The sequence below is a fragment of the Bufo gargarizans genome, chromosome 5, assembly GCF_014858855.1.
Source record: "Bufo gargarizans isolate SCDJY-AF-19 chromosome 5, ASM1485885v1, whole genome shotgun sequence".
In the NCBI taxonomy this organism is placed as follows: domain Eukaryota; kingdom Metazoa; phylum Chordata; class Amphibia; order Anura; family Bufonidae; genus Bufo; species Bufo gargarizans.
The window spans coordinates 288,186,527-288,443,774 of NC_058084.1; the positions used below are offsets into that span (position 1 = coordinate 288,186,527).

Below are 257,248 nucleotides of genomic sequence, written 5' to 3' on the forward strand. Positions count from 1 at the left end.
GACTGTTGCAGTGGTGGGTGACGTGAAGCCTCATTCTCTGCTATGACATGCAGACTAATTCTCTGCTGACATGAAGACAGATTCTCTGTTACGGGACCTCCCTCCTCTGCCTGGGTGCTGGGCCTAAATATATGCCAATGGACTGTTGCAGTGGTGGGTGACGTGAAGCCTGATTCTCTGCTATGACATGCAGACTAATTCTCTGCTGACATGAAGACAGATTCTCTGTTACGGGACCTCTCTCCTCTGCCTGTGTGTGTGCTGGGCCTAAATATATGCCAATGGACTGTTGCAGTGGTGGCTGACGTGAAGCCTCATTCTCTGCTATGACATGCAGACTAATTCTCTGCTGACATGAAGCCAGATTGTCTGTTACGGGACCTCTCTCCTCTGCCTGTGTGTGTGCTGGGCCTAAATATATGCCAATGGACTGTTGCAGTGGTGGCTGACGTGAAGCCTCATTCTCTGCTATGACATGCAGACTAATTCTCTGCTGACATGAAGACAGATTCTCTGTTACGGGACCTCCCTCCTCTGCCTGGGTGCTGGGCCTAAATATATGCCAATGGACTGTTGCAGTGGTGGCTGACGTGAAGCCTCATTCTCTGCTATGACATGCAGACTAATTCTCTGCTGACATGAAGACAGATTCTCTGTTACGGGACCTCCCTCCTCTGCCTGGGTGCTGGGCCTAAATATATGCCAATGGACTGTTGCAGTGGTGGGTGACGTGAAGCCTCATTCTCTGCTATGACATGCAGACTGATTCTCTGCTGACATGAAGCCAGATTGTCTGTTACGGGACCTCCCTCCTCTGCCTGGGTGCTGGGCCTAAATATATGCCAATGGACTGTTGCAGTGGTGGCTGACGTGAAGCCTCATTCTCTGCTATGACATGCAGACTGATTCTCTGCTGACATGAAGCCAGATTGTCTGTTACGGGACCTCTCTCCTCTGCCTGTGTGCTAGGCCTAAATATATGCCAATGGACTGTTGCAGTGGTGGCTGACGTGAAGCCTCATTCTCTGCTATGACATGCAGACTGATTCTCTGCTGACATGAAGCCAGATCGTCTGTTACGGGACCTCTCTGCTCTGCCTGTGTGCTAGGCCTAAATATATGCCAATGGACTGTTGCAGTGGTGGGTGACGTGAAGCCTCATTCTCTGCTATGACATGCAGACTGATTCTCTGCTGTCATGAAGCCAGATTGTCTGTTACGGGACCTCTCTGCTCTGCCTGTGTGCTAGGCCTAAATATATGCCAATGGACTGTTGCAGTGGTGGGTGACGTGAAGCCTCATTCTCTGCTATGACATGCAGACTGATTCTCTGCTGACATGAAGCCAGATTGTCTGTTACGGGACCTCTCTCCTCTGCCTGTGTGCTAGGCCTAAATATATGCCAATGGACTGTTGCAGTGGTGGCTGACGTGAAGCCTCATTCTCTGCTATGACATGCAGACTAATTCTCTGCTGACATGAAGCCAGATTGTCTGTTACGGGACCTCTCTCCTCTGCCTGGGTGCTGGGCCTAAATTTATGACAATGGACTGTTGCAGTGGTGGCTGACGTGAAGCCTGATTCTCTGCTATGACATGCAGACTGATTCTCTGCTGACATGAAGCCAGATCCTCTGTTACGGGACCTCTCTCCTCTGCCTGTGTGTGTGCTGGGCCTAAATATATGCCAATGGACTGTTGCAGTGGTGGCTGACGTGAAGCCTCATTCTCTGCTATGACATGCAGACTGATTCTCTGCTGACATGAAGCCAGATTCTCTGTTACGGGACCTCTCTCCTCTGCCTGTGTGTGTGCTGGGCCTAAATATATGCCAATGGACTGTTGCAGTGGTGGCTGACGTGAAGCCTCATTCTCTGCTATGACATGCAGACTAATTCTCTGCTGACATGAAGACAGATTCTCTGTTACGGGACCTCCCTCCTCTGCCTGGGTGCTGGGCCTAAATATATGCCAATGGACTGTTGCAGTGGTGGCTGACGTGAAGCCTCATTCTCTGCTATGACATGCAGACTAATTCTCTGCTGACATGAAGACAGATTCTCTGTTACGGGACCTCTCTCCTCTGCCTGGGTGCCGGGGCCTAAATATCTGAGAATGGACTGTTCCAGTGGTGGGTGACGGGAAGCCAGATTCTCTGCTATGGAACCTCTCTCCAATTGATTTTGGTTAATTTTTATTTATTTAATTTTTATTTTAATTCATTTCCCTATCCACATTTGTTTGCAGGGGATTTACCTACATGTTGCTGCCTTTTGCAGCCCTCTAGCTCTTTCCTGGGCTGTTTTACAGCCTTTTTAGTGCCGAAAAGTTCGGGTCCCCATTGACTTCAATGGGGTTCGGGTTCGGGACGAAGTTCGGATCGGGTTCGGATCCCGAACCCGAACATTTCCGGGATGTTCGGCCGAACTTCTCGAACCCGAACATCCAGGTGTTCGCTCAACTCTAGTTGCTATCAGTCAGGAATTGGCCCAGAAGTTGATTGAGAGCATGCCCAGTCGAATTGCAGAGGTCCTGAAAAAGAAGGGCCAACACTGCAAATACTGACTCGTTGCATAAATGTCATGTAATTGTCGATAAAAGCCTTTGAAACGTATGAAGTGCGTGTAATTATATTTCACTACATCACAGAAACAACTGAAACAAAGATCTAAAAGCAGTTTAGCAGCAAACTTTGTGAAAACAAATATTTGTGTCATTCTCAAAACTTTTGGCCACGATTGTACTCTTCTTCTCTGAAACCATGCTGTTCTGATGGATACAGTATATTGTTTAACATTGACTTGCTGCAATTTGCAAGGGCTTTCCTGAAAGAGAGGTTGTCTGGATGGAAGCAGATGTTGTTCTAAAACCTCCATATACTGTTCAGCGTTGATTGTCTTTCTAGATGTGTAAGCTGCCCATGCCATAAGCACTAATGCAACCCTTGCCATCAGAGATGCAGGCTTTTGAACTATACTCTAATAAAAAGCTAGATGCTCCATTACCTCTTGAGTCTGCATGACATGGTGCCGATGTTTTTTTTTTTTTTTTTTATAATTTTTTTTATATCACGTTTAGATTTATCTGACAATGGAACAATTTTCCACTTTACCTTGTTAGGATAGCTGCCCATGGCAAAAGCTGCCCATGACCTGTGAGTACAGTTGCCGCTCTACTCACCATACTGCTACCTCCATGCTTCTGCCTAGTACTCCAGGCTCTGTCTCCTTATGGCACGCGCTCTCACCTTCAGTTTCTTAACGGGACAGAGCATGACAGCATGCTTCCAAATTGTACCCCAGCCAATGGCTAGTGGTCATAGGGTATTTTAAGCACCTTTTCAAAGTAGAGGGTGCCTGAGCTTTAAGGTTCCCTGGTGACCAGAAAAGGTTTTTGAAATCTTGTTCCTATGCAATTCGCCAGCATTGTGCCTATGTCTATACTACAGTATTCATTTGTGTGTTATTGTCTGTACTCAATCATCTACCTGCCATTGAGTTCTAAACTAGTTCATTTTTTCATGAAATACAGAAATGTCTCACTTTCAACATTGTCATGCCTGGTCCTGACTGGAGTGGATAGGGTGCTGCAGTTGCAGGGAGAGCTGAGCCTCTAGGAATAATGGTAATGCCCCAATTATTCCTAAGGGCTCATTTACATATATAAAAACTTCATTTTTTAGTAATGTGTGCACATATGAACTGGGACTAACCCATATTCCTTCAGCTGCCAAGCGCACATGCCTCTGCTGAAAGATGAAATCTGCTGACAGATGCCTTTTAAAGGTTGCTAACAAAGCAGTTTCCCTGCACAGGCTTTTGCCTGCCATTAGCAAAGGGGTTGAATCAACTACTGTATGTAGATGACTCATAACATCCATTTGGTTTGCCTCTTTATACAGATGCATCCACACTTTCATGATTTCCAAACTGGAAGTTGTGTCAATTTTGTCCTGACAGCAAAACAACATAATATTGTGAGACTGTAACTAAACTCTAAATGACTGCAATACACATCACAACCACTGGGTGGTGAGCGCTCAACATTTTTCTTATTGCTCAAGCTGCTTTTTCTTCTGTCCAAAGAACAAAGAAGCTGCCCTCAGATATGAGATATTTATCAGCAGACCCAGCTAAATTTGGTCAGATCTATTGAGAATATTAAGTGTGCGAAAGTTAAGCACATGAGAATAAAGGAACACTAAATCCAGAATTCAAGCATCATGTGTGAGTTGCGTATCTAATCCTATCCTGTGTGATACTGTCACCTGAGCTTTGTATCTAATCATATCATTTGAGATACTGTCTGCTGAGACATGTATCTAATCCTATTATATGTGATACTGTCTGCTAAGCTATGTATCTAATCCTATCATGTGTGATACTGTCTGCTGAGCCATGTATCTAATACTATCCTGTGTGATACTGTGTGCTGAGTTGTGTATCTAATCCTATCATGCGTTATACTGTCTGCTGAGTTTTGTATATAATCCTATCCTGTGTGATACTGCCTGTTGATCCGTGTATCTAATCCTCTCACATGTGATACTGTCTGCTGAGCTATGTATCTAATCCAATCCTGTGTGACACTGTCTGCTAAGCTGTGTATCTAATCCTATCCTGTGTGACACTGTCTGCTAAGCTGCATATCTAATTCTATTATATGTGATACTGTCTGCTGAGCTGCATATCTAATCCTATCATGTGTGAAACTGTCTGCTGAGCTGTGAATCTAAGGCCTCATGCACACGACCGTTGTGTGCATCCGTGGCCGTTGTGCCGTTTTCCGTTTTTTTTTCGCGGACCCATTGACTTTCAATGGGTCCGTGGAAAAATCGGAAAATGCACCGTTTGGCAGCCGCATCCGTGATCCGTGTTTCCTGGCCGTGAAAAAAATATGACATGTCCTATTTTTTTCACGGCCAACGGTTCACGGACCCATTCAAGTCAATGGGTCCGTGAAAAATCACGGATGCACACAAGATTGTCATCCGTGTCCGTGATCCGTGTCCGTGATCCGTGTCCGTTTTTTCCTATCATTTCAATGGCAAACTTGACTTAGATTTTTATTTTATTTTTCATGTCCGTGGATCCTCCAAAAAACAAGGAAGACCCACGGACGAAAAAACGGTCACGGATCACGGACCTACGGACCCAGTTTTTGCGGACCTTAAAAAAAAACGGTCGTGTGCATGAGGCCTAATCCTAAGGTTTGGGAGTGGAACTAAGGGAGGTAGTAATGTTGTTAAACAGTGGCTCATTTTAAATTCCCAGCTTTCCTGTCTCTATCATTCTTAAAATTCCCTCTAGAGAGGAAGGTTTTATGTTAAGGAACAGATCTGAGCAGCAGGTCAGATGGAGGGAGAGATAAGAAGTTCCTTGCTGGGTGCAGAGAGTTTTAGGGGGTTTTAGGCAGTGCAGAAAAATAGGGGTGATAGTTGTGGGAAGCAGAAACATTGCAGTGAATATTTCATTAGTTACAATTCTGGTATAATTAGATTTTTTTGCACTTAGGAAGTTTGCATTTTGGATGAAGACTAGGGATAAGCAAATCGACTTTCGATGAAACATTCCAAGTTGATTGGCATAAAGCTTTATTTCAGTACTTTATGAAGAGAGCGTTCCGTACAGTATTAGAATGTATTGGCAATGAGCCAAAGTTATTACTTTGCAAAGTCTTGCGAGACTTTGGGTAATAACTTCATAAATTGATTTTACTGAGAAAAAAAACATTTCCCCGAACTCGGATTTGGTTCCAAGTGGTGGTAAAATGAAGTTTTATGCTAATCAACTTAGTTTTTTTTCTTGCAAAGTTGATTCACTCATCCCTAATGAAGACCAATGTCTCAGAAGAACTAAAGCCTTACTTTTACACTTCTAGGTGTGAACAATAGAGGAGGGTCTGCATTTCCATTAATCAGGGACTAATCAAAGAACAGCTGGATACAAGAGTGAATAGTTAAAGCAAATAAACAGGTAGTGATAGACGAACATCGGCCGGGATGATTCACGAACGCAATCAAATGTTTCCAAACCGCGCGTTTGCGGCGCGCCCCATTCACTTTAAAGGCAGACAAACCTGTAAAACCTTCAGGTCATATTTGCAGCCAGTAAACCCTTACTAGAAGCACACAAATAGTCCCACAACATGGACAGTGATGTACTAGAGGGGCATCCTTGGCAAAAATTCCCACAAAAAATGTATTATCAGGGTGTCATTTTTATGCGTCTTAAATTGAAACGCTAAAAAATGTGCCCTGCTGGAGCCTAAGAAAAAATTATTTTAGGCGACGGGAGTACGAGCCGCAAAAATTAGGCATTCACCTGACACAAAAGGACTTGTGATTCTGTGGCTGGAGGTGCATTAGGCGTTCACGGGATAACATTTTTACTGTACGTCAATTGCTACTGGAGTACAGGCCCCAAAAATTTGGCATTCGCTTTACTGAAAAGAACTTTGGCTGATGTGGCTGGAGGAAAAATTTGGCATTCACCTGACACAAAAGTACTTGTGAATCTGTGGCTTCAGGTACATTAGGCATTCACTGAATAAAAATGTTACTGTAGGCTACTGGAATATGGGCCCCAAAAATATGTCATTCACCGGACAGAAAAGAACTTTGGCTGATGTGGCTGGAGATACATTAGGTGCTCACTGGATAAAAATGTTACTGTAGACCACTGGAGAACAGGCCCAAAAAATTTGGCATTTACTTGACAGAAAATAACTTTGGCCAATGTGGCTGGAGGTATATTAGGCATTCACTGGTTAAAAATGTTAATATAGGCCACTGGAGTACTGGGCCCAAAAATTTGGCATTCAATGGACAGAAAAGAACTTTGGCTTATTTGGCTGGAAGTACATTAGGCATTCACTGGATAAAAATGTTACTGTAGGCCACTGGAGTACTGGCATTCACCTGACACAAAAGAACTTGTAATTCTGTGGCTGGAGGTACATTAGGCGGTCACTGGATAAAAGTTTTACTGTAGGCCACTGGAGTAGAGGCCCCAAAAATTAGGCATTCACCTGACAGAAAAGAACTAGTGATTATGTGTCTGGAAGTACATTAGGCATTCACTGGATACATTTTTTACTGTAAGCCACTGGAGTAGAAGCCCCAAAAATTTGACATTCACATGACAGAAAAGGCCTGTTATGCCGCTGTATATACATAAGACAAGGACCATTCTTTGTTCTGGGTGGTGGCGGATATGTGTGGGCTGGTGTGAGGAAATACAATTGCACGTGGTCGTTACAGGTGTTTAATTCATCCAAGATCCATGACTCATTAATTTTTAGAAATATGATGAGTCCACACTGTCGTGAGCTAGGCGAGTGCACTTATTGGTCACGATCCCCCCTGAGGCGCTGAACGTCCTTTCAGAGAAGACACTCGATAAGGGGCAAGCCAAGAGTTCCATGGCAAATTGTGCAAGCTCTGGTCATAGGTCAAGCCTGCACACCCAGTAGTCATGGGGTTCCTCTCTTCTCAGAGAGTCCACATTTGCCATTAACCTGATTTAGTCGGACACCTGTCGGTCTAGGTGTTCCCTGAGGCTGGATCCAGAGGGCGGCTGTCGATGGGTTGGTTGCAAGAATGATCTCATATCCATAGTGACTCACATATCTTCAAACCGCCCTCTTCTTGCAGATGCGGTAGAATTCGTACCTGCACTTGTTTCACTGTAGGTAGAAATTCCTCTGCCAGCACCCACAACAGCAGAATGCAGCTTCTCTCGCAGCAAGGCCTGGAAATGCTGAATTCTTCCAGCCCTTCATGATGCTGGTAACATGTCCGCCATTTTGTGTTTGTACCGGGGGTCAAAGTACATTGCCACACAATACTGGTCATTGTCCTTTATGTTTTTTTTTTACAGGTGTCCCTCTGCAGACACTGGAGCATGAAGGCCCCCATTTGCACTAAATTGGAAGCAGTGGAGCGCCCTGGCTAATGCTCATCGCCCAGGAGAATGTCATCCTCGGTCTCCTCCCCCCATCCACGGACAACACTATGGATCCCCAAAAAGTTCGCTCCTATTGATCCTCCTCCTCCCCCCAGCAACCATCCTCCTCTGACTCCTCTTCATACTCCTGCTGACTTGCCTCAGATGAAGTGGCCTCCCTGAGAATTCATTCAGTATTGTGACTTCCTCATCTTCCTGCTGCTGCTCCTCGACGGCTTGATCAATTACCATATTTTTTGCCCTATAACACGCACCAGCCCATTAGACGCACCTAAGTTTTTGAGGAAGAAAATAAGAAAAAAAAAATTGAACCAAAAAGTGTGCTTTTGGTGGGCTTTGAACTAATGGTAGCCTGTGAATGACACTATTATGGGGGTCTGTGGATGGCACTGTTATGGGGGTCTGTGGCTGACACTGTTATGAGTGTCTGTGGATGGCACTCTTATGGGGGCGTCTGTGGATGGCATGACACTGCTATGAGGGTGATCTTTGGATGACAGATAAATAGCATCTTATGTTATGTGTCATCCACAGATCCCCCCATAACAATGTCCCTGTGTATTGTGAATGGCCCCCAATACAGGGTGTGGGGGACGGCATCTACAGTAGCTTTGTAATGGCAGCGGGGCCTAGTGCAGTGCAGTCATTGTATCCCATTGCACCTGCTCACTGTACTAATCATATCTAACTGCAGGCAATGTTTAACGATAGAATATCTTCAATCCAGCAGCCTGTACTTACGACCATAGCAGGCAGGAGGCTGGGCGGTAGGGCACAGGCAGCGTAACTCACTACGTCACGTGCCTGCACCGCCTGCTTCATTCATAAAGTGGGCGGAGCAGGCACGTGACGTAGTGAGTTACACTGCCAGTGCCCGCCCCCCCAGCCTCCTGCCTGCTACGGACATAAGTACAGGCTGCCGGATTGAAGATATTCTATAGTTAAACATTGCCTGCAGTTAGATATGATTAGTACAATGAGAGGCCCAGTGCAATAGAATACAGTGATAGCCCCGCTGCCATTACAAAACAAGATGCCAGCCCCCAGCCCCTCCTCGCTCCTCGCTGATACACCTCCGACCGCGCTGTGCAGCATGCAGTCGGTGGTGTATCAGTGTAAAAGGCAGCATTTGCCCCATAAGACACACACTGCCATTTTCCCCCCACTTTTGGGGGGGGGGGGGGTGCGGCTTATAGGGCGAAAAATACGGTACTCAATGCAATGCACGCTCCAGAAAGAAGGCGTAAGGTATGATGTCACTGATGGTGCCCTGACTGCGACTGACCAGTTTAGTGATCTGATCAAACAGCCGCAGAAGTCTGCTTGCATGAGCAGACAGTTGCGCAGTAAAAATAAACCAAGCTCCCCAGACCCTGTCCTGCTGCAGAGTTTGTACAGGTAGTCATTATTGGATTGGAGCAGCCTATCAAGATTATACAAGTTGGAGTGCAAGCGCTACAAGCTTTCACAAATAAGACGTCTGACGGGCAGGTGGTGTTGCTACTTTACGTCAGCAATGCGAGCCATTGCCGTGTAAGATCTTCTAAAATGACCAGAGATTTTCCTGGCCTGCCTGAAGAAATCCTGGACCCCGCTGTATTTGCCAACGAATCTCTGCACGACTATGTTCAGGACGTTTGCCATGTACAACATGTGTGTCATTTTGCCCTTTTTCAACACGCTCAGCAGATTGGCACCATTGTTGCACACCACTTTACCAACTGTCAAATTGAGTGGGGTTAGCCACTAATCGGCCTGTGACTGCTGAGCTGAAAGCAGTGCGGGACTGGTGTGGCTCTTGGCTTCCAGGCACAACAGCCACAGCACAGCATGGCAACATCTCACCTGGGGAGCTTGGGGGGGGGCGGTAGCAGTGGAAAAGGAGGAGTCAGACGAGGAGAAGACGGAGGATGGAGTAGGAGGAGGAGAAGAAGAGGCAGGCCTGCATGCAATCCGTGGTGGTAACACCAAATCCACACGGAAACCACAAGTTACATGATTGACTGCCATCAGAAGGTTCATTCAGTGGGCAGTATGAGTTATGCACCTTCCCTGCCTGTGTTTTCTGGACCACGTGTCTGTGGTCAGATATATCTTGGCACCGACACTGTGTCAGAGATATATTCACTTACCACTGAACGTGGCCATATAGCTCTGGGATGCCCTTCTGGGAGAAATATTTCCTTCCGGGGACCTTTCATTGTGGTGTGCCAATGGCCACAAAATTTCTAAAGGCCTCTGAGACCACCAATTTATATGGCAGTAGTTGGCGGGCTGGCAGTTCCACCTACTTAATCATCCAAGGGATGAGCTTAATGTGTGTCAAAATATTATAACACAACCAATTACACAGGGGACACACATATACAATTATGACAAATTGTATTGGGTAATAAATATTACAACAAAACATAGACAATTATACTATGATTAGCAGCAGTGCAGGCAAGCGCTGCGACAAGCAGCTCGTCCACTGGACACAGGATATAAAAAATCTAAATTAAAGGGGAAATTCAAAAGATGACATGTGCCGCTGATTGCAGATAATATTGAAACAACGCCCAATAAGTGTGAAACCTCCCCCCTCTCACTGACCATATAGTAACTGCACAATTAAAAGCCAGCATGAGGCCCAAATGAACGGCACCTCAAAAAAGCCTATAGACAGTATGGAGGAACAACAGTAGTAGCAATACACACAAAATCTGCAATTATACTGAGACATTACCTAAAGTTGAGTGGAAGCACAATATGGATCAAACCCAGGTCCGGCAGCGAGCGCACCCTGGCGCACGTTTCACTCTGCTTTCTCAAGGGTGGCGTCATTGTCATCATCGTCACCTTCACCACTTCAATGTATGGTGGTGGTATCCAATAACTGGATGGCCTTAACTGTATCCCTTTCCCTGCCCACGCAATCCTTTTTTAGACCTGACATGAGCAGGAAAAATATGCAGATTGCGGTGCTAAGGACTTGCTTCGCAATTTGTGTCAGAAATATGGCTAACATAGACATATTTCTATATAATAAATGACCACCTAATTGTATTATTATTCGGGGGTAGGCCTAATATCTTTATATTATATAGATTCTAGTGTATAATACTGTGCCCTGTATTTCCCAGTAGAAAATGAGCCTTGCGGAACACAGTCCTCATCCCTGACCATCAGGACCAGTTAGCGCTCTGTCAGTACATAGCGGCCTCTCCGCCATGCTGCTCTGCTGTGTACTGGTGCTTATTCTGACACTAGGGCTGGGTTCACATCTTATTTTTGCCATCCATTTAATGGCTACCAAAAATGAATGCATTAACAGATGCCCCCGACTGATGTCATACAGTGGCATCCGTTCACCATACAGTTACTTGGTAGAAATTTTTTTTACCTTAAAGTATGCTTTTTTTTTATGGACTCTGCAGGATACAAAAACGTGGAGTGTTGCACATTTGTATACATCAATAAAAAAAACTCTAGGCTCCGGCCGGGCACATTTTTGAGAGATTCCCTTTAAGACGCAGAAAAATTGCTCCTGATTAAAATACATATTTTTTGTGGAAATTTTTGCCAATGATCCTCCTCTGGTATATCACTGTTCATGTTGTGTGACTATTTTTGTACTTCTAGTAAGTGTTTGCTGGCTGAAAATATGACCTGAAGGTTTTTCAGGTTCACCTGCCATTAAATGGTGAATGGGGCCTGCCGCGAACGCGCAGTTCACAAACATTTGATTGCGAATGCGCGTTTACGACCGTGAATCTTCCCGGCGATGTTCGTCCATCACTATATGTAATATGTTTAATTTTTTGCTTCCATGAAAAAGCTGTCCTTGAGTTTTAGTTGCATTGAATGTGCTTTGCAATTTTTATTAACTATGTCTAAAGAAGTATTTGTTGACTTTTCTAATATGTAAAAATACACACAGTACCATATTTTATATTGTATATATTGGTACATTAGATCTGTAATTTGCATGAGCAATTAGTAAAATTGAACATTTTTATTGGCTGCCCTAAAAGGTAAATACAGTGTGAATAATAGTAAGAACCATTAAACTGGAGCGTAATAGACCTTGTTAGAAAGCTAGAGTAATTCTTTTAGCACACCCTAGAGAAAGTTGAAAATGCATACTTAAGTTAAATGGGAAATAAAGGTAAATGGGGCATGAAGGAACAAAAGCTTTAGATAAAAATGAGATTTCACTTTTTTCTGTAAGAGTTTGCAGGCTCTGACAGCTGATCAGGACAATCAGAAATGATTATAGATGACATATGTACATTTTCAATTGTGTCCTTGTCCTATAATGGAACAGACTTGTCCTACAGAGGAACAGCTTTGTTAAATTTCACTAGATTTTAAACCCATTTATATTTTAACCTTCATGCATAGCACAACATCCCTCTATTTTAATGGTGCACAAGGATTGTATTGACAGAGAACAAGCTAAGCCCACTCCATACGTGGTGGCTATAGAGCACAGCTGATACCCAACTACAATGACTAAGTTTAGAGATAACTCTAGTCCCAGTTATTTCACCCCTCAGATGGTGTGGCATCTGGGCAGTTAAACAGAGAGAGGGTGCTCCTTCTTTCCTTCAAGTAGAGCCCTGAAGCAAAAGTCCAAGGCTGCAAGAGAAAGCTGCCTGTTAAGCCTTGACTGTGGCAGGACCAATGGAAACCTCATAGACTTTCACAATTTTACATATAAAAATAAACAATAAAAAAATAAACATAACTCATATCTCTGCATTCAAAATGTCCAAACTATTAAAAATGTTTATCAAGTGTGGTGAATGCAATAATGCAAAAACATAAACAAGGCCAGTTTGTCGTTTTTGGTGGTTTGCCTCTCCCCCAATAAATATTAAATAAAAAGTGGTCAACAAGTCATATGTATCCCAAAACAGTATCAATATAAACTACAGCTTGACCTACAAAAAAATAATCCCTCACATAGCTCTGAAGAATGAATTATATAAACGTTTTGGATGCCAGAATAGAATATAGTGATAGAAAGAAAAAAAACATTTTTTCAAAGGTTTTCATTTTGTTTACAGCAGTAAACCATAATAAAAGTTATATGAATTTGGTATTGCTATAATCATATTAAGCTGCAGAATAAGGTCATCATATTATTTTTAGTGAACCATCAACACTGCAAATGGTGATTTTTATTTTTATTTTTTCTAATTTCACTCCACGAGAATATTTTTCTGTTTTTTCCAATACATGGTATGATAAATAAAATAGTACCATCATATGTCTGGTAAAATAAAATTAAAAAAAGTCAGGGCTCTTTGATAGTGTTTTGGATAGTGTCTAATTAATCTATTTTTCATGGGTCCATTTGTCCATTTCAGCATTTTGATTTAATGCCAAAATTAATATAATGTCAGGTTTTATCTTAGCAACTAGAATATCATAAAAAGGCTATACTTCTGCTAGTGACATTAAAATATTCAGTTTAACTCACTAGAGCAATTCAGTACCAAATTTTCCATTCGGCATTTCCTAGGGTGACAGAAATTTGAGGGAAGCATATACCGCCCAGATTTTTTTTTATTTTTTTTTCAAGCAGCAGCCAATACTATCAACTGTTTTTTTGTACTGGCTGGTATAAATGGGTTTCTACCCTGCCCCCCATACACACTGGAATAAGGGAAGGTACTGTTTAAGCTGTTGAGACCACTGACTTATGGCTATAGGCATTATGGCATTATGGGACCCAGTCACTTCCTGGTCCTCCAGGAACTGTAATCGGCTAGGAACAGAACAGTGGTAGGACCGCTGACAGGAAAGTTTTTTATTTTTTTTAATTTTTTTTTTATGTTCCAGAGCACAGGTCTATAACATAGGAGTTGTCACTTCCAAGGCTGGACAATACCTTTAATAGCTTATAGTAAATATATATATATATATATATATATTTATATATATTGTGGGAGAGTCCCCGGAATAGTAATGGACGGACGATACTTGGCACCAGAGGTCTTGGCCTCGGTGGAGTAAGAACCGGATCATTGCGGTTACAGCGGCGAATGCTGCTGGCGCAGCGTGTCCGGGCCGGTTCTTACTGGGAACAGGTAAAGAGCTGGGGGGGGGGGTGCCTGTTCTCCACGGCCAGCCCAGGTTTTTGGTGGAGCTGGGCCTTTAAGAACCCAGCCTGCTGATGATGGGGGTGGGGTGTGTCTTGCTGTGCTGGAGATTTCCACAGACAGAGTGAGTGCTGGTGAAGGAGAGTCTGGGCGCAGCACACATTGAAGGATAGCCCTGGGACATGTGGTGCTATGAGCCGAAGGGGCTCTGGCCTGAGGGAGACAAAGGCAGGCAGCTTACATGACTGCAGAACTGCTGTGGCCTGTCCAAAACAAGGTGACTCAAATCTGCTGTGTGTTTTTCTATGGAAGGACTTTTGTTTTATGCACTATGTGGATATGCACCCGTGTGGTCTGCACATTGCCTGTTATGCCTTTGGTGTAAATAAAGTCACGGTATATCACTAAGACAGTCTGTGATTGCCTCTATACTGCCGCCGCTACCGTAGCCTACCACGAGCACATCCCCACAATTGGTGGCTTGGAGCGGGCATTCCTGCAGTGAGGCAGGCCTGAGGCAAAAGTTGTGTTGGACTGCATGTCATATATCAGGCCTGCAAGTTTTATGGTTCCTGACAAGATGGAGGAGGCTATTAAACACCTGATTCAGAGTAATTTGCAGCAGCAACAGGCGTTGCAGGCTCAGAGGGAAAGTAATGAGCTACAGCAAAAAAGACATGAGGAGGCTATGTGTGCACAGCAGCAGACGAACAATCTCCTAATGCAGCAGCTGGTAGCCATGCAAGAGTCGGTGCGAACATCCCTGCAAGGAGTTTCAACCGCAACAACCCCGACTGTGTCTACCGCCAGGGACAAAGTCCGATCCGCCCTGAGGAAAATGGGTCCGGAAGATGATATAGAGGCGTTCCTGACGGTGTTTGAAAGAACCGCGGAGCAAGAGAGGCTGCCATTGGAGCAGTGGGCCGAGGTGGTGGGTGTTGGACCCCCGCCGATCTGATATTAATGACCTACAGTATCCTGAGAATAGGTCATCAATAAAAATAACTTGGACAACCCTTTAAATTTTGCATGCTCTGCTGCTGCCAAAATGAAAAAGAAAACCAGCCAAAAATGTTTAAAAATAGTTTTCTATGAATATTTAGTTTAAAAATACCCCTTTCTCATGAAGTGTAATTTTATAGCAGTGTGTGTGAAAGCCGGAAATAAAAGGCAAGAGTAAGGATCTAAGCATTTTTCAAGGGGCAAATTTTGATGGTTAAGTAGAATGGTCAGCACATATCTAAAATGGTAAATGGTTCTAGGTGAAATGGGGCCTTGGGGCGAAAAACAATAACTCCCCCCAGACATGACACTTGCTGACTTTAACATCCCGTATTGTAAACAAATGCAAGTGGTAAAGCAACATGTACAAGTAAACATTTCTGTAATTTTTATTATTACAATAAATAAATGCAACAAAAAAAGAAATCAAATATAAAAATTTCCAAGTACCAAAGTATTTTCCCCCAAAAAACTGCCCAGTTAGATTTTTGGGGTAGGGGAAAAATGTGATATTTTTTTTCCAAATGGGGACATAACACACTACAAACAGAAACACAATGTAAACCATACCGTGAAATAGTCAAATAAAAATGTTTCCTGAAACTGGGCTCTAACAAATGGTCGGATAAATATAAGTTTGCTAATTCAAAATTAATCTATGGCATGTGAACAAACATTTCTAAAATAGTCTGAAAATAAGTAAAGTGCTCTTAAATTATATGTGCAATTACATCAACTATGACATGGGGAAAAAAGTCATCCCAGGTAAGTAAATACAACATCAACATAAGTCTGTGAAGGTTCTCATTTATCCAGGTCATGGTATATATCTGTAAAGAATAAATCAAGGCAACTGGGCATACTGTAGATTTCTTGAAAATGTTTCACTCGTTCTTCCAACGAGCTTTCTCAATTCTGAGTGACTGTACAAAAATTGGAAGAACGAGTGAAACGTTTTCAAGAAATCTGCAGTACGTCTTTACAGATAATCATCAACATAAGCTATAACAAAATTGTTTCCATCAAAATAATTAGAATGACCATATAGAAATAAATAGAATTATTATAAACAAATAATTTAACATGAATAAATAAAAAAATACTGCAACATCAAGCAAAAATAAATACTTTAAAGTGCAATGGAGAACCAACAACATTATTATCCTTTGAAATAAAGTTTTATGACTTCTTAAAAGTGAAGCTTCCTGGCTTTTGCTGAGGCAAACTCTTCTATCAATTTTGTGAAATCTAGATTTCTGCAATTGTCTTGCTCAATTGCAATCTCTGCCAGGCCATTTAGCCGATCTTGTGGCATGGAGGATCGTAAATAGTTCTAGATTAGCTTTAAACGTGAGAAGCTTCTCTCTCCGGATGCCACTGTAACTGGCACACTCAGGAGGATAAGAAAGGCCACACTGAGATTTATTTACAGGTCCAAAAGGTTTGCTCTGTATATGTGATTTAACATATTCAGGGTGGAATCAGATACGTCATCAGGCATGCTTTTTATGGCAGTAATTATTTCTAGCTTCAATTAGGATCAATGTCCCCCATTTCTTCTGAGAAGTATTTACAACAATCTTCCAGTCTTTGTTAATCTTTAGCAGCCTTCATCTCCTTTGTACTAAAGAGTAAACTGAAAAGATTGTAGAAAGTGCTTACTTGAGTAAATCTTTCTTTTATGCTTGTCAGGGCAACATCAATCAGGGGTAGAAAGAAAACTTGTTTTATATGTTCTTCTGGGGTGCAGTTCACCTCATCTATTCCCTCATAGTCAAATATTCCTCTTTTTGTTCTTTTTCTCTTGATGGGCAACACAAATTCCAAACCTATTTTGTCTCCCAAGTCTTTAGCAATGGAATGGGCTGATTCAAAACCAGTATCTCTGTATTCTTGCAAGAATTCCAGTGCTGCTTCAATTTCTTTTGTTAGGACATTCATCCCAATACTTGGACTCTGGAGGAGCTTGCTGGCATGATCAATGCGGCACAAAACATCATACCACACCACAGTGCAAAGAATGAATTGACCTGAAGATATCTCCTCGGAAAGGCTCTTAGCCTCTGCAGCTGTCACATCAATTTTCTTTGTTGTTGCATGGATGACAAGATCTTCAAGTGCAGAAACAACATCCCCTAGGTTAAAGCACAGAACCTTAAAACTATCAATCCGACACTCCCATTGAGTGTCAGAGAGGAGTTTGACAGTGAGACAAGGGCAGTTCTGCTTCAAGATAGCCCACCACTGTATCGAGGAACTAACATGAACATAGATTCTCTGTAAAACGCCAAAAAATGTGACAGAAAAGATTTGGCAGTATCCATTATTACTAAATTCAAAGTATGACTGCTGCAGGGCATAAACAATGCTTGTTTATTAATGGCCAAAATCTTTGTTTGGACACCTTGCTTCTTCCCCTTCATGTTACTGCCACTGTCATAGCTCTGACCTCTGCAGTTATCAATACTGATGTTCAGTTCATCCAGGTGTTAAAAATACATCACACAAGGTCTCCCTAGTTATTTCTTCCACAGCACGGAAACCAGCAAAGTGTTCAAAAACTGATGCTCCAACTGATAGTTCACATTTCACAATGCGAATGGTTATTGAAAGTTGTTCCACATGGCTTGTATCAGGTGTGCAGTCCATAATCACACCATAGTACTTTGCTGTACGACTTCTTTCTGCCACAGCTTGTAGTATGGTATTACCCATCTGCCTTATAAGCTCGTTTTGAATGTCCTTACTGAGGTAGTGCTGTTTAATTTTCATCTTCTGAATTTTTCTCACATGTTCATTAATAACTGAGTCATATTTAGCAAGAAGCTCCACCAAGCCAAGAAAATTACCATTGTGGGGATGATATAGTCTATCTGTACTTCCACGTAAAGCCAGATTGTGTTGCACCAAATTACAAATAATGTCTATTATCCTTGTTAGAATAGAGCACCAGTAGGTTTTTTCCAGTTCAATCTGCTGCATGTTGGCACTATCGACTGTCCTTTTTGCACACATCCCTGTGCGTAGGCTATGCTAGTCCTGCATGCACTGTTCATGAGCAGCAGAGTGCTCATGTTCTTTCAGGTATGAATGGATATTTTTCCACTTGTTAAACCCATCTTTGGATATTGTGATATCCGGTTTTCCAAATACAACGCAGCAGAAACAAAATACTTTATCTACTTTCCCAGAGTAAACAAGCCATGTACGTAGAATTTTGTCTCCATTGCCTACTTGAATGAAATAATGTTCTTTATAAAACGTCTTGGAGTTGCTGATTTGTTCTGTGGAAAGACAATGTCCATAATTTGCTAGGGGCCTCTCTTCACTAACTCCATTCTCTGGGTATCAGAGGTCACAATGCTGGGTCGTCACTTGATGTAGACATCAGTAATGTCTACATTTTCCGGTGGTAAAATAATACTCATGGAAACAACAATATTAGTGCTTTCTTCAGCAGTTTCAGTGGTGACTGGTTCACTTCCACTTTGCATCTGTGCTTCTGCAGAAGAGACTGTGTCCTTGGATCCATGACCCTAATCTTCCTCTCCCATTTCTGTGGTTGGTTGTAAAGGAGTTCCATCACTGGATGTTGAAGCTTCAACTTGATGTGATTCTCGATGTAGTTGAAAGAATGATGTTAGTTTTGGATAGGTCTCCAACTTCCTTGTTTTTTCTTCTGCTTTTTTACTTTTCTGAAAACCGTTGTGATAGGATTGCTTCATCTTGGCCTAGTAATCTTACAATATACTTAAAAATATATATATATAGTTATATACAAGTCAATTTTTATATTTAAGTATTAAAGTGAATTTAATAATACAGAATTTCAGTTTACCCTATATCACTTCAAGAGTACAGGAGGGAGACACCAGTGACTGCCTGTGGCTCCTCGCTCCTACCTGACTAGGAGTGTCACGTCAGTGATATTGATAAAACCATAAAACAGTACTGTCATCAATAAAAACAATAATAGGTTTAAACGTGGTTGGTCCACACATCTGGTTCTTCAATCAGTCTGGCGATTTAATTTGTGGACGTTCATCATAAAGAAGAAACTATATATTGTGTGGCACAGTGTATGCTATATGTGTATAACATACTGCAAATATATTTCACATGAAAAGTTACAATTACTTGGCTTGGCCCTTGGGGATCTCGAACACCACTTCAACACTTTGGCCGGGGGCTCGGTCGAGCTGATGTGTTTTAGCCTAATGAGAAAGATTTCATAATAGGGATTTGGAGAAGGGGCAGAGGGATAACAGAGCATAAAGAGGCTGGTGCTGCTACTAGGGGGTCATACCATGAGGGAGTAATAAAGCCCTCCATAATGCCCCCCCAGTAGTAATAATTCTCTGTATATTAGACAAAAAATATGCAAAAAATACCCCCTTGTAATGCCCCCAGTTGAGCTAATGTTCCCATAGTACCACCATAATGTAACTGTATAAAATACCCCTATATAGTGTGCCCAGTAAATGCCCCATAGTGCTCCTCTCCCCCTTCCTCATAGTGCCTCCATTATGTACCAGTATAAAATGCCCCTATATATTGCCCCAGTAGATGCCCTCAGTGTCTCCCATAATTTGCAAGCATAAAATACCCCTTCTTAGTGCCCCCTTAGATGACTCCATAATATTCCTCTCCCTCCTTCCCCATAGTACCCACCATAATGTGTTAAAGTATAAAATGCCACTGTACAGAACACTCCATATAACATACCCCTTCTTTGTAGCCTCAGTAGATGCCCCTATAGTGCCCACCAATAATATGCCGGCAATAAGTGCCCCCATAGTGCCACCTAATAATGTGCCAGTAAAAAGTGCCCCATAGATGCCGCCAATAATGTGCCAGTAAAATGTGCCCCCATAGATGCCCCTCCATCATATGCCAGTAAGAAGTGCCCCCATAGTGCAATCTAATAATGTACCAGTGAAAAGTGCCCCCAATGATGCCCTCCAGCCTCAATGTCCCATTTCTCCCCCTCCATGTCCCATTTCTCCCCCTCTATGTCACATTTTACCACCTGAATGTCATTCCCCCCCCTCCAGCTCCATCTATGTCACATTTCTCCCCCTCCATGTCACGTCATAACTCCCTCCTTTTTACATCACCCCTTTTGCATCACATTATTTCTCCACCCCTCCATGGCAGCACACTCCCACCCTCCATCCCCCCAAATGGCACATTTCTCCCCCTCCATGGGCCAGTGGCAGCAGTACATCTCTCCTCACCCCCAGCCCCCCAATGTCAAATTTCTCCAGCTCATGCACATCTCTCATTCTACCCCTCCCCAATAGCACAATTCTCCAGCAAATGCACATCTCTCATTCTAACTCTTTCCCCCAATAGCACATTTCTCCAGGCTAGTACGTCTCTGCTCCCGCTGGAAGGGGTGAGATCTTGTTATTTTTACCTTGGCTGTGTGTGGGCAGAAGTTGAACCACAGCAACCATGGTGTGAGGGAGGGCCCCCCTGGCAGTGGCTGGCACTCACTCCTTCTTCTTCTTCTTCTCTGGGGGCGGAGCTGGCAATGTCACAGATGCGAAGACGTGTCTGTCCGGTGGCCCGCTCCAGCAGCCACTGCTCTCTTAAAGAGGCAGCAGTGAGGGGCTCAGTGTGGCTCGCCTGGCTCAGCCTCTTTCCATTAGTCCGTCTGCTTAGCACTGTTAGCCAACCGCCACAAAAATATAGTTAATTGCGGGCCGGTGTCGGGTGATGGACTGGGGGCTCCTAAGGACTCAGGGGCCTGGGGGCAATTGCCCCCTTGCCTATATGGAAGCGTCAGCCCTGGGGCTATGCTATGGGTAGAAATCAAGGTGCTGGAGGTACTGTGAGTTCACCACTTCATGACAATGATATTCCCAAGTGGTAGTGGCTTCTCTCTACAGTGTGCTCTGCCACACTGAAAAAAATATTCAAGAATAGTTTGAGGAGACTCTGGCGGGAGGAGCATGGGAGCATCTGACGTGTGACACTAGGCTCCGCCCCCCTGCACTCTGGCCGCCGTATTACGGCCCAGATCACCTGCTCGCTGAGCCTGCCTGCTGTGCGATGGCGTTTGTGACCGCTTGAACCTGTCCTAGACACTGATGTCCAGGTTCTGATCCCTGCCTGCGGCTGCTGGGAGCTGCCTGCCGGGTGGTGAGTCGCTGCAGTGGCTGAATTGGAAGAGCGGAGAGGATCGATAGTAGAGGTGCCGGTGAGCTAAAAGTTAAACGAGTTGATGCGCATAACGCTGCACATGTGAACCAGGATGAAAAGATGGTGACTCCAGGTTTGCACAAGCCGTGCGGGTTGGTCTGCCCTCTCTTCCTATTGACCAAATCCAGCGTTCCTGTTATTACAGTTGTTAAGGGTGCCCCCTACTGTTTAACAAAATAATGCTAGAGATATTCTAAGAGGGGTGAAGACGGAAAGAAAGAAAACAGGAGTGAACATTGAGGGGTTGGAAACTGGAGTCTGGAGTATGATGGTTGTGGTGTAAAATTGAGGGGTTGAGGGAGATAAAGAGGGAAAGCAAATAACAAGAAACGGAATGGAAAAAAGAAAAAGGTAAAAAAAAAAAAAAAAAGCAGGGGGGAAGTGAAGATACTCGGCTGGTGGTTTATCACAGTGTACTACAGCCGCTTTATTAACATCTCTACTGATACTCCCAGTCTGACCTTGACTAACCCTCTGAAGAAACTCTTCTATAGGACTAAACCCTCTAATCTTTTTAACATCTCCTAACAACTAATGACTAATGCATTCAGCTTCTTTCCAGTTCCACCCTCACATTCAATAGATAAGTGGATATTCATTCTGATTCAGATCCGCAATATCATTTTTTTTAAAGTGGACACCATCTTTTTTTAACCGAACTTGTGTGACTGTCTCAGATAATAGGAAACAGTTATAATCCGGCTGTGGGTTTTGTGTTCTCGTTTTCCTTTCCCCCCTTCCCTTAGGATTTTTTATTTTTAAATTTTAGTGGTACCATATTATATCTTTTTTTCCCCGTTATTCATTACTCCCCAGGATAATTATACTTTGTAAATACAGAAGCGTAGGTGGGAGGGGGAAGGAGGGGAGGGAAGGTGAGGTAAGGGGAGTTTAAAAATGTCACCTAAGAAAAAGGAGGAACAGCGCACCCCTACTGGTGGTAGTTGTAGGAGATCAGTTAGAGAGCGGGCCCAAACAATAGGGTTTAAATACATTTTTGGTTCCAACCTCGCCAGGTGCTAGATCCCCACAAATAGAAATAAATTGCAGATGTGGGGTCCCACGGTTTGACACACGAGAATGGATCTACAGGTGGAGGGGGAGAGAGGGGAACCTCAGTGATATTTACAGAAATAGACAAAAGAATGATGAGGGACATATTTTGTACTGTCTTGAGGATGGAAAATGTAATGGGTAATATAGTGACGCAAATTGGGGCAGTGCAAATGGATGTCAGAGTAATACGGGATGAGATGGAGAAAATAAGGCAACGTTTACATGAGATGGAGAAAAGGATCCCTGTTTTGGAATATTCTGTTCAGAATTTAGAGAAGGAGGTGAAATCTTTAAAAGAGTTGAATGGTAAGTGTCACGACAATGGTCATGCTTGTGACTCCTGTATCCGCATGCTGTTGCCTGTGGTCTGGTGTTGTTGTTCAGCCACAGGTGAGGGCTGCTAGTATGTTGCCTCACTTGTGGTTGCCACTGGCAACATGCGGTTGTTTTGCAGTTTGGCAGCCTGAGCTTATGCTGGGCAGCTTGCTGCAATGTGCATGCGGTTGCACCTGGCAACCTGCCTTTATATGTGTGCACATTCCATGTTTGGTGTGCACAGGGTTTGAGTTGTGTGCACTTCCCCTTTAAGTTGATGTCTTCCCTTCCCTGGTTTTGGAAGGGATAACTTCCTTCCTTGTGTGTGTGCACTGGGTGTGTCTGATTCTGGGTGTGACTACATGGGCTATAAAGCCTCAGTTAAGACCTGATGTCTGAGGGGTACTCCAGCCTTGTAGTAAGCTGGAGGCACTCTCCTGGTCCCATATACCATCTGCCAGTGAGGGCCACCCTTGTGGTCATAAATTGTGGACCAATGTTGTTATGTGATGTTAAGTTTATGTTTATGTGATGTCTGTATTATTGCAGCTGTGGTTCTGGCTTCCTGTGTGTCTATGTGTGGACTCCAGCACTTGAGCTCAGGGATTCAGTCAGTGTGTCTGTGGCAGGTAGGGTTGGAAGTCTTTCACTCTCCTGCCATATCCATAGTCTGTTTCTGTTTATATCCCCTTGCAGCTCGGCCAGTTTAGACTCCTGTTTCTCTGCATCCAGGAGGAACAGTTGGTCTACCCAGATCCTAGTTCAGGGATCGGCGGAGTGTGAGTAGGGATCTGAGGTTCCTGAGCATGGGCCCTCCTACCTTCAAGGTTGGCTCATGCAGCTAGGAGTCAGGGTCGGATTAGGGATGCAATAGGAGGTGACCTGCTCCCTTATTCTGTTGTTCTGGCCGAGCAGCGACTAACATCACGTGGCATTGCACGGCTGAGGGTTTTCCCCGTCCTCAGCCGTGACAGTAAGGTGGAACAAAAATTAATAAATCAAGAAGATAGATCAAGAAGATCCAATATAAGATGCATAGGGATCCCAGAGCGCGCAGAGGGGGATGACTGTACTGAATTTATGGAGAAATGGATAAGGGAGAACTGTAAGGAGGGTACTCTCTCCCCGTGTCACAACCAGACAGCTGAGGAGCTCTGACAGAAGCCTTTCAGAACCTCCTCCTTGAGTTTTCTTTGTTGTGCTGTTCAGTTCCTCATCTTGTTAGCCTCTCTCAGCTGTCATGTAGTTGGACTGATTGCTTCCCTTTAAATTCCTCCCCATAATGCATTACTGGGCGGCTTATACTTCTTCCTGGAGTGTGTGTGCATGCTGATCCTATTTCCCAGTCTGCTACTAAGTTAAGTGCTGTACATTTATCTGTTATTTTCTGTTTGCTGGATCCCAGGTGACCCTGACTCCCTCCGTGTCTGGTGTAGGGAGCCGGTGGTCATGTCCCCTCACTATTGTAGGGTGTTCAGGTGTTATATAGTCGAGGTACGTGGATATGCAACCATCCACCTCTGGGATTTTTGCATAGGCTGAGCAGCCAGGGAAAGTGCCAGGTTTTGTGCAGGGGTCTCCCTCTTGGTTCCTTAGCTTTGGATCCAGTGAGTCATATATGCATGTTTCATTGTCTTGTTTCCTGTACACCGTCCGTGACATTATAAGCCGCCAAAACCATCTCAAGCATGGATCCGGTTTCACTTTTGGCTGAACGCTTCCAGGGTCTTTCATTGGAGGTAGCTGATCTCCATAAGACTTTTTCTCAGCTTCAAGTGACCGGTTCAGCTTGCGTTCATGGAGTTTGTTCTGAGCCTAAGATCTCGCTCCCGGATACATTCTCCGGGGGTAGTGAGAATTTTGTGCGTTTTAGAGAGGCTTGCAAACTCCATTTTCGCCTTCTTCCCCATTCCTCTGGTGATGAGGAACGGAGGGTGGGGATCATTATATCGCTGCTCAGGGGTAACGCTCAGTCTTGGACCTTTTCGCTGCCGGAGGGGGCACGGCCTCTCCGTTCAGTGGATGAAATCTTTTTAGCCCTGGGTCAGATATATGATGATCCGGATCGTATTGCTCTGGCTGAGTCTAGACTACGTCTATTATGCCAGGGTAAACAATCCGCAGAGATATTCTGCTCAGAATTTCGGAGATGGGCAGCTGATACTGGTTGGAATGATGCTGCACTCCGAAGTCAATTTTGCCATGGTCTTTCAGAGGGATTGAAAGATGCATTTGCCTTTCATGAGAGGCCTATTTCCTTGGACTCTCCTATGTCTCAGGCCGTTCGTATTGAGAGGCGTCTTAGAGAGAAAGGAGAGATATCTCCTTCCTGTCATACTCAGTCACAGGACAGTGCAGCGGTCTCATTCTGTGCGCAGGGGTCTCGGTCGCTGTCAGCCCCTTCTGAGCAGGAGCTCATGCAGCTGGGGTTGATTGCTTCTGACAATAGAGGATTCAGCTCGCATGGGAGGGTTTGTTTTTGTTGTGGAGGTATAAATCATTTGGCAAATTTTTGTCCCTCTAGGAGATTCAGGCAGTTTTCTGGGAGTAATAAAGCAACAAACAGGAAAAAAATCTTTTAAAAATGTTCCGTCTGTTTCTATTGGCAGGGTTGAGACGGAAATTGAAGGTTTTCCGTTTGCTTGTAGTTCCCGTTTTGTCCTGCCTGCTAGGGTGGCGCTAGAGAGCAAGATCATTTTTTGTGAGATTTTTGTGGATAGTGGAGCAGCTGTCAATCTCATTGATAATCAATTTGCAATAACTCATGGTTTCCAGGTGCACACTTTGGGAAAGGATATTCCTGTTTTTGCTATTGATTCCGCTCCACTTTCTCAGAAATCATTAAAGGGCATAGTTCACAATATCCGTTTAATTGTGAGTGATGCTCATGTTGAGGATGTGTCATGTTTCTTCCTTAGCGGTTTGCCTACTCCTCTAGTGTTGGGGCTACCCTGGCTCACTAAACATAACCCCACCATTGATTGGCAAGCGAGGCAAATAAATGGTTGGAGTGACTTTTGCAGAGAGAATTGCCTCACAACATCTGTTTCTGAGGTTGCTACTAAGACTGTACCATCTTTTCTCTCTGAATTTTCGGATGTCTTCTCTGAGAGTGGAGCCAAGCTGCCTAAATCTCGTTTATACAATCTTTCCCAACCTGAGAGGATCGCTATGCATACTTATATCTCTGAGAGTCTGAGAAAAGGACCCATACGACCCTCGAAGTTACCTGTTGCCGCAGTTTTTTTCTTTGTTAAGAAAAAAGATGGTTCTTTAAGACCTTGTCTGGATTTCAGAGAGCTGAACAGTATCACTATTCGTGACCCTTATCCACTTCCTCTGATCCCGGACCTGTTTAACCAGGTTGTTGGGGCTAAAGTATTTTCCAAATTAGATCTAAGAGGGGCATACAACCTGGTCAGGGTCAGAGAAGGAGATGAATGGAAGACGGCCTTCAATACCCCTGAGGGCCATTTTGAGAATTTGGTTATGCCTTTTGGTTTGATGAATGCCCCAGCCGTTTTTCAGCATTTTGTGAACAGCATTTTTTATCATTTGATGGGAAAATTTGTATTAGTGTATTTGGATGACATTTAGATTTTTTCTCCTGATTTCAAAACTCATAAGGAACATTTACGTCAGGTCTTGCTCATCCTGTGGGAGAATAAATTATATGCGAAACTGGAAAAATGTGTGTTTGCGGTTCCAGAAATTCAATTTCTGGGGTTTCTTCTCTCCGCTTCTGGTTTTCGCATGGACCCCGAGAAGGTCCGCACTGTGCTTGAGTGGGAGCTTCCTGAGAACCAGAAGGCGCTGATGCGTTTTTTGGGCTTTGCCAATTATTACAGGAAGTTTATTTTGAATTATTCTTCCTTTGTTAAACCACTCACTGATATGACCAGAAAGGGGGTAGATTTTTCTTCTTGGTCAGTAGAGGCGCGTAAGGCTTTTTCTAATATCAAGGAGAGTTTTGCATCTGCTCCCATCTTGGTGCAACCTGATATTTCTTTACCCTTCATAGTTGAGGTTGATGCTTCTGAGGTGGGTGTGGGGGCGGTCTTGTCTCAGGGTTCCTCTCCTGCCAAATGGCGACCATGTGCCTTTTTCTCGAAAAAACTCTCCTCCACAGAGAGAAATTACGATGTGGGAGATAGGGAATTGTTAGCCATCAAGTTGGCTTTTGAGGAATGGCGCCATTGGCTAGAGGGAGCCAGACACCCTATTACCGTATTTACTGACCATAAAAATCTGGCCTACTTGGAGTCAGCCAAGCGTCTGAACCCGAGACAGGCCAGATGGTCTTTGTTCTTTTCTAGGTTTAATTTTGTTGTCACATTCCACCCTGGAGTTAAGAATGTGAAGGCAGATGCCCTGTCACGTTGTTTTCCGGAAGGCGGGAATTTTGAAGACCCGGGTCCCATTTTGGCTGAAGGTGTGGTGGTCTCTGCTCTTTTTTCTGAATTGGAGGCAGAGGTGCAGGCAGCCCAGTCAGAGGCTCCTGATCTTTGTCCTCCTGGGAGGTTGTTTGTGCCTCTCGCTTTAAGACACAAGATTTTTAAGGAACACCACGATACGGTCCTTACTGGGCACCCGGGGGCAAGAGCCACACTGGATCTCATCGCTTGGAGATTCTGGTGGCCTGCTCTTCGTAAGTCGGTTGAGGGTTTTGTGGCAGCCTGCGAGACTTGCGCTCGTGCCAAAGTCCCTCATTCACGGCCATCAGGTCCTCTCCTTCCCTTACCCATTCCTTCCCGTCCTTGGACACATCTGTCCATGGACTTCATAACGGACCTGCCTCGTTCCTCGGGGAAGACTGTGATTCTGGTAGTGGTGGACCGTTTTAGCAAAATGGTGCATTTCATCCCTTTTTCTGGTTTGCCCAATGCTAAGACGCTGGCGCAGGCATTTATTGACCACATTGTCAAATTGCACAGTATTCCTTCAGACATAGTCTCTGATAGGGGCACGCAGTTTGTTTCCAGATTCTGGAAGGCTTTCTGTTCTCGCTTGGGGGTTCGGTTGTCATTCTCTTCTGCTTTCCACCCGCAGTCGAATGACCAGACAGAGCGCATCAATCAGAATCTGGAGACATATCTGCAATGTTTTGTGGCGGAGAATCAAGAGGATTGGTGTTCTTTTTTGTCCCTTGCTGAGTTTGCTTTAAATAACCGTCGTCAGGAGTCCTCTGATAAGTCACCATTTTTTGGTGCATATGGGTTTCATCCGCAGTTTGGGACTTTCTCCTCGTCTTTGTCATCTATTTGACAAAAGATTCAGGATAATCTAAAGAGCATGAGTGAGAGATATAAGCGTGTGGCAGATAAGAGACGTGTGCTTGGTCCGGACCTGAATGTTGGTGATCTGGTGTGGTTGTCTACCAAGAATATCAAATTGAAGGTTCCCTCCTGGAAGTTGGGTCCTAGGTTTATTGGGCTTTACAAAATCCTGTCTGTCTTGAATCCTGTTGCCTACCGTCTTGATCTTCCTCAGACTTGGAAGATCCATAATGTTTTTCATAAGTCCTTATTGAAACCTTATGGTTGATGGGAATCTTGAATTTCACGTCTCTAGGATTGTGGATTCTCATTTTGTCTGCGGTTCTCTTTAGTACCTTGTTCATTGGGAGGGTTATGGTCCTGAGGAGAGGATGTGGGTCCCAGTGACGGACATTAAGGCCGTTCGTCTCATCAGGGCTTTCAATAGGTCCCATCCTGAGAAGGTGGGCTCTGAGTGTCCGGAGTCCACTCGTAGAGGGAGGGGTACTGTCACAACCAGACAGCTGAGAAGCTCTGACAGAAGCCTTTCAGAACCTGTCATGTAGTTGGACTGATTGCTTCCCTTTAAATTCCTCCCCATAATGCATTACTGGGGGCTTATACTTCTTCCTGGAGTGTGTGTGCATGCTGATCCTATTTCCCAGTCTGCTACTAAGTTAAGTGCTGTACATTTATCTGTTATTTTCTGTTTGCTGGATCCCAGGTGACCCTGACTCCCTCCGTGTCTGGTGTAGGGAGCCGGTGGTCGTGTCCCCTCACTATTGTAGGGTGTTCAGGTGTTATATAGTCGAGGTACGTGGATATGCAACCATCCACCTCTGGGATTTTTGCATAGGCTGAGCAGCCAGGGAAAGTGCCAGGTTTTGTGCAGGGGTCTCCCTCTTGGTTCCTTAGCTTTGGATCCAGTGAGTCATATATGCATGTTGCATTGTCTTGTTTCCTGTACACCGTCCGTGACACCCCGTTGTTTGCTATTGAAAGAGCACACAGGGTTTCCACAAAAAAGAGGGTCCCAGGGGATTACCCCAGACAGATATTGGCGAAATGTCTACTTGCAAAGGACCGGGATGAAATAATATCTGATGCTAGGAACTCGGAAAAATATCAGATACAGGGCAAAAAGATAAGACTCTTTCCAGATTATTTTGCTAACACTAATGCCCGTAGAATAGAGTTTATTGTTGTTACAAAGATATTGAGGGAGGCAGGCCTAGAGTACAGCTTACTTTTCTGGCAAAATTAAGGGTGGAATATAAAGGAAGGACTGTTTTTTTTCCAGACCCCGGAGGAGGTTAGCGAGTGGGCGAATAGGGAGGGCCTTTGAGGTTGGGGGTGGTGGAGGGGAAAGGAGCTATTATGCTAAGATATGGAGTCGCCCCGACTGCTGGTCAGCAGAGGGGAGGGGCTATCTAGGGTGGGGCGGGGTATTTATGGGATGAGGGAGAGGGGACGTGGAATTTTTTTTTTTTTTTTTTCTCTCCCCCCTCTGCTAGGTGGTTAGGATTTTTTATTTATTTTTGTTGACTGTGAGAGGTTTACAAGAGATAGTAAAGAGATATGAAATCCTTGAGTGGAGGAAGAGGTTCCTGCCAACCATTATTTACCTCCAAGAGACACACTTGGATAAGGAATCTCTAAGGTCGTTGGAGAGGAGATGGATAGTGGAGGGGTACCATTCCGTATATACTACTTATTCTAGAGGGGTCTCAATTCTGATACACAATAAGATTAAATTTGAGTGTCTGGCATACGAGGCCGATGATTATGGCAGGTACCTCTTTCTATATTGCAATATAGAAGGGGTTAAAATGGTAATTGCAAATATATATATTCCACCACCATATAAGCCAGATGTTTTGTATCAATTGCATAGATTTATGTTGAATAGGCAGGAATGTATAATGATTGCGATAGGGGATTACAATGCGGTAATGGATCCACTCAGGGATAGAAAGTCTAGCAGAAGGGGAAGAATACAAAAAGTAGATTTTATTAAACTTGCCCAGGAATTTAACTGGGTTGATGTTTGGCGTTTCCAGAACCCGGATGAAACCATGTATTCCTGCTATTCCAAAACACATCAAACTTGGTCAAGAATAGATATGGTCCTGGGAAATAAAAATCTAATGTCCCAAAATAGGATTAAGATAAAATACTTGCCAATGGCCTTATCAGATCACAGTGCAGTGGTAATTGGAATTAGACCTGAATAAAAATAATGTTTTGCCACTGTTTAACTCCCATTGGTTATCGCTTATTCCAGATAAATATATTTATATATAATGGAAGAGCTAAAAAAAATAAAAATTCTGGAGAATAATGATTCCGCTAGTAGGCTAATTGTTTGGGATACTGCCATGGCATATTTAAGAGGATTGCTGTTTAAAAGGGTGAATTACTGGAAAAAAGTACTAGAGAAAGAGGTAATACACTAGAAAAAAAATTACAAGAAGCAAGAATAACATGTATAATGCATCCTACCAATTATAATAGGAAAGTATGGGAGGAAGAACAGGAAAAGTTAAAGGTATATCAACTGGATAGAAGTAGGAAAGAATTACTTTTTCAAGGGATCAGGTTAGCCTCAGATGAAGAAAAAGTTGGTAAAATTTTGGCAAGTATAATAAGAAATCAAAGAGGGAAATCCTGGATCGGGGCGATTAAAGATAAAATGGGTGAAATAATTAGTACACCAGAAGGAATTTAAGAAGTGTTCCTGAAATATTTCCAGGAACTATATAATTCTAGGGTACAATACACAAAACAAGATTTGGACCTATATCTAGACCAGATTCCTCTTAGAGAGATATCCCAGGCCCAAAAAGAATATTTAGAAAAATAAATATCGATGGCTGAAATAAATGAAGTTTTGAGGACGGTGAAACCCGAAAAAGCACCAGGATGTGATGGGCTCCTATTTGAAATTTATAAAACCTTCTCTCAGGTGTTAGTACCAAAACTAAAAACAACATTGAATGAGGCCCAAAAACTAGGTGATCTACCAGATTCCATGAAAGAGGCAATTATCACACTAATCCCAAAAAAGGGTAAAGAACAACTAGACCAATATCCCTTCTAAACACGGATGTTAACATTTTGGCAAAGGTCTTGGCTGTCGAAGGTGATTAAAGTTGTAATAAATGAAGATCAGACAGGTTTTATACCAGGTAGAACGATATACAGTACTCAAATATAAGAAGGTTGTTTCTTTTTTTTATATTGACAATTTTTTATTGTTTTTCATGTACAAAACACATACAAAATACATGCCATGAAGTACTAGATCTTAAGTACAAAAGGCCTCTAAGTGACATTGAAGAGTGAGAAATAGGCTTGCAGGGCCACATAGATCATGGGTAAATGAACATAAACAATCATGTAAAATAAAACTAACATGACAGGTATACTATGGGCAGATCAATGTGACAAGAGGTGGGGTTAACCAGCCTGTAGAGGCCCAGACTATTAACGACTATTCCACGAGTGTAGGGGTGTGGAAAGTTAGGAGAGTCAGGAGAAGCCCCTATATGACCTCCAGGGGGACCAGATCTGGAGAAAAATGTGTCTAGTACGTGCCTCCCAATGTGAGATCTCCTCCATTCTGTAGATTTGGTCCACTCTATTAACCCAGTGTTCAGTACTAGGTATCTCAGGAGATAGCCAATGGACGGGTAGTAGCAGTCTAGCTGCAGCAACCAACAGCGAAAAGAGTGAGTACTTAAAGGAACCAACTCCAATTATACCTAATGATAGCAAAACGAGATCTGGCGAGCAAATAAAGGAGGTCTGGCATATCTTATTGCACAAGGAAATTATATTGTGCCACCATGGGTTGATAAGTTCGCATGACCACCAGATGTGTAAAAAGGAGCCTCTGGCCCTATTACACCTCCAGCAGGTATCGAGGGCACCAGGACTATAAAGACACGTCTTATCTGGGGTTCTATACCATCTCATGAGAACTTTGTAACTATTCTCTTGAATGCGCACACACCTAGATAGTCTGTGGGGAGAGATCAAGATTTTGGTTATCTCAAGTGGTGATAGGGCACGATGAAGATCCTTTTCCCACAAACCAATTATAGCTGGTTTAGGTGTTGAAGGGGGGGATATCAAGTGCTTGTATATTGTAGAGATGGATTTGCGTGGATAACTCTTGCTACTTAGCAACACTTCAAACCAGCTAGACACGCTGGGGGAGGGGGTTTTCTTAGCAAGAAGGAGGGTTTCAGATTTAAGAAAATTCAAAAGAATAGGGTTGAGATTCCGCACGTCCACTACTTCGAGGAGTTCAGAGTCAGCGAGTACACTTCCATCCTGACCCAGAATCTGTGTAAAAGCTAACTCCGAGGACCTCAGAGCAATAGGGCAGCTGTCTCTCAGATCCCTGGGGGCCAAACTAATAACATCTTTTATCTGCATCATAGGGGAAGGTAGGGTCGGTGCCCCAGAGCATGACAGGAAACGCCTCCAGATTTTTAAGGTGTTACGAATGAGAGGGTTGGGAACAGAGGCTGGCGTGAGAGGTAGTTTGTCAGCCAGCAGGAGGGCCCTGATTGGGTTTGGCAGAAAGGCATTCTCCACTATAAGCCAAGATTTATGTGTCGGCATTCTAATCCAATCTATGACTCTAGAGAGTTGCACTGCCATCTGATATGTCTCCGGGTCCGGAAGCCCAATTCCACCTTTAGCCTTAGGTCTAGTCAGAGTGCTAAAAGAAATGCAGGGGTGTTTACCTTGCCAAATAAATTTGTGTATTAGCCTATTTAAGGAGGTGAAATAAGATTTAGGGATTTTGATGGGGAGCACCTGCATCAAATAGGTAAGTCTGGGCAGAATTAGAGACATAAGCAAATTTTTTCTCCCAAACCAGGAGAGGTAAGGGAAATCTAATGAATCCAACTGGGCCTGAATAGATGCTAGGAGGGGCTTATAGTTTAAACTAAACAGATCTGTTAAGTGAGGGGAAATCTTCACTCCTAGGTACGTTAGTTGTTGGGATTGCCAATTGAATAGGGAATTTGCCTGGAGGGATGACAAACATGGGGGAGAGAGACCAATATGTAGGACTTGGGATTTTGAGGGGTTTACTTTAAAATTAGATAGAGAGCCGAATAAGGTAAGTTTTGATATTATTTGGGGCATAGATCTAAGGGGATTAGTGGTCAGGGTCAATAGGTCATCTGCAAAAGCAGCCAACTTAAATTCATGTCCCCCCACCATCAAACCTCTAATCTCACCTTCCTGCCTAAGGGATTGTAATAGTGTTTCCATCACCAAGACAAATATGAGAGGCGACAATGGGCAGCCCTGCCTCGTGCCGTTTCTTATAGGAAAGCGGGAGGACATAAGGCCATTAACCGACACGGATGCTGAGGAAAGTGTATACATAGAAAACATAGCATTAATGAATTGTTCAGGTAGCTGGAATTTTAAGAGAACCTGCTTGATGTATGTCCAGTCCACTCTGTTGAATGCTTTCTCAGCATCCGTGCCAATCATGACTAGGGGCGTGGCCCTGTGGGCAGCGTAATATAAAGCATCCGATACCTTAGTGGTGTTATCCTTACCCTCCCGTCCCTTAACAAAGCCCACCTGGTCCGGGTGGATCAAACCGGGGAGCAGGTTCTGCAATCTTGTGGCCAACATCTTTGCTAAGAGCTTAAGGTCCACATTGAGCAGGGAGATGGGCCGGTAGTTGGAGCAGGAAGTGGGGTCTTTACCTTCCTTAGGTATAATAGCAATCGAGGCATTCGTCATGTCAGCGGAGAGAGAGTGACCGACCAGTGCACTATTACAAACAGGGAGCAGGTATGGTATTAAAAGCTTACCAAAGGCTGTATAGTAAGATATGGGGAGGCCGTCAGGGCCGGGGCTTTTCCCTTTAGGGGTCAATTTAATGGCAGTTTCAAGTTCTAAAGAGGAAAATGGCTTGGACAAAAGTTCCTGTTGTGATGGTGTCAGGGACGGAAGGGCAAGGGTGTCCAGAAAGGATTTAATGTTGGTCTCTCTTCCCAGAAAAGGGTTAGGTAGCTCAGAGGGTGGGAGATTATATAGATCCTCGTAGAGCAACCTAAATTGCTCCGCAATCTCTTCTGCTTTAAACAGGCAAATGCCCTGGGGGGAATTGATGCATTGCACGTATCGGGAATCTCTTCTCTGTTTTATTCGTCGCATCATGTATTTCGAGGCCTTGTTGCCATGGGCGAAGGTTTTTTGTTGAGTGGACAGAAAAAACTTGGCTGAACATTCGTTCAACAAATTCTTTAGTTGGGTTCTGAGAGAAGAGAGTTCCGACAGTTGGCTAGCAAGTAGGGATTGTTTATGGGCCTTTTCTATCAAGTGGATTTTAGCTAATATTGTAGAGAGCTGTTTTTCCGACTCTTTCTTCAGGAATGAACATAGACTAATCAATCTACCTCGAATGTATGGCTTTTGGGCATCCCAGAGAGTTAGAGGGGATATCTCAGGGGTATTGTTAATTAAAAAGTATTCCTCTAGATAGGTAGTTATTTGCGATTTATGTTTGGAATTGCCCAAAAAGGATTCATTCAACCTCCAGTTGAAGTGTCTATTAGACTTTAAGTCTGGGTGTATGGAGCAGTAAACCGGGGAGTGATCAGATAGGGTAATATCACCAATACGGGCGGAGAAGCAGAGTTGGAGCTTATCCTTGGGTATAAGGAAGTAATCAATCCTGCTATAGGAAGTGTTTGCTGAGGAGTAGAAGGAATAATCTTTTACCTAAGGGTTAAGACAGCGCCATATATCTACCAGCCCTAGGTCATATATTTTAGTGTGAAACAATTTAAGAGCTCTCATTGATATGGGGGATTTCCCTGATGAAGTATCCACAAGGGGGTTAAAAGCCAAATTGAAGTCTCCGGCTACAACTAAAAAACCCTCCCTGTGGGCCTCCACCAATGAAAGAGTGTCAATAAGCCATTTAACCTGATCCGTGTTAGGAGCGTATATGTTCACAAGTGTGAATAAGGATTGTCCCACTTGACCTCTGAGAATCAAGTATCTGCCATCTGGATCCTGCAAATGGGATTTGTATTGGAAGGGAAGATTCCTATGAAAGCCGATACTTACACCCCTCGAGGCAGCACCCCCCGCCCCACAGTGGTACCAGGTAGAGAATTTAGAGTGGGTAAGGTTAGGATATTTATCATGTATAAAGTGGGTTTCTTGGAGGAAAACCACTGAGCATTTTTCTTTATTTAGCATAGAAAAGATCTGGCATCTTTTGGAGGGGGATCTCAATCCCTTGACATTATAAGAAACCAATTTAAGATCAGACATAAGAAGGCCTGTGGGGGGTTGAGTTATGGTCTCTAAATAATATTCTAAAGAAATGCTGACCAGCCTGCATGAGGAGGGAAAGAAGGGTGCTACCTCGAGGAGAACATTCCCCTGGCCAATTCCCCTGGATGATCCAGAAACTCCTCCCACTCCGAACCAGTCCCATGTCACATACTGGAGAAACCGCTATTGGGGTTTTTGAGTACCTGTCAAAACAGTAAAGGTAAGAAACATAGAACATAACAAACAACAGAAACCAAGCACGTTTGATTAGTCCCCTGTAATAGCGGGACCGAACAATTGTAGTACCCTGAGCGGGCGGCATAGGGAGGGGGGGGAAGGTAAGTATACCTAGTAGAAGCGACTCCCTCAAAGGGACATGTAATACTGGACGTTTGATTGTAGGATTGGGAAACCCTGGGAAGAATTGTGAGGTAAGGGAGCTTATCCCTATTCAGGATTAAAGAAGTATGAGGTAGAGGAGAGGGGGTGGGGTGAGGGCGGGAGGTAGGGGGGAGACATACTGATAGCATTAGCAGGAGTATCTCTACACCACTATTCAGCAATGGAACCAATTCAGCTTACAAACAGATGGGATGAAAATCCCTACTGTCTCTTCCTCCAATACTGAGCGGAGAAAGGGCGTATTAAAATGTGATGGTAGTGCAGGCACCTTTAGCCCCACTCAGTATATAGAGCGGAATATCACCAAACAGAGTAATTAGAGATAGTAGTGTGCTACCCAAAAAAAAAAACTGTGAAATATGACCTCCATAACCTCATTTTCAAAATGAGAAATAAGGAGCAGGTTACTCATCCACCATGGATAAGCGCTTGGGAGTGGCTGAGGTGTTCCCCCTTCTGGACCTTTGGGGTTTCGGGGTATGAAGCTGTTCCCAGGGCACCACTGAAGGCAGGACAGGAAAGGTGGTCATATTCTGGATCGCGTCCCAGTTTTCAATGGGTAGAGGCGAGATCTGGAGGAGATCATAGGCTTTGTCCAAGTCATTGTAGGTGGCAACATGAATAAATCGGCCATCATGAAGAAAGGTGAGTCCGAACGGGAAAGTCCACCTATACACAATCTTGTGTTGGCGCAGGAAATCGGTGAGGGGTTTCATGGCTTTTCTTTTCCTGAGGGTCGACTGGGCTAAATCCTGGTAGATGGAGATGGAATTGCCCTCCCATTCCAGTGAATCAAAGTTCCTGGAGCTGGATAGTATGGCTTCCTTCACTGGGAAGTGCAGAAACTTACAAATCACGTCCCTGGGAGGCTCAGCCGCATGCGGTTTAGGACGGAGTGCTTTGTGTGCCCTCTCTATCAGGACTTCATGCACGGAGTCTGGGCCCAGCAGTTTAAGGCATATCTGAATGACCGTTTGCGGTATATCGACTGCTGCAATCGACTCAGGAATACCTCTGAAGCGGAGGTTGTTCCTCCTGCTCCTGTTCTCCTGATCTTCTAAGGCGGTATAAAGGGAGTTGATGTGGGTCTGGGCTACTGCCAAGCTGGAAGTCACGCCGCTCTGATGTTGAAGGATTGCGGCCTGGGTGTCTTCTAGAACTTCTACCCTCCGGCCTATGTGATGAACGTCCTCTTTTATTGAGGTAAGATCCTGGCTAAGGGGACCCAGGGCATCTGCCAGGGCTTCTTTGAGAAAAGCTCTTGAAATAGGCAGAGAGTCTGTATCGCTGGGATCATCCCCTACCTTGTCGGAACCTGTAGCTGCGGCCTGCTTGTGGCTGGAGCGAGGTGTCCCAGGCGCCATCTTGGGTTCCCTGTTCGCGGCAAGCACCGCCGCCTTTTTGATAAATTTCTCCATTTCTCCCGACTGGCTGAGGGATCGGACATGTCCTGCCTGATCAGCGGGCTTCTGGCCACCGATTTTGACCATTTTGATGTCCAGCAAGCGTAAAATAAAGAGCTGTGAGGGATATGCTTGAGGAGAGCTGCACTTCACACAACCATCCGACTCCGGTGCTAGCTCCGCCCCCCCCCCCCCCCCCCCCCCAAGAAGGTTGTTTCTTAATATTGAAGCTAATTGATCAGAAGTAGCTGGGAAAGCGGTACTTTCACTAGATGCCCAAAAGGCATTTGATTGCATTGAATGGGAGCATTTGTGGGCAGTATTAAAAAGGGTCGGTATAGGGGAGGGATTTATAAGATGGATCCAGCTAATATATCATAATCTAAGGGCTAGAGTGATGGTGGATGGGAGCTTGTCCCTGCCCCTTGCCCTTTATCGGGGCGCTAGGCAGGGATGCCCTCTCTCCCCATTACTATTTGCTATTGCAATTGAGCCCCTGGCAAGTATAATAAGAAATGATAGAGAGATTAAAGGTTTTCAATATGCGGGAGGAGAAGAAAAACTGTTAATGTATGCGGACGATATTTTATTATTTATGCACAATACTGGGGATCAGTTTAATGGAGTTATAGATATTATAGATAAGTTTGGCTTTTTTTCTGGATTAAATATTAATTGGGGGAAATCACATATGTTGATACTAGGAGATGCACAATTACAGGGAGATTTAAGGGTGCATGGGCTTGAAAAACACAAGAATTTTTAATATTTAGGTATACAAATTTCCGGAAATATAGAAGAGTATGAAAAACTAAATGTACTCCCACTAATAAAAGAACTTAGAACCAAAATACACATTTGGAAAAAATTACCAATGTCAATACAGGGCCAGGTAAATCTAATACAAATGGTTTTCCTCCAAAAAATACTCTACGTCCTGCAAAATGCCCCACTGAGGCTACCGCAGAATATTTTTAAGTTATTAGATCGCCTAATGCAGGATTTTATTTGGAAAGGCACTATCCCTAGGATAAAGAAAGAGGTGCTCCAGCTTCCAGTGAGAGAGGTTGGATTAGCTGTTCCGAATTTTTTTATTTTATTATTTAATAACACAATACGGTCACATAAAAGCTATCTTAAATGGCTTAGTGGGTAGGCAAGAAGTAAATAGATTGGGGTGGAAAGAGGAATGGAATCACTTAGAAGTGTTGGAATCAGGTGCACTGGGGAAAAATAATACAGGAAATAAAGTATTAAATTCACTGGAGTATATATGGGTGGAAATTAAAAAAATATTAGAGATTAAAGGGTTTTTGCATTTTACACCTATATGGAAAAATTTTAATTTAAAGGAACTGCAAACGATATATATATATATATATATATATATATATATATATATATATATATTCAGCCTAGGAATGTGTTCCGGACAGTGGAGCAGGATGATAAATATAAAAGGGAAAAATCTGATAGAGTGTATAAGTTTACTAACGGGGGTGAAAGAGGAGTAACAACTGCAAAAAGATATAGGATTTTGATGGAGGGAAATAAAAAACTGATTATAATACTTGCCAGGAAAAAATGGGAAAATTAACTGCAATCTTTTACAGAAGAGAAATGAAAAGACGCTCTTAGAAGTTATGCTAGGGTCTCGGATAGGGGTTCACATAAGATATCACCGTTTTTTATAGTTCATAGATTACATCAATCCCCATGGATGTTGAAAAGAATGGGCGTGAGAATCTTGGACAATAGCCCAAAATGTAGGAGAGATAATGCAGATTTAATACATTGTTTCTGGAGATGTCTTTATTTTTGTAGGTCCAAATATCAGAAGATCCAGTAACTTGTATATTAGGGGCAACCGAACATCTGAAGATAAATAAAAATATACAACTGGTTTTGAGCAAAGTGTTATTCCAAGTTAGACTCCTTATGCTTAAGAAATGGGTAAAGGTAGATCCTCCGACAGTGGGACAGTGGAGAAAAGCAGTCGATAATTTGATTAAAGAAGAACGGGTCATGGAGGGCCAAAAAAATCACAAAACGCTGATGAAGTGTGAACAAAATGGTTACTTTAGGGCTGGATAAAAATGTGTTATATTTTCTTTTTTTTCCTTCATCCCCCTCCCTCTCCCTAAGGGTGGTGGGTGGGTAATTGAAAACTTGAAAATAGTTTTGTAAGCACAGAAAATTCAGCTGTTCTGATAAATTTGAAACTGCAATTGTTTATTGTTAATATGGACTTTTCTATTGCTGAGTTGAAGTGTTTCGGGTACAAATGTACATGTTTTTTATGAAACGGAAATAAAAAGATTATATATATAAAAATATATTTATATATATTAAAAAAAAAATAATAGTTTGAGGAACATTATAAAGTGCTTTGTCAAGGCACATTTCCTTCTACTAGATTTTGCTTGCTTTAAGAAAAGAATAAAAATACACATTTGTGCCAAGCCAAACAAAAAAAAAATCTGGATCAAAGTTTTCTTGGATTCTATCTATTTCTATAGAAGTGTGGTTGTCAATCATGATCACCTATATGTAGAGTATGTCAATAAATAATAAATTAAAAAAACATATTAGTAACCTACAGCAGTGTTCCTCAACTTCAGTCCTCAGGCGCACCAGCCAGTCATGATTTGAGAATATACCACAGAATGAATACCTGTGGTAAGTCCTGCTGCATTGACAATAACAATATTGCTTGCTCAATACTAAATAAATTCTAAAAACATGACCAGCAGGTGGACTGGAGTTAAGGAACACTGACCCATATAATATGTGTTATACTTATTTATTTAGTTTTTTTTTAACAGGCGGATGATTATTTAATATAACTCCATGCTTACGAGTTCCTGTGCAGACTCTTTAACTCCCTCTTTGTTTGAACTGTTAGCATGGCAAACAGTCTCTCTTAACTTTCTCAGTCAGACCAAAGTTGAGACCAGATTGAGAAGGGGATGAGTGAATAAATTAGAGCATCATACATTATATAATCAATGCAATGTTCTTCTGTGACCATCTTTACCTAGGCCTACAAATAGAGCAATAGAACTGCCGTGTTATCCCAATTCTACAAATACTATTATAATGAGGATTACCTTGCAAATAACATCCTAGTCTAAAAATGTTTTTCTATGAATATTGATTTAGAAAAAAACACCAATTTCTGGTGGAAGTGTCCCTTTAATATGCCTATTTCCCTGACAGACTGTAATTGCACACACTTTTAAGATGCCTTTATTGTCTCAGTACAATACAATGAATATAATGCACAATACAATGAAATCTTGTTTGGAGCAATCCTAGATGGTATGAACAGAAGAACAAAGAACTGACATTTGAATTAAAGTGTTACAATAGAAAAAAAGAAACACATTACGCTAGAAAGCATTACTATTCACAGTTCACAGCATATATATAGCAAGAGCAAAGTAGGAAGTGCTTATGAATATATATATATATATATATATACAAACTAATTCAGACACCACTGCAGACAAGAGATCATATTGGGGTCACGAATGCAGAAGTCACTTTCAGTCTGTGGTAGTTTCTATCTTAGGAAGAGGCAATAGTTTCTAAGGATTTAGGAAACTGATTGCTTTAGGGTAAAAGCTGTTCTTCAGTCTAGTGGTGTGGGCATGTAGGGCTCTAAGATGCCTACCAGAGGGTAGGGGAATGAAAAGGCTGTGGCCGGGGTGAGTTGGATCCCCACAGATAATCTTTGCCCTGTTGCTGCAACCAGCAGTGAAGATGTCCTCCAGTGATGGTAACTGAGTACCAGTGATTCTTCCAGCCATTCTGATGATGCGCTTGAGGGTCTTCTTGTCCTCAGAAGAGCAGCTGGAGTACCACTCTGTAATGCAGTATGTGATAACAGATTCTATGGTGCACCTGTAAAAATTGACTAGCAGCTGTTTTGAGAGTTGTGCTTTCTCCAGACTCCTCATAAAATTAAGCCTCTAAAGGCATTTTTTTTAGTAATTTCTGTTGTGTTTTTTTATCTATTTATTTTTTAACCAAATGGAGCGAAAGTATAAGACATAAAATTCAACTTTAACAGTTATGTTATTGGTAACATGTTTGGGGAAATTCTATTAAAACTAGGAGTTTATTTGTGTATTCAATAACATTTGTTCTGGAGGTCTCCACTTTATATGATATGTTAGCAACGTGTGTTAAAAGCAGTAGCAGAATCTTCAGACTTTCAACATGTGCTTCATTAATACCATCAGTGAAATACAAGTGTCATTTAATTTCCAGCCTTAAGAAAGCATCAGAGCAGTCGCAATGTGCCGACAAACCATCATGACAATGTATGAGGGGTGAGGTTGTGGACAAAAAAGGGGTACAAAATACACATTTTGCAATTTTTTTTAACAAAACAAAGAAAATAAAAGTTGAACAAAAAATAAAAATAAAACTATTCACACAGTCAAGGACAAACTTCATTTTTGCACTTATGAATGGGTGTATGCTACTAGAGTACATGCAAGTGCCAATATATGCAATAATACTATCACACAGTGACCATGCTATTTCTATATTGATGGTCTACAGTTTTATTTTATTTAGTTGGCTAACTTATATAGCACTGATACTGAATATTCCGCTACAGACATTATCATCACTCACTGTTCCCAGCTGGTTTCAGTCTAGATTCATTATCATTATGTCTTTGAAGTGTGGGGGAAAACTGGAGCACCCAAAGAAACCCACATAAACACAGGGAGAACATACAAACTCCGTACAGATGTTGTCCTTGGTCGGATCACTGCAAACTACACAAGAGAAGGAACTGACCAGACACCACAACAGGTAGAACAGGGCATGGGTGGCAAATGAAGACTTTTAAGACTAGGGTTGAGCGAACCCTAACTGTAAAGTTTGGGTTAGTACCGAATTTTAGGATTTTTTGACCCCGGACCTGAACCCGAACATTTCAGTAAAGGTTCGGATACGGGTTCGGTGTTTCGGCGATTTCTTGGTGCTTTTTGAAAGGCTGCAGAGCAGCCAATCAACAAGTATGTAACTCTGTGCCTTTAGAAGCCATCACATCCATGCCTACTAGGGTATGGCTGTGATTGGCCAGTGAAGCATGTAACCCAGCCTCTATATAAACTGGAGTCACAAAGCGCTGCACATCACTTTGCTGTTACTAGTATAGGGAGAGGATGCTGCTTCTGTGAGGGAGAGAATAGGAAAGAAACTTTAATCAGAACTGCAATTGAACTCAGCGATCTACAGAGATTTAGTTGTGTGGGTTCAGTGCACAATCTTTTTACCCTGCCCTGAGCCCAGTGACAGAGAAAAAGAACTTTTATCCGTCTGTTAGTTAGGTGGGTGCATATGTGCTTTTGTGACATTGAAATCCAAGCTTGAAATACTGCAATAAAAATATGGGTTTAAATAAATTAAACATTTTTGGCAATATTCTACATCTGGTGCCTTTGCAGCATTATTCAGTGTGCAATTTAAGCTAGAAATACAGCTATAATTTTAAGGGTTTTAAGAACCCTTTTTGGGCTAAATACTCAATTTTACAGCCCTTGCTGCATCTGTATGTGCGAAATTCAAGCGTTATATACTGTTGCCATATTCTGTTATAAAAAAAAAACATCCTGAAAAAGGACTTAATATTGCAGCTTTTGCTGCATCTGTTATTGTTAAAACAAGCTTTAAATACTTTAATAATTTTCTGGGTTTTAAAAAACACCAATTTTTTGCAATATCCTCCATCTGGGGCCTCTGCCGCATTAGTCAGTGTGCAAATTAATCTAGAAATACAGCTATAATTTTTGGGGTTTTAAAAAAACACCCTTTTTGGGCAAAATACACAATTTTGCTGCATCTGTGCGTGTGAAATTCAAGCGTTTATATACTGCTGTCATATTCTGTTATTCAAAAAACACTAATTTGGGGCAAAATACTTAATTTGCGGCCTTGTCTGCATCTGTATGTGTGAGATACACCCTTTAGATACTGTTGTTCTATTCTGTCATTTAAAAAACACCTATTTAGCCTTCGCCGCATCTGTCATTGTGAGATACACCATTTACATACTGCTGTGCTATTCTGGTATTAAATAAACACCCATTTTGGGCAAAAACATAATTTGTTGCCTCGTCTGCATCTGTACGTGTGAGATACACCCTTTAGATACAGTTGTTCTATTCTGCTATTAAAAAAAAACACCCATTTAAGGCAAACATCTTAATTGTGCAGCCTTTGCTGCATCTGTCATTGTGAGATACACCCTTTGCATACTGCTGTGCTATTCTGGTATTAAATAAACACCCATTTTGGGCAAGAAAAATAATTTGTGGCTTGTCTGCATCTGTACGTGTGAGATACACCCTTTAGATACTGTTGTTCTATTCTGCTATAAAAAAACACCTATTTAGGGCAAAAAATAATAATTTTGCAGCCTTTGCTGCATATGTCATTGTGAGATACACGCGTTAGATACTGTTGTTCTATTCAGTTATTAAAAACAACACCCATTTTAGGCAAGATCCAAATTTGAGAAATATGAGGAGAGCATCAAATAAGGGATGTAGCCCCAGTCGTGCTGCTGCTGGTGGAGCTCCTGTTGCAGGGAGAGGGCGTGGTCGATCTGTGCCATCTACACGCACAAAAGAAACACCTTCCTCAGGTGCGAGTAGGCAACAGAACCTTCAGCAGTCAGACCTAATGCAGCTCTACGAATGGTAAAGCAAGATCAAGTACAGGCAATAGTAGATTGGGTTGCTGACAGTGCCTCCAGTTCCTTCACATTGTCTCCCACCCAGTCTCCTGCTGAAAGATCAAAGTTGGAACCTGCAGCAGATGTCCATCAGTCTTTCACCTCACCCATTTGCAAATCAGCCAAGTAGTCTGAGCCCCAAGTCATGCAGCAGTCTCTTCTGCTTTTTGATGACTCTGTTAGCAGGGGTTCCCAGGGCCATTCACCTAGTCCTGCCCCAGAAGTGGAAGCGATTGAGAGCACCGATGCCCAACCACTTATGTTTCAAGATGAGTACATTGGAGGACCATCGCAGCAAGTCTCGGATGATGACGAAACACAGGTGCCAACTACTGGGGTTTTGGAAAGTGTGCAGATCGACAAGAAAGGCAAGGGTGAAGACTAAATTACTGGCCTTTGAAATGCAGTCATTCAGTCTGGTGGAGACGGAGAGTTTTAAAAGCCTTATGGCGGTGGCTGTCCCACAGTACATCATGCCCAGCCAGCACTACTTTTCCAAGCGTGCCATCCCTTCTTTGCACAACCAAGTGGGGGACAAAATCAGGTGTGCACTGCGCAATGCCATCTGTGGCAAGGTGCACCTCACTACGGATACGTGGACCAGAAGGCACAGTCAGGGACGATATATCTCCATAACAGCACACTGGGTAAATGCAGTGGTGGCTAGGCCTGAGGCAGATAGCAGTTTGCCGCATGTCCTTCCACCACCGAGGATTGCAGGGTGCTTCAGTTTGCCTCCTGTTGCTTCCTCCTCCTACTCCGCTTCCTCATCCTCTACCAGCTCCTCATCCGGTCAGCGTAACACCTTCACCACCAACTTCAGCACAGTCAGGGATAAACAACAGCAGGCAGTTTTAAAATGTATCTGCTTGGGGGACAAACCCCACACCGCGCAGGAGCTGTGGATGGGTCTTGAACAACAGAGTGGTTGGTGCCAGTGAGCCTCAAGCCCGGCCTGGTGGTGTGCGATAATGGACAAAATCTCGGAGCAGCTCTGGGACTAGAAGGTTTGACGCACAACCCTTAATTTGGTGGTGCAGAGATTCCTTAAAAATTATCCCGATATGTCAGAGCTGCTGCATAAAGTGCGGGCCGTCTGTGCGCGCTTTCGGCGTTTTCACCCTGCTGCTGCTCGCCTGTCAGTGCTACAGCATAACTTTTGTCCTTCCCGCTCACCACCTCACATGTGACATGCCCACAAGGTGGAACTCCACCTTGCATATGCTGGCCAGACTGTGCGAGCAGCAGCAGGCGATAGTGGAGTTTCAGCTGCAGCACGCACGGGTGAGTTTCAGCTGAACAGCACCACTCCACCACCTGTGAATGGGCCTCCATGCGAGACTTGTGTTCCTTGTTGCGCTGTTTTCGAGTACTCCACCAACATGGCCAGTGCCGATAACGCAGTTCTCAGCATTACTATCCCACTTCTATGCCTCCTTGAAAAAATGCTGCTGGCGATGATGGAAGAGGATGTGGTACAGGAGGAAGAGGAAGATGGATCATTTCACAGGGTTTCCGGCCAGTCATTCACAAGTGGCTCCGAGGGTGGGTTCCTACACACAATTGTCCAGCCAGGGCACAGTTCTGGAGGATGAGGAGGTGGAGGATGATGAGGAGGAGATGGAGTATGAGGAACCATGTTCACAGCAGGGTGGCAACCAGTCCAACTCATGGCCATCACTGGTGCTTGGCTGGGGGGATACAAGGGACACAGACAATATACCTCCCACAGAGGACAGCTTTTCATTGCCTCTGGGCAGCCTGGCACATATAAGCGAATACATGCTGCAGTGTCTCCGCAATGACCGCCGAGTTGCCCACATTCTAACTTGTGCTGATTACTGGGTGGCCCTGCTGCTGGTTACAAGGACAACGTACCGTCCCTAATTCCCTCACTGGAGTGTGATCGTAAAATGCGTGAGTACACGCGCACGCTGGTAGACACGCTGCTGGTGGCATTCCCACCTGACAGTGGGGGCACAGTGGAAGCACGAGGCGAAGGCAGCGGAGGAAGAAGAGGGTCCAAACGCAGCTGGGGTACCGCCAGCACCTCAGAAGGCAGGATTAGTATGGCCAAAATTTGGAAAAGCTTTGTCAACACGCCACAACAACCAGCACCACCAGCTGATATGGAACTTCTTAGCAGGAGGCAGCATTTCACCAACATGGTGGAGCAGTATGTGTGCACACGCCTACACGTACTGAATTACGGGTCTGCCCCAGTGGTGCATCTTGGTTTTGTGCTGCCCTAGGCGAGACTAAACTCGGGCACCCCCCTAATATAAATTTGACCCACCCCTTCCTGTCAAGGCCAAACCCCTTCCTATGTAAACCCCACCCCTTCCTCTTTAGGCTCCACCCTTTCCTGATAGAGCAGTATTCTGGATCAGAAGAACGGAAAATAAATGTTGATGTGAACCTGGCCTAAGGCCTCTTTCACACATCAATCATGGACGTGTGTTGTTCATGTTCTTCACAGACTATACATGGATCAATTGACTTTAATGTTTTTCTTCACACATGTGTGGGTTTCCAATGACCATGGGTCAGTGGAAAAACAATGGAGACATGTACTATTTTGGGTCATGATGCAGAACGCTGAAGTCTATGTGTCTGTTAAAACAACTGACAGAACAAGGATGGCATGATGGCTTTTCATGGATCATTGGTAGGAGATGCTCTAGAAATCCCTTTTTCAGCCTAGCAGTGCCCATAGAAAACAGATGATACACAGTGGGCAAAACACAGACTAAAACACGGATCTTTCACTGACATCTTCATGGATAAAACACTGACTTCTTGCCAAGGACCTCATCACTGACATGGACGTATGGAAGAGGCCTTACATATATGTTCAGGGTAAATTCACAGACGGTAAAAGTGATGAAGAAATTTCTAAGCCAGAAAACCAGCTGAAGGGGGCTGATCTGGTGGCAAGCACATGAATTTCTACGAACCTCATTCAGAAATTATTTCCATGTCTGAATATACACTAAGACCTCTGTGATGACATCCGTGACAAAATGGTCAGTGGTTCATCCGTGAATACATCCATGAAGAATCCATGTGTGAAGAGGTCCGTTAAGATCTTGTGTGTGGTCCACATGTCTGTTTTTTGCCCTCCATGTTAGATTAATATTCTATGGACACCCCTAGGCTGAAAACTAATTTCCAGAGTGTCTTCACCAATGGTCAGCGAAACCTGCAGACCAAATATGAATGGATGCATAGACTAGAATGTGTGTGAGGGATCCGTAATCACTGACCAAATAGGGTATGCTTCTGTGGTGTCATCACACACTCTCGGTCCATGGAAAACCACTAAAGTCGATGGATACGTGTACATGAACATAGTACAACAGTAAGATAGTACACTGGAAGCTGCCTGTAATGTGGAGGGATCCTGGTCATGCATGATTCCTGGTGCAGTAAGGGTGAACATTTAGGGAAAATCAGAAGTGTCTGAAGAATAAAGTGACCATGGAGGCTCCAGGTATCCTGTGACCTGAGAAGGGAAAACACATGCCCTATGTCCGGGAAGCAGCCAGGCAGGAGCTGGGGTCCCATCACACTCACTCTGACTTGTTGCTTGCTTGCAGATCTGCCCCCCAGTAATCCAGCACTCAGTGAGGTGATCATGCATACAGGTCAGGAGCAGCCCCCCAGATGACAGTCCATTCTCGGGGACTCTGATTGCAGGTCCTTCTACCCAGGAAATGTATACAATACAATTCTGCAAGTTGGCAGCGGACTGGGCGACGGTAGGAGCCCGCTCTTTGGGTGGTAAGGGCACTGGATCTGGCACAGTGCTGGACACAGCCGCAGCAACTTCTCTAGAAGTGCGAGCCGCAGGAGCAGGATCCAGCCAGGGGCAGAGAACGTGATGTCAGCAGTCTCCCCGTGAGGCAGGAAGCTGTCTTTCCATAGTGAAGGAGTCTTTCAACTCCTTCACTATGCGACGCCGGCGCATAGGATCGGATTGGACAAGGGGCAAATAATTTTTTTTGCATATTTTTTTTAGCATATTGTGTAACTATCACTAAGCAAACAAGGCGTTTTGCCATTGGCAAGTGCCGCCCTAGGCAAATGCCTTGTTTGCCTTATGATAGATACACCCCTGGTCTGCCGCTTTCAACTTTTGGGTCTCCAAATTGGTGACATGGCCTGAGCTTGCCCTTTACACCTTGGAGGTGCTGGCCTGCCCTGCAGCCAGTGTATTATCTGAACGTGTGTTTAGCACGGCAGGGGGCATTATCAAACACAAGCTGTCCACAGCCAATGTGGACAAGCTGACTTTTATTAAAATGAACCAGGCATGGATCCCACATGATTTGTTTGTACCTTGTGCAGAATAGACATGCATACCAGCCTTAACCAGGCATTGTTATACTACAGCACAATTGCTCATTCTTGTATTTTTGATATTTCACACTCTTTTTGAGTGTACCCTGTGGCGAAACCAACCTCGCCACTGGATGCTGGAGAAGCCTGGTTGCCAGCCTCTTGCCCCAGGATTATGGGCCCTCTCATCAGCCCATGCTAAACTTAAACCCCATGGCGATTTGACGGTGTTTGTGGAATCTGAGCGCTGTTTGGATATATTGAGCGCTCAGATCCAAGCCAACTGGGATATGTTAAATGTCTATTTTTACTGTAATGGTTGAGACATTGTATATTTGAATATCGATTTCTGTCCTATTGTCTCCATGTGTGTATTGGCGATTTCCCTTTGTCCTGAGAGATAATTGAATTACTCCTCGGTTGTCTCCAGGACAGAAGACATTGTGTAAACTGTGTATTCTCCTGCCTCTGATAATTACATTAACCCATTGTGTACGGTAATTGTATCACAGGCAGAGGGGAGGATTTTCTATGGGAGGGTTTTACTGTATTGTACGTGTTTATTGGTTGTCTTACAAAACCCTGTGGGTGGTACTAATGTGTAACAATGTTATATAAGAACAATAAATACACATCTCTGGCTGTCCACTGTTTTACCCTCAAAATGGAGCTTGGTCTCGTTCTTGGGGGGATTCACTGTATGCTGTTAGAGACTGATTGATAGGAGTGTAAGCCGTTTGGGTGCACTTCCTATTCGTCTGCTAGCAGCTATTCGTGAGGTTCCGTTCGGAGTATGGAGAATTCCCTTGTATGCCGTAACATACCCTAAGTAAAAATAAAATAAAATTTAAACCAAAAACCAGTGTTGGCTACCTCGTCCTCCTCTAATGCTGATTCCACCTACACCGCTACGTCCAACGCTTCCTCAAACTCCTACTCCATATGGACCTTCTCTCCATAAATCAATTTTTTAATTTTTTTTTTGAAAGTATTTTATTTAATGCAATTTCACTAATTTGTCTGTTACATTTTCGGGTGAAATTCACCAATTTTTGGTTGTGATATACCACTGCTCTACCTAGTAGACAGATAAAAATATTACACTAATTTGTCTGTTACATTTTCGGGTGAAATTCACCAATTTTTGGGTGCGATATACCCCTGCTCTACCTATTAGACAGGTAAAAAAAAATCACTAATTTGTCTGTTACATTTTCGGGTGAAATTCAAATTTTTTTGTCTGTGATAGACCCCTGCTCTCCCTATTAGACAGGTTAATACATTTTTGCAAAAAATGCACCAAAATGATACGCAACTGACAATACTAGCTAATTTCCCAGGCCGATGTTAAAAGCTGAGAACTTTGCCAATATTTTCCAGTCAGGAACATATTGGAGCCCCTCATGCACCACGTCACAGTGTCTCAGCATGCATGGGGTCCTACGACTCAACTGCCCGTGGTATGTGAAAAGGGTCTGATTCAGTGCTAGAAATCAACTCACAGCCAGGCTCTCACATTCCTCCATAGTGGTATCACCAATGAACTGTGAGGTAGGATAAAGCTGTGAGCTGCACCCACAACAGACCTGACACAGAAGCCGCACCCACAACAGACCATGTGACACAGAAGCCGCACCCACAACAGACCATGTGACACAGAAGCTACCATGTGCAAAGGAATGTTACCAACAAATTAAAGTGGCACATTCCATACACATAAAAACAGAAAACTCACTGAAAAAAGTGGCCTAAACGGGTGAAAATGCTCCAAACCCAGACACTATAACGTGTCTATAACCGGATGAGCAATTCCTTTGTATGCGGTCCGCAGACAACAGCAATCCCCAGCAAAAAAATGCGTACAATGGAGGGTGCTGGGGCGGACCGCATGCACCATGAGAACATCTTACACAAAATAATACATTGTTCAGATGAGGGGTTCCGATATGTTCCTGACTGGAAGATATTGGCAAAGTTCTCAGCTTTTAACATCGGCCTGGGGAATTAGCTAGTATTGTCAGTTGCGTATCATTTTGGTGCATTTTTTACATTGATTTTTGTATGTATAGTTTTTCATGTATAGATGTTCTTGTGGTGCATGCGGTCCGCCCCGGCATCCTCTATTGTACGCATTTTCTGCTGGGGATTGCCGTTGTCTCCGGACCGCATGCAGAGGAATTGCTCACCCAGTTATAGACACGCTACAGTGTCTGGGTTTGGAGCATTTTCACCCATTTAGGCCACTTTTTTCAGTGAGTTTTTTTAGGTTAATAAATTTCACTAATTTTTCTGTTACATTTTTGGGTTGACATTTTACAATTTTTGCCGTGAATAAACCCCTGCTCTGCATAGGTGACAGGGACAAAAATTTTTTAAAATATGCTGTTCCATTGGTGGGTGACATTAACCCATTTCTGGCGATGAAAAACCCCTGCTCTGTATAGGTGACAGGGACTTAAATTTCTAAAATGCATCTTTAATTTGCACTTTCATTCGATCCTTCTGCTTTAATAACTTGTCCCACATTTCCGCTTCATCCCATTGCAGCTATTGACCTCCCTTAGATGAGGTCTCCCTTTCTCACGCTCCCTCTTTGGCGTAGAACCCTGATTCGCCAATAACCGTGAGCAACATGGTAGGCTCAGAAAAGAACATAAAAGTTGATAGAGCAGATATCCAAATGGATTGTGGACGTCACAGGGACGTACGATCAGGCAGAAGTTATCTAGAGTCAACAAAGTGGCAGCAGGGCCTCTCCTGGATAACATTTCATAATCCAAAATACCCCAGTAAGGCTACTTTCACACTTGCGTTTGATCGGATCCGTTCTGAACGGATCCGATCATATTAATGCAGACGGAGGCTCCGTTCAGTACGGATCCGTCTGCATTAATAACTTAGAAAAATTTCTAAGTTCGCAAGTAGCCTGAGCGGATCCGTTCAGACTTTCAATGTAAAGTCAATGGGGGACGGATCCGCTTGAAGATTGAGCCATATGGGCTCATCTTCAAGCGGATCCGTTCCCATTGACTTACATTGTAAGTCTGAACGGATCCGCACGCCTCCGCACGGCCAGGCGGACAGCTGAACGCTGCAAGCAGCATTCAGCTGTCCGCCTGTCTGTGCGGAGGCGAGCGGAGCGGAGGCTGAACGCCGCCAGACTGATGCAGTCTGAGCGGATCCGCTCCATTCAGACTGCATCAGGGCTGGACGGAGGCGTCTGGGTCCGCTCGTGAGCTCCTTCAAACGGAGCTCACGAACGGACCCATGAACGCTAGTGTGAAAGTAGCCTAACATTACCTATAATTTTTTATCAATCATTCCAATAACAGGGCATCTGTCCTGTATTGTTATTTATGGTCACTACCTCCCCGAGTCGGGAGTGGGTAATTGCCGCGTGCACCCTCCTTAACTTAGAAGCTTCTGCTTCAATACTTTGTCCCACATTTCCGCTAGATCACATTGATTTTTATCCATTGACCTCCCTTTGATGTAGTATCCTTTTCTCATGCTCGCTTTTTGGCGTGGAACCTTGATTCGCCGCTACCCATGATCAACATGGTAGGCGCAGAAAAGAACATCGAAAGTATATAGAGCAAATATGCAATTGGTTCGTGAACATCACGGGGACGTGCAACATGACTGATGGTTCTGCCCCCTGTAACTTCTGGGTCTCCACATGATCTGAGCTTGCCCTTTACGCCTTGGAGGTGCTGGCCTGCCCTGCAGCCAGTGTATTGTCTGAACGTGTGTTTAGCACGACTGGAGTGGGTTATCATAGGTTATATTTCCCAATGTTTTAGGGTGTACCCTAATTTTTTAAAAATAAAAATAAATTTTAAACCAAAAAGCAGTGTAGGCTACTCTCTCCTCCTCCACCTCCGCTTCCACCTACACAGCCACATCCACCGCCTCCTCAACCTCCTACTCCAGAGGTAGGCAACCTCCGGCACTCCAGCTGTTGTGAAACTACAACTCCCAGCATGCATTCTTCCTCTGCTCTTCTCAGAACTCTCACAGAAATAAATGGAGCATGCTGGGAATTGTAGTTTTACAACAGCTGGAGTGCCGAAGGTTGCTGATCCTTGTCCTACTCCATATGGACCTCGTCCTCTTAGATCAAGATTATTATTATTTTTTTTATGTATTTTATGTTATTTAAAGTAATTTCCCTATCCATATTTGTTTGCAGAGCACTTGCAATTCTCTTAACCACATTTTGATGCCATTTGCAGCCCTCTAGCCCTTCCCATTACATTTTTACAGCCATTTTAGTGCTCAAACCCTATTGAATTCAATAGGGTTTGGGTTTGGGGTCAAGTTAAGTGTCCCGAACTCAAACTTTTTTATGTGAAGTTCAGCCGAACCTGTCGAACCCTAACATCCAGGTGTCCGCTCAACTCTACTTAAGACTGTATTGATACATGTGTCCCAATAACTTAATGTAATAAGATAAATAAAGGAAAGGTTGAATGCCCTTAACCATTTAGAAAAAAAAATATAAATTTGCAATGTATATAGATATAATAACTCCATGCTTTTGTCATTATTTTTTATTTTTTTTATGTAACTGAATAACGGCACAAAATTGTCACATGATGTGAAAGTTATAATGTAAAAGGTTCAAACATAATAAGGATGCTGCTTGGGCCCACAGTTACTAATATAAATGCATAAAAAATATGACATACATTGCATCAAAAGAGGCCACAATTGTATTAAAATAAGGCACAATTTGGCATATCTACCTTATTTATGTTTTTTTTTTTTTTTTTTTTTTTGAGGGGGGTGAGGGGGCTAATGGCTTAGTAACATTTTGTACCTTGTCTAGCCAAACACTAGCTCTATCATCCAGCCCAAGCCAGTGATAATTTAGTGTATACTAGACAGCCTGTATACCATCTAAATGATTAGTAAATCTGTCTGAAAGTCTTCTGCTAAACTGTTTTAAGCAATTACAATATTCACTTTTATTTGAAAATGATTTATCTTTATTTGCCTTACATTAGGTCACTCAAAATGATTGCTCTTGTGTAAAGTTGTATTACTGTCAAGTCAAGTGCAGTCATTTGTGTTAATCATTAATGGCAAAAATTGGAGCTATTTATAAAAAAAGGTAATAACTGTAATTTTTCCAAAATACTTAATGAGTTATGACTAGCAATCAAGTGTATAAGTGCAAAGTTAAATAGTCTTATTACTGGAGGGCAACACTGAAGAACTCTTGTACTAAAATAGATGTGCCAAACTCAAAGATGCATTTGCCAATCATTGGTCTTGAATAAAATATAAATGCTCATTCTATTGTAGAAATTCAAGAAACTGACATTTTTTTGTATGTATGCTACAGTAACACACCAAAGAAGAGGATATGTGATACATAGTTTTTTTTTGAAAGGTGGAAGTGCAGGTGAAAATTTTAATATTGTGCAAAAGTCCATTTATTTCAGTAATGCAAAGTAAAAGGAATTGCATTAATGCAGCTTAAAATTTGAATTTTGTGAAAAGGTTCATTATTCTAGGCTCAAAGTGTCACACGCTAGTCAGCTAATTAATCCATACCCCCTAAGCAAAGGGGACCTGAGATTGTGACTTTGGGGCTTTCATAAACTGTAAGCCATAATTAGTGATGGACGAACATCTGGCGGTACGGTTCGCAAATGCAATCAAACGTTCAAGTTCGCAGCGGGTCCCATTCATTTTAATGGCAGGCAAACCTGAAAAAATATATTTGCAGCCAAACAATAATTACTAGAAGTGCACAAATAGTCCCACAAAATGGACAGTGACATACCAGATGTATTATTTGAATTTGCTATCTCTATTCATTATTTTTGTCAATGCGAAATATCAGCAATATAATTTTCACGTATGCGCATGCGCACACCAGTTATAATTATTTTTTCCAAAAACGTTTGTCACTGTGTGTAGCAGAGGGAACGCAGAAAAACTGCAAACAAATGCTGCAGTACCCAAATGCACTATATAGAAAGTATATTATTGGTATATAACTCCCCTGCTTCTATCAGTTTTTTTGGTTGGGCGACTGGTATAACACACCAGTTATAATAATAAAAAAAAAATTGCGTTTGTCACTCTGTGTAGCTTTAGTATCGCTGCAGAACTGCTTACCACTGCTGCACAACACAAATCCATTATAATATACTTTCTATGTTAGAAAGCATATTATTAGTGTATTACACCCCTCTACACTGCACATCTATCAATAGTACACCTATACCAAGGACTTTTGTGGACCTATTTGATAGCGTTTTTGGCCCTAACAGTCTGTCCCTGCTCCACACACAAACCTTTCCCTACACTGACAAAAGACTGAATGTAAAATGGCGGCCGGATCAGGTCTATTTATAAGGTAGGGTGTGTGTCCATGTGCTAAAACTTTTCTTTTGGCTGTCCGGTACCACCTGATGGATGTGTCATGGGTCAAAGTTCTTCACAATGTAAAAGAATATGGCGAGTGCGAATATCGACATATGTTTGCATGTTAGGCAAATCGCTAACGAGCAAAGTTCGCCGTAAACCGTCTCCCGGGCGAACCGCAAGGCCATCACTAGCCATAATCCAAATTATAACAAATAAAGTCTTGACATATCTCTCTTTGCATGTAATGAGTCTATCTCATATATTAGTTTCACCTTTTAAGTTGCATTACTGAAATAAATGAACTTTGCACAATATTCTAATTTTTCAAGTTTCACCTGTATATAAATTAGACATCAGGTGAAGAAATTGCTATCTAACTACTCCACCACAGAGCAAAGCTTAGCAATGAAAGATAAGGCTTTCCCTTGTTATGCTTGTTTTATTAGCTACTGCTTTGTTTTAGCAAAATATCAGGTAGATTAAAGGGGTTTTCTTGGGTTTTCTCTGTACAGCTTTAAAACTAAACTAAAGAACAAATCAACTTTGGATCTTGGATACAAAGCTCAATTTGCTCAACCTTAATTATAACTGATGTGTGTGTGTATATATATATATATATATATATATATATTAGCTAAAGGACCCGGCTTTGCTCAGGTATATTTAATCTATTTAATTTAATGTTTGTGTGTGTCGTTGAAAGATATCAACACTATCCACTATAACAGTGACATCTACAGCACCCCGCCCCCTTTACAGTGGCCTCCACAGCCCCCCACCCCTTAACACTGACACACCCCCCACAGTGCCCCATCCCTTAAAATTGGACCTCCACAGCCCACCCTTTGACCTTTACAGCAGCCTTCCCCTTTAACAGTGAGTTTCATAGCACACCACCCCCTTGACAGTGACCTCCACAGAAGCCCGACCCCTTAACAGTGGCCTTTACAGCAATCTTCTCCTTAAAACTGACCTCCATAGCGGATCATCCCCTTAACTGTGACCTCCACAGCCGCCTGCCGCTAGAGTGGCCAGAGGTTCAGTTTTAGGCGGGACAGTCCGGCTTTCAGACTCCCTGTCCTCCATCTGGTGCATGGCCTGGATGGACACAAGGATGTCCTTTTGAACAGCTCACTCTCAGACAGCAGCATTGTGCTGTCTGAGTGTGAGCTGCAGGGAGAAGTTCACCATCCCTCCCACCCCTGCACCTGACAAAAGTTGATTTTGAACTAAATCTTTTCAATCACTGAGGAGTGGGAGTGGGCATGGCCTAACCAGATCAGGGGGTGGCTTAGCGGGACCTAGAAGTTGATTTGTAACTTCTTTCTTGATTTGTAATTTTTCAATCCCTGTTGACTGAGGAGTGGAAGGGGGTGTAACCCAACTGGATCTGGGTGTGTGTTCTTTTAAACAGCTCACTCTAAGACAGCAGCACTATGCTGTCTGAGTGTGAGCTGCAGGGACAAAGTCAGACTCCCTCCCACTACTGCAGCTGACAGAAGTAGATTTTGAACTTCATTTTTTCTATCCCTGTCGGCTAAGGAGTGGGAGGGGGTGTGACCTAACCAAATCTCGGGCGTGGCTTAGTGGGACCTAGAAGTTGATTTTTAACTAAATTTTTTCAATCCCTGTTGGCTGAGGAATGGGAGGGGACGTGGCCTAACTGTATCAGGGGCGTGTCCTTTTGAACAGCTCACTCTAAGACAGCAGCACTGTGGATTCATTGTCATTATCTGTCAGGTAGTCACACGTTGTGATGGCAAAGGCAAAAAAACTCTCACTTTTTGAATGTGGTCGGGTTGTTGAACTGCATAAGCAGGGTCTCTCACAGCGCGCCAATGCTGCTGAGGTGGGACACAGTAAGACAGTCATTTTGAACTTCTTAAATGATCCTGAGGGTTATGGAACAAAAAAGTCAAGTGGAAAATAAAAATAAAATGTCATTTACATTTTCCAGTGAAATTCACCAATTTTGGGTGTATAGTACCACTGCTATACCTTGTAGACCGGTTAAAAATATATATATATAATTGTCAGTTACATTTTCTGGTGAAATTCAACAATTTTGGGGTGAGAAGTACCACTGCTATACCTAGTAGACAGGTTTAAAAAAAATAAAAATTGTCAGTTACATTTTCTTGTGAAATTCAACAATTTTTGGGTGTGAAGTACCACTGCTATATCTTGTAAACAGGAAAAAAATAATGAAAATTTGTCAGTTACATTATCCGGTGAAATTCACAAATTTTTGGGTGTGATGTACCACTGCTATACCTAGCAGACAAAAAAAAATAAAAAATTGTCAATTACATTTTCGGGTGAAATTCAACAATTATGGGTTGTGATGTATCACTGCTATACCTAGTAGACCGTGAAAAAGAAGAAAAAAATAACTATTTTCAATTTGATTTTCTGGTGAAATTCACCAATTTTTGGATGTGATGTGCCACTGCTATACCTAGTAGACTGGGAATAAAAAAATTGTCAGTTACATTTTCAGTTGAAATTCAACAATTTTTGGGTGAGAAGTACCACTGCTATACCTAGTAAACAGGTAAAAATTAAATAAATAGTCAGTTACATTATCCGGTGAAATTCACCAATTTTTGGGTGTGATGTACCACTGCTATACCTAGTAGACAGGCTAAAAAAAAAAATAATAATTGTCAGTTACATTTTCTGGTGAAATTAACCAATTTTTGGGTGTGATGTACCACTGCTATACCTAGTAGACAGGTAAAAAATAAATAAATAGTCAGTTACATTTTCCGGTGAAATTCAACAATTTTTGGGTGAGAAGTACCACTGCTATACCTAGTAAACAGGTAAAAATTAAATAAATAGTCAGTTACATTTTCCGGTGAAATTCACCAATTTTTGGTGTGATGTACCACTGCTATACCTAGTAGACAGGTTTCTAAAAAAAGAATTGTCAGTTATATTTTCTGGTGAAATTAACCAATTTTTGGGTGTGATGTACCAATTGCTATACCGAGTAGACAGGTAAAAAATAAATAAATAGTTACATTTCCTGATGAAATTCACCAATTTTTGGGTGTGATGTACCACTGCTATACCTAGTAGACCGTGAAAAAGAAAAAAAAAATCAATTACTTTTTCTGGTGAAAAATTGGCAGTTACATTTTTAGTTGAAATTTACCAATTTTTGGGTGAGAAGTTCCACTGCTATACCTAGTAGACAGGTTAAAAAAAATATATAATTGTCAGTTACATTTTCTAGTGAAATTAAACAATTTTTGGGTGTGATGTACCACTGCTTTACCTAGCAGACAGGTTTAAAAAAAAAAATTGTCAGTTACATTTTCTGGTGAAATTAACCAATTTTTGGGTGTGATGTACCACTGCTATACCGAGTAGACAGGTTAAAAAAATAATAATAATAATAATTGTCAGTTACATTTTCTGGTGAAATTAGCCAATTTTTGGGTGTGATGTACCACTGCTTTACCTAGCAGACATGTTTAAAAAAAAAAATTGTCAGTTACATTTTCTGGTGAAATTAACCAATTTTTGGGTGTGATGTACCACTGCTATACCTAGTAGACAGTTAAAAAATAAATAAATAGTCAGTTAAATTTTCCTGTGAAATTCACAAATTTTTGGGTGTGATGTACCACTGCTATACCGAGTAGACAGGTAAACAATAAATAGTCAGCTACATTTTCTGGTGAAATTCACCAATTTTTGGGTGTGATGTACCACTGCTATACCTTGTAGATAGGGTAAAAAAAAAAATGTCAGTTACATTTTCAGTTGAAATTCATCAATTTTTGGGTGTGATGCACCACTGCTATACCTAGTAGACAGGTTTAAAAAAATAAAAATTGTTAGTTACATTTTCTGGTGAAATTCAACAATTTATGGGTGTGATGTACCACTGCTATACCTAGTAGACAAAAAAAAAAAAAAAAGAAAATTGTCAATTACATTTTCGGGTGAAATTCAACAATTATGGGTTGTGATGTATCACTGCTATACCTAGTAGACCGTGAAAAAGAAAAAAAAAACTATTTTCAATTTGATTTTCTGGTGAAATTCACCAATTTTTGGATGTGATGTGCCACTGCTATACCTAGTAGACTGGGAATAAAAAAATTGTCAGTTACATTTTCAGTTGAAATTCAACAATTTTTGGGTGAGAAGTACCACTGCTATACCTAGTAAACAGGTAAAAAATAAATAAATAGTCAGTTACATTATCCGGTGAAATTCACTAATTTTTGGGTGTGATGTACCACTGCTATACCTAGTAGACAGGCTAAAAAAAATAATAATGATTGTCAGTTACATTTTCTGGTGAAATTAACCAATTTTTGGGTGTGATGTACCACTGCTATACCTAGTAGACAGGTAAAAAATAAAGAAATAGTCAGTTACATTTTCCGGTGAAATTCACCAATTTTTGGTGTGATGTACCACTGCTATACCTAGTAGACAGGTTTCTAAAAAAATAATTGTCAGTTATATTTTCTGGTGAAATTAACCAATTTTTGGGTGTGATGTACCAGTGCTATACCGAGTAGACAGGTAAAAAATAAATAAATAGTTACATTTCCTGATGAAATTCACCAATTTTTGGGTGTGATGTACCACTGCTATACCTAGTAGACCGTGAAAAAAAAAAATCAATTACTTTTTCTGGTGAAAAATTGGCAGTTACATTTTTAGTTGAAATTTACCAATTTTTGGGTGAGAAGTTCCACTACTATACCTAGTAGACAGGTTAAAAAAAATATATAATTGTCAGTTACATTTTCTAGTGAAATTAACCAATTTTTGGGTGTGATGTACCACTGCTTTACCTAGCAGACAGGTTTAAAAAAAAAGAATTGTCAGTTACATTTTCTGGTGAAATTAACCAATTTTTGGGTGTGATGTACCACTGCTATACCGAGTAGACAGGTTAAAAAAATAATAATAATTGTCAGTTACATTTTCTGGTGAAATTAACCAATTTTTGGGTGTGATGTACCACTGCTATACCTAGTAGACAGTTAAAAAATAAATAAATAGTCAGTTAAATTTTCCTGTGAAATTCACAAATTTTTGGGTGTGATGTACCACTGCTATACCGAGTAGACAGGTAAACAATAAATAGTCAGCTACATTTTCTGGTGAAATTCACCAATTTTTGGGTGTGATGTACCACTGCTATACCTTGTAGATAGGGTAAAAAAAAAATGTCAGTTACATTTTCAGTTGAAATTCATCAATTTTTGGGTGTGATGCACCACTGCTATACCTAGTAGACAGGTTTAAAAAAATGGCAGTTACATTTTCTGGTGAAATTAACCAATTTTTAGGTGTAATAAACCTCCTCTACCTAGTTGACAGCTTTATAAATCTCAATATTTTTTCTTTAGCATTTTCGGGTGACAATAAACATTTTTTTTTTTTGTCATAGACCTCTGCCACATTTCCGCTTTACTCTTTTGGCCAATATTTGGGCTTCTGTAATTTGTACCACATTTGTGCTTTAACAGCTTTCCCCACATTTCCGCTTTACTCTTCTGGCCCACATTTGGGCTTCTGTAATTTGTCCAAAGCTTTTGCCTCAATAATTTTTCCCATAATTCCGCTTTACTCTTCTGGCCCTCATTTGGGCTTCTGTAATTTGTCTAAATATTTATCTTAATTTGGTCTTTTTTCTCAAGCTCCCTCTCCGGCGTGGAACCCTGACTCGTCGATAACCGTGATCAACATGGTAGGCTCAGAAGAGAACATCGAAAGTTGATAGAGAAGATATCCAAATGGATGGTGGATATCACTGGGGAACCTTTACATAGGTGACAGGAACATAAATAAAAAAATAATAATTGTTAATTGCATTGTCAGGTGACATTTTTCAAATTTTGCCGGATAGAAACTCCTGCTCTTCATAGTTGACTGGGAATAAAAAGTAATAAATTCTTCAGTAATTAATGCGTGCCACATCCTTTTATTCAATGCTTAAACTTTAAAAAGTTGTCACACTTTATGCTTTAATAATTTGTCCCATAATTCAACTCTATAATTTAAAATTTGAAAATATTAATCCTCCCTTGGATGTGGTCTCTCTTTCTCACGCTCCCTCTCTGGCGTGGAACCCTGATTCCCCACCACCCGTGATTACCATGGCAGACGCAGAAAAGAACATTGAAAGTTGATAGAGAAGATATAAAATTTGATTGTGAACATCACAGGGACGTGCAACATGGTGGGGCAGTAAGTTTGCACACGCCTACATGAACTGACTGACAGGGGTCAGCCCCTGCAACTTCTGGGTCTTCAAATTGGGCACATGGCCTGAACTTGCCCTTTACACCTTGGAGGTGCTGGTCTGCCCTGCAGCCAGTGTATTGTCTAAACTGCAGCCAGTAAATTGTCTGTGTTTAGCACGACTGGAGGGGGTTATCACAGGTTATATTTCCCAATGTTTTGGGGTGTACCTATTTTAAATAAATAAATAAATAAATAAATTTATAACCAAAAAGCAGGGTAGGCTACCTACTCCTCCTCCACCGCCGCTTCCACCTGCGGTAAAGCAGCAAAAACGCAAACAAATGCTGCACTACCTAAATGCACTATATAGATAGTATATTATTGGTATATACAGACGTGGACAAAATTGTTGGTACCCTTTGGTCAATGAAAGAAAAAGTCACAATGGTCACAGAAATAACTTTAATCTGACAAAAGTAATAATAAATTAAAATTCTATAAATGTTAACCAATGAAAGTCAGACATTGTTTTTCAACCATGCTTCAACAGAATTATGTAAAAAAATAAACTCATGAAACAGGCATGGACAAAAATGATGGTACCCCTAACTTAATATTTTGTTGCGCAACCTTTTGAGGCAATCACTGCAATCAAACGCTTCCTGTAACTGTCAATGAGACATCTGCACCTCTCAGCAGGTATTTTGGCCCACTCCTCATGAGCAAACTGCTCCAGTTGTGTCCGGTTTGAAGGGTGCCTTTTCCAGACTGCATGTTTCAGCTCCTTCCAAAGATGCTCAATAGGATTGAGGTCAGGGCTCATAGAAGGCCACTTTAGAATAGTCCAATTTTTTCCTCTTAGCCATTCTTGGGTGTTTTTAGCGGTGTGTTTTGGGTCATTGTCCTGTTGCAAGACCCATGACCTGCGACTGAGACCAAGCTTTCTGACACTGGCTAGTACATTTCTCTCTAGAATTCCTTGATAGTCTTGAGATTTCATTGTACCCTGCACAGATTCAAGACACCCTGTGCCAGACGCAGCAAAGCAGCCCCAGAACATAACAGAGCCTCCTCCATGTTTCACAGTAGGGACAGTGTTCTTTTCTTGATATGCTTCATTTTTTCGTCTGTGAACATACAGCTGATGTGCCTTGGCAAAAACTTCGATTTTTGTCTCATCTGTCCACAGGACATTCTCCCAGAAGCTTTGTGGCTTGTCAACATGTAGTTTGGCATATTCCAGTCTTGCTTTTTTATGATTCGTTTTCAACAATGGTGTCCTCCTTGGTCGTCTCCCATGTAGTCCACTTTGGCTCAAACAACGACGGATGGTGCGATCTGACACTGATGTTCCTTGAGCATGAAGTTCACCTTGAATCTCTTTAGAAGTCTTTCTAGGCTCTTTTGTTACCATTCGGATTATCCGTCTCTTAGATTTGTCATCAATTTTCCTCCTGCGGCCACGTCCAGGGAGGTTGGCTACAGTCCCATGGATCTTAAACTTATGAATAATATGTGCAACTGTACTCACAGGAACATCTAGTTGCTTGGAGATGGTCTTATAGCCTTTACCTTTAACATGCTTGTCTATAATTTTCTTTCTGATCTCTTGAGACAGCTCTTTCCTTTGCTTCCTCTGGTCCATGTCGAGTGTGGTACACACCATATCACCAAACAACACAGTGATTACCTGGAGCCATATATATAGGCCCAATGGCTGATTACAAGGTTGTAGACACCTGTGATGCTAATTAGTGGACACACCTTGAATTAACATGTCCCTTTGGTCACATTATGTTCTGTGTTTTCTAGGGGTACCATCATTTTTGTCCATGCCTGTTTCATGAGTTTATTTTTTTACATAATTCTGTTGAAGCATGGTTGAAAAACAATGTCTGACTTTCATTGGTTAACATTTATAGAATTTTAATTTATTATTACTTTTGTCAGATTAAAGTTATTTCTGTGACCATTGTGACTTTTTCTTTCATTGACCAAAGGGTACCAACAATTTTGTCCACGTCTGTAACTCCCCTGCTTCAATCATTTTTTTTTCGGTGGGGGGGGGGGGGGGGGGGCAACTAGTATCTCACACCAGTAGAAATGATTTGTTCCAATAGCGTTTGTCACTCTGTGTAGCTGCGGTAACACAGCAAAATGCAAACAAATTCTGCACTACCAGAATGCACTATATATATAAAGTATATTATTTGTATATAACACCCCTGCTTCAATCAGTTTTTTTTGGGGGGGAGGCAACTGGTATATCACAGCAGTAGAATTTATTTGTTCCAATAGCGTTTGGCACTCTGTGTGCAAACAAAGGCTGCACTATTTAAATGTACTATATAGAAAATATATTATTGGTATATCACACCCCTGCCTCAATCAGTATTTTTTTGGGTGCAACTGGTATATGACACCAGTTTAAATTATTTGTTCCAATAACATTTGTCACTCTGTGTAGCTGAGGTAACACAGCAGAACCACACACAAATGCTGCACTACCCAAATACACTAAATATAAAGTATATTATTGGTATATCACACCCCTGATTCAATCAGTTTTTTGGGGGGCCAACTGGTATATCACACCAGTTGAAATTATTTGTTCCAATAGCACACAACTGCTACACAATACAAATGCACTATAATATTTATAACGTAGGGGGTATGTCCATGTGCTGAAATGTCTCAGTTGGTTATCCTGTACCATCTGATGGATGTGTCATGGGTCAAAGTTCTTCACAATGTAAAAGAATATGGCACCAGCGGACATCGCCATATGTTGTTCACCCGCAAATGAGCAAACCACGAAATGTCCGCCAGATGAACGGCAAGGCCATCTCTAGCTGCAATGTTGCATTTTAAAAATTTCCTGAGGTCCCCAGAAATGAAAATCGAAGAAGTTAATCTGCAGATCCACCCCTCCAATGTGCTTGTTGTAATCAAGGATGCAGTCTGGCTTGTTGACAGTGGTAATGGTGCCTCGTACAGCGGCAGGGGAGCTGGCGCTAGTTTGAATGGTTTTCAGTACAAGGACGTCACTCTTGTCAGCATATTTTCATGGCAGAGAGCCCTACTTCCGGCCTTTCTCAGTGGTTGCACTACCAGTGATCTAGGGAGGCCTCTCAGATTTGCGTGCAGTGCCACAAGCCACATTACCCTTGGCAGTTAGGGACCTGAATAGGGGTATGCTGGTATAATAGTTATCCACATAGAGGTGGTAACTATTATCCAGCAGTGGGTGCAGTAATTCCCACACAATCTTACCACTAACTCCTAGGACGGGGGGAGGGGCATCCTGGGTGTTCTATCCTGGAATATTTCCCTTTGTAAATGCGGAACTTGTGGGTGTACCCGGAGCTACTCTTACAGAGTTTGTAAATTTTTATGCCATACCTTGCCTGTTTGCTAGGCAGGTATTGGCGGAATCTAATCCTCCCTTTGAACAATAATAGGGACTCATCTACACTGAAATTTTTCTCTGGGTTGTACACCTCAGCAAACTTGTTGCTGAAGTGGTCAATGGCAGGCCTAACCTTGAACAGTCGGTCAAATGTTGGGTCGATTTGGGGTGGGCACTGTGAATTGTCATTGTGGTGTAGGAATTTGGATTGATTCAAATCGCTTCTGGGTCATGGTCTGACTGTAAATTGGAGTCTGGTAGAAAATGTCAGAACTCTAATATTGCCTAACGTTTTTTATTTTTTTTATTATGCCCATATGTAGCACGATTCCCTAACACTTCATCATCTCTGCTGCATCTACTGGGTCCAACCTAGGGGTCTAGCACTTATGGCGAACTAGAGTTCTGAGCATCGAGTTTTTGGGCGTACAAATTGGTTTGAGCCACCATTATGTTTACTAAATCTTCAAAGAAGATTTTGAAAAAATCTAGCTCAGTGAATCCTGCACAATCTATCAGAATTCCTGAGTTGCCCACAAACCTAGGAATTTGAGGCTGATAATCATCAGGGGGTGGGGTCCATGTGGGCTCACTTTGGGGGGCTGCCTCCTCTGCTACCCTTGGGCGCCTTCTAGAGGGTCCCTCATCAGCGAATGATGATGATGAGGGGGTAGAGGAGTAGAGGAAAGTGGTATCCTCTTCTCCCTCACTGGCAGACTCAGTATCGGAGGCAAGCATGCCGTTTGCCTCTTCAGCTCAGTATAGTCGTTGGGATGGACGGACCATCTTTATTTTATTGGGGTGTGACGTGTGAAATGTGGAAACCTTTATTTAGTGTGAGGGTTGTGTATGTAGTGTTTTCACACGTGAAGGGGCTTGTAGAAAATGTAAAATTAAATTTAGAAAAAAAGTTGTAATAAAAATAGTTTTCTACCCAAAAATAATTTTGCTGAACTCCAAACTGAATGTCAGAATGGGAAAGAAAGGTGATTTAAGCAATTTTAAGCAATTTTGAGCGTGGCATGGTTGTTGGTGCCAGACGGGCTGGTCTGAGTATTTCTGCTCAGTTACTGGGATTTTCACTCACAACCATTTCTAGGGATTACAAAGAATGGTGTGAAAAGGGAAAAACATCGAGTATGCGGCAGTCCTGTGGGCGAAAATGAGAACATGTATCCATCATGCCTTGTTACCACTGTGCAGGCTGGTGGTGGTGGTGTAATGGTGTGGGGGATGTTTTCTGGGCATACTTTATGCCCCGTAGTGCCAATTGGCCATCGTTTAAATGCCACGGGCTACCTGAGCATTGTTTCTGACCATGTCCATCCCTTCATGCCCACCATGTACCCATCCTCTGATGGCTACTTCCAGCAGGATAATGCACCAAAGCTCGAATCATTTCAAATTGGTTTCTTGAACATGACAATGAGTTCACTGTACTAAAATGGCCCCCACAGTCACCAAATCTCAACCCAATAGAGCATCTTTGGGATGTGGTGGAACGGGAGCTTTGTGCCCTGGATGTGCATCCCTCAAATCTCCATCAACTGCAAGATGCTATCATATCAATATGGGCCAACATTTCTAAAGAATGCTATCAGCACCTTGGTAAATCAATGCCACGTAGAATTAAGGCAGTTCTGAAGGCAAAAGGGGGTCTAACACTGTATTAGTATGGTGTTCCTAATAATTCTTTAGGTGAGTATGTATATATATATACACACTACCTGTCCAAAATAAAAGTCACCACCAAAAAAAGAAAAGAAAAGGTCACACACTCTAATATTTCGTTGGACCACCTTTAGCTTTGATTACGGCACACATTTGCTGTGGCATTTTTTCGGTATGATTCTGCAATGTCACAAGATTTATTTCCATCCAATGTTGCATACATTTTTCACCAAGATCTTGCATTGATGATGGTAGAGTCTCACTGCTGCACAAAGCCTTCTCCAGCACATCCCAAAGATTCTGAATGGGGTTAAGGTTTGGACTCTGTGGTGGCCAATCCATATGTGAAAATGATGTCTCATGCTCCCCGAACCCCTCTTTCACAATTTGAGCCCGATAAATCCTGGCATTGTCATCTTTGAATATGCCCATGCCATCAGGGAGGAAAAAATCCATTGATGGAATAACCTGGTCATTCTGTATGTTCAGGTATTCAGCTGACCTCATTCTTGGAGCACATACTGTTGCTGAACCTAGACCTGACCAACTGCAGCAACCCCAGATCATACCATGGTGTCCACAGGCTTGTACAGTAGGAACTAGGCATGATGGGTGCATCACTTCATCTGCCTCTCTTCTTACCCTGATGCGACCATCACTCTGGAACAGGGTAAATCTTGACTAGGGATGAGCGAACTCGAACTGTACAGTTCGGGTTCGTACCGAATTTTGGGGCGTCCGTGACACGGACCCGAACCCGGACATTTTCGTAAAAGTCCGGGTTCGGGTTCGGTGTTCGTCGCTTTCTTGGCGCTTTTGTGATGCTTTCTTGGCGCTTTTTGAAAGGCTGCAAAGCAGCCAATCAACAAGCGTCATACTACTTGCCCCTAGAGGCCGTCACAGCCATGCCTACTATTGGCATGGCTGTGATTGGCCAGAGCACCATGTGACCCAGCCTCTATTTAAGCTGGAGTCACATAGCGCCGCCCGTCACTCTGCTCTGATTAGCGTAGGGAGAGGTTGCGGCTGCGACAGTAGGGCGAGATTAGGCAGATTAACTCCTCCAAAGGACTTGATTAATCGATCGATCTGCAGCTGTGCATCATTGAGCTGCTGAAATTCAATTGCTCACTGTTTTTAGGCTGCCCAGACCGTTTGTCAGTCACTTTTTTCTGGGGTGATCGGCGGCCATTTTGTGTCTTGTGGTGCGCCAGCACAAGCTGCGACCAAGTGCATTTAACCCTCAATGGTGTGGTTGTTTTTTGGCTAAAGCCTACATCAGGGTGAAGCTGTCACACCAAGTGCATTTAACCAGCAATAGTCTGTTTATTTTTTGGCCATATACTACATCAGGGGCAAGCTGCTCCTGTCACCAAGTGCATTTAACCCTCAATGGTGTGGTTGTTTTTTGGCTAAAGCCTACATCAGGGTGAAGCTGTCACACCAAGTGCATTTAACCAGCAATAGTCTGTTCATTTTTTGGCCATATACTACATCAGGGGCAAGCTGCGCCTGTCACCAAGTGCATTTAACCCTCAATGGTGTGTTTGTTTTTTGGCTAAAGCCTACATCAGGGTGAAGCTGTCACACCAAGTGCATTTAACCAGCAATAGTCTGTTTATTTTTTGGCCATATACTACATCAGGGGCAAGCTGCGCCCGTCACCAAGTGCATTTAACCCTCAGTAGTGTGGTTGGTCAAGCTGTCACACCAAGTGCATTTAACCAGCAATAGTGTGGTTATTTTTTGGCCATATCCCAGTCTAATTCTGTCAGTAAATCCATCTGCTGTATCAGAGCTATTTGAAATCTATCCCTAAAAGGGTATATAATATTCAAGGTGCACATAGGGTCATTCAGAATAACTTCACACACACGCTACTGTGCATTTCCAAGTCTAATTCTGTCAGTAAATCCATACCGGTCACCCAGCGCCTAAATACTAGGCCTCAAATTTATATCCCACTAAATCTGTCGTTACCGCTGTACTGTTGTGGCTGGGCAAGTTATTTAGTGTCCGTCAAAGCACATTTTTTGTTCTGGGTTGAAAAACAATTCCCAATTTAGCAATTTCATAATTTAGTGGTTTCTGCTGTATCAGAACTATTTGAAATCTATCCCTAAAAGGGTATATAATATTCAAGGTGCACATAGGGTCATTCAGAATAACTTCACACACACGCTACTGTGCATTTCCAAGTCTAATTCTGTCACTAAATCCATACCGGTCACCCAGCGCCTAAATACTAGGCCTCAAATTTATATCCCGCTAAATCTGTCTTTACCGCTGTACTGTTCTGGCTGGGCAAGTTATTTAGTGTCCGTCAAAGCACATTTTTTGTTCTGGGTTGAAATACAATTCCCAATTGAGCAATTTCATAATTTAGTGGTTTCTGCTGTATCAGAGCTATTTGAAATCTATCCCTAAAAGGGTATATAATATTCAAGGTGCACATAGGGTCATTCAGAATAACTTCACACACACGCTACTGTGCATTTCCAAGTCTAATTCTGCCAGTAAATCCATACCGGTCACCCAGCGACTAAATACTAGGCCTCAAATTTATATCCCGCTAAATCTGTCTTTACCGCTGTACTGTTCTGGCTGGGCAAGTTATTTAGTGTCCATCTAAGCACAATTTTTTGTTCAGGGTTGAAATACAATTCCCAATTTAGCAATTTCATAATTTAGTGGTTTCTGCTGTATCAGAGCTATTTGAAATCTATCCCTAAAAGGGTATATAATATTCAAGGTGCACATAGGGTCATTCAGAATAACTTTACACACACGCTACTGTGCATTTCCAAGTCTAATTCTGTAAATCTATACCGGTCACCCAGCGCCTAAATACTAGGCCTCAAATTTATATCCCGCTGAATTTGAATACAATACATTGGGCCAAATAATATTTTTGTTGTTGTGGTGAACGATAACAATGAGGAAAACATCTAGTAAGGGACGCGGACGTGGACATGGTCGTGGTGGTGTTAGTGGACCCTCTGGTGCTGGGAGAGGACGTGGCCGTTCTGCCACATCCACACGTCCTAGTGTACCAACTACCTCAGGTCCCAGTAGCCGCCAGAATTTACAGCGATATATGGTGGGGCCCAATGCCGTTCTAAGGATGGTAAGGCCTGAGCAGGTACAGGCATTAGTCAATTGGGTGGCCGACAGTGGATCCAGCACGTTCACATTATCTCCCACCCAGTCTTCTGCAGAAAGCGCACAGGTGGCGCCTGAAAACCAACCCCATCAGTCTGTCACATCACCCCCATGCATACCAGGGAAACTGTCTGAGCCTCAAGTTATGCAGCAGTCTCTTATGCTGTTTGAAGACTCCGCTGGCAGGGTTTCCCAAGGGCATCCACCTAGCCCTTCCCCAGCGGTGAAAGACATAGAATGCACTGACGCACAACCACTTATGTTTCCTGATGATGAGGACATGGGAATACCACCTCAGCATGTCTCTGATGATGACAAAACACAGGTGCCAACTGCTGCGTCTTTCTGCAGTGTGCAGACTGAACAGGAGGTCAGGGATCAAGACTGGGTGGAAGACGATGCAGGGGACGATGAGGTCCTAGACCCCACATGGAATGAAGGTCGTGCCACTGACTTTCACAGTTCGGAGGAAGAGGCAGTGTTGAGACCGAGCCAACAGCGTAGCAAAAGAGGGAGCAGTGGGCAAAAGCAGAACACCCGCCGCCAAGAGACTCCGCCTGCTACTGACCGCCGCCATCTGGGACCGAGCACCCCAAAGGCAGCTTCAAGGAGTTCCCTGGCATGGCACTTCTTCAAACAATGTGCTGACGACAAGACCCGAGTGGTTTGCACACTGTGCCATCAGAGCCTGAAGCGAGGAACTAACTTTCTGAACCTTAGCACAACCTGCATGACCAGGCATCTACATGTGAGACACAAGCTGTAGTGGAGTAAGCACCTTAAAACCAAGGAAGTCACTCAGGCTCCCCCTGCTACCTCTTCTGCTGCTGCCGCCTCGGCCTCTTCTGCTGCTGCCGCCTCGGCCTCTTCCTCCGCCTCTGGAGGAACGTTGGCACCTGCCGCCCAGCAAACAGGGGATGTACCACCAACACCACCACCACCTCCGTCACCAAGCATCTCAACCATGTCACACGGCAGTGTTCAGCTCTCCATCTCACAAACATTTGAGAGAAAGCGTAAATTCCCACCTAGCCACCCTCGATCCCTGGCCCTGAATGCCAGCATTTCTAAACTACTGGCCTATGAAATGCTGTCATTTAGGCTGGTGGACACAGACAGCTTCAAACAGCTCATGTCGCTTGCTGTCCCACAGTATGTTGTTCCCAGCCGGCACTACTTCTCCAAGAGAGCCGTACCTTCCCTGCACAACCAAGTATCCGATAAAATCAAGTGTGCACTGCGCAACGCCATCTGTGGCAAGGTCCACCTAACCACAGATACGTGGACCAGTAATCATGGCCAGGGACGCTATATCTCCCTAACTGCACACTGGGTAAATGTAGTGGCAGCTGGGCCCCAGGCGGAGAGCTGTTTGGCGCACGTCCTTCCGCCGCAAAGGATCGCAGGGCAACATTCTTTGCCTTCTGTTGCCACCTCCTCCTACTCGACTTCCTCCTCCTCTTCTTCCACCTGCTCATCTAGTCAGCCACACACCTTCACCACCAACTTCAGCACAGCCCGGGGTAAACATCAGCAGGCCATTCTGAAACTCATATGTTTGGGGGACAGGCCCCACACCGCACAGGAGTTGTGGCAGGGTATAGAACAACAGACCGATGAGTGGTTGCTGCCGGTGAGCCTCAAGCCCGGCCTGGTGGTGTGTGATAATGGGCGAAATCTCGTTGCAGCTCTGGGACTAGCCAGTTTGACGCACATCCCTTGCTTGGCGCATGTGCTGAATTTGGTGGTGCAGAAGTTCATTCACAACTACCCCGACATGTCAGAGCTGCTGCATAAAGTGCGGGCCGTCTGTTCGCGCTTCCGGCGTTCACATCCTGCTGCTGCTCGCCTGTCTGCGCTACAGCGTAACTTCGGCCTTCCCGCTCACCGCCTCATATGCGACGTGCCCACCAGGTGGAACTCCACCTTGCACATGCTGGACAGACTGTGCGAGCAGCAGCAGGCCATAGTGGAGTTTCAGCTGCAGCACACACGGGTCAGTCGCACTACAGAACAGCACCACTTCACAACCAATGACTGGGCCTCCATGCGAGACCTGTGTGCCCTGTTGCGCTGTTTCGAGTACTCCACCAACATGGCCAGTGGCGATGACGCCGTTATCAGCGTTACAATACAACTTCTATGTCTTCTTGAGAAAACACTTAGGGCGATGATGGAAGAGGAGGTGGCCCAGGAGGAGGAGGAGGAAGAGGGGTCATTTTTAGCACTTTCAGGCCAGTCTCTTCGAAGTGACTCAGAGGGAGGTTTTTGGCAACAGCAGAGGCCAGGTACAAATGTGGCCAGCCAGGGCCCACTACTGGAGGACGAGGAGGATGAGGATGAGGAGGAGGTGGAGGAGGATGAGGATGAAGCATGGTCACAGCGGGGTGGCACCCAACGCAGCTCGGGTCCATCACTGGTGCGTGGCTGGGGGGGAAAGGCAGGACGATGACGATACGCCTCCCACAGAGGACAGCTTGTCCTTACCCCTGGGCAGCCTGGCACACATGAGCGACTACATGCTGCAGTGCCTGCGCAACGACAGCAGAGTTGCCCACATTTTAACGTGTGCGGACTACTGGGTTGCCACCCTGCTGGATCCACGCTACAAAGACAATGTGCCCACCTTACTTCCTGCACTGGAGCGTGATAGGAAGATGCGCGAGTACAAGCGCACGAATTCCCAAATGTCACAGGGGAACAAGTGGAAGCCCAAGGCCAAGGCAGAGGAGGAGCAAGAGGTCGCCAAGGCAGCTGTATCACGGCCAGCTCCTCTGAGGGCAGGGTTAGCATGGCAGAGATGTGGAAAAGTTTTGTCAACATGCCACAGCTAACTGCACCACCACCTGATACGCAACGTGTTAGCAGGAGGCAACATTTCACTAACAAGGTGGAACAGTACGTGTGCACACCCCTCCACGTACTGACTGATGGTTCGGCCCCATTCAACTACTGGGTCTCTAAATTGTCCACGTGGCCAGAGCTAGCCTTTTATGCCTTGGAGGTGCTGGCCTGCCCGGCGGCCAGCGTTTTGTCTGAACGTGTATTCAGCACGGCAGGGGGTGTCATTACAGACAAACGCAGCCGCCTGTATACAGCCAATGTGGACAAGCTTACGTTCATAAAAATAAACCAGGCATGGATCCCACAGGACCTGTCCATCCCTTGTCCAGATTAGACATTAACTACCTCCCCTTAACCATATATTATTGTACTCCAGGGCACTTCCTCATTCAATGCTATTTTTATTTTCATTTTACCATTATATTGCGAGGCTACCCAAATTTGAATGAACCTCTCCTCTGTCTGGGTGCCGGGGACTAAATATATGCCAATGGACTGTTCCAATGTTGGGTGACGTGAAGCCTGATTCTCTGCTATGACATGCAGACTAATTCTCTGCTGACATGAAGCCAGATTCTCTGTTACGGGACCTCTCTCCTCTGCCTGGGTGCTGGGCCTAAATATATGCCAATGGACTGTTGCACTGGTGGCTGACGTGAAGCCTGATTGTCTGTTACGGGACCTCTCTCCTCTGCCTGGGTGCTGGGCCTAAATTTATGAAAATGGACTGTTACAGTGGTGGGTGACGTGAAGCCTGATTCTCTGCTATGACATGCAGACTAATTCTCTGCTGACATGAAGCTATATTCTCTGTTACGGGACCTCTCTCCTCTGCCTGGGTGCTGGGCCTAAATATATGCCAATGGACTGTTGCACTGGTGGCTGACGTGAAGCCTGATTGTCTGTTACGGGACCTCTCTCCTCTGCCTGGGTGCTGGGCCTAAATATCTGACAATGGACTGTTGCATTGGTGGCTGACGTGAAGCCTAATTCTCTGCTATGATATGAAGACTGATTCTCTGCTGACATGAAGCCAGATTGTCTGTTACGGGACCTCTCTCCTCTGCCTGGGTGCTGGGCCTAAATTTATGAAAATTGACTCTTACAGTGGTGGGTGACGTGAAGCCTGATTCTCTGCTATGATATGAAGACTGATTCTCTGCTGACATGAAGCCAGATTGTCTGTTACGGGACCTCTCTCCTCTGCCTGGGTGCTGGGCCTAAATATCTGACAATGGACTGTTGCATTGGTGGCTGACGTGAAGCCTGATTCTCTGCTATGATATAAAGACTGATTCTCTGCTGACATGAAGCCAGATTGTTTGTTACGGGACCTCTCTCCTCTGCCTGGGTGCTGGGCCTAAATTTATGAAAATGGACTCTTACAGTGGTGGCTGACGTGAAGCCTGATTCTCTGCTATGATATGAAGACTGATTCTCTGCTGACATGAAGCCAGATTGTCTGTTACGGGACCTCTCTCCTCTGCCTGGGTGCTGGGCCTAAATTTATGACAATGGACTGTTGCAGTGGTGGCTGACGTGAAGCCTGATTCTCTGCTATGACATGAAGACTGATTCTCTGCTGACATGAAGCCAGATTGTCTGTTACGGGACCTCTCTCCTCTGCCTGGGTGCTGGGCCTAAATTTATGAAAATGGACTCTTACAGTGGTGGGTGACGTGAAGCCTGATTCTCTGCTATGATATGAAGACTGATTCTCTGCTGACATGAAGCCAGATTGTCTGTTACGGGACCTCTCTCCTCTGCCTGGGTGCTGGGCCTAAATTGATGAAAATGGACTCTTACAGTGGTGGGTGACGTGAAGTCTGATTCGCTGCTATGATATGAAGACCGATTCTCTGCTGACATGAAGCCAGATTGTCTGTTACGGGACCTCTCTCCTCTGCCTGGGTGCTGGGCCTAAATATCTGACAATGGACTGTTGCATTGGTGGCTGACGTGAAGCCTGATTCTCTGCTATGATATAAAGACTGATTCTCTGCTGACATGAAGCCAGATTGTCTGTTACGGGACCTCTCTCCTCTGCCTGGGTGCTGGGCCTAAATTTATGAAAATGGACTCTTACAGTGGTGGGTGACGTGAAGCCTGATTCTCTGCTATGATATGAAGACTGATTCTCTGCTGACATGAAGCCAGATTGTCTGTTACGGGACCTCTCTCCTCTGCCTGGGTGCTTGGCCTAAATTTATGACAATGGACTGTTGCAGTGGTGGCTGACGTGAAGCCTGATTCTCTGCTATGACATGCAGACTGATTCTCTGCTGACATGAAGACAGATTCTCTGTTACGGGACCTCTCTCCTCTGCCTGGGTGCCGGGGCCTAAATATCTGAGAATGGACTGTTCCAGTGGTGGGTGACGTGAAGCCAGATTCTCTGCTATGGGACCTCTCTCCAATTGATTTTGGTTAATTTTTATTTATTATTATTTTTTTTAATTCATTTCCCTATCCACATTTGTTTGCAGGGGATTTACCTACATGTTGCTGCCTTTTGCAGCCCTCTAGCCCTTTCCTGGGCTGTTTTCCAGCCTTTTTAGTACCGAAAAGTTCGGGTCCCCCATTGATCCCGAACCCGAACATTTCCGGGAAGTTCGGCCGAACTTCTCGAACCCGAACATCCAGGTGTTCGCTCAACTCTAATCTTGACTCATCAGACCACATGACCTTCTTCCATTGCTCCAGAGTGCAATCTTTATGCTCCCTAACAAATTGAAGCCTTTTTTTCTGGTTTGCCTCACTGATTAGTAGTTTTCTTATGGCTACACAGCTGTTCATTCCCAATCCCTTAAGTTCCCTTTGCATTTAGCATGTGGAAATGCTCTTACTTTCACTATTAAACATAGCCCTGAGTTCTACAGCAGTTTTTCTTCGATTTAATTTCACCAAACGTCTAAGTGATACCCGATCACATCAGATTTTTTTCCCGCCACATTTCTTCCTCAAATGCAATGGATCCCCACTATCCTTCCAGTTTTTAATAATGCATTGGACAGTTCTTAACCCAATTTTAGTAGTTTCTGCAATCTCCTTAGATGTTTTCTCTGCTTGATGCATGCCAATGATTTGACACTTCTCAAACAGACTAACATCTTTACCACGACCACGAGATGTATCTTTCGACATGGTTGTTTAACCGCTACAGGACCGCCGTACGCAGGATTGTGTCCTGCCGGCGGCCCTGCTCTTCTGGGTGGACGCATATACGCGTCCTCCCGCGATAGCCGAGATTTCCTGTGAACGCACGCACACAGGCATGCGCGCTCACAGGAACGGAAGGTAAGCGAGTGGATCTCCAGCCTGCCAGCGGAGATGGCTCGCTGGCAGGCTGGAGATGTGATTTTTTTTTAACCCCTAACAGGTATATTAGACGCTGTTTTGATAACAGCGTCTAATATACCTGCTACCTGGTCCTCTGGTGGTCCCTTTTGTTTGGATCGACCACCAGAGGACACAGGTAGCTGTGTAAAGTACCACAAAACACAACTACACTACACCCCCCTGTCACTTATTAACCCCTTATGAACCACTGATCACCCCATACAGACTCCCTGATCACCCCCCTGTCATTGATCACCCCCCTGTCATTGATCACCCCCCCTGTAAGGCTCCATTCAGACGTCCGTATGATTTTTACGGATCCACGGATACATGGATCGGATCCGCAAAACACATACGGACGTCTAAATGGAGCCTTACAGGGGGGTGATCAATGACAAGGGGGTGATCACCCATATAGACTTCCTGATCACTTCCCTGTCATTGATCACCCCCCTGTCATTGATCACCCCCCTGTAAGGCTCCATTCAGACGTCCGTATGATTTTTACGGATCCACGGATACATGGATCGGATCCGTAAAACACATACGGACGTCTGAATGGAGCCTTACAGGGGGGTGATCAATGACAAGGGGGTGATCACGCATATAGACTTCCTGATCACTTCCCTGTCATTGATCACCCCCCTGTCATTGATCACCCCCCTGTAAGGCTCCATTCAGACGTCCGTATGATTTTTACGGATCCATGGATACATGGATCGGATCCGCAAAACACATACGGACGTCTGAATGGAGCCTTACAGGGGGGTGATCAATGACAAGGGGGTGATCACGCATATAGACTTCCTGATCACTTCCCTGTCATTGATCACCCCCCTGTCATTGATCACCCCCCTGTAAGGCTCCATTCAGACGTCCGTACGATTTTTACGGATCCACGGATACATGGATCGGATCTGCAAAACACATACGGAAGTCTGAAAAAACAAACAAAAAAATATATATATATTTCCGCTAACTTGGGCCAAAAAAATGTCTGAATGGAGCCTTACAGGGAGTGATCAATGACAGGGGGGTGATCAATGACAGGGGGGTGATCAGGGAGTCTATATGGGTGATCACCCCCCTGTCATTGATCACTCCCTGTAAGGCTCCATTCAGACATTTTTTTGGCCCAAGTTAGCGGAAATATATATATATATTTTTTTGTTTGTTTTTTCTTACAAAGTCTCATATTCCACTAACTTTTGTCAAAAAAAATCTCACATGAACTCACCATACCCCTCACGGAATCCAAATGCGTAAAATTTTTTAGACATTTATATTCCAGACTTCTTCTCACGCTTTAGGGCCCCTAAAATATCAGGGCATTATAAATACCCCACATGTGACCCCATTTCGGAAAGAAGACACCCCAAGGTATTCGCTGAGGGGCATATTGAGTCCATAAAAGATTGAAATTTTTGTCCCAAGTTAGCGGAAAGGGAGACTTTGTGAGAAAAAAAAATAATAATCAATTTCCGCTAACTTATGCAAAAAAAAAAAAAAAAATCTATGAACTCGCCATGCCCCTCATTGAATACCTTGGGGTGTCTTCTTTCCAAAGTGGGGTCACATTTATACTGCCCTGGCTTTTTAGGGACCCTAAAGCGTGAGAAGAAGTCTGGGATCCAAATGTCTAAAAATGCCCTCCTAAAAGGAATTTGGGCCGCTTTGCGCATCTAGTCTGCAAAAAAGTGTCACACATGTGGTATCGCCGTACTCAGGAGAAGTTGGGGAATGTGCTTTGGGGTGTCATTTTACATATACCCATGCTGGGTGAGATAAATATCTTGGTCAAATGCCAACTTTGTATAAAAAAAATGGGAAAAGTTGTCTTTTGTGATGGGCATAGTGAGTTCATGGAAGTTTAAGTTAGTGGAATATGACACTTTGTAAGAAAAAATAAAATAAAAAAATCATCATTTTCCGCTAACTTGTGACAAAAAAGTTCTATGAACTCACTATGCCCATCAGTGAATACCTTAGGGTGTCTACTTTCCGAAATGGGGTCATTTGTGGGGGTTTTCTACTGTCTGGGCATTGTAGAACCTCAGGAAACATGACAGGTGCTCAGAAAGTCAGAGCTGCTTCAAAAAGCGGAAATTCATATTTTTGTACCATAGTTTGTAAATGCTATAACTTTTACCCAAACCATTTTTTTTTTTACCCAAACATTTTTTTTTATCAAAGACATGTAGAACAATAAATTTAGCGAAAAATGTATATATGGATGTCGTTTTTTTTGCAAAATTTTACAACTGAAAGTGAAAAATGTCATTTTTTTGCAAAAAATCGTTAAATTTCGATTAATAACTAAAAAAGTAAAAATGTCAGCAGCAATGAAATACCACCAAATGAAAGCTCTATTAGTGAGAAGAAAAGGAGGTAAAATTCATTTGGGTGGTAAGTTTCATGACCGAGCAATAAACGGTGAAAGTAGTGTAGTGCAGAAGTGTAAAAAGTGGCCTGGTCATTAAGGGGGTTTCAGCTAGCGGGGTTGAAGTGGTTAAGAAATGAGAAGCAACTCATTGCACCAGTTGGGGTTAAATAACTTGTTGCCAGCTGAAAGATAAATTGCCCCTGCAGTAATTATCCAATAGGAGGCTCATAACTATCGCTTAGTTAAATTCTTGATGGCAACTTTTTTTTGGGAAAGGAAATATATATATACAGTACAGACCAAAAGTTTGGACACACCTTCTTATTCAAAGAGTTTTCTTTATTTTCATGACTATGAAAATTGTAAATTCACACTGAAGGCATCAAAACTATGAATTAACACATGTGGAATTATATACATAACAAAAAAGTGGGAAACAACAGAAAATATGTCATATTCTAGGTTCTTCAAAGTAGCCACCTTTTGCTTTGATTACTGATTTGCACACTCTTGGCATTCTCTTGATGAGCTTCAAGAGGTAGTCACCTGAAATGGTTTTCACTTCACAGGTGTGTCCTGTCAGGTTTAATAAGTGGGATTTCTTGCCTTATAAATGGGGTTGGGACCATCAGTTGCGTTGTGGAGAAGTCAGGTGGATACACAGCTGATAGTCCTACTGAATAGACTGTTAGAATTTGTATTATGGCAAGAAAAAAGCAGCTAAGTAAAGAAAAACAAGTGCCCATCATTACTTTAAGAAATGATGGTCAGTCAGTCCGAAAAATTGGGAAAACTTTGAAAGTGTCCCCAAGTGCAGTCACAAAAACCATCAAGCGCTACAAAGAAACATGCGGACCGCCCCAGAAAAGGAAGACCAAGAGTCACCTCTGCTGCAGAGGATAAGTTCATCCGAGTCACCAGCCTCAGAAATCGGAGGTTAACAGCAGCTCAGATTAGAGACCAGGTCAATGCCACACAGAGTTCTAGCAGCAGACACATCTCTAGAACAACTGGAGACTGTGTAAATGAGGCATTCATGGTAGAATATCTGCTAGGAAACCACTGCTATGGACAGGCAACAAGCAGAAGAGACTTGTTTGGGCTAAAGAACACAAGGAATGGACATTAGACCAGTGGAAATCTGTGCTTTGGTCTGATGAGTCCAAATTTGAGATCTTTGGTTCCAACCACCGTGTCTTTGTGCGACGCAGAATAGGTGAACGGATGGACTCTACATGCCTGGTTCCCACCGTGAAGCATGGAGGAGGAGGTGGTGTGATGGTGTGGGGGTGCTTTGCTGGTGACACTGTTGGGGATTTATTCAAAATTGAAGGCATACTGAACCAGCATGGCTACCACAACCTCTTTCACTGGCATGCTATTCCATCCGGCTTGCGTTTAGTTGGACCATCATTTATTTTTTAACAGGACAATGACCCCAAACACACCTCCAGGCTGTGTAAGGGCTATTTGACCATGAAAGAGAGTGATGGGGTGCTGCGCCAGATGACCTGGCCTCCACTGTCACCGGACCTGAACCCAATCGAGATGGTTTGGGGTGAGCTGGACCGCAGAGTGAAGGCAAAAGGGCCAACAAGTGCTAAGCATCTCTGGGAACTCCTTCAAGACTCTTGGAAGACCATTTCAGGTGACTACCTCTTTAAGCTCATCAAAAGAATGCCAAGAGTGTGCAAAGCAATAATCAAAGCAAAAGGTGGCTACTTTGAGGAACCTAGAATATGATATATTTTCAGTTGTTTTACACTTTTTTGTTATGTATATAATTCCACATGTGTTAATTCATAGTTTTGATGCCTTCAGTGTGAATCTACAATTTTCATAGTCATGAAAATAAAGAAAACTATTTACACTACTTAATTATATTAAACCCGACAAAAAACAAACAAGGATTTCTGTGAAAATGAGGGGTTGGGGGGAATTAAAGTATTTGCTTGCTGGCAAAGCAGGCATAGCCATAGGTCCTGTCTACCCTCTCCCTGTCTGTCACCTGCCCTTCTTCTCTCTATTGTACACAACACATGCAATTCTTCTTTGGAATCCTAACCTTTCCCTTCACTCTCCCTGGTTATACGCTTGATTGATTTCTGACTGTCCCGGATCATTATGTACCTGGCCTGCAGCCATCAGGAGAGCTTGGGTGGCCCCCTGGGCATTAGACCACTGGGAAATTTCCCTGTAGGTTCTATGGCCAATCCACCCCTGGGCATTACCATTGCTCTTTTTGCCTCCAATCTCCACTACTTTCTGTGGACAGCTCATCTCTTGCTGCCTTGATTGACATGACCAGGCAGTGGCAAAGCATTGATTATACAAAGCTTGATTGCAACATTAGTGCACATTAACGCTTTATTGACCACCCTGTTTTTGGCCTTACTGACCAAGCACTTTTCTTCCATTTTTCATCGTCGCGTTCCAAGAGCTATAACTTTTTTTATTTTTCGTCTATATACTGTGGCTGTATGAGGACTTTTTTTTTGCGGGAAAAGTTTTAGTTTTTAATGTTGCCATTTTGGGGTATGCATAACTTTCTGACCAACTTTTATTAACTCTTTCTGGGACGGAGATGGGAAAAACTAAAACTGCCACTGAGTTTTTACGTTATAAATTTTACGGCATTCATTTTTTTTACATAAATAACATAATATCTTTATTCTCTGGATCAGTACAATTACAGTTATACGAAATGCATATCTTTTTTTTATGTTTTGCTACTTTTTTGCAATAGAACCCTCTTTTTTAAAGAAATAAAATGTTTTTGCATCTTTGCTTCCCAAAACCCATTACTTTTTTATTTTGATTTCTATAGAGTTGTGTGAGGGTTTGTTTTTTTCATAAAGACTTGTATTTTTCATTGGTATAATTTTGGAGTAAATGACACTTTTTGATTGCTTGTTATTAAGTTTTTTTGGCGGCAACTAAGAATAAATTTGCAATTCTGTCATTTTTATTTTATTTTTATGGCATTTACCAGAGGGGATAATTTACGTAATATTTATGTAGTCTGGGTCGTTATGGATGCAGAAATATGCTCTATAGAGTTGTGTGAGGGTTTGTTTTTCGCGTAAAGACTTGTATTTTTCATTGGTATCATTTTGGAGTAAATGACGTTTTTTGATTGCTTGTTATTAAGTTTTTTTGGCGGCAACTAAGAATAAATTTGCAATTCTGTCATTAATTTTTTTATTGTTATGGCATTTACCAGAGGGGATAATTTACATAATATTTATGTAGTCTGGGTCGTTATGGAAGCGGAAATACCAAACATATGGGAGATATTTCTTTTTTTCAATTTTTTTCATTGAAAAGCATATTTTCAATGGAATAAAAAGTTTATTTTTTATGGAATAGTTTTTTTAAATTAATTTTTATTTATTTTTTTACCACTTAATAGTCCCCCAAGTGGACTATAACAGACAGTATTTTGATTGCTTTTAAAATGCAATGCACTATCCCTATGCTGCATTGCATTTTAATGGCAATACTATTTTGACATTGACCAGCAGGCTGTGCCAGAGAGTCAAATGGAAATTAGTCAAGGCTGGTCTGGTCTACATGAGACCCCAGCCAGCCTTCACACACATGGGCACTCCGCAATCACATTTGTGGGGTGTCGATGAGAGACAGAGGGAGTCCACTCACTCTGTCAGCACTTTACATGCGGCAGGTGCCACGACATGTAAAGTGTTAAACAGCCCAAATCGGTACTCCTGCCGGTCCGGGCTGTTAGAGCAGGACCGCAGCTCTCATGTGAGAGCTGGTCCACCGCTTCCCGCTGCACGGGGGGACTCGTGCAGCTCTTGTTCTGGGCAGCACAGCCTAAGGCCCCTTAGTGACAGCCGTAAAAACATGCATGGGTAGTCACTAAGGGGTTAATAAAGGTATCATAACTCAGGAATGGAATCTCAGATCAACAAAAGAAAAACTGTAAATTAATTAATTGAATGAAGTGGCTCACTGCTGGCAATGGACGGTATGGTGCTTCAAACTAAAATTGAGGACGCCACACCTCAAGTAGGAAAGTAATAAACAGGAAATATAGAAGCGAGCACTCAAAACAATGCACACACTCAGATTTTATTATTTAAAAGATCACTAATTTAGATAACATAAAATGAATAAAAATTCAATATAGAACAATTTAAAACAATTACTATGGTCGACCATAAAACTAATACAGCAAGAAATAGGGATTCCAATGGTATGTAATACAAAGTGATAAATAAATAAATAAATTATAATAAATTAATTAATTATCTTGTGCTGAAATATAAACTTGATTATAATGATAAATACATTGATGAAAATAGTGGAAAAATATATAGTGACTTGTTGTGAACAATAGTTGAAATCCAGCGCGTTATAGCGCAATTTGCTGAAAGTATTCGCTGAATAAAATTCCTGTGGGGAATGGATAAGTCCGAGTCTATGGTGTTAGACACCGCAACACAGAAAAGCTTGGCTATAAATTTGTGCAGTCCCGTAGTACAGGTAGTAAGCTCAGCTGCAGTCTTACCTCTGCCTAGAAGGAGCCGTCCGGAATCTGGTCTCCTATAATCAGGCGAAGTTTCTTGAGGACGCTGAGTTTCTTGAGGACGCTGAGCAAACTGCTATGTCTGCCGCTCTGTCTCCACGGATTCCACGCTGATATCGCTCAAGTCTCGTGATGTTTGGAGCGGGACTTTCATCTCGTAACAGCGCTTATTCGGATACTGAAGAAGGGATTGGAATATCCCGAAACGCGTCTGGGTAACAGACACTCCGCAACTACCTCCGTAATAAGGACTTTTAGCATGGCCATGCTTCAAAAAGATCTATGAATAACTGCTTCTTCGTGCCGATAATATTGTCCGGGATATCCGAATAAGCGCTGTTACGAGACGAAAGTCCCGCTCCAAACATCACGAGACTTGAGCGATATCAGCGTGGAATCCGTGGAGACAGAGCGGCGGACATAGCAGTTTGCTCAGCGTCCTCAAGAAACTCAGCGTCCTCAAGAAACTTCGCCTGATTATAGGAGACCAGATTCCGGACGGCTCCTTCTAGGCAGAGGTAAGACTGCAGTTGAGCTTACTACCTGTACTACGGGACTGCACAAATTTATAGCCAAGCTTTTCTGTGTTGCGGTGTCTAACACCATAGACTCGGACTTATCCATTCCCCACAGGAATTTTATTCAGCGAATATTTTCAGCAAATTGCGCTATAACGCGCTAGATTTCAACTATTGTTCACAACAAGTCACTATATATTTTTTCACTATTTTCATCAATGTATTTATCATTATAATCAAGTTTATATTTCAGCACACGATAATTAATTAATTTATTATAATTTATTTATTTATTTATTTATTTATCACTTTGTATTACATACCATTGGAATCCCTATTTCTTGCTGTATTAGTTTTATGGTCGACCATAGTAATTGTTTTAAATTGTTCTATATTGAATTTTTATTCATTTTATGTTATCTAAATTAGTGATCTTTTAAATAATAAAATCTGAGTGTGTGCCATAGTTTTGAGTGCTCGCTTCTATATTTCCTGTTTAAAAGAAAAACTGTGTTTAATCAGTGAACTACAGCTATATGTCTATGTAGTTTTTGGGGGAGGTTGCTGGTGACAGATTCCCTTTAATGTTTGCATGGGAATTCTATAAGGTGAAAGTAAAGAGTCAATGCTAGAGGGGAAAACATAAGATAGAATTCTTGTAAACTTAAAACTGGGGGTGTACCAATGGGACCCTACTATAACTTCATACACTTATGGAGGCATACCAGAGGGCTGAATTTTCTACAGACAATCTGATAGAAAACATAAAATATTATGGTATTGTCCATCAGATGAGACATTCTGGAGATATTACAACCAGAAAATATGTTCCCATACAGAGAACTATACAGCAGACCAGGAACAACACATGAGTCTATAGTACATGACCAAAGGGAATATGGGTGTTTCCTTAAAGCCTCTTGTACTAGGTGTTGCAATGTGCATAATGCCTGATACAGTATATGTGCAGAAATAAAAGGTTTTCTAAGCCCCTCAGTTGTATTAAAAAAAAAATTTTACTTTACACCATGGTCAGTAATTTATTCTTAGTATCATTTCAGTAAATTGTAGATATCACACCTGAGTTTTCTTACTTTAATGAAAAATAGCAAAAACATATTTTTTTTTTCATTACAGAATCAATCTTCCAGCTGTGAAACAAACAAAAACTGACAGTATGATAAATATTTTAGCATTTTAATATAAAACTTTTTTACATAGTCTAGATAAAGCTTTTTGATTGCTTGCCACATTTGTAAATTAAGTGATTTTCTCTTTGTTGAAAGTTTCTTCTCCAAACATTTCTGCCAGGCTTTTAAATTGAGGGCCCCAGTCACTTAAAAAATCATAATCCTGATCTGTTTCCATACTAGGTGACTCTATGGTGCTCAATGATTCAGCTACTGATCCAGAGCCTTCATAGGCATAGGTTGCTAGTGAGTCATATGGTGGAGCATTTGGATCAACATCATGCTCCTGCAGCCTTTCATTGATGAAATCTCTGATGTCACTATTGTATTCTGCTGGTGGTTTATGACGAGGCAAACACAAAGGTTCAGGCTTTATGTCTCTGCGTCCCTTGTTGTCTTCAATTACCTTTGGATTTCTTAGAGCCCCAATGTCAAAGGCCTGAGTGTCTTCTTCCCCACCTCCTTCGTCATCATAATGAATTACATTATCTCTTATATCTTCTTTCGATGTCATCAGAGCATCTTTCTTTTTCTGTCTTCTTAATGCTACATAAAGTACCACTATAACTAAAGCAAATATGAAAGATTGTCATATTGATTTTGTTCTGTTTGGCATTGAAATAATATTTAACAAAACACACATTTACACAAGGTGAAAAACTTTAAATCGGTTCTATAGCATTAAATAAATAAGGCTTAAATGTATAATAAAAACTGGATACATTTCTTGTACACCTCATGACCCATATTCTGATCATTAAAGCAAATAATGTTGAGCGAGGCGTGCTTAGTATCAGAGATCTGAAGTTGCTTTGCTCAAAACTTTGTTTTCAGCATTCAAATGTATGGGCTTTGCTCAGGTGAAATTAGTTAAGTCCGAAGTCTCACAAGAACTTTGGCATTTGATTCCTCAACTTGAAAACCATTTTAAAACTGCAATTCGAAGTCGGTTTTGGTACCGATATATCAGTTGGTATTGGTACCGACTTTGGATCCCAGTTCTAAAATAGTTTTCAAGTAAAATAATAGAAGTATGCTCAATACTAAAATAAACCCTCCAGTTCAAGAATAAAAATAAAAATAACATTAACTTGGGAACAAACAGAACACTAACTTGGCAACCTCCTTTCCAACATTTCAGCTACAGATCTGCAGATTCATGGACTCTCCTGTTTTCCAAGATGGCTGCTCTTTTTCTCAGACTACATGATGCACGCTGTTCCACAACAGTTCAATACATTTCCTGCTTGACCAGCCCGGCCATTACAAGGGCAGCAGGAAGTGTCATAAACTTCCAAAAGCACATCATGTACCAGGTATTCTGAGAAGTTATGAGGCCATCTCAGACTTGGATGACAGAATTGGAGTCCAGGAACCTACAAATCTGCAGCTGAAAAAATGAAAAGTTAGGTACAATGTACATGTTATGTTTTCAAGTTCATGTGAATTATTATTATTTTTTTTGCTGAAGGGTCACTTTCAGAAGATTTTTTACTGACATTGAAGCTCTCCTGACATGTCTGCTTTAGTAAATTCTTGCATTCCCCACCAAATAACTATTCTGTAGCATCATTTCACATAACACTGTACTGTGTTGTTCCCATATTAGTCTTACTGAATATGTATGAATAAATTGACTTCTGCATGTTTCAAATCTCCATATCAAGGCGGTATGTCCCTTACTAGACACTAATTAGACAGCATTGGGACACATCCCCAACTGGTAAAGCCTGTATTTAATTTATTTATAACTGTTTAGGAGGAAAGGGGAATTGTGCATCTAGACATAAAAGGCTCCAGAATTGTAATCTCATGAAGAATACAAGTATTTACTAAAACTGCATGCTAGAAGAGCTGAGATGTCCTCTTTAAAGGATTATTCTGTTCTTATCTTTTCACATCTGAGATCTGAATAGCCCTCATAAGTATTGCTAGGGGTCTCCGGAGTCACATAAATAGCTAAGTGGACTGTGCTACACTGTTTCCATAACTCCCATAGCAGTGGATATGAACCATATAAACAACAGCTATACTGCGAGGGTAATTCCAATTTCAGCCATGAAAGGCTTAGGCTTCCCAATACCTTAGGTTGGTAAGATTTAGAAAAATAGACTTTAAATACGGTAATACATTAACAATCTGATATTTTTGGGCTTTGCCTAACTGCCCCACAGCCAGTCTCTGTATGAGGAAATAACAATCAAACATTTTTGTTAAATGTATTATTTTTTTTTTTTTTGCCATTACTATACTTTGTTTTTCAGGGCCAGGGATGATAGCTGCCTATCAAAAGGTATCTTATGTCTACAGCCAGATTATACTGCAGAACACTTTTTAAAATGTATTTTACTCACTTATATAGCACTGGCACATTCTGCAGCACTTTATAGACATTTTCATCGCTTGCTATACCCAGTGGAGCTCACAATCTAAGTTACTTATCAGTATCTCTTTGGAATTTTGGAGAAGCTGATTATCTGCACGGGTGCACAGGGACAACATACAAACCCCATGCAGATGTTGTCCTTGGTCAGATTCAAACCTAGGACCCCAGCACTGACTATTAAAGGCAGACATCAGACATTTATGACATATGCCAGATACAGAGCCCCTGAAGTGAATGGAGAGGTGGCAGTGCATCCTCAGCATGCTCTCCATTTATTCCTATGGGAGCTCTGAACATAGGCGAACAAGTGTGTGCTGGGCTATTTTCAGGAATCCTATAGCGGTAAATGAGGAGCACATCGCGTATGCATAGCCACTTTTCCATAGAATGCTATGGGACTGCAGGTAAATGGCTGAGCCAACGAGCGCCTATTTTCAATACTCCCATAGTGGTGAACAGAGGGTGGCAGTGCATGCATGGCTGCTCTCTATTCAATTGGGGCTCCATTCTAGAGATAGGAGTGGGTCCTAAATGTGGTACGCAAACAAATCTGACATTGATGGCGTATCCACTGATAACAGTATGCCATCAATGTCGGATATGGGAATAATGCTATCAAGCTTTCACTTTGTTTTAAAGGGTAATTCAAAGAAAACTGTTTGAGGTACATGAATAAATATCTCTCTTAAACTCTTGATAAGAATCTATAGCACACAGAGTTATTGAATGTCCACTATATAAATATACAACTGCATTAGGGAACGTTTGAAAAAATTACATTGTTATAAGTCTGCAGAATCTATATAACCTACAGTAATAAATAGTGTTGAGCAAAATTCTTGAAAATTCTTTTTACAAAATTCTACCCATGTACTACTTTCTACTTTCATGTTAATGAGTGTTTTTTTTTATTTTTGTTCTGTGAGAAATCTTACCTAAAAGTATAATAATGCACAGCAAAATGGCTATCAAAGCACCAGTGCTTAAACCAACAGGTAAAAAAATAGCTTCCACGTTACAGGAGAGGACGGTCCCTCTTGAGTTACATCTGCATACTCTAATAGTTAATGTGCTTGTACTGCTTTGGATGGGGTAACTGCTGTCCTCTACTACCACTGGAAGGAGATAGAACTCTTTTTCTCTGCGATTGTACCCATGTCTCTGTGCTTCAATACCAGCTGAGTTATCTGTAAAATAAAAAGAGAAAATGTAATACATTGTATGATATCATATCAAGATTGTAGGTAATTTGAGAATTTAATTTAGATTTCTGTTTATTATTGAATGATATACAGTGTTTTTTGAAACTATGTTTTTTTCCCCCGTTTTGTTGCATTATAAAATGGGATTCAATTCATTTTTGTGGAGTTTTTTACACTGGATTAACCCCTGACAGCCCTCAATGTTCACCTCAGACACCACGATCAGCGATGAATGCGGCATCTGAGCAGTTCGATGATGGGGTTGCAGCGGAATCACCGTTCCCCATCATTCTGCCCGCTAATTACAAAGAAATAAAAATAAATTTGGAGAACTAGTCACCATGTAAATGTTCAGTTTGTTCCACGGTTAATATGAATATTTTTCCTTGAACTGGAGGGTCGCTTTAATATGCATATTCAGCCCCTGAAAGTGAAAAGTTTATGGAGTCAATTTTGACTGCAATTATAATTTATAGAGGAAAGTCTCTTCTGGCATGTCCATATTTGCTTGGTACATTCTACAACTTAGGACATGTTGGCTAATCTCTCAATTTTAAAATCAGTTTGAGGGTTTAGTAAGACCGCAGAGTGCACCTGGCTTTGCTATTGTTATATTGCTATATTGATTATCACATCCACATAATTGCTATCTTGTGTAGGATGTCTATTGTGGTACTTGTGGTTCGCTGCGGGCATCCTCCACTGTATGCATTTTTGCTGGGGATCGCCATTAGCAACGGGCCACAAGTGCAGGATTTGCTCCCCTATATATATGCACAACTGCATGTGGGTTTGAGCACTTCCAGCCTGTTTAATACCACGCCATTCTTTTTAGTTTGTATATATAGAGATGCCTGGAGGTGTATAAACTCCAATTTAAATGTGCCTGCTTTCCATCCACAGGCTACATGTAGGTGCACCTGTGAGGCCTGGGCCATACCAGCCAGTCTTGAGTGGGACTTGCAGACTCCTCCCTTCTCCCATTGCTAGCATGGTTACATGCTTGAGGTAACTGGTGAGTTGTTTGTGAGTCAGACCTCATGCTCCTGTAATTTGCCCACTGGCCCCTGTGATTGGCGATACAGCACATGTAGGTGAGTGTTAGGTCCCGAGCTACTTGAGAAACATTGGCGCGGTGCTCGGGCTCAGACATGTCCTACACCGCGTAGGACATGTTGGCTAATCTCTCAATTTTAAAAATCAGTTTGAGGGTTTAGTAAGACCGCAGAGTGCACCCATCTTTGCTATTATTATCTTCGTACATTCTTCCAGACAAAACTGCTCCAACTAAGTTAGATGAGTAATGTTGGTGTACAGCACTCTTCAAGTCATGCTACAAATTCACAATTTTGATTAAAGTCTGGGCTTAACTACTTCATTATAAACATTGAAATGTTCCCTCTTAAAGGGAACTTGTCACCATGAAAATGACAAATTACAACCAGGTACATAAATATTGGGACATCAACACAATTCTAAGATTTTTGGCTCTATACACCACCACAATGAATTTGAAATTAAACAAACTATATGTGCTTTAACTTCAGACTGTCAGCTTTAATTTGAGGGTATTTACATCCAAATCAGGTGAACGGTGTAGGAATTACAACAGTTTGCATATGTGCCTCCCACTTGTTAAGGGACCAAAAGTAATGGGACAGAATAATAACCATAACTCAAACTTTCACTCAAAGAGGATACCGGCTGTGTGATCAAGTGGATGAGGTGAGTTTTTTGTTTTTTTTAACCCCAAATTAGACATTTTATTTAGCATTCTGTTTTAAGAATGCTATTATAACCATGCTATAACGGAAAATAATAAAGTGAAGTTTGGGTCCCCATTGACTTAAATGGGGTCCAGGTTCGAGGTGAAGTTTGGGTCAGGTTCGGGTCCTGAACTTTGACCTGAAGTTCGTCCGAACTCGAGCTTTCACGGGTTCGCTCAACCCTACTCTCCTTGCCTGATCTGAGAGTTTTACCAGACAGCCTTCTCTTGTCAGGATTGTAGTTCTGCTATATTCTCTTCACTTTGTTATGATAGACTTAATTGTGCTGTATGGGATGTTCAAAGTTTGTGATATTTTTTTTATAACCCAACTGTGATATTTATGTTACCATTTTGGCAGGTAACATAAAATCTAAATAAAAATTTATTTTAATTCTAAGTAGTAACACAACAAAACTAGAAAAACACCAAGGGGTTAATATTTTTGAAAGATACTGAATTAGTGATGAGTAAATTTCTCAAAATTCATTTCAGGTCTGATTCATCAAATAAAAAATAAATAAATAAATAGTTGTGTCTAAATCAATTCTACACAAATCAAAGTTGTCCCAATTGGCCTGAAAATTTGTATATAACACAGTCTAATCTACCATGTATATATATTTTTTAATTTTTTTTCAATTTTTACTCTTTCTTTTCCACCTCTCTAAGCTCTTGAACACAATGACAGCAATAACAAATAATGTAAGGTGACTCTGAGATATCTAACTATGGGTAAACACATTGTTGACAATGTTATGCCTTAATGGGGCAGAACTCCTCCTTGTATTAAGAAAATCAGAAGTGTAAATTGTCAGAAGAAATTGTGGCTTGCTCTGAACAAGCCTGGAACAAATTGTTCCTTTTAACTAGAAGCAGTACAGTGTGGATATGGAAAGGGTAAGGTAATAGTGTCAAATGATTACAATAGTAGTGGGAGCAGTAGCAGCACAGCATGGAACACACAAGGTAGTAGATGTGTGTGTGTGTGTGTGTGTGTGTGTGCGGCTGTTTAGTGGTGGTAGTAGCAGCATTAGTGGTGGTGACTGTATAGAAGTAATGGTAGTGGCAGTATGGGTAATGGAAGTGGCAGAATGAGAATATCAGCAGGGAATAGCAGCTGTAGCGGTGGCGGCAACATCAGCCATATTGCACAGAACATGATGGTAGAAAGTTTAACATCAGCAGGGGCATGATGGCAGAAGCAACATGATATGGTATGGAACATGATAGGCAGACAGTACTATGATGGGGAACCGTCAGCAAGGGCAGATCTATTTATTGGCTTCAGTTGGAGGAGTATGAAAGTCCTCATAGATTTATGCCTCGTTCATTTTGATATTTTGCAAATTGGCGGAGGAGAACTTGGTCCGTTTGGATGTCAAAACAACCCCTGCTGAAAAAAGCCCTCTTTATATGTTTTTATTTATTTTACTCACATATTTCACAGCACTCTTTGTAATGACACTGGAGCACTGGAGGCTGAGCGAGAGAGAGCATACTGAGGAAGTTTGGGTCAATGTTCCAGCATGCCTACTCAGAAGTCCATGGGATCAGGGAACATGAAATTAACTGTAGAAAGTCAGAGTAAAGGTATGACTGAACCTGGGGGTTGATATGGAAGGTCTCCATTTGATGATTTATTTCAGCTTGGTGCAGCACATGAAATAATTTATCCGTCATGTTAAGGAGACTGAACTGTAAGGAGGAGGAGGGTGACTCACCGCTAGAGTGGAGAGGGGCCTCAGACATGTGGGCAGCAAAAGTTTGTTCACCAAAAGCTGAGACAATCTGAGACAAGTCAGCAGGAGTCTGAAGAGGAGTCAACGGAGGATGGTGCCTGTGGGGAGGAGGAGGAGAAGGAGCAAGAAGAGCAGGCTTTTTTGGGATCCCTGGTATTTTCCGTAGATGGGGGGAAGAGACCGAGGATGACATTCTCCTGGGCGATGAGCAGGAGCCAGGCCGCTCCACCACTTCCAATTTAGTGCAAATGGGGACCTTCATGCTCCAGTGTTTGAAGAGGGACCCCCATATAAAAAGCATAAAGGGCAAGGAACAGTACTGGGTGGCAACCTACTTAGACCCCCGGTACAAACATAAAATGGCAGACATGTTACAAGCATCACAGAGGGCTGGCACAATGAAGCATTTCCAGGTTTTGCTGCGAGAGATGCTGTATTCTGCTGTTGCGTGCGCTGGCAGAGGAATTTCCACCCACAGCGAAACAGTTGCGAGTACCAATCTTACAGCGCATGCAAGAAGAGGGCGGTTTGAAGATGTGCTGGTCACTTCGTATATGAGATCATTCTATTAGCCAACCCATCGACAGCCGCCCTCCGGATTCAGCCTCAGGGAACGTCTCGATCGACAGTTGCCCGACTAAATCAGGTTAACGGCTGATGTGGACACTCTAAGAAGCGAGGAACCCCTGGACTACAGGGTGTGCAGGCTTGACCTGTGGCTTGCCCCTCGTCCAATGTCCTGCCCAAAAGGACATTCAGCGCAGCAAGAGTAATTGTGACCAATAAGCGCACTCGCCTAGCTCAGACAGTGTGGACTACCTCACATTTCTAAAAATGAATGAGGCATGGATCTAGGAGGAATTCAACACCTGTGACAACCACGTTTAATTGAATTTCCTCATGACCGCACCCAAATTTCTGCCACCACTTAGAACAAATAATGGTCCCAGTCTTAGGTAAATACAGCGTAAATGTTTGGGACCTCGGAGGAATTCAACACCTGTGACGACCATGTGTTATCGAATTTCAACTATTATCATTTGGGGTTTTTTCAAGAGGGGGGATTTCGTTAGCCATGTTTTTAATCCAATTTTATATTTTTTGTTCTTTTAAACATATGTATTTGACATCTATTTGTACTGGCCTGCAGTAAAATTGATATCTAATGACCTTCTAATATATCTCCAGCCACATAATTAAATATTCTTTTCTGTCCACTGAATGCCTAATGTTTAGGGCCTGTACTACACTGGCCTAAAGTAAACTTGATATCCAATGGCCGTCTAATATACCTCCAGCCACATAATTACTTGATCATTTATGTACGGTGAATGAATAATTTTCTGGGCCTGTAGTTAGAGTTGAGCGGACACCAGGATGTTCGGGTTCGGTAGGTTCAGCCGAACTTGAAAAAAAAATTTGTCCCGAACTTGACCCCGAACCCGAACCATGGAAGTCAATGGGAACCCAAACTTTTGGGCACTAAAATGGTTTTAAAATAGTCCTGGAAAGGGCTAGAGGGCTGCAAAAGGCATCAAAACGTGCTTAAGAGCATGACAACTGTTCTGCAAGCAAATGTGGATAGGGAAATTACTTAAAATAACATATAATACTGAAAAATTTAAAATAACAATCTGGATCTAGGAGTATGAGGTTGAGGAGGTGGTGGATGGGTGGATGTGGCGGTGTAGGTTGACATGGCGGTGTAGGTGGAAGCGGCGGTGAAGGAGGAATAGGTAGCCAACACTTATTTGTGTTATTTTTAAATTTTAAATTGGGGTATCCCCCAAAATATTGGGACATATAACAAAATAAAACTAAGAATAAGTGCACTTGAGTACAAGAATGGATGGTTGAGGCTGGTATAAATGTTTATTCTGCACAAGGTACGGACAAGTCCTGTGAGATCCATGCCTGGTTTATTTTAATAAACGTAAGCTTGTCCACATTGGCTGCGGCCTGTGATAATGCCCTCTGCTGTACTGAACATACGTTCACACTATACACTGGCTGCAGGGCAGGTCAGCACCTCCAAGGCTGACAAAGCTTTTCCACATTTTGGCCTTGCTAACCCTGACTTCTCAGGTGCTGGTGGTGCCCGAGCTGCATTGGCGACCTCTTCCTCCTGCTCTGCCTTCCCCTTGTGCTTCCACTGTGCCCCCGCTGTCAGGTGGGAATGCTATCATCATCGTGTGCTTGTAGTCACACATCTTCCGATCAGTAACAGATGTTTTCACTAAATTTAGTTCCCTGTCAGCAATGCAGAGCAGGGGTTCATTCACAGCAAAAGGGGGTTCATGTCACCCAGCAATAGAACAGAGGATTTTGAGAGATGTAGGCGCCTGTCAGCAATGCAGAGCAGGGGTTCATTCACGGCAAAAGAGGGTTCATGTCACCCAGCAATACAACAGAGAATTTTGAGAGATTTAGGCCCCTGTCACCCAGGCAGAGCAGGGGTTCATTCACGGCAAAAGGGGGTTGATGTCACCCAGCAATACAACAGAGGATTTTGAGAGATTTAGGCCCCTGTCAGCAATGCAGAGCAGGGGTTCATTCACGGCAAAAGGGAGTACATGTCACCCAAAAATACAACAGAGGATTTTGAGAGATTTAGGCCCCTGTCAGTAATGCAGAGCAGGGGTTCATTCACGGCAAAAGGGGTTTCATGTCACCCAGCAATACAACAGAGAATTTTGAGAGATTTAGGCCCCTGTCAGTAATGCAGAGCAGGGGTTCATTCACGGCAAAAGGGGGTTCATGTCAACCAGCAATACAACAGAGGATTTTGAGAGATTTAGGCCCCTGTCAGTAATGCAGAGCAGGGGTTCATTCACGGCAAAAGGGGGTTCATGTCAACCAGCAATACAACAGAGGATTTTAAGAGATTTAGGCCCCTGTCACCCAGGCAGAGCAGGGGTTCATATACAGCAAAAGGGGGTTCATGTCACCCAACAATACAACAGAGGATTTTGAGCGATTTAGGCCTCTTTCAGTAATGCAGAGCAGGGGTTCATTCACGGCAAAAGGGGTTTCATGTCACCCAGCAATACAACAGAGGATTTTGAGAAATTTAGGCCCCTGTCAGCAAATGCAGAGCAGGGGTTCATTCATGGCAAAAGGGTGTTCATGTTACCCAGCAATAGAACAGAGGATTTTGAGAGATTTAGGCCCCTGTCAGTAATGCAGAGCAGGGGTTCATTCACGGCAAAAGGGGTTTCATGTCACCCAGCAATACAACAGAGAATTTTGAGAGATTTAGGCCCCTGTCAGTAATGCAGAGCAGGGGTTCATTCACGGCAAAAGGGGGTTCATGTCAACCAGCAATACAACAGAGGATTTTGAGAGATTTAGGCCCCTGTCAGTAATGCAGAGCAGGGGTTCATTCACGGCAAAAGGGGGTTCATGTCAACCAGCAATACAACAGAGGATTTTAAGAGATTTAGGCCCCTGTCACCCAGGCAGAGCAGGGGTTCATATACAGCAAAAGGGGGTTCATGTCACCCAACAATACAACAGAGGATTTTGAGCGATTTAGGCCTCTTTCAGTAATGCAGAGCAGGGGTTCATTCACGGCAAAAGGGGTTTCATGTCACCCAGCAATACAACAGAGGATTTTGAGAAATTTAGGCCCCTGTCAGCAAATGCAGAGCAGGGGTTCATTCATGGCAAAAGGGTGTTCATGTTACCCAGCAATAGAACAGAGGATTTTGAGAGATTTAGGCCCCTATAACCCAGGCACAGCAGGGGTTCATTCATGGCAAAACAAGGATCATGTCACCCAGCAATAGAACAGAGGATTTTGAGAGATTTAGGCCCCTGTCAGCAATGCAGAGCAGGGGTTCATTCACGACAAAAGTGGGCTCATGTCACCCAGCAATACAACAGAGGATTTTGAGAAATTTAGGCCCCTGTCACCCAGGCACAGCAGAGGTTCATTAACGCAAAAGGGGGATCATGTCACTCAGCAATACAACAGAGGATTTTGAAAGATTTAGGCCTCTGTCACCCAGGCACAGCAGGGGTTCATTAACGCAAAAGGGGGTTCATGTCACCCAGCAATACAACAGAGGATTTTGAGAGTTTTAGGCCCCTCTCAGCAATGCAAAGCAGGGGTTCATTCACAGCAAAAGGGGGTTCATGTCACCCAGCAATACAACAGAGGATTTTGAAAGATTTAGGCCTCTGTCACCCAGGCACAGCAGGGGTTCATTAACGCAAAAGGGGGTTCATGTCACCCAGCAATACAACAGAGAATTTGGAGAGTTTTAGGCCCCTCTCAGCAATGCAGAGCAGGGGTTCATTCACAGCAAAAGGGGGTTCATGTCACCCAGCAATACAACAGAGGATTTTGAGAGATTTAGGCCCCTGTCAGTAATGCAGAGCAGGGGTTCATTCACGACAAAAAGGGGTTCATGTCACCGAGCAATACAACAGAGGATTTTGAGAAATTTAGGCCCCTGTCACCCAGGCACAGCAGGGGTTCATTCACGGCAAAAGGGGGTTCATGTCACTCAGCAATACAACAGAGGATTTTGAGAGATTTAGGCCCCTGTCAGTAATGCAGAGCAGGTGTTCATTCACGGCAAAAGGGGGTTCATGTCACCCAGCAATACAACAGATGATTTTGAGAGATTTAAGCCCCTGTCAGCAATGCAGAGCAGGGGTTCATTCACAGCAAGAGGGGGGTCATGTCACTTAGCAATATAACAGAGGATTTTGAGAGATTTAGGCCCCTGTCAGCAATGTAGAGCAGGGGTTCATTCACAGCAAAAGGTGGTTCATGTCACCCTGCAATAGAACAGAGGATTTTGAGAGATTTTGGCCCCTGACACCCAGGCACAGCAGGGGTTCATTCACGCCAAAAGGGGGTTCATGTTACCCAGCAATAGAACAGAGGATTTTGAGAGATTTAGGCCCCTGTCACCCAGGCACAGCAGGGGTTTGTATACGTCAAAAATTGTAAAATGTCACCCGATATTTGAAAATAAGATATTTTTTTTTCAATTTAGGGCACTAAAATTGGCACTTTTTTTTTAAATTAAAATGACTATAAAATAGTCCTTGAAAAGGCTAGAGGGATGTAAAAGGCAGTGCAATGTGCTTATGAGCATGGCAACAGCTTTGCAAACAAATGTGGATAGGTAAATAACTTAAAATGAAATAAAATAACTAAAAAATACATATTATTAACCTGCAACTCAGAGAAGCAGGTGGATATTGAGTCGGAGGTTGAGGAGGTGGTGAATGTGGTGTTGTAGGTGGAGGCAGCAATGATGAGGAACAGGTAGCCAACAATGTTTTTTTTTATTCTTTTTATTGGGGTAGGTAGCCCCCAAAATATTGGGACAAATTAAAAAAAATAAAACAAAGAATCATTGCACTTGACTTTAGTACAAGAATGTACAGTATGTTTTATGGTGGTATAAATGTCTATTCTGCACAAGGTACAGACAAGTCTTGTGGGATCCAAGCCTGGTTCATTTTAATGAATGTGAGCTTGTCCACGTTGGCTGTGGACAGGCAGCTGCGTCTGTCTGTAATGACGCCTCCTGGCGTGCTAAATACACGTTCAGAGAGTACAGTGGCTGCACGGCAGGCCAGCACCTCCAAGGCATACAGGGCTAGCTCTGGCTATGTGGACAATTTGGAGACTCAGAAGTTGAATGGGGCAGAACCATTAGTCAGTACGTGTAGTCGTGTGCACAGGCACTGTTCTACCATGTTGTTCAAATGCTGCCTCCTGCTAATACACTCCATATCAGCAGTTGGGGGCGGTTGTTGCGGTGAGGTGACAAAGCTTTTCCACATGTCGGCCCTGCCTACTGAGGTGCTGGTGCTGACACAGCTGCGTTGGTGACCTCTTCCTCCTCCCCTGCCTTCGCTTTGTGCTTCCATTTGTCCCCCGGCGTCAGTCGGGAATGCTTTCAGGAGCGCGTCTACCAGCGTGCGCATGTACTCGCGCATCTTTCGATCACGCTCCAGTGAGGGAATTAAGGACGGCACATTGTCTTTGTAACGGGGATCCAGCAGGGTGGCCACCCAGTAGTCAGCACACGTTAAAATGTGGGCAACTCTGCAGTCGTTGCGCAGGCACTGCAGCATGTAGTCGCTCATGTGTGCTAGGCTGCCCAGAGGTAAGGACATGCTGTCCTCTGTGGGAGGTGTATCCTCTGCTTCCTCCGTATCCCCCCAGCCACGCACCAGTGATGGGCCTGAGCTGCGTTGGATTCCACCCCGCTGTGAACATGCTTTATCCCCATTCTCCTCCTCCACCTCGTCCTCCTCCTCCTCATCCTCCAGTAGTGGGCCCTGGCTGGCCTAATTTGTACCTGCCTCTGCTGTTGCAAAAATCCTATTTCTGAGCCACTTCTAAAAGACTGGCCTGAAAGTGTTAGAGATGACCCCTCTTCCTTCTCCTCGTCCTGGGCCACATCCTCTTCCATTATCGCCCTAAGTGTTTTCTCAAGGAGACATAGAAGTGGAATTGTAACGCTGATAACGGCGTCATCGCCACTGGCCATGTTGGTGGAGTACTCGAAACAGCGCAACAGGGCACACAGGTCTCGCATGGAGGCCCAGTCATTGGTGGTGAAGTGGTGCTGTTCCGCAGTGCGACTGACCCGTGCGTGCTGCAGCTGAAACTCCACTATGGCCTGCTGCTGCTCACACAGTCTTTCCAGCATGTGCAAGGTGGAGTTCCACCTGGTGGGCACGTCTCATATGAGGCGGTGACCGGGAAGGCTGAAGTTACGCTGTAGAGCAGATAGCCGAGCGGCGGCAGGATGAGAATGCCGGAAGCACGCACAGACGGCCCACACTTTATGCAGCAGCTCTGACATATCGGGGTAGTTGTTAATGAATTTCTGCACACCAAATTCAGCACATGCGTCAGGCAAGGGATGTGCGCCAAACCAGCTAGTCCCAGAGCTGCAACGAGATTTCGCCCATTATCGCACACCACCAGGCCGGGCTTGAGGCTCACTGGCAGCAACCACTCGGTCTGTTGTTCTATACCCCGCCACAACTCCTGCACGGTGTGGCCCCTGTCCCCCAAACACATGAGTTTCAGAACGGCCTGCTGACATTTACCCCTGGCTGTGCTATAGTTGGTGGTGAAGGTCTGTCGCTGACCGGATGAGGAGGTGGTACAAATAGAGGAGGAAGCCGAGTAGGAAGAAGAGGCAACAGGAGGCAAAGTATGATGCCCTGTGATCCTTGGCGACGGAAGGACGTGGACCAAACAGCTCTCCGCCTGGGGCCCAGCCGCCACTACATTTACCCAGTGTGCAGTTAGGGAGATATAGAGTCCCTGGCCGTGCTTACTGGTCCAAGTATCTGTGGTTAGGTGGACCTTGCCACAGATGGTGTTGCGCAGTGCACACTTGATTTTATCCGATACTTGGTTGTGCAGGGAAGGCACGGCTCTCCTGGAGAAATAGTGGCGACTGGGAACGGCGTACTGTGGGACAACAAGCAACATGTGCTGTTTGAAGCTGTCCGTCTCCACCAGCCTGAATGACAGCATTTCAAAGACCAGTAGTTTAGAAATGCTGGCATTCAGGGCCAGGGATCGAGGGTGGCTAAGTGGGAATTTACTCTTTCTATCAAAGGTTTGTGAGATGGGGAGGTGAACGCTTCCTTGTGACATGGTGGAGATGCTTGGTGACGGAGGTGGTGTTGTTGGTGGCACATCCTCTGTTTGCTGGGCAGCAGGTGCCAACATTCCTCCAGAGGTGGAGGAAGAGGCCGAGGCAGCAGCAGGAGGGGCCTGAGCCCTTTCTTGGTTTTGAAGGTGCTTACTCCACTACAGCTTGTGTCTCACATGTAGATGCCTGGTCATGCAGGTTGTGCTAAGGTTCAGAAAGTTAGTTCCTCGCTTCAGGCTCTGATGGCACAGCGTGCAAACCACTTGGGTCTTGTCGTCAGCACATTGTGTGAAGAAGTGCCATGCCAGGGAACTGTCACGACCATGGTCATGGTCGTGACTCCTGGAACCGCATGCAGTTGCCTGCGGTCTAGGTCTGGTTGTCAATCACAGGTGAGGGCTGTAGTATGTTGCCTCACCTGTGGTTGCCGCTGGCAACATTGTTTATGTGGCAGCATAGCAGCCTGAGCTGTTGCAAGGCAGCTTGCGATGTTGTGCATGCGGTTGCACCTGGCAACCTGTCTATGTAGGTGTGCCTTGTTTCTGTTTCTGTGCACAAGGTTTATTTATGGGTGCACGTCCCCTTTAAGTGGCTTTCTTCCCTTCCATGGTGTTGGAAGGGTTAACAACTTCCTAGAGTGTGTGCATGCTGGATGCTACTACTGAGTCTTCTACAGATAAGTTTTGTTCGTTAATTTGTGTTTTCCTGTTTGATGGATCCCAGGTGACCCTGACTCCCTCCGTATCAAGTGTAGGGAGCCGGTGGTCGTGTCCCCTCACTATTATAGGGTGTTCAGGTGTTATACGGTCGAGGAACGAGGATATGCAATCATCTACCATTGAGATGTTTGCATAGGCTGAGCAGTTAGGGAGAGAGCCAGGTCTGTTGCAGGGCTTACCCTTTGGTTCCTTAGTTTTGGATCCAGTCAGTCGGATCTTCATTTTGTGTCTTCTAGTTTTCTGTACACCTTCCGTGACAGGAATTCCTTGAAGCTGCCTTAGGTGTGCTCGGTCCCTGTTGATGGTGGCCAGTAGCAGGCGAACTGTTTTGGTGACGGCTGCTCTGATTTTGCACCCTGCTCCCACTTTTGCTATGCTGTTGGCTCGGTCTCACCACTGCCTCTTTCTCCGAACTCTGAAAGTCAGTGGCACGACCTTCATTCCTTGTGGGGTCTAGGACCTAATCGTCCCCTGCATCGTCTTCCATCCAGTCTTCCTCCATGACCTCCTTTTCGGTCTGCACACTGCAGAAAGATGCAGCAGTTGGCACCTGTGTTTCGTCATCATCAGAGACGTGCTGAGGTGGTATTCCCATGTCCTCATCAGGAAACATAAGTGGTTGTGCGTCAGTGCATTCTGTGTCTTCCACCACTGGGGAATTGCTAGGTGGATGCCCTTGGGAAACTTTGCCAGCAGAGTCTTCAAACAGCATAAGTGACTGCTGCATGACTTGAGGCTCAGACAGGTTCCCGATATGCACGGGGTGATGTGACAGACTGATGGGCCTGGGTTTCAGGCGCCACCTGTGTGCTTTCTGCAGAAGACTGGGTGGGAGATAATGTGAACGTGCTGGATCCACTGTCGGCCACCCAATTGACTAGCGCCTGTACTTGCTCAGGCCTTACCATCCTTAGAACGGCATTAGGCCCAACCAAATATTGCTATAGATTCAGGTGGCTACTGGGACCTGAGGTAGTAGGTTCAATAGGATGTGTAGCTGTGGCAGAACGTCCACGTCCTCACCCTGCACCAGAGGCTCCACCAACACCACCACACGACCATGACCGCGTCCCTTATTAGATGTTTGCCTCATAGTTAGCATTCACAAAGCAAAATAAAAAGTGGTTAAGTATGTTAAAAATAATTAACCCTGATGTAGGGTATTGCACTCTATTTTTTTAATTAAAACTCTATATGACAGCAGTATTTGTGGCCTAAATGTGACACTCACTTATGCATGTCTTATCCCAGATGTGCAGTATATCATAGGGTTTTTTCACCCCAGTAACCAAAAATACGTATTTCTGGCCTAAATGTGACAGTAACTGATGCTTGTCTAATCCCAGATGTGCAGTATATTAGAGGCTTTTTTCACCCCAGTATGCCAAAGCCGTATTTCTGTCCTAAATGTGACAGTGACTTATGCACGTGTAATCCCAGATGTGCATATATTAGAGGGTTTTTTCACCCTAACCAAAAAGCTGTATTTCTGTCCTAAATGTGACAGTCACTTATGCACGTGTAATACCTGATGTTCAGTATATGAGAGGCTTTTTTAACCCCAATATGCCAAAGCCGTATTTATGGCCTAAATGTGACAGTCACTTATGCACGTGTAATCCGTCATGTGCAGTATATTCAAGGTTTTTTTCACCCTAACCAAAAAGCACTATTTCTGTCCTAAATGTCACAGTGACTTATGCAGGTATAATCCCAGATGTGCAGTATATTAAGAGGGTTTTTTCACCCCAGTATGCCAAAGTCGTATTTATGGCCTAAATGTGACAGTGATTTATGCGTGTCTAATCCCAGATGTGCAGTATTTTAGAGGGTTTTTTCACCCTAACCAAATAGCTGTATTTCTGTTCTAAATGTGACAGTGACTTATGCACATGTAATCCCAGATGTGCAGTATATGAAAGGTTTTTTTCACCCTAACCAAAAAGCTGTATTTCTGTCCTAAATGTGACAGTGACTTATGCACGTGTAATCCCAGATGTGCAGTATATTAGAGGGTTTTTTCACCCCAGTATGCAAAAGCCGTATTTATGGCCTAAATATGACAGTGACTTATGCATGTGTAATCCCAGATGTGCAGTATATTAGAGGTTTTTTTCACCCTAACCATAAAGCTGTATTTCTGTCCTAAATGTGACAGTCACTTATGCACATGTAATCCCAGATGTGCAGTATATGAGAGGCTTTTTTCACCCCAGTATGCCAAAGCCATATTTATGGCCTAAATGTGACAGTCACTTATGCACGTCTAATCCCAGATGTGCAGTATATTAGAGGGTTTTTTCACCCTAACCAAAAAGCTGTATTTCTGTTCTAAATGTGACAGTGACTTATGCATGTGTAATCCCAGATGTGCAGTATATTAGAGGGTTTTTTCATCCCAGTATGCAAAAGCTGTATTTATGGCCTAAATATGACAGTGACTTATGCATGTGTAATCCCAGATGTGCAGTATATTAGAGGGTTTTTTCACCCCAGTATGCAAAAGCCGTATTTATGGCCTAAATATGACAGTGACTTATGCATGTGTAATCCCAGATGTGCAGTATATTAGAGGGTTTTTTCACCCTAACCAAAAAGCTGTATTTCTGTCCTAAATGTGACAGTCACTTATGCATGTGTAATCCCAGATGTGCAGTATATGAGAGGCTTTTTTTCACCCCAGTATGCCAAAGCCGTATTTATGGCCTAAATGTGACAGTGACTTATGCATGTATAATCCCAGATGTGCAGTATATTAGAGGGTTTTTTCACCCTAACCAAAAAGCTGTATTTCTGTCCTAAATGTGACAGTCACTTATGCATGTGTAATCCCAGATGTGCAGTATATTAGAGGCTTTTTTCACCCCAGTATGCCAAAGCCGTATTTCTGTCCTAAATTTGACAGTGACTTATGCACGTGTAATCCCAGATGTGCAGTATATGAGAGGCTTTTTTCACCCCAGTATGCCAAAGCCGTATTTATGGCCAAAATGTGACAGTCACTTATGCATGTGTAATCCCAGATGTGCAGTATATTACAGGCTTTTTTTACCCCAGTATGCCAAAGCCGTATTTCTGTCCTAAATGTGACAGTGACTTATGCACGTGTAATCCCAGATGTGCAGTATATTACAGGCTTTTTTCACCCCAGTATGCCAAAGCCGTATTTCTGTCCTAAATGTGACAGTGACTTATGCACGTGTAATCCCAGATGTGCAGTATATGAGTGGCTTTTTTCGCCCCAGTATGCCAAAGCCGTATATATGGCCTAAATGTGACAGTCACTTATGCATGTCTAATCCCAGATGTGCAGTATATTAGAGGTTTTTTTTAACCCTATCCAAAAAGCTGTATTTCTGTCCTAAATGTGACAGTCATTTATGCATGTGTAATCCCAGATGTGCAGTATATTACAGGCTTTTTTCATTCCAGTATGCCAAAGCCGTATTTCTGTCCTAAATGTGACAGTGACTTATGCACGTGTAATCCCAGATGTGCAGTATATGAGAGGCTTTTTTCGCCCCAGTATGCCAAAGCCGTATTTATGGCCTAAATGTGACAGTCACTTATGCATGTCTAATCCCAGATGTGCAGTATATTAGAGGGTTTTTTCACCCTATCCAAAAAGCTGTATTTCTGTCCTAAATGTGACAGTCACTTATGCATGTGTAATCCCAGATGTGCAGTATATTAGAGGTTTTTTTTCACCCTAACCAAAAAGCTGTATTTCTGTCCTAAATGTGACAGTCACTTATGCTTGTCTAATCCCAGATGTGAGGTATATTAGAGGGTTTTTTCACCCCAGTATGCCAAAGCTGTATTTCTGGACTTGCAGATAGCCTATGCTGGTGCACTATCGTTGGATAAAATGGCTGCCGATCATGTATTGATATTGACTAACTGAAGAAAAAAAAAGTTCGTTTTCAGCAGTAGTTGGCTCAGGGCAGGCTTAAAAAAATTGTGCACTGCACCCACAAAACACTTTTTCTGTAGATCTCTGAGTACATAAACAAGTTCTTAATAAGATTTCTCCCTGATCTCTCCCTCACAGCAGCTGCAGCCTCTCCCTACACTAACGAGTGACGGGCGGCACTACGTGACTCCAGCTTAAATAGAGGCTGAGTCACATGCTGCAGTTGGCCAATCACAGCCATGCCACTAGTAGGCATGGCTGTGGTGGCCTTTTGGGGCAAGTAGTATGACGCTTGTTGATTGGCTGCTTTGCAGCCTTTCAAAAAGCACTATAAAAATTGCCCAACACCAAACCCGAACCCGAACTTTTACGTAAATGTTTGGTTTCGGGTCCGGGTGCCGAAAACCCTAAAGTTTGGTACGAACCCGAACTTTACAGTTTGGGTTCACTCAACTCTACCTGTAATCTAAGTGGCAAACTGTTAAAATTGTTATATGGTGACCGCCTAATTTACCTCCAGCCACATTATCAATTGTGCTTTTTTGTACGGACAATTAATAATTTTTGGGGCCTATATTACACTGGCCTGCTATAAAATTGATATCCATTGACCATCTAATATACCACCGGCCAATTAATCGCTTGATAATTTATTTACGTTGAATGTATAATTTTTGGGGCCTGTAATCTAACTGGCCAACTGTAAAATTGTTATACGGTGACCGCCTAATGTACCACCAGCCACATTATCAATTGTTCTTTTCTGCCCCGTGAATGCCTAATGTTTGGGGCATGTACTACACTGGCCTGCAGTAAAATTGATATTGAATGACCTTCTAATATACCTCCAGCCACATAGTTACTTTTTCTTTTCTGTCTGTGAATGCTTAATGTTTGGGACCTCGGGGGAATTAAACACCTGTTGATGACGACCACATGTTATCGAATTTCAACTATTATGATTTGAGTTTTTTTCATGAGGGGGGATTTCGTTAGCCATGTTTTTAATCCAATTTTATATTTTTTGTTCTTTTAAACATATGTATATGACATCTATTTGTACTGGCCTGCAGTAAAATTGATATACAATGACCGTCTAATATATCTCCAGCCACATAATCACTTGATGTTTTCTGTCAGTTGAATGCCTAATTTTTGGGGCCTAAACTCCCGTGGCCTAAAATACAATTCTTCTAGGCTCCAGCAGGCCACATTTTTGACAGTTTCCCTTTAAGATGCATAAAAATGGCCCCTGATTAAAATACATATTTTTTGTGAGAATTTTTGCCATTGATCCCCCTCTGTTATGTCACTGTCCATCTTGTGGAACGATTTGTGCACTTCTTGTAAGTATTTGGTGGCTGCAATAATGACCTGAAGGTTTTTCAGGTTCGCCTGCCATTAAAGTGAATGGGGCCCAGCGCGAACTTGCGGATCGCAAACATTTGATCGCGTTCACTCGATCGCAATCGCAAATCGTCCTGGCCGATGTTCGTCCATCACTAATCATCATCATCATCAACCTCCTGTTGTTCCTCCACCACCAACACCCCTGTCCTGTTCCAGTGGTAGCTCCTTATCCTCCTCCATGGGACTTTCTCCTTGAGGGTCCCCAACAGCTACAAGATGGCCAGGAAGATGCGAAAGCTGTTCTTCTTTCACCGTCCTTTGTTTCATCAATGTGAGCAGATGATTTAAGATAAATAAAATGGGGATGACCTTGTTGATGCCACAGTTTCCCCTATTGACAAACCTAGTGAAATGTTGTGGATTAAGCGGTGGAACAGAAAACCATCCTGTCACTGCAAGTCCAGGAAAGCAATCCTTGTCACATAAGAATAGTTGAAAAGTGAGGGCGATCTCCTGGGCATTGCCAGCACCTTATGCAAGTCAGTGTGCTTTTTCAAAAAGTATTGGATGACTAGAGTTACTTGGTGTGCCATGCAGAAAGCATCTGTTATTTCCCCCAAATGCAAAGCAGTTGTGAAATTTTGGCCATTATCACTGACCATCCTGTCCAGATGAAGTTGGTGGGAAGACAACCAGCAGGATGTTTGCTGCTTGATTCAGTTTAGCAAGTGATTGGCTGTGTGGGCTCTCTTGCCCAGGCCGAATAACTCTAACATGGCAATGCAGTGCTTGACTTTACACATAGAATAGGAGGGAGGTGGAGTGGAATTAATGTTGTGCCCTGCTGGGGACGGGAGGATGTCCATGGCGGAACATGTGTAGATGATGGGTGTGGGAATCAGATGGACACAAATGTCCTGCCTCACCACGAAAAAAAATTTTTTGACCCACTGGGCAGTAAAAGACATGTACTCTCCCTGCCCCTAACAGCTGCTCCAGGTGTCCACTGTAGCGTGCACCTTGCTGCACAGTGACAATTGCGAGGAGCATTTGAGTATTTTTTCGCCACATGACAATACAAAGCAGAGATGGATTTTGTTAGAAGAAATGCTAGTTATCTTTCGATGAGGCTTAGAGCATGCTATCAGCTTACTAAGGGTAGGACTGGCTGCTGCAAAGGAGAACTGAAGAATATGGTCACTCTTGTGGCCACTTCTAATTAGGCATTGGATTGGGTGGGTGATCTAGCTTCATGTGCTGCAATAGAGCTGAGCTGCCTATGTTTGTGTTTGAAGGGGGGCAGTGAAGACAGAGAGGATGCACCTGCTCTGGGGTTACAATGAGAAAGGGGAAGAGGAAGGGGAAGAGGAAAGGGAAGAGGAAAGGGAAGAGGAAAGGGAAGAGGAAAGGGAAGAGGAGGGGGGGAGCAGGAGGAATGCTGTGACCCCTAACTCCAAAGCACAGTGTCAGACATCCACATCATCCTGCTGTGACTGAGAAGAGGAGTGAGCCATCCAGTCCACAATCTCATTCTGTTTGTCCTCAATAATAATGTTGCATCTTTTGGAAGCCAGGGAGAACTGTGGCCTACTGCTAATACTACTGGCTAGATGTATGCATACACAGGATAGACTAACTGGCAGTGCAGACACAGGCAGGGTAGGTTGGTTGTTTGCAGGAATACAGACATGGCTGATTAACTGGGTTAACTTAAATTACAAACATAACTGAGACTGAAAGTATAGGATTGCACATGCTGGGCAGGTGGGAACTGAAGAAACATTGGATACACAGGCAGGAGATGCAGGAGAAAATCTCAGACAGAATGCAGAAGAATCGCTAACGCAATAGACTTCAATAAATTTTTGCTGGTCACCAAAGAACCTTAAAGCTCAGGCACTCTTTACTTGGGGAGGATTAGATTGTAGCTCTTGGCAGCAGCATGGAGAAAGCAGCTTGCAGGGAACACCTGAGGCCAGGATGCTGGAAGGCATGGTGAGTAGTGTGGCCTTCATGCTACAGAGTACACCAGGAATGTGAAAGGCAGGGACCATGGGCCTAACAGAAACATGTTTAAACTACATGCAGTAATATCAGCCCTTCACAAAAATTCGGGTGTGACAATGGAATTTATTTGCACTGATGCAAGACATCTTTTAAATTAGCTTCTGTGATGCAGTTGCCTTCTGTTATGCTTTTCTAACTCTTGTACTGACGTCAAATGCATTTGCTGCTGCTACATCCTATCCACCCTTACTCGTGCAGCAATGTATAATGTGTTCAGTAACACAGCTATGAAAATGGCATTATGATTGCCATATTATTATTGCTGTAAAATATAGTAGATGAATGCTTTTTACAAAGAATCACACAAGTTCACTAAATCTTTTTGACAATGCTCATTTTTGGCAGTGATGCCAGACTAGATGCTGTGATGCAGTTGCCTTCAGTAACACAGTTATAATTTGCATTACCGATGTGAAATGACTTTGCTGCTGTTCTTTATCCTCCCCTTATATTGTAGCGATGTACAATGTGTTCAGTACCATAGGTATGATAATGGTGTTATGACTGCCATATTATTATTCCAGTATTTTTTTACAGTGATGTGAAAAGTTTTAGATGCTGTGATGCAGTAATGCCTTCTGTAACACGTTTATAATTTGTGTTACTGATGTGAAATGTGTTTGATGCAATATCCTATCCACCGCTTATCTTGCAACAATGTGTTCAGTACCACGGCTATGATAATGGCATTGTGAATTCTATATTATTATAAAATAATTGAACCCTTTTTTTTTTTTTAAGAATAATGAATGTCCACTAAAACTCGGGTGTTACAATGGAATTTTGTTTGCAGTGATGTGAGGCATCTTGTGAACTAGTCATTGTGTTGCCTTCATTAACATGGTTATAATTTGTGTTACCGATGTGAAATGCATATGCTGCTGTATGTTATCCACCTGATATCTTATAGCAATGTATTCAGTAATATGGCTATCATGCATGGAGGTGCCCAATTACAAATGGTAAATAGAAATTGTTTGAAAAAAAAAAAAAAGAAGGGGGAGGTAATTCATCAGTGCTTGCAAGAATATAATTTGTATGGAAGTGCCGAAAAGCGTTTTTAAAAGAAATGCCTGTTATTGCCGGAATCTGTAATGTAGATCTAGTTGCCAGAAGCTGAGCTGATAGTAGCCTGCCTGCACATATACCTGATAGTAACCAGTTGCACTTCATCACTCTCTTTCCCTGATTACACCCCTTAATATACCTCACTTTGTAATATATATATATATATATATATATATATATATATATATATATCCCCTATTCTTTCTCTATAATCTTGTTATACTGTCTCTAAGGCTACATGCACACGACCGTTCTGTTTTTTGCGGTCCGCAAACCGTGGATCTGCAAAACACGGATGGCGTCCGTGTGCGTCATACTTGCTGCAGACTATTAGCAGGCAGATACACTGCACATTGTCCTTCTAGGTCACAAGTACAATGCAGAATGGCATTCTACTCATTCTGCACAGTCACCCCCTGCCTACTGCCCCCCTGATTGGCTGATCCAGGCTGTCAGTGTCTGGACAAATTAGGGCATGTTGTCCCCCCACTTCCTCCTAGTGTCGTGTGACCATTCTTCTTCTTCCTTCCTTGTGGTTTTACCTGCCAACATGGACAGTAAACTGATGCTGTGTGCCATTTTATGCTATTTTGAAATTAATAAAAAACCTGGATTTAAATTTGTTTTGCGGAATTTTTTTGTGTGAATTTTGTAATTATTTTGGTTCATTACAAATTGATTCACTCATCCTTATTCTGTATATAAATTTGACATATATCTAAACTTCTATAAATATCTTAAATATTTCACTTTTCCTCTGGTTCCTTGTTTATGGTTTGTTGCCATAATGATGCCACCTTACTTATTGCACTTTCATATTCTAGCCATAACAAAACACCTAATCCAAGCTAGGTTAGAATTCCAAATGTTCACTTGAATAGGATGAACAGTTGCAATTAAAATGCCCCACCGCTAAAAAGAAAATAAAGTCTAGGTAAACTTTGACACGGAATTGTCACTCACATGAGTGCTACCGCCCCTTGAAACAGATGATCTGTTGGGGTGCTGGTAGTCGAACCACTGCTGATCTGATATTGATGACCTATCCTGAGTATAGGTCATCAATATTATGCCACTGCACAACCCCTTTAAATAACTGTTAAGGATTTTTTATTTTATTTTTTTTGTTAGAAAAACCCAAATATTCATTTATGGAAAGGAATCTACACAAAACTTGGTGTGACATAGTATGTATATTGTGACATTTCTTATTAGTCAATTAAAATATAATCCTAAATTTAAGTTAACAGGAATTAGTCAAATATATCTTTCAATAATGCTGTATATCACTATTTCCCATTTTTTCTACCATGTCTGGATTCAAGTCTATAGATTTTGTTCTGTGCATTAGATGTACTGTGTTAGGGAATAGATCTGTGTGGAAACATTTATCAAGATTTGTTTGTTCCGAGAATTGCTAATGCGTGTAGCTCTTTCAGAATATAAAATGTGTATAATCATAAGCCTCACTTTTAAAGTCATGGATGGTGAAATTGGGATTTGTCAAACCATCAGGTGGCAGTCTGAAGGAAAATTTCTGCCCTGTAGGTGACATGTCTCTGTCAGCAGCACCAATAATTTGGATAATCTGAAAGAAGACAAGCAGATGGAAATCACATACCGATCAAAACATTTTTTTATGTAAGCACTTTGCACAATAGGCTTCTTCACATAAAAGGACATTTTTATTATAGGATTTGCTGGCTTTTTAGAGGATCAAGAAAAAGGGTAAACAAAAGCAAGCAAAGGAAAGTGAAATTTAGGTAACATTTACAGTGCAACCATGGTCTTCAGTGAAACTACTATATGTAGTACCGATTAGCTAGCCGACAGTCCCAACTTACAAGATTACACTATAGAAAGCAACACATTGCAACTAAATATTTGAAACTTTGTTTTTTTCTATTTCTATTTAATTGAAAGTCTATTTTGGGGAAAAATATTTTGTTTCTAAAATTTGTATTGTTTTGTGATGTTATTCCTCAGGATAGGTGATCAATATCAGATCGGTGGGGGGTTCATTAAGCAGGTGCCAGAAACTATACAGTTCACGGAGCTGGAAGCAGAACGTTCCATACACTATGTAGTGGATGTGTAATGTGAATGAAAGCTAAGCTACAGTATACCAGAGACTGATATGTTCTGACACCATTCCTGCCCAAAACCGCTGATCAATTTGATATTGATGATCTATCCTGTGGCCCAGACAGCCATTTAATGATGTCTTACTTGTGCATATATATATACACTGAGCAAAAATATAAACGCAACACCTTCGGTTTTGCTCCCATTTTGCATGAGCTAAACTCAAAGATCTGAAACATTTTCTACATACAAAAAATATCTGTCTAAATGTGTGTTAGTTAGCACTTCTCCTTTGCAGAGATAATCCATCCCATATCATAGGTGTGGCATATCAGGGCAAATGCTCACATTCAATGGCATCTGGCACGTTGGAGAGGTGTTTTGTTCACGGATGAGTCCCGGTTTTCACTGTTCAGGGCAGATGGCAGACAGTGTGTGTGGCATAGTGTGGGTGAGCTGGCTTCAACGTTGTGGATCAAGTGGCCCATGGTGGCGGTGGGGTTATGGTATTGGCAGGCATTTTTTATGGACATCGAACACAGGTGCATTTTAAAGATGGCATTTTGAATGCACAGAGAGACCGTGACAAGATCCTGAGGCCCATTGTTGTGCCATTCATCCACAGCCCCATATTGCAAGGATCTGTACCCAATTCCTGGAAGCTAAAAACATCCCAGTTCTTGCATGGCCAGCATACTCACCAGACATGTCACCCATTGAGTATGTTTGAAATGCTCTGGATCGGCGTATACAACAGCGTGTTCCAGTTCCTGCCAATATTCTGCAACTTTGCACAGCTATTGAAGAGGAGTGGACCAACATTCCACAGGCCACAATCAACAACCTGATCAACTCTATGCAACGGAGATGTGTTGCACTGCATGAGACAAATTGTGACCACACCAGATACTGACTGGTTTTCTGACACCCCCCACCCCTCCCCCAGTAAGACAAAACTGTGCACATTTCAGAGTAATCTTTTATTGTGGCACCTGTGCAATTCTCATACTGTCTAATCAGTACCTTGATATGCCACACCTATGAGGTGGGATGGATTATCTCGGCAAAGTGCTCACTAACACAGATTTAGGCCTCTTTCACACTACCGTATTGGTATTTCAGTGTTTTGCGGTCCATTTTTCATCCGTTGTTCCGTTTTATTTTGTTTCGTTGTGTTTCCGTTTACGTTCCATTTTTCTGTATGGCATATACAGTATACAGTAATTACATAGAAAAATTGGGCTGGGCATAACATTTTCAATAGATGGTTTCACAAAAACGGAACGGATACAGAAGACATACAGATGCATTTCCGTATGTGTCCCGTTTTTTTTGCGGACCCATTGACTTGAATGGAGCAACGGAACGTGATTTGCGGGCAATAATAGGACATGTTATATCTTTCAACGAAACGGAAAAATGGAAAGTACATTCCGTTTTTTTTTTGCAGGACCATTGAAATGAATGGTTCCGTATACGGACCGCATACGGAACGCAAAAAATGGCCCACAGGGCGGAAAAAAAAAGGTAGTGTGATAGAGGCTTTAGGCAGATTTGTAAACAATATTTGAGAGTAATGGGTCTTTTGTGTATGTAGAAAATGTTTCAGATCTTTGAATTCAGCTCATGCAAAATGGGAGCAAAACTGAAAGTGTTGCATTAATATTTTTGCTCAGTATATATATACAGTACAGACCAAAAGTGTGGACACACCTTCTCATTCAAAGAGTTTTCTTTATTTTCATGACTATGAAAATTGTAGATTCACACTGAAGGCATCAAAACTATGAATTAACACATGTGGAATTATATACATAACAAAAAAGTGTGAAACAACTGAAAATATGTCATATTCTAGGTTCTTCAAAGTAGCCATCTTTTGCTTTGATTACTGTTTTGCACACTCTTGGCATTCTCTTGATGAGCTTCAAGAGGTAGTCTTCTGAAATGGTTTTCACAGGTGTGCCCTGTCAGGTTTAATAAGTGGGATTTCTTGCCTTATAAATGGGGTTGGGACCATCAGTTGCGTTGTGGAGAAGTCAGGTGGATACACAGCTGATAGTCCTACTGAATAGACTGTTAGAATTTGTATTATGGCAAGAAAAAAGCAGCTAAGTAAAGAAAAACGAGTGGCCATCGTTACTTTAAGAAATGAAGGTCAGTCAGTCCGAAAAATTGGGAAAACTTTGAAAGTGTCCCCAAGTGCAGTCACAAAAAACATCAAGCGCTACAAAGAAACTGGCTCACATGCGGACCGCCCCAGGAAAGGAAGACCAACAGTCACCTCTGCTGCGGAGGATAAGTTCATCTGAGTCACCAGCCTCAGAAATAGCAGGTTAACAGCAGCTCAGATTAGAGACCAGGTCAATGCCACACAGATTTCTAGCAGCAGACACATCTCTAGAACAACTGTTAAGAGGAGACTGTGTGAATCAGGCCTTTATGGTAGAATATCTGCTAGGAAACCACTGCTAAGGACAGGCAACAAGCAGAAGAGACTTGTTTGGGCTGAAGAACACAAGGAATGGACATTAGACCAGTGGAAATCTGTGCTTTGGTCTGATGAGTCCAAATTTGAGATCTTTCGTTCCAACAACTGTCTTTGTGTGACACAGAAAAGGTGAACGGATGGACTCTACATGCCTGGTTCCCACCGTGAAGCATGAAGGAGGAGGTGTGATGGTGTGGGGGTGCTTTGCTGGTGACATTGTTGGGGATTTATTCAAAATTTAAGGCATACTGAACCAGCATGGCTACCACAGCATCTTGCAGCGGCATGCTATTCCATCTGGTTTGTGTTTAGTTGGACCATCATTTTTTTTTTCAACAGGAAAATGACCCCAAACACACCTCCAGGCTGTGTAAGGGCTATTTGACCATGAAGGAGAGTGATGGGGCGCTGTGCCAGATGACCTGGCCTCAACAGTCACCGGACCTGAAACCAATCGAGATGGTTTGGGGTGACCTGGAACGCAGAGTAAAGGCAAAAGGGCCAACAAGTGCTAAGCATCTCTGCAAATTCCTTCAAGACTGTTGGAAGACCATTTCAGGTGACTACCTCTTGAAGCTCATCAAGAGAATGCCAAGAGTGTGCAAAGCAGTAATCAAAGCAAAAGGTGGCTACTTTGAAGAACCTAGAATATGACATATTTTCAGTTGTTTCACACTTTTTTGTTATGTATATAATTCCACATGTGTTAATTCATAGTTTTGATGCCTTCAGTGTGAATCTACAATTTTCATAGTCATGAAAATAAAGAAAACTCTTTGAATGAGAAGGTGTGTCCAAACTTTTGGTCTGTACTGTATATATATATATATATATATATATATATATAATGCTTAGAAAAGTATTCATACCCCTTTAATAACTAAAAATCTGAAAAGTGTTTCATCCATTTGTATTCAGCCCCCAGTACTTTGATACCCTTAAATAAAATCCAGTGTGACCAATTTCCTTCAGAAGTCACCTAATTAGTAAATAGACTTGACCTGTCCTATATAGTTTCAGTATAACTACAGCTGTTCTCTGAAGGCCTCAGAGATAACATTAGTGATCAAACAGCATAATGGAAAATAAGGGACACACCAGACAGGTCAGGGATGAAGTGGAGAAGTATAAAGCAGGATTAGGCTGCAAAAGACTTGAGACTGGGGTAGAGGTTCAACATTCAGCAGGACAACGGCCCTAAACATACAGCCAGAGCTATAATGCATTTGTTTAGATCAAACTATATTCATGTGTTAGAATGGCTAAGTCAAAGACTTAAATCTGATTGAAAATTGCTGTTCACAGACGCTTTCCATCCAATCTGACTGAGCTTGAGCTATTTTGCAAAGATGACTGGGTCCTACAAAGACTGGTCCTACAAAGTATTGAATCAGGGGGGCTGAATAGATATGCACATCCCACTTTCCAGATTTTTATTTATTAAAGTTTTTGAAAATCATTGTCTTTTTACTCCACACACACTTGCTATTTTGTGTTGTCTATCACATAAAATCCCAATGAAATACATTTGTTTTCCGGTGTAACGTGAAAAAATGTGGAAAAGTTCAAGGGGTATGAGTACTGTTTCAAGGCGTATGTGCATTCTTTTATACATATATTTTACACACAATGAATGGTGGTCTATAGCATTGTAAAAATGTAATATATATATATATATATATATATATATATGTATGTATAACTATAAGCATAGGCAAATACTGGATATTTAAAGAGAAACTGTCAACATGAAAAAGCACTCTGCAGGCAGCATGTTAAATAGCAGGAGGAGCTGAGCAGATTGATATACAGATTTCTGGGAAATAATGTATTAAAACTTGCAATTTATTAATTTAAATCTCTGCTCATTTTAAGCATAGTAACCATGTAAGCAGACTTATCAGTGATTTACAACCTCCCCTGTGTGACTGTGTATACAGAGATGACTATCAGTCCTTGATAAGATCACCCACATGGCTACTGAGATCAGAATGAGCTGAGAATTAAGAAGAACCTGTCACCATAAAATGCAGTGCAATCCACAAGCAGCATGTTCTAGATTTCAGAGAGAAGCACCTACCCTTAACCTCTTCCTGCACCTGGATGTAACTGTATGTCCAGGTTAGCAGTAACTTAGCTCCCCTGGATGCATAGTTACGTCCCAATTGGTAAATGAGGCTGTGACATTAGAAAGCATCACAACATTGGAGTCTCCACATGGATAGCGGAGACTCCAGAGCAAGTGACAAGAGGGCAATCAGAGTGGTTCCTTGTTGGCGATTGCTCTGATTGGTTAGTCTGTACAGATTGTGTTGCCCCCTGCTGCCCTCTTAGTGCCCACTTTGTTCACCATGCTCTAAATATACCATATGGCAAGCTGAACATTAGTGCACTTTTCAATATATTTACAGCATGCAGATTGCAGAAGCTTAGATAGTGAGCTGACACCATTCTGCAATAGAGGAGATTAGTGCTGGCACCAATCCTGGCTGTTTAAAGAGAATATGTAACATATATTTTTTTTCTGCTAGTTAAAAACAGATAGAAAACCAGATGGAAAAATTATTTAAACTATGTTTAACATTTAAACATGATTTAAACAAAAGGTCATTAAACAATCATTTTCCTATTCAATTTAACCCATTAGATGTCATGGTCAGTAGTGACAAGGACCTGTAATTGGTTTACAGAGGAAAGGAGCTCTTTGTCTCCCTCATGCGGCACCTGCAACGCAATCGCAGTTTCCTGTTGCCATAGCAGCCAGAGGCTCTAAAAAGTCCTTAGGGCTTGTTGTGTGCTGAAGCCTACCAGGCAAGGGTCTGATAGTGCCAAGGGTTAGTGTAAAACTGACGGGTACAATGCATTGCAATAGATGACTATTGTACCAGCAAACAGACAACTGTATCTTTAATTCACCAAGAGGGACTTAAAAAATTGTGAAAAATAATAATAGTAATAAACATAAAAAAAAATGTCAAGTAGAAAATATTGATTTTTCCACTCATTTAAATTGGTTTAAAAATGAAAAATAAAATAAACTACTTAATAAAAAAGTGATTTTATGATGCAAAAGTAGGAAACATGAGAAAACTCTATAAATTTGGTATCAGCATATATTTATCGACCCACAGAATAAAGTTATCATACAGTATTTATGGCATGCAGAACCCTTTAAAAAATAAAAATAAAACTCTGACAGAATTGCAATTTGTGTTTACCTTATCTCCCAAAAAATCTAATTAAAAGGGATCAAACAGTCATTTGTATCCCAAAATATTACCAATAAAAACTACAATGTGTCCCATAAAACAAAGCCCTCAGACAGGTATGTTGGTGAACAAATGCTATACAGTATATGGCGATGCAAAATATAACTGATTTTGAATAAAAGATTTTGTGATGCAAAGGTAGTAAAACATAAAAACTATAAACTATAAAAACTACCAATTTTGGATCGCCATATTTGTATTGACCCACAGAATGAAGTTATCATGTCATATATACCATATAAAGAACACCTTATAAATAAAAATAAACATTAACTGAAACATTGACAGAATTGCAGTTTTTGCCCACCTCGTTCCCAAAAACTTTAATAAAAAGTGTTCAAAAAGTCATATATACCCCAAAATGGTATTGATAAAAATTAATGTCCATCCTGCCAAAAATAAGCCCTCAGACAGCTAGGCTAGCAGAAAAATAAAAATGTTATGGATTTTAGCTGTGATGAGCCAATCAAAGTTTATGAAGTGGACTTCGATCTGAATTTCAGGAAAAATTTGATTAGTCACAAAGCTAAATTTCCTGGCGCTTCATGGTAACAAATTAATTTTTCCTTAAATAGTGGTAAAAAACTAAAAAATACACACTCATTTTCTCCATTTGCTCATGGACAGGCCGTTGCATCCATGTTGATTGAAGAAAACCCACTAAATCTCATGTGCGCCATGATGGCTTCTCCACTAGCAAATGTATTTTTTTTGCTTTCAACCTCTGATTAACCCGTAAAAGGATTGTGTGGCTTTTGAGGGGTTCAATGATGGGTGGTGTCGCAATCACTGTTCCCCATCATTGTACCCACTACTTGCAGTGGAATGTGAATTGTAATGAAGTAGTTTGTAACAATTTAAATTTCTTTGTGAACTTCGTCCAAATCAAATTTTTGATAACTTTGCTTATCTCTATATGTTAGTATACAGCGATACAAAGTTTATCAAATTTTTAATAAAAAATTATTTTGTAATGCTGAAGTAATAAAACATGAAAAAACATTATAGGTTTTTATCACCTTAATTGTATTAAGCAACACAGAATAAACTTATTGGGGGAGATTTATCAAACTGGTCTAAAGTAGACCTGGCTTAGTTGCCCATAAGAACCAATCGGATTCTATCTTTCATTTTCCACAGGAGCTGTGAGTAATGAAAGGTGGAATCTGAATGGTTGCTATGGGCAACTAAGCCAATTCTACTTTACACGAGTTTGATAAATCTCCCCCATTATATCATAGATACTGCATGGTGTATAAAATATACAAAAAAATGATATAATTTGCCTACCTCACATCCTTAAAAATTAGATAAAAAGCTATCAAAAAGTCAGATGTACCCAAAAATGGTGCCAATGAAAACTACAGGTTGTTGCAGAAAAAATGAGAACTCCCACAGCTCAGTCAATGCAAAAGATAAAACAGTTATGGCTCTTAAAAACCATTTCAGCCAATCCCATATTAAAAGATTCAGATGTCTTCTGAGTTCTGTCATGTGCCAGTACAGCAGTTTACAACCACATATGAGGTGTTGCCATATTCAGAAGAAAATGCATACAAAACTATGAAGTGTTTTTACTCTTGTTACCCCTATTGAACATGAAAAATCTGGGGCTAAAAATATGTAATTTTTCATTTTCACATCAAAGTGTTTCTAATTTATACAAAACACCTGTGGGGTCACTCAGTTAACCCCTTGGTAAATTTTTTGAGTGGTATCGTTTCCAAAATGTCATGGGATGTCATGGGACTTCGATGAATAACTACGGGATTAGATTTTTGAACTTGAAAACTATTTAAAAACTTGGTTTCCGATGTTGGCTTCTGTACCGAGGTACAAATCAGTACCAAAGCCAACTTCGGATACTGGTTTTAAAATGTTTTTCAAGTTTAATAATTCAAAGACCGAAGTTATTCACTGAAGTATTGCAAGACGTTGGTGATAACTCACTTTGCCTCGCCGGAGCCCATACATTTTGATACTGTACGGAGACGGATCTCCATACAGCATTAAAACAAAGCATACATTTTCACATATCATGGCAATGCAGTAGTAGAGATTAGTTTATGTATTGCAACTTTATGTTCATTTTCAATGTAATTAATTGTGATCAAATAAAGCACTAACTGCCTTTCTAATTAAAATCACTGAGCAGTACCAAAACTGGTATTGTGAGAAAAACTTGGATGCCAAATCCAATCAGTTCTATAAAGTGATTGTTCAACTCATCTCCATGAATATAAGATATAATGCAGCCACAAATTCATGTATGATGTATATATCTGTGTTTTTGGGTCTATTTCATCCATCTGCATGACTATATTTGAGAATGCATTTCTCTCTCCCCGTCCCCTGAGTAGACCGTCTGTCTCCGATGTCACAGCTTTGCTGTATACTCGGAGTCAGGTGAATCTCAGAATCAGATGAATCTTCGTCTGCGCCTCCTTCTCTGTCATAGTATGTACATAGTGACACGTTTGCTGCAGAAAGAAACTGCAGCAACCATTTCTGTCTACTGGTAACTGCATTATTTTAGAGGTAATAAAGCTGGAAAGACTGAGCTTTGAAGGTATTTCTGGATAACTGCTTTGATCTCCTCTGTGTCATATGTGATAAAAAGTGATAGGGGCAAATTATATATAACTACAAACCGGATTCCAAAAAAGTTGGGACACTATACAAATCGTGAAAAAAAACTGAATGCAATGATGTGGAGATGGCAAATGTCAATATTTTATTTGTAATAGAACGTAGATGACAGATCAAACGTTTAATCCGAGTAAATGTATCATTTTAAAGGAAAAATATGTTGATTCAAAATTTCACGGTGTCAACAAATCCCAAAAAAGTTGGGACAAGTAGCAATAAGAGGCTGGAAAAAGTAAATTTGAGCATAACGAAGAGCTGGAAGACCAATTAACACTAATTAGGTCAATTGGCAACATGATTGGGTATAAAAAGAGCTTCTCAGAGTGGCAGTGTCTCTCAGAAGCCAAGATGGGTAGAGGATCACCAATTCCCACAATGTTGCGCAGAAAGATAGTGGAGCAATATCAGAAAGGTGTTACCCAGCAGAAAATTGCAAAGACTTTGCATCTATCATCATCAACTGTGCATAACATCATCCGAAGATTCAGAGAATCTGGAACAATCTCTGTGCGTAAGGGTCAAGGCCGTAAAACCATACTGGATGCCCGTGATCTACGGGCCCTTAAACGACACTGCACCACAAACAGGAATGCTACAGTAAAGGAAATCACAGAATGGGCTCAGGAATACTTCCAGAAACCATTGTCAGTGAACACAATCCACCGTGCCATCCGCCGTTGCCAGCTGAAACTCTACAGTGCAAAGAAGAAGCCATTTCTAAGCAAGATCCACAAGCTCAGGAGTTTTCACTGGGCCAGGGATCATTTAAAATGGAGTGTGGCAAAATGGAAGACTGTTCTGTGGTCAGACGAGTCACGATTCGAAGTTCTTTTTGGAAATCTGGGACGCCATGTCATCCGGACCAAAGAGGACAAGGACAACCCAAGTTGTTATTAACGCTCAGTTCAGAAGCCTGCATCTCTGATGGTATGGGGTTGCATGAGTGCGTGTGGCATGGGCCGCTTGCATGTCTGGAAAGGCACCATCAATGCAGAAAAATATATTCAGGTTCTAGAACAACATATGCTCCCATCCAGACGTCATCTCTTTCAGGGAAGACCCTGCATTTTTCAACAAGATAATGCCAGACCACATTCTGCATCAATCACAACATCATGGCTGCGTAGGAGAAGGATCCTGGTACTGAAATGGCCAGTCTGCAGTCCAGATCTTTCACCTATAGAGAACATTTGGCGCATCATAAAGAGGAAGGTGCAACAAAGAAGGCCCAAGACGATTGAACAGTTAGAGGCCTGTATTAGACAAGAATGGGAGAGCATTCCTATTTCTAAACTTGAGAAACTGGTCTCCTCGGTCCCCAGACGTCTGTTGAGTGTTGTAAGAAGAAGGGGAGATACCACACAGTGGTGAAAATGGCCTTGTCCCAACTTTTTGGGGATTTGTTGACACCATGAAATTTGACATATTTTTCCCTTAAAATGGTACATTTTCTCAGTTTAAACTTTTGTTCCGTGATTTATGTTCTATTCTGAATAAAATATTAGAAGTTGGCACCTCCACATCATTGCATTCAGTATTTATTCACGATTTGTATAGTGTCCCAACTTTTTGGGAATCCGGTTTGTACAATATATGGACAAGCATAGTGGCATTGCATTGACAGCAACAGATGGTAACTGATTGTTTCATTAACTTGTTATTTTTCTTCAGTGAAAAAAAAAAAAAAGAAAAAGAAAAGGCAATGAAGCCAATACAGAAAAGAGCCCTATTTTATATATATATATATATATATATATATATATATATTTTTTTTTTTTATATCATCAATATAGCCATATCAAGGTTTGCATTTTGGGGTACATATAATTTCACATTTTTATTAATTTTTCGGAGGGATTTTATTTTGAACTTGTATAACTTCCGCAAGGGAGCTTATAGATATGATCATTAAGGCTGCTTACTGTATGTAGTGCCGTGTATTGCCTCCATAATCCTCCAGAATCTCCTGGTAGGTTTATGCCTCTAGCAGTCCCTAACAGACTCATGTTAAGTATATGGCAGACCCAGTGGCTATTATTAAAGGGGTTGTGGATGGGGAGTTGGTAACCCCCTTAATTACCTGTTTCCCAGCAATGTATCCTTGCTCCTTCCCCTAAACATATGGACAATCGCTGGCTGCTGTGGTAACTGGATCCCCTTGCATCAAGTGACCATTTTTCATGATGTAAGGGGAGCCATTCCCCGCTGTGGTCAGTGATTTGCTACAGGCTACATTAAACTGAATATTTTCAACAAGGGAGTGCAGCAAAGCAGACCAGAAAGTTGATAAGTAAGTTTCTCTTTATAGGTCCGGCCAAGTGGGGGGTTTGCCAAAAATCTGCACCCATTTTTGCACAACCCCTTTAAGCCCTGTCTTCCCCCCACAAGGTGATCACTGGTTGTTCATGGGGGTTACGGAGGGAGCAACATCTAATAGGTTAAATGGCAAGACCAATCCTGGCCATAGAGTTGGAGCCTGGCTGTTTTTAAATTTGATGTTCTGCCTTGGCACCCTGGGGAATATACCAATTAAGTGGTGCTTTTTTTTAAATATCCATATGATATAATTGGACTACTACATGTACAGTATAAAAACTAGCAAAGACAGAAATCTGAGGCACTGTCCATGGCAATAGTTATACTAAAACTTAATTTTTTTTCAATGTAACATGAAAAAAAATAACCACTTTTTACAAAACTACAGAAGATAAGAGGAGTTAGGAAGATAACTGGGAGTTACATAGTAACATAGTACATAAGGCCGAAAAAAGACATTTGTCCATCCAGTTCGGACAGTTATCCTGCAAGTTGATCCAGAGGAAGGCAAAAAAAAAAAAACCTGTGAGGTAGAAGCCAATTTTCTCCACTTTAGGGGAATAAAAAATTCCTTCCCGACTCCAATCAGGCAATCAGAATAACTCCCTGGATCAACGACCCCTCTCTAGTAGCTATAGCCTGTAATATTATTAAGCTCCAGAAATACGTCCAGGCCCCTCTTGAATTCCTTTATTGTACTCACCATCACCACCTCCTCAGGCAGAGAGTTCCAGAGTCTCACTGCTCTTACCGTAAAGAATCCTTTTCTATGTTTGTGTACAAACCTTCTTTCCTCCAGACGCAGAGGATGTCCCCTCGTCACAGTCACAGTCCTGGGGATAAATAGCTGATGGGATAGATCTCTGTACTGACCCCTGATATATTTATACATATTAATTAGATCTCCCCTCAGTCATCTTTTTTCTAAAGTGAATAACCCTAATTTTAATAATCTGTTACTGAGTGTTTTTCTATTTAGTATGTACGGGTGACTTGCATTTTTCCTTCCCATGTGCATAACTTTACATTTATCAGTGTTAAACCTCATCTGCCACTTATCTGCCCAAGCCTCCAATCTATCCAGATCCCTCTGTAGTAGTATACTGTCCTCATCAGTGTAAATTACTTTACACAGTTTAGTGTCATCTGCGAAAATTGATACTTTACTATGCAAGCCTTCTACAAGATCATTAATAAATATATTGAAGAGAATAGGGCCCAATACTGACCCCTGAGGTACCCCACTAGTGACAGTGACCCAATCTGAGTATGTACCGTTAATAACCACCCTCTGTTTTCTATCACTGAGCCAGTTACTTACCCACATACAGATGTTTTCTCCCAGTCCGAGCATTCTCATTTTATATACTAACCTTTTATGTGGTACAGTGTCAAATGCTTTGGAGAAGTCCAAATATACGACATCCATTGATTCGCCGCTGTCAAGTCTAGAACTTACCTCCTCATAGAAACTGATTAAATTAGTCTGACATGACCGATCCCTCACGAAGCCATGCTGATATGGCGTTATTTGCTTATTTCAGTTGAGATGCTCTAAGATAGCATCTCTCAGAAAACCTTCAAACAGTTTACCCACAACAGATGTTAAACTTACCGGCCTATAGTTTCCAGGCTCTGTTTTGGAGTTAGATGGAAACAATTATTTATCATTAAAAATATGAGCAAAATAATGTAAATCTCAATGAAATTTACTTTACCTGTCCTGGTTTGGCACTTTCACATACAGACGTTTCATATGGTATTGTCACCTCAGGGGCAAATTCATTGACATCTAGAATATGTATGATGACATTGACTGAACTGGTTAATTGTGGATTACCTATAGACGACAATTTATATATTGTTATGTTCATTGTATTGTGTATTTGTCACACCAAATGGTTCATTAACATTTATGTCTTTTTTCATAAAACTCCTTTACATAGGTCCTTTTGGAGCATAGGTAATACACATGGGTTCCAAAACTCAGGATCCAGTTCTAGTAACCAGAGCAGGAGGCCAATGCACGGAGTAGCTCTTCCTTCCAAAGATCTGGTTTGTACATCACAATTCATTAGTGCAATAAAAAGGAGTGTTTCGTTATCTTATGACCGATGGTAAGTATTTGGCAATAAAAATTACATTAGTGGTAACGATTTAACCACATAAATTATCAAAAGTTATCAAACACAATGCTTTTTCTTCTTCCGTGGGAAGAGTGTTGTGATTTTATAGCAATGCAAATTGAAGAAATGACAATAAAATATTCAGTTTACAATAAAAGACATTACAAGCTTTCCATGGATTAGTGTTCATTAACTAATAAAATATTTATTCAAGTTTCAGATAAGTTTGGATTTTAAGTGACATTTTTTTTTTTTTTACTAACAACTTTTTCGTATATGTTTTATTTTTTTAACTTTATTTTGAAAAAAAATGCAGCAAAAGATATAAGCACAGTTGCATCTTGATATATTCTCTGCTATTGCAATTGTGGTTGGAAAATATTACAAACAATTACAAAAAAAACTGTTAACATACCTAATATAAATATCTATAAATAGAGGTATATGAAATATAATTGTAGATATTTGTGTATTGTTTTATGTACTGGCAGAATACAACTTTTAATTATCACTAAGTATTAATGCATAATGGAGCATTATATATTTTATGATATGATAGCTTGTAGTTCTTTCTATTCCATAGCACTACATTATTATATGTTACAATAGACTGCTGCACATACATTTATTTATTTTTTATTCAAATAAAACATTTGTATTATTTTATTTAAACATTTTTATTCATGTATGATGTATATATACAGGGAGTGCAGAATTATTAGGCAAGTTGTATTTTTGAGTATTAATTTTATTATTGAACAACAACCATGTTTTCAATGAACCCAAAAAACTCATTAATATCAAAGCTGAATATTTTTGGAAGTAGTTTTTAGTTTGTTTTTAGTTTTAGCTATTTTAGGGGGATATCTGTGTGTGCAGGTGACTATTACTGTGCATAATTATTAGGCAACTTAACAAAAAACAAATATATACCCATTTCAATTATTTATTTTTACCAGTGAAACCAATATAACATCTCAACATTCACAAATGAACATTTCTGACATTCAAAAACAAAACAAAAACAAATCAGTGACCAATATAGCCACCTTTCTTTGCAAGGACAGTCAAAAGCCTGCCATCCATGGATTCTGTCAGTGTTTTGATCTGTTCACCATCAACATTGCATGCAGCAGCAACCACAGCCTCCCATACACTGTTCAGAGAGGTGTACTGTTTTCCCTCCTTGGACGCGTGTGATGGAGCATTGTCCTGCATGAAAATCATGTTTTTCTTGAAGGATGCAGACTTCTTCCTGTACCACTGCTTGAAGAAGGTGTCTTCCAGAAACTGGCAGTAGGACTGGGAGTTGAGCTTGACTCCATCCTCAACCCGAAAAGGCCCCACAAGCTCATCTTTGATGATACCAGCCCAAACCAGTACTCCACCTCCACCTTGCTGGCGTCTGAGTCGGACTGGAGCTTTCTGCCCTTTACCAATCCAGCCACGGGCCCATCCATCTGGCCCATCAAGACTCACTCTCATTTCATCAGTCCATAAAACCTTAGAAAAATCAGTCTTGAGATATTTCTTGGCCCAGTCTTGACGTTTCAGCTTGTGTGTCTTGTTCAGTGCTGGTCGTCTTTCAGCCTTTCTTATCTTGGCCATGTCTTTGAGTATTGCACACCTTGTGCTTTTGGGCACTCCAGTGATGTTGCAGCTCTGAAATATGGACAAAATGGTGGCAAGTGGCATCTTGGCAGCTGCACGCTTGACTTTTCTCAGTTCATGGGCAGTTATTTTGCGCCTTGGTTTTTCCACATGCTTCTTGCGACCCTGTTGACTATTTTGAATGAAACGCTTGATTGTTCGATGATCACGCTTCAGAAGCTTTGCAATTTTAAGAGTGCTGCATCCCTCTGCAAGATATCTCACTATTTTTGACTTTTCTGAGCCTGTCAAGTCCTTGTTTTGACCCATTTTGCCAAAGGAAAGTAAGTTGCCTAATAATTATGCACACCTGATATAGGGTGTTGATGTCATTAGACCACACCCCTTCTCATTACAGAGATGCACATCACCTAATATGCTTAATTGGTAGTAGGCTTTTAAGCCTATACAGCTTGGAGTAAGACAACATGCATAAAGAGGATGATGTGGTAAAAATACTCATTTGCCTAATAATTCTGCACTCCCTGTATGAAAATCCAGATGAAGACAAATCCTTATCCTTTGTTCACACTGGAGAAATTGCCATTCCCTTGTTGTCCCCAGTCATATCTGATGACAAGAAGAATATACTTTGCACTATTCTTGTTGTTAAAAAAAGAAAATGCAAGGATCTCATAATTCAATGGGGTTCATAACCTTTGTTGGTATCCATGTGAAAATGTATCTGGCCTAGCTGTTATGGCTCCAATATAAATGAAAGATCCGATGTTAGTGCGGTCATAGCCTTAAAAATGGTTTTCCCTGGTATTAAGACCAAAGTGGTCCCAGTTAAATTTTGACTTTGGTGGACTACCTTCTTACCCTAATGCTAGGTTATTTCCTATTTCATTTTTAATGTATAGCTTTCCCAAAGCATAGATAAAGTTTATATTATTTCAGAATGCACTGTATAAACTATTCCACATTATATTCTTCTACAAGACTTAAGCGTGATAGTATTCTGATAAGCATGCCGAATATTTACTGAAGAGGCTAAAGTCTGACAGAACCAGCATACCACTGTGCTGTCACATGCAGATGAAGAAGTTGCCTGCAGGAGTCTTTCGTTTTCTGTATATGTGATTCTAATAGGAATCAAATACAAACACCTCCACAGACATCTAACATTGCATAAAGAGTAGATCCCATCTGTCATAATCATGAATATTTTATAGTCATAAAAATAATTTCAGTCTGTGACTGTCAAGTATGGTTTGGGAACAGAAAGTGTGTCAGTAAAACACTTGGCAAATCCATACTAAAACTTCTGACACATGCAATAATATCTTCATCCGGAGGCAAAACATTGCATTAATATTTAGTTGGAAGTGTTGTGTTAGAATTGCCTTTCAGCTGTATCTTTAGGATTACATTCTTTTGTCAAGTAAAATTTGTGTCAAAGCTTACTTAAATGTAACGTTTCCCTCATTGTAGAACAAGTTCTAAAGTTCATGGAAAACTGCAATAGTAGTTTTCCAAAACAAATGTGATGAAATAGCATTTACCATCAATCACAGATGCCCTACAGCAATACAAGGCACATAGGCAAGGCAGGCCTTTGAAGATTAGACACCCAGTCTATGTTTGTTAGATGCTGGAAGACGTGGGATTGTTTATGGTGCTGTTTTCATAGTTGCAAATGAAGCTCCTAGAAGATGAATTTGTGTAGCAAAAAAAAACATGATCTAAAGAGCATCTTGAATTTCATTACGACTGTCAGTGTAAGCCTTCATGTGACAATGAACAAATTTATGAGATGTTTTCACCCTTATCTGTATATGTAGTTGGCCTATAAAAGTGGCATGAAGTGGAAAATGATAAAGAAACAAAAGTAATTACTATAAAATGAACATAAATCGCCAGGCATAACAGATGGACTGCAGTATTTCATTAATATGCACTGGATGCAACCTTGTAACATTTTGAAGAAAACAATGTCTGTGATATTTCTTAAGGAACATTCCCAGTAGCAACTGGATATTTGTTTTATTATTTTATTAAAGAATATGTCAGTTGGATAAAATATTTTAGAAAAACAGCAAAAATAACCTTCTGCCCCTAACGAGCAGTACTTTCTCCATCAATCCACCATGCTTACCAGGTCCCCGATGCTTTCTGCTTCCTGTTCTCTCTCAACACACACAACATGGTCCTTTGGCAAAGCACTAGTTGTCAGGTCACCACTGCAACCAGTGAGTGACTCAACAATTATTTCCTGGGTGTCAAAAGGGACTAGTTTGTATAGACCAGCAGGGGACCCAGTATACATCAGAATGACGTCTGTTCTTGAGGTGACTGTGCTGCTTGTTTTACTTTTTTCAACCATTCCTTCCCATTTGCTATGATTTATTTTTTATTTTTTTATCTACTTAAGAACCCCTCTAAATTCTTTAAAATAAGTCCTGTCACCTCTCCTGATATGTCTGTATTAGAAACTACTTTAAATGCATTCCTCATGTAATAACATTTCTGGAGCACGTTTTCTTATAAGTCTGTGTTGTGCTATTTCTTTATTTTTCCTTCTAGAAGTTATGAAAGAATTGCCAGGAATCTGCAATGATGGTCCATCTGGGTGTTACCAGTTAGAGGTGTGTCCCTGCACAGTCTGCCAAAATCCAATTAGTGATGCCAGTGTCAGACTGTTCAGTGACATGCTCCAACCAGCACCACTCAGTTGGACCTTTATTGCAGACTGCTTGCAATTCATTCATAACTTCTAGTAGAAATTTTGAAGGAATGGTACAACGTAGAATTATAGGAAAAGTTGCTTCAGAATTGTTTAAACATGGGAAAAGCAATTAGATAGACAGAGGTGACAAAAACATTTGTTTTCTAAAAATCAACAAACTTCTGATGAACAGAACACACAAAACTTTCTACGACTAATATACTAATATACTGCATATGAATATAGCCTTAGGCCCCTTGCAGACGAGCGAGTCGGGATTATGTCCGGATGTGTTGCGGATGCGTTCATTGAAAACTGCGCAATTTTGCAAACAAAGCCATTCAGGTTTTTTTTGCGATCGCGTTCAGTTGTTTTGTTTTTATTGTGTTTTGCATGCGCGTGCTAAAAAAAGAATGTTTACAAACAACATCTCTTAGCAACCATCCGTGAAAATAGCATTGCATCCGCACTTGCTTGCGGATGCGATGCGATTTTCACGCAGCCCATTTCACTTCTATAGGGCCAGCGTTGCGCGAAAATCGCGTTCACATCATGCATTTCACCCGCAAGGAATTCTCGCGCGTGTGAAAGGGGCGTTAGAGGTGAAATAAAATTTTTGAATGAAAACAGTCATGTTTTGTAATCCTGTATTAACTTTTTTTTAAAAAAATTCTGAGATTTACTTAAATAAGTATAGTTAGAATGATTTACAGCTGGTTTTAGGAGTATGTGCCAATACTTACTAATTTTACTTGCAATTATTGATATGTTAAATTGTGCAGTGCTCTCCCGATCCAGTAATTCTTTTGTTGAGATGGTTCCCTCAGTTGGGTCAACAGAAAAATTGTCGTCGATATCACTTTTATCGTCAATATAATATCTGTTTAAGAGAAACAATTCAGCAAGTGTAAAATTCTATAACAAGACTATTATCAATTACATTATATTTTACGGCAGGTTAACTGTTTGTCATATTTCAGGTACAATCTGCTACTTCTCCTTGCTCACGCCAGGTCTAAAATTGTGGGGGTGGCATGGGCGGGGATTGGTTCGGGCTGGCAGGCCCGTCTCATTTACCATTTTCTATGCCTGTTTTAGGCGTAGAAAAAGGTTTTGTGGTTATGCATATAAAACATCTTAAAACCCAACCGTATATATGCCTTTGAGAAAGCCATAATGGCAAGACCGTTTGGGTTTTTTAGAGGTTATATACACATAACTAGGGATGAGCGAACTCGAACTGTATAGTTCGGGTTCGTACCGAATTTTGGGGTGTCCGTGACACGGACCCGAACCCGGACATTTTCGTAAAAGTCCGGGTTCGGGTTCGGTGTTCGTCGCTTTCTTCGCGCTTTTGTGACGCTTTCTTGGCGCTTTTTGAAAGGCTGCAAAGCAGCCAATCAACAAGCGTCATACTACTTGCCCCAAGAGGCCATCACAGCCATGCCTACTATTGGCATGGCTGTGATTGGCCAGAGCACCATGTGACCCAGCCTCTATTTAAGCTGGAGTCACATAGCGCCGCCCGTCACTCTGCTCTGATTAGCGTAGGGAGAGGTTGCGGCTGCGACAGTAGGGCGAGATTAGGCAGATTAACTCCTCCAAAGGACTTGATTAACTGATCGATCTGCAGCTGTGGATCATTGAGCTGCTGATCCTCAATTGCTCACTGTTTTTAGGCTGCCCAGACCGTTTGTCAGTCACATTTTTCTGGGGTGATCGGCGGCCATTTTGTGTCTTGTGGTGCGCCAGCACAAGCTGCGACCAAGTGCATTTAACCCTCAATGGTGTGGTTGTTTTTTGGCTAAAGCCTACATCAGGGTGAAGCTGTCACACCAAGTGCATTTAACCAGCAATAGTCTGTTTATTTTTTGGCCATATACTACATCAGGGGCAAGCTGCGCCTGTCACCAAGTGCATTTAACCCTCAATGGTGCGTTTGTTTTTTGGCTAAAGCCTACATCAGGGTGAAGCTGTCACACCAAGTGCATTTAACCAGCAATAGTCTGTTTATTTTTTGGCCATATACTACATCAGGGGCAAGCTGCGCCCGTCACCAAGTGCATTTAACCCTCAGTAGTGTGGTTGGTCAAGCTATCACACCAAGTGCATTTAACCAGCAATAGTCTGTTCATTTTTTGGCCATATACTAAATCAGGGGCAAGCTGCGCCCGTCACCAAGTGCATTTAACCAGCAATAGTCTGTTCATTTTTTGGCCATATACTACATCAGGGGCAAGCTGCGCCCGTCACCAAGTGCATTTAACCCTCAGTAGTGTGGTTGGTCAAGCTATCACACCAAGTGCATTTAACCCTCAGTAGTGTGGTTGGTCAAGCTATCACACCAAGTGCATTTAACCAGCAATAGTCTGTTCATTTTTTGGCCATATACTAAATCAGGGGCAAGCTGCGCCCGTCACCAAGTGCATTTAACCAGCAATAGTCTGTTCATTTTTTGGCCATATACTACATCAGGGGCAAGCTGCGCCCGTCACCAAGTGCATTTAACCCTCAGTAGTGTGGTTGGTCAAGCTATCACACCAAGTGCATTTAACCAGCAATAGTCTGTTCATTTTTTGGCCATATACTAAATCAGGGGCAAGCTGCGCCCGTCACCAAGTGCATTTAACCAGCAATAGTCTGTTCATTTTTTGGCCATATACTACATCAGGGGCAAGCTGCGCCCGTCACCAAGTGCATTTAACCCTCAGTAGTGTGGTTGGTCAAGCTATCACACCAAGTGCATTTAACCCTCAGTAGTGTGGTTGGTCAAGCTATCACACCAAGTGCATTTAACCAGCAATAGTCTGTTCATTTTTTGGCCATATACTAAATCAGGGGCAAGCTGCGCCCGTCACCAAGTGCATTTAACCAGCAATAGTCTGTTCATTTTTTGGCCATATACTACATCAGGGGCAAGCTGCGCCCGTCACCAAGTGCATTTAACCCTCAGTAGTGTGGTTGGTCAAGCTATCACACCAAGTGCATTTAACCAGCAATAGTCTGTTCATTTTTTGGCCATATACTAAATCAGGGGCAAGCTGCGCCCGTCACCAAGTGCATTTAACCAGCAATAGTCTGTTAATTTTTTGGCCATATACTACATCAGGGGCAAGCTGCGCCCGTCACCAAGTGCATTTAACCCTCAGTAGTGTGGTTGGTCAAGCTGTGACACCAAGTGCATTTAACCAGCAATAGTCTGTTCATTTTTTGGCCATATACTACATCAGGGGCAAGCTGCGCCCGTCACCAAGTGCATTTAACCAGCAATAGTGTGGTTATTTTTTGGCCATATCCCAGTCTAATTCTGTCACTAAATCCATACCGGTCACCCAGCGCCTAAATACTAGGCCTCAAATTTATATCCCGCTAAATCTCTCGTTACCGCTGTCCTGTTGTAGCTGGGAAAGTTATTTAGTGTCCGTCAAAGCACATTTTTTGTTCTGGGTTGAAGTACAATTCCCAATTTAGCAATTTCATAATTTAGTGGTTTCTGCTATATCAGAGCTATTTGAAATCTATCCCTAAAAGGGTATATAATATTCAAGGTGCACATTGGGTCATTCAGAATAACTTCACACACACCCGCTACTGTGTATTTTCAAGTCTAATTCTGTCACTAAACCCATACCTGTCACCCAGCGCCTAAATACTAGGCCTCAAATTTATATCCTGCTAAATCTCTCGTTACCGCTGTCCTGTTGTAGCTGGGAAAGTTATTTAGTGTCCGTCAAAGCACATTTTTTGTTCTGGGTTGAAGTACAATTCCCAATTTAGCAATTTCATAATTTAGTGGTTTCTGCTATATCAGAGCTATTTGAAATCTATCCCTAAAAGGGTATATAATATTCAAGGTGCACATTGGGTCATTCAGAATAACTTCACACACACCCGCTACTGTGTATTTTCAAGTCTAATTCTGTCACTAAACCCATACCTGTCACCCAGCGCCTAAATACTAGGCCTCAAATTTATATCCTGCTAAATCTCTCGTTACCGCTGTCCTGTTGTAGCTGGGAAAGTTATTTAGTGTCCGTCAAAGCACATTTTTTGTTCTGGGTTGAAATACAATTCCCAATTTAGCAATTTCATAATTTAGTGGTTTCTGCTATATCAGAGCTATTTGAAATCTATCCCTAAAAGGGTATATAATATTCAAGGTGCACATAGGGTCATTCAGAATAACTTCACACACCCGCTACTGTGCATTTCCAAATCTAATTCTGTCACTAAACCCATACCTGTCACCCAGCGCCTAAATACTAGGCCTCAAATTTATATCCCGCTAAATCTCTCGTTACCGCTGTCCTGTTGTGGCTGGGAAAGTTATTTAGTGTCCGTCAAAGCACATTTTTTGTTCTGGGTTGAAATACAATTCCCAATTTAGCAATTTCATAATTTAGTCGTTTCTGCTATATCAGAGCTATTTGAAATCTATCCCTAAAAGGGTAGATCATATTGAAGGTGCACATAGGGTCATTCAGAATAACTTCACACACACGCTTCTGTGCATTTCCAAGTCTAATTCTGTCACTAAATCCATACCGGTCACCCAGCGCCTAAATACTAGGCCTCAAATTTATATCCCGCTGAATTTGAATACAATACATTGGGCCAAATAATATATTTGTTGTTGTGGTGAACCATAACAATGAGAAAAACATCTAGTAAGGGACGCGGACGTGGACATGGTCGTGGTGGTGTTAGTGGACCCTCTGGTGCTGGGAGAGGACGTGGCCGTTCTGCCACATCCACACGTCCTAGTGTACCAACTACCTCAGGTCCCAGTAGCCGCCAGAATTTACAGCGATATATGGTGGGGCCCAATGCCGTTCTAAGGATGGTAAGGCCTGAGCAGGTACAGGCATTAGTCAATTGGGTGGCCGACAGTGGATCCAGCACGTTCACATTATCTCCCACCCAGTCTTCTGCAGAAAGCGCACAGATGGCGCCTGAAAACCAACCCCATCAGTCTGTCACATCACCCCCATGCATACCAGGGAAACTGTCTCAGCCTCAAGTTATGCAGCAGTCTCTTATGCTGTTTGAAGACTCCGCTGGCAGGGTTTCCCAAGGGCATCCACCTAGCCCTTCCCCAGCGGTGAAAGACATAGAATGCACTGACGCACAACCACTTATGTTTCCTGATGATGAGGACATGGGAATACCACCTCAGCATGTCTCTGATGATGACGAAACACAGGTGCCAACTGCTGCGTCTTTCTGCAGTGTGCAGACTGAACAGGAGGTCAGGGATCAAGACTGGGTGGAAGACGATGCAGGGGACGATGAGGTCCTAGACCCCACATGGAATGAAGGTCGTGCCACTGACTTTCACAGTTCGGAGGAAGAGGCAGTGGTGAGACCGAGCCAACAGCGTAGCAAAAGAGGGAGCAGTGGGCAAAAGCAGAACACCCGCCGCCAAGAGACTCCGCCTGCTACTGACCGCCGCCATCTGGGACCGAGCACCCCAAAGGCAGCTTCAAGGAGTTCCCTGGCATGGCACTTCTTCAAACAATGTGCTGACGACAAGACCCGAGTGGTTTGCACGCTGTGCCATCAGAGCCTGAAGCGAGGCATTAACGTTCTGAACCTGAGCACAACCTGCATGACCAGGCACCTGCATGCAAAGCATGAACTGCAGTGGAGTAAACACCTTAAAACCAAGGAAGTCACTCAGGCTCCCCCTGCTACCTCTTCTGCTGCTGCCGCCTCGGCCTATTCTGCTGCTGCCGCCTCGGCCTCTTCCTCCGCCTCTGGAGGAACGTTGGCACCTGCCGCCCAGCAAACAGGGGATGTACCACCAACACCACCACCACCACCTCCGTCACCAAGCGTCTCAACCATGTCACACGCCAGCGTTCAGCTCTCCATCTCACAAACATTTGATAGAAAGCGTAAATTCCCACCTAGCCACCCTCGATCCCTGGCCCTGAATGCCAGCATTTCTAAACTACTGGCCTATGAAATGCTGTCATTTAGGCTGGTGGACACAGACAGCTTCAAACAGCTCATGTCGCTTGCTGTCCCACAGTATGTTGTTCCCAGCCGGCACTACTTCTCCAAGAGAGCCGTGCCTTCCCTGCACAACCAAGTATCCGATAAAATCAAGTGTGCACTGCGCAACGCCATCTGTGGCAAGGTCCACCTAACCACAGATACGTGGACCAGTAAGCACGGCCAGGGACGCTATATCTCCCTAACTGCACACTGGGTAAATGTAGTGGCAGCTGGGCCCCAGGCGGAGAGCTGTTTGGCGCACGTCCTTCCGCCGCCAAGGATCGCAGGGCAACATTCTTTGCCTCCTGTTGCCACCTCCTCCTTCTCGGCTTCCTCCTCCTCTTCTTCCACCTGCTCATCCAGTCAGCCACACACCTTCACCACCAACTTCAGCACAGCCCGGGGTAAACGTCAGCAGGCCATTCTGAAACTCATATGTTTGGGGGACAGGCCCCACACCGCACAGGAGTTGTGGCGGGGTATAGAACAACAGACCGACGAGTGGTTGCTGCCGGTGAGCCTCAAGCCCGGCCTGGTGGTGTGTGATAATGGGCGAAATCTCGTTGCAGCTCTGGGACTAGCCAATTTGACGCACATCCCTTGCTTGGCGCATGTGCTGAATTTGGTGGTGCAGAAGTTCATTCACAACTACCCCGACATGTCAGAGCTGCTGCATAAAGTGCGGGCCGTCTGTTCGCGCTTCCGGCGTTCACATCCTGCTGCTGCTCGCCTGTCTGCGCTACAGCGTAACTTCGGCCTTCCCGCTCACCGCCTCATATGCGACGTGCCCACCAGGTGGAACTCCACCTTGCACATGCTGGACAGACTGTGCGAGCAGCAGCAGGCCATAGTGGAGTTTCAGCTGCAGCACGCACGGGTCAGTCGCACTACAGAACAGCACCACTTCACCACCAATGACTGGGCCTCCATGCGAGACCTGTGTGCCCTGTTGCGCTGTTTCGAGTACTCCACCAACATGGCCAGTGGCGATGACACCGTTATCAGCGTTACAATACCACTTCTATGTCTCCTTGAGAAAACACTTAGGGCGATGATGGAAGAGGAGGTGGCCCAGGAGGAGGAGGAGGAGGAGGAGGAAGAGGGGTCATTTTTAGCACTTTCAGGCCAGTCTCTTCGAAGTGACTCAGAGGGAGGTTTTTGGCAACAGCAGAGGCCAGGTACAAATGTGGCCAGCCAGGGCCCACTACTGGAGGACGAGGAGGACGAGGATGAGGAGGAGGTGGAGGAGGATGAGGATGAAGCATGGTCACAGCGGGGTGGCACCCAACGCAGCTCGGGTCCATCACTGGTGCGTGGCTGGGGGGAAAGGCAGGACGATGACGATACGCCTCCCACAGAGGACAGCTTGTCCTTACCCCTGGGCAGCCTGGCACACATGAGCGACTACATGCTGCAGTGCCTGCGCAACGACAGCAGAGTTGCCCACATTTTAACCTGTGCGGACTACTGGGTTGCCACCCTGCTGGATCCACGCTACAAAGACAATGTGCCCACCTTACTTCCTGCACTGGAGCGTGATAGGAAGATGCGCGAGTACAAGCGCACGTTGGTAGACGCGCTACTGAGAGCATTCCCAAATGTCACAGGGGAACAAGTGGAAGCCCAAGGCCAAGGCAGAGGAGGAGCAAGAGGTCGCCAAGGCAGCTGTGTCACGGCCAGCTCCTCTGAGGGCAGGGTTAGCATGGCAGAGATGTGGAAAACTTTTGTCAACACGCCACAGCTAACTGCACCACCACCTGATACGCAACGTGTTAGCAGGAGGCAACATTTCACTAACATGGTGGAACAGTACGTGTGCACACCCCTCCACGTACTGACTGATGGTTCGGCCCCATTCAACTTCTGGGTCTCTAAATTGTCCACGTGGCCAGAGCTAGCCTTTTATGCCTTGGAGGTGCTGGCCTGCCCGGCAGCCAGCGTTTTGTCTGAACGTGTATTCAGCACGGCAGGGGGCGTCATTACAGACAAACGCAGCCGCCTGTCTACAGCCAATGTGGACAAGCTGACGTTCATAAAAATGAACCAGGCATGGATCCCACAGGACCTGTCCGTCCCTTGTCCAGATTAGACATTAACTACCTCCCCATAACCATATATTATTGGACTCCAGGGCACTTCCTCATTCAATCCTATTTTTATTTTCATTTTACCATTATATTGCGATGCTACCCAAAGTTGAATGAACCTCTCCTCTGCCTGTGTGCTAGGCCTAAATATATGCCAATGGACTGTTGCAGTGGTGGCTGACATGAAGCCTGATTCTCTGCTATGACATGCAGACTAATTCTCTGCTGACATGAAGCCAGATTGTCTGTTACGGGACCTCTCTCCTCTGCCTGGGTGCTGGGCCTAAATTTATGACAATGGACTGTTGCAGTGGTGGCTGACGTGAAGCCTCATTCTCTGCTATGACATGCAGACTGATTCTCTGCTGACATGAAGCCAGATTGTCTGTTACGGGACCTCTCTCCTCTGCCTGTGTGCTAGGCCTAAATATATGCCAATGGACTGTTGCAGTGGTGGCTGACGTGAAGCCTGATTCTCTGCTATGACATGCAGACTGATTCTCTGCTGTCATGAAGCCAGATTGTCTGTTACGGGACCTCTCTGCTCTGCCTGTGTGCTAGGCCTAAATATATGCCAATGGACTGTTGCAGTGGTGGGTGACGTGAAGCCTGATTCTCTGCTATGATATGAAGACTGATTCTCTGCTGACATGAAGCCAGATTGTCTGTTACGGGACCTTTCTCCTCTGCCTGGGTTCTGGGCCTAAATTTATGAAAATTGACTCTTACAGTGGTGGGTGACGTGAAGCCTGATTCTCTGCTATGATATGAAGACTGATTCTCTGCTGACATGAAGCCAGATTGTCTGTTACGGGACCTTTCTCCTCTGCCTGGGTTCTGGGCCTAAATTTATGAAAATTGACTCTTACAGTGGTGGGTGACGTGAAGCCTGATTCTCTGCTATGATATGAAGACTGATTCTCTGCTGACATGAAGCCAGATTCTCTGTTACGGGACCTCTCTCCTCTGCCTGGGTGCTGGGCCTAAATTTATGACAATGGACTGTTGCAGTGGTGGCTGACGTGAAGCCTGATTCTCTGCTATGACATGCAGACTGATTCTCTGCTGACATGAAGCCAGATTCTCTGTTACGGGACCTCTCTCCTCTGCCTGTGTGTGTGCTGGGCCTAAATATATGCCAATGGACTGTTGCAGTGGTGGCTGACGTGAAGCCTCATTCTCTGCTATGACATGCAGACTAATTCTCTGCTGACATGAAGACAGATTCTCTGTTACGGGACCTCCCTCCTCTGCCTGGGTGCTGGGCCTAAATATATGCCAATGGACTGTTGCAGTGGTGGCTGACGTGAAGCCTCATTCTCTGCTATGACATGCAGACTAATTCTCTGCTGACATGAAGACAGATTCTCTGTTACGGGACCTCCCTCCTCTGCCTGGGTGCTGGGCCTAAATTTATGCCAATGGACTGTTGCAGTGGTGGCTGACGTGAAGCCTGATTCTCTGCTATGACATGCAGACTGATTCTCTGCTGACATGAAGCCAGATCCTCTGTTACGGGACCTCTCTCCTCTGCCTGTGTGTGTGCTGGGCCTAAATATATGCCAATGGACTGTTGCAGTGGTGGCTGACGTGAAGCCTCATTCTCTGCTATGACATGCAGACTAATTCTCTGCTGACATGAAGACAGATTCTCTGTTACGGGACCTCCCTCCTCTGCCTGGGTGCTGGGCCTAAATATATGCCAATGGACTGTTGCAGTGGTGGCTGACGTGAAGCCTCATTCTCTGCTATGACATGCAGACTAATTCTCTGCTGACATGAAGACAGATTCTCTGTTACGGGACCTCCCTCCTCTGCCTGGGTGCTGGGCCTAAATTTATGCCAATGGACTGTTGCAGTGGTGGCTGACGTGAAGCCTGATTCTCTGCTATGACATGCAGACTGATTCTCTGCTGACATGAAGCCAGATCGTCTGTTACGGGACCTCTCTGCTCTGCCTGTGTGCTAGGCCTAAATATATGCCAATGGACTGTTGCAGTGGTGGCTGACGTGAAGCCTCATTCTCTGCTATGACATGCAGACTGATTCTCTGCTGACATGAAGCCAGATTGTCTGTTACGGGACCTCTCTCCTCTGCCTGTGTGCTAGGCCTAAATATATGCCAATGGACTGTTGCAGTGGTGGCTGACGTGAAGCCTCATTCTCTGCTATGACATGCAGACTAATTCTCTGCTGACATGAAGCCAGATTGTCTGTTACGGGACCTCTCTCCTCTGCCTGGGTGCTGGGCCTAAATTTATGACAATGGACTGTTGCAGTGGTGGCTGACGTGAAGCCTGATTCTCTGCTATGACATGCAGACTGATTCTCTGCTGACATGAAGCCAGATCCTCTGTTACGGGACCTCTCTCCTCTGCCTGTGTGTGTGCTGGGCCTAAATATATGCCAATGGACTGTTGCAGTGGTGGCTGACGTGAAGCCTCATTCTCTGCTATGACATGCAGACTGATTCTCTGCTGACATGAAGCCAGATTCTCTGTTACGGGACCTCTCTCCTCTGCCTGTGTGTGTGCTGGGCCTAAATATATGCCAATGGACTGTTGCAGTGGTGGCTGACGTGAAGCCTCATTCTCTGCTATGACATGCAGACTAATTCTCTGCTGACATGAAGACAGATTCTCTGTTACGGGACCTCCCTCCTCTGCCTGGGTGCTGGGCCTAAATATATGCCAATGGACTGTTGCAGTGGTGGCTGACGTGAAGCCTCATTCTCTGCTATGACATGCAGACTAATTCTCTGCTGACATGAAGACAGATTCTCTGTTACGGGACCTCTCTCCTCTGCCTGGGTGCCGGGGCCTAAATATCTGAGAATGGACTGTTCCAGTGGTGGGTGACGGGAAGCCAGATTCTCTGCTATGGAACCTCTCTCCAATTGATTTTGGTTAATTTTTATTTATTTAATTTTTATTTTAATTCATTTCCCTATCCACATTTGTTTGCAGGGGATTTACCTACATGTTGCTGCCTTTTGCAGCCCTCTAGCTCTTTCCTGGGCTGTTTTACAGCCTTTTTAGTGCCGAAAAGTTCGGGTCCCCATTGACTTCAATGGGGTTCGGGTTCGGGACGAAGTTCGGATCGGGTTCGGATCCCGAACCCGAACATTTCCGGGATGTTCGGCCGAACTTCTCGAACCCGAACATCCAGGTGTTCGCTCAACTCTACACATAACCACAAGATTTCAACTGTGTAAGTATAATTTTAAGAGTGTTAAATAAACTACATCAGATCCAACCCAGGGTGCGCTTGTTTTTTTTTTTATTCTGTGCAGTAAACTCCCAGACTCCATGAAGCAAAGGAACAGCCATAGCGATGTGTAACTGCAGTGTTTGAGACTGAACCAGCTTGGAGAAAGGAAGAGGGACACTCCTGCGCCTAATCTGGCTTACTTGGGATATCTGACAGTGCTACAGTGACTGATCTGGTGAGATCTGGACTTTCTAACTGCTAACAAATCTACTGTGCTATTTAATAAAAAATAAAAACACTGTTCCAGGTCCAGGCTTTACTGTTTTCATTCTGTTTGGTATCTGGCCCATTTTAGAAGGACTTATTTGGACTTGTTTTTGAGCCACATATACAATTCTATGCTATCCTTGTTTATTTGATATAAAAAGTAATGTTTTTGAACATCGTTTTATGATAACCTTCAACCAGTGCCAAGCAAGTTTCAGTACAGTAGGCATGATTTCCTATTGCTTTATTTTTTATAACTGTACTGTATGTGTTTCTAGTCTGCAATTTTCTCAGCGAACTTTTAAAAATAGATGCTATTTGAACTTCAATTAAAAGGTTCTCTGTAGGTGACCATCGCTTTGGCACATAATCATTATTAGAAGCCATAATTGAAGTTAGCTGTCAACTATATGCTTCAGCTCTACATGGCTTATATATTTCTTTCATGTAAAGTATAAATTGTATTCATTTATCCAGTTAGCTCTATTTACTTTTAGAATGAACTATAATGGTGATTTAAAAAAAATTATAATAATTTGGTCAATTGTATGTTTCACCTCTACCATTCAATTAGTTGCTAAATGAAAACCATCTTAGAGGCATATTACACAGTTAAATCCATTATTATATAATTGGTCATTTCCCTTTAATTGTTAGATGAAGCCATTAGTCTAACATAAACTACTGTATTGTTTGTGGTTGCAGTCAATGGTGTGTTCTTGCAATTTATTTTTATCCTCACGTAAGTAGGGATTTATATAAAAGGAAATTAATACACTGTATATGCCATAATCAATATTGAATGTTTTGCTATGGAGAGGGGTAGCGTACATAGGGCCCACCAGTGAAAGTGACTTTGGGGGCCCACCCTACAGCTGCATGCAAATATTGCTATTTCATTGTTAGGCCTTTATGACACAGCAATTTTACACAGAATTCCAGGACACATAACTTTTTAAATAGTAAAACCGCTATCATTACATGGCTTTTTTTATTGCATGAACAGTGCAGTATAAATAGCATTATTAAAAAGATTTGCATATATTATTTCATATTTTACTAATTTTGAACTGTAAAAGCAAGTTTTGTGCAGAAAGAGTAATTTTTATGTCTTTGTATTCCAAGATCTATAACTTTCTTTTTCTAGCTGTCTAGCTGAATGAGGGATTGTTTTTTTTTTTTTTTTTTTTTTTTTTTTTAATTTATTCAAGATGATTTACAGTTTTTGTTACCACCATTTTAAGGTACATATAAGTTATTGTCTTTGAAAGGAGTACATTTTAGTAAAGTTAATGCAACATATCCACATGATATACAGTTGCAAGAAAAAGTATGTGAACCCTTTGGAATGATATGGATTTCTGCACAAATTGGTCATAAAATGTGATCTGATCTTCATTGTCACCACAATAGACAATCACAATCTGCTTAAACTAATAACACACAAAGAATTAAATGTTACCATGTTTTTATTGAGCACACCATGTAAACATTCACAGCGCAGGTGGAAAAAGTATGTGAACCCTTGGATTTAATAACTGGTTGAACCTTCTTTTGGCAACAATAACTTCCACCAAACGTTTCCTGTAGTTGCAGATCAGACGTGCACAACGGTCAGGAGTAATTCTTGACCATTCCTCTTTACAGAATGGTTTCAGTTCAGCAATATTCTTGGGATGTCTGGTGTGAATCGCTCTCTTGAGGTCATGCCACAGCATCTCCATCGGGTTGAGGTCAGGACTCTGACTGGGCCACTCCAGAAGGCGTATTTTCTTCTGATTAAGCCATTCTGTTGTTGATTTACTTCTATGCTTTGGGTTGTTGTCCTGTTGCAACACCCATCTTCTGTTGAGCTTCAGCTGGTGGACAGATGGCCTTAAGTTCTCCTGCAAAATGTCTTGATAAACTTGGGAATTCATTTTTCCTTTGATGATAGCAATCCGTCCAGGCCCTGACGCAGCAAAGCAGCCCCAAACCATGATGCCTCCACCACCATACTTCACAGTTGGGATGAGGTTTTGATGTTGGTGTGCTGTGCCTCTTTTTCTCCACACATAGTGTTGTGTGTTTCTTCCAAACAACTCAACTTTGGTTTCATCTGTCCACAGAATATTTTGCCAGTTCTGCTGTGGAACATCCAGGTGCTCTTGTGCAAACTGTAAACGTGCAGCAATGTTTTTTTTGGACAGCAGTGGCTTCCTCTGTGGTATCCTCCCATGAAATCCATTCTTGTTTAGTGTTTTACGTATCATAGATTCAATAACAGGGATGTTAGCATATGCCAGAGACTTCTGTAAGTCTTTAGCTGACACTCTAGGATTCCTCTTCACCTCATTGAGCAGTCTGCACTGTGCTCTTGCAGTCATCTTTACAGGACGGCCACTCCTAGGGATAGTAGCAGCAGTGCTGAACTTTCTCCAGTTAGAGACAATTTGTCTTACCGTGGACTGATGAACAGCAAGGCTTTTGGAGATACTTTTATAACCCTTTCCAGCTTTATGCAAGTCAACAATTCTTGATTGTAGGTCTTCTAAGAGCTCTTTTGTGTGGGGCATCATTCACATCAGGCAATGCTTCTTGTGAAAAGCAAACCCAGAACTGGTGTGTGTTTTTTATAGGTCAGGGCAGCTGTAACCAACACCTCCAATCTCATCTCATTGGACTCCAATTAGCTCTTGGAGATATCATTAGTCTAGGGGTTTACATACTTTTTCCACCTGCACTGTGAATGTTTACATGGTGTGTTCAATAAAAACATGGTAACATTTAACTCTTTGTGTGTTATTAGTTTAAGCAGACTGCGATTGTGTATTGTTGTGACTTAGATGAAGATAAGATCACATTTTATGACCAATTTGTGCAGAAATCCATATCATTCCAAAGGGTTCACATACTTTTTCTTGCAACTGTATACACTAACTTATCAATATTATCCTAGTTAGAAATGCTAACCAAACTAAGCTCAGCAATAAGATATGCTCAGATATGGTAACATAAATATGCTTTAAACATAGATATGGCAGAAGAGCCAAGTACTTAGACCCAGTAATAGAACCAAGCTCAGTACTAACGCACAATATCTGAACCAAGCTGAGCACTAAGGAATGCCAACAGAACCATGGTCAGAACTATCATACACTAACAGATGGCATCATAACTAAGCTTTGCACTTGGATAAGTCAACAGAACAAAGATCTGTGCCTAGATACGGTAACAGAACCAAGATATGTGCCTAGATACGGTAACAGAACCAAGATCTGTGCATAGAGACGGTAATAGAACCAAGATCTGTGCATAGATATGATAACATAACCAAGCTCTGTGCATAAAGACGGTAACAGAACCGAGATCTGTGCATAGAGACGGTAACAGAACCGAGTTCTGTGCATAGAGACGGTAACAAAACCGAGCTCTGTGCATAGATACGGTAACAGAACCGAGCTCTGTGCATAGATACGGTAACAGAACCGAGCTCTGTGCATAGAGACGGTAACAGAACCGAGCTCTGTGCATAGAGACGGTAACAGAACCAAGCTCTGTGCATAGAGATGGTAACAGAACCAAGATCTGTGCAAAGAGACAGTAACAGAACCAAGCTCTGTGCATAAAGACGGTAACAGAACCAAGCTCTATTCATAGAGACGATAACAGAACCAAAATCTGTGCATAGAGACGGTAACAGAACCAAGATCTGTGCACTGAAACAGTAACAGAACCAAGCTCTGTGCATAGAGACGGTAACAGAACCGAGCTCTGTGCATAGAGACGGTAACAGAACCGAGCTCTGTGCATAGAGACGGTAACAGAACCAAGCTCTGTGCATAGACACGGTAACAGAACCGAGATCTGTGCATAGAGACTGTAACAGAACCAAGACCTGTGCATAGAGACGGTAACAGAACCAAGCTCTGTGCATAGAGACGGTAACAGAACCAAGATCTGTGCATAGAGACAGTAACAGAACCAAGCTCTGTTCATAAAGACGGTAACAGAACCAAGCTCTATTCATAGAGACGATAACAGAGCCAAGCTCTGTACATAGAGACGGTAACAGAACCAAGATCTGTGCATAGAGACGGTAACAGAACCAAGCTCTGTGCATAAAGACGGTAACAGAGCCAAGCTCTGTGCATAGAGACGGTAACAGAACCAAGCTCTGCGCATAGATATGGTAACAGAACAGAGATCTGTGCATAGAGACGGTAACAGAACCAAGCTCTGCGCATAGATATGGTAACAGAACCAAGCTCTGTGCATAGAGACGGTAACAGAACAGAGCACTGTGCATAGAGACGGTAACAGAACCAAGCTCTGCGCATAGAGACGGTAACAGAACCAAGCTCTGCGCATAGATATGGTAACAGAACCAAGCTCTGTGCATAGAGACGGTAACAGAACAGAGATCTGTGCATAGAGACGGTAACAGAACAGAGATCTGCGCATAGATATTGTAACAGAACCGAGCTCTGTGCATAGAGACGGTAACAGAACCAAGCTCTGCGCATAGAGACGGTAACAGAACCAAGCTCTGCGCATAGATATGGTAACAGAACCGAGCTCTGTGCATAGAGACGGTAACAGAACAGAGATCTGTGCATAGAGACGGTAACAGAACCAAGCTCTGCGCATAGATATGGTAACAGAACCAAGCTCTGTGCATGGAGACGGTAACAGAACAGAGATCTGCGCATAGATATTGTAACAGAACCGAGCTCTGTGCATAGAGACGGTAACAGAACAGAGATCTGTGCATAGAGACGGTAACAGAACCAAGCTCTGTGCATAGATATGGTAACAGAACAGAGATCTGTGCATAGAGACGGTAACAGAATAAAGATCTGTGCATAGAGACGGTAACAGAACCAAGCTCTGCTCATAGATATGGTAGCAGAACCGAGCTCTGTGCATAGAGACGGTAACAGAACCAGGCTCTGTGCATAGAGACGGTAACAGAACAGAGCTCTGTGCATAGAGACGGCAACAAAACCAAGATTTGTACATAGATACAGTAAGAACCAAGCCTGAGCATGCATACGGTAATGGATTCAAGCTCTGTGCTTCGATGCAGTAACAAAGCTCATTTAGATAATTCAATAGAAGTCAGTCTTAAATATGTAGACAATCACACCAACCAGCACATAAAAAAAATAGTGATACTGCAGTAGGGGTGGGCGATATATTCGATATGGACGATATGAATCTGTGCAATGATACAGATTTTGTCCATATCGCATATATCGCCTGACCGCGATATGACCAGTAGCGGTAGTGAATAGACGAACCCGAACCTTCTCACCGCTGTGGCTCCAGCTCCCGACTCCGCACCGCACTGTACTGTAGTTGCCAGGGCCTGGTGTGCACACAGAGTCAGCCCGCTGGCTGACGCTGTATGTGAAGTCAGGTCCTGCATGCTGGGAAGAAGACGCGACACCTGCAGAGTGCAGACTGCCGACTCGCCGAGCATCCTGGGCTGCAGGATAGGTAAGTATAGTGATCCTGGGGGGGAAAATGCCACATGGGGGCTGATGGCACTGGCTCTTCTGGGGAACATATGGCAGGCACAGGCAGATGGCAAATGCCACATGGGGGCTGATGGCACTGGCTCTTCTGGGGAACATATGGCAGGCAAAGGCAGATGGCAAATGCCACATGGGGGCTGATGGCACTGGCTCTTCTGGGGAACATATGGCAGGCACAGGCAGATGGCAAATGCCACATGGGGGCTGATGGCACTGGCTCTTCTGGGGAACATATGGCAGGCACAGGCAGATGGCAAATACCACATGGGGGCTGATGGCACTGGCTCTTCTGGGCTGGGGGACATATGGCAGGCAAATGCCACATAGGGGCTGATGACACTAGCTCTTCTGGGGGACATATGGCAGGCAGATGGCAAATGCCACATGGGGGCTGATGGCACTAACTCTTCTGGGCTGGGGGACATATGGCAGGAAGATGGCAAATGCCACATGGGGTATGATGGCACTGGCTCTTCTGGGGGACATATGGCAGGCACAGGCAAATGGCAAATGCCACATGGGGGCTGATGGCACTGGCTCTTCTGGGGGACATATGGCAGGCAGATGATGGCAAATGTCACATGGTTATTTATAAACCACAATAAAAATATTGTTTTTAGAAAGCATATAGCAATACTTTAGTAATAGTATGAGAAGGTTTTGTCTTAAGAGTACTAGATTAATACTCGATTGCTAAAATAATCGTTTCCTGCAGCCCTAGATGTCATCAAGCTGTGCAATTCGCAAGCATAGAGGAGCTTACACCAGTTACACGTGGGGCAGAAGAGGAAGAGGTGCTCGTAAAGAAGACCGGTGCGACATTGGTCATATGGACCGGGCTTGGGTTTAAGGAGTCTGATGTTGAGCAGAACAATATAATCTGCAAACTATGCCAGGCGAGAATAATAGCGAAAAGAGGGAATAAAACAAATTTGTTTTATTACCTCAAAATGAAGCACATTTTGGAATATGAAGATAGACAAAAACTGCGCCCTCCACAAACGGCCAGTCAGTCAAGTGGAAATAAAAAAGGTGGCCCTGCCCCTGCCCACCAGAAGACCGATATTTTAAAAGCATTTTCTAAAGGCAAAAAAAAATCAGCGGTGGATTAAAATTACAAATGCCATTACCCTGTACCTGTGTAAGGACATGGTGCAGTTTCTTACAGTGGAGAAAAGCGGCTTTCAGAACATGATTAAGACACTCGATCCACGTTACGAGGTACCTAGCCGCAAATACTTTAGCCAAACAGAAGTGCCCAAACTGTATGACAAAGTCCGCGAGGAAGTGAAGAAAGAACTCAGGAGCATAAATGGCACAAATATTGTGAAAGCAGTGGAATTGAACGGCTGGACAAGACTGCAGTGCTTCGGCCACAGGCTCCACCTCCCAATCGGTAGGTAAACGTTTATTTTAGTCCTAGACTAGTTCAACATTATGCAGGGGTTGTTGACTGTGCTAATAATATCTTCCAATTTTGTCCTTAGAGAGAAGTGTGAAAGACGACTGTGTTGAACATGCAATTGGCAAAAGCAAGAAAATAGGGAGTGCCTTTTCTTACACTTGGAAAAGGAAGACAAATGGCTAATGCCCAGGCTGAGCTAAACCTGCCTCCTCACCGCCTCATCACTGAAACACCAACAAGATGGGGGTCTCAACAGCAGATGATTCAGTGAGTGCTTGAACAAGAGAAGGCCATAGCACAGGTCCTGAAAGCAGACCGGAAAACCAGGCACCTGGTACCAACTTGGCAGGACATTGATGTGTTAGAATCTATGAGCAAGACCCTCAATCTGCTGTTGGAGTTCACAGATGCTCTGTCTGGAGAAGTGTATGTGAGTGTGTCGTATGTTAAGCCTGTGCCTCACCTTCTAAACACCACAGTTCTTCCTCTAGCTGATGATGACATTGACACAGACCGGATGAATGACATGAAGAGAGCCACCCTCAAGTATTTAAATGAGAAGTACTCAGATGCTGAAACGTATGACCTCCTGGATATGGCCTCCTTGGTCGACCCACGCTTCAGATCATCATCTATAGCAGATGACCAACAAAAGCAGCAGCAGAAATTCAGCCACTGCTAGAGACGCAAGCTGTGTCTGCCACAGAGTCACCACCATCACACACACAAGCACAGGAGCTGATGGAGAAGCCCAGAGAGAACCCAAGAGGAGTAAACAAAGTCTGGGCAGCTTTTTAAAAAAAAGGCATCCGCTTAGCCTAGCCCAGCTGCCCTCACTGACAGAGAAGCAATTAAAATTGAGCTTAATAGTTACCTGCAGGCACTGGATGTAGAAGGAGAAGCTGACCCACTGGAGTGGTGGAGGCCGCACCAGGCTAATTTTCCCAGGGTGGTAAGCCTAGCCAAGAAATGAACTGAAGCCCGAGACTGTGGACAAACTTGTGTTCCTGGCAAAAAAACCTTGTCTGATGTGCAAGAAGTTTAATCACTGCACGCAAGGAGCATAAACACTGATGTTCGTACAGTTATGATTGTATTTGCACTACATATTGATTTGCAATTTTGTTGTATATTTAAAGGGAACCTGTCATCAGCTTTATGCAGACCTCACTGAGGTCACTGAGGGCGGCATAAAAAAAGTGATAAATTTCTGATTTCAGCGGTGTGTCACTCATGCGCTAAAAGTTAAGTGGTTGCCGAGAACCAGCATCACAATCAGCCCAGGCCTTGAATAGAGTCAAATGTACTTGAGAAGAGTCCTGGTTATTCATAATCTCCTACTCTCCGTGCCCATGTGCTGATGGTTGGCAGTTCTCTCCTAGAAAGAAAGTGAGAAAACTAGGTAGAAGACTGTCAATCATCAGCAGGTGGGCAGGGAGAGCAAGAATTCATAAATATCAATGACTCTTCTCAGGTGGCTGTGACTCTTTTCCAGGCCCAGTCTGCAATGTTTGTGAAGTTAGTTCTCGCCAACAAATTACTTTTAAACTACACAGACCGATGAAATCCACTCACCTGTCTCTACTTTATACTGCCGTTAGTATGGGCAGCATAAGGCCGAATGCACACGGCCGTGTTCTGCAGCCGTGTGCGGTCCGTGGTATGCCGGCCTGGATTCCTGCTGAGAGCAGGAGCGCACGGCGTCATTAGTTGCTATGACGCCGTGCGCTTCATGCCGCCGCTGCATTACAGTAATACACTCGTATAGATCAAACGAGTGTGTTGCTGTAGTGCAGCGGCGGCATGAAGCGCACGGCGTCATAGCAACCAATGCCGTTGTGCGCTCCTGCTGTCAGCAGGAATCCAGGCCGGCATACCACGGACCGCACACGGCCGCAGAACATCGCCGTGTGCATTCGGCCTAAAGCTGATGACAGGTTCCCTTTGATGGAAAATAAACCTGTTGAACTTGAAGGGTTTTTAGTTCAAATATGTGCAGCTTTTTATTTTTGTGCAATACAAATAAGTAATCAGGACAGGAGGAAGAAATGTAATGTTTTACTTAGTCTTCATCTTTACATTGTTTGGAAAAAGATCTGTTACTGTGTTACACAATACACATTAAACATTTCTTGAAAAGTTTTGTAATTTGTATTTTTTGTATACATATACAGAAGAAAATAATATATTGCAATATACACTCACCTAAAGAATTATTAGGAACACCATACTAATACAGTGTTGGACCCCCTTTTGCCTTCAGAACTGCCTTAATTCTACGTGGCATTGATTCAACAAGGTGCTGATAGCATTCTTTAGAAATGTTGGCCCATATTGATAGGATAGCATCTTGCAGTTGATGGAGATTTGAGGGATGCACATCCAGGGCACTAAGCTCCCGTTCCACCACATCCCAAAGATGCTCTATTGGGTTGAGATCTAGTGACTGTGGGGGCCATCTTAGTACAGTGAACTCATTGTCATGTTCAAGAAACCAATTTGAAATTATTCGAGCTTTGTGACATGGTGCATTATCCTGCTGGAAGTAGCCATCAGAGGATGGGTACATGGTGGTCATGAAGGGATGGACATGGTCAGAAACAATGCTCAGGTAGCCCGTGGCCAATTGGCACTAAGGGGCCTAAAGTGTGCCCAGAAAACATCCCCTACACCATTACACCACCACCACCAGCCTGCACAGTGGTAACAAGGCATGATGGATACATGTTCTCATTCTGTTTACGCCAAATTCGGACTCTACCATTTGAATGTCTCAACAGAAATCGAGACTCATCAGACCAGGCAACATTTTTCCAGTCTTCAACAGTCCAATTTTGGTGAGCTCGTGCAAATTGTAGCCTCTTTTTCCTATTTGTAGTGGAGATGAGTGGTACCCGGTGGGGTCTTCTGCTGTTGTAGCCCACCTTTCTTTCCCATTCTGACATTCAGTTTGGAGTTCAGGAGATTGTCTTGACCAGGACCACAACTAGGGATGAGCGAACTCGAACTGTATAGTTCGGGTTCGTACCGAATTTTGGGGTGTCCGTGACACGGACCCGAACCCGGACATTTTCGTAAAAGTCCGGGTTCGGGTTCGGTGTTCGTCGCTTTCTTGGCGCTTTTGTGACGCTTTCTTGGCGCTTTTTGAAAGGCTGCAAAGCAGCCAATCAACAAGCGTCATACTACTTGCCCCAAGAGGCCATCACAGCCATGCCTACTATTGGCATGGCTGTGATTGGCCAGAGCACCATGTGACCCAGCCTCTATTTAAGCTGGAGTCACATAGCGCCGCCCGTCACTCTGCTCTGATTAGCGTAGGGAGAGGTTGCGGCTGCGACAGTAGGGCGAGATTAGGCAGATTAACTCCTCCAAAGGACTTGATTAACTGATCGATCTGCAGCTGTGGATCATTGAGCTGCTGATCCTCAATTGCTCACTGTTTTTAGGCTGCACAGACCGTTTGTCAGTCTCATTTTTCTGGGGTGATCGGCGGCCATTTTGTGTCTTGTGGTGCGCCAGCACAAGCTGCGACCAAGTGCATTTAACCCTCAATGGTGTGGTTGTTTTTTGGCTAAAGCCTACATCAGGGTGAAGCTGTCACACCAAGTGCATTTAACCAGCAATAGTCTGTTCATTTTTTGGCCATATACAAAATCAGGGGCAAGCTGCGCCTGTCACCAAGTGCATTTAACCCTCAATGGTGTGGTTGTTTTTTGGCTAAAGCCTACATCAGGGTGAAGCTGTGACACCAAGTGCATTTAACCAGCAATAGTCTGTTCATTTTTTGGCCATATACAAAATCAGGGGCAAGCTGCGCCTGTCACCAAGTGCATTTAACCCTCAATGGTGTGGTTGTTTTTTGGCTAAAGCCTACATCAGGGTGAAGCTGTCACACCAAGTGCATTTAACCAGCAATAGTCTGTTCATTTTTTGGCCATATACAAAATCAGGGGCAAGCTGCGCCTGTCACCAAGTGCATTTAACCCTCAATGGTGTGGTTGTTTTTTGGCTAAAGCCTACATCAGGGTGAAGCTGTCACACCAAGTGCATTTAACCAGCAATAGTCTGTTTATTTTTTGGCCATATCCCAGTCTAATTCTGTCACTAAATCCATACCGGTCACCCAGCGCCTAAATACTAGGCCTCAAATTTATATCCAGCTAAATCTGTCCCTAGTGCTGTAGCTGGGCAAGATATTTAGTGTCCGTCAAAGCACATTTTTTGTTCTGGGTTGAAGTACAATTCCCAATTTAGCAATTTCATAATTTAGTGGTTCCTGCTATATCAGAGCTATTTGGAATCTATCCCTAAAAGGGTATATAATATTGAAGGTGCACATTGGGTCATTCAGAATAACTTCACACACACCCGCTACTGTGTATTTCCAAGTCTAATTCTGTCACTAAACCCATACCTGTCACCCAGCGCCTAAATACTAGGCCTCAAATTTAAATCCCTCTAAATCTCTCGTTACCGCTGTACTGTTGTTGCTGGGCAAGATATTTAGTGTCCGTCAAAGCACATTTTTTGTTCTGGGTTGAAGTACAATTCCCAATTTAGCAATTTCATAATTTAGTGGTTCCTGCTATATCAGAGCTATTTGGAATCTATCCCTAAAAGGGTATATAATATTGAAGGTGCACATTGGGTCATTCAGAATAACTTCACACACACCCGCTACTGTGTATTTCCAAGTCTAATTCTGTCACTAAACCCATACCTGTCACCCAGCGCCTAAATACTAGGCCTCAAATTTAAATCCCTCTAAATCTCTCGTTACCGCTGTACTGTTGTTGCTGGGCAAGATATTTAGTGTCCGTCAAAGCACATTTTTTGTTCTGGGTTGAAGTACAATTCCCAATTTAGCAATTTCATAATTTAGTGGTTTCTGCTATATCAGAGCTATTTGAAATCTATCCCTAAAAGGGTATATAATATTGAAGGTGCACATAGGGTCATTCAGAATAACTTCACACACACGCTTCTGTGCATTTCCAAGTCTAATTCTGTCACTAAATCCATACCGGTGACCCAGCGCCTAAATACTAGGCCTCAAATTTAAATCCCTCTAAATCTCTCGTTACCCACCGCTGTACTGTTGTTGCTGGGCAAGATATTTAGTGTCCGTCAAAGCACATTTTTTGTTCTGGGTTGAAGTACAATTCCCAATTTAGCAATTTCATAATTTAGTGGTTTCTGCTATATCAGAGCTATTTGAAATCTATCCCTAAAAGGGTATATAATATTGAAGGTGCACATAGGGTCATTCAGAATAACTTCACACACACGCTTCTGTGCATTTCCAAGTCTAATTCTGTCACTAAATCCATACCGGTGACCCAGCGCCTAAATACTAGGCCTCAAATTTAAATCCCTCTAAATCTCTCGTTACCCACCGCTGTACTGTTGTTGCTGGGCAAGATATTTAGTGTCCGTCAAAGCACATTTTTTGTTCTGGGTTGAAGTACAATTCCCAATTTAGCAATTTCATAATTTAGTGGTTTCTGCTATATCAGAGCTATTTGAAATCTATCCCTAAAAGGGTATATAATATTGAAGGTGCACATAGGGTCATTCAGAATAACTTCACACACACGCTTCTGTGCATTTCCAAGTCTAATTCTGTCACTAAATCCATACCGGTGACCCAGCGCCTAAATACTAGGCCTCAAATTTAAATCCCTCTAAATCTCTCGTTACCCACCGCTGTACTGTTGTTGCTGGGCAAGATATTTAGTGTCCGTCAAAGCACATTTTTTGTTCTGGGTTGAAGTACAATTCCCAATTTAGCAATTTCATAATTTAGTGGTTTCTGCTATATCAGAGCTATTTGAAATCTATCCCTAAAAGGGTATATAATATTGAAGGTGCACATAGGGTCATTCAGAATAACTTCACACACACGCTTCTGTGCATTTCCAAGTCTAATTCTGTCACTAAATCCATACCGGTGACCCAGCGCCTAAATACTAGGCCTCAAATTTAAATCCCTCTAAATCTCTCGTTACCCACCGCTGTACTGTTGTTGCTGGGCAAGATATTTAGTGTCCGTCAAAGCACATTTTTTGTTCTGGGTTGAAGTACAATTCCCAATTTAGCAATTTCATAATTTAGTGGTTTCTGCTATATCAGAGCTATTTGAAATCTATCCCTAAAAGGGTATATAATATTGAAGGTGCACATAGGGTCATTCAGAATAACTTCACACACACGCTTCTGTGCATTTCCAAGTCTAATTCTGTCACTAAATCCATACCGGTGACCCAGCGCCTAAATACTAGGCCTCAAATTTAAATCCCTCTAAATCTCTCGTTACCCACCGCTGTACTGTTGTTGCTGGGCAAGATATTTAGTGTCCGTCAAAGCACATTTTTTGTTCTGGGTTGAAGTACAATTCCCAATTTAGCAATTTCATAATTTAGTGGTTTCTGCTATATCAGAGCTATTTGAAATCTATCCCTAAAAGGGTATATAATATTGAAGGTGCACATAGGGTCATTCAGAATAACTTCACACACACGCTTCTGTGCATTTCCAAGTCTAATTCTGTCACTAAATCCATACCGGTGACCCAGCGCCTAAATACTAGGCCTCAAATTTAAATCCCTCTAAATCTCTCGTTACCCACCGCTGTACTGTTGTTGCTGGGCAAGATATTTAGTGTCCGTCAAAGCACATTTTTTGTTCTGGGTTGAAGTACAATTCCCAATTTAGCAATTTCATAATTTAGTGGTTTCTGCTATATCAGAGCTATTTGAAATCTATCCCTAAAAGGGTATATAATATTGAAGGTGCACATAGGGTCATTCAGAATAACTTCACACACACGCTTCTGTGCATTTCCAAGTCTAATTCTGTCACTAAATCCATACCGGTGACCCAGCGCCTAAATACTAGGCCTCAAATTTAAATCCCTCTAAATCTCTCGTTACCCACCGCTGTACTGTTGTTGCTGGGCAAGATATTTAGTGTCCGTCAAAGCACATTTTTTGTTCTGGGTTGAAGTACAATTCCCAATTTAGCAATTTCATAATTTAGTGGTTTCTGCTATATCAGAGCTATTTGAAATCTATCCCTAAAAGGGTATATAATATTGAAGGTGCACATAGGGTCATTCAGAATAACTTCACACACACGCTTCTGTGCATTTCCAAGTCTAATTCTGTCACTAAATCCATACCGGTGACCCAGCGCCTAAATACTAGGCCTCAAATTTATATCCCGCTAAATCTCTCGTTACCGCTGTACTGTTGTTGCTGGGCAAGATATTTAGTGTCCGTCAAAGCACATTTTTTGTTCTGGGTTGAAGTACAATTCCCAATTTAGCAATTTCATAATTTAGTGGTTTCTGCTATATCAGAGCTATTTGAAATCTATCCCTAAAAGGGTATATAATATTGAAGGTGCACATAGGGTCATTCAGAATAACTTCACACACACCCGCTACTGTGTATTTCCAAGTCTAATTCTGTCACTAAACCCATACCTGTCACCCAGCGCCTAAATACTAGGCCTCAAATTTAAATCCCTCTAAATCTCTCGTTACCGCTGTCCTGTTGTAGCTGGGAAAGTTATTTAGTGCCCGTCAAAGCACATTTTTTGTTCTGGGTTGAAGTACAATTCCCAATTTAGCAATTTCATAATTTAGTGGTTCCTGCTATATCAGAGCTATTTGAAATCTATCCCAAAAAGGGTATATAATATTCAAGGTGCACATTGGGTCATTCAGAATAACTTCACACACACGCTTCTGTGCATTTCCAAGTCTAATTCTGTCACTAAATCCATACCGGTCACCCAGCGCCTAAATACTAGGCCTCAAATTTATATCCCGCTGAATTTGAATACAATACATTGGGCCAAATAATATATTTGTTGTTGTGGTGAACCATAACAATGAGAAAAACATCTAGTAAGGGACGCGGACGTGGACATGGTCGTGGTGGTGTTAGTGGACCCTCTGGTGCTGGGAGAGGACGTGGCCGTTCTGCCACATCCACACGTCCTAGTGTACCAACTACCTCAGGTCCCAGTAGCCGCCAGAATTTACAGCGATATATGGTGGGGCCCAATGCCGTTCTAAGGATGGTAAGGCCTGAGCAGGTACAGGCATTAGTCAATTGGGTGGCCGACAGTGGATCCAGCACGTTCACATTATCTCCCACCCAGTCTTCTGCAGAAAGCGCACAGATGGCGCCTGAAAACCAACCCCATCAGTCTGTCACATCACCCCCATGCATACCAGGGAAACTGTCTCAGCCTCAAGTTATGCAGCAGTCTCTTATGCTGTTTGAAGACTCCGCTGGCAGGGTTTCCCAAGGGCATCCACCTAGCCCTTCCCCAGCGGTGAAAGACATAGAATGCACTGACGCACAACCACTTATGTTTCCTGATGATGAGGACATGGGAATACCACCTCAGCATGTCTCTGATGATGACGAAACACAGGTGCCAACTGCTGCGTCTTTCTGCAGTGTGCAGACTGAACAGGAGGTCAGGGATCAAGACTGGGTGGAAGACGATGCAGGGGACGATGAGGTCCTAGACCCCACATGGAATGAAGGTCGTGCCACTGACTTTCACAGTTCGGAGGAAGAGGCAGTGGTGAGACCGAGCCAACAGCGTAGCAAAAGAGGGAGCAGTGGGCAAAAGCAGAACACCCGCCGCCAAGAGACTCCGCCTGCTACTGACCGCCGCCATCTGGGACCGAGCACCCCAAAGGCAGCTTCAAGGAGTTCCCTGGCATGGCACTTCTTCAAACAATGTGCTGACGACAAGACCCGAGTGGTTTGCACGCTGTGCCATCAGAGCCTGAAGCGAGGCATTAACGTTCTGAACCTGAGCACAACCTGCATGACCAGGCACCTGCATGCAAAGCATGAACTGCAGTGGAGTAAACACCTTAAAACCAAGGAAGTCACTCAGGCTCCCCCTGCTACCTCTTCTGCTGCTGCCGCCTCGGCCTATTCTGCTGCTGCCGCCTCGGCCTCTTCCTCCGCCTCTGGAGGAACGTTGGCACCTGCCGCCCAGCAAACAGGGGATGTACCACCAACACCACCACCACCACCTCCGTCACCAAGCGTCTCAACCATGTCACACGCCAGCGTTCAGCTCTCCATCTCACAAACATTTGATAGAAAGCGTAAATTCCCACCTAGCCACCCTCGATCCCTGGCCCTGAATGCCAGCATTTCTAAACTACTGGCCTATGAAATGCTGTCATTTAGGCTGGTGGACACAGACAGCTTCAAACAGCTCATGTCGCTTGCTGTCCCACAGTATGTTGTTCCCAGCCGGCACTACTTCTCCAAGAGAGCCGTGCCTTCCCTGCACAACCAAGTATCCGATAAAATCAAGTGTGCACTGCGCAACGCCATCTGTAGCAAGGTCCACCTAACCACAGATACGTGGACCAGTAAGCACGGCCAGGGACGCTATATCTCCCTAACTGCACACTGGGTAAATGTAGTGGCAGCTGGGCCCCAGGCGGAGAGCTGTTTGGCGCACGTCCTGCCGCCGCCAAGGATCGCAGGGCAACATTCTTTGCCTCCTGTTGCCACCTCCTCCTTCTCGGCTTCCTCCTCCTCTTCTTCCACCTGCTCATCCAGTCAGCCACACACCTTCACCACCAACTTCAGCACAGCCCGGGGTAAACGTCAGCAGGCCATTCTGAAACTCATATGTTTGGGGGACAGGCCCCACACCGCACAGGAGTTGTGGCGGGGTATTGAACAACAGACCGACGAGTGGTTGCTGCCGGTGAGCCTCAAGCCCGGCCTGGTGGTGTGTGATAATGGGCGAAATCTCGTTGCAGCTCTGGGACTAGCCAATTTGACGCACATCCCTTGCTTGGCGCATGTGCTGAATTTGGTGGTGCAGAAGTTCATTCACAACTACCCCGACATGTCAGAGCTGCTGCATAAAGTGCGGGCCGTCTGTTCGCGCTTCCGGCGTTCACATCCTGCCGCTGCTCGCCTGTCTGCGCTACAGCGTAACTTCGGCCTTCCCGCTCACCGCCTCATATGCGACGTGCCCACCAGGTGGAACTCCACCTTGCACATGCTGGACAGACTGTGCGAGCAGCAGCAGGCCATAGTGGAGTTTCAGCTGCAGCACGCACGGGTCAGTCGCACTACAGAACAGCACCACTTCACCACCAATGACTGGGCCTCCATGCGAGACCTGTGTGCCCTGTTGCGCTGTTTCGAGTACTCCACCAACATGGCCAGTGGCGATGACACCGTTATCAGCGTTACAATACCACTTCTATGTCTCCTTGAGAAAACACTTAGGGCGATGATGGAACAGGAGGTGGCCCAGGAGGAGGAGGAGGAGGATGAGGAAGAGGGGTCATTTTTAGCACTTTCAGGCCAGTCTCTTCGAAGTGACTCAGAGGGAGGTTTTTTGCAACAGCAGAGGCCAGGTACAAATGTGGCCAGCCAGGGCCCACTACTGGAGGACGAGGAGGACGAGGATGAGGAGGAGGTGGAGGAGGATGAGGATGAAGCATGGTCACAGCGGGGTGGCACCCAACGCAGCTCGGGTCCATCACTGGTGCGTGGCTGGGGGGAAAGGCAGGACGATGACGATACGCCTCCCACAGAGGACAGCTTGTCCTTACCCCTGGGCAGCCTGGCACACATGAGCGACTACATGCTGCAGTGCCTGCGCAACGACAGCAGAGTTGCCCACATTTTAACCTGTGCGGACTACTGGGTTGCCACCCTGCTGGATCCACGCTACAAAGACAATGTGCCCACCTTACTTCCTGCACTGGAGCGTGATAGGAAGATGCGCGAGTACAAGCGCACGTTGGTAGACGCGCTACTGAGAGCATTCCCAAATGTCACAGGGGAACAAGTGGAAGCCCAAGGCCAAGGCAGAGGAGGAGCAAGAGGTCGCCAAGGCAGCTGTGTCACGGCCAGCTCCTCTGAGGGCAGGGTTAGCATGGCAGAGATGTGGAAAACTTTTGTCAACACGCCACAGCTAACTGCACCACCACCTGATACGCAACGTGTTAGCAGGAGGCAACATTTCACTAACATGGTGGAACAGTACGTGTGCACACCCCTCCACGTACTGACTGATGGTTCGGCCCCATTCAACTTCTGGGTCTCTAAATTGTCCACGTGGCCAGAGCTAGCCTTTTATGCCTTGGAGGTGCTGGCCTGCCCGGCAGCCAGCGTTTTGTCTGAACGTGTATTCAGCACGGCAGGGGGCGTCATTACAGACAAACGCAGCCGCCTGTCTACAGCCAATGTGGACAAGCTGACGTTCATAAAAATGAACCAGGCATGGATCCCACAGGACCTGTCCGTCCCTTGTCCAGATTAGACATTAACTACCTCCCCATAACCATATATTATTGGACTCCAGGGCACTTCCTCATTCAATCCTATTTTTATTTTCATTTTACCATTATATTGCGATGCTACCCAAAGTTGAATGAACCTCTCCTCTGCCTGTGTGCTAGGCCTAAATATATGCCAATGGACTGTTGCAGTGGTGGCTGACATGAAGCCTGATTCTCTGCTATGACATGCAGACTAATTCTCTGCTGACATGAAGCCAGATTGTCTGTTACGGGACCTCTCTCCTCTGCCTGGGTGCTGGGCCTAAATTTATGACAATGGACTGTTGCAGTGGTGGCTGACGTGAAGCCTGATTCTCTGCTATGACATGCAGACTGATTCTCTGCTGACATGAAGCCAGATCCTCTGTTACGGGACCTCTCTCCTCTGCCTGGGTGCTGGGCCTAAATTTATGACAATGGACTGTTGCAGTGGTGGCTGACGTGAAGCCTGATTCTCTGCTATGACATGCAGACTGATTCTCTGCTGACATGAAGCCAGATCCTCTTTTACGGGACCTCTCTCCTCTGCCTGGGTGCTGGGCCTAAATTTATGACAATGGACTGTTGCAGTGGTGGCTGACGTGAAGCCTGATTCTCTGCTATGACATGCAGACTGATTCTCTGCTGTCATGAAGCCAGATTGTCTGTTACGGGACCTTTCTCCTCTACCTGGGTTCTGGGCCTAAATTTATGAAAATTGACTCTTACAGTGGTGGGTGACGTGAAGCCTGATTCTCTGCTATGATATGAAGACTGATTCTCTGCTGACATGAAGCCAGATTGTCTGTTACGGGACCTTTCTCCTCTGCCTGGGTTCTGGGCCTAAATTTATGAAAATTGACTCTTACAGTGGTGGGTGACGTGAAGCCTGATTCTCTGCTATGATATGAAGACTGATTCTCTGCTGACATGAAGCCAGATTGTCTGTTACGGGACCTTTCTCCTCTGCCTGGGTTCTGGGCCTAAATTTATGAAAATTGACTCTTACAGTGGTGGGTGACGTGAAGCCTGATTCTCTGCTATGATATGAAGACTGATTCTCTGCTGACATGAAGCCAGATTCTCTGTTACGGGACCTCTCTCCTCTGCCTGGGTGCTGGGCCTAAATTTATGACAATGGACTGTTGCAGTGGTGGCTGACGTGAAGCCTGATTCTCTGCTATGACATGCAGACTGATTCTCTGCTGACATGAAGCCAGATTCTCTGTTACGGGACCTCTCTCCTCTGCCTGTGTGTGTGCTGGGCCTAAATATATGCCAATGGACTGTTGCAGTGGTGGCTGACGTGAAGCCTCATTCTCTGCTATGACATGCAGACTAATTCTCTGCTGACATGAAGACAGATTCTCTGTTACGGGACCTCTCTCCTCTGCCTGGGTGCCGGGGCCTAAATATCTGAGAATGGACTGTTCCAGTGGTGGGTGACGGGAAGCCAGATTCTCTGCTATGGAACCTCTCTCCAATTGATTTTGGTTAATTTTTATTTATTTAATTTTTATTTTAATTCATTTCCCTATCCACATTTGTTTGCAGGGGATTTACCTACATGTTGCTGCCTTTTGCAGCCCTCTAGCTCTTTCCTGGGCTGTTTTACAGCCTTTTTAGTGCCGAAAAGTTCGGGTCCCCATTGACTTCAATGGGGTTCGGGTTCGGGACGAAGTTCGGATCGGGTTCGGATCCCGAACCCGAACATTTCCGGGATGTTCGGCCGAACTTCTCGAACCCGAACATCCAGGTGTTCGCTCAACTCTAACCACAACCCTACATGCATTGAAGCAACTTCCATGTGATTGGTTGACTAGATAATCGTATTAATGAGAAATAGAACAGGTGTTCCTAATAATTCTTTAGGTGAGTGTATATTGCATATCGCACATGCTTCAAATGATATCGCAATATAGATTTTAGGCCATATCGCACACCCCTATTAACTGCAGTGATTACATGTGTTCTATTACATTGCAGGCAACTGCCACATCATTTTCTCATTTTGATGGGAAATTTGTCAGTTGTTCCATGCAACTCATATGCAGTTTTGTTTCTTATGAAATCACTAAGTTGCAGCTTCTGTCAATTCCCCAGATACATTCCCTTTTACTTCACATTTTTTTCCCTTACATGTTTTTAGATCAAAAGGAGGACTGGAGTGTGTATTTAAGAAAAAAAAGAAACCATTCCTAAGAAAATAATAGTGACCATTTCCTTTTCCCTTTGAGTCACACTTTGATGCTTCTTTTGATTTTAAGTGATGTAGGGAAGAACGGATCTCTCAGGGTCCTAATAGGATCTTCTCCATCCAGGCATACAGACAATGGTGCACACAGTCTCACACACATGACTATATTCATATTTCATCCTGAAAAACTACAGAACTGCAAAATACAGATACCTTCAGTGTGTGCTCCACATGTTTCTCACTCCCACTAGAAATAACTATTCTCGTCCGCAATATGTAACAGAATAGGACATGTTCTATAATTTGCGGAATGGACATAGGGATGCAGACAGCACATAGAAGACATCTGTGTAAATGAAAGGGTCTGTGTGCTATCGGCATGAAATGTGGCTAGCAAACAAATGAAAAATACGGTTGTGTGCATGAGGCCTAAGATGCGTGTTTTCGCACACACACATAAGCAACTTTCATGCTCTTTTTACAGACAAGCATACGTTTATATGTAATAATTTGTATTTTTTCCCCAGGCTGCTATAGTGACGTATTGTTGTGGTTGCAGAAGTCAAATGGCATACACCACTGAGACCAGTGATTGGCTGCAGCGGTATTTGGGACGTCACCACTGCAATCACAACAGTAGATTGGGGAAGAATAGGAAGTTGTAGTGCTGGATTGGAGAGGAGTGGGAAGGTGAGTTTATTATTTTATTCATGTTCCTGCCATTGCCCCAAAAAGATATATCATTTGGAAAACCAGTGTAGCACACTACTATTTTATGGTAGTGCATTTATGCTTCTACACATAAAGGCACACTTTTATATACAACATGCACAGGTAAGTGTTTTTACCCACATAGACACACATTAAAGCTTGGGCTACACAGCGTCATTGGCCTGTGACACATGTTGCACAGCAATGCGGTGCTGCCGTTAAGTGAATGGGGCGACTGTCAAGTCACAACACCATTCACTTTCATTAGTTGCAATGTAGCATTGTGTTGCTGCAGTTTTTGGCCGCACAGTGTGTGTTGTGAGCCAAAGTTGGTGTGTAGCGTAAGCCCTAAAACACTTCACAGGCAGGCACACTTTTAGTGTTGTGACTTGACAATTATCCCATTCACTTAACTTCAGCACCACATTGCTCAGCAACATGTGTCACTGGCCAATGATGCTGTGTAGCCCAAGCTGTAATGTGTGTCTATGTGGGTAAAAACGCTTTCCTGCGCATGTTGTATAAAAAAGTGTGCCTTTATGTGTAGAAACGTAAATGTACTACCATAAAATAGTATTCAGGAAGAAAGAACTGCCTGTAGTACAGCTTGAGGCATCATGGTGGGCCCCCCAGTGGTTGACATCTTTGTAGATTGCAGCCAGGGATCATGGATATGTTCAGGGGGCGGGGCCCTCCATGTAGCTCATTGACTGACACCTGCGTGCAGCTCAAGGACATTTTTTTAGTGCTTTCAAACATGAAGGCTCGCTTACAGTGCAGGGGCCCACCGAGGAATTCCCTGACTCCCCGGTGGGCCAGTCCAATCCTGGATAGGAGAAATGGATAAATAAGAAGAAGCTTCACTGTTGTATATGTTAACTAAAGTCAGTAACTTGTGAACTAATGTAAACATATGCAATGCCAAATATGATTTATAGAACGTGGTTATAGTCCTTGAATTTCTCCTAGCAGAATATTCAGAACCACCTTTTGGGTGGTAAAGTAATTTATTTGCGAAATCTAACTCTCAGCTGTGAGACATATCAAATCTTTGTAGTTGCCAAAATGTTGAGGCTTTGAATTACAAACAAATACATTAGACATTTGCAGGACATTCCTTTATGTATTGATTAAGCTGTGCAAAAATTCAATTAGCCTGCATCTACACTTGGATGGATTAATCAGCTACTTCATAAAAATGGATTTTAAATGGTAAATTATCTTTTGTTACACGAAGTGCAATTTATTATCTGTAAGCAGCTTTAGTACTTATTCCAAGAGTCTGAAGCTTGAGTTTTCAGTTGGATTACTTACTGGAAGCCCTTTAAAATGTCTGGCCCTGTGAGTACTACTTTATCTCACATATAGCTGGTTCTGACAACCTCCATGAACACTTAATTTATAAGGTATGTGCTTATAGCCTATAGATGTAAGCAGAGTCTGCTGAAGGACCTGTGTTCACATGACTAAGCCGAGTGGGTCCTTAAGTCACAACCACATGAGAAAAGTGTTCTTTTACCTGTTCAGGCACATGTGGAAAATGTGCCACACAGAGAGATGTGTGCGCAGAGCTGAAGAGGAGAGATCCAGAGTTTTTCATAGTGCAGTGGTGTGACCCAATCAGCAAAAGGTAAATCCCGGAATAATCCCTCGGCACTCATCTAAAACTTGTCTTTATTTACAGCACTTTAAAGCCATCAAATAATATAAAAAATCGCTATGTAGTTCGAATATAACAAAACATTCTTCCTAATGGCATTAATACTCATGTCTGAATACTCCTTTATAGCATGTTTGCCCATAGGATAACCTCCCCCAAAGGTTGGAGTCAGCAAGCTCAGGTGAATAAAATCAAAGTAGCAGAGCCCATCATGAATGGATAAAAGTTGCTATAGTTGAACGTAGTTTAGTCAGGATAACAAATCAATGGACAAAAGCCATAGCACCCAGACATTTCAGAAATTTGACATTTCTGAAATCAAAAACAGCTGATGTTGCATATCATGGCTAATATAGGTACATGAGGTGCATACATATACAATCTAATCAGGAAAGCATATATACAGAAATATAAAAATAAAATAGCAACCAGAAACAACATCTGAAATCTCAGTTTCATTTTTTCTACTTTTGGGTTCCTGGGTTTAGAATGTCCCATATCTGCTCCCCTATTTTCTGTATATAGTACTGTATCTTGGGATGAAGGTGACCCCTTTAAACTACTCCCTCTTTTTTAAACTGCATCCTCTCCAGAAGAACACGTATCTGCCACAGTTTTGAATAATGTGTTGCAAGAGGAAACAGCGAGAGCTGTGGACCATACATAGGTCAGTCTCCAATGGAAGTTCTCAGGAGAGACACGTCAGGTGTATAGCACCTATGTGGAGTGTGTGCCAGAAAGGGCCTCTGATGTATCACATTTCTTATTTAAGAAACTACAGCTATACCATACTGGACACCTAAGGACTGTCAAGTTGTTATAAAGGCAATCAATCCATATATAGTCCACAGAACATTTTTGCTACCATAAACTATCCTGATCTCTGATTGTTGCCATCCACCTCCACCTTACACACTTAAAGTTCTAATGATTAGGGATGAGCGAACTCGAACTGTATAGTTCGGGTTCGTACCGAATTTTGGGGTGTCCGTGACACGGACCCGAACCCGGACATTTTCGTAAAAGTCCGGGTTCGGGTTCGGTGTTCGTCGCTTTCTTCGCGCTTTTGTGACGCTTTCTTGGCGCTTTTTGAAAGGCTGCAAAGCAGCCAATCAACAAGCGTCATACTACTTGCCCCAAGAGGCCATCACAGCCATGCCTACTATTGGCATGGCTGTGATTGGCCAGAGCACCATGTGACCCAGCCTCTATTTAAGCTGGAGTCACATAGCGCCGCCCGTCACTCTGCTCTGATTAGCGTAGGGAGAGGTTGCGGCTGCGACAGTAGGGCGAGATTAGGCAGATTAACTCCTCCAAAGGACTTGATTAACTGATCGATCTGCAGCTGTGGATCATTGAGCTGCTGATCCTCAATTGCTCACTGTTTTTAGGCTGCACAGACCGTTTGTCAGTCTCATTTTTCTGGGGTGATCGGCGGCCATTTTGTGTCTTGTGGTGCGCCAGCACAAGCTGCGACCAAGTGCATTTAACCCTCAATGGTGTGGTTGTTTTTTGGCTAAAGCCTACATCAGGGTGAAGCTGTGACACCAAGTGCATTTAACCAGCAATAGTCTGTTCATTTTTTGGCCATATACAAAATCAGGGGCAAGCTGCGCCTGTCACCAAGTGCATTTAACCCTCAATGGTGTGGTTGTTTTTTGGCTAAAGCCTACATCAGGGTGAAGCTGTCACACCAAGTGCATTTAACCAGCAATAGTCTGTTCATTTTTTGGCCATATACAAAATCAGGGGCAAGCTGCGCCTGTCACCAAGTGCATTTAACCCTCAATGGTGTGGTTGTTTTTTGGCTAAAGCCTACATCAGGGTGAAGCTGTCACACCAAGTGCATTTAACCAGCAATAGTCTGTTCATTTTTTGGCCATATACAAAATCAGGGGCAAGCTGCGCCTGTCACCAAGTGCATTTAACCCTCAATGGTGTGGTTGTTTTTTGGCTAAAGCCTACATCAGGGTGAAGCTGTCACACCAAGTGCATTTAACCAGCAATAGTCTGTTCATTTTTTGGCCATATCCCAGTCTAATTCTGTCACTAAATCCATACCGGTCACCCAGCGCCTAAATACTAGGCCTCAAATTTATATCCAGCTAAATCTGTCCCTAGTGCTGTAGCTGGGCGAGTTATTTAGTGTCCGTTCAAGCACATTTCTTGTTCTGGGTTGAAATACAATTCCCAATTTAGCAATTTCATAATTTAGTGGTTCCTGCTATATCAGAGCTCTTTGAAATCTATCCCAAAAAGGGTATATAATATTGAAGGTGCACATAGGGTCATTCAGAGTAACTTCACACACACCCGCTACTGTGTATTTCCAAGTCTAATTCTGTCACTAAATCCATACCGGTGACCCAGCGCCTAAATACTAGGCCTCAAATTTAATTCCCTCTAAATCTCTCGTTACCCACCGCTGTACTGTTGTTGCTGGGCAAGATATTTAGTGTCCGTCAAAGCACATTTTTTGTTCTGGGTTGAAGTACAATTCCCAATTTAGCAATTTCATAATTTAGTGGTTTCTGCTATATCAGAGCTATTTGAAATCTATCCCAAAAAGGGTATATAATATTGAAGGTGCACATAGGGTCATTCAGAATAACTTCACACACACCCGCTACTGTGTATTTCCAAGTCTAATTCTGTCACTAAACCCATACCTGTCACCCAGCGCCTAAATACTAGGCCTCAAATTTAAATCCCTCTAAATCTCTCGTTACCGTTGTCCTGTTGTAGCTGGGAAAGTTATTTAGTGCCCGTCAAAGCACATTTTTTGTTCTGGGTTGAAGTACAATTCCCAATTTAGCAATTTCATAATTTAGTGGTTCCTGCTATATCAGAGCTATTTGAAATCTATCCCAAAAAGGGTATATAATATTGAAGGTGCACATAGGGTCATTCAGAATAACTTCACACACACCCGCTACTGTGTATTTCCAAGTCTAATTCTGTCACTAAATCCATACCGGTGACCCAGCGCCTAAATACTAGGCCTCAAATTTAATTCCCTCTAAATCTCTCGTTACCCACCGGTGTACTGTTGTTGCTGGGCAAGATATTTAGTGTCCGTCAAAGCACATTTTTTGTTCTGGGTTGAAGTACAATTCCCAATTTAGCAATTTCATAATTTAGTGGTTTCTGCTATATCAGAGCTATTTGAAATCTATCCCAAAAAGGGTATATAATATTGAAGGTGCACATAGGGTCATTCAGAATAACTTCACACACACCCGCTACTGTGTATTTCCAAGTCTAATTCTGTCACTAAACCCATACCTGTCACCCAGCGCCTAAATACTAGGCCTCAAATTTAAATCCCTCTAAATCTCTCGTTACCGTTGTCCTGTTGTAGCTGGGAAAGTTATTTAGTGCCCGTCAAAGCACATTTTTTGTTCTGGGTTGAAGTACAATTCCCAATTTAGCAATTTCATAATTTAGTGGTTCCTGCTATATCAGAGCTATTTGAAATCTATCCCAAAAAGGGTATATAATATTGAAGGTGCACATAGGGTCATTCAGAATAACTTCACACACACCCGCTACTGTGTATTTCCAAGTCTAATTCTGTCACTAAATCCATACCGGTGACCCAGCGCCTAAATACTAGGCCTCAAATTTAATTCCCTCTAAATCTCTCGTTACCCACCGGTGTACTGTTGTTGCTGGGCAAGATATTTAGTGTCCGTCAAAGCACATTTTTTGTTCTGGGTTGAAGTACAATTCCCAATTTAGCAATTTCATAATTTAGTGGTTTCTGCTATATCAGAGCTATTTGAAATCTATCCCTAAAAGGGTATATAATATTGAAGGTGCACATAGGGTCATTCAGAATAACTTCACACACACCCGCTACTGTGTATTTCCAAGTCTAATTCTGTCACTAAACCCATACCTGTCACCCAGCGCCTAAATACTAGGCCTCAAATTTATATCCAGCTAAATCTGTCCCTAGTGCTGTAGCTGGGCGAGTTATTTAGTGTCCGTTCAAGCACATTTCTTGTTCTGGGTTGAAATACAATTCCCAATTTAGCAATTTCATAATTTAGTGGTTCCTGCTATATCAGAGCTCTTTGAAATCTATCCCAAAAAGGGTATATAATATTGAAGGTGCACATAGGGTCATTCAGAGTAACTTCACACACACCCGCTACTGTGTATTTCCAAGTCTAATTCTGTCACTAAATCCATACCGGTGACCCAGCGCCTAAATACTAGGCCTCAAATTTAATTCCCTCTAAATCTCTCGTTACCCACCGCTGTACTGTTGTTGCTGGGCAAGATATTTAGTGTCCGTCAAAGCACATTTTTTGTTCTGGGTTGAAGTACAATTCCCAATTTAGCAATTTCATAATTTAGTGGTTTCTGCTATATCAGAGCTATTTGAAATCTATCCCAAAAAGGGTATATAATATTGAAGGTGCACATAGGGTCATTCAGAATAACTTCACACACACCCGCTACTGTGTATTTCCAAGTCTAATTCTGTCACTAAACCCATACCTGTCACCCAGCGCCTAAATACTAGGCCTCAAATTTAAATCCCTCTAAATCTCTCGTTACCGTTGTCCTGTTGTAGCTGGGAAAGTTATTTAGTGCCCGTCAAAGCACATTTTTTGTTCTGGGTTGAAGTACAATTCCCAATTTAGCAATTTCATAATTTAGTGGTTCCTGCTATATCAGAGCTATTTGAAATCTATCCCAAAAAGGGTATATAATATTGAAGGTGCACATAGGGTCATTCAGAATAACTTCACACACACCCGCTACTGTGTATTTCCAAGTCTAATTCTGTCACTAAATCCATACCGGTGACCCAGCGCCTAAATACTAGGCCTCAAATTTAATTCCCTCTAAATCTCTCGTTACCCACCGGTGTACTGTTGTTGCTGGGCAAGATATTTAGTGTCCGTCAAAGCACATTTTTTGTTCTGGGTTGAAGTACAATTCCCAATTTAGCAATTTCATAATTTAGTGGTTTCTGCTATATCAGAGCTATTTGAAATCTATCCCTAAAAGGGTATATAATATTGAAGGTGCACATAGGGTCATTCAGAATAACTTCACACACACCCGCTACTGTGTATTTCCAAGTCTAATTCTGTCACTAAACCCATACCTGTCACCCAGCGCCTAAATACTAGGCCTCAAATTTAAATCCCTCTAAATCTCTCGTTACCGTTGTCCTGTTGTAGCTGGGAAAGTTATTTAGTGCCCGTCAAAGCACATTTTTTGTTCTGGGTTGAAGTACAATTCCCAATTTAGCAATTTCATAATTTAGTGGTTCCTGCTATATCAGAGCTATTTGAAATCTATCCCAAAAAGGGTATATAATATTGAAGGTGCACATTGGGTCATTCAGAATAACTTCACACACACGCTTCTGTGCATTTCCAAGTCTAATTCTGTCACTAAATCCATACCGGTGACCCAGCGCCTAAATACTAGGCCTCAAATTTAATTCCCTCTAAATCTCTCGTTACCCACCGCTGTACTGTTGTTGCTGGGCAAGATATTTAGTGTCCGTCAAAGCACATTTTTTGTTCTGGGTTGAAGTACAATTCCCAATTTAGCAATTTCATAATTTAGTGGTTTCTGCTATATCAGAGCTATTTGAAATCTATCCCTAAAAGGGTATATAATATTGAAGGTGCACATAGGGTCATTCAGAATAACTTCACACACACCCGCTACTGTGTATTTCCAAGTCTAATTCTGTCACTAAATCCATACCGGTGACCCAGCGCCTAAATACTAGGCCTCAAATTTAATTCCCTCTAAATCTCTCGTTACCCACCGTTGTACTGTTGTTGCTGGGCAAGATATTTAGTGTCCGTCAAAGCACATTTTTTGTTCTGGGTTGAAGTACAATTCCCAATTTAGCAATTTCATAATTTAGTGGTTTCTGCTATATCAGAGCTATTTGAAATCTATCCCTAAAAGGGTATATAATATTGAAGGTGCACATAGGGTCATTCAGAATAACTTCACACACACCCGCTACTGTGTATTTCCAAGTCTAATTCTGTCACTAAACCCATACCTGTCACCCAGCGCCTAAATACTAGGCCTCAAATTTAAATCCCTCTAAATCTCTCGTTACCGTTGTCCTGTTGTAGCTGGGAAAGTTATTTAGTGCCCGTCAAAGCACATTTTTTGTTCTGGGTTGAAGTACAATTCCCAATTTAGCAATTTCATAATTTAGTGGTTCCTGCTATATCAGAGCTATTTGAAATCTATCCCAAAAAGGGTATATAATATTGAAGGTGCACATTGGGTCATTCAGAATAACTTCACACACACGCTTCTGTGCATTTCCAAGTCTAATTCTGTCACTAAATCCATACCGGTGACCCAGCGCCTAAATACTAGGCCTCAAATTTAATTCCCTCTAAATCTCTCGTTACCCACCGCTGTACTGTTGTTGCTGGGCAAGATATTTAGTGTCCGTCAAAGCACATTTTTTGTTCTGGGTTGAAGTACAATTCCCAATTTAGCAATTTCATAATTTAGTGGTTTCTGCTATATCAGAGCTATTTGAAATCTATCCCTAAAAGGGTATATAATATTGAAGGTGCACATAGGGTCATTCAGAATAACTTCACACACACCCGCTACTGTGTATTTCCAAGTCTAATTCTGTCACTAAATCCATACCGGTGACCCAGCGCCTAAATACTAGGCCTCAAATTTAATTCCCTCTAAATCTCTCGTTACCCACCGTTGTACTGTTGTTGCTGGGCAAGATATTTAGTGTCCGTCAAAGCACATTTTTTGTTCTGGGTTGAAGTACAATTCCCAATTTAGCAATTTCATAATTTAGTGGTTTCTGCTATATCAGAGCTATTTGAAATCTATCCCTAAAAGGGTATATAATATTCAAGGTGCACATTGGGTCATTCAGAATAACTTCACACACACGCTTCTGTGCATTTCCAAGTCTAATTCTGTCACTAAATCCATACCGGTCACCCAGCGCCTAAATACTAGGCCTCAAATTTATATCCCGCTGAATTTGAATACAATACATTGGGCCAAATAATATATTTGTTGTTGTGGTGAACCATAACAATGAGAAAAACATCTAGTAAGGGACGCGGACGTGGACATGGTCGTGGTGGTGTTAGTGGACCCTCTGGTGCTGGGAGAGGACGTGGCCGTTCTGCCACATCCACACGTCCTAGTGTACCAACTACTTCAGGTCCCAGTAGCCGCCAGAATTTACAGCGATATATGGTGGGGCCCAATGCCGTTCTAAGGATGGTAAGGCCTGAGCAGGTACAGGCATTAGTCAATTGGGTGGCCGACAGTGGATCCAGCACGTTCACATTATCTCCCACCCAGTCTTCTGCAGAAAGCGCACAGATGGCGCCTGAAAACCAACCCCATCAGTCTGTCACATCACCCCCATGCATACCAGGGAAACTGTCTCAGCCTCAAGTTATGCAGCAGTCTCTTATGCTGTTTGAAGACTCCGCTGGCAGGGTTTCCCAAGGGCATCCACCTAGCCCTTCCCCAGCGGTGAAAGACATAGAATGCACTGACGCACAACCACTTATGTTTCCTGATGATGAGGACATGGGAATACCACCTCAGCATGTCTCTGATGATGACGAAACACAGGTGCCAACTGCTGCGTCTTTCTGCAGTGTGCAGACTGAACAGGAGGTCAGGGATCAAGACTGGGTGGAAGACGATGCAGGGGACGATGAGGTCCTAGACCCCACATGGAATGAAGGTCGTGCCACTGACTTTCACAGTTCGGAGGAAGAGGCAGTGGTGAGACCGAGCCAACAGCGTAGCAAAAGAGGGAGCAGTGGGCAAAAGCAGAACACCCGCCGCCAAGAGACTCCGCCTGCTACTGACCGCCGCCATCTGGGACCGAGCACCCCAAAGGCAGCTTCAAGGAGTTCCCTGGCATGGCACTTCTTCAAACAATGTGCTGACGACAAGACCCGAGTGGTTTGCACGCTGTGCCATCAGAGCCTGAAGCGAGGCATTAACGTTCTGAACCTGAGCACAACCTGCATGACCAGGCACCTGCATGCAAAGCATGAACTGCAGTGGAGTAAACACCTTAAAACCAAGGAAGTCACTCAGGCTCCCCCTGCTACCTCTTCTGCTGCTGCCGCCTCGGCCTATTCTGCTGCTGCCGCCTCGGCCTCTTCCTCCGCCTCTGGAGGAACGTTGGCACCTGCCGCCCAGCAAACAGGGGATGTACCACCAACACCACCACCACCACCTCCGTCACCAAGCGTCTCAACCATGTCACACGCCAGCGTTCAGCTCTCCATCTCACAAACATTTGATAGAAAGCGTAAATTCCCACCTAGCCACCCTCGATCCCTGGCCCTGAATGCCAGCATTTCTAAACTACTGGCCTATGAAATGCTGTCATTTAGGCTGGTGGACACAGACAGCTTCAAACAGCTCATGTCGCTTGCTGTCCCACAGTATGTTGTTCCCAGCCGGCACTACTTCTCCAAGAGAGCCGTGCCTTCCCTGCACAACCAAGTATCCGATAAAATCAAGTGTGCACTGCGCAACGCCATCTGTAGCAAGGTCCACCTAACCACAGATACGTGGACCAGTAAGCACGGCCAGGGACGCTATATCTCCCTAACTGCACACTGGGTAAATGTAGTGGCAGCTGGGCCCCAGGCGGAGAGCTGTTTGGCGCACGTCCTTCCGCCGCCAAGGATCGCAGGGCAACATTCTTTGCCTCCTGTTGCCACCTCCTCCTTCTCGGCTTCCTCCTCCTCTTCTTCCACCTGCTCATCCAGTCAGCCACACACCTTCACCACCAACTTCAGCACAGCCCGGGGTAAACGTCAGCAGGCCATTCTGAAACTCATATGTTTGGGGGACAGGCCCCACACCGCACAGGAGTTGTGGCGGGGTATAGAACAACAGACCGACGAGTGGTTGCTGCCGGTGAGCCTCAAGCCCGGCCTGGTGGTGTGTGATAATGGGCGAAATCTCGTTGCAGCTCTGGGACTAGCCAATTTGACGCACATCCCTTGCTTGGCGCATGTGCTGAATTTGGTGGTGCAGAAGTTCATTCACAACTACCCCGACATGTCAGAGCTGCTGCATAAAGTGCGGGCCGTCTGTTCGCGCTTCCGGCGTTCACATCCTGCTGCTGCTCGCCTGTCTGCGCTACAGCGTAACTTCGGCCTTCCCGCTCACCGCCTCATATGCGACGTGCCCACCAGGTGGAACTCCACCTTGCACATGCTGGACAGACTGTGCGAGCAGCAGCAGGCCATAGTGGAGTTTCAGCTGCAGCACGCACGGGTCAGTCGCACTACAGAACAGCACCACTTCACCACCAATGACTGGGCCTCCATGCGAGACCTGTGTGCCCTGTTGCGCTGTTTCGAGTACTCCACCAACATGGCCAGTGGCGATGACACCGTTATCAGCGTTACAATACCACTTCTATGTCTCCTTGAGAAAACACTTAGGGCGATGATGGAACAGGAGGTGGCCCAGGAGGAGGAGGAGGAGGATGAGGAAGAGGGGTCATTTTTAGCACTTTCAGGCCAGTCTCTTCGAAGTGACTCAGAGGGAGGTTTTTTGCAACAGCAGAGGCCAGGTACAAATGTGGCCAGCCAGGGCCCACTACTGGAGGACGAGGAGGACGAGGATGAGGAGGAGGTGGAGGAGGATGAGGATGAAGCATGGTCACAGCGGGGTGGCACCCAACGCAGCTCGGGTCCATCACTGGTGCGTGGCTGGGGGGAAAGGCAGGACGATGACGATACGCCTCCCACAGAGGACAGCTTGTCCTTACCCCTGGGCAGCCTGGCACACATGAGCGACTACATGCTGCAGTGCCTGCGCAACGACAGCAGAGTTGCCCACATTTTAACCTGTGCGGACTACTGGGTTGCCACCCTGCTGGATCCACGCTACAAAGACAATGTGCCCACCTTACTTCCTGCACTGGAGCGTGATAGGAAGATGCGCGAGTACAAGCGCACGTTGGTAGACGCGCTACTGAGAGCATTCCCAAATGTCACAGGGGAACAAGTGGAAGCCCAAGGCCAAGGCAGAGGAGGAGCAAGAGGTCGCCAAGGCAGCTGTGTCACGGCCAGCTCCTCTGAGGGCAGGGTTAGCATGGCAGAGATGTGGAAAACTTTTGTCAACACGCCACAGCTAACTGCACCACCACCTGATACGCAACGTGTTAGCAGGAGGCAACATTTTACTAACATGGTGGAACAGTACGTGTGCACACCCCTCCACGTACTGACTGATGGTTCGGCCCCATTCAACTTCTGGGTCTCTAAATTGTCCACGTGGCCAGAGCTAGCCTTTTATGCCTTGGAGGTGCTGGCCTGCCCGGCAGCCAGCGTTTTGTCTGAACGTGTATTCAGCACGGCAGGGGGCGTCATTACAGACAAACGCAGCCGCCTGTCTACAGCCAATGTGGACAAGCTGACGTTCATAAAAATGAACCAGGCATGGATCCCACAGGACCTGTCCGTCCCTTGTCCAGATTAGACATTAACTACCTCCCCATAACCATATATTATTGGACTCCAGGGCACTTCCTCATTCAATCCTATTTTTATTTTCATTTTACCATTATATTGCGATGCTACCCAAAGTTGAATGAACCTCTCCTCTGCCTGTGTGCTAGGCCTAAATATATGCCAATGGACTGTTGCAGTGGTGGCTGACATGAAGCCTGATTCTCTGCTATGACATGCAGACTAATTCTCTGCTGACATGAAGCCAGATTGTCTGTTACGGGACCTCTCTCCTCTGCCTGGGTGCTGGGCCTAAATTTATGACAATGGACTGTTGCAGTGGTGGCTGACGTGAAGCCTGATTCTCTGCTATGACATGCAGACTGATTCTCTGCTGTCATGAAGCCAGATTGTCTGTTACGGGACCTTTCTCCTCTACCTGGGTTCTGGGCCTAAATTTATGAAAATTGACTCTTACAGTGGTGGGTGACGTGAAGCCTGATTCTCTGCTATGATATGAAGACTGATTCTCTGCTGACATGAAGCCAGATTGTCTGTTACGGGACCTTTCTCCTCTGCCTGGGTTCTGGGCCTAAATTTATGAAAATTGACTCTTACAGTGGTGGGTGACGTGAAGCCTGATTCTCTGCTATGATATGAAGACTGATTCTCTGCTGACATGAAGCCAGATTGTCTGTTACGGGACCTTTCTCCTCTGCCTGGGTTCTGGGCCTAAATTTATGAAAATTGACTCTTACAGTGGTGGGTGACGTGAAGCCTGATTCTCTGCTATGATATGAAGACTGATTCTCTGCTGACATGAAGCCAGATTGTCTGTTACGGGACCTTTCTCCTCTGCCTGGGTTCTGGGCCTAAATTTATGAAAATTGACTCTTACAGTGGTGGGTGACGTGAAGCCTGATTCTCTGCTATGATATGAAGACTGATTCTCTGCTGACATGAAGCCAGATTGTCTGTTACGGGACCTTTCTCCTCTGCCTGGGTTCTGGGCCTAAATTTATGAAAATTGACTCTTACAGTGGTGGGTGACGTGAAGCCTGATTCTCTGCTATGATATGAAGACTGATTCTCTGCTGACATGAAGCCAGATTGTCTGTTACGGGACCTTTCTCCTCTGCCTGGGTTCTGGGCCTAAATTTATGAAAATTGACTCTTACAGTGGTGGGTGACGTGAAGCCTGATTCTCTGCTATGATATGAAGACTGATTCTCTGCTGACATGAAGCCAGATTGTCTGTTACGGGACCTTTCTCCTCTGCCTGGGTTCTGGGCCTAAATTTATGAAAATTGACTCTTACAGTGGTGGGTGACGTGAAGCCTGATTCTCTGCTATGATATGAAGACTGATTCTCTGCTGACATGAAGCCAGATTGTCTGTTACGGGACCTTTCTCCTCTGCCTGGGTTCTGGGCCTAAATTTATGAAAATTGACTCTTACAGTGGTGGGTGACGTGAAGCCTGATTCTCTGCTATGATATGAAGACTGATTCTCTGCTGACATGAAGCCAGATTGTCTGTTACGGGACCTCTCTCCTCTGCCTGGGTGCTGGGCCTAAATATATGCCAATGGACTGTTGCAGTGGTGGCTGACGTGAAGCCTCATTCTCTGCTATGACATGCAGACTAATTCTCTGCTGACATGAAGACAGATTCTCTGTTACGGGACCTCTCTCCTCTGCCTGGGTGCCGGGGCCTAAATATCTGAGAATGGACTGTTCCAGTGGTGGCTGACGTGAAGCCTCATTCTCTGCTATGACATGCAGACTAATTCTCTGCTGACATGAAGACAGATTCTCTGTTACGGGACCTCCCTCCTCTGCCTGGGTGCTGGGCCTAAATATATGCCAATGGACTGTTGCAGTGGTGGCTGACGTGAAGCCTCATTCTCTGCTATGACATGCAGACTAATTCTCTGCTGACATGAAGACAGATTCTCTGTTACGGGACCTCCCTCCTCTGCCTGGGTGCTGGGCCTAAATATATGCCAATGGACTGTTGCAGTGGTGGCTGACGTGAAGCCTCATTCTCTGCTATGACATGCAGACTGATTCTCTGCTGACATGAAGCCAGATTCTCTGTTACGGGACCTCTCTCCTCTGCCTGTGTGTGTGCTGGGCCTAAATATATGCCAATGGACTGTTGCAGTGGTGGCTGACGTGAAGCCTCATTCTCTGCTATGACATGCAGACTGATTCTCTGCTGACATGAAGCCAGATTCTCTGTTACGGGACCTCTCTCCTCTGCCTGTGTGTGTGCTGGGCCTAAATATATGCCAATGGACTGTTGCAGTGGTGGCTGACGTGAAGCCTCATTCTCTGCTATGACATGCAGACTAATTCTCTGCTGACATGAAGACAGATTCTCTGTTACGGGACCTCCCTCCTCTGCCTGGGTGCTGGGCCTAAATATATGCCAATGGACTGTTGCAGTGGTGGCTGACGTGAAGCCTCATTCTCTGCTATGACATGCAGACTGATTCTCTGCTGACATGAAGCCAGATTCTCTGTTACGGGACCTCTCTCCTCTGCCTGTGTGTGTGCTGGGCCTAAATATATGCCAATGGACTGTTGCAGTGGTGGCTGACGTGAAGCCTCATTCTCTGCTATGACATGCAGACTGATTCTCTGCTGACATGAAGCCAGATTCTCTGTTACGGGACCTCTCTCCTCTGCCTGTGTGTGTGCTGGGCCTAAATATATGCCAATGGACTGTTGCAGTGGTGGCTGACGTGAAGCCTCATTCTCTGCTATGACATGCAGACTAATTCTCTGCTGACATGAAGACAGATTCTCTGTTACGGGACCTCCCTCCTCTGCCTGGGTGCTGGGCCTAAATATATGCCAATGGACTGTTGCAGTGGTGGCTGACGTGAAGCCTCATTCTCTGCTATGACATGCAGACTAATTCTCTGCTGACATGAAGACAGATTCTCTGTTACGGGACCTCTCTCCTCTGCCTGGGTGCCGGGGCCTAAATATCTGAGAATGGACTGTTCCAGTGGTGGGTGACGGGAAGCCAGATTCTCTGCTATGGAACCTCTCTCCAATTGATTTTGGTTAATTTTTATTTATTTAATTTTTATTTTAATTCATTTCCCTATCCACATTTGTTTGCAGGGGATTTACCTACATGTTGCTGCCTTTTGCAGCCCTCTAGCTCTTTCCTGGGCTGTTTTACAGCCTTTTTAGTGCCGAAAAGTTCGGGTCCCCATTGACTTCAATGGGGTTCGGGTTCGGGACGAAGTTCGGATCGGGTTCGGATCCCGAACCCGAACATTTCCGGGATGTTCGGCCGAACTTCTCGAACCCGAACATCCAGGTGTTCGCTCAACTCTACTAATGATCCTTATGTATATCATAACCTCTTATACAATCTGCCAGGCTAAAATATTTTGACGCTATTAGCATTTAAAGTATTATTAACTCATCATATTCAAGTACCAAAGTTCAACATACCCAAAAATGTGCTATATCATTTATGCTGCCTATGTGATATATTATTCATAGCTTTGTTAGAAAACCCCCTTCAGCTCTTTCCTCACGAAGAATGTTCAACTCTCATAGCCAACAGAGACTCATGCAGGCAATGTGCATTTTCTGACAGTGGGTATGACACCCTAGTGGGGAGGATGCACTTACTGCATAATCATTTCTAGCATGCCAGTCTTACTATTTGCTTTGCAAATTTTAGATAGATGAAGTTTAACTTTTTACTTCCAAGTGGAATTCAAGCATCATATTCATTCACTCATAACATATTGTAGAAACCTGTAATTTAATGGATTTAATACAAAATTAATTATGAGTATATTAGTTAAAAATGGATTCAAAATAATTACCTAACAGGACTGGATCCTATGTCTAGATCTTGTGCTGTAACAGCTCCTATGATGGTGCCCACAGGCGTGTCCTCATATACTTCCATGTTATAGAAAGGTTTGCTGAACAATGGAGGCTCATCAATATCCAGAACATTTATTTTTACTGTAGCTGTGTCTTTAAAAGGTCCCACTGAATTAAAATGATGATCCAGGTGCACATTGGAAGCCTCAACTTTAAATGTATAGGCCTTTTTTGTTTCAAAGTCCAGAGGCTGAAAAATGAAATGTAATATTTTATGAAACTTTCAATTCTGTAAGACAGGGTTAGAGACATGTGAGTTATTGCCTGTAACTGAATTACTATGGCTAAATGTTTCTCTCCTTTGGCCTTTCATTTATTTTTATTTTTTTATGTTTTACTCTCTTGCCTTCCCAGAATCATATTTTTTCTTTTCATTGAAATAGCTGTATGAGAGCTTGTTTTCTGCTGCACTACATGTACCCTCTAACAACACCATTTATTAGTGCCTACAATGCAGTGAGAAGCTGTAAAATGCAATTCTGCCAATTTTTCCTGAATATGTTTTTACTGCATTCCTTATGAGAGAAAGCTGACATGTTACCTTTCTTCTGTAGATCAGTACAATTACAGTACTCATTTTTTTGCATGACAATCTTAATTTTTTATCGATATAGGGTCGTGTATGACCTTTTGATCACTCTTAATTTTTTGGGAGGTGAATTTGGGCTATTTGGGCATTCGGGCATAGTTTGGGCCGCAGCAATACTAATGATCTTTTTCTTTTTCAAGTAGGAAAAGAGGGTGAAAAATGTATGGCATCACCACACTTTTTTTCAATCCACTTACAAGATCCATTTTATTGTGTCTCATCCTGTGCAATAACACTGGGGCATGTTTTCAAAAATACATAAAAATGTGTCCATGGGATCCTATGAATAGTAACTCTCATCTGACACAGTAAAAAAAAATGCATATTTTAGGCCACCTTCACACGGGCATCACGGGCGAGGGCCAGATGTGTTCAGGGTGCATTGCGGGAAACCCGTCGAGTAGGCACGCAATTGCAGTCAGTTTTGTCTGAAATTACGTTTCTGATGTTCAGAATTGTCTTCTTTCTTCTTCAGGATCTTCTATCTTTATTCAGAAAGACCTGAACTGACGTCATTGCGCTCACCATGCGGTGAACGTGATTACGTCATCAAAGGTCCTTTTGCAGGTGCTGAAAGAAGACGATGCCGGCTGTGCGATCAAGTGGATGAGGTGAGTTAATGTTTATTTTTTATTTTTTAACCCCTCAAGGCACATTTTAACAAGCATTCTGTATCAAGAATGCTATTATTTTCCCTTATGTTATAGGGGAAAATAATACAGTGAATAGACTTTAATGGGGTCCGGGGTTGCTCATCCATATCATCTCCTCATCTCCTAGCAAGTATGCATGAAAATCGCACCGCATCTGCACTTGTGAAAAACGCATAATATAGAACATGCAGCGATTTTCATGCAACGCACAAGTGATGCGTGAAAATCACCGCTCATCTGCACAGCCCCATTGAAGTAAATGGGTCCAGATTCAGTGCTGGTGCAATGAGTTCCCCTCATGCATTGCACCCACCCAGAATTAAAGATATACTGTATGTTTTTATTTACATGGAAGCCAATGAGCAACAGATAGGCAATGGATAGAAAACCGTACATCAAAGCATCCGTCAAGGATATATATTTTTATTCAGGTTTGTTTAACCTCTGATGCTGAACATACATATCGGAATATGTCAAGTTCAGAGACAAGTTAAGGAAGGACACATCTGTACATTTAGGGGATCATTTATTATGCTGGAATACGCCTATATTTGGCGTATTTCAGGCACAGATTGTGGCCCAACGGTTAGTTATTCTACAATCTGATTTCTCCCGCTCACATCAGATCTAAAAAATGGGTGCGGTGTGGGCGGGCAAGGGGACGGGCTTGAGGACCCATCTCCTTTGCAATTTTCTACTAGATCCCCTGAGGAAGGGACTGCGAAACGTGCGTCAGGGTCAGGATTACATTGGTCGGTATTATTTCATACATTAATTACTCTTTGATGAAATGTTGCATTTACTTTATTGCACCGAGCATTTTATTTGTGTGCTGTCCGCATCCGTTGCACCGTTCTGTGGCCCCGCAAAAAAAATATAACATGTCCTATTCTTGTCCGCTTTGCGGACAAGAATCGGCATTTCTACAATGGGCCACCCGTTCCGCAAATTTCGGAAGGCACACGGGCGGCTTTTTTTTTTTTGCTGCGGATCCGCGGTTTGCGGAATGCAAAAAACGTAACGGTCGTGTGCATGAGGCCTTAGCCTTTACATTTTCAGTACACAATAATTATATAGTTATGTTTTGTATGTACTGTAAATCTAGTCAGTAATAGAGGTCTTTTGGGGGGGCTTACTATTGACCAACTATTTACTTTCAGTCTTTTCTGGGCTCCTTTAATTGTGCTTGGTCAGTATACAAAAAAATTATATTGTATTTCACCACTCTTATCTCTTTATTACAGTATGTAATAATCCATAACAACTCTTTGATAGTTTTCACTTCCTCCTTATTAATAAAGCGCAGGCACATATCTCAGATCTAAATGCTGGAGACCTGCCACTTTCAGATTTAAAAATGACATCAAGCATGAAATCCTCTGAGCCTTCACCATTCTTGGCTTTTGACCCAATAAGGGAAGAAGATCTACTGAGGACTAAATGTCATAGCTACTCACTCTTCTCAGTCTCTATGCAGTGTTTGGCACTGAAGACAATTAATTGCTACTTAACATGCCCCCCTTTACTGACCTAAAGGGAACCTGTCACAACATACCTCAGTAGTAATGCAAGTGCAGTATCCGATGTGTGCAGGTCTCCTGATTCAAATAATGTTTCCCCATCCCAATCAGTGCCTTCATTCCTGAAAACTCCATGATTTTGTAATATGAAAAACAGCTGATTTGTGAAACAAGGGCAACAGCCCCACTCCGTATTGATGCCCACCCATCTTTTCTGATCCTCTGTTCTTGTGTCTGCGCCGGCACTTCAGGAATTGGTGCATGTGCAGAACAGGTGCTTGCCAGGACTACATAGTCCATTAGTGGCACACATTAGAACACAGGGCCACGCAGGAGAGATTACATCTTTGCTGCCTGGCCATGTCACTCAAAACTGGGGGGGAGGGGGCTGGCCGAGATAAGGAGCCGGGCTTTTGGTGCAAGCATGACCCCCTCATTGCTCCAAACATCTAATTTGTATATCACAAAATCACAGCTTTCTTAGGAATGTGGAAAACAATCAAGATGGGGGAAACAGCATTTCAATCAGAGGAACTGCACAACTCCGACACTGCACTTGGATTACTATGGAGGTACATGGCAACAGATTACACGTAAAAAGACTAATCCTGTTGGTTTTCTTCCTACATGTCTGACCACACATTTAGTGGATTATTTACCAGCTCTACTTTTTTTCCTCTTCCCTTTACTGTTGGGGTTCCTCAGGGTTCAGTCCTAGGTCCTATTCTCCTTTCTCTCTACACAGCCCCTCAGTCTGCTAGCACCATCACTAAACTACATGCCTGACCCTATATATGATTTCAATACTGCAAAACACCAGTGATTGTTTGTCCACTGTCTCTATCATCATGTCTCCTTTATAACTGATTCTTTTAAAAACGGAGCTTCCTACTACCTACTGAATAAAAATCAGCCTCCCCCTGTACAAACTCTAGCCTCTCCAATCTGAATGCATCAGCCAGGCTCATCTTTCTGTCAAACCATGGCACCGTTACCTCCAACCTGTGCCAGTCACTGCACGTTTGCCTGTTCACTCTATAATTCATTTTAAAATCAGACCTCTCACACAAAGTCCTCCTCGCTGCCCCCAAACTCCTCTCACCCTAATGCATTTCACATCTGTGTATATATAGATACATACTTGGTAACTGGCTCAAGCTTCATACTTTTACCTCTATTTCCGTGAGCAGGGCCATCATTCCTTTTGTTTGAATTACAGTACTCATTTGCTACTCTGTAATGTCTGATTTTCCCTGCACATGAACCTTCTGAAATGTAAAGTGCTATGGAATATGTTGGCATTATATAAAGATATATAAAAGCTATTATTATTACAGCTATTATTACCATTATCATAACCAAGTCAGGAAAAATGTTTTCTAACAGTGTGTGAGACCCTAACACTTTCAAACAAACACTATGATTTTTCACGCTGTGAAAAAAAAATATTACAACCATATTTACATTAGTATTACAAAAAAAAAGAAGCAGATTCCTAAAATTTTCTGTGGAAAGCAAGATAAACATTAAACCAACATAAATGATTCTTATCCAAGAGAGACATCTGGTGGCAGCTTACCATACTGACCATTTTTGAGCTATAATCCCAACAGCAAGCTCTTTCAAGCAGGGTCTTCACTCTGTTTGCATGGGTGATTATTTTGTTATATGTAATGTCTGACTTTGTAGATGTGCCGCTGATTTGTAAAGTATTGCAGAAGGCTATACCCAGATTTTTATTATCATCATCATTATTATAAGAAAAAAAGAAAACAATATGTATCACACTACTCTTGATGTAGGAATCAAAATTTCCTCTGTTTCAAAACAGCACCATAATGTTGCATTTAAACATGTTGCATGTTGTACTTTCTAGATCAATGTGACAAATTCAAATATTTGAAAATTTGAATAAACAATCAATATTCACGGTTATTTGAGAGCCCCCTTTATAGACATGCTGGTCTTTTCTGATAATATTTTGTTAAATTATTTAATGTATATTCTAAACCCTAGATAGAAACATAGCCCATTATATTCCGTTATAATAGCTACATAGTTATTTTACAGGGTTACCATACATACTAGGTTATCCTCAGTCATCAGTATCTGATCGGTGGGGGTGCGACTCCCGACATCCCCGCTGATCAGCTGTTTGAAGAGGTTGCAGTATTCTGGTGAGTGCCACTGCTTCTTCACATCTTATCATGCACAATGCAGTCCAATGTATAGTAGCTGTCCTTGTATTGCAGCTCAGGAACTGAACTGCTCCCGGGCCACGTAGTGTCACGAGGGTGTCAAGAGCCACGTCTGACTCCGTTATACCCGGGGTCAGGAAGTCGCAGCGGGTGGCTGCGCGCTCTATGTCTAAAGATCACGGTGTTTCTTAGTGTTTGTTTTCTGTGTTTGCCTTGCTATCCTTTTTGTCTCACTCAGGGATCCGTAGCTTCTCCTCCTCAGCTGTTTCTTGTCTGCCACTCCCAAACTCCTTATATTCTCCTCTCACACTTCTCTTGTTGCCAGTTATAGAGCTTCCTGCCTGGACATCTATGCTGACCCACTGGAGCTGAGAATCTGGTTGTTGTTCCAGAGTGCTACCCTCCGGATCCCTGTTGGGCTTTTGTTGTCTCCTGTTGTTGCCCACCTGGGATTATATGTTTAGTTTGTATTGTCTGTCCTCCCCTTGGTGTTTTCCTTTAGAGCTAGTGGTGCGGACTAGTGTTCCCACCGCCCTGTTCACTATCTAGGGCTCATCCTAGGGAAAGCCAGGGTTTTAGGCACGTGATCGGCGTACGGGTGAGGAACCCGTCTAGGGACGACAGGGCAGCCAGGCGCCAGCCGCAAGGTGAGTCAGGGGTCACCACCTTCCCTCTCACTAGGGCAGGGTTTTTCTTTGTTAAAAAGAAAGATGGGGGCCTGCGTCCTTGCCTAGATTTCCGTGAGCTAAACCGGATAACCGTCCGAGACCCATACCCTCTTCCTCTCATTCCTGACCTTTTTAATCAGATTGCGGGTGCTAAGTGGTTCTCCAAACTTGATCTTAGGGGGGCCTACAATCTGATTCGTATCAAGGAAGGGGATGAGTGGAAGACAGCTTTTAACACCCCTGAGGGGCATTACGAAAATTTAGTCATGCCTTTCGGTCTGACCAATGCCCCTGCTGTCTTCCAACATTTCGTTAATGATATTTTTAGTCATCTCATCGGCAGGTTTGTAGTCATATACCTAGATGATATCTTAATTTATTCGGCTGATCTGAAAACACATGAAGTACATGTCAGGCAAGTACTGCAGGTCCTACGGACGAATAAATTATATGCGAAAATTGAAAAATGTGTCTTCGCCGTTCAGGAAATACAATTCCTGGGATATCTATTATCTGCTTCAGGTTTCCGTATGGATCCTGGGAAGGTCCAGGCAATTTTAGATTGGGATCTTCCTGAGAACCTTAAAGCTCTACAACGGTTTTTGGGTTTCGCAAATTTCTACAGAAAGTTTATTAAAAATTATTCAGTGATCGTTAAACCCCTTACTGACATGACTAGGAAGGGGACTGATTTTTCTAAATGGTCTGACGCCGCTAAAATTGCATTTTCCTCTCTAAAAGAGAGATTTACCTCGGCACCTGTCCTAATTCAACCTGATGTCTCCCAGCCTTTTATTGTTGAAGTTGATGCGTCGGAGGTGGGAGTGGGGGCTGTATTGTCTCAGGGTCCGTCTCCTGGCAAATGGCGTCCTTGCGCTTTCTTTTCCAAAAAATTATCTGCAGCAGAAAAGAACTATGATATTGGAAATAGGGAACTGTTGGCGATTAAACTGGCGTTTGAAGAGTGGCGTCACTTCTTAGAGGGAGCAATCCACCCCGTCACGGTAATTACGGATCACAAAAACCTTCTGTACCTAGAATCGGCTAAGCGTCTCACCCCTAGACAAGCTAGGTGGTCGCTATTCTTTACCAGATTTAACTTTGTAATCACCTATCGTCCTGGGGCAAAAAATACCAAGGCAGACGCATTGTCTCGTCGTTTCCCTGGAGGGGGTAATGTTAGTGATCCGGTACCTATTTTACAAAGAGGAGTGGTTGTCTCTGCTGTACACTCTGTTCTAGAGGTAAAGGTGTTAGAGGCCCAGGGGGACGCCCCGGCCTCTTGCCCCTCAGAGAAATTGTTTGTACCGTTAAACCTGCATCTTGAGTTATTGAAGGAACATCATAATTCGGCACTTGCTGGGCACCCGGGTAGTAAAGCAACCTTGGAGCTATTGTCTCGTCGTTTTTGGTGGCCAAGGTTGCGTCAGGATGTAATAGATTTCGTGTCTACTTGTTCTACTTGTGCACGCGCGAAAGTCTCTCATACACGTCCAGCAGGGTCTTTATTGCCACTTTTCATCCCCAATAGACCATGGACACATCTATCAATGGATTTCATCACTGACTTACCTTTGTCTGCGGGTAAAACAGTTATCTTGGTTGTAGTCGACAGGTTTAGCAAAATGGTACACTTTATTGCGCTACCCGCACTTCCTAATGCTAAGACTCTTGCTCAGGTGTTTATCAGTGAAATCGTGAAGCTTCACGGGGTCCCTTCCGATGTGGTTTCGGATCGGGGAACCCAGTTTATTTCTAAGTTTTGGAAAGCTTTTTGTACCCGTTTAGGGGTACACTTATCCTTTTCCTCAGCTTTCCATCCTCAGTCGAATGGACAGACTGAGCGTACCAACCAAAACCTAGAAACATATTTAAGGTGTTTTGCGTCTGAAAACCAAGAGGTGTGGTCATCATATTTACCGTTAGCCGAGTTTGCCATAAATAAACGCCGTCAGGAATCCACTGGCAAGTCACCATTTCTTGGTGCATACGGTTTTCATCCCCAATTTTGTACTTTCAAAGAGGGGGGGTCTTCTGGGGTTCCCGAAGAGGAACGGTTTTCGTCATCTCTTTCATCGGTATGGCAGAAGGTGCAAGCTAACTTGAAAAATATGAGTGGTAAATACAAATGCATGGCCGATAAGAAACGGTCGCCAGGTCCGGACCTAGGAGTGAATGACTATGTGTGGTTGTCTACTAGGAATATTAAGTTGAAGGTTCCCTCTTGGAAACTGGGTCCTAGGTTCATTGGTCCTTATAAAATTGTAGCCGTCATTAACCCTGTGGCTTTTCGCCTGGAGCTACCTCAGACTTTTAAGATCCATAACGTCTTCCATAAGTCGTTGCTCAAGAAGTATGTTCCACCTCTAGAACCATCACCGCTACCACCTCCTCCTGTTGTTGTGGATGGTAATCTGGAGTTTCAAATATCCAGAATTGTTGATTCTCGTCGGGTCCGCCGCTCTCTTCAGTATCTGGTGCATTGGAGGGGTTATGGTCCCGAGGAAAGAATGTGGGTTCCAGCGTCAGAGGTAAACGCCAACAGGTTGATTCAGGCTTTCCATGTCTCTCATCCGGAGAGACCTGGTCCTGAGTGTCCGGAGGCCCCTCGTGAAAGGGGGGGTACTGTCACGAGGGTGTCAAGAGCCACGTCTGACTCCGTTATACCCGGGGTCAGGAAGTCGCAGCGGGTGGCTGCGCGCTCTATGTCTAAAGATCACGGTGTTTCTTAGTGTTTGTTTTCTGTGTTTGCCTTGCTATCCTTTTTGTCTCACTCAGGGATCCGTAGCTTCTCCTCCTCAGCTGTTTCTTGTCTGCCACTCCCAAACTCCTTATATTCTCCTCTCACACTTCTCTTGTTGCCAGTTATAGAGCTTCCTGCCTGGACATCTATGCTGACCCACTGGAGCTGAGAATCTGGTTGTTGTTCCAGAGTGCTACCCTCCGGATCCCTGTTGGGCTTTTGTTGTCTCCTGTTGCTGCCCACCTGGGATTATATGTTTAGTTTGTATTGTCTGTCCTCCCCTTGGTGTTTTCCTTTAGAGCTAGTGGTGCGGACTAGTGTTCCCACCGCCCTATTCACTATCTAGGGCTCATCCTAGGGAAAGCCAGGGTTTTAGGCACGTGATCGGCGTACGGGTGAGGAACCCGTCTAGGGACGACAGGGCAGCCAGGCGCCAGCCGCAAGGTGAGTCAGGGGTCACCACCTTCCCTCTCACTAGGGCAGGGCCTCCCTCTTTTCCTCCCTCCGTGTCACGTATGTGACAGTTACGCCGATCGTGATTAGTGATGAGCGGCAGGTGCCATATTCGATTTCGACGAAATTCGCGAATATTCGATAGAATATTCGTTTTATATTCGTCGAAATCGAATATTCGTCATTATTCTTGTTATCGCGATTAATATGCGATTTAAATAATCGAATTTCGATTTTAACTTAAAGGCTACTCTCCTATTGAAATTGCAATTCGATTTTTTTCAAGTTATAATAATCGAATTTCGATTTTAACTTAGCACTGCTATATGCCATATTAGGCTAACTAATATGGCATATAGCAGTGCTAAGTTAAATTCGAAATTCGATTATTATAACTTGAAAAAATCGAATTGCGATTTCAACGTAATTCTCAAATCCGACAGTACATTCTAGTATATGGAGTCGTTCCCATGGTGATGGGGACGCTCCATAAGCATGGAATATGGCTTCAATGGCTTGGTAGAATTAGCGAATTGACGAATATATTCGTTATATTCCACAAAACGAATATAACGAATGTATTCGTCATATTCCACAAAACGAAGATAACGAATGTATTCGTCATATATCACAAAACGAAGATAACGAAGTATTCTGCATCTTCATTTTAGCTACATATTCATCAATTTCGCTAATTCTAGCAATGATATAGGAAAGTTGACTATAGAGACAGCTAAGTATAATTCGCTATGCGATTATATTACTGCTTTTTTTTATAAATAGTATAATTATAATAATTATCAGGTATTATAATTATTCTATTTATTTAAAAAAAAAAGCAGTAATATAATCGCATAGCGAATTAAACTTAGCTGTCCAGTCAGTGCCCGTTGCCGCTTCTGCCGACTTCCATGCTCATGGAGCGTCCCCATCACCATGGGAACATCTCCATATACTAGAATGTACTGTCAGATTTGAGAATTACGTTGAAATCGCAATTCGATTTTTTCAAGTTATAATAATCGAATTTCGATTTTTAACTTAGCACTGCTATATGCCATATTAGTTAGCCTAATATGGCATATAGCAGTGCTAAGTTAAAATCGAAATTCGATTATTATAACTTGACATAATCGAATTGCGATTCCAACTTGGACCTGGTTTACTATATGGTTGGCTTCAATGGCTTGGTAGAATTAGCGAATTGACGAATATATTCGTTATATTCCACAAAACGAATATAACGAATGTATTCGTCATATTCCACAAAACGAAGATAACGAAGTATTCTGCATCTTCGTTTTAGCTACCTATTCATCAACTTCGCTAATTCTAGCAATGATATAGGAAAGTTGACTATAGAGACAGCTAAGTTTAATTCGCTATGCGATTATATTACTGCTTTTTTTTAAATAAATAGAATAATTATAATACCTGATAATTATTATAATTATACTATTTATAAAAAAAAGCAGTCATATAATCGCATAGCGAATTAAACTTAGCTGTCTCTATAGTCAACTTTCCTATATCATTGCTAGAATTAGCGAAATTGATGAATAGGTAGCTAAAATGAAGATGCAGAATACTTCGTTATCTTCGTTTTGTGATATATGACGAATACATTCGTTATCTTCGTTTTGTGGAATATGACGAATACATTCGTTATATTCGTTTTGTGGAATATAACGAATATATTCGTCAATTCGCTAATTCTACCAAGCCATTGAAGCCAACCATATAGTAAACCAGGTCCAAGTTGGAATCGCAATTCGATTATGTCAAGTTATAATAATCGAATTTCGATTTTAACTTAGCACTGCTATATGCCATATTAGGCTAACTAATATGGCATATAGCAGTGCTAAGTTAAAAATCGAAATTCGATTATTATAACTTGAAAAAATCGAATTGCGATTTCAACGTAATTCTCAAATCTGACAGTACATTCTAGTATATGGAGATGTTCCCATGGTGATGGGGACGCTCCATGAGCATGGAAGTCGGCAGAAGCGGCAACGGGCACTGACTGGAGCAGCCAGGAAGCCAGGAATCCAAAGGACAGGTAAGAACAACTTTAGGGAAGTGGGAAAGAAAAAAATATAACACTAAAAAAAAAATTAAAAAAACGAATATTCGAAATATCGAATTTATATCACTATATTCGAAATATTCGCGAATTAGCGAAGTGCCGATATTCGCGAAAAAAATTCGATATTCGAATATTCGCGCTCAACACTAATCGTGATACGTAGACGATGAACTCAATGTCACTGGCCTAGGAAGAGGCCGTGGCACTTGAGGAGAACCACAGGCCCTTTAAACAGTTGATAGGTGGGGGTTCTGAGAATCAAACCACCTCCGATCAAATACTGATGACCTATCCTAAGGGTAGGTTATCAGTATTAAATAATTTAAACACTTTAAATGTTACTAACCAGAGAACCACACACATTTTTTTTCCAGTATATGTCACAATCTAGTCATTTGTGAGCCGCTCAAAAGCATTTTTACAAATGCCCTAAAGCACTTCTAACTACTGTATGTGCCTCTCCTAACTAAACGGTGTGTGTGTGTATATATATATATATATATATATATATATATATATATATATACAGTATCATAACTGCCAACTGTCCCAAATTTGCCAGGACTGTCCTTGATTTTCATAGACAGTCCCAGCAAATTAAGGCTTATATGCCCTGATTTTACCAACTCAAATGTTGGTAAGTATGTAGTGTGTGTGTATGTATGTATTACTGCGCTGATGGATTTAAATGAAAATAAATAAAGCAACCCTACAAATACTTTCAACCTACAACATACTTCTTCATGCACAACTCTGCAGACCATAAATGATCCCTGCGTGTGGCTGCATTCTGCAGTCATATGTTACTCCCTTCCTTCTGTCCCATATAATATTTACTCTTGGTAGGTTGGTAAGACATACAGTACAGTAGGAGATAATGGGAGTAAGTAACACATGATTGCAGGATTAGACTACATGGACTGGTTTGCAATCTGCAACCATAGGAATACAGAACTGTTGATATATCAAAAATTATTTCTTTATTATTATTATTGGTAAAATATAATAGATATCCTGGTGTGTGTGTGTTGTCTGTAAATTAAAGACAAGCAAAAGGTTTTAAAGGGGTTTTCCAGAAATAATTATATTATATTAATATATAATAACAATTTTATGTAACATCCATAGCCTGCCTCCTGGAAAAGAAGATTCACACTTATCTGCTCCACTCCTCGCTAGTCCTCTACTGTCTCCTTCTTCTGGTGCCCCCACTGTTTACTGTTGAATCTTCTTTTCCAGGAGGCAGACTGGGGGCATTACATAAAATACAATTATTACCAGAAAACACTTCTAAGAGGTGGTCTGGCTGAAATTATTTCTTTGAGGCTACTTTCACATCTTCGTCCTTTCTGGTTTTGAGATCCGGCAGAGGATCTCAAACCCAGAGGAAAACGATTCAGTTTTGTCACCATTCATTTTCAATGGGGATACAACCGAAGAGACCGGAACACAGTGTGCCAGAATGAATTTCGTTCCATTTTGTTGCATTCCAATCCCGGACACAAAAAAGCTGCAAGCAGCATTTTTGTGTGCTTCATGGGAAACTGAACCTGTAAGTAGTAAAAAACATGTAAGTTAATGGTGCCGGATCAGTTTTTTCGGACACAACAAAATCGGTTCTGGCACCCATTGACTTGGTATTGCATGGTATTGGATGCAGATGCCAGCATGTTCATTTTCTATATAATACAACTGGATCTGTTCTGAGTAGATGCAGCTGGTTATATTATTCAAACAGATTTGTTTTCCTGCGGTTTTGAGATCATTTGACAGATCTCAAAACCGGAAAGGAAGATGCAAATGTTAAAGTACGATAGCCTTATTTGTTTTTTACAGAGGCTTCCTAGGTCCTCTGCCAGTCTTTGCTACAGGAAATGAAAACAGGAGGGGGATCTGTGAGGTATTCTGAGCCTTTTTCGGTATACTGAGCTTGTAGAAAATAAAAATAAAAAATAAATTATACATATATATATATATATATATATATATATATGAACTAGGCAACCCGGATTTGCTCATATAGGTTAGAATTGCTTCTTAGTTTTCTCTCTAGGTGTGTCAAATGTGTGTCAAATTGTGTTAATGCAATCCTCCCATGTATGCTATATTGTCATGTAAACTATACCAGTGTGTGAAAATGCACGAATGTTTCTCCTTTACAGTTTGTGCAGTGACTTACCTTTTTTAGGATTAAAATCCCTTCCTGTGTATCATTATCTGTTATGATATCAAAAAGATTCCCACCATCTCCAGGAACAATATTGTACTCAATTTCTGCATTTATTCCAAAATCAGGGTCCACTGCCCGTATTCTTCCAATTGGTGACCTAACTTGTGAATTCTCTGGTACTTTTAAATGAAATATACCTGGTAAAGACAGACAAAAGAAAAAGAACTAGTTAAACACCCTTCATCAGAAACAGTGTTCTATTTCTATTTGCAAAACATCGATTTTCCTTTAATAAACTGCAAAGAGGGAACTCACAGCCCTAAAATTGTTTCTACAGATAACGGAAATTATGGAGATCAAGCAAATTCAGGAGTCCTTCAAACAGTCCCACTTTACTTGTCATGTCATGAAGAAACTGACAAAAATCAGGAGATTGGCTAAAATGCTATACTTGATAAGTTAGAGTAAACCCTTTTCTATCTGGAATATCTTACACTAGTGCAGAACAGATCATCGTGTTGGGCGAGCATGCCCTTTTGTACTCAAACACCGCGTGTGCTAGAGCGCAATGCCTGAGTCTCCTCCCCGCACGTTTGTTGGTTGCTACACATCCAATAAATGTGCGCAGAGGTACTGGCACTCACTGTAATGCCGTAGCCATGTTGGTTACTGACATTACAGTGATTGGCTGGCCGGAACGTGTCATCGGGCACTATATAGCACCCAATGACACATGGTTCGGCTCAGTATTAATCAGGGAGAGCTGTAGCAGAAGGGACAGATAGTGTAGGGACAGGAATAGGTTTCTTTGCTAGGCAGGTTTTACTGTTGAAAGGTGTTAGAAATAGGGATGAGCGAACTCGAACTGTATAGTTCGGGTTCGTACCGAATTTTGGGGTGTCCGTGACACGGACCCGAACCCGGACATTTTCGTAAAAGTCCGGGTTCGGGTTCGGTGTTCGTCGCTTTCTTCGCGCTTTTGTGACGCTTTCTTGGCGCTTTTTGAAAGGCTGCAAAGCAGCCAATCAACAAGCGTCATACTACTTGCCCCAAGAGGCCATCACAGCCATGCCTACTATTGGCATGGCTGTGATTGGCCAGAGCACCATGTGACCCAGCCTCTATTTAAGCTGGAGTCACATAGCGCCGCCCCTCACTCTGCTCTGATTAGCGTAGGGAGAGGTTGCGGCTGCGACAGTAGGGCGAGATTAGGCAGATTAACTCCTCCAAAGGACTTGATTAACTGATCGATCTGCAGCTGTGGATCATTGAGCTGCTGATCCTCAATTGCTCACTGTTTTTAGGCTGCCCAGACCGTTTGTCAGTCACATTTTTCTGGGGTGATCGGCGGCCATTTTGTGTCTTGTGGTGCGCCAGCACAAGCTGCGACCAAGTGCATTTAACCCTCAATGGTGTGGTTGTTTTTTGGCTAAAGCCTACATCAGGGTGAAGCTGTCACACCAAGTGCATTTAACCAGCAATAGTCTGTTCATTTTTTGGCCATATACAAAATCAGGGGCAAGCTGCGCCTGTCACCAAGTGCATTTAACCCTCAATGGTGTGGTTGTTTTTTGGCTAAAGCCTACATCAGGGTGGAGCTGTCACACCAAGTGCATTTAACCAGCAATAGTCTGTTCATTTTTTGGCCATATACTAAATCAGGGGCAAGCTGCGCCTGTCACCAAGTGCATTTAACCCTCAATGGTGTGGTTGTTTTTTGGCTAAAGCCTACATCAGGGTGAAGCTGTCACACCAAGTGCATTTAACCAGCAATAGTCTGTTTATTTTTTGGCCATATCCCAGTCTAATTCTGTCACTAAATCCATACCGGTCACCCAGCGCCTAAATACTAGGCCTCAAATTTATATCCCGCTAAATCTGTCCTTAGTGCTGTAGCTGGGCGAGTTATTTAGTGTCCGTTCAAGCACATTTCTTGTTCTGGGTTGAAATACAATTCCCAATTTAGCAATTTCATAATTTAGTGGTTTCTGCTATATCAGAGCTATTTGAAATCTATCCCTAAAAGGGTATATAATATTCAAGGTGCACATTGGGTCATTCAGAATAACTTCACACACACCCGCTACTGTGTATTTCCAAGTCTAATTCTGGCACTAAACCCATACCTGTCACCCAGCGCCTAAATACTAGGCCTCAAATTTATATCCCGCTAAATCTGTCCCTAGTGCTGTAGCTGGGCGAGTTATTTAGTGTCCGTTCAAGCACATTTCTTGTTCTGGGTTGAAATACAATTCCCAATTTAGCAATTTCATAATTTAGTGGTTTCTGCTATATCAGAGCTATTTGAAATCTATCCCTAAAAGGGTATAATATTCAAGGTGCACATTGGGTCATTCAGAATAACTTCACACACACCCGCTACTGTGTATTTCCAAGTCTAATTCTGGCACTAAACCCATACCTGTCACCCAGCGCCTAAATACTAGGCCTCAAATTTATATCCCGCTAAATCTGTCCTTAGTGCTGTAGCTGGGCGAGTTATTTAGTGTCCGTTCAAGCACATTTCTTGTTCTGGGTTGAAATACAATTCCCAATTTAGCAATTTCATAATTTAGTGGTTTCTGCTATATCAGAGCTATTTGAAATCTATCCCTAAAAGGGTATATAATATTCAAGGTGCACATTGGGTCATTCAGAATAACTTCACACACCCCCGCTACTGTGTATTTCCAAGTCTAATTCTGGCACTAAACCCATACCTGTCACCCAGCGCCTAAATACTAGGCCTCAAATTTATATCCAGCTAAATCTGTCCCTAGTGCTGTAGCTGGGCGAGTTATTTAGTGTCCGTTCAAGCACATTTCTTGTTCTGGGTTGAAATACAATTCCCAATTTAGCAATTTCATAATTTAGTGGTTTCTGCTATATCAGAGCTATTTGAAATCTATCCCTAAAAGGGTATATAATATTCAAGGTGCACATTGGGTCATTCAGAATAACTTCACACACACCCGCTACTGTGTATTTCCAAGTCTAATTCTGGCACTAAACCCATACCTGTCACCCAGCGCCTAAATACTAGGCCTCAAATTTATATCCCGCTAAATCTGTCCCTAGTGCTGTAGCTGGGCGAGTTATTTAGTGTCCGTTCAAGCACATTTCTTGTTCTGGGTTGAAATACAATTCCCAATTTAGCAATTTCATAATTTAGTGGTTTCTGCTATATCAGAGCTATTTGAAATCTATCCCTAAAAGGGTATATAATATTCAAGGTGCACATTGGGTCATTCAGAATAACTTCACACACACCCGCTACTGTGTATTTCCAAGTCTAATTCTGGCACTAAACCCATACCTGTCACCCAGCGCCTAAATACTAGGCCTCAAATTTATATCCCGCTAAATCTGTCCCTAGTGCTGTAGCTGGGCGAGTTATTTAGTGTCCGTTCAAGCACATTTCTTGTTCTGGGTTGAAATACAATTCCCAATTTAGCAATTTCATAATTTAGTGGTTTCTGCTATATCAGAGCTATTTGAAATCTATCCCTAAAAGGGTATATAATATTCAAGGTGCACATTGGGTCATTCAGAATAACTTCACACACACCCGCTACTGTGTATTTCCAAGTCTAATTCTGGCACTAAACCCATACCTGTCACCCAGCGCCTAAATACTAGGCCTCAAATTTATATCCCGCTAAATCTGTCCTTAGTGCTGTAGCTGGGCGAGTTATTTAGTGTCCGTTCAAGCACATTTCTTGTTCTGGGTTGAAATACAATTCCCAATTTAGCAATTTCATAATTTAGTGGTTTCTGCTATATCAGAGCTATTTGAAATCTATCCCTAAAAGGGTATATAATATTCAAGGTGCACATTGGGTCATTCAGAATAACTTCACACACACCCGCTACTGTGTATTTCCAAGTCTAATTCTGGCACTAAACCCATACCTGTCACCCAGCGCCTAAATACTAGGCCTCAAATTTATATCCCGCTAAATCTGTCCCTAGTGCTGTAGCTGGGCGAGTTATTTAGTGTCCGTTCAAGCACATTTCTTGTTCTGGGTTGAAATACAATTCCCAATTTAGCAATTTCATAATTTAGTGGTTTCTGCTATATCAGAGCTATTTGAAATCTATCCCTAAAAGGGTATATAATATTCAAGGTGCACATTGGGTCATTCAGAATAACTTCACACACACCCGCTACTGTGTATTTCCAAGTCTAATTCTGGCACTAAACCCATACCTGTCACCCAGCGCCTAAATACTAGGCCTCAAATTTATATCCCGCTAAATCTGTCCCTAGTGCTGTAGCTGGGCGAGTTATTTAGTGTCCGTTCAAGCACATTTCTTGTTCTGGGTTGAAATACAATTCCCAATTTAGCAATTTCATAATTTAGTGGTTTCTGCTATATCAGAGCTATTTGAAATCTATCCCTAAAAGGGTATATAATATTCAAGGTGCACATAGGGTCATTCAGAATAACTTCACACACCCGCTACTGTGCATTTCCAAATCTAATTCTGTCACTAAACCCATACCTGTCACCCAGCGCCTAAATACTAGGCCTCAAATTTATATCCCGCTAAATCTCTCGTTACCGCTGTCCTGTTGTGGCTGGGAAAGTTATTTAGTGTCCGTCAAAGCACATTTTTTGTTCTGGGTTGAAATACAATTCCCAATTTAGCAATTTCATAATTTAGTCGTTTCTGCTATATCAGAGCTATTTGAAATCTATCCCTAAAAGGGTAGATCATATTGAAGGTGCACATAGGGTCATTCAGAATAACTTCACACACACGCTTCTGTGCATTTCCAAGTCTAATTCTGTGACTAAATCCATACCGGTCACCCAGGGCCTAAATACTAGGCCTCAAATTTATATCCCGCTGAATTTGAATACAATACATTGGGCCAAATAATATATTTGTTGTTGTGGTGAACCATAACAATGAGAAAAACATCTAGTAAGGGACGCGGACGTGGACATGGTCGTGGTGGTGTTAGTGGACCCTCTGGTGCTGGGAGAGGACGTGGCCGTTCTGCCACATCCACACGTCCTAGTGTACCAACTACCTCAGGTCCCAGTAGCCGACAGAATTTACAGCGATATATGGTGGGGCCCAATGCCGTTCTAAGGATGGTAAGGCCTGAGCAGGTACAGGCATTAGTCAATTGGGTGGCCGACAGTGGATCCAGCACGTTCACATTATCTCCCACCCAGTCTTCTGCAGAAAGCGCACAGATGGCGCCTGAAAACCAACCCCATCAGTCTGTCACATCACCCCCATGCATACCAGGGAAACTGTCTCAGCCTCAAGTTATGCAGCAGTCTCTAATGCTGTTTGAAGACTCCGCTGGCAGGGTTTCCCAAGGGCATCCACCTAGCCCTTCCCCAGCGGTGAAAGACATAGAATGCACTGACGCACAACCACTTATGTTTCCTGATGATGAGGACATGGGAATACCACCTCAGCATGTCTCTGATGATGACGAAACACAGGTGCCAACTGCTGCGTCTTTCTGCAGTGTGCAGACTGAACAGGAGGTCAGGGATCAAGACTGGGTGGAAGACGATGCAGGGGACGATGAGGTCCTAGACCCCACATGGAATGAAGGTCGTGCCACTGACTTTCACAGTTCGGAGGAAGAGGCAGTGGTGAGACCGAGCCAACAGCGTAGCAAAAGAGGGAGCAGTGGGCAAAAGCAGAACACCCGCCGCCAAGAGACTCCGCCTGCTACTGACCGCCGCCATCTGGGACCGAGCACCCCAAAGGCAGCTTCAAGGAGTTCCCTGGCATGGCACTTCTTCAAACAATGTGCTGACAAGACCCGAGTGGTTTGCACGCTGTGCCATCAGAGCCTGAAGCGAGGCATTAACGTTCTGAACCTGAGCACAACCTGCATGACCAGGCACCTGCATGCAAAGCATGAACTGCAGTGGAGTAAACACCTTAAAACCAAGGAAGTCACTCAGGCTCCCCCTGCTACCTCTTCTGCTGCTGCCGCCTCGGCCTATTCTGCTGCTGCCGCCTCGGCCTCTTCCTCCGCCTCTGGAGGAACGTTGGCACCTGCCGCCCAGCAAACAGGGGATGTACCACCAACACCACCACCACCACCTCCGTCACCAAGCGTCTCAACCATGTCACACGCCAGCGTTCAGCTCTCCATCTCACAAACATTTGATAGAAAGCGTAAATTCCCACCTAGCCACCCTCGATCCCTGGCCCTGAATGCCAGCATTTCTAAACTACTGGCCTATGAAATGCTGTCATTTAGGCTGGTGGACACAGACAGCTTCAAACAGCTCATGTCGCTTGCTGTCCCACAGTATGTTGTTCCCAGCCGGCACTACTTCTCCAAGAGAGCCGTGCCTTCCCTGCACAACCAAGTATCCGATAAAATCAAGTGTGCACTGCGCAACGCCATCTGTGGCAAGGTCCACCTAACCACAGATACGTGGACCAGTAAGCACGGCCAGGGACGCTATATCTCCCTAACTGCACACTGGGTAAATGTAGTGGCAGCTGGGCCCCAGGCGGAGAGCTGTTTGGCGCACGTCCTTCCGCCGCCAAGGATCGCAGGGCAACATTCTTTGCCTCCTGTTGCCACCTCCTCCTTCTCGGCTTCCTCCTCCTCTTCTTCCACCTGCTCATCCAGTCAGCCACACACCTTCACCACCAACTTCAGCACAGCCCGGGGTAAACGTCAGCAGGCCATTCTGAAACTCATATGTTTGGGGGACAGGCCCCACACCGCACAGGAGTTGTGGCGGGGTATAGAACAACAGACCGACGAGTGGTTGCTGCCGGTGAGCCTCAAGCCCGGCCTGGTGGTGTGTGATAATGGGCGAAATCTCGTTGCAGCTCTGGGACTAGCCAATTTGACGCACATCCCTTGCTTGGCGCATGTGCTGAATTTGGTGGTGCAGAAGTTCATTCACAACTACCCCGACATGTCAGAGCTGCTGCATAAAGTGCGGGCCGTCTGTTCGCGCTTCCGGCGTTCACATCCTGCTGCTGCTCGCCTGTCTGCGCTACAGCGTAACTTCGGCCTTCCCGCTCACCGCCTCATATGCGACGTGCCCACCAGGTGGAACTCCACCTTGCACATGCTGGACAGACTGTGCGAGCAGCAGCAGGCCATAGTGGAGTTTCAGCTGCAGCACGCACGGGTCAGTCGCACTACAGAACAGCACCACTTCACCACCAATGACTGGGCCTCCATGCGAGACCTGTGTGCCCTGTTGCGCTGTTTCGAGTACTCCACCAACATGGCCAGTGGCGATGACACCGTTATCAGCGTTACAATACCACTTCTATGTCTCCTTGAGAAAACACTTAGGGCGATGATGGAAGAGGAGGTGGCCCAGGAGGAGGAGGAGGAGGAGGAGGAAGAGGGGTCATTTTTAGCACTTTCAGGCCAGTCTCTTCGAAGTGACTCAGAGGGAGGTTTTTGGCAACAGCAGAGGCCAGGTACAAATGTGGCCAGCCAGGGCCCACTACTGGAGGACGAGGAGGACGAGGATGAGGAGGAGGTGGAGGAGGATGAGGATGAAGCATGGTCACAGCGGGGTGGCACCCAACGCAGCTCGGGTCCATCACTGGTGCGTGGCTGGGGGGAAAGGCAGGACGATGACGATACGCCTCCCACAGAGGACAGCTTGTCCTTACCCCTGGGCAGCCTGGCACACATGAGCGACTACATGCTGCAGTGCCTGCGCAACGACAGCAGAGTTGCCCACATTTTAACCTGTGCGGACTACTGGGTTGCCACCCTGCTGGATCCACGCTACAAAGACAATGTGCCCACCTTACTTCCTGCACTGGAGCGTGATAGGAAGATGCGCGAGTACAAGCGCACGTTGGTAGACGCGCTACTGAGAGCATTCCCAAATGTCACAGGGGAACAAGTGGAAGCCCAAGGCCAAGGCAGAGGAGGAGCAAGAGGTCGCCAAGGCAGCTGTGTCACGGCCAGCTCCTCTGAGGGCAGGGTTAGCATGGCAGAGATGTGGAAAACTTTTGTCAACACGCCACAGCTAACTGCACCACCACCTGATACGCAACGTGTTAGCAGGAGGCAACATTTCACTAACATGGTGGAACAGTACGTGTGCACACCCCTCCACGTACTGACTGATGGTTCGGCCCCATTCAACTTCTGGGTCTCTAAATTGTCCACGTGGCCAGAGCTAGCCTTTTATGCCTTGGAGGTGCTGGCCTGCCCGGCAGCCAGCGTTTTGTCTGAACGTGTATTCAGCACGGCAGGGGGCGTCATTACAGACAAACGCAGCCGCCTGTCTACAGCCAATGTGGACAAGCTGACGGTCATAAAAATGAACCAGGCATGGATCCCACAGGACCTGTCCGTCCCTTGTCCAGATTAGACATTAACTACCTCCCCATAACCATATATTATTGGACTCCAGGGCACTTCCTCATTCAATCCTATTTTTATTTTCATTTTACCATTATATTGCGAGGCTACCCAAAGTTGAATGAACCTCTCCTCTGCCTGTGTGCTAGGCCTAAATATATGCCAATGGACTGTTGCAGTGGTGGCTGACGTGAAGCCTCATTCTCTGCTATGACATGCAGACTGATTCTCTGCTGACATGAAGACAGATTCTCTGTTACGGGACCTCTCTGCTCTGCCTGTGTGCTAGGCCTAAATATATGCCAATGGACTGTTGCAGTGGTGGCTGACGTGAAGCCTCATTCTCTGCTATGACATGCAGACTGATTCTCTGCTGACATGAAGCCAGATTGTCTGTTACGGGACCTCTCTGCTCTGCCTGTGTGCTAGGCCTAAATATATGCCAATGGACTGTTGCAGTGGTGGCTGACGTGAAGCCTGATTCTCTGCTATGACATGCAGACTGATTCTCTGCTGACATGAAGCCAGATTGTCTGTTACGGGACCTCTCTGCTCTGCCTGTGTGCTAGGCCTAAATATATGCCAATGGACTGTTGCAGTGGTGGGTGACGTGAAGCCTCATTCTCTGCTATGACATGCAGACTGATTCTCTGCTGACATGAAGACAGATTCTCTGTTACGGGACCTCCCTCCTCTGCCTGGGTGCTGGGCCTAAATATATGCCAATGGACTGTTGCAGTGGTGGCTGACATGAAGCCTGATTCTCTGCTATGACATGCAGACTAATTCTCTGCTGACATGAAGCCAGATTGTCTGTTACGGGACCTCTCTCCTCTGCCTGGGTGCTGGGCCTAAATTTATGACAATGGACTGTTGCAGTGGTGGCTGACGTGAAGCCTGATTCTCTGCTATGACATGCAGACTGATTCTCTGCTGACATGAAGCCAGATTGTCTGTTACGGGACCTCTCTGCTCTGCCTGTGTGCTAGGCCTAAATATATGCCAATGGACTGTTGCAGTGGTGGCTGACGTGAAGCCTCATTCTCTGCTATGACATGCAGACTGATTCTCTGCTGACATGAAGCCAGATTGTCTGTTACGGGACCTCTCTGCTCTGCCTGTGTGCTAGGCCTAAATATATGCCAATGGACTGTTGCAGTGGTGGGTGACGTGAAGCCTCATTCTCTGCTATGACATGCAGACTGATTCTCTGCTGACATGAAGACAGATTCTCTGTTACGGGACCTCCCTCCTCTGCCTGGGTGCTGGGCCTAAATATATGCCAATGGACTGTTGCAGTGGTGGCTGACATGAAGCCTGATTCTCTGCTATGACATGCAGACTAATTCTCTGCTGACATGAAGCCAGATTGTCTGTTACGGGACCTCTCTCCTCTGCCTGGGTGCTGGGCCTAAATTTATGACAATGGACTGTTGCAGTGGTGGCTGACGTGAAGCCTGATTCTCTGCTATGACATGCAGACTGATTCTCTGCTGACATGAAGCCAGATTGTCTGTTACGGGACCTCTCTGCTCTGCCTGTGTGCTAGGCCTAAATATATGCCAATGGACTGTTGCAGTGGTGGCTGACGTGAAGCCTCATTCTCTGCTATGACATGCAGACTGATTCTCTGCTGACATGAAGCCAGATTGTCTGTTACGGGACCTCTCTGCTCTGCCTGTGTGCTAGGCCTAAATATATGCCAATGGACTGTTGCAGTGGTGGGTGACGTGAAGCCTCATTCTCTGCTATGACATGCAGACTGATTCTCTGCTGACATGAAGCCAGATTCTCTGTTACGGGACCTCTCTCCTCTGCCTGTGTGTGTGCTGGGCCTAAATATATGCCAATGGACTGTTGCAGTGGTGGGTGACGTGAAGCCTGATTCTCTGCTATGACATGCAGACTGATTCTCTGCTGACATGAAGCCAGATTGTCTGTTACGGGACCTCTCTCCTCTGCCTGTGTGTGTGCTGGGCCTAAATATATGCCAATGGACTGTTGCAGTGGTGGCTGACGTGAAGCCTCATTCTCTGCTATGACATGCAGACTAATTCTCTGCTGACATGAAGACAGATTCTCTGTTACGGGACCTCTCTCCTCTGCCTGGGTGCCGGGGCCTAAATATCTGAGAATGGACTGTTCCAGTGGTGGGTGACGGGAAGCCAGATTCTCTGCTATGGAACCTCTCTCCAATTGATTTTGGTTAATTTTTATTTATTTAATTTTTATTTTAATTCATTTCCCTATCCACATTTGTTTGCAGGGGATTTACCTACATGTTGCTGCCTTTTGCAGCCCTCTAGCTCTTTCCTGGGCTGTTTTACAGCCTTTTTAGTGCCGAAAAGTTCGGGTCCCCATTGACTTCAATGGGGTTCGGGTTCGGGACGAAGTTCGGATCGGGTTCGGATCCCGAACCCGAACATTTCCGGGATGTTCGGCCGAACTTCTCGAACCCGAACATCCAGGTGTTCGCTCAACTCTAGTTAGAAACCCAAAAGTCCTTTTAAAGACTATTGTTTTACCTGGCTGCTATATATATATATATATATATATATATATATTATTAGCGCAACGTGCGCTATATTGTGTGCAATTGTTTGGTTGCTGCTGACAATCACACAACCTCTGCTACATCTGCTGTGTTACATTTGCGCTGTGAAATTGAGCGCAATTGGTTGGCCGCTGGTGACAGCAATATTTCCTGCGCAACATCTCCAGTATAACATTAGCGCATCCAAAATATTAGTGACATTCAGTTAATTTTTTTCCCTGCTGGTGGCAGCGACATTACCTGTGCTACATCTCCTGTATAACGTTTGCCATCCTAAATATCAGTGACATTCACTCTAATTTATTTGTGCATACACTTACAAATCCTGTGCTACTGTACATGTGACATACTTGCAAGCATATATACCATTTAATATGCTGAAGGCGAGCAGTAAGGGACGGGGAAGAGTCCGTGCTGCTGATGGTGCACACAGAGGCCATGGCCCTGGGCACGGTGAAACTGTGCATGCTGCCAGAGCACAAGAAACAGACTCATCCACCATACCTAGCTTCATATCCCAGTTTGCAGGGAGGTACAGGACACCACTCTCGACGTCACACCAATGCGACTAGGTGGTCGGTTGTATTGCAGCAGATAGTGCTTCCAGTCGGTTAAACACCATCCTGTCTTCCACAAAGTGCAGTCTCAGTAGCCAAGAGTCTGGTCAATAGTGTTGGGCGCGAATATTTGAATAGCGAATATTAATCGAGAATATCGGCACTTCAAGAATTTGCGAATATTTTGAATATAGTGATATATATTCGTAATTTTGAATATTCTAGATTTTATTTTCATCAGTAACCTCCCTTCTTGCTTGTGAGCCAATGAGAAGGCTGCATTGTCTTTGTCTGAGCTTAGCAACATCCCTAGCAACCAATAGGAACGTTGCCTACTCCTTACTATAGAAGAACCTCCCCAGCAGCCCTTGTATGCAGTATTTTGCAGATCTGAGAGAGACAGCAGTGTTATTGCTGTGCTCTCTGCTTTCCTGTGTGTCTGCTTTCATAGTGCTGTATGTATGTATATATCTATGCTAGATACATACATACATAGTGCTGTGATGTCACAAGTTCGCAACAATACTTAGTGCACCAATCACTAATTAGTAGACAGACCTGTTAAAATGTGAAATTGCACGTATTGTGCCAAAATATTTGCATCATTAGTGCCGATTTTGCAATCGCAAATATAATGGAGCACTTTATTTGCATATAAAGCTATTGTAATGTTCAGCCATGCCAACCATTTTCTCCAGTCTCAGGAAACTACTAGCAGCTTAAAAAATGTAGCTATAGTGACCCACGCCTGTATTTTGCGCGCATTGCACAAATATTACATTGCCAAATTTTTGCGATCAAGAAAATAATCTCGAATTTGCAAATATATGACGAATATTCTACCAAATATTTGCAAAATATCGCAAATTTGAATATTGCCCCGGCCCCTCATCACTACTGGTCAACAGAATCCTCACCCTGATACTCCTTACTCCCACCATGGAGAGTCTTGGTAAACAAGTGATCCCACACTCGGATATTCCGAGGAGCTCATTTCATCGACATTCCTTGATTTGGCCCTCTCGCCAAGCCCGCTTGAAGAGGGACATGAGGAGATCTTGTGCACTGATTCCCAAACTCTTGAGAATCCACAATCAGAAAAAGATGATGGTGGGGAACAGCAATTAGTGTTTCATGAGGTGGATGATGATGATGAGACAGAGCTGCTAATAAGTCAACCGCAATTAGTGTCTCAAGAGGTTCATGATGAGGATGAGACACAGTTGTCAATAAGTGAGGTTCTTGTTAGGTCAACAAGTCAGGAGGATGGCCAGAGTCAGGAATTGGAAGAGTATGTGGTGGACGATTAAATCACTGACCCAACCTGGGAAGGAGGCAAGCTGAGCGAGGACATCAGTACAGAGGGGGAGGGATCCGCAGCACCCCGACAGGCTGGAAAAGGCAGTGGGGTGGCAAAAAGGAGAAGGAGGGCCACACCAAAGAGGCCAGCAACTGATCCCCAAAGCACCCCCTTGCGGCAATCTCCCTTGCCAAGGGGTAGGTGTTCCGCAGTCTGGCGCTTTTTTTAGGAAAGTGTGGAGGAAAAAAGAATTGTCATTTGCAACCTGTGCCATACCAAAATGAGCAGGGGGATAAACACAAACAACCTCACCACCAACAGCATGATCCGCCACATGGCATCAAAAAACCCTAATAGGTGGGCTGAACGCCTGGGTCCACAATCAGTGTCTGCGGGTCACACCACTACCTCCTCTTCCCCTATGTTATGTGCTGGCCAATCCCCAAGACGCAGGCCCGGATACTTCCCGCCATGCACCTGGACCTTCGCAAGCACCATCATCTACCACATACACTTCTGTGTCCCAGCACAGCATAAAGATGTCCATACCCCAGGCCTTTGAACGAAAGCGCAAATACCTAACGACCCACAGGCCATAGCACTAAATGCGCACCTTTCCTTGCTGGCCCTGGAAATGTTGCCATTTAGGCTTGTGGACACTGAGGCTTTCCGCATCCTGATGGCGGTGGCCGTCCCTAGTCACTCAGTCCCCAGCCACCGCTATTTTTCCTGGTGTGCTGTCTCTGCCTTACACCAGCATGTGTCCTGTAACATCACCCGTGCCCTGACCAACACAGTTATTGGGAAGGTCCACTAAACGACTGACACATGGACAAGTGCTTGTGGCCAGGGAATCTACATTTCCCTGACGGCACACTAGGAGAACATTGTGGAGGCCGTGAGCGAGTCGAACTCCGGGATGGCACAAGTGCTACCGATGCCAAGGATTGCGGGCCCTACATCCTTCAGGATTTCCACCACAACCTACATTAGTGGCTGCAACCCCCCTTTCTCCTTCTCCACCTCCTCCTTCACTTCCACCTCTGAATTCTCATCTTGCAGCACCAGTCAGCCATCAGTCAGGAGCTGAAAGCAGTGTAGCACTGCAGTGGGGAAGCGGCAACAGGCCTAGCTGAAACTTATTTGCTTAGGTGACAAGCAGCACACCGCCGCAGAGCTGACAATGGCCTAACTTGGTGGCGGCTTTGGAACTCGGTAAGCTCACATACAGTGAGGAACAGAAGTATTTGAAAGTTTTCAAGTTCTCTTACTTAGAAATCATGGAGGGGTCTAAAATTCACATTGTAGGTGCATTCCCACTCTGAGAGATAGGATAAAAAATTTTTTTAAAAATCAGGAAGTCACATTGTATGATTTTTAAAGAATTTATTTGTCTTACACTGCTGAACATAAGTATTTGAACACCTGAGAAACAGCAAGAATTCTGGCTCTCAAAGACCTGTTACTGTTAAAAAGTCCACCTCTAATCCACTCATTAACCACTTCAGCCCCGCTAGGTGAAACCCCCTTCATGACCAGAGCACTTTTTACACTTCGGCACTACACTACTTTCACCGTTTATCGCTCGGTCATGCAACTTACCATACAAATGAATTTTACCTCCTTTTCTTCTCACTAATAGAGCTTTCATTTGGTGGTATTTCATTGCTGCTGGCATTTTTACTTTTTTTGTTATTAATCAAAATGTAACGATTTTTTTGCAAAAAAATGACATTTTTCACTTTCAGCTGTAAAATTTTGCAAAAAAAACGACATCCATATATAAATTTTTCACCAAATTTATTGTTCTACATGTCTTTGATAAAAAAAAAATGTTTGGGCAAAAAAAAAAATGGTTTGGGTAAAAGTTATAGCATTTACAAACTATGGTACAAAAATGTGAATTTCCGCTTTTTGAAACAGCTCTGACTTTCTGAGCACCTGTCATGATTCCTGAGGTTCTACAATGCCCAAACAGTAGAAAACCCCCACAAATGACCCCATTTCGGAAAGTAGACACCCTAAGGTATTCGCTGATGGGCATAGTGAGTTCATAGAACTTTTTATTTTTTGTCACAAGTTAGCGGAAAATGATGATGATTTTTATTTTTATTTTTTTCTTACAAAGTCTCATATTCCACTAACTTGCGACAAAAAATAAAAAATTCTAGGAACTCGCCATGCCCCTCACGGAATACCTTGGGGTGTCTTCTTTCCAAAATGGGGTCACTTGTGGGGTAGTTATACTGCCCTGGCAATTTAGGGGCCCAAATGTGTGAGAAGAACTTTGCAATCAAAATGTGTAAAAAATGACCGGTGAAATCCAAAAGGTGCACTTTGGAATATGTGCCCCTTTGCCCACCTTGGCAGCAAAAAAGTGTGACACATCTGGTATCGCCGTACTCAGGAGAAGTTGGGGAATGTGTTTTGGGGTGTCATTTTACATATACCCATGCTGGGTGAGAAAAATATCTTGGTCAAATGCCAACTTTGTATAAAAAAATGGGAAAAGTTGTCTTTTGCCAAGATATTTCTCTCATCCAGCATGGGTATATGTAAAATGACACCCCAAAACACATTCCCCAACTTCTCCTGAGTACGGCGATACCAGATGTGTCACACTTTTCTGCTGCCAAGGTGGGCAAAGGGGCACATATTCCAAAGTGCACCTTTCAGATTTTGCAGGCCATTTTTTACACATTTTGATTGCAAGGTACTTCTCACACATTTGGGCCCCTAAATTGCCAGGGCAGTATAACTACGCCACAAGTGACCCCATTTTGGAAAGAAGACACCCCAAGGTATTCCGTGAGGGGCATGGCGAGTTCCTAGAATTTTTTTATTTTTTGTCACAAGTTAGCGGAAAATGATGATTTTTTTTTTTCTCTTTTTTCCTTACAAAGTCTCGTATTCCACTAACTTGCGACAAAAAATAAAAAATTCTAGGAACTCGCCATGCCCCTCACGGAATACATTGGGGTGTCTTCTTTCCAAAATGGGGTCACTTGTGGCATAGTTATACTGCCCTGGCAATTTAGGGGCCCAAATGTGTGAGAAGTACTTTGCAATCAAAATCTGTAAAAAATGACCGGTGAAATCTGAAAGGTGCACTTTGGAATATGTGCCCCTTTGCCCACCTTGGCAGCAAAAAAGTGTGACACATCTGGTATCGCCGTACTCAGGAGAAGTTGGGGAATGTGTTTTGGGGTGTCATTTTACATATACCCATGCTGGGTGAGAGAAATATCTTGGCAAAAGACAACTTTTCCCATTTTTTTATACAAAGTTGGCATTTGACCAAGATATTTTTCTCACCCAGCATGGGTATATGTAAAATGACACCCCGAAACACATTCCCCAACTTCTCCTGAGTACGGCGATACCAGATGTGTGACACTTTTTTGCAGCCTAGATGCGCAAAGGGGCCCAAATTCCTTTTAGGAGGGCATTTTTAGACATTTGGATCCCAGACTTCTTCTCACGCTTTAGGGCCCCTAAAAAGCCAGGGCAGTATAAATACCCCACATGTGACCCCACTTTGGAAAGAAGACACCCCAAGGTATCCAATGAGGGGCCTGGCAAGTTCATAGAATTTTTATTTTTTTTGCATAAGTTAGCGGAAATTGATTATTTATTTATTTTCTCACAAAGTCTCACTTTCCGCTAACTTAGGACAAAAATTTAAATCTTTCATGGACTCAATATGCCCCTCAGCAAATACCTTGGGGTGTCTTCATTCCAAAATGGGGTCAGTTGTGGGGTGTTTGTACTGCCCTGGCATTTGAGGGTCTCCGCAATCATTACATGTATGGCCAGCATTAGGAGTTTCTGCTATTCTCCTTATATTGAGCATACAGGTAATGAGATTTTTTTTTCCGTTTAGCCTCTGGGCTGAAAGAAAAAAATGAACGGCACAGATTTCTTCATTCGCATCGATCAATGTGGATGAAAAAATCTCTGCCAAAAAAAAAAAATGGAGGGGAAAGGCGTCTGCCAGGACATAGGAGCTCCGCCCTACATCCATACCCACTTAGCTCGTATGCCCTGGCAAACCAGATTTCTCCATTCACATCAATCGATGTGGATGAATAAATCATTGCCGGGATTTATTTTTATTTTTTTATATATATATATATATATATACAAAGTGCTTGCCAAAGCATAGGAACGCCGCCTCCTCCTCAGCTCGTATGCCTCGGCAAACGTATCTGTCACTGCAGAGGAGAAAATCCCGTCTTGCAGCGCCGCATACACCGACTTGCATGTAATCTGACAGCAGTGCAATGCTTCTGTCAGAATGCACATCGGTGCTGCAGCTAGTCAATCGGTTGGTCCACCTGGAAGGTAAAAAAAGAAAAAAAAAAGAAAAAGAAAAAACCAGGCCGCAACGCTATAATTTTATTAACTTTGCAACAGAACATATAAACTTTAACTTTTTTAACTGAACATTAACGTGTTTGCTTACTGGTGTGTTTTTTTTTTTTTACCTTTATAGAACAAACCTCTCCTTCCCCATGGGTCAATGTGCAAAGCGCAAATTGCCCAAAGATGTGGCGAAGTGCGTTATGCACTTTGTCCCATGTGAAAGGAGACGTTTGCAGCAGCAGTGAGTGAATGGGCCCTAATAGCCCTGTGTGCCTGTCCTGGTGAGATGATCCCTATGCTAATAGTGTACCTGTGAGTGGTACTTCCGGAAACACTCTCCAAAGCATAGGGCAGGGTGGTCCGGACAGTCAGGACAGAAATAGCGGGTGTCACGCCTTATTCCACTCCTGCTACAGACACGACATCTTTTTCGGGGTGACTGTTGGGTTGAGGTACCAGGAACGACATTGGGGAAATGTCGCTCGTGTAGACGGCTAACTACACTGGTGGTTGGGGCCACGGAACCTCCTGGATACAGGAGGTTCTCGATGATCTCTTCCTGAAATTTGAGGAAGGATCCAGTTCTCCCAGCCTTACTGTAGAGAACAAAACTATTGTACAGAGCCAATTGAATTAAATATACAGACACCTTCTTATACCAGCGTCTGGTGCGTCGGGAAACTAAATACGGAGACAACATCTGGTCATTGAAGTCGACCCCTCCCATGTGGAGGTTATAGTCGTGGACTGAGAGGGGCTTTTCAATGATACGGGTTGCTCGCTCAATTTGTATTGTCGTGTCTGCGTGAATGGAGGAGAGCATGTAAACGTCACGCTTGTCTCTCCATTTCACCGCGAGCAGTTCTTCAGTTACACAGTGCGGCCCTCTGCCCCCTTGCAAGACGGGTGGTAACGAGCCGTTGGGGGAAGCCCGCGCGACTAGTTCGCGCGGTACCACAGGCGCCAATCCGTTCTAGAAACAAATGCCTAAAGAGGGCCACACTTGTGTAAAAATTGTCCACATAAAGATGGTACCCCTTGCCGAATAAGGGTGACACCAAGTCCCAAACTGTCTTCCCACTGCTCCCCAGGTAGTCAGGGCAACCGACCGGCTCCAGGGTCTGATCTTTTCCCTCATAGACCCGAAATTTGTGGGTATAGCCTGTGGCCCTTTCACAGAGCTTATACAATTTGACCCCATACCGGGCGCGCTTGCTTGGGATGTATTGTTTGAAGCCAAGGCGCCCGGTAAAATGTATCAGGGACTCGTCTATGCAGATGTTTTGCTCTGGGGTATAAATATCTGCAAATTTCTGGTTGAAATGGTCTATGAGGGGCCGAATTTTGTGGAGCCGGTCAAAAGCAGGGTGGCCCCTGGGACGGGAGGCGGTGTTGTCACTAAAGTGCAGGAACCGCAGGATGGCCTCAAAACGTGCCCTGGACATGGCAGCAGAGAACATGGGCATGTGATGAATCGGGTTCGTGGACCAATATGACCGCAATTCATGCTTTTTTGTCAGGCCCATGTTGAGGAGGAGGCCCAGAAAAGTTTTAAGTTCGGAAACTTGGACTGGTTTCCACCGGGAAGGCTGGGCATAAAAGCTTCCCGGGTTAGCGGTGATAAATTGTGTGGCATACCTGTTTGTTTCGGCCACAACTATGTCTAAAAGCTCCGCAGTCAAGAACAGCTCAAAAAATCCCAGGGCCGAACCGATCTGAGCCGTCTCAACCCGAACTCCAGACTGGGCAGTGAAAGGGAAAACTACAGGTGCGGCTGAAGTTGGGGACTGCCAATCAGGGTTTGCCAGCACCTCTGGGATTCTAGGGGCTCTACGGGCACGTCTTTGCGGTGGCTGCTGGTGTATGCCTCACCACGTAATCCGACAGCACCAGCCCCACTCTGCTGCTCTTGAAGCGGATCCTGCGCAACCTGCGGTCTAGCGACATGGGGCCGGGTACGCCTGGTGGTATCAGGGACCTCAGCCTCCTCGTCCGAACTTTGGGTCAGAGAGCCACTGCTTTCTACAGGTTCGTATTCTGACCCGCTGGATTCATCAGATGAGGGTTCCCACTCCTCATCCGACTGGGTCAGAAGCCTGTAGGCCTCTTCAGAGGAATACCCCCTGTTAGACATGTGGGCAACTAAATTTAGGGGTATTCCCTGAGACTACCCAAGAAAAAAAAATCAAGCCTGTCTTACAAAGGGGAGGCTAGCGAAGTACCGGAGGCCGCTGCGGTTGATAAAAAATATCAAAACTAATTTTTTTATCGCCGCAGTGCGTGTAAAGTGAATGTGCAGTGATCAAAAAAATTTTTTTTTTTTTGTCACTGCGGTGGGGCGGGTGTGGGCGAACGCACGTGTGGGCGACCGATCAGGCCTGATCGGGCAAACACTGCGTTTTGGGTGGAGGGTGAACTAAAGTGACACTAATACAATTATAGATCTGACCGTGATCAGTTTTGATCACTTCCAGATACTATAAAAGTACAAATGATGATTAGCGATACGCTAATCAGCGAATAACGGACTGCGGTGCGGTGGGCTGGGCGCTAACTGATCGCTAACTACCTAACCAAGGGACCTAAACTATACCTAAAACCTAACGGTCAATAACAGTGAAAAAAAAAGTGACAGTTTGCACTGATCACTTTTTTCTTTTCACTTGTGATTGACAGGGGTGATCAAAGGGGTGATCAAAGGGTTAATTGGGGTTCAGGGGGGTGATCAGGGGCTATAGTGTAGTGTTTGGTGTACTCACTGTGAAGCCTGCTCCTCTGCTGGATCCAACCGACGAAAAGAACCAGCAGAGGAGCAGGCAGCCATATAACAGATCATATTTACTAATATGATCTGCTATCTGGCACTTTGATTGGATTTTTAAAAATCAGCAACCTGCCAGCCACGATCATTGGCTGGCAGGTTGCTGACGAAATACTGCTGTGTGAAATGCCGGCGCGAACTGCGCATGCGCGCGCGCATATTCGCGTCATCTCGCGTCTCGCGAGATGACGCGTATATGCGTGACTGTGCGCAGCGCTGCCACCTCCGGAACGCACATGTGCGTTAGGCGGTCCGGAGGTGGTTAATCTAACTTAGTAGCACCTGTCTGAGCTTTTTAAAGACACTTGTCCACAGTCAGTCAGATGCCAACTACTACCATGGGCAAGACCAAAGAGCTGTCAAAAGACACCAGAGACAAAATTGTGGACCTCCACAAGGCTGGAAAGGGCTATGGGGAAATTGAAAAGCAGGTTGGTGGAAAAAGATCAACTTTTGGAGCAATTGTTAGAAAATGGAAGAGGCTAAAGACAACTGTCAGTCTCCCTTGGACTGGGGCTCTATGCAAGATCTCACCTCGTGGGGTATCACTGATGATAAGAAAGGTGAGGAATCAGCCCAGAACTACAAGGGAGGAGCTGGTCAATGACATGAAGAGAGCTGGGACCACAGCTTCAAAGGTCACTGTCAGTAGAACACTATGCCGTCATGGTTTCAAATCATGCATTGCATGGAAGGTTCCCCTGCTCAAGTCATCACATGTCCAGGCCCATCTGAAGTTTGCCAGTGACCATCTGGATGATCCAGGGGAGGCATAGGAGAAAGTCATGTGGTCAGATGAGACCAAAGTAGAACTTTTTGGTCTAAACTTCACTCGTCATGTTTGGAGGAAAAAGAAGCATGAGTTGCATACCAAGAACACCATCCCTACTGTGAAGCATGGGGGTGCTTTTCTGCGAAGGGGACAGGAAAACTGCAGTGTATTAAGGAGAGGATGAATTGGGCCATTTATTGTGAGATTTTGAGCAACAACCTCCTTTCCTCAGTCAAAGCATTGAAGATGGGTTGTGGTTGGGTCTTCCAACATGACAAAGACCCAAAGCACACAGCCAGGATAACCCAGGAGTGTCTCTGTAAGAAGTATATCAAGGTTCTGGAGTGGCCTAGCCAGTCTCCAGACCTAAATCCAATAGAACATCTTTGGAGGGAGCTGAAATTCCTTGCTGCTCAGCAACAGCCTAGAGTAGATTTGTGTGGAGGAGTGCGCCAAAATTCCTGTGCTGCAGTGTGTGCAAACCTGGTCAAGAACTACAAGAAACGTTTGAGCTCTGTTATTGCAAATAAAGGCTTCTGTACCAAATATTAAAACTGATTTTCTAAGGTGTTCAAATACTTATGTTCAGCAGTGCAAGACAAATACATTCTTTAAAAATCATACAATGTGATTTCCTGATTTTATTTAAGTTTTTATTCTGTCTCTCAGAGTGGGAATGCATCTACAATGTGAATTTCAGACTCCTCCATGATTTCTAAGTTGGAGAATACTTCTATTCTTCACTGTACATACCATGCCTAGCCCAAGTCTTCAACTTAGGCCTCGTTCACACGGGCGAGTTTTCCACGCGGGTGCAATGCGTGAGGTGAACGCATTGCACCCGCACTGAATCCAGACCCATTCATTTCTATGGGGCTGTGCACATGAGCGGTGAATTTCACACATCACTTGTGCGTTGTGTGGAAAATCGCAGCATGCTCTATATTGTGCGTTTTTCACACAACGCAGGCCCCATAGAATTGAATGGGGATGCGTGAAAATCGCAAGCATCCGCAAGCAAGTGAGGATGCGGTGCGATTTTCAAGCATAAATGCTAGGTGACGATTGGAATGAGGACCCGATCTTTATAAATTTCCCTTATAACATGGTTATAAGGGAAAATAATAGCATTCTTAAAGGGGTTGTCCCGGTTCAGAGCTGAACCCGGACAACCTCCATTTTCACCCCGGCAGCCCCCCTGACTTAAGCATTGGAGAAGTTCATGCTCCAATGCTCTCCTTTGCCCTGCGCCAAATCGTGCAGGGCAAAGGCATTTTTTGGAGATCCGGTGACATACCTGGGCTCTCCATGGGGGTGCCAGGAAGCCCAGTGACGTCACGGGCACTGATGGGAAGGATTTAGCACTGCCCTAGCCAGTAAAACAGCTAGGGCAGCGCTAAAGCCCGCCCATCTGAGCCAGTGATGTCACCGAACACACTGCCGGCCGGAAGTTTCCGCCCGGCAGTGTGTTATTGAAAACAAAAGAGACCTTGCCCTGTGCAATTTAGCACAGTGCAAGGGAGTGCAGCGGATCATGAGATGCTCCAATACTAGCCTCAGGGGGGCTGCCTGGGTGAAAATAAGGGTATGTCCAGGTTCAGCTCTGAACCCGGACAACCCCTTCAATACAGAATGCTTAGTAAATCAGGGATAAAGGGGTTAAAAAATATATATATAAATAAATCAATCTCACCTCATCCACTTGTGGATGAGGTGAGTTTAAGATATATATATTTTTTTTTTAACCCCTCCATCCCTAATTTACTTAGCATTCTCTATTAAGAATGCTATTATTTTCCGTTATAACCATGTTATAAGGGAGAATAATAAAATCTACACAAACACCTAACCCAAACCAGAACCTTTGTGAAGAAGTCTGGGTTCAGATCTGGGTCCAAACATGCCGATTTTTCTCGTGCACGTGCAAAACGCATTAAAATGCTTTGCACTCACGCGGAAAGATCACACATTTTCCCGCAACGCACCCGCCTCCTATCCGGCCCTCACATGCACCGTGTGAAAGAGGCCTTAGTGGTTCAGCGGTTTCTCAAGACCTACCCCAATTTGCTTGAGCTACTGGTGAAGGTGCACAGCGTGTGTGCTCATTTCCGAAAGTCATCCGCAGTACAGTTGCCACCGGTGTGGCAACTCTGCAGCAGCACTTTCAATTGCCAGCTTACTGACTGTTATGTGACGTGAGCCCACGCTGGAACTCCACGTTCCACATGTTGGCCAGGCTTTGCGAGCAGCAGAGGGCAGTAGTGAAATACCAGCTGCAACATGGTCGTTGCCTTTCCAGTCAGCTTCCGCTCTTCACAAGCGACGAGTGGGCATTGATGTCTGATCTCTGTGAGGTTTTATGCAACTTTGAGGAATCAACACAGATGGTGAGCGGCGATGCCACTATTAGCAGCGTAACTATCCCACTTCTGTGTCTACTGAAACACTCTCTGCTCACAATGAAGGCGCATGCTTTGCATGTGGAAAAGGTGGAAATAGGGAAGATAGTACACAGTGGTGATAGCCAGACCACCCTCCGTTCGTCTTCTCAGTGCAAATTGGATGATGATGAGAAGGTGGAGGAGGAGCAGGAGACGGTTTCCTCCTCTACAGAGGGTAGTACCCACAGCAGATTTTTTCCATCTGTTCAACGTTGATGGGTCGAAGAGGAGGAAGAGGTTGAGGAGATTGAAAGTCATCCTCCTGATGAGGACAGCGAAGTCTTGTCTTTTGGGGACTCTGGCATACATGGCTGACTTTATGTTATGTTGCCTTTCCCATGACCCTCGCGTTATAAGCATTTTGGCCAACACGGATTACTGGTTGTTCACCCTTCTCAACCCCCACCAAAGAGAACTTCTCATCTCTCATTCCTATGGTGGACTATCAAAATGGTGCAATACAAAAAGGTCCTTGTGGAAAAATTGCTCCAAAAATTTCAAGCTGACAACACTGGCGAAAGAGTACGTAGTTCCTTGGGCAACCAAGGAGGGGAGATGAGGGGAACACGCAGCAGTTCCAACAGAGGCAAGGCAACACTCTTGATGGCCTGGGACAGTTTCATGACATCCCGCAGGCACCCTCACCCTGATGCGTGGCCTAGTGTCACAAGGAGAGAAAAGTTTTGTAAGATGATGAAGGAGTATGTAGCAGACTGTGTCAGCGTCCTCAATGACCCCTCTGTGCTTTACAACTATTGGGTGCCCAAGCTGGACACATGGCACGAATTGGCGCTCTACGAGGTGCTGACCTGCCCTGCCGCCAGCGCTTTGTCAGAGCGGATATTTAGTGCTGCTGGGGGCATAATAACTGATGAGCACATCAACTGTCAACTGAAAATGCTGACAGGTTGACTCTTATCAAATCTTTACTCCATAAAGCGGCTGAACATAAAGGCATTTTAAATGTGGCTTTTATGGTGTATTGAATACACTGTATTCCCATGCACCCCTTCCACCACAAAAAAGTGTATGGGGTTCAATCTTCCTTTTCTCCTCCTCCTCCTCCTCCATCATATCAACATGCTTATTAGGCTTCCCTCGCTCCTAATGTTTTTGAGGGTCAGCTTAGCAGCAGACCCTCACCCCAAATGTTTTAGAGGGTCACCAGCAGGCCCTCGTCCATAATGTTTAAGATGGTCAGCTCAGCAGCAGACCCTCAACCCTAATTTTTTAGATGGTCAGATCAACAGCCGGCCTTTGCTCCTAATGTTTTAGATGGTCAGATCAGCAGCAGACCCTCACCCCTAATGTTTTAGAAGGTCAGATCAGCAGCAAACATTACCCCGCCCCCCCTGCCATGCTAAACACACGTTCGGACAATACACTTGCTGCAGGGCAGGCCAGCACCTTCAAGGCATAAAGGGTAAGCTCAGGTCATGTGCCAAATTTGGAGACCCAGAAGATGAATGGGACAGACCCATCAGTCAGTACGTGTAGGCATGTGCACGCGTACTGTTCCACCATGTTGCTGAAATGCTGCTTCCTGCTAAGACAATTAGCCATTGTCAGCTGGTGGTTGTTGTGGCGTGCTGACAAAGCTTTTCCACATTTCGGCCATGCTAACCCTCCCTTCTGAGGTGCTGGAGGTGCCCCAGCTATTTTGCCTTCGCATTGTGCTTCCACTGAGCACCCGCTGTCAGGTGTGAATGCCATCAGCAGCGGGTCTACCAGCAGGGGCGTAACGATCGCGGTCGCAGGGAGTGCGACTGCGACCGGGCCCGGCGGGGGGAGGGGCCCGCTGTACTAACATGTAATGAAGCGCTGTGACGGGGCCCAGCATGAAGTACAGTGACAATGCCGGGCCCCCATCAGGGCGCTCCATTACATGTTTACATAGGCGTGCGCACGGGGTGTGCCTGGGCACACCCTAATAGGTTCGTCACCTCCGTGCTCACTGCCCTAGTCCCCTGTCTGTTATGCTGGCTGCCGCCGCCCACCGCACATAAATTAATCTACAATACCTGGCTGTGAGCTGCCGGCGGGCGGCGGCTAGTATTCACATAGGGGGGCGGAGTCCTGGACCCAGCTGACGCAGAGAGGGAGCAGTACGGGTCATGCTGTGCGGCGCAGGAGGAGTTGACGTCACGTCACGCTGCATCTGTGTGCCTGAGCCTCGCGCGCCTGCTAGCTGGTGAGGTGAGGGCATATAAAAAATAAGTATGTTCCATTGTACCCCCCTGTCCCACAGTGCTATGCCTTCTCTATTGTCCCCTGTATTACCCTGATACCCCTCAGTTATATAATATATCTGAGTGGTATCAGGGTAAATTATACAGGGGGCAATATAACTAGGGTTATCAGGGTAACATGAGGGGTAATATAACTGAGGAGGGCTAGGCTACTATCAGGCATTATACAGGGGTAATATAACTTATCTTACCCCTCACCCCTGTATTATGTCTTGATAGCCCTCCTCAGTTATATTACCACTGTATAATGTACCCTGATAGCTACCCCTCAGTTATATTACCCCAGTATAATGTACCATGATACCCCTCAGTTATATAATATAACTGAGGGGTATCAGGTTAAATTATACATTATTATACAGGGGGAATATAACTAAGGGCTATCAGGGGACATTATACAGGGGGTAATATAACTGAGGGGTATCAGGGTAAATAATACAGGGGGTAATATAACTAAGGGGTATCAGGGGATATTATTATACACGGGTAATATAACTGAGGAGGGCTATCAGGGGACATTATACCTGTGTATAATCTCCTTGATAGCCCTCCTCAGTTATATTACCCCTGTATAATGTACCCTGATAACCCTTAGTTATATTACCCCCTGTATTATTTACCCTGATACCCCTCAGTTATATTACCACCTGTATAATGTCCCCTGATAGCCCTTCTCAGTCATATATCATCAACAGGTCCTCCATAACAGTGTGTCATCCACAGATCCCCCATAACAGTGTGCCATCCACAGATCCCCCATAACAGTGTGCCATCCACAGATCCCCCATAACAGTGTGCCATCCACAGATCCCCCATAACAGTGTGCCATCCACAGATCCCCCATAACAGTGTGCCATCCACAGATCCCCCATAACAGTGCGTCATCCACAGATCCCCCCATAACAGTGCGTCATCCACAGATCCCCCATAACAGTGCATCATCTACAAATCACCCCATAACAGTGTATCAGCTACAGATCCCCCCATAACAGTGCGTCATCCACAGATCCTCCCATAACAGTGCGTCATCCACAGATCCCCCCATAACAGTGCATTATTCACAGATCCCCCCATAACAGTGCATAATTCACAGATCCCCCATAACAGTGCGTCATCCACAGATCCTCCCATAACAGTGCGTCATCCACAGATCCTCCCATAACAGTGCGTCATCCACAGATCCTCCCATAACAGTGCGTCATCCACAGATCCTCCCATAACAGTGCGTCATCCACAGATCCTCCCATAACAGTGCGTCATCCACAGATCCTCCCATAACAGTGCGTCATCCACAGATCCCCCCATAACAGTGCGTCATCCACAGATCCCCCATAACAGTGCGTCATCCACAGATCCTCCCATAACAGTGCGTCATCCACAGATCCTCCCATAACAGTGCGTCATCCACAGATCCTCCCATAACAGTGCGTCATCCACAGATCCTCCCATAACAGTGCGTCATCCACAGATCCTCCCATAACAGTGCGTCATCCACAGATCCTCCCATAACAGTGCGTCATCCACAGATCCTCCCATAACAGTGCGTCATCCACAGATCCTCCCATAACAGTGCGTCATCCACAGATCCTCCCATAACAGTGCGTCATCCACAGATCCTCCCATAACAGTGCGTCATCCACAGATCCCCCCATAACAGTGCGTCATCCACAGATCCCCCCATAACAGTGCGTCATCCACAGATCCCCCCCATAACAGTGCGTCATCCACAGATCCCCCCCCATAACAGTGCGTCATCCACAGATCCCCCCCATAACAGTGCGTCATCCACAGATCCCCCCATAACAGTGTGTCATCCACAGATCCCCCCATAACAGTGCGTCATCCACAGATCCCCCCATAACAGTGCGTCATCCACAGATCCCCCCATAACAGTGCGTCATCCACAGATCCCCCCATAACAGTGCGTCATCCACAGATCCCCCCATAACAGTGCGTCATCCACAGATCCTCCCATAACAGTGCGTCATCCACAGATCCTCCCATAACAGTGCGTCATCCACAGATCCTCCCATAACAGTGCGTCATCCACAGATCCTCCCATAACAGTGCGTCATCCACAGATCCTCCCATAACAGTGCGTCATCCACAGATCCTCCCATAACAGTGCGTCATCCACAGATCCTCCCATAACAGTGCGTCATCCACAGATCCCCCCATAACAGTGCGTCATCCACAGATCCCCCCATAACAGTGCGTCATCCACAGATCCCCCCCATAACAGTGCGTCATCCACAGATCCCCCCCATAACAGTGCGTCATCCACAGATCCCCCCCATAACAGTGCGTCATCCACAGATCCCCCCATAACAGTGCACCTGCGCACTGAGGAGAGACTGAAAGGAGGGGAAGATCCGCGGAAGGAAGCAGAGGACGGCGCAGCAGACGACTGAATAGCTTTTTTTGTAAGTAAATTATTTTATTATAGTGCTGAAACTGCTTTAAACTATAAAGAAAAGTTTTGGAGAGTGTTTCTCTCTTTCTCAGGTCTGAAGCAATACCGAGGAAGAAAGGAAAACTCTTGAAAGCTTGTCTTTTAAGTATTAGGTTGGTACAATAAAAAGGTATCTCTGCGTACAGCAATACTCGTATTTTGTAATCTTATTTATATATACTTATTTTGTTTTTTTCAGTGGTATGATTAAGTGGTGAAAATTATTAGTGCCCCCCCCCCCAGTTTTGACTGTGCCCCCTATATATTGTTCCTAGAGTCGCCACTGCGCAGAGGCGAGTCACAGCAACGCTAGGCTGAGGCCTGGCCTGTGTGTGTATGTATATAATATATATATATATATACGGGCGTGTGTGTTTGTACTTTATGGTGCACACCCTAATGCAATAGGCTGCGCACGCCTATGCATGTTTAATATGAAGCAAGGTGGGGGAGGTTTGCGCAGAGGGGGGGAGGAGGAAGAGGGGGGGACGCGCGCACTCACTCACTCACATACAGTCCGCCCGGCATTTCTTGTCACTGCCAGGCTGTATCCAGATCATCAGTGAAGCAGGCGCTGCTGGCTGTGGGAGGAGCTCTGAAGGCCCGGGAAACTGCCTTCAGCACAGCCAGCAGTGCCATGTGAGTGTGGCAGCGCAACACCAGGGAAGAGGGTAAGTATGTGTTTTTTTATTTTCTTTTCCTAACACTGCAGACTGGGGGCAAAGGGGAAGGGGGTTGATGGGCACAACTAGAGTGAGGGGGCACAAAAGTGGGCATCTCTACTGAGGGGGCACCTAATATGTCATAACTACTGTGAGGGGGGCACATATAAAGGCATAACTATGAGGGGGCACATATATCAACTACTGTGAGGGGGGCACATAATCTAGCATAACCACTGTGAGGGGCACATATGTGGGCATATTTAATGTGAGGGGCACATAATCTGGCATAACCACTGTAGGGGGGCACATATCTGGTCATAACTACTGTGAGGGGCACATAATCTGGCATAACTACTGTGAGGGGTAACATATCTGGCCATATCCACTGTGAGGGGCACATATCTGGGCATAACCACTGTGAGCGGGCACATATCTGGGCAAACCCCTGTGAGCGGGCACATATCTGGGCATATCCACTGTGAGGGGGAACTTATCTGGGCATAACTACTTTGAGGGGGCACATATCTGGCATAAATACCATGAGGGGGCACATATTTGGCATAACTACTGTGAGGGGGCACATATTTGGCATAACTACTGTGAGGGACACATATCTGGGCATAACTACTGTGACAGGAACAAAGGTAGGCATAACTGCTGTGAGGGGCCACAAGAAGGACATAACTTTTGTGAAGGGACCACAAGGTGGGCTTAATTACTGTGAAAGGCCACAAGGTGGGCATTAGTACTGTGAGGGGCCACAATGTAGACATTAGTACTGTGTGGTTGCACTTAGGGGAAATGTCCTAAATTACCCTGCTATACATTGGCATAGCTCAGTCTACCAGGCCAGCACAGCGCCCCCTGCTGGTAGTTTCATAGGGGCAGTCACCATCCCTTCCTTATGTGATTATTCTTTTTTTCTCTATCACCACAGGAACCTTGTTCTGGATCCAGCGGACATCACGCCGACGCCAGAGACACCCTGGATGAGGTAGGACCAGATTTTATTAGGACTGGGTGAGTGTAGCCATGCATTGGGCTTAGGGCTCTTTAACACGAGCGGATCCCGTGTGGCTAAACTGCTGTGTGAAAGAAAGCCAAGCCCCGCTCCGGACAGCAGAGACACGGAGCAGTAACATGACTGATAATGCTCTTTGCCTCTCTGTGATCGTTTTGCTACAAAATCACGGTGACAACTTTATCTCATTGTGATTTTGTAGTAAAAAGGTCACAGAGAGGCACGGAGCTGTCTCTGCTGTCCGGAATGGGGCTTGGCTCTCATTCACGCAGCGGACTAGCCGCACGGGAAAGAGCCCTTAGTAAGAAATTCTGCCGCTTCTTTGTATAAATGGGGGGGGGGGGGGCCCCGATCCAAAGTTTGCACTGGGGCCCATAACACTCTAGTTACGCCACTGTCTACCAGCGTGTGCTTGTAATCACATATCTTCCGATCATGCTGAAGTGACGGAATTAAGCACGTTGTCCTTGTAACGGGGATCCAGCAGGGTGGCCACCCAGTAATCAGCACTGGTTAGAATGTGGGCAACTTGGCGGTCATTGTGCAGGCACTGCAGCATGTAGTCGCTCATGTGGACCAGGCTGCCTAGAGGCAACGACAAACTGTCCTCTGTGTTAGGTGTATCGTTTGTGTCCTCTGTATCCCCCCCCAGCCACACTCCATTGATGTTCATAAGCTGCTTTGGGTGCCACCGTGCTGTGAACACGGTTTTGCATTAGTTGGTGGTGAAGTGGTGCTGTTCCACAGAGCGACTCACCCGTGTGTGCTGCTGCTGAAACTCCACTATTGCCTGCTGCTGCTCACACAGTCTCTCCAGCACTGAGCTAAGCAACTTTTATGTAAAAAAATAAATAAATATATATATATATTTCCTAATTTCCCTGGTTCTTTACTGGCCCTTTGTTTACATGCAATAAAAACAATCTCTGCCCCTCCCCCTGCACTGCTAAGGGAGTGGATACAAGAGCTGCCCTGGGTGACATGTCTGCCTGCTGGGAGACTCAGCAGTATGTTGTATGTGTAGGACTACAAGTCCCAGCTGTATAATGGCACTGCTAAGGGAGTGGATACAAGAGCCGCCCCGAGTGCTGGGAGACTCTGCAGCATTTTGTATGTGTAGGACTACAAGTCCCAGCTGTATAATGACACTTCTAAGGGAGTGAATACAAGAGCTGCCCTGAGTGACATGCCTGCCTGCTGGGAGACTCTGAAGCATGTTATATGTGTAGAACTACAAGTTCCAGCTGTATAATGACACTGCTAAGGGAGTGGATACAAGAGCTGCCCTGAGTGACATGACTGCCTGCTGGGAGACTCTGCAGCATATTGTATGTGTAGGACTACAAGTTCCAGCTCTATAATGACACTGCTAAGGGAATGGATACAAGAGCTGCCCTGAGTGACATGTCTGCCTGCTGGGAGACTCTGCAGCATGTTGTATGTGTAGGACTATAATTCCAAGTTCTATAATGACACTGCTAAGGGAGTGGATACAAGAGCTGCCCTGAGTGCTGGGAGAATCAACAGCAACTTGTAAGTGTAGAACTACAAGTCCCACTTGTATAATGACACTGCTAATACACACAGGATCTTCCCCCTACCTTCTTGTGCAATGCTCTCTCTAGTCTGTCAGATCCTGTGCCTAGCATTGTCTCCTCACTGCTGCAGCTACCCAGTCTGTGTAGCTGAAGGGGTTAAGAATCTTAGGAGAGAGAGAGCAGATGGCAGTGAAGGGGGGTGTGGCCAGCACAGTGATGTCTCATTTACAGGCTTGTAAACAAACTTTATCAGAGCAGTAAGAGAAGCTGACATCACAGGTCATGTGACCCTCAGTCAAATCGGACAACCCCTTTAATTATTATATTTCTGTGTCAAGGGTACAAAGATGGTGCATTGCACCCACAAAAGATCGCTATAGGTCACCCACAGAATTAACAGCCAGATTAACTATTAAATTTCTGTGTCAGGGGTACAAAGCTGGTGTATAGCGCCCACAAAAAAAATTACTATAAGTCACCCATAGAATAAGTAGCCAGATGATATTCCTAACACTCTCCCTCGCTTCAGCTGCCTGCTTCCTGCCCTGTATTACTCAGAGCTGATGGGTTGTGCTACATGTGATCCAGCTTGTATAGAGGCTGGGTCACAAAATGTACCTGCCACAGCTTAAAAGCTTGTTGATTGGCTGCCCTGCAGCCTTTCAAAATCTTTATTTAATGCCCAAACACTGAACTCGAACCCCAACTTTTCCAGCAAATTTCGGGTTCGGGTCCGGGTATCCAAACTCGCAAAGTTCGGTATGGACCCGAACTTTACAGTTCGGGTTCGCTCAGCACTAATGGCAACAAAACAATTTTCCTTGAAATGGGGTAAAAAAGTGATACTCACCCCATCCATTTCAGTGCAAGGAGCCCGCCGCCACCATCTTGAATGAAGATTCCGCACAAAATCTTGTGCACAGTGATGTATGACTTCACCACATGGGCCAATGTGATGGCATCATTACAGGCTGCACAAGATTTCGCTCTGGATCTTCAATCAATATGGCATCAGTGGGCTCTTTGCAATCAAATAAATGGTGGAAAGTATGATTTATTTTATTTTTTATTATAGGCCTTAATATTTTTGTCAGATGCCGTGATCAACGACAAACGTGGCATCTGAATGTTACAATGATGGGGAGCTTCACAATCGCCATTCCCTTTCATTGCACCCACTACTTACAAAGAAATGCGCTTTGTGATTAAGTATTTTGTTGCAAAGCAAATTTTTTTGCAAAATTTGGCAAAGCAGCCAAATCAAATTTTCAAGAACTTTGCTCCTCTAAAGCCATAACTTTTTTATTTTTCTTTCTATGGAGCTGAATGAGGGCTTGATTTTTGTGGGACAACTTGTAGTTTTCATTGATATCATTTTGGCGTAAATAACACTTTTTGATCGCCTATTATTACCTTTTTTTGTGGCAACTGAGCAAAAAGCAACAATTTTGGCATTTTTTGTTGTATTTCTTTTTACAGCATACATGATAATTTGAGTAGTGTGGGTCATTATGAATGCTGTGATACCAAACAAGGGGGAGAGAATTTATTTTTGCAATTTTTTCCATTGAAAAGAATATAGCAAACTTATTGACATGAGCCCACTGTATTCAGGGGGGGGGGGGGATTGCTCACTTCACTTATTGCTGCCTTTCTGAGCAGTGGTTTTATTACAGATACATGGCAGTCACCTCATTGGTGAGAGGGATGGGAGGAGGCGATGGGAGTGATCTCAAGAATATGAAAACTCATAACTAGGAATCCACTGCATTTTTTTAAATCTTTGCTATTTGGGCAAAAACCATGCTGGGCCTGTCCTCATACGATGCTGCACTAAAAATAATAGCAATTAATAAATAAAAATAAATGATAGCATATTTCTTGGCTTAATGTACCAACATATACTAAACATTGTACTAAATCCCAAATTATCACAACTTTATTACTACTTTAATTTTTGAAATAGTGCTGTTCTTAGCTGCATTCATACATTTGTTTTTATCCAAAGTTTCTACAAAGTGGTTAAATATAAAGTGTACAGTATATTGGAATAACCTTCTGGTAACCTTATGATATTCATTAACTGTTTTGTTCACCACTCTACCTTGACAAATTGCAGAGCAATGAAACCAAGAGACAGATGGGGACCACACACGCCACCATCATCTACACTGAGCAATGGGATGTTTCCCAACGTTAGTATTTTGACAATTAGAGCAAAGCAAAGTTTCATTATAAAATGGCAATAGTGTTGAGCGCAAATATTCAAATCGCAAATATTTATTGTGAATATCGCCACTTTGAGAATTTGCAAATATTTAGAATATAGTGCTATATATTCGTATTTGCGAATAGTGTTGATCACGAATATTCTAATTGCAAATTTATCGCAAATATCAGCACTTAGCAACATCCCTGGCAACCAAATAGGTAAGTTGCCTACCCCTTAGTGTTGACCGCAAATATTCTAATCGCAATTTTTTATCGTGAATATATTACATTGCCAATTTTTGCAATCAAGTAAATAATGACTGGAGATCACAAATTATCAAATTTGCAAATTTATGGTGAATATTCGGCCCAAAATTTGTGAAATATCACAAATTTGAATATTGCCTATGACACTCATCACTAAATAGCAATGATCTGATTTGCACAACCAAAATAGTTTCCTTAGATCTCTATAGATTTCTACATCTATTTTTTGAGAAATTAAAAAGACATACGGTACATTGTAACATATATTGTATATTGATTATTGTGCATATGTAGGTTAAAGTTTATGTACATCTTTGTGACTAAGGCCTCTTTCACACTTGCGTTCTCCGGCGTGTACTCCACTTGCCGGAATTACACGCCGGATCCGGAAAAATGCAAGTGTACTGAAAGCATTTGAAAACGTATCCGTCTTCAAAATTCTTTCAGTGTTACTATGGCACCTAGGACGCTATTAAACTCCTGGTTGCCATAGTAGGAGCGGGGAGCGGGGGAGCGGTATACTTACAGTCCACACGGCTCCCGGGGCGCTCCAGAGTGACGTCAGAGCGCCCCATGCGCATGGATGACGTGTCATGCGATCACATCATCCATGCACCTGGGGTGCCCTGACGTCACTCTGGAGCGCCCCAGGAGCCGCACGGACGGTAAGTATGCTGCTCCCCCGCTCCCCACTACACTTTACCATGGCTGCCAGGACTTTAGCATCCCGGCAGCCATGGTAACCATTCAGAAAAAGAAAAAACGTCGGATCCGGCAATGCGCCAAAACGACGTTTAGCTTAAGGCCGGATACGGATCAATGCCTTTCAATGGGCATTAATTCCGGATCCGGCAAGTCTTCAGGATTTTTGGCCGGAGCAAAAAGCGCAGCATGCTGCGGTATTTTCTCCGGCCAAAAAACGTTCCGTTCCGGAACTGAAGACATCCTGATGCATCCTGAACGGATTTCACTCCATTCAGAATGCATTAGGATAAAACTGATCAGGATTCTTCCGGCATAGAGCCCCGACGACGGAACTCTATGCCGGAAGAAAAGAACGCAGGTGTGAAAGAGCCCTAAAATTCTTTTTGGGAATGTCTCATTGACCTTTCTGAAAATAGTTTAATGTAGGCCAGACACTGAGACCCCAACAATCTCTAGAACAAAGAGGCTGCAGCACACGTCAGAGTTCTTTGCTACTTTGGTTTCTTCCATTGCTTTTAGGGTTTAACCACAAGAAGTGTCTGAGTCTTTGATCTTCACTGCTTGTTCTGTCTTGTAGTGATTTGTCGGCAATTTATTTGAAGTCTACATTTATTTAGATATCGTTTTTCTATGCTACTACTGTACATCACATAATATATATATATATATATATATATATATATATATATATATATATATAAATTTCACCTTCAATAAACTATAAAATGTTTGGACAATGGACTTTTCTAATATATAATGGATGATTTTATTAACCATATTTGCATTTAATATCTTACTGCACAAAAGGTAAAGCATATTGAAATGTATTATTACACTGTAAGTATACTATATACTAGCTTATTGACTTGCAGTGTATATTCTTGATGAAAACAGTGTTAGCTTTTTACATATTCAAGGCAGACAACCCACCAGGAATATGTTAACCTTGAGCATCTTACATCCTCATACATCATATAGTGTGACCTTGGTTAAACATTTTGATACTTCATATCTAAGTGGTATTCTAAGGGAATTGAGTTTGGTCTGTCACTAGCCAAGCAAAACACTGATTTAGGGGGTAGTGATATATACAGTATTTTAATGATGTGGATGATTATTATTAATATTGTCGTTGTTACTAAAATTGCTACTAGATGTATTCAGAATAATTTTATTTTAGCTTAATGGACTGATACATAGGGAAAGAATTACTTAGTTCACAATAAGGCAAGGTTCACATTGTCCCTTTCAAGGTTAACAAAGAAACTGTGGCTCATTTGTAGTGTTGAGCGAATGGAAGCATCTGAAGTAGAATTCTGTCTAAATTTAGGAAAAATTTGAATCAACACAAAGCTGAATTTCCTTGCGCTTCGTGGGAACAAATCAATTTTTCCTAAAATGGTGGCTGGAACTGTTACAAATTTAAAATAGAAAGCCCGGGAACTCAATATGACCCATAATGCCGTGCAGTCAGCTAATCAATCTGCCGGAACCCATCCCCTATGATGTCACAGGCCAATAAAACTCTGATTTTGCATGGTCTTCACGATTTTTACTGTGAGCTGAGTGTAGGGAGAGATGTGGCATGTGCTCATGTGCTAGGGACAGTGCTTCTCCAATAATCCAGCAGCCATGTTTGATCCATCCACAATATTTAGCCATCTGATCTTAACTCTAATAATTTTAAACCAAAATACCACTAGGTTCTTATTAAGTATCTTATGAAGAGATTAATGTGGGTTTATGGTCATCCCTGTTATGGATAGTTCAATTTTATTTCTTTGAACAAGATTTTCCCACCTCAATGTTGTGTACCATCTGTGGTACCATCACACAGGAGGAGAGGGACTGCTGCATACATGCTTTCGCTCCCTCGATCTCCACTAGGGGGACTGGAGAATACCCAAATGACCACAACATCTGAAGGTTTAAAAGTTAGTGCCAGACGTCTGCTCTTTAAAACAGCAGACACCCAGCTGCCATGGTACCCGCTGCATAGGCCCAGCTGCCAACGTAAATTTACTAATGATGTCTATCAGTACATGGTTATATAGTTTTCAATAGCTTGATCCTCACCCAGTATGAAAGGGCCCTAAAGTAGGACTTGTACTGCATATCATCAATGCAGCCAATCAGGAAGAGCATAAAAGATTACAAATATAATATGCAAATCGAGAGCTAAATATAACTAGAGTTGAGCGAACACCTGGATGTTCGGGTTCGAGAAGTTCGGCCGAACATCCCGGAAATGTTCGGGTTCGGGATCCGAACCCGATCCGAACTTCGTCCCGAACCCGAACCCCATTGAAGTCAATGAGGACCCGAACTTTTCGGCACTAAAAAGGCTGTAAAACAGCCCAGGAAAGAGCTAGAGGGCTGCAAAAGGCAGCAACATGTAGGTAAATCCCCTGCAAACAAATGTGGATAGGGAAATGAATTAAAATAAAAATTAAATAAATAAAAATTAACCAAAATCAATTGGAGAGAGGTTCCATAGCAGAGAATCTGGCTTCCCGTCACCCACCACTGGAACAGTCCATTCTCAGATATTTAGGCCCCGGCACCCAGGCAGAGGAGAGAGGTCCCGTAACAGAGAATCTGTCTTCATGTCAGCAGAGAATTAGTCTGCATGTCATAGCAGAGAATGAGGCTTCACGTCAGCCACCACTGCAACAGTCCATTGGCATATATTTAGGCCCAGCACCCAGGCAGAGGAGGGAGGTCCCGTAACAGAGAATCTGTCTTCATGTCAGCAGAGAATTAGTCTGCATGTCATAGCAGAGAATGAGGCTTCACGTCAGCCACCACTGAAACAGTCCATTGGCATATATTTAGGCCCAGCACACACACAGGCAGAGGAGAGAGGTCCCGTAACAGAGAATCTGGCTTCATGTCAGCAGAGAATCAGTCTGCATGTCATAGCAGAGAATGAGGCTTCACGTCAGCCACCACTGCAACAGTCCATTGGCATATATTTAGGCCCAGCACACACACAGGCAGAGGAGAGAGGTCCCGTAACAGAGAATCTGGCTTCATGTCAGCAGAGAATCAGTCTGCATGTCATAGCAGAGAATGAGGCTTCACGTCACCCACCACTGCAACAGTCCATTGGCATATATTTAGGCCTAGCACACAGGCAGAGCAGAGAGGTCCCGTAACAGACAATCTGGCTTCATGACAGCAGAGAATCAGTCTGCATGTCATAGCAGAGAATCAGGCTTCACGTCAGCCACCACTGCAACAGTCCATTGTCATAAATTTAGGCCCAGCACCCAGGCAGAGGAGAGAGGTCCCGTAACAGAGGATCTGGCTTCATGTCAGCAGAGAATCAGTCTGCATGTCATAGCAGAGAATCAGGCTTCACGTCAGCCACCACTGCAACAGTCCATTGTCATAAATTTAGGCCCAGCACCCAGGCAGAGGAGAGAGGTCCCGTAACAGAGGATCTGGCTTCATGTCAGCAGAGAATCAGTCTGCATGTCATAGCAGAGAATCAGGCTTCACGTCAGCCACCACTGCAACAGTCCATTGTCATAAATTTAGGCCCAGCACCCAGGCAGAGGAGAGAGGTCCCGTAACAGACAATCTGGCTTCATGTCAGCAGAGAATTAGTCTGCATGTCATAGCAGAGAATGAGGCTTCACGTCAGCCACCACTGCAACAGTCCATTGGCATATATTTAGGCCTAGCACACAGGCAGAGGAGAGAGGTCCCGTAACAGACAATCTGGCTTCATGTCAGCAGAGAATCAGTCTGCATGTCATAGCAGAGAATGAGGCTTCACGTCACCCACCACTGCAACAGTCCATTGGCATATATTTAGGCCTAGCACACAGGCAGAGCAGAGAGGTCCCGTAACAGACAATCTGGCTTCATGACAGCAGAGAATCAGTCTGCATGTCATAGCAGAGAATGAGGCTTCACGTCACCCACCACTGCAACAGTCCATTGGCATATATTTAGGCCTAGCACACAGGCAGAGCAGAGAGGTCCCGTAACAGACGATCTGGCTTCATGTCAGCAGAGAATCAGTCTGCATGTCATAGCAGAGAATGAGGCTTCACGTCAGCCACCACTGCAACAGTCCATTGGCATATATTTAGGCCTAGCACACAGGCAGAGCAGAGAGGTCCCGTAACAGACAATCTGGCTTCATGACAGCAGAGAATCAGTCTGCATGTCATAGCAGAGAATGAGGCTTCACGTCACCCACCACTGCAACAGTCCATTGGCATATATTTAGGCCTAGCACACAGGCAGAGCAGAGAGGTCCCGTAACAGACGATCTGGCTTCATGTCAGCAGAGAATCAGTCTGCATGTCATAGCAGAGAATGAGGCTTCACGTCAGCCACCACTGCAACAGTCCATTGGCATATATTTAGGCCTAGCACACAGGCAGAGGAGAGAGGTCCCGTAACAGACAATCTGGCTTCATGTCAGCAGAGAATCAGTCTGCATGTCATAGCAGAGAATGAGGCTTCACGTCACCCACCACTGCAACAGTCCATTGGCATATATTTAGGCCTAGCACACAGGCAGAGCAGAGAGGTCCCGTAACAGACAATCTGGCTTCATGACAGCAGAGAATCAGTCTGCATGTCATAGCAGAGAATGAGGCTTCACGTCACCCACCACTGCAACAGTCCATTGGCATATATTTAGGCCTAGCACACAGGCAGAGCAGAGAGGTCCCGTAACAGACGATCTGGCTTCATGTCAGCAGAGAATCAGTCTGCATGTCATAGCAGAGAATGAGGCTTCACGTCACCCACCACTGCAACAGTCCATTGGCATATATTTAGGCCTAGCACACAGGCAGAGCAGAGAGGTCCCGTAACAGACAATCTGGCTTCATGTCAGCAGAGAATCAGTCTGCATGTCATAGCAGAGAATCAGGCTTCACGTCAGCCACCACTGCAACAGTCCATTGTCATAAATTTAGGCCCAGCACCCAGGCAGAGGAGAGAGGTCCCGTAACAGACAATCTGGCTTCATGTCAGCAGAGAATTAGTCTGCATGTCATAGCAGAGAATCAGGCTTCATGTCAGCCACCACTGCAACAGTCCATTGGCATATATTTAGGCCTAGCACACAGGCAGAGGAGAGGTTCATTCAACTTTGGGTAGCCTCGCAATATAATGGTAAAATGAAAATAAAAATAGGATTGAATGAGGAAGTGCCCTGGAGTCCAATAATATATGGTTATGGGGAGGTAGTTAATGTCTAATCTGGACAAGGGACGGACAGGTCCTGTGGGATCCATGCCTGGTTCATTTTTATGAACGTCAGCTTGTCCACATTGGCTGTAGACAGGCGGCTGCGTTTGTCTGTAATGACGCCCCCTGCCGTGCTGAATACACGTTCAGACAAAACGCTGGCTGCCGGGCAGGCCAGCACCTCCAAGGCATAAAAGGCTAGCTCTGGCCACGTGGACAATTTAGAGACCCAGAAGTTGAATGGGGCCGAACCATCAGTCAGTACGTGGAGGGGTGTGCACACGTACTGTTCCACCATGTTAGTGAAATGTTGCCTCCTGCTAACACGTTGCGTATCAGGTGGTGGTGCAGTTAGCTGTGGCGTGTTGACAAAAGTTTTCCACATCTCTGCCATGCTAACCCTGCCCTCAGAGGAGCTGGCCGTGACACAGCTGCCTTGGCGACCTCTTGCTCCTCCTCTGCCTTGGCCTTGGGCTTCCACTTGTTCCCCTGTGACATTTGGGAATGCTCTCAGTAGCGCGTCTACCAACGTGCGCTTGTACTCGCGCATCTTCCTATCACGCTCCAGTGCAGGAAGTAAGGTGGGCACATTGTCTTTGTAGCGTGGATCCAGCAGGGTGGCAACCCAGTAGTCCGCACAGGTTAAAATGTGGGCAACTCTGCTGTCGTTGCGCAGGCACTGCAGCATGTAGTCGCTCATGTGTGCCAGGCTGCCCAGGGGTAAGGACAAGCTGTCCTCTGTGGGAGGCGTATCGTCATCGTCCTGCCTTTCCCCCCAGCCACGCACCAGTGATGGACCCGAGCTGCGTTGGGTGCCACCCCGCTGTGACCATGCTTCATCCTCATCCTCCTCCACCTCCTCCTCATCCTCGTCCTCCTCGTCCTCCAGTAGTGGGCCCTGGCTGGCCACATTTGTACCTGGCCTCTGCTGTTGCCAAAAACCTCCCTCTGAGTCACTTCGAAGAGACTGGCCTGAAAGTGCTAAAAATGACCCCTCTTCCTCCTCCTCCTCCTCCTCCTCCTGGGCCACCTCCTCTTCCATCATCGCCCTAAGTGTTTTCTCAAGGAGACATAGAAGTGGTATTGTAACGCTGATAACGGTGTCATCGCCACTGGCCATGTTGGTGGAGTACTCGAAACAGCGCAACAGGGCACACAGGTCTCGCATGGAGGCCCAGTCATTGGTGGTGAAGTGGTGCTGTTCTGTAGTGCGACTGACCCGTGCGTGCTGCAGCTGAAACTCCACTATGGCCTGCTGCTGCTCGCACAGTCTGTCCAGCATGTGCAAGGTGGAGTTCCACCTGGTGGGCACGTCGCATATGAGGCGGTGAGCGGGAAGGCCGAAGTTACGCTGTAGCGCAGACAGGCGAGCAGCAGCAGGATGTGAACGCCGGAAGCGCGAACAGACGGCCCGCACTTTATGCAGCAGCTCTGACATGTCGGGGTAGTTGTGAATGAACTTCTGCACCACCAAATTCAGCACATGCGCCAAGCAAGGGATGTGCGTCAAATTGGCTAGTCCCAGAGCTGCAACGAGATTTCGCCCATTATCACACACCACCAGGCCGGGCTTGAGGCTCACCGGCAGCAACCACTCGTCGGTCTGTTGTTCAATACCCCGCCACAACTCCTGTGCGGTGTGGGGCCTGTCCCCCAAACATATGAGTTTCAGAATGGCCTGCTGACGTTTACCCCGGGCTGTGCTGAAGTTGGTGGTGAAGGTGTGTGGCTGACTGGATGAGCAGGTGGAAGAAGAGGAGGAGGAAGCCGAGAAGGAGGAGGTGGCAACAGGAGGCAAAGAATGTTGCCCTGCGATCCTTGGCGGCGGAAGGACGTGCGCCAAACAGCTCTCCGCCTGGGGCCCAGCTGCCACTACATTTACCCAGTGTGCAGTTAGGGAGATATAGCGTCCCTGGCCGTGCTTACTGGTCCACGTATCTGTGGTTAGGTGGACCTTGCTACAGATGGCGTTGCGCAGTGCACACTTGATTTTATCGGATACTTGGTTGTGCAGGGAAGGCACGGCTCTCTTGGAGAAGTAGTGCCGGCTGGGAACAACATACTGTGGGACAGCAAGCGACATGAGCTGTTTGAAGCTGTCTGTGTCCACCAGCCTAAATGACAGCATTTCATAGGCCAGTAGTTTAGAAATGCTGGCATTCAGGGCCAGGGATCGAGGGTGGCTAGGTGGGAATTTACGCTTTCTATCAAATGTTTGTGAGATGGAGAGCTGAACGCTGGCGTGTGACATGGTTGAGACGCTTGGTGACGGAGGTGGTGGTGGTGGTGTTGGTGGTACATCCCCCGTTTGCTGGGCGGCAGGTGCCAACGTTCCTCCAGAGGCGGAGGAAGAGGCCGAGGCGGCAGCAGCAGAATAGGCCGAGGCGGCAGCAGCAGAAGAGGTAGCAGGGGGAGCCTGAGTGACTTCCTTGGTTTTAAGGTGTTTACTCCACTGCAGTTCATGCTTTGCATGCAGGTGCCTGGTCATGCAGGTTGTGCTCAGGTTCAGAACGTTAATGCCTCGCTTCAGGCTCTGATGGCACAGCGTGCAAACCACTCGGGTCTTGTCGTCAGCACATTGTTTGAAGAAGTGCCATGCCAGGGAACTCCTTGAAGCTGCCTTTGGGGTGCTCGGTCCCAGATGGCGGCGGTCAGTAGCAGGCGGAGTCTCTTGGCGGCGGGTGTTCTGCTTTTGCCCACTGCTCCCTCTTTTGCTACGCTGTTGGCTCGGTCTCACCACTGCCTCTTCCTCCGAACTGTGAAAGTCAGTGGCACGACCTTCATTCCATGTGGGGTCTAGGACCTCATCGTCCCCTGCATCGTCTTCCACCCAGTCTTGATCCCTGACCTCCTGTTCAGTCTGCACACTGCAGAAAGACGCAGCAGTTGGCACCTGTGTTTCGTCATCATCAGAGACATGCTGAGGTGGTATTCCCATGTCCTCATCATCAGGAAACATAAGTGGTTGTGCGTCAGTGCATTCTATGTCTTTCACCGCTGGGGAAGGGCTAGGTGGATGCCCTTGGGAAACCCTGCCAGCGGAGTCTTCAAACAGCATAAGAGACTGCTGCATAACTTGAGGCTGAGACAGTTTCCCTGGTATGCATGGGGGTGATGTGACAGACTGATGGGGTTGGTTTTCAGGCGCCATCTGTGCGCTTTCTGCAGAAGACTGGGTGGGAGATAATGTGAACGTGCTGGATCCACTGTCGGCCACCCAATTGACTAATGCCTGTACCTGCTCAGGCCTTACCATCCTTAGAACGGCATTGGGCCCCACCATATATCGCTGTAAATTCTGGCGGCTACTGGGACCTGAGGTAGTTGGTACACTAGGACGTGTGGATGTGGCAGAACGGCCACGTCCTCTCCCAGCACCAGAGGGTCCACTAACACCACCACGACCATGTCCACGTCCGCGTCCCTTACTAGATGTTTTTCTCATTGTTATGGTTCACCACAACAACAAATATATTATTTGGCCCAATGTATTGTATTCAAATTCAGCGGGATATAAATTTGAGGCCTAGTATTTAGGCGCTGGGTGACCGGTATGGATTTAGTGACAGAATTAGACTTAGAAATACACAGTAGCGGGTGTGTGTGAAGTTATTCTGAATGACCCAATGTGCACCTTGAATATTATATACCCTTTTAGGGATAGATTTCAAATAGCTCTGATATAGCAGAAACCACTAAATTATGAAATTGCTAAATTGGGAATTGTATTTCAACCCAGAACAAAAAATGTGCTTTGACGGACACTAAATAACTTTCCCAGCCACAACAGGACAGCGTTAACGAGAGATTTAGCAGGATATAAATTTGAGGCCTAGTATTTAGGCGCTGGGTGACAGGTATGGGTTTAGTGACAGAATTAGACTTAGAAATACACAGTAGCGGGTGTGTGTGAAGTTATTCTGAATGACCCAATGTGCACCTTGAATATTATATACCCTTTTAGGGATAGATTTCAAATAGCTCTGATATAGCAGAAACCACTAAATTATGAAATTGCTAAATTGGGAATTGTATTTCAACCCAGAACAAAAAATGTGCTTTGACGGACACTAAATAACTTTCCCAGCCACAACAGGACAGCGTTAACGAGAGATTTAGCAGGATATAAATTTGAGGCCTAGTATTTAGGCGCTGGGTGACAGGTATGGGTTTAGTGACAGAATTAGACTTAGAAATACACAGTAGCGGGTGTGTGTGAAGTTATTCTGAATGACCCAATGTGCACCTTGAATATTATATACCCTTTTAGGGATAGATTTCAAATAGCTCTGATATAGCAGAAACCACTAAATTATGAAATTGCTAAATTGGGAATTGTATTTCAACCCAGAACAAGAAATGTGCTTGAACGGACACTAAATAACTCGCCCAGCTACAGCACTAAGGACAGATTTAGCTGGATATAAATTTGAGGCCTAGTATTTAGGCGCTGGGTGACAGGTATGGGTTTAGTGACAGAATTAGACTTGGAAATGCACAGTAGCGGGTGTGTGAAGTTATTCTGAATGTCCCTATGTGCACCTTCAATATGATCTACCCTTTTAGGGATAGATTTCAAATAGCTCTGATATAGCAGAAACCACTAAATTATGAAATTGCTAAATTGGGAATTGTATTTCAACCCAGAACAAAAAATGTGCTTTGACGGACACTAAATAACTTTCCCAGCCACAACAGGACAGCGTTAACGAGAGATTTAGCAGGATATAAATTTGAGGCCTAGTATTTAGGCGCTGGGTGACAGGTATGGGTTTAGTGACAGAATTAGACTTAGAAATACACAGTAGCGGGTGTGTGTGAAGTTATTCTGAATGACCCAATGTGCACCTTGAATATTATATACCCTTTTAGGGATAGATTTCAAATAGCTCTGATATAGCAGAAACCACTAAATTATGAAATTGCTAAATTGGGAATTGTATTTCAACCCAGAACAAAAAATGTGCTTTGACGGACACTAAATAACTTTCCCAGCCACAACAGGACAGCGTTAACGAGAGATTTAGCAGGATATAAATTTGAGGCCTAGTATTTAGGCGCTGGGTGACAGGTATGGGTTTAGTGACAGAATTAGACTTAGAAATACACAGTAGCGGGTGTGTGTGAAGTTATTCTGAATGACCCAATGTGCACCTTGAATATTATATACCCTTTTAGGGATAGATTTCAAATAGCTCTGATATAGCAGAAACCACTAAATTATGAAATTGCTAAATTGGGAATTGTATTTCAACCCAGAACAAAAAATGTGCTTTGACGGACACTAAATAACTTTCCCAGCCACAACAGGACAGCGTTAACGAGAGATTTAGCAGGATATAAATTTGAGGCCTAGTATTTAGGCGCTGGGTGACAGGTATGGGTTTAGTGACAGAATTAGACTTAGAAATACACAGTAGCGGGTGTGTGTGAAGTTATTCTGAATGACCCAATGTGCACCTTGAATATTATATACCCTTTTAGGGATAGATTTCAAATAGCTCTGATATAGCAGAAACCACTAAATTATGAAATTGCTAAATTGGGAATTGTATTTCAACCCAGAACAAGAAATGTGCTTGAACGGACACTAAATAACTCGCCCAGCTACAGCACTAAGGACAGATTTAGCTGGATATAAATTTGAGGCCTAGTATTTAGGCGCTGGGTGACAGGTATGGGTTTAGTGACAGAATTAGACTTGGAAATGCACAGTAGCGGGTGTGTGAAGTTATTCTGAATGTCCCTATGTGCACCTTCAATATGATCTACCCTTTTAGGGATAGATTTCAAATAGCTCTGATATAGCAGAAACCACTAAATTATGAAATTGCTAAATTGGGAATTGTATTTCAACCCAGAACAAGAAATGTGCTTGAACGGACACTAAATAACTCGCCCAGCTACAGCACTAACGACAGATTTAGCTGGATATGAATTTGAGGCCTAGTATTTAGGCGCTGGGTGACAGGTATGGGTTTAGTGCCAGAATTAGACTTGGAAATGCACAGTAGCGGGTGTGTGAAGTTATTCTGAATGACCCTATGTGCACCTTGAATATTATATACCCTTTTAGGGATAGATTTCAAATAGCTCTGATACAGCAGAAACCACTAAATTTTTAAATTGCTAAATTGGGAATTGTATTTCAACCCAGAACAAAAAATGTGCTTTGACGGACACTAAATAACTTTCCCAGCCACAACAGGACAGCGGTAACGAGAGATTTAGCGGGATATAAATTTGAGGCCTAGTATTTAGGCGCTGGGTGACCGGTATGGATTTAGTGACAGAATTAGACTGGGATATGGCCAAAAAATAACCACACTATTGCTGGTTAAATGCACTTGGTGATGGGCGCAGCTTGCCCCTGATGTAGTATATGGCCAAAAAATGAACAGACTATTGCTGGTTAAATGCACTTGGTGTCACAGCTTGACCAACCACACTACTGAGGGTTAAATGCACTTGGTGACGGGCGCAGCTTGCCCCTGATGTAGTATATGGCCAAAAAATGAACAGACTATTGCTGGTTAAATGCACTTGGTGACGGGCGCAGCTTGCCCCTGATTTAGTATATGGCCAAAAAATGAACAGACTATTGCTGGTTAAATGCACTTGGTGTGATAGCTTGACCAACCACACTACTGAGGGTTAAATGCACTTGGTGACGGGCGCAGCTTGCCCCTGATGTAGTATATGGCCAAAAAATAAACAGACTATTGCTGGTTAAATGCACTTGGTGTGACAGCTTCACCCTGATGTAGGCTTTAGCCAAAAAACAAACGCACCATTGAGGGTTAAATGCACTTGGTGACAGGCGCAGCTTGCCCCTGATGTAGTATATGGCCAAAAAATAAATAGACTATTGCTGGTTAAATGCACTTGGTGTGACAGCTTCACCCTGATGTAGGCTTTAGCCAAAAAACAACCACACTATTGAGGGTTAAATGCACTTGGTCGCAGCTTGTGCTGGCGCACCACAAGACACAAAATGGCCGCCGATCACCCCAGAAAAATGTGACTGACAAACGGTCTGGGCAGCCTAAAAACAGTGAGCAATTGAGGACCACAGCTGCAGATCGATCAGTTAATCAAGTCCTTTGGAGGAGTTAATCTGCCTAATCTCGCCCTACTGTCGCAGCCGCAACCTCTCCCTACGCTAATCAGAGCAGAGTGACGGGCGGCGCTATGTGACTCCAGCTTAAATAGAGGCTGGGTCACATGGTGCTCTGGCCAATCACAGCCATGCCAATAGTAGGCATGGCTGTGATGGCCTCTTGGGGCAAGTAGTATGACGCTTGTTGATTGGCTGCTTTGCAGCCTTTCAAAAAGCGCCAAGAAAGCGTCACAAAAGCGCGAAGAAAGCGACGAACACCGAACCCGAACCCGGACTTTTACGAAAATGTCCGGGTTCGGGTCCGTGTCACGGACACCCCAAAATTCGGTACGAACCCGAACTATACAGTTCGAGTTCGCTCATCCCTAAATATAACACAAATCTTTTTTGGCTAATTAAGTCATTCATTTAGGAAGTGATATTATTATAATTATAGGTTAAGGGAGATAATTGTGTCTAAATAGAAGCTGTCATGGGAAAATTTTGATTTGCAGGTCTTTGAGATGCATGAAATGAAAAAAGACAAATATACTCTAGTTTAAAGAAAAGAGCCTCAGGTTATTAATCATTTTGATGTAAACTAGATCATTAAGAACTAAGGGAGCTATTCAATGATATAAAACTATACAAAAATGATTACATTTCCATAAAATTGGTAAATTACTAATAATAATATGTTTTAAGTTTGGACTCCAACTTTACTTTTCAGATCTGCAGTCTTGTGACATTGTCCTTCACTGAATGCCCCCTTTAAAATGAGCATGCCAAACTCAGTAAGTCCACATGCACCATGTGCCACAATTCTGGATTTCAATGATTTAGAAAGCAGCATCTAATTTCCGCTAAAGTCTGCACTAAGGCCACTTTCACACGGGCGAGTATTCCGCGCGGGTGCGATGCGTGAGTTGAACGTATTGCACCCGCACTGAATCCTGACCCATTCATTTCTATGGGGCTGTTCACATGAGCGGTGATTTTCACGCATCACTTATGCGTAGCGTGAAAATCGCAGCATGCAGCATAGAAATGAATGGGGTTCCATGAAAATCGCAAGCATCCGCAAGCAAGTGCGGATGCGGTGCGATTTTCACGCATGGGTTCTAGGTAGCAGTCTATTCACTGTATTATTTTCCCTTATAACATGGTTACAAGGGAAAATAATAGCATTCTGAATACAGAATGCATAGTATAATAGTGCTGGAGGATAAGGTGAGTTAACTTTTTTATTTATTTTTTACCCTTCCAGCACTATTATACTATGAATTCTGTATTCAGAATGCTATTATTTTCCATGTTATAAGGGAAAATAATACAATCTTCAGAACATCAATCCCAAGCCCGAACTTTTGTGAAGAAGTTCGGGTTTGGGTACCAAACATGCGCAATTTTTCTCACGCGAGTGCAAAGCGCATTACAATGTTTTGCACTCGCGCGGAAAAATCGCGCATTTTCCCGCAACGCACCCGCATCTTATTCGGGCAAAAAACATGACGCCCGTGTGAAAGAGTCCTAACAGTTTCAGTAAAGAGCTTCCTGAGCCGAACATGTTGCTTCTAAAGGAAGCAATTGGTCATATGAAAGGATTGTGTCAACCCAAAACACATTATTAATAAGTAACTGATTTTATGTAAACAGTACCATGTTTATATAGTTTTATATCACTGGACAACCCCTTTAAAGAGACCATCTATTTATGGAAACTTAGGACCTAATTTATCTTACATTCTTCTGGTGTGAAAATAAGCAAATTACATTTTCGTATCATTTTCAATGTGACTTGCATAAATTTTTATTTTTTTGTACAAATTGCATTTCTCCACTGCCTTCATCACTTTCCCGGCAAGGGTGGGAGGGTGGAGGGCCAGTTTTGTGATGTAGAAAAAAGTTTTTTTAACCCTCAATTGACCACCTACTAAGCATTCTGTATTCAGAATGCTATTATTTTCCCTTATACAGTGAATAGACTGTCATCTTAGCAACCATGAGTGAAAATCGCACCGCATCCGCACTTGCTTGCGGATGCTTGCGATTTTCACTCAGCCCCATTCACTTCTATGGGGCCTGCGTTGCGTTATAAACGCACAATATAGAGCATGCTGCGATTTTCACGCAACGCATAAGTGATGCGTGAAAATCACAGCTCATGTGCACAGCCCCATAGAAATGAATGGGTCCAAATTCAGTGCGGGTGCAATACGTTCACCTAACGCATTGCACCCGCATGGAAATCTCGCCCGTGTGAACGCAGCCTTAACCCTTTCAGAACCGAAGATTTTTTTTTTTTGCGTTTTCGTTTTAAGCTCCCTGCCTTCCCAGAGCCATAACTTTTTTATTTGTCTGTTCACATAGCATTATCAGGGCTTGATTTCTGTAGGACAAGTTGTACTTTCCGATGCCACCATTTAATGTTGCATAGGATGTAGTGGAAAGTGGGCAAAAAAAATTCCAAATGGGGTGAAATTGTAAAAAAATGCAATTCCACCACAGTTTTACAGTTTAATTTTTTTTTATTTACGACGTTCGATGTACGATAAAACTGACCAGTTACTTTTCTACAGGTCAGTACGAATCCGGTGATACCTTATATGTATAGTTTTCTTTGCGTTTTGATAGTGATAAAAAATGTAAAAGTGGGAAGAAATATTTAGACCCCTATAACTGTTTTGTAATTATGTGTATGGAGCTATATGGGGGCTCATTTTTTTGCGGGGTGATCTGAACTTTTCAATGATACTATTGTGGGGTGTGTATGACTATTTGATCACTTTTTATTTAATCTTTTTGTAGAAAATGAAGCTACCAAAAACTTCAGATAGGCCATTAGGATGTATTTTTTTTTCAGTTTTGCCGTTTGCCGTATGGAGAATATATTTTTATACTATGGCCATTTTCGCACATTGGCACACCTATGATGTGTATTTTATTTATTATTTTTGTTCTTTTATTATTATTTTGGGAAAAGGAGGGTGATTTTTTTATTTCTAAAAACAAATTTTTTGCACTTTTTTATAGTTCCCATACGGAAAAAAAAAGTGTACTATTTAGAGTTGGTCAGTGCCGTGATGGGCACAAAATTCTCACAGAGCTTGGCAAACCTATTTATGGCATTTGGAGTATCTAAAGTGGATATAAAAAGTCTATCAGCATGGCACATTTTGACTTGGCAAGATTTGCCCACTCTTCTTTGCAAAATCACTCCAAATCTGTCAGATTGCGAGGGCATCTCCTGTGCACATCCCTCTTCATATTCACCCAACAGATTTTCCATCGGATTCAGGTCTGGGCTCTGGCTGGGCCATTCCAAAACTTTAATCTTCTTCTGGTGAAGCCATTCCTTTGTTGATTTGGATGTTCTCTTTGGGTCGTTGTCATGCTGAAAGATGAAGTCCCTCTTCATGTTCAGCTCTCTAGCAGAAGCCTGAAGGTTGTGTGCCAATATCGACTGGTGTTTGGAACTGTTCATAATTCCATCTAGCTTAACAAGGGCCCCAGTTCCAGCTGAAGAAAAACATCCCTAAAGCATGATGCTGCCACCACCATGCTTCACTGTGGGTATGGTGTTCTTTTGATGATGTACAGTGTTGTTTTTGCACCAAACATATCTTTTGGAATTATGGCCAAAAAGTTCAATCTTGGTTTCATCAGACCATAACACCTTTTCCCACATGCTTTTGGGATACAGATGTGTTTTTGCAAAATGCAACCTGGCTTGAATGTTTTTCTTCGTAAGAAAAGGCTTTCGTCTTGCCACTCTACCCCATAGCCCAGACATATGAAGAATACGGGAGTTTGTTGTCACATGTACCACACAGCCAGTACTTGCCAGATATTCCTGCAGCTCCTTTAATGTTGCTGTAGGCCTCTTAGTAGCCTCTCAGATGAGTTTTCCTTGCGTCTTTTCATAAATTTTGGAGGGACATCCAGTTCTTGGTAATGTCACTGTTGTGCCATATTTTCTCCACTTGATGATGACTGTCTTCATGGTGTTCCATGGTATATCTAATGCCTTGGAAATTATTTTGTATCCTTCTCCTGACTGATACCTTTAACAATGAGATCCCCCTGATGCTTTGGAGGCTCTCTGTGGACGATGTCTTTTGCTCGGGGATGCAACTAAGAAAATTTCAGGAAAGACCAACTAGAGCAGCTGAACTTTATTTGAGGTTAATCAGAGGCACTTTAAATGATGGCAGGTGTATGCTGACTCCTATTTAGCATGATTTTGAATGTGATTGCTTGATTCTGAACACAGCTACATCCCCAGTTATAAGAGGGCGTGCACACTTATGCAAGCACATTATTTTAGTTTTCTTTGCTTTCTTCCCTCCACCTAAAAGATTTCAGTTTGTTTTTCAATTGAGTTGTACAGTTTATAGGTCACCTTAAAGGTGGAAAAAGTAAAGTTCTGAAGTGATTTTTCTTTGTCTTTTTTTTTTTTTTTTTTTTTTTACATCACAGAAACATTACATTTTAACAGAGGTGTGCAGACTTTTTATATGCTGCACAATACAAATACACTATATATATATATATATATATATATATATATACATATATTATATTATAGGCATATCACATCCCTGCCTCAATCAGTATTTTTGGGGGTCAACTGGTGTATCACACCAGTTGAAGTTAGTTCTTCCAGTAGAGTTTGTCCCTCTGTATAGCTGTGGTATCTTAGCAGAACTGCACACAAATGCTGCACATGCACTATATATAAATTATATTATAGGCATATCACACCCCTGCCTTAATCAGTTTTTTGGGGGGCAACTGGTATATCACAACAGTTGCAATTAGTTGTTCCAATAGCGTTTGTCTCTCTGTATAGCTGTGGTATCGCACCAGAACCGCACACAACTGCTGAACAATACAAATGCACTATATAGAAATTATATCATAGGTATATCACACCCCTTCCTCAATCGTTTTTTTTGGGGGGGAAACTGGTATATCACACCAGTTGAAATTAGTTCTTCCAGTAGCGTTTGTCACTCTGTATAGCTGTGGTATCGCACCAGAACCGCACACAACTGCTGAACAATACAAATGCACTGCATTTGGTGTCTCTAACAGTCCATCCCTGCTACACACAGCAACCTCTCCCTACACTGGCAAAAGACTGAATGTAAAATGGGTTTATTTTTAGGGTGGGGGAGTGTCAATGTGCTGAAACATCTCAATTGGCTGTCCTGTCCCACCTGATGGATGTGTCTTGGGTCAAAGTTCGGCACAATGCAAAATAATATGGCGCCAGCGGATATCACCATATGTTTGCCTGTTCGGCGAACCACGAACAAGCAAAGTTTGCCGTGAAACGACCGCTGGTCCATATAAGATCTGCCATTATTAATCCTGTAGCTTTTTGTCTAGAACTTCCTCAGGCTCTTAAAATTCATAATGTGTTTCACAAATCTTTGCTGAAGAGATATGTTGAACCTTTGGAGTAATCCCCTTTGCCACCCGCTCCTGTCATGGTGGATGGCAGTTTGGAATTCCAGATTGCCAAGATTATTTACTCTCCAGTTCTCCGTAGAGCTCTTCAGTGGCTTGTTCACTGAAAGGGTTATGGACCAGAGGAGAGAATGTGGGTACCGGCATCTGACGTGAATGGCAGTCATTTGGTCAAAGCCTTTCACAGGTCGCATCCTGATATGTTTGGTCCTGGGTGCCCAGAGGTCACCTGTAGAAGGGGGAGTACTGTCGCAGACGTACCGCGACATTCGGACGAGTTAGAGCCTTGGCTCAAAATTATTCTGCTGATAATTTCCCTCCTTAGCCTCTTTAAAAATTGTGAGGTACTCCAGGCGGAGAAAGCTGAAGCAGGTGTACCATGTAAACTTACTGAAACCGTGGAAAGATAGGGGGATCAATATGGACAACAGCCCCCGGATGGGTTTTCTGGGGGTAGAGTTTCCAGTCCCACAGTCTGATACGAGGGAAGCAGTTGCCACAGTAACAATTGCTGATAACCTTTACTCTAAATAGACTTAGGGGGCCAGGGAGTTTGTCAGCGGGAACACAGATGTGTATTCGGTCCTCCCTGGACGCACTTCTATCATCCGACATGACATTGTCACTAAGCCTCAGGCCAGGATCCGGTTGAAACCATACCGGGTACCTGAGTCGGGGAGACAAGCCATCTCGGAAGAAGTGCAGCTGATGTTACAGCTAGTTGTCATCGAGTTGTCAAAAAGTCCTAATACCCAAGCCGTTACATTACGATTCTGTAATGACTTCCGCAAACTTAATGGGGTTTCCAAGTTTGATGCATATCCCATGCCCCAAGTGGATGAGCTTATTGAGAAGTTATGCCAAGCCCGGTATTTTTCTGTTTTAGACCTCACCAAAGGGTACTGGCAAGTACCCTTGATGGAGGCTGCCAAGGAGAAAACTGCTTTCATCACACCAGAGGGGCTGTGTCAGTACAAGGTATTACCCTTTGGTCTACATGGCGCTCCTGCCACGTTTCAAAGGCTAATGGACATTGTACTCCGTCCACATCATCTGTACACTTTGGCGTACCTGGACGATTTCGTTAGCCACAGTACTGACTGGGAAAGTCACCTACCTAAAGTACAGGCTGTAGTGGAGTCCCTTAGGAAGGCTGGCTTAACCGCTAACCCAAAAAAGTGGGCAATAGGGTTAGAAGAGACCAAGTACCTGGGGTATGTAATTGGGCCTAGAGTTATTAAACCTCAGGTGAACTAAATTGAGGCAATTTGGAATTAGCCCCGACCTGTCACTACTGGGAATGGTGGGAAACTATATGAGGTTTGTCCCCCACTTTGCTACAGTGTCCGCACCATTGAGAGGCCTTTTCAAGAGATGAAAGTCAGTGGCGGTCCACTAGAATGAGCAGGCGGAAAAGGCTTTCTCTGCTTTGAAGTCAGCCCTGTGTTGGTCCCCGGTTTTGGTGACACCCAACTTCAAAAGGGAGTATATAGTACAGACTGATGCCTCCAAAGTAGGTCTCAGTGCTGTACTGTCTCAGGAAGTCAACGAGGAGGAGCATCCCGTTGTCTTCCTCAGCCAGAAACTTACTCCAGCCGAAACCAGGTATAGTATAGTGGAGAGAGAGTGCCTGGCTACCAGGTGCACTCGAGTCTCTCCGCTATTATTTGTTGGGGAGAAAGTTTTGTCTGGTGACCGACCACTCCCCTCTCAAATGGATGAACCAGGCCAAGGACAGAAATGCCCGGGTCACCCGGTGGTTTCTGTCTTTGCAAAATTTCAAGTTTTCGGTGGAACACAGGGCAGGCCAGTTACAAGGAAATGCGGATGCCCTGACCCGGGTACACTGTTTATGTGTGTCCATCCCCTCAGAGTTGAACAAAGGGAGGGGTATGTAGGAAGGAACAAGAAGCCATCATTGATGGTCTGTATGTGTCACTGTGGTTCCTGGCCTCAGTGAGGTAAGAGCCAGTTTTTCTCAAGTGTCATTATTGCAGCAGTTTAGTATGCCTGTAAAGCTGGAATGACTTTCACTGGGAGTAGTCAAAAGCGGTGGGTGGATGGCTACTCCCCACATAGTCAGCACTATCAGGTGGTGTGGATCTACCTCCATCTAACAGTGAAGCTATGGAGTCCTCTGTACTGAAGGCTGAAAACTGCAAAAAATCATGCAGGCCGCCTGGAAGCCTACCAGTGAACTTTTCTGTGGCTGAGCATTCAAACTGGTGTGAACTGACACCTAGAATTCCAGGTGAACATTGTTTTGTTTTGCTGTGTATGAACAAGTACCAAGACTGTTATGTTTTGCTGAGTGTGAATAAAACACTGAAGTTTGATTTACAACCTTGTTCCTTGCCTCTATACTGCGTCCGCTAACCTGTCTACAAGAGAAAATCCCCACAGGACCCAAAAGATGCCTCTGCGTATATACAAGTACATTACTAAAACACAAAAAAAAAGCTACATTATACATAAAAAAGAAAACTATTTACTAAATATGTTTGTAATAAACACTTACTTTTGGGAAACCTAGGTGGATTATCATTGACATCAGTAAGTGTTATATTGACAGTGGTAGTGCCTGCCAAACCACCTAGTTGCCCTCCCATGTCCTTGGCTTGGATAAGTACTTGGTATTGTTCCTTGACTTCTCGGTCCATGTTTGGTAAAGCTGTCCTGATCACACCTTCCAAGAAGATAATACAGTTAGTTTAGAAGGAGAAATGACATCATATTCATAAATTTAAATAAAAAGAATTAAGTAAATTCACTGATAAGCCAGGCACAATACCTTGTAGGACTAGATCAGAGGAATGATATGATAAAAAGTACTTTTAATTCATATGAAAATTAGCAGTTAAGGGCACCGAGGGAAGTCATTCTTTGCACCAGCCCCTCTCTCCTTCTCGATTATAGATGACTATGCAGGAACTTAGCCCTGTCAATCAAAAAGAGGAGGGAGGAACTGGCAGAGGAAGGCAGAATGGTTTGGGCTCACCCTCATTACATTCAGCTGAGCTAGCCCTATACGACATTGTGTCTGGTGATTTTATGGTGACAGACTCAGTGTAACGATGGCTACTAAATCTGAACCTTTATTTCTTGTTGCTTGCATAGTACAAACATAATGTATTCCATGGATCTGCACTTACAGTACATCATCCCTCACACCAGTCTTTATTTCATTGGAGCTCATAATCTACATTATTCCTCTATTTCTAGGAACCATATGCTAATTTCATAGGGGGGGGGGGGATATCATACAAACTCACAAGAGTTGGTTACCCTGGAAACAATATAATTGGACATTGCTAGAGAATTCTTCATCCTATAGAATCCTAAACACTGCCTTTAGACCACATCCACACTTCAGTGTTTTGGTCAGTGATTTCCAACAGTGATGGTGAGCCAAAACCAGGTGTGGGTCAAAAACACAGAACAGGTGCAAATCTTTCCATTATATTGTATCTCTCTGTAGGCGTCACTCCTGGTTTTGGCTCATAATCACTTATAGAATTCATTAATCAAATCACTGAAGTGTGAACTAGAACTTAGACAGGTATAATATGGCACATTATTATGCCTAATTCTCCTGTATTTTATCGAAAAATGAGTTAAAGCTCCATACCTGTGGTTTTGAAACTTCTGATGAACCTCAGGAGGTTCTCTGTTTTGGCTGGATTCAAATGGAATCTCTCACTCTTTGAGCTATATAATATACAGGGAGTGCAGAATTATTAGGCAAATGAGTATTTTGACCACATCATCCTCTTTATGCATGTTGTCTTACTCCAAGCTGTATAGGCTTGAAAGCCTACAACCAATTAAGCATATTAGGTGATATGCATCTCTGTAATGAGAAGGGGTGTGGTCTAATGCCATCAACACCCTATATCAGGTGTGCATAATTATTAGGCAACTTCCTTTCCTTTGGCAAAATGGGTCAAAAGAAGGACTTGACAGGCTCAGAAAAGGCAAAAATAGTGAGATATCTTGCAGAGGGATGCAGCACTCTTAAAATTGCAAAGCTTCTGAAGCGTGATCATCGAACAATCAAGCGTTTCATTCAAAATAGTCAACAAGGTCGCAAGAAGCGTGTGGAAAAACCAAGGCGCAAAATAACTGCCCATGAACTGAGAAAAGTCATGCGTGCAGCTGCCAAGATGCCACTTGCCACCAGTTTGGCCATATTTCAGAGCTGCAACATCACTGGAGTGCCCAAAAGCACAAGGTATGCAATACTCAGAGACATGGCCAAGGTAAGAAAGGCTGAAAGACGACCACCACTGAACAAGACACACAAGCTGAAACGTCAAGACTGGGCCAAGAAATATCTCAAGACTGATTTTTCTAAGGTTTTATGGACTGATGAAATGAGAGTGAGTCTTGATGGGCCAGATGGATGGGCCCGTGGCTGCATTGGTAAAGGGCAGAGAGCTCTAGTCCGACGCCAGCAAGGTGGAGGTGGAGTACTGGTTTGGGCTGGTATCATCAAAGATGAGCTTGTGGGGCCTTTTCGGGTTGAGGATGGAGTCAAGCTCAACTCCCAGTCCTACTGCCAGTTTCTGGAAGACACCTTCTTCAAGCAGTGGTACAGGAAGAAGTCTGCATCCTTCAAGAAAAACATGATTTTCATGCAGGACAATGCTCCATCACACGCGTCCAAGTACTCCACAGCATGGCTGGCAAGAAGGGGTATAAAAGAAGAAAATCTAATGACATGGCCTCCTTGTTCACCTGATCTGAACCCCATTGAGAACCTGTGGTCCATCATCAAATGTGAGATTTACAAGGAGGGAAAACAGTACACCTCTCTGAACAGTGTCTGGGAGGCTGTGGTTGCTGCTGCACGCAATGTTGATGGTGAACAGATCAAAACACTGACAGAATCCATGGATAGCAGGCTTTTGAGTGTCCTTGCAAAGAAAGGTGGCTATATTGGTCACTGATTTGTTTTTGTTTTGTTTTTGAATGTCAGAAATGTATATTTGTGAATGTTGAGATGTTATATTGGTTTCACTGGTAAAAATAAATAATTGAAATGGGTATATATTTGTTTTTTGTTAAGCTGCCTAATAATTATGCACAGTAATAGTCACCTGCACACACAGATATCCCCCTAAAATAGCTAAAACTAAAAACAAACTAAAAACTACTTCCAAAATATTCAGCTTTGATATTAATGAGTTTTTTGGGTTCATTGAGAACATGGTTGTTGTTCAATAATAAAATTTATCCTCAAAAATACAACTTGCCTAATAATTCTGCACTCCCTGTATGTCCTATGGACAAGGTTGTCTTCATGAGTCAACCCCTTTAAATTCTGGTTTTGGATGGTCTGCATTAAGCTTTATGAATAATTAGCTACATGGTGTAATAACCATTTATTTAAAAACACTTTTTTCTTTTATTACTGCACAATGAAAATGATATGGCATGATAAAATGAATAAAAAAATAAAGCAAGACTGTGTTAAATATATTTTGGCACTGTCTTGAATGCAGCTAATGCTCATTCAATTCCTTAGAAAACACTGTATTCATAATAATGAGGCTTCTTTTTTTAGAATGAATGTTTAAAAGAAGCTGTTATTTTAAATACTAAATGTGGCAGTGGAAAAATATCACATATTTGTGAGTTAATTTCATGTGACGCTACTGAGAAGTCTTGTGAGAATTTTTAAATATGTGTTATTCAGTCATATCCAGGCATGTAGACTCTGGAATTATATAAAATTATGCTAAACAATTCTAGGGATTATTTAACCATTCAAGTACCTGCACTGCACATGTATTACGCAGATGTCCATGACTTAAGGACCAGCACAGTACATGTTTGGCGCTGTGATCGGGTGGGTGCAGAAGATGCACCTGCCCAATCCGCAGCAGAGGTTCAGAAGTCACTGATAGCCGGGCCCCTGCTTCATGCGCAGGCATTGGTGAAATCACAGATTCCGTTGCATTAACCCTTGATTTGCCGTGATCAGCGCTGACCACGGCTCGTGCGATGTGTGGTGGGAGGGAGAGAGCAGCCATCGGATCCCCGTGCTGCTGTGACGGGGACTCAATGGCAGGGAAGGCAGCTTGATGCCTTCCTTAGCCATAGTGGCTGCCTTCCAGGAGAACCTGTGAGATCCAGCTTCCTGGATCTCACAGGCAAATAGCTGTATAGCCAATGCAGTTATAGCCAATGCATCACAATACAGAAGTATTGTGATGCATTGTAAAGGGGATCAGACCCCTAAAAGCTGAAGTCCCAGAGTAGGACAAAAGATAAAGTGAAAAAATTAAGTTTTACAAAGAAAAAAGAAGAGTTTCAAATAAAAAATAACTCCTTTTCCCAAAATAAAGTAAAAAATAAATAAAATGAATAGGGAAAAAAAGAAAAGTAGACATATTCGGTATTCCACATATAAACTAGCTCTATAAAAATATCACATGACCCAAGCAATCAAATAGATGTATGCCCCCCAAAATAGTACCAATCTAACCGTCACCTCATCCCGCAAAAAATAATCTGCTACCTAAGACAATCGCCCAAAAAACAAAAAAAACACTATGGCTCTTAGACTATAGAAACACTAAAACATAATTTTTTTGGTTTAAAAAATGCTCTTATTGTGTAAAATTTAAGTAAATAAAAAAGTGTACATATTAGGTATTGCTGCATCCGTAACAACATGCACATGACCTAACCCCTAAGGTGAACACCATAAAAAATAAAATAAAAAGGGTATCAAAAAAGCCATTTACTGTCACCTTACATAGCAAAAAGTCTAATAGCAAGCAATCAAGTCATTTGCACCCCAAAGTGCCAATCTAATTGACACCTTATCCCGCAAAAATGATACCCTACCTGAGACAATCGCCTAAAACACAAAAAAACTATGGCTCTCAGAATATGGAGACACTAAACATGATTTTTTGTTTCAAAAATGATATTATTTTGTAAAACTTAAATAAATAAAAAAGTTGACATATTAGGTATTGCCACGTCCGTAACAAATATAAAATTACCACATGACCTAAACTCTCAGGTGAACACCGTCAAAAAATTAAAAACCTGTGCTAAAAACAACTTTTTTTTGTCACCTTACATCACTAAAAGTGCAACACCAGGCGATCAAAAAGGCGTATGCCCCCCAAAATAGTACCAATCTAACCGTCACCTCATACCTCAAAAAATGAGCCCCTGCCTAAGACAATTGACCAAAAAAAAAACTATGGCTCTCAGCATATGGAGACACTAAAAGAATATTTTTTTTGTTTCAAAAATGCTGTTATTGTGTAAAACTTGGGTAAATTTAAAAAGTATACATATTAGGTATTGACGTGTCCGTAACAACCTGCTGTATAAAAATATCAAATGATTTAACCCCTCAGATGAACACTGTAAAAGTAAATAATAGAAACAGTGCTAAAATAGCAATTTTTTTTCACCTTACATCACAAAAGATATAAGAGGAAGCAATCAAAAAGTCATATGCACCCCAAAATAGTGCCAATAAAAGTCATCTCATCCCGCAAAATGGTACCCTACCTAAGACAATCTCACATTATGGAGACACTAAAATGATTTTTTCTGTTTCAAAAATGATATTATTGTGTAGAACTTAAATAAATAAGAAAAAGTAGAGATATTAAGTATTGAGGCATCCAGAAGAATTTTCTGTATAAAAATATTACACGAACTAACCCCTCAGATGAACACCGTAAAAAATAAAAATAAAAAGTGTGTCAAAAAAGCAATTTTTTGTCACCTTACATCACAAAAAGTTTAATACCAAGCAATCTAAAAGTCATACGCACCCCACAATAGTACCAATCAAAATGAGCCCCTAAAGTCACCCAGTCACCCAAAAATAAAAAAAATAAAGCTTTCAGAATGTGGACACACAAACAAATCATTGCTTTATTACATGAAGCTGAAACAAGCAACCAAAAAAAGTCATATTTGGTATTGTCACATTTGTAACAACCTTCTCTATAAAAATACCACATGATCTAACCTGTCAGATGAACGTAAATAACAAAAAATAAAACTGTGCCAAAACAGCAATTTTTTGATACCTTGCTCACAAAAAGTGTAATATAAAAATCATATGTACCCTAAAATAGTACCAACAAAACTGCCACCTTATCCCGTACTTTCCAAAATTTATTCACTTTTTTGGAGTTTAAATTATAGAGGTGCTTCAAATGGGACATGGTGTCAAAAAAACAGTCTAGCAAATCTGTCTTCTAAAAACCATATGGCGTTTCTTTTCTGCTGCGCCCTGCCATGTGCCCTTATAGCAGTTTGCGATCACATATGGGGTGTTTCTATAAACTACAGAATCAGGGCAATACACATTGAGTTTTGTTTGGTTTTTAACCCTTGCTTTGTTAGCGGAAAAAATGGATTAAAATGGAAAATCTGGCAATAAAGTGAAATTCAGAAATTTCATCTCCATTTTCCATTAATTCTTGTGCAACACCTAAAGGGTTAAAAAGTTAGTAAAATCAGTTTTGAATACCTTGAGGGGTGTAGTTTCTAAATTGAGGTCATTTTTCGGGAAGTTTCTAATCTAGGGGTGCATCAGGGGGTCTTCAAGTGTGACATGGGAGCTTAAAATTATCCCAGTGAAATCTGCCTTCCAAGAACCATATGGCGTTCCTTTCCTTCTGCGCCCTGTCGTGTGCCTATACAGCAGTTTACGACCACATATGGGGTGTTTCTGTAAACTACAGAATCAGGGCAATAAATATTGAGTTTTGTTTGGCTGTTAACCCTTGCTTTGTTGGCAGAAAAAAAAAATGGATTAGAATGAAAAATCTGCCCAAAGTGAAATTCAGAAATTTCATCTCCATTTTTTATTAATTCTTGAGCAACATCTAAAGGGTTCACAAAGTTTTTTAAAATCAGTTTTGAATACCTTGAGGTGTGTCATTTCTAAAATGGGGTAATTTTTGGTTGGTTTCTATTAAGTAAGCCTTACAAAGTGACTTCAGACCTGAACTGGTCTTTAATATGTGGGTTTTGGAAATTTTCAGAAAAATTTCTAGATTTGCTTCTAAATTTCTAAGCCTTCTAATGTTCCCAAAAATATAATTGCATTCACAAAATGATGCAAACATTAAATAGACATATGGGGAATGTAAAGTTTAGGTATTACTATCTATTATAGAAGTAGAGAAATTGAAATTTGTAAATTTTTCAAAATTTTTGGCAAATTTGGTAATTTTTCATAAATAAAAATGAAATTTTTGGACCCAATTTTACAACTGTCATGAAATACAATAGGTGACAGGAAAACAATCTCAGAATGGCCTGTATAAGTAAAAAGCATTTCAAAGTTATCACCACATAAAGTGACACATGTCAGATTTAAAAAAAATGGCCTGGTCCTTAAGGTGAAATGTGGCAGTGTCCTTGGGGTTAACAGACACTCAAGGGTGAGATTCATTAAAATTGATATAAAGCAGATCCATTCATAATGGATGCATATGGTTGTATTATCAGTAGAGTTGAGCGAACACCTGGATGTTCGGGTTCGAGAAGTTCGGCCGAACATCCCGGAAATGTTCGGGTTCGGGATCCGAACCCGATCCGAACTTCGTCCCGAACCCGAACCCCATTGAAGTCAATGGGGACCCGAACTTTTCGGCACTAAAAAGGCTGTAAAACAGCCCAGGAAAGAGCTAGAGGGCTGCAAAAGGCAGCAACATGTAGGTAAATCCCCTGCAAACAAATGTGGATAGGGAAATGAATTAAAATAAAAATTAAATAAATAAAAATTAACCAAAATCAATTGGAGAGAGGTTCCATAGCAGAGAATCTGGCTTCCCGTCACCCACCACTGGAACAGTCCATTCTCAGATATTTAGGCCCCGGCACCCAGGCAGAGGAGAGAGGTCCCGTAACAGAGAATCTGTCTTCATGTCAGCAGAGAATTAGTCTGCATGTCATAGCAGAGAATGAGGCTTCACGTCAGCCACCACTGCAACAGTCCATTGGCATATATTTAGGCCCAGCACCCAGGCAGAGGAGGGAGGTCCCGTAACAGAGAATCTGTCTTCATGTCAGCAGAGAATTAGTCTGCATGTCATAGCAGAGAATGAGGCTTCACGTCAGCCACCACTGCAACAGTCCATTGGCATATATTTAGGCCCAGCACACACACAGGCAGAGGAGAGAGGTCCCGTAACAGAGAATCTGGCTTCATGTCAGCAGAGAATCAGTCTGCATGTCATAGCAGAGAATGAGGCTTCACGTCAGCCACCACTGCAACAGTCCATTGGCATATATTAGGCCCAGCACACACACAGGCAGAGGAGAGAGGTCCCGTAACAGAGAATCTGGCTTCATGTCAGCAGAGAATCAGTCTGCATGTCATAGCAGAGAATGAGGCTTCACGTCAGCCACCACTGCAACAGTCCATTGGCATATATTTAGGCCCAGCACCCAGGCAGAGGAGGGAGGTCCCGTAACAGAGAATCTGTCTTCATGTCAGCAGAGAATTAGTCTGCATGTCATAGCAGAGAATGAGGCTTCACGTCAGCCACCACTGCCAACAGTCCATTGGCATATATTTAGGCCCAGCACACACACAGGCAGAGGAGAGAGGTCCCGTAACAGAGAATCTGGCTTCATGTCAGCAGAGAATCAGTCTGCATGTCATAGCAGAGAATGAGGCTTCACGTCACCCACCACTGCAACAGTCCATTGGCATATATTTAGGCCTAGCACACAGGCAGAGCAGAGAGGTCCCGTAACAGACAATCTGGCTTCATGACAGCAGAGAATTAGTCTGCATGTCATAGCAGAGAATGAGGCTTCACGTCAGCCACCCACTGCAACAGTCCATTGGCATATATTTAGGCCCAGCACCCAGGCAGAGGAGAGAGGTCCCGTAACAGACAATCTGGCTCATGTCAGCAGAGAATTAGTCTGCATGTCATAGCAGAGAATCAGGCTTCACGTCAGCCACCACTGCAACAGTCCATTGTCATAAATTTAGGCCAGCACCCAGGGCAGAGGAGAGAGGTCCCGTAACAGACAATCTGGCTTCATGACAGCAGAGAATCAGTCTGCATGTCATAGCAGAGAATGAGGCTTCACGTCACCCACCACTGCAACAGTCCATTGGCATATATTTAGGCCTAGCACACAGGCAGAGCAGAGATGTCCCGTAACAGACAATCTGGCTTCATGTCAGCAGAGAATCAGTCTGCATGTCATAGCAGAGAATGAGGCTTCACGTCACCCACCACTGCAACAGTCCATTGGCATATATTTAGGCCTAGCACACAGGCAGAGCAGAGAGGTCCCGTAACAGACAATCTGGCTTCATGACAGCAGAGAATCAGTCTGCATGTCATAGCAGAGAATGAGGCTTCACGTCACCCACCACTGCAACAGTCCATTGGCATATATTTAGGCCTAGCACACAGGCAGAGCAGAGAGGTCCCGTAACAGACAATCTGGCTTCATGTCAGCAGAGAATCAGTCTGCATGTCATAGCAGAGAATGAGGCTTCACGTCACCCACCACTGCAACAGTCCATTGGCATATATTTAGGCCTAGCACACAGGCAGAGCAGAGAGGTCCCGTAACAGACGATCTGGCTTCATGTCAGCAGAGAATCAGTCTGCATGTCATAGCAGAGAATCAGGCTTCACGTCAGCCACCACTGTCAACAGTCCATGGTCATAAATTTAGGCCCAGCACCCAGGCAGAGGAGAGAGGTCCCGTAACAGACAATCTGGCTTCATGTCAGCAGAGAATTAGTCTGCATGTCATAGCAGAGAATCAGGCTTCATGTCAGCCACCACTGCAACAGTCCATTGGCATATATTTAGGCCTAGCACACAGGCAGAGGAGAGGTTCATTCAACTTTGGGTAGCATAGCAATATAATGGTAAAATGAAAATAAAAATAGGATTGAATGAGGAAGTGCCCTGGAGTCCAATAATATATGGTTATGGGGAGGTAGTTAATGTCTAATCTGGACAAGGGACGGACAGGTCCTGTGGGATCCATGCCTGGTTCATTTTTATGAACGTCAGCTTGTCCACATTGGCTGTAGACAGGCGGCTGCGTTTGTCTGTAATGACGCCCCCTGCCGTGCTGAATACACGTTCAGACAAAACGCTGGCTGCCGGGCAGGCCAGCACCTCCAAGGCATAAAAGGCTAGCTCTGGCCACGTGGACAATTTAGAGACCCAGAAGTTGAATGGGGCCGAACCATCAGTCAGTACGTGGAGGGGTGTGCACACGTACTGTTCCACCATGTTAGTGAAATGTTGCCTCCTGCTAACACGTTGCGTATCAGGTGGTGGTGCAGTTAGCTGTGGCGTGTTGACAAAAGTTTTCCACATCTCTGCCATGCTAACCCTGCCCTCAGAGGAGCTGGCCGTGACACAGCTGCCTTGGCGACCTCTTGCTCCTCCTCTGCCTTGGCCTTGGGCTTCCACTTGTTCCCCTGTGACATTTGGGAATGCTCTCAGTAGCGCGTCTACCAACGTGCGCTTGTACTCGCGCATCTTCCTATCACGCTCCAGTGCAGGAAGTAAGGTGGGCACATTGTCTTTGTAGCGTGGATCCAGCAGGGTGGCAACCCAGTAGTCCGCACAGGTTAAAATGTGGGCAACTCTGCTGTCGTTGCGCAGGCACTGCAGCATGTAGTCGCTCATGTGTGCCAGGCTGCCCAGGGGTAAGGACAAGCTGTCCTCTGTGGGAGGCGTATCGTCATCGTCCTGCCTTTCCCCCCAGCCACGCACCAGTGATGGACCCGAGCTGCGTTGGGTGCCACCCCGCTGTGACCATGCTTCATCCTCATCCTCCTCCACCTCCTCATCCTCGTCCTCCTCGTCCTCCAGTAGTGGGCCCTGGCTGGCCACATTTGTACCTGGCCTCTGCTGTTGCAAAAAACCTCCCTCTGAGTCACTTCGAAGAGACTGGCCTGAAAGTGCTAAAAATGACCCTCTTCCTCATCCTCCTCCTCCTCCTGGGCCACCTCCTGTTCCATCATCGCCCTAAGTGTTTTCTCAAGGAGACATAGAAGTGGTATTGTAACGCTGATAACGGTGTCATCGCCACTGGCCATGTTGGTGGAGTACTCGAAACAGCGCAACAGGGCACACAGGTCTCGCATGGAGGCCCAGTCATTGGTGGTGAAGTGGTGCTGTTCTGTAGTGCGACTGACCCGTGCGTGCTGCAGCTGAAACTCCACTATGGCCTGCTGCTGCTCGCACAGTCTGTCCAGCATGTGCAAGGTGGAGTTCCACCTGGTGGGCACGTCGCATATGAGGCGGTGAGCGGGAAGGCCGAAGTTACGCTGTAGCGCAGACAGGCGAGCAGCGGCAGGATGTGAACGCCGGAAGCGCGAACAGACGGCCCGCACTTTATGCAGCAGCTCTGACATGTCGGGGTAGTTGTGAATGAACTTCTGCACCACCAAATTCAGCACATGCGCCAAGCAAGGGATGTGCGTCAAATTGGCTAGTCCCAGAGCTGCAACGAGATTTCGCCCATTATCACACACCACCAGGCCGGGCTTGAGGCTCACCGGCAGCAACCACTCGTCGGTCTGTTGTTCAATACCCCGCCACAACTCCTGTGCGGTGTGGGGCCTGTCCCCCAAACATATGAGTTTCAGAATGGCCTGCTGACGTTTACCCCGGGCTGTGCTGAAGTTGGTGGTGAAGGTGTGTGGCTGACTGGATGAGCAGGTGGAAGAAGAGGAGGAGGAAGCCGAGAAGGAGGAGGTGGCAACAGGAGGCAAAGAATGTTGCCCTGCGATCCTTGGCGGCGGCAGGACGTGCGCCAAACAGCTCTCCGCCTGGGGCCCAGCTGCCACTACATTTACCCAGTGTGCAGTTAGGGAGATATAGCGTCCCTGGCCGTGCTTACTGGTCCACGTATCTGTGGTTAGGTGGACCTTGCTACAGATGGCGTTGCGCAGTGCACACTTGATTTTATGGGATACTTGGTTGTGCAGGGAAGGCACGGCTCTCTTGGAGAAGTAGTGGGCTGGGAACAACATACTGTGGGACAGCAAGCGACATGAGCTGTTTGAAGCTGTCTGTGTCCACCAGCCTAAATGACAGCATTTCATAGGCCAGTAGTTTAGAAATGCTGGCATTCAGGGCCAGGGATCGAGGGTGGCTAGGTGGGAATTTACGCTTTCTATCAAATGTTTGTGAGATGGAGAGCTGAACGCTGGCGTGTGACATGGTTGAGACGCTTGGTGACGGAGGTGGTGGTGGTGGTGTTGGTGGTACATCCCCTGTTTGCTGGGCGGCAGGTGCCAACGTTCCTCCAGAGGCGGAGGAAGAGGCCGAGGCGGCAGCAGCAGAATAGGCCGAGGCGGCAGCAGCAGAAGAGGTAGCAGGGGGAGCCTGAGTGACTTCCTTGGTTTTAAGGTGTTTACTCCACTGCAGTTCATGCTTTGCATGCAGGTGCCTGGTCATGCAGGTTGTGCTCAGGTTCAGAACGTTAATGCCTCGCTTCAGGCTCTGATGGCACAGCGTGCAAACCACTCGGGTCTTGTCGTCAGCACATTGTTTGAAGAAGTGCCATGCCAGGGAACTCCTTGAAGCTGCCTTTGGGGTGTGCCGGTCCAGATGGCGGCGGTCAGTAGCAGGCGGAGTCTCTTGGCGGCGGGTGTTCTGCTTTTGCCAACTCCCTCTTTTGCTACGCTGTTGGCTCGGTCTCACCACTGCCTTCCTCCGAACTGTGAAAGTCAGTGGCACGACCTTCATTCCATGTGGGGTCTAGGACCTCATCGTCCCCTGCATCGTCTTCCACCCAGTCTTGATCCCTGACCTCCTGTTCAGTCTGCACACTGCAGAAAGACGCAGCAGTTGGCACCTGTGTTTCGTCATCATCAGAGACATGCTGAGGTGGTATTCCCATGTCCTCATCATCAGGAAACATAAGTGGTTGTGCGTCAGTGCATTCTATGTCTTTCACCGCTGGGAAGGGCTAGGTGGATGCCTTGGGAAACCCTGCCAGCGAAGTCTTCAAACAGCATAAGAGACTGCTGCATAACTTGGCTGAGACAGTTTCCTGGTAATGGGGGTGATGTGACAGACTGATGGGGTTGGTTTTCAGGCGCCATCTGTGCGCTTTCTGCAGAAGACTGGGTGGGAGATAATGTGAACGTGCTGGATCCACTGTCGGCCACCCAATTGACTAATGCCTTACCTGCTCAGGCCTTACCATCCTTAGAACGGCATTGGGCCCACCATATATCGCTGTAAATTCTGGCGGCTACTGGGACTGAGGTAGTGGTACATAGGACGTGTGGATGTGGCAGAACGGCCACGTCCTCTCTCCCAGCACCAGAGGGTCCACTAACCCACCACGCCATGTCCACGTCCGCGCCCTTACTAGATGTTTTTCTCATTGTTATGGTTCACCACAACAACAAATATATTATTTGGCCCATGTATTGTATTCAAATTCAGCGGGATATAAATTTGAGGCCTAGTATTTAGGCGCTGGGTGACCGGTATGGATTTAGTGACAGAATTAGATGGAAATGCACAGAAGCGTGTGTGTAAGTTATTCTGAATGACCCTATGTGCACCTTCAATATATTACCCTTTTAGGGATAGATTTCAAATAGCTCTGATATAGCAGAAACCACTAAATTATGAAATTGCTAAATTGGGAATTGTACTTCAACCCAGAACAAAAAATGTGCTTTGACGGACACTAAATATCTTGCCCAGCAACAACAGTACAGCGGTGGGTAACGAGAGATTTAGAGGGATTTAAATTTGAGGCTAGTATTTAGGCGCTGGGTCGCCGGTATGGATTTAGTGACAGAATTAGACTTGGAAATGCACAGAAGCGTGTGTGTGAAGTTATTCTGAATGACCCTATGGCACTCAATATTATATACCCTTTTGGATAGATTTCAAATAGCTCTGATATAGCAGAAACCACTAAATTATGAAATTGCTAAATTGGGAATTGTACTTCAACCAGAACAAAAAATGTGCTTGACGGACACTAAATATCTTGCCCAGCAACAACAGTACAGCGGTGGGTAACGAGAGATTTAGAGGGATTAAATTTGAGGCCTAGTATTTAGGCGCTGGGTCACCGGTATGGATTTAGTGACAGAATTAGACTTGGAAATGCACAGAAGCGTGTGTGTGAAGTTATTCTGAATGACCCTATGTGCACCTTCAATATTATATACCCTTTTAGGGATAGATTTCAAATAGCTCTGATATAGCAGAAACCACTAAATTGAAATTGCTAAATTGGGAATTGTACTTCAACCCAGAACAAAAAATGTGCTTTGACGGACACTAAATATCTTGCCCAGCAACAACAGTACAGCGGTGGGTAACGAGAGATTTAGAGGGATTTAAATTTGAGGCCTAGTATTTAGGCGCTGGGTCACCGGTA

At 43.7% G+C, this 257,248-nt stretch overlaps 1 protein-coding gene across 1 annotated transcript; it reads right to left on the reverse strand.

Moving 5' to 3' along the window:
• Window positions 1–83,771: 83,771 nt before the first annotated feature.
• LOC122938867 (cadherin-12-like) lies at window positions 83,772–243,523 on the reverse strand. Its single transcript, XM_044294716.1, has 8 exons — window positions 243,360–243,523; window positions 188,801–188,988; window positions 175,642–175,895; window positions 127,655–127,791; window positions 122,186–122,307; window positions 109,128–109,245; window positions 87,121–87,372; window positions 83,772–84,366 (listed from the first exon to the last, which is right to left on the reverse strand). Exons 1-8 carry the CDS (start codon window positions 243,499–243,501, stop codon window positions 83,870–83,872), a joined length of 1,710 nt encoding a protein of 569 aa, XP_044150651.1. The 5' UTR covers window positions 243,502–243,523; the 3' UTR covers window positions 83,772–83,869.
• Between the last annotated feature and the right edge of the window lie 13,725 nt (window positions 243,524–257,248).

Excerpts from the sequence above, each read along its gene's own strand:
- LOC122938867 (XM_044294716.1), bottom strand. The coding sequence starts at position 243,501 with ATGGACCGAGAAGTCAAGGAACAATACCAAGTACTTATCCAAGCCAAG. Across the intron at positions 127,792-175,641 it reads ATAGGATCCAGTCCTGTTAG|ATATTATATTGACGATAAAA; the intron begins GTAATTATTTTG and ends TCTCTTAAACAG. Across the intron at positions 87,373-109,127 it reads CACCATCCATGACTTTAAAA|ATAACTCAGCTGGTATTGAA; the intron begins GTGAGGCTTATG and ends TTTATTTTACAG.